This window comes from Engraulis encrasicolus, chromosome 4 (genome assembly GCF_034702125.1).
Source record: "Engraulis encrasicolus isolate BLACKSEA-1 chromosome 4, IST_EnEncr_1.0, whole genome shotgun sequence".
Taxonomy (NCBI): Eukaryota; Metazoa; Chordata; class Actinopteri; order Clupeiformes; family Engraulidae; genus Engraulis; species Engraulis encrasicolus.
Genome location: NC_085860.1, coordinates 31,353,120 through 31,602,145, shown reverse-complemented (window position 1 = coordinate 31,602,145; position 249,026 = coordinate 31,353,120). Strand labels below are relative to the sequence as shown.

The following is a 249,026-nucleotide window of genomic DNA, read 5'->3' as shown; positions in this document are numbered from 1 at the left end:
TGTAATACGTCATCTACTACTTCCAAAATACTGGTTCTGTATATATGCATTTGCTTCAATTTCCTATCAAAGACTACTTAGAATGATAGTAAATGTTGTTGTGTGAGTAAAAAGGGATTGAGTTTGGACTCTCTGTTGGATGTTTTCGTGTGTGTGTGTGTGTGTGTGTGTGTGTGTGTGTGTGTGTGTGTGTGTGTGTGTGTGTGTGTGTGTGTGTGTGTGTGTGTGTGTGCGTGTGTGTGTGCGTGCGCATTTGTGTGTGTGTGTGCGTGCATGCGTGTGTTTTTGTGTGTGTGTGTGTGTGCGTGCATGCGTGTGTTTTTGTGTGTGTGTGTGTGTGTGTGTGCGTGCATGCGTGTGTTTTTGTGTGTGTGTGTGTGTGCGTGCATTTGTGTGTGTGTGTGTGTGTGTGTGTGTGTGTGTGTTTGTGTGCCCCAGTGGGATCCGCAGTGTAGCCCCCAGACGGGCGTGGCCCATGGGGCTCCTCACCCGTCCCATGCCCTCCACCGCTCCTCCGTGCCCGACTCGGAAGCCTTCCACCTCAGCAAGCCCGACCCCTACGACCTCTACGAGAAGTCCCGCGCCCTCTACGAGAGCCGGCGTGAGTAGCGTCACGTACATACTGTAGTTCATCACCAAACCCATCGGATAACACTATTCTGCAGTTTGTTTTTCTATTTCCAAACAAAACAACATGTAGTATTGTAAATTGTAATGCTAGCACTGTTGGTATTTTATTGTAGTGTAGTGTACTGAGTACATAGTGTAATGTGTACAGACTGTAGTTAAGTATCCAACAGCACATTACTCTATGTACTCTTCACCTGAGGTTTGGGATAAATACAAGGATTGAACTTAGCGTAAAGTAAAGTGTTAGCCCAAAAACTGAATTCTTTATATTCATTATTCTATAATATACACATTACACATTGCTGACCTTTTTGCGGTTTTCTATTTTTTTCCATCTCAGAGCCTTTGCTATCTCGGCTTCCTTTCTTTTCAGATGTAGCAGGTAAGTACACATTTGTCTTTATGTTTACTTCTGCACCCATGCACTGTGCAATTGCACATGATGACCTAATAAGCATCATTATTTCGTTTAAGCAGATGTTGAGCAGAATAACCTCTAATCGAAAGCTGACAAATGTGTATGTGATGTTATCTTAACGACAGTTAGTTATGTAAGGGTTAACGTTCGGCGAGAAGGTCGCTACCGTGGAATAGCAGCACGACAGAGAGAATCTTTAGACCCCGACGCGGAGCGGAGGGGTCTTGTTCTCTCTGAAGTGCTGCTATTCCACAAAGCGACCGACTCGCCGAAAGTTAACCCGCTTATTATATGGATATACTTAAATGATTCACACATGGCGGGGACATTTCTTTAGGCCTATTTAATGTTAAGATTGTTGATGCGCAAAACAAAACAGTGCCGTTGTGGAACACCGCTAGGCAACAGCTAGGTAGCCAGGACAACAGGTGTTGTCTATCACAGCAGCTGATTAGAGTGACAAAAGACCGGACCCCCTGCGGAGTGATATGAAACATTCGCTTTAGCCACTGACTTGTAGCCTATACAAGCCAGTGGCTTTAGCAGTGAACGTCTTGTTGCCATTGACAGCGGTAGCCAGGACAACGCTGTCTATCACAGCAGCTGATTAGAGTCTTGTTGAAAAGTCGCTTTAGCAGTGAAAAGTCTTGTTGCCATTGACAGCGGTCTATTATAGACCAACCCGTCCGTTATCGAAAAATAACAGACGTCCGAACGTTGGGGAGCCCCGTTGAAATGAATGGAGCATTCGACAGATGACGTCACAACCATATAATAAATGAAAGTTATTATGCTGCTGTGGTGTAATAATGTGAATACAGCAAACGGAGGTAAAGACCAAACCTGTTTTACTCCTGCTGTTGAATCAAAGCGTTTGAGAAACTACTGTGGTTTTCGCAGCTCTGATGTTGTGCTGGAATAACAGTAAACTTCGCAGTCTTTCAATACTTGAAGAGTTAGGCCTCAATTTGACTCAATGTTGACAAAGGGGAAACAGAGAGAGGCAAAGCCTGAATATTTAAGGCTGTAGTTGCCTTACCGCAGAGATACACCAGCGGCGATCTGAGCGAGTCGAGCGACGGAAGTAATTCACTTTGTATTGAGTCGAGAGACAAAAGCGATTCTGGAGACTAGAGCGATTTGCGCGACGAGCGCGACAATTTGAAGTTGAAATCTTTTCAACTTTCTATGACGCGGTTCGGCGACAAGCCGCGACAGCCAATGACTGTATAGAGGTCAGTGACCACAGCCAATGGGAATGCTTGAATGCTTTGCCTTCTGCCTGTACGGACATACTCTAGTCTCCTCAATCTCTCGTATCGCTTGCTGCTGCACTCTGTCGCTTGAGTCGCGTCGCCGCTGGTGTATCTCTGCGGTTAGCCCTGTAATGGTTCTTACTGTACGAGTGCAGCCACTTGCAACACAAATACCAACAAGTGGTCGTCTGACCTGTAATCTATCATAACTGTAAAAGGGTCATTATGTCTTTTTTTTCTAATGCTGTTCAACATACTGGTGTCTGAACAAACAAATGTAATACAATTAATGTCATCTGTCATTTTGTGCTGGTGTGACCCTACCGTAAACCCTGATCACCATACTGTGGTGGCCTGGTATACTATGTAATGTTGTGTTGTACTGGTGCGACCCTAGGACAAGAGTACCAAGCAGTGATTGTCTTAGTTGTAATCAATCATAATTTACCAAGGTGCATTAACCAGTTTAATCCACTGTTTTCTGAACGTGTGTTACAAAAGAAAGCAGTGAGTTGCAATCTGTTATGTTGTACTGGTTTGACTATAGGACCAGAAGTGCAATGTAGTGTAATGTAATGCGATGTAATGTGTGAACGTTGGACCAGAAGTGTAATGTAAATTTGTAATGTAATGTAATGTAATGTTATGTGTGACCGTAAAACCTGAAGTGTAATAATAATAATACATAGGTTTTATATAGCGCTTTTCATGACACTCAGTGACACTCATGACACTTCATGACAGTCAAAGTCACTTTGAAAGGGTTTGGGTAATGTAATGTAATGTAATGTAATGTACGTAATGTGTAATGTGTGACACCATAGGACCCGAGTACCAGGAGGTGGAGGTCCATCTGCTGCGGGAGAAGACCGGCTTCGGCTTCCGGATCCTGGGCGGGGACGAGGCGGTGCAGGCTGTGAGTCCGGAGGCTCGTGACAAGGCTCGTATGGGGCGGGCAGAACAGACCGCCATCAGCTAGATATCTACTATATCCACCACTCCATCTCACGCTTTAAAAGAACATTAAGGGTGGAGGGGTGGTAGCAATTAAAAAAGAAAAAGTAAAAAAGAGAGAAAGTAGACAGGTACACAGATAACGATTTTTAAGAGGTGATTCTCTACGCTAAAACTGTTCAACACTAATTTGTTCTCATACCTAAATTCCTATTGTCAAATTTAATTAGATATTCCGATGTTCAGTACTGTCGGACAGTACTGTTGAATTTCTTTTACTAAATTATGGCCAGATGAGAAGAGTTCAGGGCTGGTTAATTAATTCATGGTGTCTGAATGTCCCACCCAGGCCTCCACTCTTTCTAATATGTGTTCTGTGCTTTTGCTCACAATGCTTTGATGTTTTGTCCTCATTCCGTTTTGTTTCTGTTTTTAGCTTATTTTCTTTTAGAATCTGTAGCTTTTTATGTTTTTTTCTGAATACCCCTTTTGTCTTCTTTATTGTGATTGTGTAAGGATTATCCTACAAAACACTGAGCAAATGATACTGTTGCTAATGGTGCCACATGCTGCCCTACCTCTTGTATAACCATGTGCCATAGACTTGCTTTAATTGCCAGTTTAAATAAAACAATATGGATGCTCTGGCAGGCAGTCGCTGGTTGTATATCTAACTGCGGCTCTGCAGTCTTGGTGGAAGACCATAGCAGCAGATGGCACAGTTTAGACTGTGGGCGTAAAAAAACCCTTTGTGCTAGACACACACGTCTTGCCAATAAATAATACCTAGGTTGTCATCCAGTGATTTATGTTGTTGCCTTCTTAATAAAACTCTGGTGTTGCGCACACATCAAGCAATGCTTGGAGCCTCTCTCTCCCTTGAACCCAGAACAGAGATGATTCATAAGGTAGAGAGGGCTCATACGGAGTTTCTTCTGGCATTCACGTGACGTTAAGGTTCTAACGGAATTCAACGTGAAGTCACGCCCATTTAAGAGACCGGACATGATCCTGTGTTGCACCGGTGACACATGATATGATTTACCTTGGTTGCAATATTGAACATCTTTGCCCAGAAGTCCCAAGTGACTGGCCTCCCGGTGTATCGGGCAAGTAGGCTCTCTCACACAGTTTAAACTCTGCCCTCTAGTGGTGTGTGGATACATGGCAGGGGCTCTATCTAACCTAACTGGGCCTCTGGAGAGTAACTTTTGCAGAGTCCATTCAACACTTAGAGAGTAGGACTAGATATAGCGTTAAACAGGAGTGTTATAGAATAATGTTAAATTCAATTCTACAAATGTTGAAACAGTGATTATTACCTATGTAATTATTATACTCGTTTGTAAGTCCCTTTGGTTATAACGCGTCTGCCAAATGCAATGTAATGTAATTATGTAATAATGTATTTGGTCGTACTCTCAGAGTGTTGGGGGAGCACTGTAGCCTTAGCTCTGCATGCTGTAATGGGGGATTTTAGCTGATGGCCGTGTGGTTTTGTGCCGTGAGCAGATCGTCATCGGGGCCATCATAGAGAACAGCCCTGCGGAGCGCGATGGCCGGCTGCGTCCGGGGGACGAGCTGGTGTCCGTGGACCACATGCCCGTCGGGGGCCGGCCCCATCGCTACGTCATCGACCTCATGCACGCCGCCGCACGCAACGGACAGGTCACGCTCACCGTCAGGAGACCGGTGCAACCTCTATGTGAGGATTCACACACATACACACGTGCATGTGCACACTCTCGAATGTATACTACATACAGACAGTTTTGTGGTATTGCAGTTTAATGTGCAATAATGTGTATGGGTTTTTGTGTATTTTTGTATCTCTGTAATCTGACATTTCAATCATTTCCTTTTTCTAGGATTAATAAAAATTAATAAAAGTAGGCCTACTCTACTCTACTCTACTCTACACTACTCTACTCTACTCAACTCTGCATGTGTGTACACGCACGCACACACACATGCGGTTGACTACAGTGAGCTAATAGCACTCGTACATTTATCTTCTGAAATAATAGCAAGATCACATACTATGGAAGTTCTTGTGTCATCAGAAGGGATGCACTACTATGTGGTGAAACGGAATTGGCTTTTGAATCCTTCCGTGTTAAGTATTCATAGTAGGTTATTCTTAGCTTGACTATCATCGACTTTCAAATCTGATCAAGAGCATAACAATTAACATTTCCAAAACGGTATGGTAGACCCACCTCCCTTAGTTTGCTAATGTTTGTTTACTCCCTGACAAAGTGGGAGGAGGGCACAGCCTGGCTAGGTTATTCTCATTTTGTATGCTACATACGTATCCGCAGATGAGGTAATGCGTCAGAGATCTTGTGCTTTACTGATGCATCCAGAGGCCTAAATACAGAACATACCTACCCAAGCACCTGAAGCATTTAGGTCAGCAAACCTACTTTCCAGCAGCCGTAGATACAGGACATTGAACTCACACCCTATAGACTGCACTATATAGTGACCTGGGGAATATATTTCAGACACGACCCCAGTGTTTGACAGGCGTAGGGGAATACATTTTATACACGGCGCGATTGTCTGGCAGCGCGTAATGTAGGGTGTGGGGGCTGGATGGATAAATGGCTGTGTGTGTGTTGCTCTTGTGTGCTATGCTTGTTAATTACTGTAACACAGTAACATTTTGTGTGTGTGTGTGTGTGTGTGTGTGTGTGTGTGTGTGTGTGTGTGTGTGTGTGTGTGTGTGTGTGCGCGTGCACTTGTCCGTGTGGATGCTCTCTGTGTGTACTGACTGGCCTCGTTGCAGCTGAGCTGTGCCCAGAGAACGGCGGTGGCCCGTCAGGGCTGGCTGGCGGCCTGCACAGCTCCCCCCGAGGCCACCACCCCCACGTGTGCCCCGTCAACCTGCCCCCCACCACAGACGTGCTCATCAACCGCAAGGAGAGCGAGGGCTTCGGCTTCGTCATCATCAGCTCCCTCAACCGGCCGGAGAACACCACCACCATCAGTAAGGCTGCCTGGGGAACATTACCTCACCACATTACCTTAACCCATTTTAGCCTAAGATACCTGCAAAAAAAAGCCTCCTGAATGCCTAAGCCCTTTTTTTTTAGAAAAGGTGCCCTCTGCCTATTACTAAAACCTAAATATCTCAGCCTCCGAAGCACATAAAAACATAGAATAAGTTGCATTTAAAAACTAGGACCCCCATCTTGCATTAGAATTCAGCTGTAATATACCCACATTTTTAATAAAAAAGCTCAAATCTCAAGAGCTTGCATGCAGTGTGTATGTCGCTCTATGCGCCAAAGGTCAAACAACGTTTACACTGCATCAGGCTAAAATGGGTTAACCCTTTCATGCAGAGCCATTATTGTAACCTTATTGTCACCAAAATGGTAATGGCCATGTATTAATCTATTACTTAAGACTCGGTTGCTGATGTCATAGCACTGTTGGTATGATGTAGCTAAGCTTTCACCAAATAGTGAATGGGATCGCCACTGATTCCATCTGCATGAAATGACTACAACCATAACGGAGGCCTTCGCTGTGGCTCAAACAGCTAAGGCACCGTATTATCACACCTTAGACGTGGGATCAACCCCGACCCGAAGTCATTTCCAGATCCTCCTTCGTCTCTCCAACCATTACTGTGTGCATGGGTTGAATGTGCTTTTCACCCTCAGAGAGTTAAGTCAAGTTTGTGGACTGACAAAATTGCTCCAGATCAAATTGGAGCAATCAGCAACTGACAAAATGAAATCCACCAGAAGGAATGGCAGAATAGTGTTGTGTTATTCCTCATTTTTGTCATCGCTCTACTACATAGGGGAATGCACTCCTTTCAGGATAGTTTGCCTTTATTGTCAGCGTCAGGTCACTCTCATTCAGCAATGCTAGCATGTCACTTGCTGACTCTAAACAATACATGGTTGTACATTATAGATTCTGACAACTCTGTGTAGCTCATCCGGTTCATTTGACTCTTCCTTGTTTTTTTTTCAGTTTTAAATTGGAACAACACTAGCTTACTCATATCGACATGTTAAGTAGACAAGCCAGCGATATAGAACAGATTATGGGCATCTTTTTGGTATTTTGCCAAATTGCTGTAAGTGTAGGCGGATCTTCGAATCAAGTCAAGTCAAGTCTAGTGTACTTTATTGTCAAAAATCTTTGTAACAGGGTTAGCACCGAAGTTTGAAATTGCGTTTGACCAGTGACGTCATTATTAGCACTTTTTTCATTCCATCACAGTTTTGGTGGCAAGAAGAAGGGCATTTTACATGTAGTTCAGTTGTTTTGCACATTTGTAGGATGATTTAGCGATTCACTGTTGCTGTACTGTCAGTTGCACAACCCTCCTGACATGACTTAACTTTACCAGACAAACATTGCTTGGACATAGAGGAGGGGTAGGGTAACATCTTTGATTGAAACTGAGCTGGAAAACTGCAGTAGCATGTGATATGATCACTTAGCCTTTTATGTGAATGCACTAAAAAACAAGCACCCAGAAGATAATTTATTATTATTAATAATAATAATAATAATCATTGTATTTGTATAGTACAATATTATACAAGGCATGCAGATCAAAGTGCTTAACAGATGGATAAACATCAATGTTAAAGATGAAAATAAAAGTGAAGTAGAAAGGAGGGACAGAAACAAGAAAGAATAGCAAGAAGACAAAAGAGGAAGCTAGACGGAATAGAGAGAATAAGTAGATAGGTAAATGAGTAGATATAGAGAAATGAGAAGTTTAAAGAGGACATAAATAGAGATTGTAGAGGCATAAGATTCACAGGGGTTGGGCCCAGGATAAGTGATAAATAGTCACACTGAATGGGGGCACTCAGATGTGGCCCCTGGTGGCAACAGGGGTGAGGAAAAACTCCCTTTTCACTTGATTCATGGTTTATAGGGGGGGAAAGCTCAATGAGGTCTGAGAAAAAAAACATATAGTCAGGAAGAAACCTCAGGCAGAGACCAGCGGCCACCTAGGGGAGCCCCCTGCCAGGGCTAGTTATGAACAGATTAAGGACGCTGTAACGCCTGGGACGCTGTGACGCCTGGGCAGCTAGGAGTAGGCAAGGGTGAAGAAGTGGGTCTTAAGCTGCTTCTTGAAGGAGACGATGGAGCTGGCTGATTGGATGTCGATGGGGAGGGCGTTCCATCTCTTGGGCGCATAACACACGATCGCAGCGTCCCCAATCTTCTTTTGTGGGGGGGTGGGAATCCTTAGCATTTTGGCGTCAGTGGATCTGAGAGCTCGAGCAGGGGCAAAGAAAGAGAGCATGTCAGAGATGTAACTGGGGGAAAGTCCATTTAATGCTTTAAATACTGTCAGCAGGATCTTAAAGTCGATTCTGTATAAGACAGGCAGCCAGTGAAGACCTGCCAAGACAGGAGTGATGTGCTCTCTCTTTCTGGTCCTTGTTAAGATTCTTGCCGCAGAATTCTGAATGAGTTGCAATTTGTCAATAAGCCTTATGACTTCAAAGAAGTCAAAGAACTGTGCCACAAAATCTAGTTCGACATCACATACAGTATGCTGATTGGAAACCTGACTAATGTTTTCCTTCTGCCTGCATAGCAGAGACAGGTGATTTCACCAACTGGCTAATCTGTGCCTGATTATTTGTTTGCTCATTGGCATCAGCTGGTTTTCATACTGGTTGAAATCAAATAAGTGGCGGGGGTTCTTTGATTTCACTGACGCCAGAATGGACACCCTTGATTTGTCAGGAAGGCTATTTTCAGCTGATGGCACATTCCCCCGTGCTTGGTGTCCCTCGGCTGCCAATTAATAAAGCACGCGGTTTACATTCATTCATTGGAAGGAATTGGTCCTCATGCTCCAGCAGTCATATTATAATTGTTGCGCATGCAGATTCTGCCTGACTAAATGGACAATTCTGCCATAGCAGATGCAGATCTAGTTACGTATTTCATTCATGATTGTGTGTGTGTGTGTGTGTGTGTGTGTGTGTGTGTGTGTGTGTGTGTGTGTGTGTGTGTGTGTGTGTGTGTGTGTGTGTGTGTGTGTGTGTGTGTGTGTGTGTGTGTGTGTGTGTGTGTGTGTGTGTGTGTGTGTGTGTGTGTGTGTTTCCGTGTGTGCAGTAGTGCCACACAAGATCGGGCGCATCATCGAGGGGAGCCCCGCGGACCGCTGTGGGAAGCTGAAGGTCGGTGACCGCATCATGGCAGTGAATGGGCAGTCCATTATCAACATGCCACATGCTGACATAGTCAAGCTGATCAAGGATGCCGGCCTCGCTGTCACTCTCCACATCATCCCAGAAGAAGGTATGGAATATTTAAAGGGCACACATGTTTGTGTGTGTGTGTGTGTGTGTGTGTGTGTGTGTGTGTGTGTGTGTGTGTGTGTGTGTGTGTGTGTGTGTGTGTGTGCGTGTGCGTGTGCGTGTGCGTGTATGTTGTGGGTGTGTGTGGGTGGGTGGATATACTGAATGTGCATTTCTCTATGTGCCTCTTAAGATGGAAAATGGGAGCATGGATACTTCTTAAATGCATCCCTGAATGCAGATATAAATTAATCATATCCTATGCATTTGCTTGCTTTTGCTGTGTGAATTATGTAGCCATTGAGTTATTTTTAGTATGGCTGAGATAGATGTCCACCTGTGTTTGCATATTAACTTCCTGTGGTTTTCTTGTGTTCTATGATAAACTAAGTCTTTGCTTGGTTGGAGATGAAGAAAAATACATCTTACTGCACATCTTACTGTTTCGCTGAACAACTTTGCCTTGTGAATGGAGCTCTCTTGAATGCAGTGTGTTGATTTGATATTTTGGAGCTAAGTTATGACAAACAAAACATACAGTAACCTAGTCTAGTACAGACAAACCATTGCAGCAGCCAACAAGTTTAGTTTAGCATTAAAAGTGTTGCCAGTCTAGCATATGTTTTTTTTAGCTTTTGCCAAAGTTGTATCTACCTCTCTCTCACTGTGAGATACTGCATTCCAGGCTGGTGTGTAGTCCTTGTTGACCCGGTCTGACATCAGTTCTGACATCAGTTAGACATCAGTTAACTTGTATACAGTAAAGCAAATGAAGAAGCACAACACTGCCTACTTGACAAAGTAGCCTCTTTTAATAAGAGTAGATTGACTTAATTAATCCCAAAGAAAATACAGATACAGAAAAACTGACTTGCAAAAAAACTGACATGAGATGTTCATTCCCCATTTCATTTTCCAGAGTCTACATATTTTATGTATACTGTGCGTTGCTTTGTCTGTATTGTCTGTGGGTGTTGTTTTAAATGGTGATGCAACCTCCCTCTCTCTGAGACAAATTCCTCCTTGGTGGAAACTAATAAAGACCCTTAACTTCACCTAACATGTAAAATGTGTATATCAAATCTCACAGAGGGAGCCGGCCCGCACTCCGCCCCCACCTCGGAGAAGCAGAGCCCCATGGCCCAGAAGCAGAGCCCCCAGACCCAGTCCAGCCCCGCAACAGCAGCAGCCGCAGCGGCAGCAGGAGCCGGAGCACACCCGAGCCCCTCCAGCAGTCAGCAGCACCCCCCTGCTACCAGCCAGCCCAGCCCACTGGTGACGGAGGCCAGCCCCACACTGGCTCAGGGCAGCCCCATGGCATCTGCCACGCAGCCCAGCCCGCCTGCCCCCACCACCACCACCCAGCCAGGCATGGAGGTACCAACGCAGCCCACGCCCACCACCCCCCACCCGGTGTCTGTGGTGGACTCTATGGTGGGTGGTGTGCCCATGGCTGTGCCCAGTCAGGTCGGATCTGTACCCGGACCCCCTCCTCAGCTCTACCTTCACGACAGCAGGTACTACAATTTGTTGAAAAAATACCAAAGTGAATTTTCAATGATTTCCTCTGCGTCGACTACATAGCTGTCTCGAAATATTGGGGCAGCCAAGATACAAACCTGTACAAGAACGGTAGCCACATTTATTTCTGCAAGTGGTCATGGATATCCCTCCTCTAACTCAGAAATGTGGTTTGAGGTTGGGGTCAGGAGTTTATGCAGAACATTGGAAGTATTGACTACAGTCAGTCCCACTTAAAATAGTACTTCCCATCCATTCCTTTTCAAAATCTAGCAAAAGCACAATTCAAAGGTCATTTTCTCATTTGCAGTGGAGATGTTGAATGGGGAAGCTCTGCTTCTGGAAATATTATTGTTTTCTCCACGGGAAGGGAAACAAGAAGACAGAAGCAAAAGGAGAGGACGGGAGTTACCAGATTGAATTGGACCCAAGTGAGTGTTACTTTGCCTCCGCTCCATATACAGAATATGAGGCTCCAGTGCTCAGTAATGCCCCCTGTTGACCGCATGCTGCTAAGGCACACAATGACTAGAGGCGTTACGCTAATGCAAATAGCATTTTAAAGACTTCCAACGGCGAACCACAGCGGAGTTCAATGTAGAGCCAGCCCAGTGGATATAACATATAGCCTACTACATCATAATAATTCCCAACACTACATAGCTGCAACAGAGAGCTCCGGTGTTGCAGAGAGGAATGAGTTTTTTCCCTCTACCCTCTTGCTTGGCCACTGCTGTCAGTAATGGCATTGGAGTGCTTTGATTGAAAGTGTTTAAGTTTAATAACCTTCCAAGAGCCCGGGGCCATTCCGCACTCCGCTACTTCCCTCAGCCAAAGAGCCCTGGCTGAGTTGTGTAACATCTCTTAACTGCTGATGCTCAATTATTTACCTGTGGATAGCTGCTCTATAATGTATGGGAGCTAGCTAAGCCTTGAGGATGGAGGTGGTGGTGGTATGTTGGGGGTTGGGGTGGGAATGGGGGTGGGTCATGTCGCTCTGATGTCAGGCCTCTGGAGGCACATCTTTGACTCATGCATTTTTGAAGCGGTTGGCAGTGGGATACTACATGGAGAGAATGAAATGTACTACTGTAACATCCACCTACTGCATCCTGGCAAAATACTGTGTAGAAAACAGCAGAGTATCCTACGCGGTAGCACTTCACAATAACCTTCCGCTATAAATAGTTAACAAATAGTTAACAAATAGTTAACTAATGGTTTACTGTACATTTTATAGTCGTAATATATTGAGTAAAAATTAGTTAATAGTTCACAAGTGTTTTATTGTGCTGAAGTTATTGTTAATATTTTAATAAATTAATGATAAACATATTTTTCTTAATACATTAAGTAACTTAGTATTATGTTCTATAAATTATGTTCTATAAATGATTATGTAATGACTTAAAAAGTCACTTTGTAAGTGTTTAGTATGTAACTACAAATTTACAGTAAACCATTAGTTAACTATTAGTTAAATATTTGTTAACTATTGGTGAGCTATTTATAGCGGAAGGTAATTGGGAAGTGCTACCCAATAAAGTACAAAAGAGTGCAGTCCTGTACTGTAGTACACTGCAATTAAAAAAGAGTATAGCCTACCCTACATTGGAAAAATCATACTAGGCCCCTCTGAAATGGGACTGTGTTTATTTAAAGGCCAATGATGGCCACATTTGCAGGCAATGATGACTATGTTTTTTGCAGATATATTTTCTTGGCAGGACTCTCTGGCTACAGCATCCCTACAGTATACTTATGCGGCATAATAATATTCTGATATGTGCCGCTTCAGTGCACATAACACTTTGAGAAATTGAATATATTTGTGAGGGATTGCTGACTCTACTTGGTGTGTTTATTTTTTGTTGGCACAGTGTCACCAAATAACTTGGTGTCTCTGAGGTAATATGTTTGGGCACCCTTTTGGAAAATCATCACATTGGTTTATCTGTTGTTGAGCTTTTGAAGCAGGCACTTCATTTCAACATCTTAATCCATGGGGGAAGAGAAACATTTCAGTTGTGAAATCATTGTAATAGGTGCAACAGGAAAAAAGTGATTAAAACAAAAACAGGTATGTGCATAAATATGGGGACCCCAAAAGAAGGTGTTTCATTAATATGAATTAGAGTTCACCTTTGTTGATCTAATGACCTAAGGATACTTGCTATTGAACCAGACGAGTCCCAACAGTGTGGTACGGCTGAATTGTTGAAGGACAAAAAGACCAACAAAGGTCGGCGTCTGCGCCTTGAACTTAATGGTCGTGTATTGCTTGGTGCGAGCACTCCCAAAAAAGTAGTAACTCTCCAGTTAACCTTAGACTTCTGTTGTATATTTTCGGCTTCAATACACTTTTTCACACAAGTCTTGTGTGCGCCTCCTTTTTTCCATTATTTTGAGTGATTACGGCTGAATTGTTGCCAGAACACCTCCAATTCAGTCAGGTTACTTATCTGCTTTTCTGTTTCAAATGAATTCATACATTTTCAATGTTGCTAAGATCTCAAGACTGGTATGACCGCATAAACAGCATCAAGATTTTCTTTTCAGTTTTCAGTATGTAATCAGTTTTAAAAAACATCCGCATATGTGTAACCAAGGCCTGAGATGCTCCTATAACACTCCCTAGTATAGTAGACTCCTGTGCCACCTGAACCACAGCACAGCACAGCAGCCAGCCCGCATAGTTTGTTTGTTTGTTACGCTCGTCAGCACCAGCTCAGTGACATATTGTATGATGTCTGATACATAGATGCCTGATACGTGTGATGTCTGATTGGTCCACAGGTCGGAGGTGAAGGCTCGACAGGATGTGAAGCCTGACATCTGCCAGCCGCCGTACACGGACTACCGGCAGCCTCCGGTGGACTACAGGCACCCTCCTGTGGCCGACTACCGCCAGCCGCCCACCCTGGACTACCGCCACCCCCCGCCCCTCATCGACTACCGGCAGCACCCTCTCACCGACTTCAGGCCACAGGTGCCGTATGTAGTATGTATCCATCAGTCTAACAAACGCCTTGAATAATCTTATGCCCTGTTGAAATGCTGTTGTTGTGCTGTCGTTTTGTTGTTACATGTTCTAAAAAAAAAGTTTCATTACTGCAGTGCCCCTTACTATAAGTCTAAGCCAGGGGTGTCAAACATACGGCCCGCGGGCCGCATCCGGCCCGCCAGAGGGTTCCATCCGGCCCGGAGAAAAAAAAAAAAAAAAAAAAAAAAAAAAAAAAAAAAAAAAATTTTTTTTTTAATTATTTTTTTACATTTTTTTTTTTTTAATGAAATAACCTAAATGCGCAATTACGCACAAAATCGAGACCTGCATGACATTAACCCAATGGTCCCTCTCTTATACTGTATATACAGTATGTAGTAAAGCGCACATCACACTTCTATTATAAATGGTGAATTTGTACTGTAACAGGCATTTGATAAAGCTCATATATTATAGACCTCATATATAGAGATAAAATGTTAATATTTCTTATTCGTATTGTATTGGTATTGGTTGTAATTAAATAATAAATATAATTTGATTTGTATTAAGCTGAAACTGGAAACGGGATGTTAGAATGAGTGAAAATGCAGGAAATTACATCTAAGAAATTAAAAAAATTATGGGGGAAAACCCCCAGACCCCCTACCAACAATAGCTGTCCCTTATTGTTCATTGACGGTTATCAATGAATGAATGAAGTCAAGGAAAGTTTGCATAGGATTATCAGTATTGCATTGCTTTCTACATATTCAACACACTTACAACGTGATAGCACTGAACACTAATCCTCTGCTTTACGTTTTTTTTTTTTTTTTTTGCGATGATGTTAGTAATGCGGCCCGCTTGAGGTCCACATGGGTTGTATGCGGCCCCCGGACCAAAATGAGTTTGACACCCCTGGTCTAAGCCATGTTAACTACAACTACTAAATTTGTATTTTAGACTGGATTTTGATTTATTACAGCCCCTTTTTCTTGTGACTTTATTCCTTGCTTCTTACTTTTTGGAATTCACACCCCCGTTTTACCATTACAACATGGTTGACAAGGCAGTAGGACAACTTTTTGCTCCGTTACTTTGCCTCTGAGGGGCATGAAAGCAGCATTTTAAACTTATTTTGTTAAGCTTCCTCTCATATTTTCATGTGTACTAAAGTGTATCGGTAACCTGTTTTCCCTTTTCTCTAGGACTACGACTACTTCACAGTGGACCTGGAGAAGAGTGTGAAAGGGTTCGGCTTCAGCATTCGGGGAGGCCGGGAGTACAAGATGGACCTGTTTGTGCTGAGGCTAGCGGAAGATGGGCCAGCCATACGCAGTGGGAGGATGAGGGTGAGTCCTTCAGCCAATCACAGCCTGGCTCACAGTAAATACAGTATCCTAGTCTCAATATAACTCTTAAAGAGCTGAAATTAACTCAGTTTTAGGGAACATTTGGGCCCACTCAAGAAATAGTGTTAACAAGCTGGCTATTGCAACTACATAGTAATACCAGTGTTATTATAACTCTTAAAGGTGCAATGTGTACGAATGTTAGTTGTTTATTTCCAGAATTCATGCTACCCATTCACTAATGTTACCTTTTTCATGAATACTTGCCACCACCATCACATTCTAAGTATTCATTATGACTGGGAAAATTGCAGTTTTCATACTTGAAAAGTGGGATCTTCTCCATGGTATGCCATTTTGAATTTTGAGAAACAGACATTTTTAGCTGCAAAAATGACTGTATTTGGGCCATACTAGAAGATATTAGTTTATTACTTAGTAGACTTTCATTAAAAGACCAAATTTGGCAATAGGCAACCCAGTTTCAATGAGCAGCATAGTTGCAGTACCTTTTTTGACCATTTCTTGCACAGTGCATCTTTAAAGAGTTGAAATAAGCTTTGTTTCAGATAACATGTCAGTCACTTTACTCTTTGGTCAATGTACAATTTAGAGAACATTTGACTTAATATTGTGTACATAGCTGTATAGTTGAAATTACACTGGCCACCTACACTGACTTTTGACTCCACTGTCGAGTAAGTTTACTCTCCACAGTAGGGATGCAAATTATCGATTAATTAATTAATCCTTAGTTGATAGTCTTATCGATTGACTTACGATTAATTGATAAGCAGCGTTTTCCCCCCGAAATCTCAATGTTTCTCGAAAAAAAACTACTAAATCTAAAGATTTTAATTAAAAATTGAGATAAAATACCACAATTCTTTCAATTCTTTAATCCAAAGGTCATTTAAGTATTCCCACTATTCACACCCCTCTTCACACACACTCTTCACATGGCCATTTCACCTGGGTCTCTTGTCAGTTTAATTGTCGATTAATTGCGATTAATGTTTTTTAATCGATAAATGCATTTGAATCGTTTGCATCCCTACTCCACAGTATTGCAAATTTTCTATCTAGATTAACACAAGTTTACTCTGAAATATCAACACTACAAAGTTCTTCCAAGTTTCTAGTCTAACCAAGCTGCTGTATCCCATCAGGGGGTATGGTTTATCTGCACTTATCAAATGTCTGTATGCTGTGGATGCTACTTGTCACAGCTATGATCAATAAGACCATTTTTCATTGTTTCCTCTCAGGGCCAATGACTTCACTATTGTGCCAGTTCATACCCGATTAAGCCAGTGGTAGTGCTTGTTTGTCATTGGGAGCCATTTCTGAGGGGATTTTGAAATGGAAGTGATTGCATGCTTGGCTAGACTGACTTTGCCACTGAATTTGGTGGTGTAGTGTCACAGGAAGCATAGGCGGGCGCTGGATAAGTCTCTCTCTCTCTCACTTATCTTATGTTCTTATGCACGACATTTGACAGCATGCCAGCAAAAAAGCTTTCAAAGCACTAATGATTAACAGAAGGCACGTGATGTACTGTAGCACAACAGTAAAGTCAAAGGATTTAGCAGAACAGATTTCAACAATATCATCCCTATCACACAACATTACACAGTAAGATAAACATTACTCAGTCATTACAGAATGACTAATGTAGCCCCATAATGCACACCGTTCCACCAGTGGAACGATCTAATAGTCATTGAAAAGTTAACTGCCATAGTACTACACTACTATGAAATAACACAGTGCCTTCAGTAATGCACTGTGACTTGGTCATTGCCATTCCGGTAACAGCAAATTTAAAAGCACTGCGTCGTAACGGGATATGAGGATGCACGGGTTCCACAACATACTCTCATGACACGTCTCACAACCTTTCTGTTCCTTATGACACTAGTGCATAATGGTGCCTGTCCTGTGTGTCTCCTCTGCTTTATGGGGCTTATCCCTTTCCACCAACTTCCCCTCTTGTAAAATCTTTTATCACGTCTCTCCTTTACAACAGCCTGCCCTTTATGAGCAAGATAGTTATGATACCTGTCACTGATATATGTCACGTGTCTGTTGTGTCGTCTGCCCCTTCTATCATTTGTCTCTGATGACACAGTAACACATGATGCCTGACAATGATGTATGTTATATCCGTCCCTTGTGATACATGTTTCTCATGACAATGTGTCCTTTATGATATCCGTCGTCACCTATGCTCTCACACAGATCGTGTTTTTACGGTTTAATGATGTAGATTATGTCATTTCTTCTATCTGATGTTACGTGCAATGTGAATACTAATGTCAACGCCTGATGTGCAGAGATGTGAAATTTCCAGAAGTAAAAGCCCTCCACCGAGTCCTGGTGACTTCAGCGACTAACTGGTCTACCTCTCTTCAGGACTCATTCAATCAGCTGATTCGGGGCGGGTTGAACCAAATTTGTGGCCGGGTTTTAACTCTCTGAAGCCGAGACTGACACCGCTGCTGACATGTGTGTGTGTGTTGTGATCCCCTTGTTGTAGGTCGGAGACCAGATCATCGAGATAAACGGCGAGGGCACCAGGGACATGAGCCACGGGCGGGCCATCGAGCTGATCAAGGCGGGGGGCCGGCGGGTACGCCTGCTCCTGAAGAGGGGCACGGGACAGGTGCCAGAGTACGGGGGATGCTCCCTCCCCCCAGAATACGGTAATCACACTTTTACAGATGTATCTTTTACCCCATACATATAACAAATCCATACATACAAAACTCTGATGATATTAAAGCATATTAATATTTCCCCCTGGAGATCAATAAAGTAACTTGTCTACTAATATTCCAAGTGATTGACTAATGCTTGAGCTGGCTTAGTTTAGTTTAGGCTATATGTTTGTGTGTGTGCTGTTTGTTTACTCTTTATTAATAAAAAAAAAAAAAAAAAAAAAAAAAACTAACCCCTCTTTGCAACTGCATTTGTTGTTCTGTATATTTCTTGTGCACTTTGTATTTGCTTGTGATGTTGGCTTGATTATGTCTGAAATGTTCTGAAAGTTGCTTTGGTTATAAAGCGTCTGCCAAATGCAATGTAAATGTAATGTAATGTATTGATTGACACTTAAACTACGATGGCAGAAACAGCAGTACAGTTACTGTGCTAAAAAGTTTAGCCACTAGAAAATCTTCACACTGTTGAATTTTACGGTTATGACCAACCTGAGTGTAAAAGCTGAAATCCAGCTCCACATACTGAATGTGTTCAGTTCATTCAGCAAATCGACACCAATTGTTAGAATTATTTACCCATATACTGTAGATGAGTTAATTAGCATATTCGCTTTTATCAAGTAGCACCAACTGATTTGAGGTTTGTGGCATGTAGCTTCTAAATCCTGGTTACTCACTGCCTAATGTTGTATGTTATTATAACTGTTAGTCATGTCTTTGTCCAGATAACCTGTCTCACTAATTTCAATGTTTTGACTTTGAAAAAAAATAATTCTACTGGTCCTTCTAGCTGTCTTGTATGTGAAACACTTTTCTATACACTAACTACTATGTAACATTCCACTTGGTAATTAGCAGTGATGAGCAACCCTGGGCTGGTTTATGTTTCAACTGACTGATTGAACTTCTTTGGTTGTAACTTAACACTTTGATTTGATTTGACTAGCTTGTTGCTCAGGATCAATGACAACACAGACAAGTCAGAGCACATTTCCGATATCTGAAATTTCCTCATTGTGCTTAGCAGCCTTGCTTCATGCATCAGGCCCATTTAACACACCTGTGTTTTGAATTAAATTTGGCTTGCTTCTCAACATTATATATACCCTTAGGCGACAGTTTGCTTATCACTGGTAATTATCTGGTGGTATTTTCTGTCTTCTGTAGCTCTAATGATAGTGGAGGGCTTTGCTCCCTTTCCCTTGTAGGACTGGTACCTTCCAACCTCTCCATGTGCATGAAAAGTGAAACTCTAAGCTCCCCCTATTTCTTCATAATGGGACACTCGAAAGATACGGTTTGTGAAAACAGCTGCATGATTTACTTCTGACTCTTCTTCTTAACATTCTATTCCATCTAATTCCTCTCCATTTAACATGTTGTAACTGTACTTCATCACTCTTGCCATTTTCTTCCATTAACAAATATGCAGGGCTGGCTATGAGTATTGACTATGATTATTGCCCATTGCATTGGTCGTTATTATTGGTTGATTACGATATTGATTGATTGGGGAAAGGAGCTAACTGGCCACTTTGTCTGGTCTGTTTCAGATGGTGCCGCCTCCTGGGACGCTGTCAATGCAGCCTTCCTTACCCTGCCGGAAGTAGCAGGAGCGCCACACCAAATCTCCAGGCCTCAGCCCTCATCTCATTCCAACACGCATCCTTGACCTCTCCTCTGCAGGCGATGAAATTCCCTTTTCAGTTTGGTTTGTGCGTGTGCGAGTAAGTGTGATGTGGTGGTGGATGCGTTTATGTGTGCCTTCAAAAAGAAGGGGCATGTGTTTGTGTGTGAGTGAGTGTGTGTGTGTGTGTGTGTGCGCGTTCTCTTGTGTAAGCCGCATTTCGCCAGCTTCTGGAGCATGGCGGCTCTCTACCCAGGGTGGCAGGCCCACCCGTGGGCACCTAAACTGCAGCCGAAGAGATGGATGTGCCCACTACGCCTCTCCCCCGCCCGCTACAGCGCAGCGACACGCTGGAGTATGGATAATTAGGGAACTAGAGGAGGAAATGAGGACTCTGTCTGGCGCCTTCACTCCCTCCCTCTCTCTCTCCCTTCCTCTCTCCCTCACTGTGCAGCATGCACCTGCAGACTTGCCTGAGCGCGGATGTGATTCAGTGTTGGGTGGGGTGGGGAAAAAGCTGGATCCTGGACCTCAGGCACAGCAGCACCACAGGGGTAAACAAGCACGGATGAGACATTAGAAGGTAGCCCAAAACGAATGGGACAAACTCTTCTGGAGGTGACTTACGTAGGAGGAGGACACATGCTCCTTTTTTCACAAGATGGAGGACACACAGCTCCTTTTCCCCAAGGGAGATATGCATTATGAGATGCCAAACAAAGAGACACAGAAAAAGGCGAAAGCTCCCCTGGTCTGACTGTGTAAGATGGGGGGATGGCACGCTGCATTGTTTTTCGTGCAAACCCAGAGAAGGAGGAAATCCCTCATTGTCATCTTTATCTTCATGTTTTTTTCCTGTTATGGATTGCTTTCTCTACTAGAATATTATTCTAGTCAATTAAAAAAAAAACATGTATTTGTCTCTGGAAAGGAGACGATACATAACCGTGTAGCATGAGAGGCCAGTCAAGAATCCCAGTGGGGCAAAATGCAAATTGTGTAATGAGTGTAAGATATTTTTGTGCTCACCTATTCCATGGGGAGCCATCCATAAGCAAGGCTTTTGTTGCAGTGACTCCGTGGAGTGCAGTGAAATATGATCCCGGAGAAGGAATGTTGAACGGTATTACAAATTCATTTTGCGATATATCAACTGCTCTGCCTTAAAAAGGAATCCCTCAAGTGTTAGTATCATATACGTATACCAGGCAGTTTCATAGACTTGCTGTGGTTTTTTATTTACCTGTGCTGTGTCATATTACATATCATTTTGGTGCGAAAAAAGGCAAACAAGCAAAACTGGAAGAACCTAAATCATGTCACAGACTTTCAAGGTGTAATGTTGTAAATTATTACATGTAAATCAAGACCAATTTTAAAAATGCAGTTTGTATGTGTAGATAATCTTCTTAGATTACATATCAGACATATTTGAATGAATTCCAGACTGAACTGCAAGTGGGCTCACCTTGTACTAACTTCCCGAGTTTTGAAAAGTGATTGGGAAACATTTGTTCTCTCTGGTTCGTGCTTTATGTACCACACCACTTTTAGGGCCAAAACCACTGTTCCAATCTGGCAAACCTCTCTAATTTGTTCCTCAGAAACTGTGTTGTTGTATGTCGTTGAGGAGAAATAGGAAGTACTACATGTAGTCAAGTTGGAGGTAATGATTTCTCCTTTTTTTACTTTCTGCTTGTGTCACCTCTACAATATCAAATGCGCAGTAGTGAACCTCCAGAACTATTTTCATGCTGTTTTTTTCTTGTGGTTTCCAAAGACCAAACAGGATGAGAAGATGAGAAAACAGAAGAAAAAAAATTATAATAAAAGAAAAGAAAATAGATGCAGTGAGTCAGGCTAGGCCAGGCCAGGCCAGACGATGTTGTTATTGTGCATACTTCCGTTGAGTTCAGAGAAGCACTTGACAGAGCAGAGTGCCTTAGGAGGAAGACTAATGCAGAATAAGGGTATTGGAGAGCCCAGCGTGACAGAAAAGACAGAAAAGTATGACAAATACTACCCAGAGCAAACAAAAACACAAGGTCAAATTCGAGAAACAGGACGACTGTGTGAATACACAATACTGAATATTATTCAGTCCGCTCTCTCAATCCAACTTTTCATTTACAAAAAAAAAAAAACCCTGTCTCAGCAGCAGATCAGTTCATTCATAGCTGCATGTGTTGAAATAGGCCTACGCCACATTGGACTGACGACCCCACGCTCAACCCTCACTTAAAATAGACTCCCTTGTCTGCTTTGTTGATTGTCTTTTTCAGAGTATCATTTTGTGCTCCGAGTGCAACCCAGTATATTTTAAGGCTAGTCTGTGTTACTGGAGCTTCCAAGCCACTCGGCCTAAAGCCCCATCATCACCCATTAACATCATTTTTACCTTTTCTTTGCTGGAACAGAGGCCAATGATGATGCTGCGGCGCGAGCTGAACTATAGGCTGTCCATGGTGCCTTTGGCCCTTGGGGGCCCCAGTGGGTACTGTACCGACCGACCGACACTGCTGAAGACATTGTCCAACAGACATATACGTATTTGGGACTCACTGTTACAGTGTACTGTAGGTGGCTAAGTGAATTGCTTCATCACATTTGACCATAAATAACTCAGAAAATCGCAGGTTACACAGGCTCACCATTAGTGTTTTCTATAGATTGGCTTGGCTTGTCATGGACGATGTCAGCAACTCTCTCTCTCACACACATACACAGCTTATTTGTATCGCGTCTGCTTGATGATTGAAGGAAAAAAAAGATTTTTACTTTCTTGTTACCATTTTGAGCATGACCCTAGAGATTAATGTTGCTGCTTCTTTTTCAAGTTTGTGTCAAAGGATTCAGAATTCTATCCTCCCAGGACCCAGAATTCTGTTCAAACCCCAAAAAACATGACAGAGGAAGGAGCACCTACGGCTCTCTCCAGCAATTGTCACTCATAATCAAGGTGCCAATTACTCTGTCACTGTAGTATATCGAACTCACAGGTAGTGCAAAAGCTGAGAAATATGTATTACCATATTTTGCCTATCGACAATATAAATCAGTTTTAAGTAAGTTGTATTGTATTGAGTGCCAAGGATGCAGAAAACAACAACCATCCATGACGGAGTATTTTTTCCACAGAATACTTGAACGCTTGAAATCTGGTTTTTTTTTTCTCTCTTCCTGTCAGTAATCTCCTGTCGATTTTTTTCCCCAGCACAAAAACGTACAGTATTACTCCAGTCATAGGTACTTTAGATTCAGTGCAATGTGGTAGACATAAGCTCATTACTGCTGTTTACATGAGACAGAGAAAAAGCATATATTGCACAGCTCATAGCTTTTACTGTTGAAGCTGTTTCCTGCCTGCTGTGAAAAAAAAGTTTTTTTATTCTGAGAAAATATTGAATCTGTGAAAGAAGGCAAGCTCAAGAGGCCCCCGACTCAGATCGATATTACTGTGTAGTGTTAGATGTGTATTTAACTTGTACAGCTGTATTCCTATAAATATGATTTAATGTATTACCGATAGTTTCAAAACACTAAGTGAGCAAATATTTTTATGAAATGCTACAGTGTGGATATACATTTTTGCTAAGATCTTGTTTACTGTATAATATTCTGAAATACTGTCAAATAAACCCTTGACCTGGTGTAAAGTATTCATTTTATATACTCCGCCATAATAATTATGTGTCCAGTTGTCTGAAGTGTGAGAAATTAAAACAGGTAAGGTGGTGCCGGGGGAGTTTATTGAGTTAAAGTATGCCATTGTTACACAATGAAATTCTTAAGGGAAAGGTTAGACGTCTGTGTTTTCAGCTGCTCATCCAGTTCATGGAATTCTGAAACCATCTTGTGGTTATTTTTGTAATGAACTTCAATAAAGGTCACTTATTGTGCTTTAAAAAGTGTTATGTTTATTGTGTTGGTTTTCCTGTTGTGTTGAGTTCTTATTGCTCGTTACTAACACCCCCCCCCAAAAAAAACCCCAAAAAAATCCAAAACAAAACAACAACAACAACAACAAAAACGTCTATGATTCTAGCTGTAACATCCTGATTAACGCTCTGTGTATAGTTAACTACAATGTTGCCTACTTCAGGTAGCCTAGTAAACTAGCCCCACCCGCCAGCGGCCAAAATTATTTTTGCCTGCATGTGGGTCTAGCCTGGGACAATACCCCAGGCTCTGAAACGCAGCAGATGTGTTCTGATTTGTTTTTAATCTTTGGATGCAAAGTGGACTGGGTTTTGAAGGAGTGACGACTAAGCGTTGGCCAATAGGCACAGACACAGTTTGAAAAACAACGGGGTGTTCCCATCAACAATATCTTCCAATATCTCATTGATCAGGGCCAGAGTAAATATTCACATTTAGTGAAAGCCAAAAGCGAAAGTCCATTGGGAAACTCCAACTCCCATTGTCATTGTGACACAGCACTCCACAGCACACAAGTGAAAACTGCACACAACGAAATAGCATTTATGCCTCACCCGTGCAAGGGGGCAGCCCTCAATGGCGCCCCCAGGGAGCAGTGCGGCGGGACGGTACCATGCTCAGGGTACATCAGTCATGGAGGAGGATGGGGGAGTGCACTGGTTGACTCCCCCCACCATGCTGGCGGGTCAGGAGTCGAACCGGCAACCTTTGGGCTTCAAGTCTGACGCCCTAACCGCTTAACCATGACTGCCCTTTAATCTCAAATTTAGGGTGGCTTGCCAGGCTATACTTCAGGGGTTCCCAAATTTAACCATAACAAGGCCCCCATATACCAGTAAATTCCAGCCAAGGCCCCCCTTACATGGGTCACACTATTTTTTTTTTCTGAGCACCCTCTTTCACAACCATATCTCTGAGTACCCCATTCGGATATATAAAATAACAATAATAGTAGTAATATTTAGAGGTGCAATAGATTATTATAAAGCTGTTATTAACTAATGGGAACATTGTTCAACTGAATTTTGTTTATTGTGGTTAATTATTAAATTATTTATTTTATTTTGCACACTTTTTTATTCCAACTTGCCATGGACCCTACCCCTAGCACCTCTTCACGGCCCCCAGGGGTCCCCGGCCCCACTTTGAAAACTACTGGCCTATGACCCTTTCAGAAGAGGTATTTTAAATGTTTGTTAGAATAAATGCCTGATGGACTATGAAATGCAAAGTGTCAATGTGATTTGTCTTAAGGGCTCGACCAGCAGAGGGCACCCACAATAAGCAAATATGATCACGTAGGCATACCACTGGGATCTACTGTAGACCGGATGAAAACATTTTTCTTTAATCACAACAGCGGTTAGAGTGATTGAATTTATGTACCTCATGCCAGACACTCGAGGTGAGAAGAACTAGAAACAGTGAATGTCAAACCCTAAGTGACCTATCAAATTTGTCTTTTGGGAAGACTTCTTGGATTGTATCCAGCTAAATTGTTTGAACTAGAAAGCCACAACCTAACATTGTATTCAGTGTCACTAATTCTTGTACAGTCCTTGCTAATCCTCATGGCAAAGCAGGAAACGTGACATTCCGCTATCAAACCTGTTGATAGAATAATAAAAATCCATCCCTCAGTATAAAGCATCGTTCAAATTAATTCATTCGCATGTTTCTCTCGCCACTTTAACGCCATTAGTAATTACTGGTCAATATTTTGTCTTTCACTGGTAAGCGCACGGTTTGACAATGCGTTGATTTTTGCACTTGGCAGGTCATATTGCTATTTTCCGGGTGCATCACTCGATTTACTGCGGTGTCGCGAGCTCGGGGTCGAGCCGCATAGGGTACGCGCGCAAGTTGACAGTCGCCATTTTATTTTGAAAAATCAAACTGCATCAGGGAGAAAGCGACCTTTTAATTGTGAATATCGTGAGCTGAAAATAACGAAAATGGTCATCAGCACATAATTCCTGTTATCGAGGTAAAGATCTATCAAATATTGTCTCTCTTCTGACCAAACGGTTCAGCACCAAATACTGCATTAAGATATTCAATGCCATTGCTGGCTGGTCGTTACGCTAGCTAGCTGGGCCAGCTAGTTGCTATCTGCCAATGTTTTTCCAGCTAGCATGACGTGTTAGCATGCGAAGTTAGCCACAACTTGCTATCATAAGCAGGGACACCGATGGCAGTTTGGATAGCTGGCTTTTCAACGCGAGAGTGAAGTAGGTTGCTGGCTAAGTAAGTGGTGCTAACAACCGTCAACATTTTACAAGCAATCGCAGCAATTACTTATCTTATGCAGCTGACCAAAATAACTTCTGCCACGACAAACGCAATAAGGGTTTCTCGTGATTTAAATGGTTTCTTCTTTCTAAAGTATTTCTTGGGTCTGAAAGGAGTGTTCTCAGATTGGTGGCTAACATCGATGGCATATTAACTCTTAGCTGGCTAATGTTTAACGATCAGTTTGTAGTGCGAGCTGTTACCGTTGGGTAAAGACGTTAGCCACTAGTCACCAAGCTTTGATATCCTAGCCAGCTAAGTCACTCAGTTAGGCACAATCGGCTGAAATTGCTGCACGGGTGTCAGTCGTGGTTAACACTGGCCTCCATTAGCTAAGCGTCACTGATTTGGGGGACGATTAAAGTTACCTTTCATATGTATTATTTCCCAGTTCAGGCGTTATCTTTACTGGCACAACATGTTAAATGGGCAGCAAATGAATGGTGTGAGGAGTTCTGCCATGCTGTTACTGTTATAATAGCTACGGTATACGGTACTTTAGCCCCCACTCATACGCTTTCGATATGGTGGCAGCAGCAGTGTTATGTCCTTCTTGTGTCGTTCTCTTGGTTTCAAACGTTTAAATTAAATAATATTGGAAGCAAGACGGCGCATCAGTGGCGATTTTGACGTTAGAACATGCATAGCTAAATACGCGTTTTATTAGCCAACTCTCATTGACACGCACACCCAATGTTAGCCACAACTAGGCACCTAGCTGTTGGGAGATACGAATACGTCACTTTTATAGAAGCCACATCATTACCCTAGTAAATTTACTGGTGATTGAGTTCATTTGGACTTAAATTTAGGCACCACTTGTCCATTTCTCCCACATATTTACTTTTTCTTAGCTCACTCTAATGCATAGGGGCATATCCTGTGCCATGATGTAGCTGTGTAACCGAAGCTTGCTAACGTAGGCAGCTAATGGACAAAGGCATACAGACTGAGACTCCCAACGGAGTTCGCTCCCGGACGTGCGGTCCCCGGTGTTTCTATCACTCCCGGACTTGCGGTCCCCACCCGATTATATTTCACGTATTTGCCACATACAAGCAATTTAGGGTTAGGTTTAGGTTTAGGTTTAGGTTTAGGTTTAGGGTTAGGGTTAGGTTTAGGGTTAGGGTTAAGGTTAGGGTTAGGTTTAGGTTTAGGGTTAAGGTTAGGGTTAGAAACAAAAAACTAACATCAACAAGATAACTGGCTCCGTAATATGGCGATGGTACCGTTAGTCTGGCTAGTGGGAGCGAGATGAAATGGGAGTGTAATGAGATGGGAGCGTGAATCTGGGAATCTGGACAAAGGAGACAGCCCATCAGCTAACATATCGCTAGAGCTAGTTGGTAACAAGGTAAGCTGCTACTGGTTGTGGTGGTGGCTAAAACATCGCTGTTGGTAGCTATTTGAAGTCGAGCCTCTTCGTATTTGTTTGGTAGCGTGATGGCATTAATAGAACTCAAACGGGTTGTTCTTTTTCAAAAGAGGCAGCTCTACGAAACTGTTCTGTTACATTCAAGTTAACATGTTGGATGGTCACCTTTTTTGTTTTACATTGACTGACTTCGACTTCTGGCTTGACGTTGTATGGCTAAGGTAATGTTAGCTGGGTGTACTTTTCTGATAGCTAATCGATTTGTTGTGTTTATAAAATGAACTCTGGTTTCAACGATCGACTGATACTGCGTAACATTCGAAGTTGGTCTATGCATGGTCTACCGTTGTTGGGAGATAATTTTGCCATTACATTCTTTTTTGTAACCACCAGACTGTACAACATAACATGTAATCACGACTGGTAACTAAGCTATGTTATATGTGCTAGAAATCAAATGTCGCCCATTCCAAAACGTTTGTACAAGATATGGTTATAAATAATAACACGCACTATTACAAGATCCGAGTTGGTTAACTTTACCGACAAGACATGTTTGAGTAAGCGAAGTAAAGGTTTGTACGGACACCTATCGACAGAGATTTACGAGTTAATCGTCGATTTTTATGTCCATAATAATTTAACGGTTTTCTTCGTGGAACAGTGGTTACGTGACATGAGTGTTCTAAGAAGATTGTTTTGATGTCAGTGTGACGAGTATTACTGATTTATTCCGTGAAATTAACTTTGGCCTTGAACTATTTTACATTCAAACTTTAAGGTTATGGATGAACATGACATTTTGATTGGCTGTACACAAGTTTTTATATTGTAGTACATTTCCCCTTTTTCAATGCGTCTTGTTGCTGTGCACTTACTGGGGTTACCCATATTCCAGCAGGTTTGACAAGGCCTAGTAAACACAAGCCTGAACCTATTAATACTTGTCATCACCAATGACTGTAGTAGTATGCTGCCCTAAAATACTTTTATTCAACATTTCTTAAGGCTTCAGGTCTTCAGACGCGTTTTCTCATTTACGTGTGTCCCGATACACTTATGCACACTTGCCAAGGCATTATGGCAAGCTGTAGTAATACAAGGCCTCACCTATACCGGCCACCAATGAGCCACTAACAGAAAGCTTATGCTACCCTTTCCTTTGTTGTCTGAGAATATTCTAGTTGAATAATAGCCTGTTCCCTGGTGGTATGTTTTCTTATTAACTACGAAATTGTCCCTCTTGCAAAATCACATTAGTATTCCTCTGGCCTAGGGCTGTGCAATATATTGTATTTATCGCGATATCAATATTCATCATATATTGTGATATCAATATCAAAATTCATATATCGTGATATTTTGTCATTAGTCATTTGCAACGCTACGGTGCAGTATGGCAGCCAAGGGATTAAGCAAAAAGCAGGGGTGGTACATCAGAACTAGCTCTATGTCGAGATAAATAGACGCCTCGTCAGTCTCGCGCTCTCCCCAAGTCTACATTCACGCAGACTTACTAGACATTATGCTACTAGAAAGCACTAGAAACTAGAAAGCCATTATGCGTGCTACTCCACTACGATAATAGTGGCGGGGGTTGGGAATTTCGTATATATCGCTTAAAATATCGTGATATCAATATTTGCAGAAAATATCGTGATATTGATTTTTTCCAATATCGAGCAGCCCTACTCTGGCCTACTTTTTGCTACTAATGTGAGAAGTGCAGATATTTAACATAATTCCACAATAAACAATGTGGCATATTTTCCTTTCTAATATCATTAAGATGACAAGTATTATTACAGTTACACCCTCTGATGGGTGGCCTTACATGTGTTGTAGTCTTACTAGCATTCTCATTCTGTCATCAACAATAAAGATTGTCATGTTCAAGTAGGTCAACTTGCCCATACCTTGCCGTTCCATTGCCCAAGGTATCAAGCACCAATGGAAAATGAATGTTGTGCATCATGGGAATCAATTTTCTCTCTGCCCTGTAGTTTACTGAGGCATTGGATGGATAACCGTTGATTCCCCTCTTCCTCACCCTAGTTAATGTGTGAGCTTTGTCAAGTCATGTCAAGTCAGCTTTTATTGTCACTTTCTTCACATGTACTACAAGTCATATAAGGAAATTCTGTGTCTCTCTCTGTACCATGCCAGGACATAGACATACACTGGACTGACTTTTTCAGACTGACATTAAAGTGTGAAGTGGGCCAAGTAACAGCGATTAACTAGTAGCAAGAAAGTGATTCATTAAAAAATAACAACTGAAGATTAAACGTCTAGAAAAAAAAAAAATGGAATGGCAGCCAGCCATGCTACTTTTTTCAATTTTTGGTAAAACTTGATGAATACATAACACATTCTGTTTGTTTTTGATTGTCTGTTTAAGATTATTATTATTATTATTATTACGTTTTTGCTACAATATCAATATGGTGTGTGCGTGTGTATATGTGTATATATATATGTGTGTGTGTATATATATATATATAATATGTGTGTATATATATATATAATATTTACTACAACAATTTATTTTTGCATTTATTTGTTAGAGCACACTCATAGAACCTGACGTGTTCTCGGGCTGGTCTAGCTTCAGTTTCGATTTTAAGGTTGTGGAGGAAACCCCTGCCTTTCTTACCAGTCAGAAAGAGAAATTCAACGCATGCATCACAAGTAGAATCAACTGTAGATTGCCATGTTGTAAGACTTGACATAGTAGAGTAGAGTAACTTTATTGATCCCCAGGGGGAAATTCAGGAATGTTTTGAATAATGGAAATATGTACGCAATATGGTTGAAGTCCTATTTAAAAGTGAACACAGCAATCCTGATGTAGAAAAAAAGCATCTATTGGTCTTCCTGGTGGCCTACTTGGTGGTTTAAAGAGGCACTAAGCAACATTGGCAAGTTAATTGTTATCACCTATATGTGTTGGCCCATGCTTAAATAAGTCATTAAAAGGTGAAGGAGGACTGGCCCCCGACTGCTTTTGTGGTCTGTGGGTTGGGTTGGAAACCACATTTGCAAGATCTGGATTGATATCCCAGTTACTAGCCTACGGGTGCCCATACTACCGGTGTGCGGTAAAAAGTTGCAGAGAGAGAGTGAGTTGCAATCACGATAAGCTACGTCCTCACAGGAACATCAAATCAAGCTTGCCATTAGAAAATGTGACTTAGCATGGTAGACATGACTCCATGGTGTAAAACATTCAACCCGTGAGGGAACCGGAAAAAAAAGACTTGGCATGCATGCAGGCATCTAAACAGGAACTTTGAAAAGCTGCCAAGCGCATATTCATAGATAGATTTAGATAATCTTCAGTGTTTCCCCCAGAATATTTGTTAGTCAAGGTGGTGGAGCGTTAAATGTGTATTTTTTGGCTTAGGTGGTAGGTGTTTCTTGTCAAGGTGGCCGCCTTAGGAATAAACTGCTAGGGGAAACCCTGATCTTGTCAATGTAGAATTTGTTGCAGAACAGTGTTAACGACTTTCATTTGGAGTAAATCTTTTTCTCTTTCTCTCTCTCTCTTTCTCTCCCAGATGTCACTTTTCCCATTGACCTGAGGGACTCCACCTTGCATTGAGATACTGAGAGGATCAGATTGTTTGGAAGCCAAACTTTTCTCTGGGGGGGGAGGGGAAAAAGTAACCTATCACTGCAGTGACTAAAGGGGAATAATGGTGATTTTGCGCCGGGCTCGGCCGCCTGCTTCCGCCCCAACCAGCAATGAATCTTGACTCGCTCTCGCTGGCTTTGTCTCAAATCAGCTACCTGGTGGACAATTTAACGAAGAAAAACTACAGAGCCAGCCAGCAGGAAATACAGCATGTAAGTCTGTTTATTTACCACAGAGAAGATCACTGTTTCCACAATTGGCGAATTCTCCCACCACCCCCACCCCTTCCATTTACCTTCACAATGGCGAGAAGACAATCATGCCCTGTGGAAAATTGAGGTTGTACAGGGAGCTTTATTAAGTGTAGCAGCTTGCCAACAACAGATCGGCCGTTTCCTGTACGATGCTTTTTGACATTACTTGACTGCAGAAAGGTATATGCCATTATAGAATTCATGGACGTTACACGAAAATGTAAGTGTTAGTGATACTGTCCCATTTTCGGAAATAAGCTTATTTTATACCTCCCCTTGAGTTAAATAATATGGCTTTACCGTTCTCCTGTACTTTCAACCGTCTCTGGCATTTTACCTCCAAGCTAGCAGACCAGCTGGCTGCTAACTGGTCTCATAGGACTCAATGTTAACTGCTAGCTTGGAGGTAAAATCTGCACTGCCATACCCAGAGAGCGGTTGAAAGTACAGGAGAACGGTAAAGCCATATTATTTAACTCAATGGGATGTGTAAAACAAGCATATTTCGAAAAATGGGACAGTATCACTTTAAAGGCAACAAAATGTGACGTTGGGGTTGTGTGAATATCGCCCTCTGTATGGGTATCAGAAAGTAAGTCTTACCACAGCTCTAAACATTGCACTTGCCATTACTACAGGAATTCTCCCGCAGAAACACTTCAAAGTGACAATAATCAGTCTGCATAAGTTCACTCCCCTTAATGGATTGCATGTTATTATTGGAAGTTTCCCAATACTGATCTATTTTCAATGTTAGGGATGCATATTATACAGTATGTCTGAAGGCCAAGGGTTGTAAACTATATATTTCAGCAGGTATTACAACCCTATCGTCAACAATCAATAAAGAAAACGGCTATGCAGTAGGCCAAATTAATTTCAGGACTGGTACAGGATGTTAGTGTGTGTGTGTGTGTGTGTGTGTGTCAGAGGTCGCGTTAACCGACAAATGTCCGTCATTGACGGATTTTTTTGAAGGATGACGGAAAATTCTGAAGTCTGTCCGTCATTTTGACGGATCAATATTCAGGGTGATGATAAATAAATCACAAGTTTAAGTAGACCTACGCCTCCATCGAGTAGAACAAATATGCATTTAAATTAGGTATAGTTATCAGCGCAGATAATTTCATGCTACTATCGTTTGCCTTTCTCCCTCTCGCCCTGCTTGTCATACCATGCGCCGCAGCTGGGCTGTGCGGCTGGCTGCAGCAGAGCGCGCGCCTCTGCGCTTGCTCAAAATAATGAATTAAAATAACTAAGACGTTGCCACCATAGCCTACACGTGTGACTTCGACTTTAAGATTCAGAACTATGTGTAGACCTAGGCCTACTACATTTATCGACTATCTGATTTTCTGCCAATGACGAAGTTGTCCCTCTATCGCCCTTCATAGAAGAATTGTTTCATAACTCCTCGCTTGAAACATAAACAAATATACGAATAGCATTTGCTAGCCAGAACCTTCACTCAAAGGCAACGCAGGTCTAAAACGGCTTCAGGACATTAACTAATAAAAACGACGGATATTCAAGAGCCTAAATATTACCAGGCAACGCAACTTACAACTTGGCAAACGTTGCCAGAAACGACTAACCTTCTGTCATTTCGATAGCTGGTTCACCCATTATAGGCGATATATTTTTTTATTCAGACAACTTCAGACAACCGCGCATCCCAGAGCCAACATCAGCCGATGGGGCTACGTATAGAGAAGCTCACTTTACCGTCGCTGATATTTTTCAACAAAGTTTTGCGATATCTGCTCGTCTTCCTATTGTAGGCTTCAGTGCCTTTCTCGACTGCCTGGGCTAAACTTTTCTGCTTCAAGACGGCTTTCCTTTCCATCGTGCATGTGAAGCCCAACGCGAATATTCTTTAAAGACCTCATGACACGTTTAAAATACTGGAATATACACATACACGTGGAAAATATATATAAAATATAGTCATTTGAAGTTGGTTTTGATCATTATATTTGAGAAATTGAGTTTGTACGGCGTTTGAAAAGTGTGTTTTTTGAGGTCTGCTGGCGAGCTTGCCAACGGCCGGTCATGTGACCTATGACGTAGACTCCGGAACATTTATTGACACCTGTCAGTCGATCGCCTGTCAACAAGATGGATTCCTCAGACTCATCCTCGGATCCTGAAACTTTTTTTGAAGTGGAGGAATCCAATCCGATGTTGGAGTATAATGGTGGGGGCATAATGCCATACAGGTATGAGCCATATCTTGGAGAGTTGGAGCCACACGACTCTGAAAGTTCAGATGGCGAGGATGAAGGTGGTGTTGCTGCTGCTGTGGCAGACGGTGGGATGCCAAGGGACTTTGGCAGGCTACAGCATGTGGAATGGTAACTACCTTCTTGTTTACTTTCCAGACAATGAACAGAGAGTAGACTCCGTGAGATAGGCCTAATTGTCTACTTTAGTGTAATATCCACATTTGTAGTCCTAGCTTATAGCGAGCGTGTGCTGTCTGTTTTCACCTCCCATAATAAGCAACGCCATAAGGCTAACTGACCTAGCCAACAGCTCGCAATTGGCCTCTTGTTATATCCCAGTGCTTGTCGTTGTTTTCATCTTTATTTTTTAATGATGTTAGTTTTCCTTTTTTTAAAAAAAAATATGAAGGAATCATAAAAATACAAATTAGGCATACCATAGCAGTTTGCCTTTCGCCTAGGTCCTGACCAGTGCTTTCCACGTCAACCCTCGACATTGACAGTGATTATTTCAAGACCCTTCCTTCTACCTGTAACATTTTAGGTGTTCGTGTGGGAGGTGTGAGCCCATGCCTACAGTAGACGAGTCGGTGTGCTGCCGTGAACAATCGAGGGTGTGCGAGAGGAGAGAGGAGGGTGGAGCAGGCATCCGCTGCATTACAGAGCACCTTGGCTTTCAGCCAGTTTGCACGAACGTGCACGTTCTGCGCACTGCCTACTTCCACTACCGGCAGGACTACGGGGACGTAGAGGGAGAAGAGTGAGTATTATATTTCGTGTGGAATTGGATAGTACGATCTGACATTACAAAAAAAAAAAAAAAAACAACAGAACAGCCATGAAGGCTACAGTGGGCCTACTTATAAAACAAACTTTTTTCCCCTTCTGATCTTTCTTTCAACTGTTAGGTGGAAGAGGTACACCGCATATAGGCAGTTTGTGCGATGGTGCTACGAGTACCTGGGAAGACATGTCAGGGTCCCCTTACCTTCCTGTGTGGTGTGCTGTATCCGGAGAAGTTTTCCCTCTGTTAATTACATGGGGTTCCAGGATGCCAACAACAACCCATGATATAGCACAAGCACTTGTGTTGGTAATTTTGTTTTCTTTTTTTGTTTGTAAATACTACATTAAATTAAGGTCAATTTACCTCTTCAAGTGAATGTGTCTTCATTTTACAATTTACAACAAATACGCCTTTACCATGGAATAGCAGCTGGTATTCTTTACTGAGTGGTGACCAAGATGCTCTGCAGTAGGCCTACTTCTGGGTCAAGAATACAATAGCCTATGTAACCGAGTGGGGTTACTAAGATTTCAGACTTTTAAGTAATTAGGTTTTAAAAGGTGACTACGCCAGTCTCGTTAAAGGGTGAGACAACCCAGATGTTAAAAACACTATTTTCCCCGACGGGTTCTGGATGACAAAGGATGACACAGCTGTTGCACATACAATAGTTTTTATTTTCTTCTGCTTTCAGTCTTATTTGTATTCAAAATGTGCAGGCAGTTCACTTGAGCTTATATACACAAACAGAGTTTTAACTCCACTGAAGTCAATACAGATAGATATCATGAAACAGTGACGGCTGAAGTGCGAGAGCACTGAGTAGGCTAGTGCAGGTAATTTAATGAGCGTGTTACCTACACACTCTGCACTGCGAATGCTCTATTGATAACTCCTCCCCTCCCCCCTCCAAAAAAACACGACCCTTCTCCTCCCTCTTTAAGTGCTATTTGTGATGCGGAAGCGGGTCGCATGTGCTTTTACTGCTGCCCTCTTCTCCGGCTTTTCAAATGACGCACTGAGTGGCTCTGGAACAGGGGATGGGTCTGGGATGTCAAGGTCATCACCGCTGTAGTCCTCACCTCGACACATGGCCTCCACCATCTGCATCAGCTCCTCTGCATAGCCTGTTGAATATGGGACAAGGTTCAAATTAACCCTACAATAGGTATGATACACCAGAACATCTCAAAATACATATCATATCCGCAATCAACTTTCTATTATGCTTACCAAAAGACGGCTCCGTCAGCACTTTCCTAACAATGTAGCCGCCCTTCTTGTACTTAGGAAACCGCAAGCTGAACATTTTTTCGCCATCCTTTCTGCTCCGCTGCTCCCTGTTGGCATTCTCATTGAAATGCAGAGCAGCCAGGATCACTCTAAGAATTGAACACAAACAGAACACGCAGGAACAAGATGAACATGAAGCTGAGATATTTAGGATTTAATAGGCAGAGGGCACCCTTTCCCAAAAAGGGCCTAGGCTAAAATGGGTTAATCAGGTTGCACAAGGCCCTCACCCTTTCCTACACAACTACATCCGGAATGGCCCCAGCCTATCTTACAGACATAATAAGGCTACTCTTCCTTACTCTATGCCAGGGCTATTCAATTGGAGGCCTGAGGGCCACATGCGGCCCAGATGCAGTCCACATGGCCCCCAACTGAAGCAGTATACATTTCAGTTTTGTTATTGCAGTACAACACATTATTTGCTTATGAATCTTCTGCTTGTCTTATACATTCACATTCAATGTGGTTAAGTTTTAGGTTAGAGGAACATGTTTAAAATTTGTTTGTGGACTTCTGTTTTTAAGTGTCATTTCAGTGGTCGTGATGTCTGAAAATGTGCGGCCCGACTGCAGTTCTTGGTTTCGAAATGTGGCCCAGATGAAATTCTAATTGAATAGCCCTGCTCTATGCTAATGTCTTAAAAAAAAAACACACAGACAACCCCTAACGCATTTACAATTATTGCTCTGCACATCTACTGTGCACTACAAATGTTGCAAGCTGTGGTCATATCCTCAATTTTAAGTTGCTTTGGATAAGAGCTTCTGCCAAGTGCAATGTAATAATGTCCTAAAAGTATGTTTCACATAATATTTCTGTAGGATTACCTGCTCTCCATCCCTTTGTACGAAAAGTGGCACATCTTTGGCGCAAAGTGAGTGATCAGGCTATGGAAGGCCTCGAGGTAGGATGTCTGATGTGATGGGGACAGGCGTTGTACATCTGCACACAGCCTCTTGTTGCATATTATCTTCTCCACTTCAATGGACACCTTCGTATCTGAAGAACATTGTATAAAATACATGCCAATTATGCAACGTGATGCATGCAACATGATACTCGGATTACAATCTCTGTAAAATAAACATTAGGACTATACTCACGATATTTCAGCCACGGTTTGCGTTGTTCCCTGCCTTCCAGGACTCCGTGCGCACAAGACGAGAACAGTCCCTCGAATCCGCTGTGCCTGTTGTGGATGTGACTGATGACTGATGTCCATTTGTCCACCACAAGTTGAGCATTGCCAGGAGGCGTCGAAACCACGGACCAGTAAAGATGGTTTACGATACTTCCAACCCAGGGTTTGACATCCTGGCATCCTCTGGTTTGGCCAAGGCTCAACAACTTCTTCTTGATACCTGAGTAAACATGTGTAGATAAATCAATAAATTGTGAATGTAATGTACTGCATCTGCCATGCCATAGATTTTGAAGGGCTTGACACCGACGCTACAACTAAAGGCCTTTTTACATCCGTGAACAGCCTGGTGTAACAGCTATGTAATGCCATGTGCTAGAATTGTAATTACACCACACAAAACTACTTTCACACATAACCCGTCCATAAAAAAACTTTTTTCAAAAGGAATGTCTAGGTAGTGCTTCAAGTTTCTCAATTACACTAAACAGGTTTTAAAATGCTGCACTTACTCTTGGCTACATGCCATATGTCAAACTGGTGTGTGATGTCTGGATGGTCCTCTCTCATCATCATGTTGATGCCTATGTGCCTGTCTGTCACGAGAGTTCCGACATCCACAAAGCCCTGGACTTTCTCAAGGGATCGCTGCAGGCCCACTTTCTCCATGTGGTAGGACCCTCCAACCTCATTGCTCTAAAACATAAAAAGCAGGAGATTTTGATGAGCATAAAACATTGACTAATATAGAATTGTCATTATTACAAAATAAGACTGTTTTGTGTACTAGGCAAGACTGACAGAGGGGCATAATACATCTGAAATGTACCTGTACAAGTTGTACATCTATAACCGCCATTTTTCGGAGCTCCATTGTCGAGTAGGTGCCATACTTCGCACAATGCCCTGGGGTGTCGGCACGCCCGTCACCCCCACACACAATTGGTTCCCCTTCAGCCTGTAGCAGACACAGCATGCCCAACTGCTGCTCGCTCCAAAGTCGCTTGACAGCTTTGAAAAGCACCTGGTCTTGGTGTCTGAAGAAGGATCGTTCCGATATCACAGCAACTCCCAATCGTGATAAGACACGTAGTACCTTCGTGACCGTGGCCCCACTGAAGAGAATGGCAGCGGACAACAACACATTCCCAGCTGCTGTTCTGCCAAAGAAAGGTTGAGTGTTCCACTGCCCTTGGTTCCCGCAGTCCTCGCATCGTATGGTGACCTGTAACAATGTTCCGACCTCTTTACACTGCCAGGACAGTGACCTGCTCGGACAAAGTCCACAGCTGCACCAAGCTGAGAAGAGCGTCACCAGGCATTCCCAGAACACGAGGAAAACTCGACCTGCTGGCGGCGACTCAGGTGGCGGGACTGGTGGAGTATCAGGCTCAGTGACAGGATCCTCCTCTGAATCATCGGAAGACGGCTTGTAGTCCGAATCATCTGTCGTAGACATGTCAGCTGAATCCGACATCTCATCCTCTTGCAGATCCGGGTTGGCATCCTCAGTCTGAGTTCCAACGTCCACCATCGCTGTTGTAGCCTGCACACCTGGGGAAAAACAATGTTCAGTGTATAGAAATCAGTGTCAGCTTTAGGAAATCTTCATTCAATTCACACAACTTTTTTGAAGGTGAAGGTTGCAGGCACTGGTAATTGCATAAATTGTAAATTACTCTACCCAGACATAGTTTTTCCAGCATTTTTTGTGTAAATGTGAAAATACATGTTTGACATGGAAAATGATTGTCATTAGCGATTTATGTACACAATGTACACAATTTATGTACACAAGATGCATTGCTGAAAACCTTCCCCAGGCATGTGTTTGTATAAAATCTGTACATAAATGTAAAAACCTGTAGTCCGTCGACATCCTCTGAACTGCATAGCCACCGTCCTTGTAGGTGGCCTCAGACAAACTTGTATGGAACTGTCACAGCCCTGATCTTTTGTTGAGTTCACCTGAATAAATCAGAAAGAACATATGTGCACATGTCTATATCTATCTATCATATATAATGTGTGTGTGTTCAAGGGTTTTTTTTTAAATCCTTCCAACACAGGTAACCTATCTGAGTAAAAGGTAGACCAGTGTACTTGTCTTATGATAAGCTAATTCTGCACTGGTTGGGTTTAGTTTGTGTCGGTCCCTGTTAGGGGTTTTTGTGTCATTCAGTAATGACACACTCTCTCATTAGGTAGGTACAATGGAGTAAATGGTGTAACAGTTCTGTGATAGCATTTGCTACTGTTGTAGTTACACCACAAAAAAGACGTTTACTTTTTCTTTTAACACCTCTAGAAATGGAGAGGGTGAGGATGAAGGTCTGAGAGAGGGGGCTGGTACTTGATATACTGTAATGCTGCTGTGTATAGATATTCACATAGGGCTGCTCGATATTGGAAAAAATCAATATCACGATATTTTCTGCAAATATTGATATCACGATATTTTAAGCGATATATACGAAATTCCCAACCCCTGCCACTATTATCGTAGTGGAGTAGCACGCATAATGGCTTTCTAGTTTCTAGTGCTTTCTAGTAGCATAATGTCTAGTAAGTCTGCATAAATGTAGACTTGAGGAGAGCGAGAGACTCGAGAGGCGTCTATTTTTTCAACATAGAGCTAGTTCTAATGTACCACCCCTGCATTTTGCTTAATCCCTTGGCTGCCATACTGCACCGTAGCGTTGCAAATGACAAATGACAAAATATCACGATATATGAATTTTGATATTGATATCACGATATATGATGAATATTGATATCGCGATATAAATACGATATATTGCACAGCCCTAATATTCACATATGGTCTTTAGTCATCTTTAGTAACTTAGTTCACCTGCACAGTTTACCAAAACTTACATCAGTAGATGGGTCCACGTCAGCTGGTAAGTCATCTCTTTCCTCTTCAGCACCATATAGAGATCGGCATTCCTGGAGTACCTGAAACATTATATTGTCATTTGTGACAAACATGGCTGCGGTTTGCACACAGAAAAGAGTTGCACATTGACATGACATATAACAGCTGTTATTGTATATGTTTGGTTTTCTAACAGTAAAGTACTAACTTGTAATTGCATGACGAATACAGTGTAAGATCATAATAATTCACATGGGATAAATATTACCTATGGACCTCTGGTAATTCGCAATTACCCCCGGACCTCTGTGATTTTTCGTGGCGCATTCGAAAGGGATAAGCAAGTCTGTAAGCGAAATTCATGTCGCATTCGCAAAGGACTAACGCAGACATTCTCCGTAACTAATCACTGGGGTCCATTAGGTAATACAAGTCCCGTCCGAATTGGGCTTTATGCTCCATTTTAGGCACGACACAATGTTGATGGGAGATGACAGTCGCTGAGAACAGACTTTGCATTGCGAGTCGTTTACATGGATTGTTTATTCAGCTGACACACAGGAACAGTGACTATTATGGCTTCTGCTGAATACTTCAAATGCATATTATTGTACCGTACACACTGTAAGGTGGCGAGCTGAAATGTAGGAGGAAGGAGAGACTAAACGTTTTGCTAACACTCGAGATGAACTTAGCTGAACGACTGAAGCACTTAGCATTAGTAGCCTAGCCAGTTGAGCTGAAGTGTTCAGAGCTGGTCAACTTCAACTAACTCTTCTTCAATAAACAAGTTTTAAATACAGTGACAAAACACGAACCCCACTGCATCTCCGTTCCCTTGAGTTCATTATTAAAATATAGTTCAAAATAGATGACTACGTACCTCCAGCCTTTGCCGTTTCTCCAGAGCATGAGACCTCCTGCTGTGGTCGATGTCGCCGGTCGCCCCCCTCGAGTTTGTCCCTCGAGGAAATATGCTTGGCACTGATGTTGGCAGCAAAACCCTCTTCAGGCGCACATTAAAACCTAGCTGCTCCTTCAGAGCCGGGGTCGAGTCGTAGCACTCATCCTGGAAATGTGCAGAGCACAGTACAGAGGACGAGCTTGGGTGCCACAGTGTGCCTTTTGGACCAGCTCTTGTCCTCCGAACTTGCTGCGTCCACAGTGAACTCACAGCAGGGTCTTTAGGAAAACGATGAAGGGTAACGCCGTTATCCCGGGTGTTGGAGCAATATCCAGCAACACACCGCTCAGGCATGTTTTTGTTGAACAAAGGGCGTATACGGTAGCTATATATATATATTAAAACTTAGTCGCGATTCCTGTCAGTAGGCTAATGCTTTGATGACGGTTGGCATGGCAGCACCTGCAATCAAGTCTAGAGACTGGGCGTTCCTGAGTGTACGTCATCTTCCATGTTGGAACTGGGCGGGACACTGGCCTGTGGCTTCAGTGGCGTGTGTTCAAATTTCGAAAATAACAGGAGAACCGGGCATATTTATCACAGTAATGCATCTCAATTAGAAAATAATAATTATTTCAGAATGAACGAAAACGGGTCGTCTCCACGTGTCATGAGGTCTTTAACACTGCGCCTTTGTATTCGAAACGGTGCATTAATCAGAGCCAAACGAGTGACTGACAGCTGTTGGATAAAGCCCTGCACGCGTGTTTTAAAAAAGTGCTTGTGGTGACCATAGCGCTGAACACTGAATCAGACGCGCGTCATGAGAAATATCTGCAGCTTTTTAAACAGTGCAATGAGGGGGGCAGAGAGAGAAAGTGGAAAGCAAGATTGACTCCATCCTCGAAGTTGGAGAATGAATGTCGAGTGAAAGGGGGTGTATGCACAGCGGTTTACTCTCAATTGGCCGCAATTGCGCATGTGTTGTTCCCGGTGCGGGGTCGCGACCCCCCACATTGAGAAAGGAGATGGAGAATTTAAAAAATAGGCGATGACGGATTTTTTTCGACCCTGTCTGTCAAAATGACGGACTGTGAAAAAGTCTAGCGCAACCTCTGGTGTGTGTGTGTGTGTGTGTGTGTGTGTGTGTGTCTGTGTGTCTGTGTGTCTGTGTGTCAGTCTGTCATTGTGTGTCAGTCTGTCATTGTGTGTGTGTCATTGTGTCCAAACCAACTCTTGTAAAGCTCCCAGACAGTGCGGTGATATGTTTATTTTGTCCTGCAGATTGTGAATCGTCACGGCCCTGAGGCAGACAGGCATCTACTACGCTGTCTCTTCTCGCATGTTGATTTCAGTGGCGATGGTAAAAGTAGTGGCAAAGACTTCCACCAGGTAAAGTTGTAACGTTGTTTCGCTTTCGTCATGGGCTTTTGAATGAGTCAGTGATCACGATGTCTCAAACTTGGTCATGTTTGATGAAAGTTATCAGAGTTAGGTGGCCTAATTGTCACTTTTCTTATGGTGGGGAAAGGGATGTGTTGTAATGAGAGATGGGGAAAATATGTGTAATCAATCACTAACTGAATTCAAACATCAGAATTTGTGAAAATGTGAAAAGCAACCGTTGACCTTTTAAACTGTAAAGTGTTGCAACCCTGCAGGTGTTTTACTTCCTGTCAATTGTTTTGCTTATCTGTCTCCTTCTATTTTTTTCTCCTCCTGTCTGTGTCAATTTGCTGAAGACACAGTTTTTGATCCAGGAGTGTGTGTGTCTGATCACAAAGCCAAATTTCATTTCAACACTTTGTTACGCCATCGACAATCCATTGCACTATCAGAAGGTTAGTACCTTGGTGTTTGTAATAATCTGGCATTTTAATGAAGCTCCAAATGTTTGTTTAGGCAATTTCAGTCATTGTTTTGGTTCCACTGAAACTCAAGTGTGTTTTGTTTGTTGTTGACTTCACAGAGCTTAAAACCATCACCCCATTTGTTTACTCAGTTGAGTAAAGTCCTCAAGCTTACTAAAGTTCAAGAGGTAAGCTTTGACTTGAGGTATTCTGAGACACAGGGAGTAGTTGGGGACGGTGTCCAAAGAACATCAACCACAAGCTAACTATGGTCTTTGTTGCAGGTGATATTCGGCCTCGCTCTTCTCAACTCCTGCAGCTCTGACCTCAGAGGCTTTGGTAAGTTTTTCCCTGTGGGCCTCAGTGTATATTCCATCAGACCCTGACCAAATGTACTTAAAAGCCTGATTAGCACAGGACTTTTATTACCTATGGACCACTGGTAATTCGAAATAAATAATAAGCGTTTTGGCACAAATTACCTACCATGTTTGGCAAAACATAGACATCCAGTGATGATTAAAGGGGGCAAGTTGTAGTCAACCGTTTCCATTGAACCATAAGCAAAGATAACCCAGAAAAACACCATCCCTATGAGACGAAACAGGAAGTAGTGAACATATGACATCAGGTCACAATGTCTGTAAAGTGAGTGAATCGCAGACCTTTTCTGATCCCATCCGAATGTGCCACCAATTGAGGTGCAGGGTTAATTGCGAGTTACCAGTGGACCATATTAATCCCTTGCAAATTGGACTAAAGACGACATCAAATAGAAACAAGTGAAATGGACATGTCATTTAATGACGTGATAAGTTTGTTGGATAGATGCCCCCCTTGGTGTGCATAAAAATAAAAAAAACAGTCCTCCTGGAGCTACAGTCCCAGGAAAAAGTTTGTACACCCTTTGAAATTTCTTACATTTCTGTCAAAATTGGTCATAAAGCATGGTCCGATCTTCCCGGAAATCACAAGAAGGAACAACCAGAGTCTGCTTTAACTAATTCAACCCAAACATTTACAAGTTTACATATTTTCATTGGCCATAAGATGTAAACATTCACAGGACAGAAAGGCATAAGTAAGTACACCCTTGCATTAAATAGGTTTTAACCTTAAATTTGTCACAATAACCTCAACCAGATGTTTCCTGTAGTTGCAGATCAGATTAACAAATCAATCTGGATGTATCTTGACTCCCTCTTCTTTAGAAAACTGCCCTTCTTCAGCAAGGTTTCTGGGATATCTGAAGTGAATAGCTTTCTTGACTTCATGCCATATCATCTCAAATGTTTTTTGTCAGAGCTTTGACTGGGCTATTCCAGAATGTGTATGTCATTGTTATGAAGCAATTCAAAAGTCAATTGCCTCTAAAATATGGGTTGTTGTCCCATTTCAGCACCCATCCTCTTGTGTGCCTCAACTGTGTGACAGACTACCTCACATTTTTTCTGTAAAATATCTCAAACTTATGAGTTCATTGTTCCACTGATAATAGCAAACCGACAAGGGCCTGAGGCACCAAGGTAGCCGCATATAATGATGCTCCCGCCACCATACTCAAAGGTGGAGATGATGTTTAGGTGAAGGTGTGATTCTCCAGTTCTCCTCCAAACATGATACTATGTTTTCCCCTGAAAAATTCAACTTTGGTTTCAACGTTGGTCTACAGAATATTTAGCAGTAATTTTATGAAGCATATAAATGCTTTTTCGCAAACCTCAAAGGTGCAGCAATATTTTTTTGGACAGAAACCCCATTCATTTTAGATTGGCAGAATGAACCCCATTTTTAGTTATTCTTGGTTACATCTCCACTTCTGAGTATGGTGGCGGGAGCATCATTATATGCGGCTACCTTGCTGCCTCAGGCCTTTGAAAGTTTGCTATTATCAGTGGAGCAATGAACTCAAGTTTATTGTGATATTTTACAGAAAAAAAACGTGAGGAAGTCTGTCACACAGTTGAAGCACATAAGAGGATGGGTGCTGAAATGTGACAACAACCCATACTTTAGAAGCAAATCGACATTCGAATGGCTTCATAACAATGAAATACACATTCTGGAATAGTCCAGTCAAAGCCCTGACTAAAAACAATTGAGATTATATGGCATGAAGTCAATAAAGCTATGCACTCCAGACATCCCAGAAATCTTGCTGACAAGAGGCAGTTCTCTAAAGAAGAGGGAGACAAGATACATCCAGATTGTTTTGTTAATCTGATCTGCAACTACAGGACAAGTCTGGTTGAGGATATTGCAACTAACTGAGGGTTAAAACCTATTTAATGCAATGGTGTACTTACTTATGCCTTGCTGTCCTGTGAATGTTATAGCCTTATGGCCAATAAAAATATGATAACATGTAAATGTTTGTGTGGAATTAGTTAAAGCAGACTCTGATTGTTCCTTCTTGAGATTTCCGGGAAGATCAGACCATGTTTTATGATAAATTTTGACTGAAATGTAAGAAATTTCAAAGGGTGTACAAACTTTTTCCTGGGACTGTATATGAGGTCAGATGTCTTGCTCAAGAGCGCCTTAGCAATGGACATGCCAGCTATGTATTTGCTCTACCTGCTTAAATGTTCCTACTGGTATAGCAGTTGCACTGCTACCTTCTGAAAAGACCAGAATCCTGCATTGTCTACAGCACTGCCTGCGAGGAGTGCTCCAAGTGCACAACAAACACATTTTCAATCTTCTGTGCGCCTTTTACATAGATTTTACATAGTTTTTTTGTCAATAAAGTACACTTTGACTAAAATACATAACATTAAAAGCATTTTTCCCCTCCATATGTTTAGCTGCCCAGTTTGTGAAGCAGAAGCTTCCCGACCTCCTGCGCTCCTACGTGGACGCTGACCTCGGTGGCAGTCAGGAAGGTGGCTTCCAGGACATAGCCATCGAGGTCCTGCACCTGCTCCTGTCCCACCTCCTCTTTGGACAGAAGGGCTTCAGTGGGGTCGGCCAAGAACAGATCGACGTATTCCTAAAAACACTGTGCAGAGGTAAGAGGGAGCCGGGTTTTAAAGTCTCACTGGATATATTTCCATCTGCTAGGGACTAGGGATGGTTGCCTCCCTTTTTAATCTCCTAAAAGCTAGGCTAAAGCAGGCTTTGGGGGAACACTTAATCACAAAATGGACTCAGTGGGACATATTGTCCATTCTCTCAAATGATCAGAGATGAGGTGACCTTAGATCATCTTGGAATAGTGGATTCTCTGTAATGCCTGGTGGTTTCCATGCACAGTCTTTAACACTTCAGATTATTTTGAGTTAACCATTTTACAGGGATGCTGCTAGTTCATTACTGAGTCAAACTGTTGTCTCATCTGTATCCTCTCCTGAGCTTGCCCTGTTCTGTGTCTCAGATTTTCCGCAGGAGCGCTGTCCTGTGGTGCTCGCACCACTTCTGTACCCTGAGAAGCGGGACATTCTCATGGATAGGATCTTGCCAGACTCTGGAGAGTTAACCAAGACCATGATGGAAAGTTCGCTCGCAGAGTTTATGCAGGAAGTTGGCTATGGCTTCTGTGCAAGGTAAGCGGTCCGGGAGCACTGAGGAATGACTGGATTGGTCAATGATTCATTATCTAGAACCCACAATTGTAACTCCACCTGATTTTGATGGCAGTGATTTCCTCGCAGGGTCTGCATCTGGTAGAAATGTTGTGCTGCTTCATGTATGTGTATGTGCATGTGTATGTGTATCTGACTGTGGTTTTTTGTCCCTCTGTAGTGTTGATGAGTGCCGCAACATTATCCTGCAGTATGGCGTGCGGGAGGTTACTGCAAGTCAGGTGGCCAGAGTGCTGGGCATGATGGCCCGCACCCATTCTGGCCTGTCAGATGGCATTCCCATACAGGTATGACTATGTGCTATTAATCTCTTTCTAAATGCGAAGAAATTCTCTCCCTATCTCTCTGTCTCTCTCTCGCTCGCCCTCTCTGTCTTTTAGAATTTAGTGATGCACTGCTTGGTGTTATTCTAATCTGTTTATGTGTGCCCTCTGTGGTTTTGCTGTGCAGTCCATCACCACGCCAGGCAGTGGCATCTGGAGTGATGGGAAGGACAAGAGTGACGGCTCCCAGGCCCACTCGTGGAATGTGGAAGTTCTCATAGATGTCGTCAAGGAAGTTGTAAGTCTAACAAGTTTTTTTTTTCATCCTTTAGAAGTACTACTCATAATATTCATTTTTTATTAAGGTCAAGCTCAAAATCTGCTCTATACTCTCTTCTGTTTTTTAATGAGATGCATTTGTTGCGATTTTAATTATTTCATTGTAAATTATCGGAAAACAAGGCCAGGGTGTGAAATGCAATCAATTGTTTCAAAAATCAGACACAGGATGATGCACAGATTCCGTTCTAATGAAGGTGCCTCTGCATTTTGTTAACTGCTGCGTTTCTGTCCTTTCAGAACCCTAATCTGAACTTCAAAGAGGTGACCTATGAGTTGGACCACCCCGGGTTCCTGATCAGGGACAGCAAGGGTTTGCAGATTGTGGTGTACGGGATCCAGAGGGGCCTTGGCATGGAGGTCTTCCCCGTAGATCTCATCTACAGACCCTGGAAGCATGCGGAAGGGCAGGTATGCAAGATAACTCCATGCCACCATTTCTGGGGAGAGTAGGAGGCGAGCTTCACAAGATGTGGACTTGTCCTAGACTTACCTATTGATTTTCATTTTGATTTCTTGAGGTGTATTATCAATGTTTTCAGCATACTTGCAAAGCAAGAAGATGTAGAGATGCATGTGAAACACCTATCTTAGTGTGCTGTAATTCATTTAAAATCCTTAGCCTTAATGGCGTTTAAAATTGAGTTTAAGATATGTTCATGTGTGAAGTGCTTTGTGCAAGAAAGGATTCAAATCATGTTTAGAACAACTAATGAGTTTTAGCAATACCAATGCTGTACCACACAATCTGACTATATTGCCTCTTCACATGGCTGAGTCGGATCCAAGAATGCATTTGGTCTCTTGCTTTCATCAGAGTTGCATCATCAAATGTTTGTTGCACGGTGGAACCATGGCGTCGTCTAGAGACACACGAGTGAGCCAACCTTGTTTCTCTTCTCCGTCCCCTTTTTGCAGCTGTCTTTCATCCAGCACTCCCTGATGAACCCTGACGTGTTCTGCTTTGCTGATTACCCCTGTCACACCGTGGCCATCGACATCCTCAAGGCTCCCCCGGAGGATGACAACAGGGAGATTGCCACCTGGTAATTATGGTGCCCATCGTCACTCATCATACATGTGTCACAGCCTCACAGTGTTCTCAGTATGAGGCCTGCAGATTGGGGACCCAATTGGTTACCAGGAGTCTGTTTGTCCGTACCAGAGGAGCTCACTGGTTTTCCACTGGGATGATCACAGTGCCATTTATAGTCGTCTCTGTTTTATAATAAATGTTGTGGTTATTTGGATGGCGCCTTTTGCCACCTGCCGATTATGGCACTCATCACAACGTTTATTAACGTCAGTGATGCACATTTTTTGCTGATTTTACTTGACGGGATGCCCATTAGTCACTTGCTAAAGAGTGAATCGTTCGCTGCAATTCAAAATGTAAATTTGGCTACATGGATTGAATCTTAGTCACAGTAATAGTTCAAAGGTATTCCTTTGGTTAGCAAAATGCTCACTGTAGTGACCGAAATGAGTTTTGATTCACTTGGGGCATTCATTTCAAACCACAGGTCTTTGATTGCAATGAATTTTATGACCATGGCATTGTTCCCTTAATGAGACTGATCAACTAAGATCTCACTAACTGCCGATAAGTGGCAGTTGGCTCAAGATGGAAAACTGCTGCTGTTCAAGATTCAAAATAACCTTGCGTCCAGAGGGATTTTCTCTTGGTCCTAATTAACAGGGTGATGCATAACACAAGTATTCTAGCCGTTGTGTTTTGACTGAGTCGCGCATCTCTCTGTCTCTTCCTTTCTCCCAACAGGAAGAGCCTGGACCTGGTGGAGAGCTTGCTGCGGCTGTCGGAGGTGGGCCAGTATGAGCAGGTGAAGCAGCTGTTCAGCTTCCCCATCAAGCACTGCCCCGACATGCTGGTGCTGGCCCTGCTGCAGATCAGCACCTCCTGGCACACGCTGCGCCACGAGCTCATCTCCACCCTCATGCCCATCTTCCTGGGCAACCACCCCAACTCTGCCATCATCTTGCACTACGCCTGGCATGGACAGGTACACCAGCCTGAGCAACAGGAAAACAAAATAATAGCAGTATAATATGTTCACTTCGTATTAAATCTATGCATTTCAAACATATTTAAAGATCTTGAATGAAGCTTCAAAGTGTCGTGTTTTAGTTTGTAGTCTAATCGAAAGGCATTTCTACTCCATTACATATGCACTTACTATTACAACACATTACAAATGGTTGTCGGATTTTACGGGAACTAAATTTGACGGAATGGAAAAGTCTTTGTCAAAGCAGGCTCATATTTATCCAAGTATGTGTTGGTGTTCCTCCAGGGCCAGTCTCCTTCCATCCGCCAGCTGATCATGCACTCAATGGCCGAGTGGTACATGAGGGGGGAGCAGTATGACCAAGCCAAGCTCTCGCGTATACTGGATGTGGCTCAGGACTTAAAGGTACATCCATCATGACACCTTTTGACAAATGCACTCACCATTGTCTGTTATGGTAAATAGACGCCTACTATGAATATGGCTATTGTAACTCAGGTCTGTTTTTGTCTTTTTTCAGTCTCTCTCCATGCTGCTAAATGGTACTCCATTTGCCTTTGTAATTGACCTTGCTGCACTTGCCTCTCGCCGAGAATACCTCAAACTTGACAAATGGCTGACCGACAAAATCCGAGAGCACGGGGTAAGTTGTTCATACCAGCAATCCTGAATTGCTGTGTTAGAAATAGAAGTAGGATTTTGGCTTTCATCTTTACACATGCTTATTTTCTTTCCTAATTCTGCTTCTTTCTTCATTAGGAGCCCTTCATCCAAGCCTGCGTGACTTTCCTGAAGAGACGCTGCCCCTCCATCATGGGCGGTCTAGCTCCTGACAAGGATCAGCCCAAAAGTGCCCAGCTTCCCCCTGAAACACTGGCAACCATGTTGGCATGTCTGCAATCCTGTGCTGGGTAAGGCCTTTGCAGCAAAAAAAAAATCTGCAAGCATGGTAAAGCATCTTGCCTGTCTTTTTTCCTGGGGAGATTAAGAGATGCTTCAAGATTTGTATGCATTCATTTATAAATGCATGGTTGTTAATATTTCTTGGGGGTCAATGGCGGGGTTTTTGTTTGGGGCTCAGACGTCAGGTGGTACAACCACAGCTAATGCCCATCAATGAATTACCGTATTTTCCGGACTACAAGTCGCACTTTTTTTCATGGTTTGGCTGGACATGCGACATATACTCTGGTGCGACATATATATGTTTTTTTTCTCCACGGGAGAGCACTATGTGCGCAACTAGGCCTATGTTGTGTTGCTTAATACCACTGATAGAAAAAATGTTACAACTTAGGCTACCACAACAAAAAATAGCATTTACAATGACGACTGAATAGAAATATAGCCTACCACCCAAAAGAAGTTAATATAGCCTACTGCTGAGTTCAAGCTGAAAGTAATTAAATATGCAGCCGAAAATGGCAATAGGGCAGCTGAACGAAAGTTTGGATGCAATGGAAAACTGTTTGGGGACTGGAGAAAAGCGGAGGAAAATGTGCTGATGAATACAGGACAAATGTGTTCTCGAACAACGCGCGCGCTGCGAGTCAACGGGCTCCATGACATTGCCAAAGAAATGAATAGGACTTTCGCGGAAGTCAGGGAGCTCGTGGATGTATCGCGTTATGCAATGCAATCCCCTCTCTATCCGAGAACGAGCGTCTGTGTTATTAAAGACAGTCAGCCGACTTCCAGGTGAAAATCGGTCATTTCCGCGAGTTTCTGACAAACGAGCACAACGTGACACTACCATAGGCTACACAATACTGGATGAAATCTCCCTCACCTTTGATACCGTCATGGGCTGAAGTCTCAGAAAAGGGGGTAAAGAAAGGCGTGCTCTGGAGACGGAACAAGTTGCCTCGAACCCTCCCACGGTCCAAACGCAAAACAAAGCCGAAAATTGAATGTTGTTCTGACTACAGGGCAACATGGCGCGTTATCACTGTTTATTCCTCTTTTTCTTTTTATGGTTTTATGGCGGTTGGCAAACCATCTTAGTTGGTGCATTACCACCACCTCTGAATGCGTTGCCACTGCTTCAGATGCTGGTTTAAAACAATGCCGTCTTTGAGCAGCAGCTTACCATGCGCCAGTTATCACAACATAGATTCCATGGATAGAATAACCTTTCAAAAATGTGCGACGATTAGTCCGGTGCGACGTATATATGTTTTTTTCATCTTCAAAATGCATTTTTGGGCCGTTGCGACTTAAACTCCGGAGCGACATATAGTCCAAAAAATACGGTAGTAATTGGTAATTAATGTACTGCAATCAATATGCTTCTTGTGCCATGAGCAATAGGTCAGCGTTTTTAAACATTGTAGTCGATGTTGATATCGCTTTCTCTCTCGCTTCCTTTTGTGACCACACAGGAGTGTTTCCCAGGAGCTCTCGGAGACCATCTTGACCATGGCGGCGAACTGTAGCAATGTGATGAACAAATCCCGCCAGCCTCCACCTGGAGTCATGCCAAAGGGCCGCGCTCCAAGCACCAGCAGTCTAGACGCCATCTCTCCTGTCCAGGTACATAAGCGCAGCCTCATTATCGGCTCCAACTGCCTCTATCCATTCAGGAGAATCGGTACAGCTCAGCAGTGTGTAATGGGAAACATTATTGGATGCAGCTTGCCGTTCATCGTTTGTATGCTGATGTTTCCTGGATGGCCAGTGGAAAATATATGTATGAAAAGTTACCAGTTGTCTGTAGCACTGGTTTGCCATTGCCTTTTCAGTTTTCTTGCATAGAGATCTGAATATTGATGATGGAGAAATTTCAACGACATTAACATGAGAGTTGAACTGTAATGATATTTTGAGGGAGAAATTGTCACTTGAGATTCATCAGAATTTCCACATGAACAGAAACTTTTAATAGATGCTGTCGATGGTGTGAGTCTGACCCGTCACCTTCTACTCTTGTCCTCAGATGGAGTCCCTTTCCATGAGCTCCCTGAACCTGGGCACGTCTGCCACCTCCCACACCCCCAGCATGCAAGGCTTCCCCACCCCCCTGGGGTCCGCCTTCAGCAACCCCCAGTCTCCAGCCAAGGCCTTCCCCCCTCTCACCAACCCTAACCCCAGTGCCGGCTTTGGAATAGGTGCCCTCTCCACACAACTTCCCGGGATGTCGTCGGCTGTCAGTGGTATGTACACACTGCTGTAACAAAGAATTGTTATGATATCAATCATGCCACTTCTGATAACCATGACCAAGATGATCAAGGTTGTGGCTTTTGCTGTTGAACTGGAATGTGCTGTTGAGAGGACATTGAGGCAGTCCAAATGTGTCTGATGTTTTCATTGTTTGTTGTGTAGCTCCACTTGGCATTGGCTCTGGCCTTGGGATGCCAGCCGTCAACAGTGACCCCTTCGGCACCAGGAAGAGCACCCCAGGGCTGAACCCACCCACCTTTCAGCAGAGTAAGTCGATTTTCTGTGTTTGGAAACCTCTTATAGACAACAGGTACCCTTTGACATTGGGACATATCCAAGTCCATGGCCTCACAGACCATATTTTTCGATTATATTCTTTCCTTTCCTAGACCAACAATGGAAAGGGCATCAGGAAATGTCTAGTATGATTTCTGAAATAAGTGTTTGTGTTTGTGTAGCTGACCTTTCTCAGGTGTGGCCTGAGGCTAACCAGCACTTTAGTAAGGAGATTGATGATGAGGCCAACAGCTACTTCCAGCGCATCTACAACCATCCTCCGCACCCCACCATGTCTGTGGATGAGGTACGCCTTCACAATTTCACTTGCTCATTTTTTTTTTCTTTGCCACTTGTAGACTTCTAAGAGACAGGCGAGTTATTGTGGGTGTGTTTTTTGCTGCTTTTAAGTTTCTCTGAGGACTGTTCATTCTAAAAACACAAACACAGGACGATGCAATGGCTGTACAATGGAACCATTTTCAACGTTCTTCTCTTAAATATCAGCATTAAAGTGTAAATGCTCACAAAGGATCTCCTCTCACTAGGGCTGGGCATGTGATCCTTATCGTGGTGATTGTCAAATTTCCACTCTTATTTTTCTCTTTGAAATTTAAAATGCATGTCGCCGTCTTTCCACTTTCAACACATGTGTTTTCAAACCAAACCAAATGTGTTGTCAAATGAAAGTCAATCGTTGGAGAGCCATTCTAGCCAATCAGAGGTGAATACAGCCGGGGTGCGCATAATCGCCGTTTGTTTTGCAGCATCGTGCCCGGCGACTCTACCAAAGCAAAGGAAATGAAAGAAAATGTCAACACAAGTATGATTACAGCCAAACAGCTGTTTTATTACCAAGATGAAGAGAAATGCAAGCTCACCTCTCTTCTGTTCTGATCACAGGTACTGGAGATGCTGCAGAGGTTTAAGGACTCCAGCATCAAGCGCGAGCGCGAAGTCTTCAACTGCATGCTGAGGAACCTGTTTGAGGAGTACCGCTTCTTCCCGCAGTACCCAGACAAAGAGTTGCACATCACCGCCTGTCTGTTTGGGGGCATTATAGAGAAGGGCCTGGTCACGTACATGGCCCTGGGTCTAGCACTGCGATATGTTCTTGAAGCCTTAAGGAAACCCTTTGGATCCAAAATGTATTACTTTGGCATTGCTGCACTAGATAGGTTTAAAAATAGGTAAGGCTTACCAGGTTTCCTTGACACTTTACACATTTGTTTTCCCATAAACCTATTTGAAAAAAAATCCAGAGACTTAATTTAATCCTTTTTTCTGATAGGCTAAAGGATTATCCACAGTATTGCCAGCATTTGGCATCCATAGCCCATTTTCTACAGTTTCCCCACCATTTACAAGAGGTAAACAGGTTTCTTGTATTTTTTTAAATCTTACTTTAGCGTAGTTTGCTGCTTTCTGTGTGTGTATTAGAGCCAGTGTCCCCTCTTGCCATGAGTCGGTTGCGGATCCTACTTCTAGATGAATAAGTCTGCCGTCATGTCTCTTGCCCATATCCGGTGTGTGCAGTATATCGAGTATGGACAGCAGTCACGGGACCCCCCAGTGAAGATGCAGGGCTCCATCACCACACCAGGCAGCCTGGCCCTGGCCCAGGCCCAAGCCGTGTCCCAGGCACCCAAAGCCCCCCAGCCCGGCCAGGCCAGCACCCTGGTCACCACCGCGACCACCACCACCACCGCTGCCAAATCCACCACCATCACCAGGCCCACTGCTGTCAACTTTAAAAAAGACGTGCCAGTGAGTAGAAGTTTGACAAAAAAACAAAACAAAAAAAATAACGAAACTTAATTACAATTTTGTTTGTGCTTTTGAAGTGATATCCCATTTCTCAAATGTGCTCTACTGTATTGTATGAATTTTGGGGGGGCATTTAGCCATGTTTCCTTTTTCGCTTAACACATTTTATGACCAAGACTGTGTCTTAAAATGTTGAAGATTGACAACGAGCTTATGTAGAGGGATTCTAGTGAATATATGGCATGGATGAGTCGGATGCCAAGCACGTCTGACTGCTGATGTGCTGCAATTGATCCTGAAGCTGTAGCATTCTTTATTTATTCTTGTCTATAAATAAAACATTAGCCCTTCACGGTGGATTTCCCGCTGGGCCTGTGTATTACGTTGATTGACTGGTGTTTGTGCTCCTCTTTTCCAGCCCTCTATAAACACCACAAATATTGACACACTGCTCGTGGCCACTGACCAAACGGAGAGGATTGTAGAGCCGCCGGAGAATGTGCAAGAGAAAATCGCCTTCATCTTCAACAACCTTTCCCAATCCAACATGTCCCAGAAGGTGCAAACGCTGTTGTCTGTTTATACGTTTCCTCCTCTGATTTGTTTAAAAAAAAAAAAAAAGGGACATCTTTAATTTGGCGTGCCCTGCCATTGCATACTTTATATTCCATCAATAACCATCATGAATCATTCCCTCTGTCGCAGGTTGAGGAACTCAAGGAGACTGTGAAAGATGAGTTTATGCCCTGGGTCTCTCAGTACCTGGTCATGAAGCGCGTCAGCATTGAGCCAAATTTCCACAGCCTGTATTCCAACTTCTTGGACACACTGAAGAACCCAGAGTTTGTCAAGATGGTCCTGAATGAGACTTACCGCAACATCAAGGTAAAAAAAAAAGAAGTCATCATACACAGGCGGTACTTTTTTTTCCTACTGTGTGTCTGTTGAGGAATTATGAATGTTGATATTTATTTATTCTGCCTTAACTTTGCTTTCCAGGTCCTTCTTACCTCTGACAAGGCAGCTGCTAACTTTTCTGATCGCTCCCTGCTGAAGAACTTGGGGCACTGGCTGGGGATGATTACTCTCGCTAAGAACAAACCCATCTTGTACCAGGTGGGAAAATCACCTAATTGATGTATAACTCATGTATATATTGATGTATACTCATGTATAATAACCCAAGTTTCCAGGAAGTAACAGAGCAAGCACTTGTTTATGTTAAGGCATACGAGTCCATCCAAGTCTGGCTTGCCAATTGCCTCGTTATTATGTTCTATATAGATGCTCTGCCATGGGTTTGTGTTCAATTGAAGAAAATGCAAAGATGTTTGTCTGACAGTGTGATGTACTGAATGCTTTGTCCCTGTAGGATCTGGAGCTGAAGTCTTTGCTGCTTGAGGCTTACGTGAAAGGCCAGCAGGAGTTGCTGTACGTGGTACCATTTGTTGCCAAAGTCTTGGAGTCCAGTCTCCGCAGTGTGGTAAGTGATGGCATGATATATCGTCTGTTTCCCTATCACCCAATGCCATTTGTTTCTCAATCTTTTTGATCTGTGCTCTCCTTCAGGTCTTCAGACCATTGAATCCTTGGACAATGGCCATCATGAATGTACTGGCAGAACTGCATCAGGAACACGACTTGAAGGTTTTTAACACCACTTATCGTTCATCCAACTCTACATTCCATGTTTTCGCAACTAGGCAGGTGAAGCTCATGGGTATTTTTTTTCTATCTCCTTCTCCCCCTCCCAGTTGAATCTCAAGTTTGAAATCGAGGTCCTGTGCAAGAACTTGTCGCTGGACATCAACGATCTGAAGCCCGGGAACCTGCTGAAGGACAAGGACACCCTGAAGAACCTGGAGGAGCAGCTGTCCGCACCAAAGAAAGAGACCAAGCCTCCTGAGGAGATGCTGCCCTCTGTCGTTACCACAGGTACGGCATTCACAGGTAACAGTTTCGCTTATTTGATTCAATGAAAGAGGGACCAAGTCTGGTGCTCCATTAGATTACTTGCACTAGATTATAGCTAAAAGCTTATTTCCATCGCAAGTTTCTGTGCCAGTGTAATCTTGTCACATTGTTGACTGCATTCATATTTGTTTACTTCTAAATCCCCCCCGTGGGGACCCGGGGTAGAATAGGTCCCTAGCACCCCCTTGCTGTTCGTAAGAGGCGACAAATGGGGCGACTTTTTTGCCGTAAGTTGCGACCCGTGACGGTGGAGGAAGAATGCCTGGCATTTGAGGGATGTGGTTGGTTGCGACTTCCACACGCCCAACACAGTGCTTTGGCTCCTACTTCACCTAGACGGGAGGTTGGACGGGCCCGATCCAATCAATCGGCTAGTCAAAGTTCTCTGGAATATTTTTTGGGACCATGCTTTTATTTTTTCCTGAAGACTTTGGCCGAGGGTCAATCGAGTGAAATGAGCATTTTTGTTTAGCTTGCTCGAGTATACCATCCCTGTATCCTTGATGCATATCTGGTGGAGTACCGCAGCGCTGTGCATCCCCTAGTTGGGCTCCAAGGAGGGTGAGGAGCAGAGATGATGAATCATGTATCAACACAAATATGGCTACTAACCTACCCCACAAGAAAAGATTAATGATCATGACTCGATGACGCTTCTTCTGACTTGGCATTTATTTACCCCCCCAAGACAAGAAACTGGCCTAAATTTATACTTATGGAAACTGCAACGCCAGACATGCCCCTCACTAAATTGTCCCCTTTTGCAATCCCAGAAAGGTATTTCAGGTATAGCAGGGACAGTCAAAGACGTTAAAAAAATTGCACTCAGGTCAGATTTTGATTGAAATGCTCTAAAAAGTCCCATGCTGATAATTTATTGCGCTGTGACAGTTTAGGGGGTGTACCAGTACGGACCTTCCCTCATCCACACCTGAACAGTTGCAAAGGCGTAATACGCACAAGAGATCTCCATGATATGGAAGAAGATGAAATTGTCACAGAACTAAAAGATCAAGGAGTTACTCATGTGAAGAGGATAACACTGAAAAGGGATGATAAAATCATTAAAACTGGTACTTATATCCTTACTTTCAATTTACATGACCAACCCGACAGAATCCTCATTGGATACTTAAGTGTGAGAGTGGACACATACATCCCTAACCCTTTGAGATGCTTTACCTGCCAGAAGTTTGGCCATGGCTCTGCAAGTTGTAAAAACAAACCAGTTTTGCTGTACCTGTGGGGAGGATGGGCACCAACTGATCTGCACAAGACCACCCAAATGCTGCAACTGCAATGGGGACCACCCAGCCCCTCATCAAAAGACTGTCCTGTTTGGATTAAGGAAAAAGAAATTCAGAGAATTCGGGTCACAAAGAAGATAAGTTATCCACAAGCAAGAAAACAGGTGGAAGGAGTTCCTGCGTATAACTTCCAGCATTCTTTTGCCTCTGTTGTTAAACCCCCTACAAAGACAATTGACTGTCAAACTGATTTTCACTTGGATGAACAAAGATAAACCACAACTGATCAGTGGAAGTAAAGCCCCATCAACTTCCAGTAAAGCACAAATCAACCTCCCAGTCTTTCTGCCAGTCAAACTCCAGCTATGGGTGAACCATTCCAACCGCCCAAGGAGAAAGATAAAGACAAAGAGAAAAAGAAATCAACTACTACTCCCTCTCAATCTAAAGGTAGTCAAGGAAATAAGAATGGAAATCCTATGGATGTGGAAATGAAGGAACCCTCAACCCATCGTAGCCGAAGCTCCTCCCCCAAAAGTAGGAGTAAAGGCCCTGTTCCAGTCTTGCCCACATGACCATAGGTAGCCATATTGTTCAGTGGAACTGTCGTGGTTTTAGAGCCAATTTTTCTGAACTACAGCAATTAACTGCTCTTTTTAATCCTCTTGCCTTTTGCCTTCAAGAGACCTACCCTGTCTCCAAGTATTAATTTGTCCTTGAAGAATTACTCATTGTTTAATGCGTATGGCCCTCATGCTCAGCGACCTTCTGGTGGAGCAGCTGTATTAGTACGCAATGACATAATCCATAGTCACCTTGTTGTCACTACCCATTTACAAGTGGTGGCAGTCCGACTAACTCTTCATAAAGTCATTACCTTGTGCTCTGTCTACTTTCCGCCTGACTCTACAGTAACTATGCAGGACCTGGACAACTTAATAGCACAATTGCCTCCCCCATATGTGTTTTAGGAGATTTTAATGCTCATAACCCTGCGTGGGGAGGAAGCTGCTCAATGCTAAAGGCAAGATTATAAGAGGACTTTATCACTAAGACGGACTTATGCCTGTGGAATGATGGATCTTTTACCTACTTGCATCCCAGGCCATGGAACATACTCAGCTATTGATTTTATCCATATGTGACCCTAACCTTCTGCTTGATTTTTCTTGCGACCACTGGATGACCTGTGTGGTAGTGACCATTTTCCCTCTGATAATGTCATCTACAGAACCAGACACACAGTTTAGACCCCCAAGATGGCAACTTCGAAAAGCTAACTGGAGTCTCTTTCAGTACCTCTGTGAAATCCAACTGGGTCACGTACCTCAAGATCTTGACAATACTGTTGATCATTTTTACTGAAACTTTGCTCTCCATTGCAGAGAAAGCTGTCCCAAAAACTTCAGGGAAGCCCCACCACAGATCTAATCCTTGGTTTAAACGATGACTGTAAAAAGGCCATTGATGCCGCGAAAAAAGCAGAGAGGGCGTTCAATAAGCATCCAACAAATGCAAATCTTACCAGTCTAAAAATTTCACGAGCCCAAGCTCGAAGGACTATTACTAGCGCAAAAGCACAAAGCTGGAGAGAATATGTCTCAAGTCTTACGAGAGATGCATCCGTCTAAAAAAGGTCTGGAATTTTAATCAGAAAGATGAAGGCTAAAGGTGGTACTCGCAAGAGTTCAGCACCTAAAGTGCCCTCAAGGTCTTTTGACATCTAAGCAAGATATAGCTGAGAAACTTGCAGAGACATTTGAAAAAAACTCCTCAGTGGAAAACGGTCATCCTGAATTTCAAGCCTTGCGTAGAAGAGAGGAAGCGAAGGCCCTGAACTTTCCTATCAGATAACTTGGAACCATACAACCAGCCTTTTTTCAGTGGATGAACTGCTCTGCGCTATTAGAAACTCCCACGATACTGCAGTGGGCCCTGACATGATCCACTATCAATTCCTAAAACACCTACCATCCAGTGTGCTGTCTCATCTCCTGGCGCTATTTAATAATGATTTGGAAATCAGGAAAAGTGCCTAAGTCCTGGAAAAAAGCGTTTATCATTCCCATCCCTAAGCCTGGTAAAGATCATACTGATCCCACCAACTATCGCCCAATCGCCTTAACCAGCTGCCTGTGCCAAAACTATGGAAAAGAATGGTCAATAAAAGACTTGTGTGGATGCTTGAATCAGAAGGACATTAAGTTCATACCAATGTGGCTTCAGGCAAGGAAGGAGCACAATGGACCATCTCATTAGACTGGAGGCCTATATAAGAGACGGATTCGTCAAGAAAGATCACGTAATAGCAGTGTTTTTTGACCTGGAAAAGGCGTATGATACCACCTGGAAATATGGTATTTTAAAGGATTTGCACTACATGGGGTTCAGAGGACATCTGCCCATTTTCTGTCTCCAATTTTTGTCCAATAGACTTTTCAAGTTCAACTAGGCACAACGTTTTCACAACACCGCACTTGCAAGAACAAGGAGTGCCTCAAGGAAGTATCCTCTCGGTGACCCTATTCAGTGTCAAAATCAACAGCATTGCCAAGGAAATCAACCCAAACCTTTTTTGCAGCCTTTATGTTGATGACATCTGTATTTGTTATAGAGGGAAATATATGAGCACAATTGAAAGACAACTCCAACTATGCATAAATAGGATCAGCACTTGGTCCGTTGAAAATGGCTTCAAGTTTTCCAAGTCCAAAACTGTTTGCACTCATTTTTGCCAACTGCGAACTTTACATCATGAGCCACTGCTGTACATGGATGGCGCAGCAATTCAAGTTGTGAAAGAGTTTAAATTCCTTGGTCTTACCCTTGATCATAAACTATCTTTTATCTCACACATGAAGAATCTTAAGAAGCGATGCTTTAAAACATTGGACATTTTAAAAGTACTGGCAAAGACCACATGGGGGGCAGAGTGGACTGTACTGTTGCGCCTGTACAGAGCACTTGTGAGATCCTGTCTGGACTATGGCTGTATTGTCTATGGATCAGCAAGAAAAATCTTATATTCAGATGTTGGATACTGTTTCATCACCAAGGTCTAAGACTGGCCCTAGGAGCCTTTAGAACCTCACCAGTGCAGAGTCTCTATGTGGAAGCAAGAGAACCATCCCTTCAACTAAGACGCTTTGAAACTTGCTTTTGCAATATGCAGTCAAAATCAGGGGAATAGTCTTAACCCTGCATACTCCCACTGTCTTCCAACCACAATGTTTGAACTTTTATGAGCTAGACCCAGGTCTATCAGACCTTTTGGGTTAAGAATTAAACCTTTTTTTTGAAGATTTGAATTTTGATCTTGATGGACTAACATCTACCCACTTCTGTACTATTCCCCCTTGGACCTTGAAAAAACCTGTAATTGTACAGGACCTGAGCCACAAGAAAAAATCAAACACGCATCCAAACCAGTACCAAAGTTGCTTCCTTGATGTAAGACAGCGCTTCCCTTTCCATACTCCAATTTATACTGATGGCTCTAAGACTGATACTAGTGTGTCCTCAGCAATGGTAGTCTCTTCTTACCAGTGTGGAATACGCCTCCCAAACCATGTGCTCTATTTTTACAGCTGAAGCCCAAGCCCCTGCTCTTAAGCCTTGAATACATTGAACATCATAATCAACAACAGTCCTTGATTTGCACAGACTCTAGGTCATGTCTTCAGCACTAGAATTTTTAAAAACTGACCACCCTCTGATTACCAGAATACTTGAGAAAGTGGATCACCTAACCAAACTCAACCTGGATATTATTTTTTGTTGGGTCCCTGGTCATGTGGGCCTGACTGCAATGAAAAAGCAGATAGTGCTGCTAAAGGAGCCCTGGCTGAAGAGATATCTGAAATGCGAAATACCTGTCTCTGACGTCAAGCCTGTACTTTCTTCCTACATTATGGATAAATGGCAAGCCGAATGGGATGATTGTGCTGGAAATAAGCTGCATGATATATGCAATTCTGTGAAACAGCTGATTACTCAATCATTCTCATGCAGACATGATCAAGTCGTCTACACAAGGTGTAGAATTGGCCACTCTAGACTCACTCATGCTTTTTTGCTAACTGGAAGTGATCCTCCCCTCTGTGATTTTTGTGGACATCTCTTATCAATTAAGCATATTCTAACTTGCCCTGCTATCAGAAGGAAAAGACAACAGTTTTTTAAAGAAGATACTATTTTTGGAATTTTTAATAAGGTCCCACCTTTAAAGGTTTTGAACTTTTTAAAATGTATTGATGTGACCAAACTTATTTAATCTATTTATTCAATTATTTATATCATTGTAGATTTTTAATTTGAATTCTATTACCTGTACTGGCCATGAAATAGCCACAGTTGCATATTTGGCCATAAATGCAAACAAACAAACAAACAAACTTCTAAATACTTCTAAATTACGGTAATGCATGCATTTGTGCACGTTATTAATGAGTTTTAAAACAATACGTCACTGATCTTGAATGCAATGTCTCTGCGTACATTTTGACAAGTGTTTTGTTGTTGCTGTGTGAATTTTGATCTTTTTTTCTCTTCTGCTTTTTGTCTCCTTTTATAATCGCAGAATCTGCTCTGTTTGCAGCCGCTCCCACGGCTCCGCCCACTACCACCACGGCAGCGTGCACGGCCACCGGTCCCCCCACCCCCCAGTTTAGCTACCACGACATCAACGTCTACGCCCTAGCAGGCCTCTCCCCGCACATCAACGTCAACATCAATGTGAGCACCACAGTCCTCAGACGACCAACTGTTCACACCAAGAACTAAACCACCTAACAATGTTGCAAATCGTTTAAAACTCCCTCACTCTAGCCAGTCGGAATCTATTAGAATGAATGCCGTGCCTTAACTAGTCTCGCTCACAATGATCCTCCCGCTGTGGATACTCATGTCGTAGATGTCCTTGGTGTGAACAGGAACTTGCCTTGTTGAGTGTTCATGGGAACAAACATTTTGGCTTTTTATAGGCAGTACTTGGAGAGTCATCAGCAGTGGCAAAGCAGACATGTAATGTAACTTGTGTTTCCATTTGCGTCTCTCAGATCCCGTTGCTGCAGGCCCACCCACAGCTGAAACAGTGCGTGCGACAGGCCATCGAGCGCGCGGTGCAGGAGTTGGTGCACCCGGTGGTGGACCGGTCCATCAAGATCGCCATGACAACCTGCGAGCAGATCGTCCGCAAGGATTTTGCGCTGGACTCGGAAGAGTCGCGCATGCGAGTGGCGGCGCACCATATGATGCGCAACCTCACCGCCGGCATGGCCATGATCACCTGCCGAGAGCCCCTGCTGATGAGCATCGCCACCAACCTCAAGAACAGCTTCGCTGCAGCACTTAGGGTGAGGGGACGGGCACACAATCACACTCACACTCACACACACACACACACACACACACACACACACACACACACACACACACACACACACACACACACACACACACACACACACACACACTACTGATGAGCATCGCCACCAACCTCAAAAACCGCTTTGCTGCGGCACTTAGGGTGAGGGGATGGGGACACGCACACACACTACTGATGAGCATCACCACCAACCTCAAGATCAGCTTCGCTGCAGCACTTAGGGTGAGGAGATGGGCACACACGTTGTACAGGGTTCGTACGGTCATGGAAAACCTGGAAAAGTTATGGAATTTAAAGGGACACTGTGCAGGAAATGGTCAAAAAAGGTACTGCAACTATGCTGCTCATTGAAATTGGGCTGCCTATTGCCAAATTTGATCTTCACATTAGAGATGCACCGGATCCTGATTTTTAGGATCCTGCCGGATACCGGATCCACTGCTTAAGATCCTGCCGGATCCGGAACCGGATACCGGATCCTACAAAAGGGTTGAGACATATAGTCTACTTGCACACGTGGGCCCTTTTTAATACGTTGGCTCAAACTATTTTTTTAGACTCATTGGCTTATTGCCACACTGCTTGCAAGGGCCGCTTCCAAAGTTCTTTTACTCCATGCAGTGATTGGGGTTGTGAAAGACTGACTGAAAAGCCTAGGCTAGAGATGCACCAGACCCTGATTTTTAGGTAACATGCCGGATACCGGATCCACTGCTTAAGATCCTGCCGGACCCGGATCCTGTGAAAAACCCTATTATCCTGCCGGATCCGGAACCGGAACCGGATCCGGATGCATCTCTACTTTACAAGAAAGTTTACTAAGTAATAAACAAATATTTTCTAGTGTGGTCCTAGTACAGTCATTTTTGCAGCTAAAAATTGCTATTTTTGGAAATTCAAAATGGCGGACCATGGAGAAGATCCCCCTTTTCATGTATGAAAAGTGCAATTTTTCCAGTCATTGTGAATACTTAGAATTTGATGGTGGTGGTAAGTATTCATGAAAAAGTTAACATTAGTGAATGGGCAGCATGAATTCTGGAAATAAACAACTAAAAATCTCACACAGTGTCCCTTTAAAGATTCAAATTTCCAGGCTAGGAAAAGTTGTGGAAAACGTTTTTTTGGAAAAGTTTTGGAAAAGTCATGGAAATCTATCTAGTGTTTCATCAATTATCTTTATGAACTTGATGCCGCGCCGTAATAAAATGTACTAGTTGAGTTGTCGTGGAAATGCTGTCTTGCGCAGTTTACGTAGGCATAACTTTTTGTTGCCAAATTGAGTGTTTTTCAAATAAGGCAGATTGTAGTGGCTCCACACGGTTTTCATGCATTTTCGGTGCTGGAAATCAGTCACATATGGCAACCGTTCCTCATTACGCACGAGCTAGATGTATGCGATGCATGGTGAGAGATGAGTTCTAAACTTCTAATAACGATGTTACGGCTTGCCGTGAAGTGTAACTTCAACAATGCGTGGCTTTCTAAAGATTATCAACAGTGGCTAACAAGAGGACGACGAACATTTTGATGTGTGCGATATGTGTGAAGCGCCACTTGTTAGCCACCTGAAGGGCAAGATACACCAGTGTTGCCTCCTCAGCTACTAACAGGTTGGCAATTATGAGCATTTTAGCGGTATATTTAGCGGTTCCAAAAACTTAGCTAATGCCAAAAGGAATACAACCCTAAGACTTGTTTGGTGCGAGTTTTTGGTGAACGTTTTATGTTTTCGGTAAGCCCCGACATATTGATGATATTGAGAAGCAAAGGGGCACATGCGAGTGAATTTGTCCACTGCGCTGAAAGGTTAATGAAATCCGTACAGTATGTGTGGATGACCGCGAGCCAAACAATTGCAAATGTCGGCATGACGCCAGTGTGTTGATATAAGCGGCAGTGCCTAAAGAGTTTGAAAAGTTATGTGGGTTTGTTTCAAATCAGTCAGATCGTTGCAACACATAATGAGGCTCACTGTCACATCTCGTTGAGTGGGCGTCACACTATGCCACGAGCAGTGCACTCTTTCCACTTTTTTTTTTTGCTCCATAAACGACCACAACAAATGACAACAAACATTCTTACAGGCGCTTTGGGCTGTTGTGCTTAGGCAGGTGTAGACTCAATGTTCTCTAAATTACTTGGGTAGGATGAGCATCTACCTCCATAGAGGGCATGTTCATATCAATACAAATGTCTCCATTTCACAACCTAATTTCCTATTGGCCTATTCATTTTCATTTCTTACTCAAAGCCTACACTAGAAGTGAATAATATAAATACAATAGTGAATAATATAATTAATATACCGGTAATACAACATATAGTATAATGGCAGCATAGCCTGTAGTGAAACAGCCTATAGTATAAATATATTTACATACTTATAATGTAGGCTATGTAATATATAATATAATATGCCCCCACCCCGTGCCAGCGATTGGTCATTGTTTTTTTTTGGTCCTGGAAATTCAGTAAAAGGTTTTGGAAAAGTCACAGAAAAAAATTGGTGGAAAAGTGTATGAACCCTGGTTGTAAGACTGAAGTGTCAAACTCAAGAATGCCATCTAGCTTCTAGCAAACTCAAGAATGCCACCCATCAACACTTGCAGCGGGACCCACACACTAACACTGACGAAATGTAATAATCTGTATTCCTTTTTAATTCCAATCATTATTGATTTGATGTGATGTCTATATGCATCCATACATGTGTTTTTTGTGTTGTGTGTGCTGTTGGGATGTTGTCATTGCTGACCTCTGCTGTTTCCGTGGTCAGGCTCCCACGCCTCAGCAGAGGGAGATGATGGAGGAGGCGGCGGCTCGTATCGCCCAGGACAACTGTGAGCTGGCCTGCTGCTTCATCCAGAAGACCGCCGTGGAGAAGGCCGGCCCTGAGATGGACAAGAGGCTAGCCACGGTGAGCGCTCCTCTCCTCAGTCCTCTTTTCCTCTCCTCCATACTGCATATTAGCCTGGGAACTCCCATATTCCCTTTTCGTTCTACACAATCATTGCGATCTGAAAGACAATCTCTCTTGCGATTAGGTCTGGTGGTAACCAGGCAAACTGCATATGGGGCATGCAATAAATATGCACTGCAATTGTAAGGCAATGCTGACGCCTTTTGTGTGTGTGTGTGTGTGTGTTTTTTATCAGGAGTTTGAGCTGAGGAAGCATGCCCGTCAGGAGGGCCGGCGTTACTGTGACCCCGTTGTCCTCACCTACCAGGCCGAGCGCATGCCCGAGCAGATCAGATTGAAGGTGGGTACATTATGCTCTATGCATCACTTGAAAACAGAAAACCCATCGGGGGAAACTGTCTCGTCTGCAATGCTTACATGACAGACTGTTTTTAAGGCCATCATATTGCTTACAGTCAGGCTAGAAGATACTGAACGATGATGTCATTCACTGCTAGCTGTGGACAGCTGATTGAATATCTCTCTCTCTCTCTCTCTCTCTCTCTCTCTCTCTCTCTCTCTCTCTCTCTCTCTCTCTCTCTCTCTCTCTCTCTCTCTCTCTCTCTCTCTCTCTCTCTCTCTCTCTCTCCCCCCCCCCCCCTCTCAGGTGGGCGGTGTGGACCCCAAACAGCTGGCTGTCTATGAGGAGTTTGCCAGAAACGTGCCTGGCTTCCTTCCCAGCAACGACCTGTCCCAACCCACAGGATTCCTGGCCCAGCCAATGAAGGTAGCTGATCCTATTTGCACGTGCATTAAAATGTGTTTTTATTCTGTATTATTTTACTGGACAAAAAAATAACATGTTTTCCATTTAGCTTTTAAACATGGTAGAAGAGTTAAAGTGTGGTAGCCAATGCGGTACATGATGGGCATGTATTGCCATTTTCTAGATTGTTACTGATAGCGTCAAGTTTTATTGAAAAACCCTGACACAATCTTCTCTTTTGTTACTGTTATGGCTTTACAGCAACAGGCCTGGGCGACGGACGACGTGGCTCAGATCTATGACAAGTGTATCGCCGATCTGGAGCAGCACCTGCACGCCATCCCCCCGGCGCTGGCCATGAACCCCCAGACCCAGGCCCTGCGCAGCCTGCTGGAGGCCGTGGTGCTGGCACGCAACTCCCGCGACGGCATCGCCGCCCTTGGACTGCTACAGAAGGTCAGTGCCTCTCTTCTCCTCTCCTTTCTTGGTGTCATTGGAACAATGTCAGAAGGGACATTCCCACTCAATGTTGCTGTGTCATGATTGTATTCACGTTAAATGTATAATGTTTGTCAACTATTTTGCGTCACAGTCTGTACGTGTGTGTGCGCTCGTGCACGCTCGAGTTGATGTATGTAGCGTGGCCAGTTTGAATTTTGGTTTATGTGGTGTGATTTGAGTGTGTATGTGAAAGCTGTGCCCCATTTGGCAGTGCATTTGGTGTGCGTGTGTGTGTGTGTGTGTGTGCGTGTGCGTGTGCGTGTGCGTGTGCGTGTGCGTGTGTGTGTGTGTGTGTGTGTGCGTGTGTGTGTGTTTAAGTGCCTTATATGTGTGTGTCTTCAGGCTGTGGAGGTGTGTGTGTGTGGTCAGTGTCTATGTAATTCCGTGTGTGTGTGTGTTGAAGGTCATGTTTGTGTGTATTGTCAGGCTGTGGAGGAGCTGCTGGATGCCACCAGTGGCGTAGACCGTACAGTGTCTGCAGTCAGTGTTTTAAAGCCCATGCTTACGTGTGTGTGTGTGTGTCTTTGTCTCATCATCAGGCTGTGGAGGGTCTACTGGATGCCACCAGTGGTGCGGACCCCGACCTGCTGCTGCGCTACAGGGAGTGCCACCTGCTGGTACTCAAGGCCCTGCAGGACGGCCGCGCATATGGACCACAGTGGTGCAACAAGCAGATCACCAGGTACGCACACACACACTCGCGCATCTTGACTGAAAACTGATAGAGATGTCATACATTAATTCCTTGTATGAAATTAAACAGCATTCAGATTAAGTGTTGATGCAATTGAATGTAGGTCTGCAAGTAACTACCGGTAATCTTTTTGGCCATGGATTAGTTGCAGCTAATTACCCAACCCTCCGCCACACACACACACACACACACACACACACACACACACACACACACACACACACACACACACCCTGTTTCCTAGGTTATTTCTTCCTTGTTAATTCAGCAAAGCACAAATTGGTCACAATTTCACAATCTTCTGCAGTTGTCAGCTGTGGTGTTTCTTGTGATAGGCTGTCAGGCAATAACCCTGAGCTCTGTGTGATGTCATGTGCCCCATGTGCAGGTGCCTAATTGAGTGCCGCGATGAGTACAAGTACAACGTGGAGGCAGTGGAGCTGCTAATCAGGAACCACCTGGTCAACATGCAGCAGTACGACCTGCACCTGGCTCAGGTAATGTAGGAGATCACTGTCTATGGCTCAGGTAGATCGTGAATGCTATAGTATGTGGTACTGGGAGATAACATCCTATAACACCGGTACTGGTAGAAATTCTGTATGACACTACACTGTTTGGTAGATTTCATACAATGGCAATCGAATCAGAGCCGCAACTGCTTTTTGTAGAACGTATGTTGGGTGCAGCAGATTGTGAATGCTCACGGTGGCTCGGATGTTTGCCTTCATTGCTTTTAGTGCATTTTGAATTTAGAACAGAATTTTTCATGTGAAAGAAAAGCAAAATAACTACTGAATGTTTCACAACACATGGCAATGTATGCGTGTTTATGGCTAATTTGTGTGCGTGTGTGTAGTCTATGGAGAACGGGCTGCACTACATGGCGGTAGCGTTTGCCATGCAGCTGGTGAAGCTGCTGCTGGTGGATGAGCGCAGCGTGAGCCATATCACTGAGGCTGACCTCTTCCACACCATCGAGACACTCATGAGGACCAGCGCACACTCCAGAGCCAACGCACCAGAAGGGTGAGGAAGACACACACACACACACACACACACACACACACACACACACACACACACACACACCACTGCATACTCCAGAGCCAATGCACCAGAGGGGTTAGGAGGACACACACACACACACACACACACACACACACACACACACACACACACACACACACACACACACAGACCCCACTGCACACTCATTAGACAACGCCCCAGAGGGCTGAGTAGTGCATGCCAATGCTGCTTGAACTACAGCTCTGAGATGGATGAGTACATTTATTGATGACTGGACACCCCATCAGTAAACGGCCCTGTGGGAAATCTCAGTTCCAGCTCACAGAATCATAGTGGAGAGAGAGGACGTCTGAAACCCAAAGATGCATTTTCTAAAATATTTTTAAAATATTGATCTCATTGCTCTCTGGTTTCAGAGGTGAATCCTGTTTTAGGTTTAGGTCAATTTAAATGTGTCGTGAGGGATGATGTTGAAGGTGTCTCGTCTTTGTGTCCCCAGGCTGCCCCAGCTGATGGATGTGGTGCGCTCCAACTACGAGGCCATGATCGACCGTGCCCACGGCGGGCCCAACTTCATGATGCATTCTGGGATCTCGCAGGCATCTGAGTATGACGATCCCCCAGGCCTGCGGGAGAAGGCAGAGTACCTGCTGAGGGAATGGGTCAACCTCTATCACTCAGCAGCTGCTGGACGGGACAGTACCAAAGCCTTCTCTGCTTTCGTCGGCCAGGTACGCAACCTCAGGAAATGGATAAATAATAGAGACCTTTTTTTAATCTGGGTGAATTTGTGGGCAGTTTGCATGAGTTAAAGTCATCAGGATCTTTTTTTTTTTTGCTGCCATATCAATGAAATAAGTCAAATGAGTTATGTAAATTAGCGGGGGGAATTAAAGTTACTATTGAATAGATGTGACCTTGATTCCACGGTCAATGAATTTGAATGCAGTTTACCTACACATTGTTGGTCATCACAAACTTTGTCTCTATTAATCAAACTTGTCTTGCGTTTGCCAGATGCACCAGCAGGGCATCCTGAAGACGGACGACCTGATCACACGCTTCTTCCGCCTTTGCACGGAGATGTGCGTGGAGATCAGCTACCGTGCCCAGGCCGAGCAGCAGCACAACCCTGCCGCCAGCGCCGCCATCATCCGTGCCAAGTGCTACCACAACCTGGACGCCTTCGTACGCCTCATTGCGCTGCTGGTCAAGCACTCAGGAGAGGCCACCAACACTGTCACCAAGATCAACCTGCTCAACAAGGTAAAGGGACATGCAGGGACTCAAAGGAAGCAGCATTCTTTTTTAAAAAAAATGAAACCTTTGCTTGAATTTCATCAGCGAATTTTTGTGCTTGGACAAGCTCACCCACGTCATGCTTACAATTGGGTACCAATACTGTCGAGTGTTTATGTTAAATCTAAGAGAAGGGGAGACACAGAAGAAATGGCTTTTTGCATAATGTTTCTTTGTTGTATACGTGAAAATTTGTGCAAGAGCATATGCACCAACAACACGTCATTTGTTAAGCGCAAAGTACAACAAAGGTTCTTAATTGCTGTGATTTGCCAACTCCTGATGTTGTGTTTGCAGGTGCTGGGCATTGTGGTGGGCGTGTTGATCCAGGATCACGACGTGCGGCAGACGGAGTTCCAGCAGCTGCCGTACCACCGCATCTTCATCATGCTCCTGCTGGAGCTCAACGCCCCCGAGCACGTGCTGGAGACCATCAACTTCCAGACACTCACTGCCTTCTGGTGAGACACCAACCGGCTTCACCATCACAACCATCTTTTATAATGGCTGGAATTGAACAAACTACGCTATCACAGAACCATGTCAGATGACGAGTACGCGAGTAAAGGGAAGCAGCATGCTACTCTAGACAAAATTGACACTCCAATCTTTTTGTCAGGCTGTCGTAGCCCGAGATATATCAACAGTAGGAGGTAGAATGCTGTATGCAGCCTAGCAACAGCAATCAATTCTAGCAATGCTTCTCAAGTTTTGGCAGAGAAAGAAATGTGACCGTATGAAAGGCCCCTTAGAATGTCACAGACGGCAAATCACAAGTCCTGACGCCCGCCACATTGAGATATCGTGCGAGAACCGTCCGTAAGGCAGTTACTGAACAGACTTCAAAACACAGACTTCCTGAGATTGCATAGTTGAACAGCCCCTTGAGGCTAATGTGTTGCATCACCTGTTACCAATACAAATTGTACGTTGTGAAAAACTCTGCGTCCTTTACAACTCACTTGTGCTCTGTGGCACTAAATGTCATTGTGCATTATGTTTTAAGTGAGACGTGTTTGTGCTCTGCTCCACAGCAATACCTTCCACATCTTGAGGCCTACGAAAGCTCCCGGGTTTGTCTACGCCTGGCTGGAGCTGATTTCTCACAGGATCTTCATCGCCAGGATGCTAGCACACACCCCACAGCAGAAGGTTGGTGTCCAAGAGAAGTTAGTTTTAAGCTACTGGGGGATTCTTGGGCTTGATGTTTCATTCCTCATTCATGGGACTCCATCAGCAGTCTGACTGATGAAACAAGGAATTGATTACATTTCTTGGATGAGGAGCAGAACAAAAAACAGTTTCTTAAACCTTAACTCTGTGGTTAACATCACCTGAATGGATGAGAAACTTGTCAATCCATGTGAATCAGCTGACTTTTTTTCAGTCGCTAATGTTCTTGCACTTGTTTCAGGGTTGGCCCATGTATGCACAGCTGCTCATTGACCTGTTCAAGTACTTGGCACCCTTCCTCCGAAACGTGGAGCTGAACAAACCTATGCAAATCCTCTACAAGGTACAGTACAACATGTTGTGTTAGTGGTGTCTGCCTAAGTCTGTCCATTTTTGCACATATTTGGTGATGGATGATGGACCAGGAAATGGAGTTATGTCTTAGCAATCAAAGGATTTTTGTTTTGTTAAACTTATTGACTAGACAAATTGTTTGATTGGCTGACTCACTCTGGACCTTTCTATTTCCTCTGTTCTCCATCTGCAGGGCACCCTCCGCGTGCTTCTGGTCCTGCTCCACGATTTCCCAGAGTTCCTGTGTGACTACCATTATGGCTTCTGTGATGTCATCCCTCCCAACTGCATCCAGCTGCGGAACCTGATCTTGAGTGCCTTCCCCCGCAACATGAGACTTCCGGACCCCTTCACGCCCAATCTGAAGGTATGACCTTCTCAACAATTGGAAATCTACGAGTTTACGGGTGAGCTGTGTTCGTGACCAAGTTCACATTTTCTGTATTCCATTTCTTTGTCCCATACTAGGTGGATATGCTAAGCGAAATTAACATTGCGCCGCGCATCCTCACTAACTTTACGGGAGTGATGCCGTCTCAGTTCAAGAAGGACCTGGACTCGTACCTGAAGACTCGCTCTCCGGTCACTTTCCTCTCCGAGCTGCGCAGCAATCTGCAGGTAGGGGGCGCCAGTCTGGGTCCCTGGAAGCACTTACAGCAAAGCGACACAGCCTTAGACCAGGTTACATTCTTTACTTTTTGGCCAAGTGATTTTGGCTTCCTCTGTTTGTGTGTGTTAGAAGAAGTCTCTTGTTTGGATGTGTGTGAGATGTTAAAGGTGTATTGTGAGTACATTGGCTGTGTTTGGGCACACATTAAACTATTTGTTTGTTTGGCATGTTTGTGTTTTGTTTCTGTGGCATAGGTGTCCAACGAGCCTGGCAACCGCTACAACATCCAGCTGATCAATGCACTTGTGCTGTACGTGGGCACTCAGGCCATCGCCCACATCCACAACAAGGGCAGCACCCCCTCCATGAGCACCATCACACACTCGGCACACATGGACATCTTCCAGAACCTGGCTGTGGACCTGGACACTGAGGGTAAGGGCCTTCCTGTTGCGGATCACACTTTTTCCACCAAGTCCATAGGTGCAGGAAATGTATACAATGGTCAATCACTCCTTGCCAGCAGAAAGCTTTAAGCATCATACACACAGAAACATAAGATCTAATCGTTTTGTATTCTATTTCTGCACCAAGTTGTTAGAAAATGTCAGTTGTTACAGCAAGTAGTCTTTGGTACACAGCACCGTCTCTCAGGGAGAATTAGCAAGTGAAGGTTTTTGATATTGATGCTAGTGGGTAGAGGTGCCTGGGATCCGTCACACTCATCTTCACCGTGCGTCTTGTCATTTACAGGGCGGTATCTGTTCCTGAACGCCATCGCCAACCAACTGCGCTACCCCAACAGCCATACACACTACTTCAGCTGCACCATGCTCTACCTGTTCGCAGAGGCTAACACTGAAGCCATTCAGGAGCAGATCACCAGGTACTGTGTGTGTGTGTGTGTGTGTGTGTGTGTGTGTGTGTGTGTGTGTGTGCGTGTGCGTGTGCGTGTGCGTGTGCGTGTGCGTGTGCGTGTGCGTGTGCGTGTGGGTGGCCTCTACTGTAAGAAAAGACTTTGACTTGTGTTGTGTGTCCCCCAGGGTGCTACTGGAGAGGCTGATTGTCAACAGGCCACATCCGTGGGGCCTGCTCATCACCTTCATTGAGCTCATCAAGAACCCGGCCTTCAAATTCTGGAGCCACGACTTTGTCCATTGTGCTCCAGAGATTGAGAAGTATGTTTCATTAACAGTTGCTGACAAGCACGCCATGATTGAATGTTGTGTTTGACATAAAACAACATGTCCCACAGAGGGCCACAGCAATAAATGAGATCTCAAAGGTAAAGAGGCTGATGCCTCACTCTTTATCTTTCACAAATTCACACTGTAAGGGAGTTTACATAGTCGACACAGCCAGACAGCATCGCTACTCTTCAGTTGCCATTTTGCGTCAATGTGTAGTGAAATGAGTCATACTCAATTTCTGATATTTTCCCGTTACATTACCGCACATGGATTGTTGTGGAAGTGATGCTTGCATTGCTCTGTGGAATATATTCATAAATGTCTGGCATTACCTTGTCCTATTGCCATATATTTTAGCTACGGGACCTCCCGGCCTCCAACTTAAAATGTAGGAGACTGAAGACTAGTTCAGCATGTGGTCTCTCTACTCTCCGAATGTGGGTGTTCTCTCCTTAAAGCTACTCCTCTTGTCCTCTGCTCCACAGGCTGTTCCAGTCGGTGGCTCAGTGCTGTATGGGCCAGAAGCAGGCACAGCAGGTGATGGAGGGCACAGGTGCTAGCTAAGGCTGTGGAGCCACCATCTCTCTTCTGAGGTCAAAGAGAACCAGCCCCAACCCACTCAACACACCCATGCCCTCCTCATCACTGTCTGCACTGAAATAAACTGGCTTTTTCTTTTTCTTTTTCCTTTTTCCTCCCCATTTAGAGTTTGGATTATTTTTTTGGACAAATAAAAGATGACTTTTTTCCCTATGTGGCAAGGACAAGTGATGTGAAATAAGTTGAAGCTTTGTAAATATTAAAAGGGACTACACAGGAGAATGTGGCCTATGTTGTGTGATAGACTTTAATTTTACTACACGACACCGGCACTCTGAGAAGAAACCATTAGCATGCACAAATACACAGAACATATTGACTTCGCCCCGACTCCATAGAGTTTAGGGGGACTTATTTTTTGCCTTTGAGAATGATTGGTTTTTGTTCCAGATGTTTATGGTGGTAACTTGTAGAGCTGCCGAATTTCTGTTTGATTGGTGTTGGTGGGAAGCAGGCAGTGATGGAGGTCTCGATAGAGCTGGACAGGTGTGTTTTTTGTTTTGCTTTTTTTTTTCCTTTTACCTTTTTTCCCTTTTTTTGAGTGCGGGATTGGGGTCAGGTAGCACCATTGTAAATGCCGGAGTTATAGGTTCTCCCATGGCACGTGTAAAATTGTGGAATACTCAGAAATTTGGCAATTTGAATCTTGACTTTGTAAAAATAAAAGATCCAAATTGCTGAACAAATGGAGGACCAATACAGCCCATTTTGTAAGGATTTTGAATGTTTTGTAAATGTATTGGTCCGAGTGTTGTATTTTGTAGTACTTTCTAGTTGCCTTTAGTTCTTGCTACTTATTTCCTGTATGTATGCATTCTGTAGTTACCGCATTAAACACTTGAACTGCACAGCTGTCTCTTTTGTTTTTCTGTTGTAATAAGAGGTGTGTGCGCGCGCTCGCTCAAGTCAAGTCGGCTTTATTCTCAATTTCTTTACATGTTCAAGTGCAGTGCACTGGTCATACACACAATTGAAATCACGTTTCTCAACATTAACACTTTAAAAATGGGTCGTCACATTTTCGTAAGGGAAAATACACTTACACATTGCATTGCCAGTAATTTATTGTTCGCTTTATGTTATTACAATACCTGGTGTGTGTGTGAGGTAGTGAACAGGTGGGCTGCAGCATGGTGGAATGAATAAAATGTCTAGCATCAAACGACCCAAAATAAGTTGGCTATGTACTTTTGTGTTCAATTGGGTATTTTATGCTTCGTGCGCATTTAGTAAAGAAAAAGGGAAATGGAATTCCATCATAAAACTACATGGGATTCTCTACCAAACGAATGTACTGTATTGGTAGGTCTGATTGCTATGCGTGTCACTCCACTGTGTTCATTACTAGTTTAATTCCACAATTGTGTTCCTTCATATTCTTTCAAAGAAATCTATAGTTTGGCAATAGGCATCTGCCACAGTGGAGATTGTCCTTTTCTTTGGTTGCATAGTAGGCTACAGTCTATGCGTAAAAGGGTACCATTTTGGTGCCATCAATTACTTGATTGTCTGTATGGTACCCTCGTCTGCTGACTGAGGAAGAGAGTGATTAACAGCTAGAACTATTCACTGCAGGAAACTTTCGAAGAAAGCCAAGTCGAGCATTTTCGGGTCGTCGGTCCCTCCCTAGTCCACTTACTGGGGGCGGGTAAAACTTCCAGTCAACCCGGAACTACGAAAACAATCAATTACACGCAGAACTTGAAAATATATTCCATTGTAAATAATAGTTTTCGATCGCTGCTTAGTCTACGTTAAGATCGTTTTCGATACACCACATTGTATGAATCTGTCTGGACTTAACAACATACTTCTTCGGGAAAAAAGTTTGAACAGGTAGGTTTGGGAAAACGAGGCTAGCCTACCCGAAATACCAACGTGAGACAACTAGAGTTCGAGACTTGTCCAACCTACGCTTCCCATATCTCGGGAAGGCATAGAACATTTCCCCCCCAAATCTTCTCAGAACATCCGTTCACTGTCATTCTGTTAACTGTAGACTTGCTGTTTATAGTTATGTTTTGTCGGTCATTTGTCCGAGGCTTGCCCCGAAGTGCTGTACGGCTTACTTTTCCATGCGTTTTTCTATGTATGACGCAAATCTTTAGTTAGCCAGATGGATTTCATAATGTCTGATGAAACAACAAACGGTCGATTGTAAATATCTGGGGCACGCTGCCTTATTCCATAAGTTGCAGACGCAGTAAAGAGAACATTTAGGCCACTGTCGAGTCCCCCTCCACCAGGTGTAGGCCAAATCTGGGATCGATCCAGAAGACTGGATGTAGCTGCCTGTGTCCAAAAAGGAAAATCATTGTTTGCGCAAGACGCCGATGCAGCAGGATTAAGTGTTGTTCCTTCGCATATTCTCGAAGGTAATGTAAAAGTTACCCCCTTACTTTGGGTCATATAGGCTCCTACATGTTGAAACATGCCAGGAATGGAACGGCAGTCAAGAATAGCAGCTTCACTTTGAAAGCATTACATTGCATTTTGGCAGACGCCTTTTATGAAATTACTTCACTAATGTATCATTTTTTTTTTCATCAAACAAGTGCTCTTGTGGGCGCTTTGACGGCTGTTACGAACCTTTAGTGTTGATAATATGTACCACATAGAAGTGGTTGATTGATTGTAACTATGTAACCAATCACACATACACACACAGAAACACACACTCACCGCTTCCTCTTAGTTGTGGCGTGACCTTGGTTACTTTCCCTGTATCTCAAGTAAGTCATGGACAAAGGTAGGCTATAGGTTTGGCTTGGAAAGTGGTGATCATGTAAAAATGGATTAACTGATTTGACATGTTTGTGGAAAAAGTGGTGATGACAAGACAGGTTTATCTCAAAGGTGGTATGTAGTATGTACATGTCCCCACTGTCCACACCTGAAACTACACCCATGCATGGGCATATGGAGGTACTGTTGGCATGCAACTATAGTGCCTTTTAGTTTGACTAATCACTTCTACAGGCAGTACCGCCCTACTGTTTTACTTCCCTCCAGAAGGGGAAGCATAGAATTGACAGTCATTCTAAAAATGAACTGATGAGATTGCTTATCATGCGCAGACTGTGGTTTGTTCTTCTAAATGGTGTTAGGTCAATGTGCTGATGTGTGTGTGTGTGTGTGCAGAGGCGACTCTAGGGTCTGCTGGGGCCTCAAGCGAAAATTCAAAGGAATGGACAATTTAAAGAAAATTGTCACTACTGTACAAAAATGTGAGCTTGTTATTCACATAGGAGCTTGGGGGCCCCAAGCGACTGCCTGCCTAGCCTGGTGACAAGAAGTGTGTGTGTGTGTGTGTGTGTGTGTGTGTGTGTGTGTGTGTGTGTGTGTGTGTGTGTGTGTGTGTGTGTGTGTGTGTGTGTGTGTGTGTGTGTGTGTGTGTGTGTGTGTGTGTGTGTGTGTTTTAACAGCACACATGACGGCTTGGAAGATGTGAGGAATCTCTGTAGCTGTCTCACATGCAACATGTAATCAGTGACAGCCTTTCAAGATTGTTAGATCGTCTGTTGTTTTAAATACTTGTTAGCGTCCTTTCATCAACCACAAGGTAATATCATGCATCTCTCTCTCTTTTAAAACGGTGATTGGTCTTTGGTGAAGTGATGTGTCTCCAGAGCAGATTAAAATTATGCACTAATTTTTTGACTGTGCATATTCACTGTATTTTTTCACTCATTTTAGAAATAACATGGCAGCAACGTTGACATCAAGTTGCATATGACTGCTGCTATGTATTCACCTCTACTGCTGATTTGGTGAAGGAGTGTCTATCGCGCTGGTGGATTAGACAGTCAAGCCTCAGTTGAAAGTCAAAGGTACATGTCTGTCTTGTCTTTTCGTGATTTGAGCTTGTAGTAGATCAATAGAACAACAAAAACCTTGTAAGGGAATGGCACATGACCTCAATTACATGCTTTTATCTCCATGTGTCCCTCCTCTGTTCTGTTCTGTTCTGTTCTGTTTTCTCGCTCTCTTTTAAAACTTTAATCACTCACTAATTTATTTATTGTTTGTTGCGAACACTGTATTGTATTGTGGATGCTTTCAACCACAGGGCAAACAGGGGGGCTGTTGTGCATGAGATGAGTGATCTTGTACAACAAGTAATATTCATTTATCGTTTGTGCAGAACAGGATCATTGACGACGTCAGGATGCCGCAGCAAAAGGACATTGTGAAGATCGCTATTCAGATGCCAGGGGCCTACCCCCAGCTCATACAGCTGGACCAGGTACGTGGGGGCTACCTTGATTGATGTACTGTCCGTGCTGGAAGATCTTGCAGTGTATAGTGTGTGTGCTCTATGGCCTTTTCCTGATTCAAACATATCTGATATCTTTGATGGACTGCAGACCATTTTGAAAGGTTATAAATGAATCGATATCCTTGCTCTAACTGTGTGCGCCTAATGGCTCTGGAAGAACTGTGATGATTGCTAAGTCATATTACAGAAAATTAGGTTGTTTTTTTCCACCAGTTGGCGCACATAATTGGAACATTTTCAAAGGCCATGGGTGCAAGGAATTTCACAATTACTTGTCATCCTTTAAGGCTTGTGTTGTTTCTATGCCTGATTGACTATGAGCAAGGGTGGCTCACTCCGCAGAAAAAAAACATGGTCCTCAAAAGGGTTTTTTGTAATGAGAGAATCAGAACAAGAAGAGATCAGGAAATTCAGTGTGTGACTTTTCTCAGTGTAGGCTGTCACTCTGCGCCACTGCTATAACAAGACACTAGCTTGTCAGAATTGTACAGGAAGTCATGCGACATGTCCATTGATGAAAGAGACACTGGGTCACCATGAGTCAATGGCCAATGTTGTCAAGCCACTCTTGCAGCATGAGTTGCTACCGATGTTATGCACAATTGGAAAACAAATACAAAGTTGTCTGTGTCCATTAGTATAAGGGCTCTCATTTTTTTGTTTTCCCCTGGCCGCGCGACTCTAGCTGCGCACAACTCAACCTCTAATTGTTGGAAACCGCTGTCGGTCAAAAAAATAGCTCACGTGGTTGGCTGCCAGTGTCTTGGCCCTCCTCACAACATCGTGTTTACAAACACTGCGAACTCATATATAAGGGCTCTTGATAAAGCTGTGTTTCCTAATTTGAGTGATGAATAACTCAAACTGCATCTGTAACGCATGTTGCCCATAAAGATTGCTCAAAAAGGTGCATCATTGATGTTCATAATTGGCATGGGATGTTTTCCTTTGCTAGGTGTAGTTGTGGAATGGATGTTGCAGAGTGTGTGTTGCAACTGTAGGATTCTTTTGCAATTGCTGGAGGGATTAAAAATGAACCTTGTTGAGAATAGCATCAGGTGATCACTGCTTCATCACAGCATGTTGATGACGGTCCAGCTGAAATGAAAAACTGTTTCTTTGTAGAGTTAAAACACAAGCTGTTATCCACCAGTATAACAGTTGAATTTTTGAGCTATCTCAGCTGTGTTGTGCTGAAGAACTCGATACAAGCAATACATTGATGGCAGGGCTTTTAATTTCACAAGCTGATTTGTTTTACCTCTAACACAATGATCGACGAGGTGGAAGACGTTCCATAGAACTGTTGTGCCTGGTTAAAGTGATACTGTCCCATTTTTGGAAATAACTTAAGCTTATTTTACACCTCCCCTTGAGTTAAATAATAGGGTTTTACCGTTCTCCTGTACTTTCAACCGTTCTCGGGGTATGGCAGTGCAAATTTTACCTCCATGCTTGCAGTTAACATTGAGTCCTATGAGACCAGCTTGCTGCTAACTGGTCTCATAGGACTCAATGTTAACTGTTAGCTTGGGGGTAAAATTTGCACTGTCATAACTAGAAAACGGTTGAAAGTACAGGAGAACGGTAAAACCCTATTATTTAACTCAAGGGAAGGTGTAAAATAAGCTTATTTCCAAAAATGGAACAGTATCACTTTAACACCAGACGGGATGTTGGCTTTTTGTTTGTCTTCTGGTCACTGGCGTGAATCGTCGTAGCTTGAAGTGGATTTTTATTTCATCCCACTTGTACAGCTCCTAAAATACTCTATTAAGTTATGTGTCCTTTACTTAATGCTTCTTGCAACTCCACATTAATTTGTTATGATTTGGTCGTGATTATTGTCAGGTAAACAATAATTATGTCACATTCTTTTCTCCATCGTTCCCAAATTTGCACACAAAGCTCCCCAAGAACCATATAATTTCCAGACCGCCTGTCAGTCCACAAATTATAGAGCATTGATGGGTCTACCACAGTACACTAAAACCTAAGATCGGTTGACCAGCAGCGCGACCACAAATGACGGGGTAGTGGAGTTGCAGACACAGGGGTAGCATGTCCTTGGTGCCGTTTCCTTTCTTCAGTGTAAATTCTGCACTGCATTCCTACATTGGGGCGACGACTCTGTGTTTGTAAGCTCAGACAGTAGGTCTATTTAAAGGTTTTGTTGTTTAGATCGGCGGGTGCATAAGATGGTTGAAATTGTGGTCTCGTTGTCTTTCTCTCCAGAAAAAGCCCCTGAGCGCGGTCATAAAGGAAGTCTGTGATAGGTAAGTGTGGAAATAAATGATGGATACTGTGGTTGGCCATCTGACCCTGTGCCCCAGTGATCTTGTTTTCTGTCCAACTAACTTAGTCCATGCATTTTTTGCATTTGCATTTACATTTTACGTACCATGACATAACATGGCATAGCATTTTACGGATATGAAATCCTTTGTCTGAAACATTTATGATTTTGCAAAAATGGCCATGACAATCATCAGGCTCAGTTTTATGAATGTGTATTAGGCATATGAATAACCCGAATTAAACCCAGCTATTGTCCGTGGAATGACGCATTATATCATAATTGTAGCCTGTTAAGTTAAAGCATATAATACAATGTGGTTTGGCCACAAAGGATAGTGCTAGACGCTATCCAAGGAGAGGCACTAATGCTTGTCCTACAGGCTGCCCCTGGGCTCAATAGTACTGCTGTGCTGCCACCAGGCAAAACAACAAACTTGTTCATTAAAGTATAGCATGACACCAGTAGTGCCCCATTGGGACTGCTCCCTCTGAGGATGGTTCAGATTAAATTTGTGTTTGGATTGTCTGGTTGTGTAAAGTGTGCACTCTTGTCCACTTATTTCTGCAGGTGGAATCTCCAGGGCCCGGACAACTATGCCCTACAGTATGCAGACGGTGTCCAGACGTACATCACAGAGTCTGTAAGTCAAGACATTCCCTTCTCCATGTCTGTGAATTTTTCAAGAGCCTACGTCACACCCCTTCCGGTGAGGCCCATGGGACCTAGGCATGTCTAAGAATAGTGGAACGAGCATCTACAGAGAACGGCTCTATCGAAGCATTCTTTTTGTATATGTTTTAGAGATCACTGCTTAGGTTTCCTCTGAGCCTGACCAGAGGGGGTGTACGTTCACTGTTTATTGTTTATTGTACGTGTATCAAAACTTTCACTCGACTTCCTTATATTTCATGGAAAGCCTGTTCTCCGAGAACTTCAGGCATTGGTTATGTCTTTTGCCAGTATGGCTTGCATACTCAAACTTGGTGCTTCGGGCATCCTCATCGGTCCTCTCACCAGTAGCAACACAGCCCTCCGTCTGCGCACTGCTTGTCAGTCAAAAAATTGGTTGAAGATGATCCAAAGCCTATGTAGAGGTCTCTTGATTTATTTGATGTGGCAGAATTCAATATTGAGCATAGATATCTTGGTCTGGCTAGTGGCTAGCTAGTATTTTAAATGCGTTTTATTTTTAAAGTGGAACTATTTGGAACTTTAGCTAGAAGGTTGGATATAAAAAAAAGTTTTAGAAAGGCAGTTTTGTTTTCATTTAGTGCTGCCAAATGCAGTCTTTGTTTCCATAGATTTTATACAGGAAGAACTTTGTTGTTTCTTGTCTTATGTCACCTTAGGAGCACAGCAGCTCAGGGCAGGAGGAGTTCAAACAGAATGTCTCTGTGTTTGCATGCCTTTTTGTAGCCCGACATTTGTACTTACTTGTTTGAATGAGTGTTCTCTAAAATGTACACACACACTCACATTTTCATTTTTGACTGAATTTACTGTATTTTGACGAACAATGTACGTCTTCTTCACACAGAATGGGTAACAATCACATTTTGTTACCCAATTTGTCTTTGGTTTTCTTTATTTTCGGATTTCGGTGTGCGACTCCTCCCTCCTGAATCACTGTTTTGGAATAACGCACCGAGCGAAACTTCCTAAGAAAGACAAAGGTGCGGACGCCAGCTCTACCTTCACATTTCTGCTTAGTAACCATGATGTATCTGTGTCTCTTCCAGAATCGTCTGGACATCAAGAATGGCAGCATTCTACGGTTGACCAAAGCACCTGTAAGTTCCTCTACCCCGTAATGGCACATGCTGTGGCATTGAGCTCACATGAGTTTTTTCGTGGTTGTCCTAGATTTCCGTCCTAGTTGTGCACACAGTACACTATTTTCATGGGTGCAATACAAAGAGATACAAAGAAACACTTTTTCTCTAGAGAGATCTTGATAATGGACAAGAAAGAAAGGAATGAAAAGTATTGAATCTCGAGGATTGAATCTAGAGATAATATCTTAAGGAATGGATATGCATCCTAATCAGTGTGTGTGTGTGTGCGTGCTTGTGTTTCTGTGTTTCTGTGTGTGTGTGTGTGTGTGCGCGCTAGGGTCGCTGTGCTGAGGACCTGTTTAAGGGCATCCAGAGCTCGGACTCGGGTGTGCGCTGTGACTCTCTAAAGCAGCTGGCCTCCCTCTCCACTGACGTCACCTTCGCCCAGGAGTTCATCAACCGCAACGGCCACACGCTACTGGTCAAGATCGTAGAAGACTCCAATGAGTAAGTTACCATAATAATAGCACCTCTTACGAACCGGTTACAACGGTAACACATTTCACTTACCCATTTACCAACGGACACACGCCACTGGTCAAGATTGTAGAGGACTCCTACAAGTTATAGCACCTCTTACTAGCCTGTTACAAAGAAAACACATTTTACTAATATGTGTACCAAAGAACACACACTACTGGTCAAGATCGTACAGGACTCCAATGAGTAAGTTACAACTATGATGTCTTACTAACCTGATTACCAATGGCCACATACTACTGGTCAAGATTGCAGAAGACTCCAGTGAGCAAGTTACACCCTTTAGTGCAGTCGTGAGCTACCGATTAGGTTGTCGTGCCTGTAGCCCAAAGGTTGCCAGCTCACTTCGCAACACTGCTAGAGGGGTGGATTAAATAACTAGCCCCATCTTCATCCATGACTAAGCTACCATCCCACACGGATGCCTTGAGACAGTTGTTGAGCTGCCCCTTTGCACCCTTGAGGCATATTGTAAATGTATTTTCGTTGTGCACACTATGGGGTGTGTGCTGTGTCACAATGGCTTGAACAGGGGGTTCTTTCTAAGTGGGATTTTAACTTGAACTCCCAAGTCCTTGTGTTGATGGCTGTACTAACATTGTTTACTAAACTAGACTGCCTGTGCAGTCGCCTTCGACTGCTTAAGGTATATCCCCGAAACGCGACGCTTCCAGTCCCCCATCATTCCTACCACTCCCGTCCACCATTTCGTAAACGTATGATACATACAGACGTGACATGACGTGCATAGGCTTAAAACCAAACGACTATTGTGAAAATGAAGCAAAAAATGGGGCAAATGGTAATACTGTTTTAATGGTTCAGTGGATATACCACATTAGGTACAGTGTAATAACCAGTGTAACAATATTTAATACAATGTAATTTTTTTACTTACATCATGTGTTTGTGCGTAAGTGGTATTACATGGTATTGCATATTGTTACACTGTTATTACACTATATTACATGGTATTGCATACGGTTACACTCATTATTACACTGTACCTGATATTGCATATTGTTACACTGGTATTACACTAGTATTACATGGTATTAAATATTGTTACATTGGTTATTACACTGTACCTAATATGGTAGATTCACTGAAATGGTGAACCATTAAAATAAGGTGTTACCGGGCAAATCAATCCACCCAGTCAGAAGTTATGGGCCAAATGAAAATTCCGCCATTTTGAAAGTGTTGTCTTCCAAACTCGAATCAGTTCATGAACCTACCCTAGAGCATTCACACACCAAATCTGGGACAAATCCATCCACCCGGTCAGTAGTTATGGGCCAAACAATAATTCGGCCATCTTGAATTCAGCCATCTTGAAAGTGTTGACCTCCCAACTCGAAGCAGTTCATGAACCTACCCTAGAGCATTCACACACCAAATCTGGGACAAATCCATCCACCCGGTCAGAAGTTATGGACCAAACAAAAATTCGGCCATCTTGAATTCAGCCATCTTGAAAGTGTTGACCTCCAAACTCAAATCAGTTCATGAACCTACCCTAGAGCATTCACACACCAAATCTGGGACAAATCCAAACATCCGTTCAAAAGTTATCGTGTTAACACGAAAGACCTTATGCGGCGGCGCACGCAAAACCATTACATCCCCGACGCTCCGCGTTTCGGGGATATAAATATACTGTGTGGTAATGCATCACACTATTCATAAAAAGGATCACATCTGGCCTTTGAGATAATACGGAAAAGCAGAAGCTTTTGTTTCTGAACCAGTAATTAATTAGTAATTAGTTTAGTTTAGTTTATTTAGTTTAGTTCAGCAGGGACCATTCACAATAGACATTGTTTACAGACGTAAAAAGATGGCTTGTGCCAGATTATAGCTATATAGCTAATTTCCATCTGCAGTCCCTAGTAAAACTGCTAATAGAAGGGTCCCTGTTGCTTTGTTCTGTTTGGAGTTTGAACTTCAGAGCTCATTTTCAGGGGGTTTTCCATTTAGGAGTCTCACACTCTATTATCTCTTTTTTTAACGCCTGCCTGCATTTTGTCTCAGTACATATCATGGCCACTGGGTGGTGCAATGTTGTTTGCTTTGTACTCAAGGTCTCTTATCAGAAGAGGATTGAGGAAACGAAGGGGAATACCCTGTTAATGTGTAACCACGTTGTCATCTTTTTGAAGGTCTCCTCTTATACTGACTCACACGTTGATGGGCTTCATGGAGCTGATGGACCACGGCATTGTCTCTTGGGAGAATCTCTCCATCGTCTTCATAAAGAAGGTGACTCTCTCCTCTGTCACTTCAGTTGAGCTTGGTTCAAACTACCACATTTAAAACTCATTCCTAATTTCGCTACTGGGTTGCAACACACAAAGAACACACAATGAACTTGTCTTTTTTTCACAAATTCAGTTCGAAGATAACAGAAGCATCAAAGAAGCTGTCCATTTAGGGTCAAATATAATATACAGTATATGATATAAATATAATCAAATATGATTGTTATCTGCAATCAGGCACTCTCTGAATACCTAACATCCACTACACTTTACTACCATCAGCCCTGTTTACCATTTTCTATGTTCCTCATCATCATCATCATCATCATCATCATCATCACGTGTCTCCCTCATCAGATTGCCAGCTTTGTGAACGCCAAGACAATGGACGCCTCCATCCAGCAGGTGTCGCTGGCGATCCTGGAGAGCATGGTGCAGAGCAGCAGCAGCCTGTTCCAGCACGTCATGCAGGAGGTCACTGTGGAGAGGCTCATCACGCACCTGCAGGTGTAAGCTAAACAACACCACCACCATCCATCAAGACCTCCAACTTCACCATTGCTTCAGCATTGCCCAGGCCAAGGCAAACCATTTAGGCCTCAAACATTACACAAACCTAATGGCATACTGGCAGATCCAGTGTCCAGCCTCTCATTTGTTTTTTAATGCAACAAAGAAAGGAGCAAAAAAAAACAGAACTCGAGAACCATTGGTCATTGGTCAGCAGTAAGTAATGCTGAAAGGTGAAATGTTCACCAAGCGTAGACCAAACTGCTAAAGAAAATCAATTGCCAGTCGCTACAGTTACTAGGACTAAACATTCTCAAAGCAAATCAAACTAAGGATTGAGCTGTTGATGAATATGCATGGCCAGTCTTGTTTACTTGTATAGACAGACACATGTGCATCATTCTGTCTCTCTCTCTCTTCATAACTTCATAACTGCTTCCAGGACGAACCAGCAGATCCAGACCAAAGCCATGGCCCTGCTGATGGCACTACTACAGACAGCAGGGGATGAAGATAGACAGGTCAGTAGCCAGAGAACATGAAAGTAGTGGAAAACATTTATTTATTCAAACTGGATGGTTGAATGATAAGCATTCTGTTCTCTTTCCTGATTGCAGACGCTCTTTGATTTCCTCTCGATGAGAAACCTTCGTCAGTATATTTACAAGGTAACAAACATATTTCTAATGAATTAAGTTGTCATTTGCAAACAGTGTGCAAATCCTTTCCCCCTTTTCTCAACAAGCATGGTTCTAACATCACATCACTGTGTCCTGTGAAACACTTTTCAATTCAGAGCCCTTAATTCAGTGTCAGCTTTGCCTTTTTAGTATTGTATTGGGCACCCAGATTTTGCTACTTTAATGGTCATTTATCTCTAAAATGTGCATGTATTAGTGTCAGGGAGTGGGACAATATTAAAGAGGCCATGCCAATAATTTTTTTTACTGTTTTGCACGTTTATGTGTCAGATCAGTCCAGAATATGTTTTCCTGGTCACAAAAATGTGAAAAAAAATGTTTACTTCATTTGATTGCTGTAGTTAAATAAAAAAACGAGTAAACCTGATTAATTGAAAAGGCTCACAGAAAAAAAACCCAGTAAAACTGAAGTCTTAGAAAGTAAACAGTCATCTGTAATCTATTAGTGGTTTAAAGTTAAGGTCACTTCCTGTTCATGTGTGTATGATTAGCCAAGGTAATACATTCTGCTCGGTCACAAAAAGCTCTTTCAAGTCAAAACAGGAATACCTCATGGTGTTAAAACGTGTCAAATGTTGGCACGTATATAATAATCACATTCTCTGTTGCTTATGAATGTTCCAGAACATCATCCACTGCTCTGGGACGGTGGGGGATGAGATGGCCCATTACCTGTATGTGCTGCAGTCCCTCTCTCTCAACCAGCTGGAGGCCAGGATGAGGACGCCCCTCGACTCATACAGCCAGGTCAGCATGACCTCATAACGTTGTCCGTATCACATCATATTGTATTACATTATATTACATTTTAATTAGCTGACGCCTTTTATCCGAAGTGACTTAGTTATTTATATACAGGGTATTGGTTACAGTCCCTGGAGCAATGTGGGGTTAGGTGTCTTGCACTTCAGCCATGGTTAGAGGTGTAGGGAGAGGTAAGGGTGGGATTTGAACCTGCAACCCTCTGATCTTAAGGCCACCTCCCCAACCTCTTTGTGACGACGACTTGCACCATACATTTGTGGATCTGGTTTGGTGTCTGACCCAATCCCATCATCATCTCTTCCTCAACTATTAAATACATAGAAAAAAACCATAGAGAAGTAAAACCAGAGATTCTTTAAGTATATAGAGATATGCCAACATAATAGGTTGCTATGGGCACCTAACGTGACCAGGTTCCGGTCTGCCTAAAGGGGCGTGTCATAATGCTCCTAGCATTGAATAGAACAGTCCTCAGGTCTGCCTAGGTCTGCCTAAAGGGGGATTTCCCCCCCTCCCCCTTGCAATTGTAGAACCCGGAAACAGTGAGCCAATGGAGCCTCTCTCTCTACTCTCTCTGGTAAAACTGGCATGATGGCACTCACCTGCCACCTGTGAGCCCAAGTGCCAAGTATGTTTTTTACTCTGGTGGTTTGCAGTGTTGCGCGGAAATTTGGTAGTGGGGATCTTCTAACAGCTGTATCTGTAACATGTGAATTGCATGTATTTTGTGGTGGTCCACAGGATCAGAGAGACGTTCTGCACAACTTGCGGCAGGCGGCGTTTGAAACCGAGAGCGAGAGCGGTTTGAGTAACGAGAGGCGACGATCTCTATGTGCCAAGGAGTTCAAGAAGTTGGGATTTTCTGTAAGGGTGCACGTAATATGACAAGCATCTCTGGCTTTGATTTAATCCGTGAAATACCTGTAAAATAAAACCATTATATTCACAGTTGAAGCTTATTTTATTCTGAACACTAAAAGATTAATATGGCTTTAAGCACATTATTAATATAAACATTAATATGCTTTGAATGACTATCGACTTCTTGTATGCATATGAATGCTTGAATATGGAATTGATTTAGGTGCATGTCTCTTGTCTTGAACAGAATAACAGTAATCCAGGACAGGACTTGAACCGCACACCACCAGGTCTCCTGGCTCTGGACACCATGGCCTACTTTGCCAACCGCTATCCTGATGCCTTCAGCAGGGTAGCTGTTCCTCTTACCTTTACACTTTTTTTCTATGAACATTAGAAAGCATCCGTCTATTTTTCTGATAATGTTTTCCGGTGTTATACTACATGGAAGGACATTATTGTGTTTTATATTAGTTATAACGCGCACATTTGTATGAGTCTTTGTTAAAAAACAGACTACATACTCTCAGCAGTGTTAGGAACTAAACTTACCGGTATCCTTTCTTTCCTCTAGTGTAGGGTGTTGAGGAGCCCTCGGGGGGAGCTGAGAAGGATACAGCTGAAAGGGGGCGGTGCTTAGTTGCCAATGGGGTACATTAGTCCACTTTATTTTTTAATACCAAGAGGAGCATTGGCAGGCCAAGGTCAAGGGGGTGTTGGGAGGCTTATGATGAGGTCAAGGGGGCGTTTATTCAAAAGTGGTTGAGAACCACTGCTCTAGTACCTAAATCTTGATATTTCTCCTCCCTCTGTCTCCTTGATCAGTTTGTTCTGGAGAACAGTAGCCGAGAAGACAAGCACGAGTGTCCCTTCGCCCGCAGTAGCATTCAACTCACTCTAATCCTCTGTGAGATCTTGCGCATCGGAGAACCACGTAAGTAGAACCAGACAGACTGGATAACGGTCGAACTGTGGCACAGTGTTGGCTGAGGCTGATTTTGTGACACTCTTGTCGTTTTTGCAAATGCAAGTTGTACAGTATCTGTTGTGAAAGGCATGAATGTGTAGTTGGTGAAGGTCCGAATTGTGCTGGGTAGCGAGACAGTTTGTACCACTTTTTGAAACATTTTTGGGCTTTTTGTGCCTTTTATTCATCTAAAAGTGAAAGGAATTGAATAGGGAGAGAGATGCGGTGGGAGTTGAGAAATGACTATTCAAACCTGGGTTCACCCATAGACAATTGGCCCGTACATGACGTGGCGCATTAGCGTAGTGTACCGTTTTAAAAAAAATGTATGTATAGCAATCTGTGAAACATCTTCCTCCTGCCCTCCTCTCTCCAGCGTCGGAGACGGGCTCGCACTACCACCCCATCTTCTTCTCGCAGGACCGCATGCTGGACGAGCTCTTCTGCATCTGCATCCAGCTGCTCAACAAGACCTGGAAGGAGATGAGGGCCACCCAGGAGGACTTTGACAAGGTGACCTACCTGCTTCTCTACTGTACTCTATAATGCCTTCTACTTTGACAAGGTGACCTACCTACTACTCTACTGTACTCTATAATGCATTCTACTTTGACAAGGTGACCTACCTACTACTCTACTGTACTCTATAATGCATTCTCCTTAACCCATTGATGCTGGATGCTGCGTATATGCTGCATAGGCGCCTGGAGCGACATAGACACAGCATTCAGGCTCATGACATTTGAGATTTTTTTTAATTAAAAATGTGGGCATGTTAGAGTTGAATTAACATATTTTAATACAACAGGAGGGTCTTATTTTTTAAATGCAACTCATTTCATGTTTTTTGCAGGTCCCTTTTGCTGGCTAAAGTGGGGACTTACTGCTGTGCATTTCTTTTTCCTCCTTAACCCCTTAGCGCAGCACTATGGCTCTTTGTAATGTCATAGAAATGTTGTTATGATTTAGACAAGCATTTTCAGCAAGTGAATAGGGTCGCCGGCGACCCTAGCTGCACTGTTTCCAAAATCATTTCACCAAGCGTCATCAAGCTGTAATGTCACTTATCCATATTGCTGTCCTCTGAAAAGCATCAAAGCTAGAGGTGTTTTTTTTCCCAAGCTCATGACCAACAGATATGATTACTGTATTTGGGTGTAAGGTACTTCAAAATTCACACGACCACCTAGTCTGATGATTCAGCCGATTTCACCAAAGAACTCAATCCATCTCGAATCCCCACTAACCTCGTAAAGGGGCATTGCAGACATATGATGGCAGCTTAGGACTTTACATCATATTGACTTGGTAAGAAACTACACATGAATCATCTCTTCCTTCTCAATCGTCTCTGGTTTCACTTCACTTCATGAAAGTGAAATGAAATTGAGCGGAGGAAGGCACTAGTCATAGTCATAGTGGTGGCAAGAACTAGAAGTTGCCACCCTGCAAGGGCAGGAACTGCACCAAGCAAGTTTGGAGGACCCGGCCCTCTTTTTGTAGTGTGAATGTGAGAGGATTCTGCTCCCTGCCTGTATGGAGAACAAAGATGAAAACTACGATTGCTGAATGGTGACAGTTACTCAGGTGCTTAAAGGGACACTGTGTGAGATTTTTAGTTGTTTATTTCCAGAATTCATGTTACCCATTCACTAATGTTACCTTGTTCATGAATACTTACCACCAGCATCACATTCTAAGTATTCATTATGACTGGAAAAACAGCACTTTTCATACATGAAAAGGGGGATCTTCTCCATGGTCCGCCATTTTGAATTTCCAAAAATAGCCATTTTTAGCTGCAAAAATGACTGTACTTGGACCATACTAGAAAATATTTGTTTAATACTTAGTAAACTCTTATGGAAAGATCAAATTTGGCAATAGGCAGCCCAATTTCAATAAGCAACATAGTTGCAGTACCTTTTTTGACCAGTTCCTGCACAGTGTCCCTTAAGTGATGATGTTCAAAACAAATGCATGAACTGCTTTGAACATAGCATGTCTGGAAATTGCATTTTTAAATGTTGCATTGTGTTAAGTTGTGGTATGGCAGTTTACGTAACTTATTGTAACGATTACCAAATTAAATGAATTTTTTTAAGACTGCATATGAGAGACAACGTTTCAACCTCTCAAACTTCGTCCTTTGAGAGCAATAGACCACCAGTATCAATTCTCACAATACCCATGTTGTTTTAGTGCAGTCAAAAAATACACGACAAAGACCTTATAATCAAAAACATTGCCTGTTCTCCAGTAAGGCTTTTATGAATCATTTTGTCTCTTGTGGGTATCATCCCCGGCGGTTTTGTATCACTATGAGAAATGAGGAAAATGGACCTCTTGTCTGTGAACAAAATGGGCCAGCTCGAACAGAGAGCAACGCTATTGGTGAGAACAAGGCTCTCTACACCATTGACAGCACCACTGACAGACAGTGTTGATTAAATGGATGACTGAAGAGACATGAGGATGACCATAATGGAGTTGAGAGAATGTAGCGCTTGTCTTCTGTTGAAGCCATGCTTATGCATTACATTGTTCAGTGGTGAAAGCATTTATCGTGTTCAAATAGCACAATACTATACTACGATGTAAGAAAACAGTATTTATTCCATTGTGTTTTACAAAAAAATATCTTGTGTATCCCAAAAGATTTTACGATTTTTGCTGGCCCGTATCACAGGCACATATATTGACTTATGACTTGTGAAATTAAGCACCATAAACACTTGTGAAAACTGGAGCTAGCGCTAGTAATTTTCAAGATCCTTTAAAATTATCATAGGCTTTTGGGACACCCTGCATGTATGTATAAGGTTCCTTAACATTGACCTTAAGGGGCGGAACTATGGGGTAGGCGAGCAGGGCATTTGACCCGGGGCCTAGTAACCCCCCGTATAGGTGTTGGGGGACCCTTTTGTGACCTTGGCATACCATATGGGGGGCCCTATAAGCATCTTGCCCGGGGGCCCTGTGTGCAATTGTTCCGCCACTGCTGGACCTTTGAACCTGTTGGCCATATGACAAGTATCTGTCCAGCAGGCCCCTATTGTTGACGTTCACGCATACCAATCCCACAATCCTCCTGGGCAGCAGCACCACCAGGTCCCATCTTTTTACCAGGGTATTAGAGGCACAAAAAGAAACTCCAAGCGGTGGCCAAAAAAACGCCACGGGAGGGAAAACACGCACCGCAAACAATCAGCTGGTTACATCAGCATTTAGATCTACAACACATACACTGATCACCGACACAACACAAACACAACATGGTGTGGGCTGGACCGCACCTCACTGCATTGCATGGACTCTCTGCCTTGTTGAGTCCTCAGTAAAAAAACACATTAATTTTGACTGAAGCAAAGCAAGTGTGTATTAGATCCATAGAAGAGAAAACAGGAATAACTATGATGAACATTAATAGATTGGCCTGGTTAAAATGAGGTTGTGTTTCTGTCTGTCTGCTACTTTGTCTGTTCCCGCCTCATACTGTCTGTCAGCTGCTAATCGACCCAGGCAACTTGTTATGAGAAGCTAGTTGCCTAAGGCCAAGTGTGTGTGTGTGTGTGCGTGTGTGTGCGTGTGTGTGCGTGTGCGTGTGCGTGTGCGTGTGCGTGTGTGTGTGTGTGTGTGTGTGTGTGGGTGTTGGTGTGGGTGTGTGTGTGTTGGTGCAGGTGTGTGTGTGTTGGTGCGGGTGTGTGGGTGTTGGTGCGGATGTGCGTGCATGCGTGCACGTGTGTGTGTGTGTTGTAACAGCTCTGGAGACTACTGCTGACATCCATGGCCAAGGTAAAATAGGGGGCTGCCCTACCTCCCTAGTCCCTACCCACCGGTCTGTTGAGGATGAGCTGACAGAAATTAGGGAACAGAAAGAGAGAGAGGGAGGGTGGGAGAGTGACAAAGTGAAATAGTGGAAGAGAAAGAAGGTGGAGTGCTCTCTGTCTGTTTACAAAATACTTTGAGGTGGAGGAGGAGAGTGGTGTTGGGAGGCCCAGGTGGAATACTGACATTGCTCAGCGGTGAATAGCCTGTAGCTGGAAGATAGATTTCATGAAACACAAAAAGATGGAGGTCAGTTTTTCTTCTTTTTCCTTCGATTTTCTTTGCAGTTTCTTTTACCTGTTTTCTTTTACCTGTTTCTTTTACCTGTTTCTTTTACCTGTTGGTCTCTTGTGTTTTCAGTTTCTTTCCTTTCTTGCTGTATTGTCACACAGCCTAGCTTGCGTTCTTTGCGTGTGAATCTGTGGTTAAATTAGATTTAGTTTGTAGGACTTTTAGTTATTTAATGTACTGTATGTGGCACATGAATGATGCATTGGAATACCATGTTGGGTAACGCTTTACTTTACGGTACAGTTACCCTATGTAATTACTGTGTACTTTCTGGGTAACAACAGGGTAACAGAGAGAAGTTACATGGTATCTAATGGGCAAAAAGGGGGTAATTACAAAGTAAATACCATTAATTGGGTAACAAAAGGGTAACAAAGAGAAGTTTGATGATTAGATGGTTAGAAAATACGCAGTAGTTTCATAGTCATTCTTGAGATATGGGTATTACATAGTATTTACTTTGTAATTACCCCCTTTTTACCCGTTAGATACCATGTAACTTCTGTCTGTTACCCTTTTGTTACGCAGAAAGTACACAGTAAATACTGTACCGTAAAGTAAAGCGTTACCCAATGTTGTAATGTTAAAAATGCTCGGGTGGTGATGAGGGCAACTATACTGTTGTATGAGTAATAATACCTTGGTACTACATTTTATGCATTTACAATATAGAGATGAATGTATAGCTTATTTAATTCACTTAATTTTGAAAGCTTTGCAGATTTCAAAACTAATCTTAGCCATTTTGTATGATGACTTTCTTTGTTATGTTGAAAGATGAATTCAAGCATTGTTTTGTCAGTTTAGTGGTCAGCATTGATTTCCCATCTTGAGGGGTGTGGGGACGCAGTGTTAGGAGTTGGGTTATGGTCATGGTGGGTGGCGTATGTCTATGTTATGTATGTCTATTGAGAGTCCTTGGCTGAAGGACAGTTGGGGGTGGTGGTTAGCGGTCACCCTTAGTCAAGCCTCGTTAGTGTCAGATGGCTGCTCAGGTCTGTGGTTTTGGGATGTGCTTTTGCTTGCTCACAGTCCCAAACACACAACAAGAGACAGCTGCAAGAGACACTGTTTTAAATTGTTTACAGGACATGGTCTTGTATTTGTATAGTATAGTATTTGTATAGTCTTGTTTTTACTGTTTACACACACACACACACACACACACACACACACACACACACACACACACACACACACACACACACACACACACACACACACACACACACACACACACACACACACCATTTTTTTTCTTACAGAGTTAATATATACAGCCCCCTCCAAAAGTCTTGGCTCAGCAAGCCAAATGTTCCTGTTTTTGTTGTCCACTGAAGACATTTCGGTTTGAGGCCTAAAGATGAGGATGAAAAAAACTTAATAATGTAAGCTTTCATTTCCTGGCATTTAAATCTAGATGTGTTAAAATAATCTTGGATTTATCATCATTTGTATTACACCACCGCATTTTTTAGGAGAGCGAAAGCATTGGAACAGATTAAATAAAATATAATATTTAGTGGCATAATCCTTGTTTGAAATAACGTCCTCGAGCCTGCTACCCATGGACATCACCAAGTGTTGTATTTTTCATTTGTGATGTTATTGCAAGCTTTTACTGTAGCTTCTTTCCTTGTTCATTTTGATGTTTCCTTGTTTCTCCCTTCACTCTCTTCTTCAAGAAATGAAATGCATACTGTACTAGTAAGGTCAAGGGATTGATTTGGTCAGTTAAACCTTTTGCTTTTGCCTTATTAAGTCCTATGTTGTGTTGGAAGTGTGTTTTGCCTGATTGCCCTTCAATAAATATGAAGAAGCCTGTTCCAGAAGCAGTTATGCATGCCCAGGCCATGACATTACTTCCACCATTCTTCACAGATGAGGTTGCTAGAAATGTATGAGAGGTTTTGTGGTAGCTGGGCCTTCTTTAGTGTCTGCAGTAAGTATACCGTTTGGGTCCCCTTTTTGGCTATTAACGAGGTGTTGGTGGTCCATGACAGGTCCTTACTGATGTGTACTCCCAGGAGCCTTGTTCTTTCCAGTGGAGGTATCATGCCTTTGGACTTGGTGCCTGGTGGGTGCGTAGCTTCCAGTGGGTTAACTACAATGTAATGCCAAATGCAATACTTAACTTTTATTGCATTACGGAAAAACAAAAAAGTGCTACCCAAGTGCAGTGCAGACGTTTCGGTCACAGTCAGACCATCAGTGGCATAATCAGCCTGGAACTCTGCACCACCTCCACTGACTCCTCTCCGCTACTGATGGGTTGGTGGTAGTGGTTGGTTGCCCTGGTCGCGACACCTGATGTCCAAGATCACCTCCTTCAGTGTTCTTGGAGTTCAGGGCCACGTTGTTGTCTTGGATCCAGCTGCTTCACCTCTTCCCTGTAGGCCTTCTCGTTGTTGTCTGTGATGATCTCGATCACGTCAGCAAATGTCACCGTTTTGAGCTCTTGTCTCATACTCATCTTTTTGCCTTAAACCCAAAGGTTTTCAGGGAACCACCAAAACTTGGAAATTTAACTTTCTACTCAATTACTTTTGGAGGGGCCTGTACATCAGGACTCTTTTCACCAACAATACATATCAGTTTGAATTATGACGTACTTTATTTGCTCCCCTTTCTGCTCCAGGTAATGCAAGTAGTTCGGGAGCAGATCACCAGGACTCTGTCGAGTAAGCCCACCTCCCTGGAGCTCTTCAAGAACAAGGTGAACGCCCTCAACTACAGCGAGATCCTGAAACTGCGCCAGACAGAGAGACTTCACCAGGAGGAGACCCTCGCTCCCCCTGTCCTGTGAGTCACTCACACTGAGCATGCTTGAATTTGGGCTGTCAGTAGAATGTGGATGTTTAGGGAGATACTGTAAGACAAGGTCTGCAGTATCTCTGCTTTTACTTACTTACTTACTTTACTGCGTCAGTATCTTTGCTTTTACCCCCAACATACAATGTGATTATGAAATGTGATCATGAAAAAGACGACTCTTGAATTGGCAGCATAAGCTCTCAGCAGTTGGTTGGAACATTAACCAACCGTTTCTGTCAAAGAACAACCTTGTCTTACAGTACCTCCCAAATATCCACATTGGTATTCAAATGTCATACACTGGGCTGACAAGGATTAGTTGGAATGACAAGGACATACATGTAGTTATACTTATAGCTGTGGTCATGGTTCTAGTTCCGCCAGGTCGCTGACCACCATTTGATCCCTATTAGCGCACTTCTTTAGCCAGATGGATGAGCTTATTAGTGAAACGATCTTAGCACAGGCAGAAAGGACAACGTGCCGGAACTTTGTTATTTTCTGAAGCTGGATTGTCCACCCCTGTCTGTCACTAATGCTGTTATGATCCCTCTTGGGACGGGAAGAAAGGTCAACATGGCGAGATTGTCAACCCCTGTCAGCTGTCGCTCCTACTGTTTTTTTGTTTGTTCGTTTTTTAAATATTTTTTGGGCTTTCATTTGCCTTCATTTGACAGGATAGGGAAGGTAGTGACAGGAAGTTAGAGGGGGAGAGAGACAGGGAAGGGTCGGCAAAGGACCCGGGCTGGGAATTGAACCCAGGTCGAGAATCGAACCCAGGTCGGCCACATAGCAAACGAGTGCCCTACCATATGCGCCACGGTAGGGCCTTCGCTCCAACTGTTATAGGACATCCTGCCATGTCCTGTTTCTGGTCTTACTGGCCTACCCTGAGGGTTACACTGTGGTGCTCACACAGTATTTGTCACTAAACAGCAATATTGTTTGGCCCTGCTGCCCTGCCTGGTGTGTCAACTTGTGTGTCATGCACTTCGGGTTCTGGAATAACCATGAGTGGCCTTTCCAAACATTATTATAACAGGAGGAATTTGAGTGTTTGATCAAAACAAAACTTTGCTCACATTTCTGATATGAATTTTATTTGAATTAAATTTCAATTAACTTAAATCCAAACAAGAACATCATAATTAAGGTGAAAGCATTTTACCTTAGTTTAGCTGACACTGAGCAGCCTTTTTGTTGTTGAAAAAGTATCCTGTTCTTGCATTAGCATTAGCATTGCCCTGCAGGGAAGTACATTCGCTAAGTGATACAAACGAATAATGACTCCTTAATTTAATCATTAATGAGACATTGATGCCTTTGTGCACTTGTTGTTGAATTCCTGATGTATTTGTGTGTTTTTTGATGAAACTTTGATATGATGTGCCGATTGTCTCTAGTGAACTAAAGGAGCGTTTGAAGCCGGAGCTCTTGGAGCTAATTCGCCAGCAGCGGTTAAATCGCCTGTGCAACGGCACACTCTTCCGCAAAATCAGCAGCCGTCGGAGACAGGGTGAGTTTCAAGCCACATCTACACTGGAGGACCCATACTGCTAAAAGGCTTACTTGGATTCAAGGATGACAAAGCTGGGCAGAAAGATAGATACAAAGGCATGAACAAATACATGTTAATATCAGTGTCTCGTATCTCAAAAATGTCTTCTAATTTGTTCGGATTCTGGCCAGACTCAACTCATCATGTGGGAACATCATCTTCTAATAAGTACTGAGCAATAAGCAATAAGCAGTAACAAGTGCCTCATAGTTAACACGGTATCAGAAAAGCCAAGGAAGCATCAGTATCATTTAGTGTTGAAGTCGGACCTCTCTGTCTTTGCAGACAAGCTGTGGTACTGTCGCCTGTCGCCCAATCACAAGATGCTTCACTATGGCGACGTGGATGAGGAGGCCGAGACTCCCTCCATTGAGGCCCTTCAGGAGAAGAGTAAGTGCTATGGGGATAGGTGGTTGCTCTGCCCTGTCAAATACCCAGGATGTCCAGGGTGATATTGTGTCTTGTGTGGACAAAAAGTCTTGTGTATTTTTTTCTGCCATTTCTAGGATCTGGCTCAGTAATTAATATTGTCTTTTGGTATTTACTGCACCTTGAAATGAGCGCTGTGTATCCCTGATGTAGTTGGAATGAATGCTATTAAAACCTAAATATCTCAGCATCCAAAGCACATAAAAACATGAAATAAGTTGCATTTAAAAGCTAGGACCCTCATTGTTAGAGGAAGTTAGAGGGGGGAGAGAGACAGGGAAGGGAATGTGTTCATTCAGCTCCAACATACCCACAAAAACAAAAACCCTTCAAATCTAAAGAGCCTGAATGCAGCGTATATGTGTCTCCAGGCTAAAATGGGTTAAGCCCCAAGAGATGTTCAGGGCTACCTTAGCCTTGCCAAAAATCAAATGTACTTGTATGGGAACTGAATGTGCTCAAGTGCGTGCTACATGTTAACTGCAGCGCACAATAATGTGTTTTATGTTTTTATGTATGTTTTGTATCTGTGTATTTATGTAAGCTGTCAGACACTTTCATTTACCTCAGGATTAATAAAAGTACTCAACTGGGGTGGGTTTCTCGAAAGCATAGTTGTTAGCCAGTTAGCAACTTTGGTAGTTGCTAATGGGAAATTGCATTGCAAACAAAAAAGTAGCTAATGTACAAACCCCAACTCCGGTGAAGTTGGGACATTTGGTAAACAGTGAATAAAATCAAAATGCTATCATTTTCAAAACATTCAATATATTCATTAGATGGAGAATAGTGAAAAGACAACATATTAAGTGTTAAAACCGAGAAAAAAATATTGTTTTGGTGGACATATGTACTCATTTCTAATTTGATAAATGCAACACGTCTCAAAAGAGTTGGGACGGGGACAATAAAAGGCAGCAAATGTCAAGGAAGACTAAAAACAAAACAAAAGACAACACTTAACAGTTAAATACATTAACCGATGAGAAGATTTTATATAAAAAACAGTGTCAATTCCTATCTTGGACATGATTTCACCAGCTTAAATGGTGGGTGTATTCCTTGTCATGTTTTGCAATGTTTTCCTTTCTGTAGTGCTTACAGTGTGACAGGTCTTGACCAAAAGCCCACCATTTTATCACCTGCTGGTCCTTATGATGGAGCCAAACGGTTAAAACATAGTAGATAATGCAATTTGACCTTACTATGTGGCAGTTTTATCTTATTTGGATGTTTACTAAATTTCACTGATCCCCGTCCCAACTTATTTGAGACGTGTTTCATTTATCAAATTAGAAATGAGTACATATTTCCCCCAAAACAATATTTTTTCTCGGTTTTAACACTTAATATGTTGTCTTTTCACTATTCTCCATCTAATGAATAGATTGAATGTTTTGAAAATGATAGCATTTTGATTTTATTCACTGTTTACCAAACGTCCCAACTTCACCGGAGTTGGGGTTTGTAGTTAGCAACTATGGAATCGAGAAATGCACCCATGTACTCTACTCTGAATGTGGACTGGTTCCTATTTCTCTGTTTTATTTGTAGTTCCTGTGGCCGATATCAAAGCTCTACTAACAGGGAAGGACTGCCCTCACATGAAGGAGAACAAGGGCAAACAAACAAAGGTCTGCACAATCAATTTGTCATTAACATTATTAGTCCACAATTATATCCAAATATATGTTTTTTCCTAATTGCAATCGAATTCACAGAATCACATTTTATATTATCATTTTCCCACCCTGGCCTGAATAATACAATCCATGCTTACAAATAGTCTAATCAGTAGTGAGCCTACAAATACCTCTTGACATAGTCTGAATAATTGTTGAACACTGTCTTGTGACTGTGTGTTAGTGTCACTCTCGTTACTAAAATGTCTGATGAGAGATGGCTTCATATCCCCATAGGAGGTGCTGGACCTTGCTTTCAGTATAATGTATGATGTGGAGGAATACAGCCTCAACTTCATCGCCTCATCCAGAACAGATGTAAGATGGACTTCATTTCCATTCATATAATTGTCTGTGTGTGTGTGTCTGTGTGTGTCTGTGTGTGCGCGCACATGTTTTTTCAATAACTTAACAGTCCAATCTCTCTATGCTGCCTTCAGATATGATGGGCTCCCTGTTCTGACCTTGTGTTCTGTTTGTGTGTGTGTGTGCGTGCGTGCGTGTGTGTTTGCATGTCTGTGTGTGTATACATGTGCGTATGTCTTAGTTCTGCCTGTGGACGGACGGTCTGAGCGTGCTCCTGGGCCGGGACATGAGTAGCGAGTGCATGCGCAGCGAGCTGGAGATCCTTCTCTCCATGGAAATCAAGCTCCGCCTCCTAGACCTGGAGAACGTCCCCATTCCCGACCGGGCCCCCGCCGTGCCCGCGCCCCCCAGCAACTTCAACTTCTGCTACGACTTCAGCCAGGCCGAGCAGTAAGCCTCATGCAGAGGTGCGTGCGTGCCTGTGGGTTGCAAATCAATATCCCTCCTACAGTTGTTTCCTGCAGCCTTGTGCCTCGAGGCTTGACGTCCCGAAGGACACGTGACAAGGTGAGAGGAAGAGGCTGGAGGCGGGTGGAGGGATGCTGTTGGAAGTGGACCTACCTGTGGTACTTAATACCTCCATCCTCCCTCGACTCCGTCTTTGTTTCCTCCGTGGGAGGAGGGACGACACCAAGGCCCAAGGCCAAATGATAATGACCAGAGGAAACAACCGAAGGAGAGATATTGAAATGCAAGAAGAAGTCTTGAGAGGAAGGAAGCAGAATCCCTAGTACTTAAATAGTGCCTCACAAGCAACAGAGGACAACCAACAGTGACTCTGTTGTGCGTAAGTAGAGAGACAGATCCTTCAAGACACACTGCTTTGGAGTGATGCTTTCAGAGATGAGTTGATCCGCACACGGATGTGAACATGCTTGGCAGGATGTCACTTACTTCACATTGCCGTGGTAGCTTGAACAAGAGGCAATTATTTTTTGAAAGCTTTAGATTTGGCCGTTTTTTTCTTGTTTGCTTGTTCATCTGTTCAAATCATTTCCTCTCTATATCACACATGTCCATGTGGTGTTGATTACTCATTGTGCACTGTGCCAAACCTTTTTGTTTTCATTTCTGATTTCTGTCTCCCTTTTCTCTTAATTTGTTTATGACACTCAAGTGACTCTTAACAGTGATGCAGCTCTTGGCTGGCCAGTTTTTAACAGGTATTCTTGTTAAGAGAAAGTGGTACTAAACCTTTCGCATTTTAACATGAAAATCAAATAAATAATATATATATATATATATCATATGATTTATATCGCGGTTACTTCAGTGACAATAGTGGTAGTCACAAATACAGTACACCAGAATCAGTGCTGAACTGAGTACGTACTAAGCACTTGTGGCCAGTAGCTGCTGAACAGGGATTGGTAGATCGTTAGTTACCGGAATTTCTGGGATGGAGTTTTGAGTAACTAATGTGTACCCCCACCTTATTATCCACTTTTACGAGGGCGGTGCCATTATTACTTGGGTAGCAGTGGCTAGTGCTAAATCATTCAGAAGGGCTATTGACAGTGAGTAAAAAGGTGGATAGGTTGCAATAACTCTTCATACCATGATGTACCGTACAGCTCTGGGAAAATAAAAATGTCATCACTTTAATTTAGGGTTTGCTGTTGGTAGGTGTCTCAAGGACACCCAGGCATTGAAACGATGACATAACAACAAAAATGATGGCTGTTGTTGAACTGTTTAAGCTGTGGGAAATGTGCCATGGCCTAGACCGCTCACCTTGAGTTTGCTCTCTGCTTCCCTGCTTTCCTCAAAGGTCCTAGAAACTAAAGATGAAAGAAATCCCCAGTATTAGCATAATTGATCATTAGAGATACAGCATATTTCATGCATATTTAGATACTAAGATCCTGTATTTACATGACACTTTGGAAATCAAAGATTATCAATATGTAAAAAAAAAATAGGTACAGAATGTATTTTGCCTTTTATGTAACTATGAATTAATGTTCAAGATATTTGTATGGTATCTATATGAGATGTATTCTGTACAGCCATTTATTTCAGAAACCAGCATTGGGGTTACATGGAAATCTTTGATTTTATTTTATCTTCATGAGCACGACTTTGGAGAGAACCTTGCGCTGTACACAGGCATACTTTTGGTGCCTCTTACCACGGCTAGAAAAAAACTTCTAATATTATTCTTCTTGGACTTGAAGTATATTGACGATGTCTTGATTTTCTTCTTGATTTTGTACTGCAATTGTTGGCCTTTAAATAATTTATAGTCGAGTCATGTGTTATTTGAAAGATACATCTCAATTCATAACAACCCATCAAGTACCATTTTATATCAGTACAAAGTGGTTTTAAATAACCTTAGAATTAATGATTTGTGGTTCTCATTTTAAACTTTTTTTGTAGTCAACTCATCACTGTGAAAACACAAATCTTGAGCACCAAGCTCAAATGCCCCCTAGAGGTGTCACATTGTAAAGACACCCTTGTCTCCCTTTCTGTTGGAAGGTGCCTTGTTGCATTTCAAAAAGCAGTTATCCAAGCAGAAACTCAACTCACTGACAATGAGAAATGATCGATCTATCACTAGAGAATCTGTAACCAATGAGAAGGGTCAGTGGCTGAAGTTGTCATAGTGGTACTGCCAGAGATTCTTTAAGTATCTCTCTACTCTCTCTGGTACTGCAGTTAGTTGGTGATTGTGGGCAAGTGAAAACTGAATTGGTTTCAAAGGCGCTGCCGAAAACATTTTTGTCGTTATAATATTTTCCTTCAGAATACTAATATTACATTCAAAACTAGTTATAAAAAGAACCCAATTGAGCCTTAATCATTTTTTCCTGCCTCTAGATGATAATACAATGAGTCAGCAAGTTGTATTTATGAGGCCAAATCCATATACGAGCGCAGAATGCTAGCCAGTAGGCCTACAGGTCAAAATCATCTGCCCTTGTGAGAAACTGAACACCCAAATAACTTCACAATACCTCCTCTTATAGAATACCAACCATAGTTTGTCACAGGAAATTGGAGGTTGATTTCAGGCAGGAAATGAGTAATATATTTTTGTATTTAGCCTAATGGACTCCCATTCAGCTTTCCAAGTCATCACTTGCCCGCGGTCGCCATCTAGGTAGACGGCACATTTTTGATGGTACAATAGGAGCCAATGGGAGTGTCCCTTCTCATATACATGTTACACCTTCTCTGGTATCGGTCACTGTTCACCATTTGACACTAATGTACTGACCAGAGCTGGGTATCCTGGCTCTGGTCATTAGAGAGCCAAGCAATATAAGCATTAAGGATGGATTATTGAAAACAAAACTGGTCATTCATGTAGATGAACTACTACCGAGACCAAAGAGGTTAACGTAGTTTAGTTGACTTGTATGCAACTGGATATCTTTGAGCTTGACCGACATTTCACTCCTGAACTGCTAATGAGGATCTTTATCAACCAAAAACTGATGAGGCTCATTCTCGTATAGTTGAGTAACAAAATAGTCTTTCACGCCCCAAGAAGAAATCCAGTTGCTTTCCAACTCCTTGGAAAAGATGACCTTGGATGAATGATGAATCTTCAGGCATACTAAGTAAACAGATCTTATTTACCCGCACAACGTACCACTAATACATGGCAGGACACACAATCTCTAATCAAAGTGAGAATTGTTTTCCTCTGTGCAATGTTGTTCCTTATTGCCAAAACTAACCGGTGACATTTGCAATGCTAGAACCTTTAACTATCTATTGTTTAAAATCAACAGAATGGCTCTACATGTTCTTTTCCCATGACATGACCTGCAGTAGTGCTCTTCTTTTCCTGTCCTGTTTCTGCATGATGTGCCAAGGAAGGATTTTTGGCAATATATAAATGTCAGAAGATTTTTGGAAATGTCAAACCTTCACCTTCAATGATTGTCAGATTTTGTATTTATTTTGTTGACTTACTGTAATTCACATTCTGTTTACTTACTGTAATTGTACTGTACTGTCACAGTTTGCATATTTTTAAATATTAAATCCAGTAGTAGGGAATGGATCGCACTCAATTTTTCTTCTTTCTTGTGGTTTTATTTTATTTTAACTTTGCAGGGACTGACATGACAGACGTTTCGGCTGCACAGAGCCTTCTTCAGTGTCACTGAAGAAGGCTCTGTGCAGCCGAAACGTCTGTCATGTCAGTCCCTGCAAAGTTAAAATAAAATAAAACCACAAGAAAGAAGAAAAATTGAGTGCGATCCATTCCCTACTACTAGATTACTTCAGAGACGCACCAACAAGACGGAAGAGCGCGGTGTGTGAAAGATAACCTTGTAAATATTAAATCCACCAATGATTTACCTACTTGATAAGAAAATCAAATCCTAAATCCACCCTGTGGAAAAGACAATATAGATAGACGAACACAGTGTAATCACTTCAGGTTGTGCAAAATGTGTATGTAAGGGCGAATGGCTCCTAAAATATATTGGGATGGGGGGTGCAGTTTGCCAACAGTTACCTTGGCTGGGTAGTATGCTAACTGTGAACATTGGTAAACCTCACCAAGTGACTAATCTGTTTTCTAAATAATACCCCCCAGTTCGGTTTGGTCATGGTACAGTTTTGGGCGTTGTGAACAAAGCAAGAACGGGAGGCAATGCCCATTGTTTGCACACTGATTTTAATCATTGATCATTGTTATTTATTTTGATTTGTTAACACAAGCACATCTTGACTTAAAAAGAGCCGTTTCATTTCACAATAAAGTGCAACATTTGTGGAAATATATTTCACTTCATTTCACTTTTTGTGTTTAAAAAAATGTATCAGTGGTCCACTTTAAATATTTGCTGGATTGTAGGAGTTTTTTTTAAATATACTGTACAACTTAACTTTTATGTTTAAAGTGCATTACCGCATTAGACTGAAATAATAATACAGCATACTGGGTACATCTGCTCTACATCATCTGCAGTTTAGCAGGTAACGTTTTTAAAAATTGGTTATGGGGAGAAATGCGTTAACAATGCATTTTAAATTGAAATGGCCATCTACAGTACAAAATAGAAGTTGTGCTTGCAATGTATTCACACACTGATAAAAATCTAAATCTATAACGGATGGAAAAAACATGATTTCTGAAAGAAGCGAGAACGTAAAATGTGGCATCTTCACGAGTGTTCCCACAATTCCAGCAGCATTTTTCAAGCATACAGTAGTGCAAAAGATGAGCAAATGACTAGCTCTTTATGATGTTTACATATCTGTGAAGATATACATTAATTTGTGTTTCTCTCTCCCTTTTTAAAATCCTCTTTCATACCAGAAGAGCTCCTCTATTGCAGTATATTTATTAACATTAAAGAGTTATGGTCAAGTCTGCACCACCCACAAAGCGACACTGGACATTCTCCAAGTAGGGCAGCTGAGACTGTAGAAAGTCCACTTTGGTTATGGTGATGTCTTTACACATTGAAATGTCCAACGTCTTCAGTCTTTTACAGTGCTTTGCCAATATGGACAGAGACCTGAAACACACAAACACAACACTGCATATTAGCAACCCAACATAATGTCTCCTGCAAAGACCAGAGGAAAGGTTTTCTAATGCATGGAAGTCCATTAAATTAAAAGATGCATCTATCAACATGTGTACAGTTGTCAATTCTGGTTGCAATTCTGTAACCTACACTTCAAAATGTGGGACCTGAACTCAAACCTCCCATATATTGTTGCAATTTACAAAACTTTAAAGTATAACAGGAAAAAAAAAACTCATCATAGTTGCTCTTTGGAGTATGTTTACAAAATAAAAAGAATGCCTTGCAGCACCAAATCGTTGTGCTGAAGATGGGCTGAAATGCATTTTTTCCCCCAATATTCATCTCCATTGCACCACACCTGTCTGTGATTGAATCACAACAGGCATACTACTGTGTTAGTTGAGGTTAAAGGAGCACATCAAAAAGCACACGTTTCAGCCTATTACCAACATCATCTCTCACGCTCATTACAGGCAGTCATGGCCTACTGGTTAGGGAGGTGGACTTAAGATTAGAGGTTTGCAAGTACACATCCATTCTTAGCTGAAGTGCCCTTGACCAGGGTACCTAACCCAACCAATACTCTGTAATTAACTGTAAGTCGCTTTGGATAAAAGCATCAGCTAAATGTAATGTAATGTAATGTCTTCCTTGTCTGCATCTACGGTAGCACCGTACACTGTGGTCTTACCGGTCTGTGACGGCATCACAGCAGGCCAGCTGCAGGTGCTGGAGCCTCTGGAGCAGGGGAGCTGCCTTGGCCATGCCCTGGTCACTGATCTGGGGACAGTGGTTGAGGGCCAGGCTGGTCAGGCTGCGACAGTGAAACGCCACCGACGCCAGGCTGTCATCGCTGATCTCAGGCAGCATGGACAGAGACAGCCGCTGCAGGTCTGGAAAACGCAACACCTGGACAGACAATGGAAATCATTTCACTTGAGCGACCACATGTAGCAATAAAGACTCTGTCAAGAGTCACGCCTCCTCATCCCACACCAGTGAGAGACCCCCAATGCAAAGGGCAGCACAGAGTAGAGTAGCATTTATTAATCTAGAGGGAAGGCCCTGCCGTGGCCTAACAGTAGGGCCCTCGGTCACTACGCCGGCAACCCTGGTTTGATTCCGGCCCAGGTCATTTGCCGATCTTTCCCCGTCTCTCTCTCCCCACTCATTTCCTGTTTCTCCTCCACTTTCCTGTCAGAAATAAAGGGATAAAACCCCTAAAAAAATATATATTTAAAAAACTCCAGAGGGAAATTAAGGTGTCTAGTAGCATACATACAAAAATACAGAAAAATACAGACATTACACACATCATTACACATACCATACAGCACACGCTTACATACATTCAGTCAAAGTCAGAACCAACACACGCGCACACACACACAGCTGAAAGTAAAAGCTCAAAGATCCTTTCACAGCTTCTAAGTGTTAATAAACGCAGGAGTATTCAATATTCACACTTCAAAAAGAAAGAAGTTTACCAGAACTTCACTCTGAATAAAAGAGCAAAAAGTCAAACAAGAGTGCGGGAAACTTTTATTCTTTAAAGATTTTTTGGGGGGCTTTTGTGCTTCACTTGTGATAGGACAGTGACAGAGGGACAGGAAACAAGTGGAGAGAGAGAGACATGGAAGGACTGGCAAACGACCCAAGCCGGAATCGAATGAACCCGGGTCACCGGTGTAGTAAATTAGTCCACGGTAGAGCCAACTTCTTATATAATCAGTATAAAATGTTTTGTGCTCGACTACCTGTGTGATGCTGCAGTCGGTGATCTTGGAGCAGGCGGAGAGGTCGAGCTCCTGGAGGCCGCGGATGGCCAGCAGCGAGGCCCCCATCTGCTCCCGGAACGCCCCCAGGTCCTCATCCGTCACCAGCCGCGGCTTCTCCTGGAAGGGCAGGCTGGGGGGCCGGAAGAAGCCCATGTTGCCAAATGTGCGCGTGAAGCTCGGCCCTTTGTCCTCCTGGAAGATGTGAAGGTGGGGATATATACGTTTACACCTATGGAGGGAATTCACTGTACAGTTGACGAGAAAATGTGGACATAAATCTATGGCTTCTGTGGATGATGATTAATTAACCACAGAACTTTTAACTCGAGTCAAATATGTAGCCCTATTGCTAATGGCACGTACAGTATACAGTATTAATGACAAAATTCTGCATTAACAGACGTCCATGCTGGATTTTCATTTAAAAAGGATATTGATGTAGTTTAATTCTGTGCTCATTCTTGCACCCCTCATCCTCTCAGCGCCGGGTTCACACTCCTTAAAGCTATATCGATGGCATTCATATTTTAACCTTATATTAACAGATTGCATCATGGATTTTCACTGCAAACATGTTTCAGTGGCCCAAATCACATAATATGCCGTGACTCTAACTTCAAAAAGAATGCCGGTATTCTACAACATAATTCCGTAAGCACCGCCAGTAGTCAATGTGTTAACAGATTGCATAATGGATTGTCACTGCAAATGGGGGTGTACTATATTCAGTATAATAGAGTTCGTTTTCCTTCCCTCTCACCTTCTCTGTGCTAGGCTCACACTCCTTGGTGGGCTCCACCATTCCCAGCAGGCCCCAGTCTGTGATCTCCTTGCACCAGCCCAGACGCAGCACCAGCAGCCCCGGCACGTATGTGGCAATGGCACGCACGCTCAGATCCGTGAGGTAGACACAGGAGGTGAGGTCCAGCACTCGTAAGCTCACGCCCAGCAGCTGGCTCAGTGAGAAAATGGACACGTCCTGCAGAGACACCAGGGGGGAGTTATCAGAGAGCTGTATGAAGTAAAAGTACTCTTGAATATCATGTACTGGTTTTGAAATAACACCAGTAAGAGTGCTTCTACTTCATAGTACACTTCTGTACAGAGTTGCATTTCATTATGATAAAAGCATCATCATTATTCGGGATTATGGTAGGGCATTATTACTAAGGCATTGTAGCTAATAAAAGATTAGCTTGTAATGTTAAATGATACTACTGTACATTGACCTAACTCTAACACCAAACCCAATCCAGGACGAGTATTCTCTAATCACCCAGCAAAACAAAACAAAAATCACATACCACTCTTTATGTAGTATGTAGTATTTGGTATGTTGTTTTTCATAAAATTATCTGCTAATGTAATGGACGGCAACTAGCAGAGTTCAGCGGTAGAGCATTAGTACACCTCCCTCCTGAAGCCTCATACAGTACAGGTGCGATGGCCACTGAGCTATGGGCCTATACCTTTAACTCAGTGGTTTAGCAACTGAGCTCCCATGCCAGAGGGTGGCGGCCGGAGATTGAGAGGTGGCGAGTTCGAGCCCTGGGTGATGGACTGTGGAGTATGACCTTGGTTACACTAAATGTAATGCGAGTAGATAGGGTGACTGGGCCGACTGGTACCCTGGTGTAGGTGCAGCTTTGTATATTGCAGTCTTGTCCTCGGTTTGGATAAAAGCATCTGTTTAATGAAATGTAATGTAATGCAATGCAATGCAAGGCAATGTAACGTAATCAGGGCTCCAAATTAACACCAGCCAACCGGCCAAATGCTGGGGAAATTTCAGTTTGGCTGGTAGAAAAGATCAACTTACAAGCCACTTTGACCCATTAGTGAGTGTTTGTTTGTCTAGTAAAATTAACATCTACTAGCCATGTTGGCTGGTGGTGAAAAAAGTGAATTTTAGAGCCCCGAACGTAATGAAATGTAATGTAAGTATGAGATGGTTACTGGGTCAACTGGTACCCTGATGTAGGTGCAGCTTTGTTTATTGCTGTCTTGTTCTCAGTTTGGATAAAAGCATCTGTTTAATGAAATGTAAAGTAATGCAATGCAATGCAATGTAACATTAACACCAGCTAACCGTCCAAATGCTGGTGAAATTTCAGTTTGGCTGGTAGAAAAGACCAACTTTGACCCATTAGTGACTGTGTGTTAGTGACTACTGTTAAATTAACATCTACTAGCCATTTTGGCTGGTGGTGAAAAAAGTTCATTTACAGCCCTGAACGTAATGTCATGTACGGTAAGTAGGAAATGGCTACTGGGTGGACTGGTACCCTGATGTAGGTGCAGCTTTGTATATTGCGGTCTTGTTCTTGGTTTGGATAAAAGCATCTGTTAAATGAAATGTAACGTAACGTAATGTAACGCAGTGTTTCTCAACCTTTTTTAGGCAAGGCACCCTTTCAGTTCATGAAAAATTTCAAGGCACCCCAAACCAAGCCATAACATGGCATCGCATCCAATACCACACAAGCTTAGAAAAGTAACACATTTGGAGACGTCACACGACCTACGTTCAAAGTTGCAGCTGACTGGGGCGACCTATATCTACTTTATTGTGCGATGGCAGATAAAAGATTCCACTGACTAGCATTAACTTATCAATTTAGACAAAAATGTATTAAATGACATAATTCATTTATCAGCCACGTTTCCGGGGCACCCCTGAGGGGGGCCCGCGGCACCCCAGGGTGCCCCGGCACCCCTGTTGAGAAACACTGATGTAACGTAACGTAAATAGGAGATGTCTACTGGGTGGACTGGTACCCTGATGTAGGTGCAGCTCCTGAGGCTGAGGGTCTCCAGCTGAGCGCGTGGCGGAGGAGAGGAGAGGCCCTTGATCATCTCGGTGCCGCTGACGTGCAGACACTCAGAGAGGTCCAGCCTCCGAAGGCTAGGCAGCTTCACCAGCTCCGCCAAGCCCTTGTCCGTCACGCGCCAGTCCCGCGACAGAGACAGCACCTGCCAAGGAAAGGAAATGCTTATGTTTTCTATGAGGATTTGATGTGAAATTCATAAAAAAAAATTGTGCAAAAATAAAGTAAAATTATTTTTTTAAAAACGGAGCAGATAGCGTTTAAATAAATAAATAAATAAATAGGAAAACTTTTTTAAAAAGCAATCAGAGTGCAGACCTCATCCAAGGCCACTCAGATTATCACCAAAAAAATGAAAAATCAGCTGGTGCACATCAAAGTACTGTAAATACTAACTTTGTTACATTGTAACAACATGGAGAACAATGATGTAATCTCCAAAAAAAACCCTGTTGAATGAATGTACAAATGCATAAATCAATTGATCAATAAAAATATAAAAGTACTACCTGTAGCTCCCTCAGGCTGCAGGTGACCGCCTGTACGGCCCTGCAGGTCAGCTCAGTGCAGGAGCTCAGGTCCAGGGTGCGGATGCCCGGCTGGTGCCGACACAGCACTTCCACGGCGTGGTCCGACAGCTCTTTGCAGCCGCGCAGGCACAGCTCCTCCAGGGCCAGGCCCGGCACCTGGGCCACGGTGCGCAGGGACTCCGGCGTGATGCTGGTCCGGCTCAGGTCCAGGGCCCGCACCGTGCTGGCCTGGTCCTGGAGGAGTTTGCGGAGGTTTCGCAGCGAGAGCAGGGCCGAGGAGTCAGGGCCCACGGGGCAGCCTCGGTAGGGGTCGAACTCGAAGGCGATGTGGCAACCGGACAGGGCCAGCCGCCGGAGCTTTGGAGTGCAGCCGGTCAGACGGTTGAAGGTGAGGTCAGACAGGTACCTGAGGTCGGAGAGGTTTAACTCTTCCAGACCCTCCAAGGCCTTTCGTACCTGAAAAAAAAAGATTTTTAAAGAAATTTCAATACATTTTTTATTTGCGGAAGACTGAGGACGTAAATATGTGAACCATGTACTAATCGTGTAAACAACAGGCTTCTGTTGAATTAAAAGCCATTGTGATCTTGACCTTTAATTTTCACCGTACATGTTCTATATTTTAAATGCAATTAAATAAGTCATCAGATTTCATGCATCCCATCCATATAATTGACTTTGACATAACCAGTGACATAACCAGTGAGCAACCTGAATTCATTAGTTTACAATCGAGTGCCAGATATTCAAAATGACTAGGGGCCGTATGTACTAATGCCTCTTTTCCACTACCATTTTTCTGGTAGGCCTACAGCTCAACACAGCGTGACTCAGGCCGCCACTTTTTGCTTTACGATTGAGCTGTGTGGTGCCTATTTCAAAATCAAAAAGTGGGGGCCGAGTTGCGCTGTGTCGAGCTGTAGGCCTACCAGAAAAAAGGCAGTGGAAAAGAGGCATAAGACTTCCATAGATTTCCTACTGAATCTTATCGTTTGTGAAAATCAGAGAAGATGCATATTATGCACCTACAATTTTGAATGTATCATTCAATGCATATGCAGATTTGCATGCTGATTCACATGGTACATCCAATTTCACATGAAATTTAGTATACATGCACTTTTTATGTTAAGTCAGTACATCTGAACATTTGCGTGAAAATTTACTTACGTAGCTTTTTTTATGCGTAAGCAAGCTTTATACATGAGGCCCCTGATCTTACCCATCCCATTCAACCTGATGATTGCCTGGTTGAATGATAATTTGGTTGAAATGGACAGGTAAAACTAGGTAATTTGGAATGTGTGGCACTGGATTGTAGCGATTCCAGGTTGCCCATCGCTGGACGTAATATACATAAGTTAACAACCAAGGATCTAGGGAGTATTCTAGAACATGGTTAAGTGATAAACCTGACTAAGTAAAGGGGTAAACCTCATAATACATAGCCTGCAGTAATCAGTGAGGACTCCAGGCTCTTCCATTAGATGATTTACCAAATGGTTAACCTACCTAACCTGATTTACTACTGAGCCAGGTTCTTGGAATACGGCCTGCTACCACTACCTGTTTGCAGGGCTCTAAATCAAGCTGCCAACTGGCCAAATGCTGATGAAAATTCAGTTTGTCTGGTAGAAAAGAAAACTCACTAGCCACTTACACCATTCTGAGTATGTGTGCCACTAGTGACATAAAAACATATACAAGCCCTTTCAGCTGGTGATCAAAAAAGTTAATTTAGAGCCCTACCTGTTTGCGATGCTCCTCTCGAGACAGGAAGGCCCCGGACATGAAGAGGCTGTCCAGGCCGCGCAGGTCCAGCTTGCGCAGGCCGGTGAGGTGGGGCAGGAGCTCCAGGAGGGAGCACTCGGTGATGCTGCTGCCGGGCAGGGAAAGACTCTCCAGCCGCGGACCCATGTGCATGCCCACCTGTGGCGAACAAATTCCATGTCTCTCATGGCGACGTTTTGGGACACGCTTCATTACAATGTTCGTTTGTGATGGTTTAACTCGGTTTTCACTGTCTTAATGTGTTTCAAGTTTAAGCATACACGTTCTATATGGAGAGGATAATCATCACACTACTAAGGGGTTGGGAGATGGACGGCATTAGGCGCCTTAGCTATAGATCCCTCTAAAATCCCTACATCCCTGCATCTAAGTTAGTGCTTTCGATCTCAAAGGGAATGTGTGTGAATAGTGACAATGAAAAGCATTCTACCTCCATCAGGATGGCCCGGGACAGGCTGGAGCCGTCCAGGTGGCTGATGATCAGGCCACAGCGGGACCGGCGGCCCAGACCCTGGATCACCTCCAGGGAGGATGTGCAGGCCGGGAGCCGGAAGGTGGCGTTTTTCTGGAAGTAAGGATGAGGACAAGGTATAAATAATAGTGGGAAATTTGGTGTTTTGTGAAAACAGAGAAGAGAGCTAGGGTTGATGTTGAAATGTAAAAATAAATATCAGAAATTTGAGCATCAGTAGGCTTAAAGAATGCATTAATTAATAAATTAAAAGGTAGATGCTTGAAGATCTTCGCTTAGTCAGGCCAGGTGCTGGACAACATACAATCAAAGAAAACAAATACAGCTTTTTGTGCACAAATTGGTAAAGCTCCCAAACAATCTTGCCATCAAGACAATTCTACACCAGATGAAGATTGGTTCCATATGTTACGTTTGCAGTTTCTTACAAATGTATTATTGTATATGCATGGACATTCTGTTGTCTTCGCTGGTCTTGGCAACTCACAAGCTCACATAATCACCTACTGTACATGATGTGTAGACATGGCGAATGAACGTCCTATGGAGTACCTGAAAATGGTAGTCTTGGCTTGCTTCATACCAGCTTCTGCAAACCAACGAAGCCTCTTTTCTGTCAGACACGTGAAGGAAGCTGAAGATGTAGGTGATAACCTGAGGAATAGAGTGCAAACATGTCTAATGGTGCTGAAATGGATCATTGCACATCCTAATGCCTGAGGGACAACAGTTGCAGAATGAAAGTTAAGTGTTTAATTTTACACTGGCAGTTCTAGTATCAAGTTAGGTTGACAACGTTAAGTGTTTCAAGATCATAGGGTAACAATTTGAGTGACAGATTTGATCAAAAGAACAATTGAGGAAGAGGTCACAGAAGTTCAACCCTATGTTTCTGCACATGCACCACTCCCAGTTAGTGACCTACAGTTGTTTACATTTGCCAGGATAGATTTGCTGTCAGGGCTACCGCACTACTACCTACATACATGGACAATAACTCCCACATTCATTGAACTATATACACTCAGAGTACACTGATGCTAAACTGTTCCAGTGAATAATTAATCAGGAATATAATAAGCAATATTACTAAAGGCAGCCAATGTTAGCTATAGCATAGGGGCCTCACCTCAACAGGTAAGTCTGGTGCTTCCTCCATGCTCTTTCACGGTTGTGTCTCTCAAATATACAGAAGTGGCGAGATGGTTTTGCCGGAGTAATTACTTAAAATCAAACAGCCGTCCACAGAAAACTGAACATACTATTTGGAGCCTGCGGTTAATCGTTAGCGAACTAGAGTTTCTATCCACCTGCACCGTTACCTAGCCACATCCAACCCCGCCGTATCGTTTTGCCAGGAAACCCCAGCTTCATTTTACATCAGATTCTGTTACTTCTGTCATTTGCTGAGACAAATAACCATCACAGCATAGCATAGAATATGCACTACCAAGCATTTCAAGAAAATTTAACTGACACTTGCTAGCAGTTAAGCTGAGATATCTGACCCATGGATGTACTCGGATCGGATCCTCGGATCTGTGTTGACAAAGGTCACTTGACTGTCACGTGAACTTCGCAGTGGTACATGGGATATGTCGTTTTATCCCACAGGCTGGCTGCTGACACGGATGGAAAAATGTAAAACTGTAGGCCTAAATGACAAAACGCAAAGTGTAGTAGCCTACAGTCATACTGCAGTATAAAATAATACAAAATACAGCACACTTTGAAGCATTGTAAAGTAGCCGTGGTGTTCTTTGAAGTTCATGTAGGCTATCTTAAAGGTGCACTGTATAATATTTTTAGTATTTCATTTCCGGAATTCATGCTGTCCATTCACAAATGTTACCTTTCATTATGACTGGGAAAATTGCATTTTACATTGGCCTACATGAAAACAAAAGGGGGATCTTCTCCATGCTCCACCATTTTGAATTTCCAGAAATTATTGGTTTATTATTTAGGCCTATTAATATTCATGAAAAGATAAAACTTGGTAATAGGCGGCACAGTTTCAATGAACAACATAGTTGCAACACCAATTCTGGCCACAATTGTAAACAGTGCACCTTTAATAATTAGAAAGTGAAAGTGAAAGCCCACCTGGGAAACTCCAACTCCCACTGTCATTGTGACACAGGAGCCCTATCTCACGCCTTTTGTAAAGTCTTCACGAAAAAAAATAGATTAATTTTCGTGGTGCATTCACGTTATTGCCCATTTTTCGTGGTAGGGCAACGAAACGTTGCCTATTCACTTGAATTGCCCCACTGCTGCTATGGTTATCCAAGCGTCTGCAGGGGTGGGGAGGGGGTGCTGACAGAACACTGCTGATACACTCGGGACTCACTAATTCGACGCCCTTTCGGTACTTACGCCTTATAACCTAAACCTAAACCTAACCCTAACCTTAACCCTACTTAACCCTAAACCTAACCCTAACCCTAACCTTAACCCTAACCTTGACCCTAAACCTAACCCTAAATTGCTTGTTTGAAATGTTTGTTTACCATGTGACGGTAGGCTACCGAAAGGGTATCAAACTAGTGGGTCGCTAGGCAACAGTCGGGCAATTCAAGTGAATAGGCAGCGTTTCGTTGCCCTACCACGAAAAACGGGCAATAACGTGAATGCACCACGAAAATTAATCTATTTTTTTCGTGAATACTTCACGAAATGAGTGAGATACGGTTGGAGCCAGCGCTCCACAGCACACAAGTGCACACTGCACACAACAAAATTGCATCTATGCCTCACCCGTGCAACGGGGCCGCCCCCAATGGCGAGCCAAGGGAACAGTGCGGCAGGACAATACCATGCTCAGGGTACTGTACTCAAGGTACCTCAGTCATGGATGAGGATGGGGAGAGCACTGCTTAATTACTTCCCCACCATCCTTGCGGGTCGGGAGTCAAACCACCAACCTTTGGGCCACAAGTCTGATGCCATGACTGCCCTGGGTCGTGCTACATACAAAAGAGTGATAACGTTAAGACATCATTTTACTCATTTGTGCTCCAACTGGTATCCATGGGCAGGCACTGCTGAAAACATGCATCACACAAAAATTATCTGTGTATTTTGTGCATTCACTTGCAATGGCTGCACTTACTTTTAGTGTTGCAGGTCTCACTGACTTGCATACTTCCGACATCAGTTTGAAAATACAGTAGATTATGACAAAACATTAAATTGATGTCTGTGAATTCCATTACACTGTGAAAATTGCACAATTTCAATAAACACCCACTTTACAAGGATTTAAAATGTGCCTTGGGGACCCAGGTTTGAGTGCCGCCTGGGTCATTTCCCATGCACCCCTACCCCATACTCGCTTCTGCTCTCTTCCTGCCATGATCTTCTGTCCTATCTACATTATAGGCAAAAAGGCCATATCTTTTTAAGCGTGGTTGATACATTTTGGGACAACCTGTAGACTATGGAGTATGGGGGACTTCCAATGTATACATTAATGACAGAGTTAGTGCACACAGGGTTATGGGTATCAAGAGTTTTGTTAAGACGGGAATCTCTTCCAGAAGAGAGAAGTCTCCACAAGCTTCTTGAAGGTTGAGAGGGAAGAGTAGCAACTGGTAGCTTATTCCACAATGGGGGGGACAATCACAGAGAACTGTTTGGACTCCGCCTTGTATGAATAAAGGGCAAGGCTAGATGGGTGGTACTTGAGTAATATTCTGGAAGGCACACCCTGAAAGGACGTAATTTGAAGATTGCCTTGCAAATTATGATGGCTGATGTTGCAGCATACAACTGCTCACTCTTAGACCATTAGTCTAGGTCTCTAAGAAATGACTGACACAACTATATTTAGAATATTTATTTAAGGGAATTCAGTCATTTGACAATAAACAATATTGCACACACTTGCTCTATTTACATATAAACAACAGTACATGGTGATATGAAATAGGCCTATATAAATAATGTGCTTTGTAGACATTAGACATAGGCCTTTTTTTTTAAATGTAGATGAAATTATGCCATCAGATCATGTTGACAAATAGAAAGAAGGGAACCATACAAAATTATTTGTTTACTGTGGCAACAAAAAAACAAAACGTACAACATATTCAACCTGGAAATGCAGACCTACAGGCCTGGACGCCGGTAGACCTTTGATTGCCAAAGATGACAAATACACTTCTTTTTACAGTATTTACAGAAATTGAAAAAAATGTCTCAGTTTCATATATACAAACAAGTAATGTAAATATATGATATACTATAGGTATACATACTCTTTCGTAAACAAAATCAACCATTCAACATTTTTAAGCAATGTTTTTTATGGGTATCTAAAGACAGATATAAAACTAAAAATAACTGAGGTAGGCTATATTTTTCACTTGCAACTCCTGATGTGTTATGCCTCAGTAAAACTATAGGCATTATAATGCCATTCGTTATCCTACACTGTCTTTTCCCTTAATTGATGTTCTATTTACATGAATGTATGGGAAAAGACAGCTGGAACAATGACAAATGGCGAAAAGCACAAAAAACATTATGTTTCGGTTCATTTTAAGGCATTTATTCAACAGCAAGAGCAGCTAGAAACAAGAAACGTGGAGAGGGACAAAATAGTGCACCAACCTCTTACATTGATTTCACACATGAAATACATGGAGATTGAACTAAACCCTTAGAAATGCATTCAGCCATACTGTGCATTGTAAAAGAACGACACATACCAATAAGTGTTTGACGGAGTGAGACATAAAGACCTCAAGAAGCAGGGAGTTTACATAGGAGGTTATCGCAGACACTGCACGTGTACAGTTTAGTCCTCAGGAAATGATAGACATCATCAATCCGTGGAGTGGAGAGGTGGGAAAAAATCAACCTTTTACAGGTGTTTTGTCCATTTTATTCCTCCTCTTTCTCTTCCTTTTCCTGTTTTCCACGATCCTCTCCTAAAACTTCTCTCTCCTTGGAAGAAGTGGCAGTTCCATCTCTTGGATGTTCCGTTGCCGTGGGTGCCAAGCTGCAGTTCTCCGAGTTCTGAGACATGCTATCAGCCTGTGGCTCCAGAGGCTGTGCCGGCGTGGGAGAGGGTGTGAGCAGTGAGGATGCCAAGGATGGCTGGGAATAAGAACGGAAAGTTAGTGTACAGCAGTGATGGACAACATGTCTGTCAATATAGTCATTCCTCCAGGTCACGTAATCCAAAGATCTTCGTTATATGCAACTGCACTACTTCTACTTCGGCTTGACAGGATGAGGAACAAAACATCTATCAATCTCAAGAGAAATCATTGTTCAGTGATGAACAAACCTTTAGGTGCTCCACTTCCAAATCATATACCGTATTTCAAATCACCTGATTATGTATGGAGCATGTGATACAGGCATTGACAGTACAGGTGATTTCACCATCTTGTGTGATGGGTTCAGGTAATAAGAATTAGCTCATTTACGTGTTTAAATAAATACGTGCTACTGGATTGTAGGCTGTGATGCCAGGTATAGATCAAGTTTTATTGGAGGATGGCATATTTGTTAGTAGCAAATATTTTAGAGCTCTAGAGCTCTTGTGTTAGTAGTAGAGTAGTAGGCTACAGTAGTTCATTTCAAAATCTCATCCTTTTCATGAATATTTTTCATAAATTTTGGAAATACACTTACTATAATGACATACTCTTCCTTTAGGGTGTCCAGCAGGTGCTATACATTTAATATACACTTAACAAATTGCACAAATCCAACACAACCAACATACACACAGGTACACAACACAGAAGAAGTATGAACGTTAACATCCTGGTACCTGAAGAGATACGCTGGACTTGTTGTTCTTCTCTCTCAATTTGGAGAGGGCACCTTTGAGGCCCGACCTCTCGGTCATCTCCAGGGCAGCTTTTAAGAGTTTTGGCGTCTCAGCTCGAGGAGGGATGACCTGGCTCTTGTCTTTGGCTTCCTCCTTCTTCGCATCAGGCTTTTTGTCCTTCGACAGCATCTTCCTGTGGGAAACATCACATCATCTTCTTATTAAGCCTCTGAATGAGGACAAGAGCAGGCTTGCATTAAACAAATTATCACAAGGTCCTTCATATTATGGATAATGCAGTTCGACCCTGCAATTATACAGAGTGTTTGGACCTGCGTAATTGAGCATTGATTTTAGGTAGGAAGGGGAGAAAGTATGTTGCATTATCCAGGATGGAATGTATCCTGCGAAGATGAGTCCAACAAGATCCGACCCAGATGTAACGTGTTATGGAAGGCTTAGGCCAAGCTAATGCAGTTCAGAACCGGTGTAAGCAATAAATTATTCTTATGGCCGTTCTTGTTTACAGTATATCATAGCCTAGAGTCAGTGCATTTTTAGTATTAGTACTAAGTATTTTTAGTATTAGTATAAAGTATTATACCTTTTGTATTCTTGTTAAATTAAGTTGTTAGAGGAAGATGTCACAAGAAGAACAAGAAGTCACAACCTCGAAACATGTCGGGTAAAGGAAGAAAAAAAAACTTTTACATGTCTAAAACAAAAGAAAACAAATGACTCGGTGCATTTCTTACTTGGCCTTCTTGCGGAGCAGCTTCTGGGATTCAGGATAGTGAACCAGGATTTCGTTCAGGTCCTTCTTGTCCAGTATGAAGAGGTTGGCAAAGCCGTGGGCGATCACGTTAGCCGTGCGGCGGTTCCCTCCACCCACTGCAAGTAAGCTTGGTTTTTAAACCAACCACGGGAGAGAAGAATGGTAAATATCAATGATTGGATGTGATTTGTGTTAATTTTCAGTATATCTGCCCACACAACAAAATGTGTTGTGTGTCCACAACCAAATATGATTAACCTATTTTAACCTAAGGCACCTGCGAAAACACGCCTGCTAAAAGGTGCCCTCAGCCTATAAAAAACTAAACATCTCAGCCTATGAAGCACATAAAACATGAAATGAGCTGCATTTAAACGCTAAGAGCCTCCTTGAAGGTGTTCATTCAGCACTGACATACCCACGCTTTTAATTTAAAAAAATATATCAAATCTCATCTCATCGCCTGAATGCTGCATCTATGACGCTCCAGGCACCTAGGTCAATGCAGCGAAGCCCTATATGCAGCATCCATCAGCATCAATGGGTTAATTAGTATTTACTGTACTTCTCATTATTAACTGTTATACATAATAGTATGCTGAAATGTCCAAAGCAAAAGATGAACCGCATAGTTATTAGATTTATTATGAAATCTCAATGGGCGAAAATAACAAAACTCAGTTTATAACATAATTCTTAAAAGCAATACTGTATATTCCTCTGTGCAGGTAAATGCCACCCCACACCTCACCTGATCTCTCCAAACACAGAGCCGGCCTTCAGTGTGGCGAAGACCGTCTTCCCATCAGGACCTCCCACCACCTGCACCTCTCCAGCCTTGATGATGTACATCTCACGACCCACCTCCCCCTGCACCAAGTTCACTTGGTTAATATAATGCATTCTATACAACAGATCACATATGAATAAATAAATGAACACTCAAACACACAAATATGACTAAAAAGGCAAAAGAAGAAATGCAGTAGGGTCATTCCATGTCAATTCACATGATTCCCTAGAATCTCCTCAGATGACCCTCGATTAACCCGATATCTCACATACAGGTACCTTTTGATGTCAATTGAAAGAATACCAAGTATTAGCACCCTACGTCCAACGTTTGCGGAGATAAAGCCCTCCAAAGTTGGGGTGCCATGCCCACTTTTCAAGCCTGTGAATTGCATACAAAATGTACAAGCAGATTTTGACACCTCTGGTTTTAGTTTGAAGGAAGATACAGGCCTAAAAATCACCATGGCCCCTCAATATGACCCTGTCTACCAGATGATGTACTTACAAATGGCATGCCTTGCTTATTTTTGGCTATATTAATCTTTAAAAACTGAATTAGTGAAACGCGTGTTGATTAGTCTTGCCATTTTGGAGTTCCAGATCTTGGAAACTATGTATGCTTTGGGAGTTATAATTGATTTTCCATCATATTGTGGAACTGTACAGTGTATTCAAAAAAAATGTAGGGCGCTCAGACTTTAAAAGATAAAATAGGAGGGACTCAAAAACAGCTTTGGGACAAAATCTCAGACCTTACGGTACCCGTACATTTTGTATGCAATTCATAGGCTTGAAAGGTGGGCATGGCACCCCAACTTTGGAGGGCTTCATCTCCGCAACCGTTAGACGTAGGGTGCTAATACTTGGTATTCTTTCAATTGACATGAAAAGGTACCCATGTGAGATATCGGGTAAATTGGAGAGGGTCACGTGGGGAAGGCGTGTGAATTGACATGGAATGACCCAGTATGCAGTATGTTTTCAGGTTAGACTAAGAATAGTTAGTGCCTTCACCAAGAAGGAAATGTTTTTTGCCAGGGTTTGTTTGTGCATTGGTTTACTTCTTTGTTGCTTTGTTAAATAACTCCCCAACACATTAATGCATTATTCAAAAAAAACATTATAATGGTATGTATAGTGGCTTCAGCTGATTTAATGTTGGTGATGATCACAGCTGACTTGGCAAAGGTCTGCACTCTATGAGTCCACTTGTTACTGCTTGTGAAGTTATGGAGCCAAGTTGTAAACAACTGAACTGAACTGGAAATAATGTCTAGATGCCGTGACTGGATTTCAATTCCAGAGTCACAAGTCTCCCAGAATGTAACTGAGAAAATCATCAATGAAGGTTTTTTTTCCTTTTTAGTGATTTTAATTTTTCTGCTGAATGTGCACGTTGAGGTGGTGAAGAAGCTCCTCAATGCTTCAGAAAACAGAATTAATTCATCTAAAAGCATACATTTGCTTTTAAAACAGCTTACTCCATGTCTTTTCTCTGGACGAGAGAAACGTTCATCATTTTCTACTTTAAGAAGTGAACCCATTCAAATGGCCACACATACTTCAGATGTTACCAGATAGCCATTTGTAAGACATTCCTGTAAATCTTAGAATCTGCACTTTCAGAATCTGTGATTAACTCAGTATGCCCCTGGGCACACTTGCGATCTGTTTTCTTGAGACAAATGGAATAGATTGAGGGGCATTAGGATGTACTAGGTAGTGATAGTGTTACCCGTTTGTAAAAGGCATAAACAACCAGGGCCATAACAGATAAAAAAAAATGATATAGATAAGAACGTAATTTCCAGAGCCAGAACTATGAGAGAAGTGGCTGTAGTGAAGACTGTAGACAGTGGCTGTAGTGTAGACAGTGGTGCACTGCACCTGACTTCAGACCTTGACCCCCTTACCTTTTTACAGACGTAATCTCCTGGCAGATAAACAACAGACCTCAGGCTCTTTAGCATGTCAAAGATCATCTGGCGGTCGCAACCCTGACACACAGACGAAACAACATAAGAAGTGACTGATATAATTACGGTTGCACGGTCAGTCCGAAACATGAATACGATTATAATACATCTGCAATATTGGTGAAGGGGGGTAAGCCATTGAATTGCAGGTCCCAATAGTAAGATAAAAGTAGAATGAAATGGAGTAAATAACTAAGCCTTCTGCATTTCCGCCATCTAGTCTAAGCCCACTTGTGTCATTGTGCCAGGTCTCGGGTCAGTAAGACCTGTACTGTAGGTCAATCAGTTCTAAGAAAATTCCCAGCATTGTAATCTATTGCATGTGTAAGAGAGTAGGAGTGGAATCCTACCTGGAAAAGAGCAACTTTGCTCACAATGGAGTAGTTCACATCCACAGCTATATCCAATCTCATCTTGTCAGGCAACTGAACCAGCAGCTCTTGTTCATCTGCATGGGGAGGGGAGAGAGACAGATAGCATGAAAAAAAACTTCTGTGGCAGACTGACTTCTATTACCACGACTACTACTACCACTACTACTACTACTACTACTACTACTACCACTACTATTGATACTACTACTACTACTACCGTGACTACTACTACATTAATACTTCTACATCTAGGCGTAATACTACTACAGTACCTCTGATACTTTTAATGCCTGGAACTGAAAATGAAAGATGTCTAGAACAGACCAAACTCACCCAGCATGCCTTGTGATTGCCAGGTGTACTCGTACCAGGTCTTGACCCGGTTCTGGACCTCTTTAGGGATCCGGTAGGCAGCCATGTACTTCACTGTGCTGTCCATGCACGACCTGTAGTAGGTCTTCCCTGCGGTCGCTGCACCCACCACATCTCGCATCTAAAGGTGACAACAAAAGCAAAGACTCTGATGAAGGCCTAAGTGCAGAAACGTCAGCACCAAGAAAACATTTAAAAAGTGGTGAACCGTGAAGAAGCAGTGTCGCGCTCTTCCTTATGTAAACTGATGACTGAAGTACCCTGAAAAGCTGCACCTGCTGAAAAAGAAGCCTTCGAGGTGTCTCACAAAACTTTAACAAAAGCAAAGATGACATGACTTAATGGGGTTGAACAAACAACTTGACAGTCATCCGAAGGTGAACTTACTGTATGAAGGTGATTAGTTAACTCTAAAAACTTCTAAAAATCAGTAATTAATTAAATATTTACAATGACGACTGAAGTCAAAAATGTTTACCCCTTTGTAATTAACACATCCCATCTAAAGTGATGATGAACCCACCTGACCAATCATGATGGAGAATACAAATACTCCAACGAAGTAATTGATGAGCTGAAAGACGATCTCAAATAGGGTGGTGGGGTCTGGCAGTCCACCGATGGTGATGAGGGTCTTCACTGCAAAGTAATAGCAGCGAATGTAGCTGGAACATAACAGATACCATGCCAATGTTACATGGACAGAATAAACAAACACTTCACATCAAACATGAAGAAGTCATACGAGAAGATGTCCCATTTTAGGGTTGTCAATTATCCAACCCTTGTCAATTAGGGTCTTGACACCTGAACTTTACAATATAATTGTATAATTATAATGTAATAATTGTAGCAATCAGGTCACATGGCAGCCATGGACTTTTACACAAGTCTTTATATGACTTTTACATTATTAAACCTAACGGTAAGATGCTGTATGCCATCCACCAGGCTTTGTTAGTATGACACACCCAACATCGAGTAGCTCATGTTTATAACATGGGAGTTCAGTGTTTACCAGTGTGTGTGCAATAGTGGCTTCCTCATAAGGGTTTACCCACCTGTTTCCCTTTCCGTCATAGACCCATTGGGTGGATCCCAGGCCCTGATAGGCAGAGCCCCAGTAGAACAGGCAGGCATTGCAGTGCAGAGAGTAGAGCAGGTAGGTGGTTGTGCGGATGACTCTGGAAAACATATGGCATTGTCATACATCAGTTTGATGGTCTGTACTACTGAAAATACGGGGCAAATGTTAGGTAAAACTAAACACTAAACAAAAATACCTACAATACCAATGTGCTAATACTAAAACTAACAAAAATACTGTCAACCATGAGGTGGAATGCTTGGCTTTGTATCTAACAGTTGGAACAATGCAGTGTACTCTCTTCATAAATGTTACAGATGCTGACATGATAAATAACTGTGTTTGCTGTGTGATGTGCATCTGTGCATTTTAATATCCATAGCTAACTTTGATTTGCTGCTATGCTTTCATGTATTGTCGACATTTGTTTTGTTTTGATTACTGTCCCACTATGTACAGTACTTAACTATTGTTTGTGACGCATTACTATGTTACCATTTTGCCCTTTAGAGTGTCCTTGAGTATCTTGAAAGGTGTTCCAAATAAAATGTATTATTGTTATTATTATTATAATTATTATAATTATAACATAACACAAGTACCTGTAAAAGTAAGGTTTGGTCAATATGGCCTCCAGACGCTCATTAAATTCGAAGAAGGACATGATCTGGATGATGAAATGGGGAGAAAGGTAGAAACAGTCACAAATGCATTCTAGAATATGCAATACATGAACAGATGAACGTGCTGCTTTTCTCCAAAACCGGTGACTTGCCTTCAGTAGCCGTGGAAATCGCAGGAGGGGGTTGACACCGGTTTTGATGTAGAATAACTCCAGTGGAATTAGGCTGATTAAGTCCATCTGAAATAAAGAGCATTTTTCAATATAGAATAATTTACATATCCTAATACATGAAATTAAAACTTCTTTATGCTCTCTTCACTTTAACTTTGTTTAAAGATGGATGATGCTGATGATACTGGGTCTGTGTTTACTTTATGATCGAATAGCAGGTCTATTGCTCAGAGTGAGAGAAAAAGTTTAAAGGTACCGGTACCTTGAAGCGAAAGGTTTTCATGTAGTTCTTCCTCATCTCTGTTTTATCACACTACAGAAAAAAAGGACACAGAGCTCTGTCTATGAATACATACAACTGTTTAGTTACATCAATTAAGCGGAATTGCAGTCTTTGTTAGTGTAAGGTACAGTAAAAATCTTAAGCATCAATAACATAAATAATATCATATACAGTATGTACATTGTGCGATCATCTTGTGTGTAGTCCGAACATGGTCTTCAAATGGTCACTCTGTGACCCCATTAACTACAGTTGTGCGTGACGTGTTTCTTACCACAATGTCGCCGCCACGCACAAACTGCAGCCGGGGCTGAAAGACTAAGATGTCCAGTATGTAGATGGTGTCACACAGGTAGTCTGTGAGGAGCCACAGGTAGATGTTGCCTGGAGTCTGGTACGGGAAAGCCCATCGCACTGGGATCAGCCACACGTTCCAGTTCCACGCCAAGGTGACGAATAGCAGCCACAGGACATACACCAGATCTACACCAGAGGAGAGAGTATCGTTAGCAGCGGTGTCAAAATCATCTGGGGGTGGGGGTAGGGGAGTGGGACAGAGTATGGGGGGCCCCACAGGGAGTCATATTTTATTTTTCCATTATTCAGATTAAATAAAGGGGGTCCATTGGAGCTGAATGTACATAGGGAATTTTGGGCTACACGCCTGATTGCTAGAATTACACAGTCATTGCACCTCGATGAAGGATAACGTGCCAATAAAAAGTTTGGGAGTGATTATCAGGATTCATTTGAACCTTTGTTGTTTCTTCACTGGCATAAGTTAGTGGCCTGCTCCCCAGTGGTTCAGTAATGCTGACTTTGCCAAATTCTAATACATAGTCATATTTCTTGTTTTTGTAATGGGCATACTGGTTTTTTTGGAACAAAACTTTTATTGGGGCAGAAAACTGAGTCAGCAGCACATTCAATAAATTTCAAATAGGCCAAGATGTTTAATATGTCATTGGGCAGAAAATGCTGCCTAAATGGTTCTATAAAGTTGACCTTTGAAGTGCCGTTATTAAAATCTAAACGTAAAACATGCTAAACGTAAAACACATAAGCCATCCTGTGAGACATTTTTTTTAATCATTAAACACACTTCAACTGAAGGTAGTGGTTCAGTAATAAAACTGTTAATATATTGTTTATTACATTGTTTCTAAGATTGAGTTACGATTTTGGAAAGCATATATGGAGTTTGTAGGCATAAATAGTAAAGAAAAGAACTGAAGGCTGAAGGCTGAAGGCTTAATTTTCAGGAACAAACGTGCTGTATATTTTGGTGACACAGTCGATTTGGAGAGACCCAGCGCAACATATTTCTGCCAGAATCCTATTTTTGTCTCAGAGAGGGAGGAAATTAGATATTTCATTTAAATTTCATAGAGATCTCAAAGTCTCTTGAAATCATATGGGGCTATGCTAGATCATGTCCCATAGTAGTGTATATGGAGTATTGATCTCACAGGCGTTTTAATAATTTCTCTGAGCCCTTAGAAGAAAATGATATACATATGCTTCCTCTTTTTTAGAGTCTGTTCTAAAAAACAATATCTCCCTCTGAAGACAGCTGGTCAGGCCTTCAGAAGAGTCAAAAAAGTGAAAGTGGACTATAACACACACATAAACCACACAGTTATGTACAAGCTACGGAACACACACACACACACACACACACACACACACACACACACACACACACACACACACACACACACACACAACAACAACTACTACTACTACTACCATAAACAAAGCAAGAAAATACAGTCTTAATTTAACACTTTTTTACACAATTAAATAGTGTATTTGGTCCCAAAGTAGACTCTGAGAGTTGAATTAACACTGCATTTTTATGACGTGAAGTGGGCATGAAGGGCCCGCTCCTCCACTGACTTGTGAAGGGGTCGATGCTGGATGGGAAGCGATAGTGCAGCAGCCTGGTGAAGCAGGAGCCAGACCTCCCTCGGCAGCAGAGACGCCTCCTCCCCTGCTCCTCCTCCTCCGCCTCCTCCTCCTCCTTCTCCTTCTCCTCTTCCTCTTCTTCTTTCACCTCCTGCTCCTGTGCAGGGGCAGCGTTATCCTCCTTAGGCTGCTCAGGAGGTGGGCCAGCAGGTTTGGCAGGGGCTGTAGAGACACACACGAGGACAGAGCTCTAATGCTTGTTTGCAGGTTAAATACTTGAGAGGATCTGCCCGAGCGTTTCGGGTGGCTCCATGCATTGCAACGAGCGTGTACTGTGAAACACTTCATAGTGCCATATGCCACATGACAAATTTTCAATCGCTCAGAATGTTTTTTGTTGTTTGGTCAGTGATACATCACAGTGTCTGGTTGATCATTTTTGCAATACTTACTTATACACTCGCCTCCAAAAGAGTTGTCGCCTACCCATCTGTTTGGAATAACAGCTAATAACCTGACTTTCAATTAATCACTTGGCTTCAGAAGTCACTCATATGAAAGCTACAACCCTCTCGAATGAAAATGTATGTACAAAAATAAATTTCATGCACCAAAGAAAGATTGACCCTTTAATGAACACAGACAGGGCAGATTTTGACAAGACAAAAGTTTTGTCGCCTATGGAACATAATGTGAAAATGAGCAGATAAGTCACTTCAAAACACTTCAAATACGCAGATCGGGTGTCATACTTAATCACTGGTTCACTCACACCTCTCCAGAAAATCAACTTTGGCCTTAGGTGTATGTTTAGGGTCATTGTAATCATGGAAAGCAACACAATGAAAATCAATGGAGTTCAATGAGAGATGGTGACATATTTGCTATTTGTAGAGCAATACATTTTTAACTTCATGATGTAATCAATGATAAAAGCCCTCACACACCAGCAGCATGCATGCAGCTCCACATAAGAGCTGTATCCCTCCCATGTTTGACTTTAGGCACCATGTATTTTTTCCAAATTCTTCATATTTAACAACAAAGAAGTCTCTCCCACTGTCCTGTCTCAAAAAAGCCAGCCAAGAGTATGTCAGGCCTAATTCTGACAAAAATGAAGGCTAATGGGACTCATACTCTGAAATCAAGATCCCAAGATCAACCATTTTAGAACTGATAGCATCAGAACTATATGGTGTTGGAGATGAAGAATATGAATAAAGAGAAATGGTGCCTAAAGTGAAACATGGTACAGATACAGCTTTTATGAGGAGCTGCATGCATGCTGCAGGTGTTTGAGGGCTTTTGTCATTGATTAAATCATGAAGTTAAACATGTATTGCTCTACGAATAGCGAATATGTCACCATCTCTCATTGAACTCCATTGATTTTCATTGTGTTGCTTTCCATGATTACAATGACCCTAAACATACACCTAAGGCCAAAGTCGATTTTCTGGAGAGGTGAGAGTGATTCAGTGATTAAGTATGACACCCAATCTACGTATTTTAAGTGTTTTGAAGTGACTTATCTGCTCATTTTCACATTATGTTCCATAGGCGACAAAACTTTTGTCTTGTGAAAATCTGCCCTGTCTGTGTTCAATAAAGGGTCAATCTGTCTTTGGTGCATGAAATTTATTTTTGTGCATACATTTTCATTCGGGAGGGTTGTAGCTTTCATATGAGTGACTTCTGAAGCCAAGTGATTAATTGAAAGTCAGGTTATTAGCTGTTATTCCAAACAGATGGATAGGCGACAACTCTTTTGGAGGCGAGTGTATATATACGTATTACTTGCAATACTTACTTACACACTTAGCAAGGTTGGCTTGGGGGGTTGACATGGGGGGTGATAGTGTGTGTGTTAATATATATATTTTATGTTCAACTTGTGTTTCATTAATGCCTTCTATTGTACATACAGTGAGGAGAATAAGTATTTGATCCCTTGCTGATTTTGTTGGTTTGCCCACTAATAAAGACATGAGCACTCTATAATATTAATGATAAAATGTATTCTAATATGGAGAGACAGAATATCAAAAAGAAAATCCAGAAAATAACTTTCAAGAATATATTTTAATTGATTTGTATTCCATTGAGGAAAATAAGTATTTGACCCCTCTAGTCAAAGAAGACAAAATACTTGTTGGCAAAGCCCTTGGTTTCTCCTACAGAGTTCAGATGTTTCTTTCAGTTAATGACATTGTGGATATATTAGAATGGATTTTTGTCCACTTTTCTTTGCAGATCATATCTAAATCATTTAAATTGTATGACTCTAGCTTGGCAAATGGGAGCTTCTGTTCCCTCCACAGGATTATTATAGGGTTAATGTTTGGAAAGTGTCTAGGCCACTTCATGACCTTAATGTGCTTCTGCTTGAGCAACTCCTTCGTTGCTTGGGCTGTATGTTATGGATTATTATCATATTGGGAGGCCAATCCATGACCCATGTTCAGTCTAGTGGTGGTGGGAAAGAGGTTGGCATGCAGCATTGTGCGTTTACATGTCTCCCTCCATCCATTTCTTGACGATGTGAAGTTGTCCTGTGTCTTGGCCAGACAAACAACCTCAAAACACAATGCTACCACTTTCATGTATGATGTTGGAGAAGGTGTTGTTTTTGGAATCATAGGCAGCATTTCTCTTCCTCAAAACACATTGAGTTGTGTTAATGTCAAACAGTTTGATTTTGCTGTCATCTGATTCCAGCACCTCACAATCATATCCTAACCCAGTTTGATGTTCATCGGCAAACCTCAGGTGAGCCTGAACAGGTTCCTTCTGAAGCAGGGGTACCATACATGCACTGCAGGATTTTAATCCACTGTGGTATTAAGTGTTTCCAATAGTGTTCTTAGGGATTGAGATCCCAGCTGCCTTGAGATGATTTCCTAGCTCTTTCCATACAGTTTTAGGGTGCTTCATCTCTGTTTTTCTGGTTATTGAATGCCCACAAGGTCAAATCTTGTATGGAACCACAGACAGGCCTAAGATTGATGATTGATAATCATTTTGTTTGTCCTAAAATTTGGAAGAAATGCACCAACAGTTTGCTCCTTAATATCCAGGAGCCCATTTCAGCCTTCTTGAGTTCTAAAATCTTGTCCCTGACATCCTTTGACAGCTTTTTGGTCTGTCCCATGTTGGCGAGTTTAGTTTGATTGATTGACTGATACTATGGACTGATTCTGCAGATTCAATGTGTTTTTTTGTGCAGGTTACTATTAACAGTTGTGTTCAATTCAGATAACAAGTTGATTGGAAGTGCCATTTGATCTGCGGGATCAGAACTCTTAATGGTTGGCAGGGGATCAAATACTTATTTCCCTCAATTAAATATAAATCAATTAATATATATTCTTTAGAGTTAATTTCTGGATTTTCTTTTTGATATTCTGTCTCTCCATATTAGAATACATTTTATCATTAACATTAAAGACTGATCATGTCTTTATTAGTGGGCAAACCAACAAAATCAGCAAGTGATCAAATACTTATTCTCCTCACTGTACATGTGCAATATCTTCAAAGTGACGTATCGTCATCTCTGCCATTACTCTCCGTACTCACAGGCAGGTGGCGTGTCCTCATCCGAGTCGTCAGGGTCGATCAGCTTCTCCTTGGCGCGCTCCGTGCGCTCCTTGAAGAGCTTGACTAGCTCCTGCAGTCGCTCATTAACCGCTGTGCTGGTCTGGCTCGCAGCGGAGGCCGGCCTCTCTTTCATCCTGGGGGGGAATACAGCAATATAAGCCGCCCGTGGGGCCTTTTGTTGGCAGCGTTGTTGAAACATAGTAACATAAGGCATGGAACCAACTTGAAACATCACGACGTCACCATGTCAGCATAACATGGTCTGTGCAGTATGGATGGGTGTTTCTTTTTTTTCACTTTGACTTACTAAATACGGTACGGTCCATTGTTACAGTGTATTACATTGTTCATGGTTCTTTGAAAGCAGTCCCAGTTAAACACAAACGATCCATGCAACATGCTGCATTCATTCCTGCTGTTGTTCACATGCTTAGTTTGAGTGGAGCCAGGGGGATTAATGGACAGACTAATTGGGCCCAGGCCGAGGGGCCACAGACCCCAAGGGGCCCGGACAAGCTGCACCCTCAGATCCCAAGGGGCGGGGACAATCTGAACCCTCTGGTGTCAAGGGGCGGGGACAATCTGAACCCTCTGGAGTCAAGGGGCCAAGAGCACAAACTGCACCTCTCCATCCTAACCCCTTCCCCAAGGGAACTCAAATACTAGGTAGTTTTGCTTACCTATATAAGGTAACATTAAAAAAAGAAAGAGTGCAGCAGTCCCTTCTTCCCTCTATTTCTGACGGCCAAATGAATACGTGCACAGGTGCACTTTCTTTCTTAATCTGTCCCTCACTAGGGAGGTGAAGGTTAAAAGGTCACTTGCACTTACCCTTCGTCTGCGCTGAGAAGGCTGCTCTGGCTTGGCCACGCGTGGACTGACGTTTCTTTCTCATCCTCCTCTTCATTGTCTTGAGAGTAGAGTCGTTTTCTTCATCAGAATAAGAAGAACATTTTAGTATGTCAATATGCACTGACTCAATGATGTTACAAGTGTATGTTTTTGATTGATATACCTGTAGAGGAGATACTGTATGTGCAAGTTAATCTAGAGATGGACAACAATCAAGCACAAGACCAGTCATACAAGACAGTAACATAAACATTAATGAATGTATGATGAATGCATCTGGGATGTCTGTTAAAGATCACATCAAGAGTGAATGAAGTTGGCATATTGTTTCAACATGCTGATATAGCCACGTTTTGCAGCACAAGAGCATGCAGGGTTTTCACATTAAATTATCTGTGCTTTAAATCCTTGCAATGACAAATTGGCAGTAATTGCTGTATGTTGCTTTGTCAAGCTGTCCTGTAATATTGTATGAGGTATCCTTATTCAGCAGTTCAGTAGTTGATGGAGACTGAGTATATTTTATATGTTTTGTTCAGAATTGGCATTGTAAACTGTACATTGTATATACACAAGTATTGTGGGGGTTTTTCTCAATGCTGTGAAGGCAAAACGGAGGAAAATAAAGCTGAAAAGGCCTATGAAGGTGCACAATAAAAATACCAGTGTTAATATATATCTTCAAATTAACTACTTTTTAGGTAACATTCTGTCCCACTTAAAATGGTGTTAATTTTACTCTTTGATCAGTCTAGCTTTTTAAGAATTAATTCTACTCAATATTGTGTAAAGCTGTAGAATTTAAATTAATCTGGCCACCAGCAGGATTTTACTCCCCTGTTAGAGTAATTTGACTCTCTACAGTGTTGTAAATACTCTACCTGGATTTATATGTTTACTCTGAAATATTGACGTCCCATTTTTTACTGTGTGAGGAGAGGTTTTGGTCCTCCCCCCTCGTTAGTACGGCCCTAAAGCCCCTGGATCTTTTTGCCCATATATTCTTGCAGTTTACATTGTACCAAATCACTTAGACGGGCAAACTGTACAGATCTTGCACATTCTTCCTCATTGGAAACATTCCACGGGAAACGCATAAACTCTGAATAGGCTACACAGTATATGCACAAAGTAGGCTTTAGCTGCCAGGCTTCACTTTAACAGAGTTGCAGTTGGTTTGTCTACAAATAGGATGCAGCTTTCAAAATACTTGTGCAAAATGCTACAGTTGCTTTGTCTTAAAACATGGTGTAGCTTTCAAATTACCCACGCATATCTCTCAGTTGGAATATCATTTTAGGCCTACAACATAGAATATGTCTTCATTATTTTATCCAAATATCTTTCCTGCTGCAACAGTGTCCATTTCAACCCTAAGGGACTTGTGACAGAACATCTAATCACAAAATGAATATGAGAAGGAGCACAGTAATTGGGTATGAGCATGAAATGATGACATTGCAGTACACGGACTGATGACTTTTGACCAGCAGGAAAATATCTTACATTTTGTTCCAGATATTCTGCTGTTTCCTTTCTCTGGCCAAGAGAATACACAGCACAAAAATGAGGATGCATTTTAATGTCACAAGAGTCTTCTTGTGTCATATGTGTGTCTTGATGACACAAGTGTTTTGTATCAAACATTCATTGGTTACAATCAGACACAGGTACAATCATACACAGATAAATAGACTGCATAATATGAGGACAGAGTTCATGTCACCCCCTAGGGAAACATGGGTATTGAAATACTGAATTCACTGATAATAACAGAATCCAGCCAGGATATTTCAAAACGTATTCTCAACTTTCAATTTCTGTTCTTTTTGCAGAACAATCCTTTACTTCAGTATACTTTGATTCTGACTGCAGTGCCACTTCTGACCACATAATACTTAATACACTTTTACGGATATACTGTAAGTCAAAAGAGAATGGACAGGAAATGTCCAACTAAACTCATTGAATAACATATCATAGGCGTTTATCCAGCAGGCTTACTGTACCTTGTGCGGTTGGCTTTGGGGGCTCCAGGCACCATGAGTGTTTTCAGGTTGGCGCTGTGCTGGCTGATGACGCGGGGCCTGTCCTGAGACACTTTGCTGAGTACTCCTTCAGAGTCCACATCTTCAACATTGACAGCAGGCCGTAAACTGAGTCTCGAACCCCCTAGGAGAAAGCAGGGGAGTGTTATTCACACATTTCTCTACCAGTACAATAAAGACAACCAATGATTGATTTAAGTTAACACACTGGTATACAGAATGAAAGAAAGAAGGGCATATCACTATAGGACAGTACACCCAAAGCACAAACAGTGTTCTGGTAGAAGGTTGCATATTAGGGCAGACAGAAAGATAAACTAATGTCTGCAAATGTCTGTAATACTGCTCACATTCCCATGTTGTATTTAAAGACCAAATTTGAATCTGGAGAAAACAGTGTTGCATTATTTTATGTTGGATTTCATATTGGTACCATATTAATCCTTCGCATTACTGGATGTGCACACATAGTATGTACACTCCTTTGACATTGGCTAAGTTTACATGAGACATTTAATTCGGAATTAACTCCATTTAATTCTGAATAAAGCTTAATTCCGCTTTGAAAACGTCATGCAAACACTTCTTAATTCGGAATTAAATGAAAGATCAAAGTAAACTTGACGGAACTATTTAATTCTGAATTATTAATTCTGAATTAAAAACGGCATGTAAACACAGCCGTAGTTGTTCTGACCTGAGCGCTGTGCAGAGGCCAGGTCGTCATCCTCGATGTGGAAGGCAGGGTTGGAGAGGCCCGAGAGCTGGCGGATGGGGGGCAGCCGGGGGTAGGAGGGCACGTTGGGCAGCTCCAGGACGCTGCTGGGGGACGAAGGCGACGGGGTGCATGAGCGGGATCGGGACGGGGGGCGGTGGAGGGGCGACTGGCGCACCAGTCTGTCCAGCTCCACGTCTCGGTTCTGCTGCTGCTGCTGCTGCTGCTGTTGTTGCTGTAGTTTAGGCATGTTCCAGGTGGTCAACGGTCTGCTGCTGCTCCTGAGGCGGTAGAGGCTGAGGCTGAGGCGCCGGGTGAAGGCTGTTGAGGCGGTTGGCAACGTTAGTGTAGCCCTGCCGGGCCTGCTGAGACAGTTGGGCCACCCGCTCCGGCAGACTGGAGAGCAACTGCGGCAGGTTGGAGAGCGTCTGGGGCAGGGTGGAGAGCGTCTGGGGCAGGTTGGAAATGTACTCGGGCAGATTGGAGATGTACTGGGGCAGGTTGGAGATGTGCTGGGACAATGTCAGCTTTGGTGGCGGAGGAGGAGCCGCCTGCTCGTCAGACTGCTGCTGCGACTCCTCAGAGCCCGGCTCCTGCTGGGGCTGCTCCACCTGCGGCTGCAACACGTTACGCACCTGGCACGTCAGGGTCGTCAGCCTCTGCTTCAGCACGCTGAGTCGCTGTGGCAGCAGGCTGAGTTGATGGGTGACCTGCTGGGTTATCTGCTCAGCCAGTGTCCCCCCCTGAGGGCCCCGCTGGGTTCGCCCCTGGGCTCTGCGCGGGCTCCCCGCCTGGTTCCCCTCCTGGTCCTCCCCCTGGGTAAGCCCCTGGATCTCCTCCTGGGTAACCCCCTGGCTCTCCCCCTGGCTCTCCTCCTGCCTCTCCCCCTGGCTCCTTCCCTGGTTTGCGCCTGGATGCCCAGCCGCTCCTGCCTGGGTGTACGTCTGCAGCCTCTCGGGTAGTTTCTCCAAAAGGTCCTGGAGGTGCACGGAGAGTCGATTGCAGAGGTGCCGGGCCTGCACGCTGACCTCCTGGAGAAGAGGGTACTGGACAACCAGCCGCTGGTACAGCTCGTGTACGGCAGGGGGAACGGAGGGCACCGAGGGGATGGGGATGTTGTACTGCTGCATAAGCTCCTCGGTCCGCAATATGAACTGGGACACGTAAGGGATCCGGATCATGCAGGTCCTCAAGGTGCTGCACAGGGCGGTTTCTGGCAAGAAACAAAGCATCAAAATCAATCAAAAATTGCTGCAAGTCAGAGGCGTGCACAGCCCCTTTAGAGAAAGCAACTTACAGTTATTTGCAGGGTATATTGGTTACAGTCCCTGGAGCAATGCGGGGTTAGGTGCCTTTCCCATCTTTCTCCCATTACTGTCTTGACACACTTTCACTGTTCTATCCAATAAATGCTCCAAAAGTCCAAAACATCTACAGAAACATTCTTTAAAATGCACTAAAAAGTGTTTCAAAGTATTTACCATATTTCCTCAAATTACATGTATAGCCGGGCCCTTAACAGTAGCCTGCTTCTTTTAGTAGCCTGGTCCAGCAAATGATAAATAAGAAGAAATAAATAATAGCCAGTCTCTTTTAGTAGCCTGTGTCACAGCCAGTGTCTGTTTCTTTATTTACATTCAGTTAAACTAATATTAAATGGAGTTGAACGAAAGTCTCGTTAAGTAAGGCAGTGGTGCGCACATCCAAGATGCAGGTGCAGGAAAAAAGGTGAGACGCTATGAGAATAAAGGTGGAATGTCAGACTCAAATTTGATGAAGAGCACACAGCTCAAAAACGTTCACATAAAATAAAACAAAAAGAAAAACGGGAGCATGTGTTCGGACATTCCAACTTTATTTTTATGCTGAAAGAAATCTCAGTCTCAGTCTCAATCTGCAATCTCAGTCTCAGTCTTACTTTATGTGGTAATATGTAGTTTCGCCAAACACATAGCCTATCGAGTCTTTAACTAATCACTAGCTCTCACACTTCTATTCTCTTCATGTAACATTACAAAAGTAAATGTATCTTATTGCCATTTTAGATCAGCTGAAGCATAGTCTCTCACAATGAAAATATACTCACCTTCCTCCGGTGGTGGTGGAAATTCCTCCTCTTCAATTTCCTGAAACAAATTGAGAAAGAGACACCAGACAGAGGGATCATTCTTCCATTGCAACTCATCACATTTACACACAGTCCATGTAATCTGAACTTTGGCAAACCAACTCGATGTTCATTCATTGTTGATCACTGGCACTTTTAGTTGAACTTACACAAACTAGAGCGTGATCATTTTTGTGTCATGCAAAATGAATGATAGGTGCATGCACACACACACATGCGCGCACACCCATGTGCACACACACACACACACACACACACACACACACACACACACACACACACACACACACACACACACACACACACACATACACACATACACACACACACATACACACATGCGTGTACGCATCTGCGCAAAGAGGCTACACACAATTTCATACACTATATTAAATGGAGGGGGCAATAACTTGGCACATTGAGAATAAGCGCTGACAAACCTGTCTGTACTATACTTTGAAATGTTGTCAACACAAACTGAAAAAAACACTTACTTTACAGAGATATAAAGTGCATATACATGTTATTGGGACACACTGTACATATTCTGACCAGCCCAATGTTTAACCCAAAGTTCCCAAATGACACCTCTGTAGTCACTCAGGTGTGCAGGATATCATCCCAGTAGGGTTGTCATTCAAGTGCAAATAAATCCTGGACATTGTCCATTCCACCAGCAAACTTTAATACAACGTTTCAGTCATCCATCCTTCTTCAGCAGGGCTGGACTGGCCATCTGGCATGGCGGGCATTTCCCAGTGGGCCCTGCACCCTCGTGGGCCCCTATTTACATTTCTGAAAATAGGGGCCCACAAGGGTGCGGGGCCCGCCGGGAAATGCCCACTATGAGTCAGTTCTGCGCCGCTAATTATGAGGGGCCCCTTTAAGCCAAAAGTGGCCAGGCCCTATTTCTCCCCCAGTCCAGCCCTGTTCTTCAGGTAAAATCACAAACACAATTGAAACGCCGGCACCAATAATGGCTCCCTACCTCGTGGGTGTCGGCGAACCTGACGGTCTTTGGCTGATCAGCAATGACAGTAATGGGGCTCTCCGCCCTCTCCGCGCTCCTCCTCTCCTCCACACAGGGCGACCCGTATTCTGGGTCTAGGTCGTGCTTATGCTTTGGCGTGCTCGCAGGTGTTGACTCTCTGCTTGGCTTGAGCTGTTCTCGTGGAGACTGTGGCGTGGAGAGCTTAGATGCTGGCGTGAGTGCTTCTCCCTCTTCCACCTCCAAACTTCCACCAAATGTAGGAACATAGCACACTTCCTTGGACCTACAGAAGAGGGAATGTGACTAACTCAACACACGGTCAAATATGTCTTTAAAAATAAAGATAATGTTGGTGGAATTCTAATGGGCTTTAGGCCTACTAAGAAAAGCAGCGACCAACAGCAACAGCCAGAGCCTAAAGGAAAGCGTGCAGTTCAGAATAGACAGATCACAATAAAACTTAAAATTACAGCACATCAGTACAAAGGTTTTGGAAAAAAATTGGCCCCTATATGCGTACAATACCACACATGTTCGTTCAAACATATAGCCATAACGACATGTTGTCATGCGTTTCAAATTCTCAGATGAGTAACACAGAACTCGAGGTAAACCACATGGCACAATCTTCACAAATTGATGATCAACATACACTGCAAATTAATAACACCATTAAATGTTCAATTATCTGAGCAAATCAACAATAAATGTCTGAAAGCATCTTGCCTGTAGCGTCCTTCAACCGCCAAAGCAGAAAAATAAACCTGAGGCGTGATTTGTTACTAAGGCAACCGTCAAGAGGGAATCTGTGGTAGCCATGCTGGTGATGCAGTTGCTATGAGGAAAGAATAGGTCGCCATGGTTGCAGAGTTAATTAGGGGCTATGGCTCTGTCTCACGTGGTCTGAAACTCACAGTGCTTCAGCATAGACAAGACAACAGCTGTCTCACAGTCTTCTAATTGTTGACTTTACATGTCATCAAAGGAAACATAATAATAAACTAACAAACAAACAAACAAATGAAAAGCGGGGTTTTCATTTATTTAATTATATAACACAAAAGGTTAGGGATGGCACTTAATACCGTAAACATGACACCCTGGGTTCGCTTTTCCGGTTGGACAATTGTAATCCGGATGAGTAAGGATCATTTTGCCTGGTAAGAGTCTTTCTACTGTGGCTTAAGTGAAAGGACTCACGTTGCCCACTACAGCAGTGACACAGAAGCAGTAGTTATACACGAGGACACACAGTTTAACACCATTAAAGCTACTGAACGAAAGGATTCTTACATCAGAGCGACTGAATGTAAGGGTCTGGTTTTGCTCAAATGCCAATTAAATGGCATTGGTGAATAGAACACACAGTGTTAATTCAGTATCTACAGCTAGATTTAACATGAATCTAGTCAGCCAAACTTTATTAGTGTTGAATTAACACCAAATTAAGCCAAATTTAGTGTGCAATGAAAAGGGGGCGTAGAAAATTGATTTCTGTATCCCTTTTATTACACTGCACTAACAGGGAATGGTGTTGTTCAGAGTAGCTTTAATAGTCGTTTGCAGCAGAATCACACAGTGAATGCCATATTTACTAGTGTAATTAATGACTAGTAATGCAACAATTACTAGCTACTGCAGTAAGCTTCTTTACTAGCAGCATATACAGCAGTTACCAGCCAACCCATGGCGGAAGCAGCATTTTATAAGCATGGGTTGTTAACTTTAGCGCAAGAAGCACAGGCAGAATGTTGAAGGGGGATAAGCCTTACTCCGACACCCATGTGCCCTCTGGGTCAGGGTCAGGCCCATCACTGTCCTCGTCCTCCTGCAGGTCTGCTAACCTGTGCGGAGCGGGACACGCCCATGGGTCAAGCATTCAACACTGCAAATGCTCACACAGTGTTCATTCAACACTTAGAGAGAGCAGGAACAGCACCAGGTAGGAGTGCTCAGTTCCGAGTATCCCAAGTGTTGAATTTGAACTCTGCAAAATTTACGGTGAAGCTGCAAACAGGATGCTGTTTTGTGTCTCAGCTTTTTTTGCTTCTGGGCGGTTACATTTCACATCATCAGTACATCTGAATATCTGGACTATTAATTGTTAACCAAATATTTGTTGTAGGTGATTTAGAGGTGCCCGTTACAGGAGTTAGGTATAGTAGAGTATAAAAAAGTAACAGCATGAGTTATGATGTACTTGCACTGTATCCTAGGCTTAGGGTGTATGTACAGTATGGTATGAGTACAGTATGTAACGTTACTGTATTTGTTAATACATGTAGTTACAATAAAAAAGAAACCTAAAGTGCTACCCTAATTTACAAACTCTACACAAAGAGAAAGAAAGGTATAAATAATATTGTGCCTCAAGGTACGACACTCCTTTAGGATTTTTTGGACACAGTTAAAAATGCAGTGTTAAGGGGCCATCATTTCAAAAGTCCATATTGGTGGGTATATAATTGTTCCGCTAAAGGATGCCAAAACAACAGGCAGCTGTACTCTCTCAGGTACAAAGTGGTACATCCATTTCTCTCTGTGTAGATTACCAACACAATCATCAACAATATTTGATGTAAAATAGCTTAAATTTAAAAAAGAAAAACATAAAATTCCACTGAGTAGGATTTTTATCGGAATTGGATTCTTTAATACTAAATTGTCATCCTGTTTTGCACTTATGACTTGTGTCGACACTATGGTAGTTCTGACTAGATCCCAACTAACCTGTGTGAATGTCTGTGATTTACACCCACAGTTTTTTTTTTTAAATGACAGAAAATGACTCAAATGAATCAAGCCATTTTGTCATTAGGAAGAGTATCATATGGGAGGGCCGATGACACGACACTCATATGATACTGCCCATTGGACTCTTACTCTGGGAACAGACTTTGTGAGGTTGGCCCTTTGCTCTGCTCCTGGGGTCTGACCTTTGACCTGTATAGAATATGACAGGGACACGCCTGAGCGAATAGTCGCACATCTCTCACACATCCACGCACACCTTCAGACAGAAAACACAACAACAGCCCAGAACTAGTTTTGGAGCCCTCCCATAACATTTGTAACTATTTACTCTTTATCCAAATTGGCTGTAGCAACTTTATAGTGCTAAAATCATCACTGGTTCCTATCAAGATATGTTGAAGTTTACAAAATGTCCTCAGATTAACTCATTGACTGCAAGCTATTTTCAAAACAAAGTGCCCAGTTCTGAAGTAGATATAATGGCTCTGACTATCCAAAATAACACCTATTACTTCCTTTGAAATGGCAGTGAGTGAGTTAAAATATAATATACACTACGGTATGTGTACCGCATTGTAGGTCTTTGTCATTATACAGTACCTACATTTTCTCAGTTTAAAACATATACTACAGCAAATAAAACAACCCACATATCGTTGTCACGTTATCATGTTTGTATATTATATACTCTAATTTGAGCAAGCAGCGCATCATATGAGGAGCTTGTGCCCATATGATACTAGCTGAGTCAGTATCAGTCTTACTCTGTAACCTCATCATCAGTGACCTCCAAATCACTCATGTCCTGCTCCACCTCCTGATACCTGTGCAGAGCAGCACAGCATGGCCATGAAAATTGCACCTCAAAAAATGAAACAAAAAAATTGCACCTCAAGAAATGCATTGTCTACAGTATTGTGCATTCCCTGTTACAATCTATCTCCATAATGTATCACTTAGCAATGTATGTCTTGTTGTTAAATTGCAAATATGATGTGTTATGATTCCAGTTATAATTACCTATTAGCAAGGCGATGTTGCATTGAAATACTACACTGTAAATGAAACCATACCTCGTTAAGCTTACAAACCTCACAAAGTCCCAAGTAGCATGCTTTTTTAAAAAGCGAAATGTTCTATAATGCGTAGTTCTAGTACATACGGTAGTACCATCCATGACGGGGAGGACGTCATATGAGATAGGAGTGCGCTCATATGATCAAACACTTTGAGTCTTACTCTTACTCTTACTTTGAGTTTACACAGAGGGACTCCTCACTCTCTTCCTTCCGCAACCGCGCTAACCTGGGCAGAGCATCACAGGAACACAGCTGAGAGTCAGGACAAGTCACACACCTTCATGACGATGTCAGAGGCAGCATCAAGCTGGGGTCTGTTTGTATCTCTATGTGTGTGTATGTGTGCGCTGTCTGTGTGTGTGCCGATGATGATGTATGATGATGGGTGTCATTAGTCAAGCCATTAGGTTATCCAAATAAAGGAGTTGAGTTGTGAGCAAAGCAGTTAAAGGAGTTTTCTGCTTACTGTACAACGTACAACTGTACAACTCCTTTGAATCATGGATTTACTGTATGTTCACGGTGGTGGGCTGGCTGGCTGGCTGGCTGGTTATCATGGGAACGCGGTCAGGGGAATCGGATACACTTCCCCCTGCACTACTCCATTAGGGCCGCCTGTTGAGCGACCTCCTTGAACAGGTGAGGGATACATGCATACATTTGGCTGTGTGCACTGTGTTTTGTGCTGTAATCGGACTTTGCGGTCCCAAGTTGGGCTTCCACTTACTCCGGCTCCAGCTCGTCCTCGCTGTCCTTGGCCTGGACACAGGTGGGCATGGCCAGCCTCATCATCTGGGCCTCGGCCAGCTGTCGGATGGTCATCTCCGCCGCCTGTCTGGCCACCTCCTCCGCCATCTGGGCCGTCTGCACGCGCTCCAGGTGCAGGCTGGGAAAAAAAACGACCGACAACCATAGGTGACATACAGTATCATTTGGACAAGAATTGGAATTGGAATCAGCTTTCATCAATTTTTTATTTGTAATTTCACGTGAAGACGTTAGCTCTCTACACTTTTTACATTTAAACTACTTTAAACTTTACTTAAAACAAACAAACAAAACACCTACCGTCCAACAAGGCAATACTACAAATGCATGAAATCAATCATAATCAACTGGAAAGTTTGTGCCACCATCAGGATGGAAAGCAGCAATACAAACAAACATCTATTATCTAACAAGACATGGCTGTAAATGCATGAATTCAGGTATGATCAATTGGAAAGCTTGTGACACACTCAGGATGGAAGACCTGAGGCCATTGTGGTTCTATAGTGGAACTCACCGTTCCTCTAGGGTGCTGTAGACGCAGTGCTCTGCTTCCCTGCGGATGCTCTCGATGAAGGGTGTCCATCTGCCTGTCTGTGTCTCCGCATCCTCCATCTGGATGGTCACGTACTCAGGGACCTCCAGGCAATCCGTGGACATCAGCCGAGACTGTACCTCGCCCTCCGCTGTGCTTGACAAGGCTGCCCCAACTGAAACTGCTGCGCTAATAGAAAGCGCAGAGCTCACTGAGTGAGTGCGGAGGAGCACTGCAGGTGTTTGCGAGGCAGGTGAGTGCGGGGTGGAGACGCAGGCGTCGACCATCCGACCTGGACTCGATGCTGGAGTTAGCACCTCAGACTGGGGATGACTTGAAGTCCCAGAGCGGGGGGTTTCAACAAGATGAACTGGACTCGCCGTGGGAGTTGCTTCCACGGACTGCAGACGACTCACAGCCGGAGAGACATGAACTATCTGGGCTGTACTGTCTGAGGCTTTAGATGGAGACTGGCTCGAACCCCTTGAGCTGGACACACTGGACGTTGAGTGAAGTGGACTCACTGTGGGGCTTGCTTGCACAGAGTGCAGACTACTCCCAGCCGGGGAGACCTGAACTGTCTGAACTGAACCCTCTGGAGAATTTAGCTCTCTACTCGAACCTCGAGAAATTGCCTCCTTAGATGCTGACCGACTCGAACCTCGAGAAATGGTCTCCTTAGACGCTGACCGACTCGAACCTCTAGAAATTGCTTCCTTAGACGCTGACCGACTCGAACCTCTAGAAATTGCTTCCTTAGACGCTGACCGACTCGAACCTATAGAAATAACCTCCTTAGACTGTGACCGGCTTGAACCCCCTCGACTCCCAATTGAGGAGACTGGGCTCTGTGTAGGTGTTACCTGTCTAGACTGTGAGGGGCTGCCACCTGTGAGTGTGAGGTTTTCGATCTGAACGCTGGAACGCCTGGAAGAGGGGGATTCAACCATTCTAACAGGACTGTCTGTAGGAGTTAGCCCCTCTGACTGTGGATGACTACGAGCTGGTGAGCTGAATGTTTGAACTATCTGAACACTACACTCTGGAGTAGCTCCTTGTTCAGACTGTGCAGGGCTGCAAGTTCTAGATATGGCGGCTGCAGGAGTTTGCACCCCAGACTGCAGACGGCTTGAGGCTCTGGAGGAGGCATCATCCATCTGTATGTTACCGTTTGGAGAAGCTACCTTCTCAGGCTGTGGAGGGGTGCAACCTCCATCGGTGCAGTAGCCTTCAACCACCGGGACTGGACTCTCGGGAGGAGGAGGTAGATCCTCTAGTTCCTCTGGTTCCTCTGGTTCCTCTGGCTCCTCTGGAGGGATGTTCGGCTCGTCCATCTCAACTGGAGGTGGAAGTGGAAGTGGAGGAGGCCAAGCTGTGGAGAGTCCTGCATGTAAGTGCTCTATTTGAGACACACTGGGGATTAACCCACTGATACCTATAGCACCAGCAAAAAAAGGCCTGCTGAATGCATAAGCCCTTGTTGGGAAAGTTGCCCTCAGCCTAAAACAATCTAAAGCCTCTGATGTACGTAAAAACATGAAATAAGTTGTATTTCATGTAACATACCCACATTTTTATTTAAAAAAAACAAAAATCTAATGAGCCTGAATGCAGCGTATATGTTGCTCCAGGCACCAAAGGTCAAACAACATATATGAGTAATCAGGCATCAATGGGTTAACAAAGGAATCTAAACCAATGGTTAGTCGGAATTTACAATTAATTAATAAAATACAATGAATATGTTCCAGCCATTCACTAGAGTGTCAGACTTAAGTAAAGGTCTTCAGAATAGGTTGAAGAGCAAATGGTTGAAATCAGAGATATGAACAACAGATATACTGTGTAGGATATCGCTTCTCCCACCCATGAAGTGAGTTCCATAATTATGTCCCTGAAATGTGGTGCATTGGTATTATCATGGTCTTTTCCCAACCACCGCTGCTGCTACAGTCCCAGGAAAAAGTTTGTGCACCCTTTGAAATTTCTTACCTTTCTGTCAAAATAGGTCATAAAACATGGTCTGATCTTCCCGGAAATCACAAGAAGGAACAACCAGAGTCTGCTTTAACTAATTCAACCCAAACATTTACAAGTTTTCATATTTTCATTGGCCATAAGATGTAAACATTCACAGGACAGCAAGGCATAAGTAAGTACACCCTTGCATTCAATAGGTTTTAACCCTAAGTTAGTCGCAATAACCTCAACCAGATGTTTCCTGTAGTTGCAGATCAGATTAACAAAACAATCTGGATGTATCTGGTCTCCCTCTTCTTTAGAAAACCTCCTCTTGTCAGCAAGGTTTGTGGGATGTCTGGAGTGCATAGCATTCTTGACTTCATGCCATATAATCTCAATTGTTTTTGTCAGGGCTTTGACTGGGCTATTCCAGAATGTGTATTTCATTATTATGAAGCCATTCTAAAGTCGATTTGCTTCTAAAGTATGGGTTGCTGTCACATTTCAGCACCCGTCCTCGTGTGCTTCAACTGTGTGACAGACTACCTCACTTTTGTCTGTAAATTATCTCGTTCATTGTTCCACTGATAATAGCAAACTGAAAAGGGCCTGAGGCAGCAAGGTAGCCGCATATAATGATGCTCCCTCCACCATACTCAAAGGTGGAGATGATGTTTTGGTGAAGGTGTGGTTCTCCAGTTTTCCTCCAAACATGACATTGTGTGTTCCCCTGAACAATTCAACTTTGGTTTCAACGTTGGTCTACAGAATATTTTGCAGTAATTCTATGAAGCATATAAATGCTTTTTCGCAAACCTCAAAGGTGCAGCAATATTTTTTTGGACAGAAACCCCATTGATTTTAGATTGGCAGAATGAATCCCATTTTAGCTATTCTTGGTTACATCTCCTCTTCTGAATGTGGTGGCAGGAGCATCATTATATTTGGCTACCTTGCTGCCTCAGGCCCTTGACAGTTTGCTATTATCAGTGGAACAATGAACTCAAGTTTATTGTGATACTTTACAGAAAAAACGTGAGGAAGTCTGTCACACAGTTGAACCACACTGCTGAAATGTGACAACAACCCATACTTTAGAAGCAAATCGACTTTAGAATGGCTTCATAATAATGAAATACACATTCTGGAATAGCCCAGTCAAAGCCCTGACAAAAAACAATTGAGATTATATGGCATGAAGTCAAGAAAGCTATGCACTCCAGACATCCCACAAACCTTGCTGACGAGAGGCAGTTCTCTAAAGAGGGAGACAAGATACAAACAGATTGTTTTGTTAATCTGATCTGCAACTACAGGACAAGTCTGGTTGATGATATTGCAACTAACTGAGGGTTAAAACCTACTTAATGCAAGGGTGTACTTACTTATGCCCTGCTCTCCTGTGAATATTATGGCCTTATGACCAATAAAAATATGATAACATGTAAATGTTTGGGTGGAATTAATTAAAGCAGACTCTGATTGTTCCTTCTTGAGATTTCCGGGAAGATCAGACCATGTTTTATGATCAATTTTGACAGAAATGTAAGAAATTTCAAAGGGTGTACAAACTTTTTCCTGGGACTGTATTTCTGCAGCAGATATTTTGTATTAACATGATCGCTGAAAAGCTGGATAGGTGGATGAATTTGCACCAAATCTTGTCTACTAACCCTCTATTGGTATATGAACATGTTAACTTATAGAAGCCAGCACTTGAAAAATGGCTGACTTTAAAGATAACGGACTGTTTGTTTGTGCCATAACTTTTGAACAGGTGCACAGATTTACACCAAGGCTTTCAAGATGGCCAACTTTCAAGATGGCCGACTTTCAAGATGGCCGTATTCTCGAACTGATAACAGTTTGGATGTGTTAAATGGTCAAGAAGTAGCTTGCTGCACTACTCCAAGGATTGAGGTGCTTTGGGGATATTCTTCTGGCAGTCAGTTTCTGGCAACTGCAGAGGCATACAATAGCTTATATATGTGATTGCAAAACGGGCAACACTGCTGTGAAATTCTGTGTGGGTTACTGTTTGCCTCATGGCCAACTGATTCATGCTGACGCTAGATACCTTCACTCTGCAGTGGGTGGGCTTGCTTTGAAACATTCACCTATTGGACTTGCTTTGAATTGCTTAGAAGAGTAAGTGTAGAAAAATACAATATTTAGCAGAAGCACAATGGGATGCGTGCGGCACCCTAGCTAGGTAGCAATGAACATTCCCCCATGATACCATGCAGGAAAAAGGGGTGACACTACCACTTAGTTATAACTTGGTGGTGACTCTTTGTTATCTTATGTAGCATTTTTAAAACAACTAGATTGCATTTCCTCACAGAAAATGCTGGAGCATGCTTGTTCTTCATGCATGCGTTGCCCTTCATGCATGCAATGCCCTCCATGCATGTGCTCACACATGCATCGTCATACATTGTCTAACCAAAAGACACCATCAAAGAAAGGCCGAAAACACATTTTCTTCTTTTAGCACCCCCTTACGGCCATGTTGTAAGATTACATGATAATCTGGTGTTTTCTTTAGGGTTGGGGAAGGTTGGGTGTACCAAATTTGTTTTTGATACATCAAAGGGCTATTATGATATGAGCTAATTTCCTGTTTGGCAGATTCAACATGGGCCAAAACACTTATTGCCCAATTTGCGCCAAATTTAGCCTGTGTTCTCTGAGCATGGGGGTGGGGGGGATCATGTGTATTTCAATTTCTTTGTGATACGCGTAGGCATTGCTAAGTTAGTAGCTAACTTCCTGTTTTGCATCTTTACTGACCATTTTGATTGGCTGCTGTGCGCTGACACTATTAGCAATCATTCTGGAAATTGAGATGTAGATGCAACATAGTCCCAAGATGGTCTGACAAACTTTCTTGAAAACGGGACAAAAATTGTGGTAGGACGATTTTTATGGATTTTTAAAAAAAATCGAAATGGCAGGAAATTCATCAAGGCAAAAAATTATGTCATAGGATGCCTTCGCCTTGACCCAAGAATTCCAAGTATACAAAGTTTTTGAAAAGCTAACGGCATCTTCAATATGCCAACACACATTTTCGCCCAATTGTAGGGCCCCCTAGTGTCCAATTTGCACCAAATTCGATATGTATTCTCTGGGGATGGTGGAGTTGATGAGTATCAAATGTGGTAGTGATAAGAGTAGGCATTGCCAACAGAGCTAATTTCCTGTTTGGTGTCTTGTCTTTGCTGCCAAATGTTATTGGCTCCTGTGCGCAGATGATTCCATCAATCAGTTCAGAAATGTAGATGCAACTCGATACAACAGATTTTTCAACAAAAATTGTGGGTGGAGCAGCATTTTTATTATTTTTTTACCAGTCAAAATGGCGGGAAAACTATCATAGTGGAAAATGAAAAAATAGGTTGCATTGGATTCGTCTTGGCTAAGGATACGAAATTATTTTAAATCGGACCTACGGTTCAAAAGTTAGTTTTCCAGTTGGTGGCGCTAGAGAATTTGAGGTACCTCTAAACAAAGCACAAGCTCCAAACTAAACACCGAGCCAAACTATTCGGCATTGAAATGGATTCTCAATCTCAGTTTAGCTGATTTCACGACCCGTAGAAGAATAATAAGGAGTAAAAAAAACAGTCGGACAACAATAGTAGCCTCTGCTTGCCCCTAGGGGCTGGCCTGATTGAAAGACTTTCATACCCAAAGTAACATCTGCTATTATAATACACAACAAAATCATCACATTCATGGCTTTATTGACTTTGTTACACATTACTCCATATGAATTCATTACACTATATGTATGTAAGTGATATCACCCTTAACATATTCACTTCATTGTAAATGCCTGTTTCAAACAGGACTGTGTAAACTAGTCATAGTTTTCAAGTTTTGTGGAAAGACACAGCAAGTTACAATGTGCAATATGATGATTACAACACATTATACAAAAATGGCAATTTGATTTTAGCAATAGTGATGGAAATCACTGCGCCGAAAACAACATATTTTACACTAATATGAAACTAAACATTGCAAGCTTTGCAGCTGTGCAATACACTATATTACCAAAAGCATTCATTTACTGTACCTGCCTTGACTCACTCATGAGCTCAACTGCCATCACAGTCCTCCTAACCCATATGATATCGCTCCACCTTTTGCAGCTTTTACTCATCTGGGAAGGCTGAGGAGTGTGTTTATATTATTTCTTGAGTCCATTTTGGAGAACATTGTGAGAACAGTTTGGAGTGCCCCACCACCTAGTTGCAAAAGGTGGAACGATATCATATTGAACCCTATGTGTTAGGATTGGGATGGCAGTTAAGTTCATATGTGAGTCGAGGCAAGTTAGAGAACACTTTTTGCAATACCGTGTAGAATCACATGTACACACAAATAAATAAATATCACACAAAACCACACAAACAATAATCACACAAATAAAATGTGATTATAATGATCACCATAATCACACAAAAACAATATCACAAAAATATTCACACAAATATATAAAGAAATACGTTCCTCATAAAATAAAGTACTTTAGAGTACATTAAAGTGACTAAAGTGTTTCAGCTGCCTGCTTGCTCCTTCAAGCTTTATAATGTGACATCAGTCAACGCTGCCTTATACATTACACATTGCTGCCATTAACATTAAATCACTCAATAAAGTAGTCGTTACTGCCATTTACCAAACATTATGCTGCCTTGTTTTTGTGAATGAGGTAGAAGAGGACTGGAGAGAATGTATGGAATACAGAGATGTATAAAGTACTGGACTGGAAGAGTGGAGTACAAGTACAAGTACTATATCAAGAGACTGACTTGAGTAGAAGTAGAAGTGCTCTTTTAATACCATACTCAAGTGGAAGTAATGAAGCATTTAAAATGCCTCGTACTGCCTCCAGGTTAACTTACTTAAATTTTCATAAACTACTTACTTCAGCACATACGAAATGTAGTAAAAGTATTAAATTAAAATGCAATTAAATTCATTGTAAATATGTGGTGAAGTAGAAGTGGGAGTAAGAGGGGAAAAAATCATACTCCAATAAAATACACATACTGCATTGTGCAAGTGCCGTATTTAAATAGTTCTACTTTGTTACCAGGCAACTCTGAAGGAATGTAAGTGGTTCTGTGAGTGAAAGTGAGTGAGTGTATCTAACAGACTGTTCTTCCATCTTCTCTCTCCTTTTGTTTAAGGGGCTCTCAGAGCTGTCTCCCCTAAAACAGAGGGAGAAAGGTGGACGGGAGTTAAGGTCTGGTGAGCCACACACCACAGGGGAGGCGAACATCCCAGGTGAAGAAAGTCAAGTCCTGCCACATACTGTGCTTTGCCAGAGCCCATTCGCTGAGCCAGCGGATTGTAATTAGCCCAAGTCTTCAGCCATATGTGTGAGCTAATTGGTGACCTCAGCACCTGTCTTAAGCGGAAGGAGTACCCGGAAGGAACTTTGGCTTTCTTCATATGGTGTGCCCACCTCTGGAATAATCTTATCAAACCTTTATAAGAAAACACAGAGACCTGAAGCAGAAACACTCCTGATAACTCATGCTGGATTCTGGATTAATAGTCCAGTACCACACATTTCAAATCATGGGTGCATCCGAAAGTCCCTACTGCCTTCCTATGCAGAAGGCAAAAAATAAGGAAGTGCCTATGCAGTAAATCCGAATATCATAGTAAGGAGGTACCCATGACCAAGAATGGTACCCAAATGACTTTCCATAGCCGGTCATATTTGCAGTAGGCAAACGATGGTTACTTCACTATCTCAGAAGTCCGCTGGAGTTCGACAACTGCATGGCCAGTGGTCATTAGTGTCATAAGGGTGTCCTCCAGTTATGTAAATGACTAGTGTCTGTCTTAGTTTCTACATAGAAGCTACTGGTCAGGGCGCCAAGTGGTAGCTCCTGGTAAGAAGGCAGTGCCTATCACAGGTTTCGGATGCAACCCCATCTGTTAGTATGATCTGATTCAGTGAATGGCTGGAGCAAAATATCTGGCAGTAGATAGGGCTGCCTGAAGCTTGGCTGCCAATTGATACTTCATGCAGGTCATTGTTTTTGTGCTTTTTAAAATTATATTGCATCTCTTATTATTAATGTTAAAGGTCCTGTGTGTAACATTGTACAAGTTTATTTCCAGAATTTATGTTGCCCATTCAGTAATTCATCTTTTTCATGAATATTTATTGCTAAAATCAATTTCCAAATATTTATTAGTATGCTTGCCCCTATCGTTTCCTCACTTACCCAGTGTTGTTACAATGATCCGGCTCAGTCCATAGTGGCTCGGGTAACTCGGTCTGTAGATTGGAGCTTGTACTTTGTTCAGGAGTACCTCAAACTCTCTAGCGCCACCAACAGGAAAACGGTAACTTTTGAACCATAGGTCCGATTTACAAAAACTTGGTAGGCTATCCCTGGAATCCTTCGACCAAGACAAATCCAGTGCACTCTTTGACTTCATTTTCCAGCAGCATAGTTTTCACACCATTTGGAATTTTGCGAAACAGGAAGTTAGCTCATATCTCGGGAACGCTTACTCGTTACTAAACTGTGTCCCTGTCCCCAGAGGACACACACGAATTTAGGTGCAAATCGGTCTCTAGGGGGCGCCACAAATAGCAAAAAAGTGTTATGGCCCATATTGAAGACTCTAAACAGGAAGCTAATAGAATGATGCTCCACCCACAATTTTGTCCCCTTTCCAAAGAAATTTTGTCAGGAGACGACATTTTCAGAGCGATTGCTAAATCTGTGAGTGTACAGCAGCCAGTCAAAATTGACAGCAAAGGTGCCAAACAAGAAGTTATCTTATATTTCGGCAACGCCCACTCGTATCACAACCAAATTCAGAACACATGATGTCCACTTTCCCCAGGACACACTGAATTTGGTGCAAATCAGCAACTAGAGGGTACTGCAATAAGCGAAAATGTGTTTTTGCCCATATTGAAGATGCTAAACAGGAAGTTAGCTTATATCTTGACAGACTTTTGATGTAGGGCCATTATGTACAAATCTGGTACACTTGCATCCCAACCCCAATTGAGACACACTATAGAGAACTCTACAGAAATAAAACATGTTTTTGGCCTTTCTCTGATTGTGTGTTTTGGTTAAACAATGTGTGACTGTGCATGTGCGTTGTGCATGCATGAAAGGCAACACATGCATAAAGGGCAATGCATGCATGAAGGGCAGCGCATGCATGAAGGGCAACGCATGCATGAAAGCCAAGCATACTCCAGCATTTTCTGAGGAATGGGAGTTGGTACTGTGTTTTAAGGTACCTCAAACTCTCTAATGCCTCCAACAGGAAAATTGTAACTTTGAACCATAGGTCCGATTTTCAAAAAGTTGGTATCCCTAGAATCCTTGGGCCAAGAAAAATCCAAAACACCCCATGATGTCATTTTTTGCCAGTATGGTTTTCCACTTAGAATTTTGTCAAAATCAATAAAAAGCCCGCTGGAGTCACGTGATCATCAGGACAAGATGGCAGCATAGTTTTTGCGCTCCTCGACCCCGACCTGAATATTTCGATATTAATCACCATTACGAGAGCCATTTTGTTTATTTTTCAGTTTAGTATTGTCTATTTAGTTGAAATGACTGAGTCGAGCAAGAAAACCGGTCCTTCAGCGAAATCTAAGGCTGCTGCAGCAGGGCGTGCTGCTGACATTGAAGCCATCCTCGAACAGCAACGCGACTACCTCGACACCCGTTTCAACCAACTGCAAGAAATGGGTAAAGATACTGAGGGGAAACTGGATACGATACAGATGGAGCTTGTGACATTGAGAGAGAGTATTGGGACTGTGAATAAGGACATTGGAAAGTTACGGTCTAAAGTGACCGAAAACAAAGCAGTGCTTAGCAGGCACGAGTCGGTGCTAGAACAACTTGAGAGGAAGTTAGCTGAAATGGAGGATCGCAGCAGACGGTGTAACGTCCGCATAGTGGGTTTAGTCGAGGGGGCAGAAGGATCCAATGCTGTGCATTTTCTCACACAAACTCTGCCAAAATGGTTCCCCTCCCTGAAAGATTGCCCACTCGAAATCATGCGGGCGCATCGCATTAGACCGAGAGATGAAGCCAACCGACAGGGCCCTCGCACTTTGATCTTCAATGTCCTGCGCTTCACCACCTGTGAACGTATCTTGCGTGCAGCGAAGAAGAAGACGGTTACCATTGGGGGAAAGAGTATTCGTTTGTCACCAGACTACAGCAACTACACCCTGAAGAGGAGACATGCTTTTTCACATGCCATGGACATGGCAAGGGCTAAGGGTGTGTTTTTCTCCCTCCGCTATCCGGCCACTCTGAGGGTAAAAGTTGGAGGGCAGACGGAGTTTTTCGAGTCCCCTGCGGATGCTGAATCCTTTGTCAACATGCAGCCAGCCATCATCATGCCACCTTCCACGGAGGTGGAGGAACAGCAGGATGATGCTACAGGTACACAGGAGGAATCCTGAGAGAGTAACCAATGCTCGTCTGGTATGTGTTCAGCTATTTCTCGGCTTCGGTCGCTGGTTCATAATCACGGCATAATTACAATGTAATAACTGGACTTTTCTGACGCAGCTCTGAAACGCGTTTGTCTGGCAATATTCTACACGCCCATATGTTCTCAGTTTAATCACTTAACTTACTATGTAGAATTGTCAGTTTGCTTTTCTGTCATGGACTATTTTTGGACTTTATCTGAATCAGCCTTCTATAGCACCAGTGCTATCATGTTTGTCACATTGCTGTCAGTTAGCTTGACATTATTACACGTAACCTAGGCATGTTAGCCTCGTTTCGGTTTTGTTTGCTGATGTTAAGGGGTTGGGGTCTTAAGTATGCTGCCCCATATCCTACATGGTCACGGATATGAGTGAAGTTTATGTTTTTACCCGCCAATTTTATTTTATATTGTGTCTTTTATTTTCTTTTTTGTTATTTGTCCCGTGTTTGTACTGTCACGGTCTCAGTCTTAAGGGGGAGATCCACGAGCCTAGGCTCTTGTGGAGGGAGGATAGAATGGGGGTGTATTTTTCCACGAATATAGGCCTACTGCCGGGAGATAGTCGCCAAGGTCTGGTAATATCATCGTTAACATTATTTTGCTTTCATTTGAGACTTTATTGGGATGATAATGGGTGAGCTGACGATTTTTGTGTGGAATTGTGATGGTCTGAATATTCCACATAAGCGTACAAGTGTTTTGGCGATGCTTCGTCGCAAGAAAATTGATATTGCACTTTTACAGGAGACTCATTTACTTGAAAAAGACTCCAAACGCTTAGCAAATAAATTCTATCACGTTGTTGCTTCCTCATCGTACCACACAAAGACTAGAGGGGTGGCAGTGGTGGCGAGACGCAGTCTCCCACTCAAAGTGTTGGACATGTGGGCAGATGGGGAGGGTAGAGTAGTAATGGTTAAAGTAGATTTATATGGAAAGACAATTGCTCTCATGTCTGTCTATGCTCCTAACAAATATGATAAGTGCTTTTTTGATCACTTAATGCAAAAAATGCTTGAATTGAATGATTGTTATATATTGGTCGGGGCAGACATGAATGCTGTTTTAGATACACATTCTGACCGTTCTCACCCAAATGCTTCTGGGGACCAAGTGCAAGCTACTGCTGCCCTACAAGCTCTAGTGTCAAATTTAAGTCTTATAGACATATGGCGATCGATTAACCCTGCTCTTAAGGACTTCTCATTTTTTTCATACAGACATAAAACCTCGTCAAGAATTGATTTTCTTTTTTCTTCCCCACAACTATTTGAAACGGTAAATTCTGCAGTATTACTTCCTGTTGCCCTGTCTGACCACAAAGGGGTCTTATGTCATACTACTCTTAGCTCCATGACGAAGAGGGCCACAAGGTGGCGCTTTAATTCCTCATTGTTGAGGAATGAGGAATACAAAACCCAATTTATCATTGAGCTAGAGGAATTCCTTTCCTTCAATATTGGGTCAGTTCAAGATTCTAGAATTTTATGGGATGCTGTGAAGGGATTTATCAGAAGTAATTCTATAAGATTTAGCTCCAATTTGCGAAAAGCTAAGTCTACTAAACTGCAATCACTAGAAACAGAATTATCTAAGCTTAATATCATTTTGCAAAATAATTACTCTGAGCAGGTGGAAACCCAACATAGTATTATTAAGAAAGAAATAAACAATATTTTGAAACAACAATCTGAATTCTTGATACACAGAACCAGGCAACGATATTATTTTCATGGTTCAAGGCCTAGTCATTTACTAGCAATGAGAATCAGGTCAAACGACCGCTTTGCGGACATTCCAGCTATTAAATCAGCAAGTGGCAACATTACTACAAACCCTAAACATATAAATCAGGCATTTCAGGATTTTTATTCCAGTTTATATAAATCAGAGGTTCAATCAGACCAGGAGAAATGTAAGGACTTTCTCAGGCAACTTGATTTACCACAATTAGCTACAGAAGATGCTTTGAGGCTTGACCAGCCCTTAACACTCGACGAATTACAGGAAGCAGTTGCCTCCATGCAAACGAACAAATCCCCAGGGACAGATGGGATACCTCCTGAATTCTATTTGACATTCTGGGGAATGCTAGGCCCTTTGCTTCTAGAGATGATTACAGCTTCAATTGAAAGTGGTTCTTTCTCTCGAGACGTTAATACTGCATTAATATCATTGCTGTTGAAGAAAGATAAGGACCCTGCAGACTGTGCTAGCTACAGACCTCTTAGTTTATTAAACTCAGATCTCAAAATATATGCTAAACTACTTGCCAGACGTATTCAACAATACATGCCTTTCCTAATCCATTGTGATCAGACTGGATTTATTAAATCCAGACTGGCTTCTGACAATGTTAGGCGGCTTCTACATGTAATTGATGCTGCGTCTAGTTTGGAAACACCTGTGGCCGTGTTGTCTTTAGATGCAATGAAGGCCTTTGACCGCACAGAATGGACCTTCCTATGGTCTGTTTTGGAGCATATGGGTTTTGGTACTAATTTCATTCATATGGTCCAGGTCTTGTACTCTAACCCTACAGCGCAAGTGTTGACTGGACATATATATTCTACACCATTCCCTATCTCCAGGTCATCTCGTCAAGGTTGCCCCTTGAGTCCGTCGCTTTTTGCCCTGTCCCTTGAACCTCTAGCGCAGATGATCAGACAGACAGCCACCATTGAACCTATCTCCATCCACAATAGTTATCATAAAGTTTCTTTATTTGCAGATGACATACTACTCTTTATGGAAAATCCAATGCAATCTATACCTAACCTATTAGTAGCCTGTGACCAGTTTGGTGCTCTTTCTGGATTTAAGATTAACTGGTCCAAATCAGCATTATTGCCCCTCAACAATGCTGCGAGAGAGCTGCCTTTTCCCACTGATATCCCTGTGGTCCAACACTTCCAATACCTTGGCGTTCAAATTTTCCCGTCGTTGAGCCGTATCACATCTCACAATTTTTCTGAAATATATAAAAATATTAAATCTGATATGGACAGATGGATCTCTCTCCCTTCTTCTCTTCAAGCACGTATTGCCATGGTTAAAATGAATATTTTACCGAGAATTAATTTTATTAGTTCTATGGTACCCTTATGCCCGCCTACAACTTACTGGAAAACTCTTCATTCTGATATTTCCAAGTTCATTTGGAATAAAAAGCGCCCACGTCTTAAACTTTCCACTTTGCAAAGGAATAGGGAGGATGGTGGTTTAGCAGTCCCCAATTTCAAGTATTATTTTTGGTCTTTTGTCCTTCGTCCACTTTTGGTTTGGCGTGATGCAGATACACCTGTATCTTGGCGTGATTTAGAAAATAATATAGTGAAGCCATTGAGTCTAGAAGATGCACTTTTTTCCAACATCTCTAACAAACAAGCTTCTTTACGCTTTGGCCCTATAGTATCTAATGTTCTTCGTACATGGCGTCTAGTGGAATCTGAATGTAAAATGTCCTTCAAATGGCACACTTTTTCCCCTCTCTTCAACAACAATGGATTGCTAATTGGTGGAAGACCTATCTCCTCTTCTTATTGGAGAAATACTGGCATTCATTATGTGAGAGACCTCTTTAATGATGCTGCTCTGCGTTCCTTTCAAGAACTAAAAAATGCCTTCAACCTACCAGGTTCATCCTTTTTCTTTTATTTGCAGATCAGGTCAGCCCTCAAGGCTTATGGTGTTCCGTGGCAACAACCCCTTCCTGTCCACCCCCTATATAGGAGGATCACTGTACAAAACAAAACTAAGGGTTTGGTAACTTCACTATATAAATGTATCCTTGAGTCTTCTTATACAAAACTACCATTAGATAGAGTGTGGCGGTCTGACTATCCTAATTTGGATACCGAATTTGAGTGGGAGGATGTTTGGGACAACATTAAAGAGGCTTCTCGTAATCCCAATCATCAATTGATCCATTTTAATTTCATACACCGAACCTATCTCACACCTCGCAAGCTACATGCCATGGGTTTAAGAGACTCTCCCTTATGTTCTCTCTGTACACAAAATGTACCTGGAACTTTCCTCCATATGATATGGGATTGCCCACCGGTGGCTCAGTTTTGGTCTAGGGTTGCAGCCACACTTTCTAATTTACTATCAGCGACAGTACCAGTTGATGTGCCAGTGTTGTTACTGAATGACCCGGCTGAATTGAATATTGATAGGTTGAAGAAGCGCATTGTATTAGCTGGCCTGACAGCTGCTAAAAAAATGATTGTATTAAGGTGGAAACCCCCCCAAGTGCTCAGCACCAGACAGTGGATTCTGTCGTTTTTGGATGTAGTTTATTTAGAACTATCAACAGCTCGGGTTCATGGAGCTACTGAAAAGACTCTAAACAGCTGGCTTCTTGTAGCTGACTCTCTGAAGCAAATTATTAGATGATTTATCTGTACTGTCTAATTGCGGTACTTATTCCAGGTTATTATAAATCTCTCCCTTGTATTTTGCATGTCTTTGTCTTGTATGTTTTTCTTTGTTGTTGGTTATGTATGTCCCATTGGCACAACTTGGCGGGTGTGCCTATGGTTATTTTTCTTTGGTTGTTCTTGTTTTTGATTTTGTTTTTATTTTTATTGTTATTGTTATTGTTGTTTTGTTTGTACTATCAAGCAACCTTCTGGTGCTGATGTGTGTGGGTTTTTTTTTCTAGGGGATTGGTGGAGGGATTTGTAGCAGGTGGGTATTTGAGAGGGGAGGGGGGGGGGTGGGTTCCTACTTGCTGTACTCTACTGTGTTTTTGGTAATTCTGCACTATTTGTTGTAACCATTGGAATATAAAAATTTAATAAACATTTGATCACAAAAAAAAAAAAAATAAAAAGCCCGCTCCGCCCACAATTTTTGTCCGATTATCACAAAAAAATGGATTGATTGATGGAACTGTCTGTGCACAGGAGCCAATCAAATTTGGCGGTGAAGACACTAAATAGGAACTGAACTCATATCTTGGCAACGCCTACTCCTATCACAACTAAATTTGATACACATAATCTTCACTATCCCAAGAGAATAATATCAAATATGGTTCCATTTGGCCAATAGGGGGCATTGCAATGGCCCATACTGAAGATGTCAAACAGGAAGCTAGTTCATATCTTGACAGCCCTTTGATCTATCACCACCAAATTTGGTACACTTGACCTTCCCCACCCCCAAAGAAGAGACCCCAAATTGTCGTGCAATCATCCAACATGGCCTCCAGGGGCGCACTACAATAAGGAAGCATGTTTTTGGCCATTCTCTGATAGTGATAGTGATGTGTGGAAATAAGCTCATATCTTGACAGCTCTTAAATGTATCAAAAACTAATTTAATACATTTGACCTACCCAACCCCCAAGGAAAACACACAAAATTATCATGTAATCAACATGGCCTTAATGGGGTGCTTCAAATACAAAACGTTTTTGGCCTTTCTCTGTTGGTGTGTTTAGTTTAGGGTTTGTTTAGGGTGTTTGTGTGTTGCACATGCATGATGGGCAACACATGCATGAAAGGCAGCACATGCATGAAGGGCAACGCATGCATGAAGGACAACACATGCATGAAGGGCAAGCATATGTTCTCAGTTTAATCACTTAACTTACTATGTAGAATTGTCAGTTTGCTTTTCTGTCATGGACTATTTTTGGACTTTATCTGAATCAGCCTTCTATAGCACCAGTGCTATCATGTTTGTCACATTGCTGTCAGTTAGCTTGACATTATTACACGTAACCTAGGCATGTTAGCCTCGTTTCGGTTTTGTTTTCTGATGTTAAGGGGTTGGGGTCTTAAGTATGCTGCCCCATATCCTACATGGTCACGGATATGAGTGAAGTTTATGTTTTTACCCGCCAATTTTATTTTATATTGTGTCTTTTATTTTCTTTTTTGTTATTTGTCCCGTGTTTGTACTGTCACGGTCTCAGTCTTAAGGGGGAGATCCACGAGCCTAGGCTCTTGTGGAGGCAGGATAGAATGGGGGAGTATTTTTCCACGAATATAGGCCTACTGCCGGGAGACAGTCGCCAAGGTCTGGTAATATCATCGTTAACATTATTTTGCTTTCATTTGAGACTTTATTGGGATGATAATGGGTGAGCTGACGATTTTTGTGTGGAATTGTGATGGTCTGAATATTCCACATAAGCGTACAAGTGTTTTGGCGATGCTTCGTCGCAAGAAAATTGATATTGCACTTTTACAGGAGACTCATTTACTTGAAAAAGACTCCAAACGCTTAGCAAATAAATTCTATCACGTTGTTGCTTCCTCATCGTACCACACAAAGACTAGAGGGGTGGCAGTGGTGGCGAGACGCAGTCTCCCACTCAAAGTGTTGGACATGTGGGCAGATGGGGAGGGTAGAGTAGTAATGGTTAAAGTAGATTTATATGGAAAGACAATTGCTCTCATGTCTGTCTATGCTCCTAACAAATATGATAAGTGCTTTTTTGATCACTTAATGCAAAAAATGCTTGAATTGAATGATTGTTATATATTGGTCGGGGCAGACATGAATGCTGTTTTAGATACACATTCTGACCGTTCTCACCCAAATGCTTCTGGGGACCAAGTGCAAGCTACTGCTGCCCTACAAGCTCTAGTGTCAAATTTAAGTCTTATAGACATATGGCGATCGATTAACCCTGCTCTTAAGGACTTCTCATTTTTTTCATACAGACATAAAACCTCGTCAAGAATTGATTTTCTTTTTTCTTCCCCACAACTATTTGAAACGGTAAATTCTGCAGTATTACTTCCTGTTGCCCTGTCTGACCACAAAGGGGTCTTATGTCATACTACTCTTAGCTCCATGACGAAGAGGGCCACAAGGTGGCGCTTTAATTCCTCATTGTTGAGGAATGAGGAATACAAAACCCAATTTATCATTGAGCTAGAGGAATTCCTTTCCTTCAATATTGGGTCAGTTCAAGATTCTAGAATTTTATGGGATGCTGTGAAGGGATTTATCAGAAGTAATTCTATAAGATTTAGCTCCAATTTGCGAAAAGCTAAGTCTACTAAACTGCAATCACTAGAAACAGAATTATCTAAGCTTAATATCATTTTGCAAAATAATTACTCTGAGCAGGTGGAAACCCAACATAGTATTATTAAGAAAGAAATAAACAATATTTTGAAACAACAATCTGAATTCTTGATACACAGAACCAGGCAACGATATTATTTTCATGGTTCAAGGCCTAGTCATTTACTAGCAATGAGAATCAGGTCAAACGACCGCTTTGCGGACATTCCAGCTATTAAATCAGCAAGTGGCAACATTACTACAAACCCTAAACATATAAATCAGGCATTTCAGGATTTTTATTCCAGTTTATATAAATCAGAGGTTCAATCAGACCAGGAGAAATGTAAGGACTTTCTCAGGCAACTTGATTTACCACAATTAGCTACAGAAGATGCTTTGAGGCTTGACCAGCCCTTAACACTCGACGAATTACAGGAAGCAGTTGCCTCCATGCAAACGAACAAATCCCCAGGGACAGATGGGATACCTCCTGAATTCTATTTGACATTCTGGGGAATGCTAGGCCCTTTGCTTCTAGAGATGATTACAGCTTCAATTGAAAGTGGTTCTTTCTCTCGAGACGTTAATACTGCATTAATATCATTGCTGTTGAAGAAAGATAAGGACCCTGCAGACTGTGCTAGCTACAGACCTCTTAGTTTATTAAACTCAGATCTCAAAATATATGCTAAACTACTTGCCAGACGTATTCAACAATACATGCCTTTCCTAATCCATTGTGATCAGACTGGATTTATTAAATCCAGACTGGCTTCTGACAATGTTAGGCGGCTTCTACATGTAATTGATGCTGCGTCTAGTTTGGAAACACCTGTGGCCGTGTTGTCTTTAGATGCAATGAAGGCCTTTGACCGCACAGAATGGACCTTCCTATGGTCTGTTTTGGAGCATATGGGTTTTGGTACTAATTTCATTCATATGGTCCAGGTCTTGTACTCTAACCCTACAGCGCAAGTGTTGACTGGACATATATATTCTACACCATTCCCTATCTCCAGGTCATCTCGTCAAGGTTGCCCCTTGAGTCCGTCGCTTTTTGCCCTGTCCCTTGAACCTCTAGCGCAGATGATCAGACAGACAGCCACCATTGAACCTATCTCCATCCACAATAGTTATCATAAAGTTTCTTTATTTGCAGATGACATACTACTCTTTATGGAAAATCCAATGCAATCTATACCTAACCTATTAGTAGCCTGTGACCAGTTTGGTGCTCTTTCTGGATTTAAGATTAACTGGTCCAAATCAGCATTATTGCCCCTCAACAATGCTGCGAGAGAGCTGCCTTTTCCCACTGATATCCCTGTGGTCCAACACTTCCAATACCTTGGCGTTCAAATTTTCCCGTCGTTGAGCCGTATCACATCTCACAATTTTTCTGAAATATATAAAAATATTAAATCTGATATGGACAGATGGATCTCTCTCCCTTCTTCTCTTCAAGCACGTATTGCCATGGTTAAAATGAATATTTTACCGAGAATTAATTTTATTAGTTCTATGGTACCCTTATGCCCGCCTACAACTTACTGGAAAACTCTTCATTCTGATATTTCCAAGTTCATTTGGAATAAAAAGCGCCCACGTCTTAAACTTTCCACTTTGCAAAGGAATAGGGAGGATGGTGGTTTAGCAGTCCCCAATTTCAAGTATTATTTTTGGTCTTTTGTCCTTCGTCCACTTTTGGTTTGGCGTGATGCAGATACACCTGTATCTTGGCGTGATTTAGAAAATAATATAGTGAAGCCATTGAGTCTAGAAGATGCACTTTTTTCCAACATCTCTAACAAACAAGCTTCTTTACGCTTTGGCCCTATAGTATCTAATGTTCTTCGTACATGGCGTCTAGTGGAATCTGAATGTAAAATGTCCTTCAAATGGCACACTTTTTCCCTCTCTTCAACAACAATGGATTGCTAATTGGTGGAAGACCTATCTCCTCTTCTTATTGGAGAAATACTGGCATTCATTATGTGAGAGACCTCTTTAATGATGCTGCTCTGCGTTCCTTTCAAGAACTAAAAAATGCCTTCAACCTACCAGGTTCATCCTTTTTCTTTTATTTGCAGATCAGGTCAGCCCTCAAGGCTTATGGTGTTCCGTGGCAACAACCCCTTCCTGTCCACCCCCTATATAGGAGGATCACTGTACAAAACAAAACTAAGGGTTTGGTAACTTCACTATATAAATGTATCCTTGAGTCTTCTTATACAAAACTACCATTAGATAGAGTGTGGCGGTCTGACTATCCTAATTTGGATACCGAATTTGAGTGGGAGGATGTTTGGGACAACATTAAAGAGGCTTCTCGTAATCCCAATCATCAATTGATCCATTTTAATTTCATACACCGAACCTATCTCACACCTCGCAAGCTACATGCCATGGGTTTAAGAGACTCTCCCTTATGTTCTCTCTGTACACAAAATGTACCTGGAACTTTCCTCCATATGATATGGGATTGCCCACCGGTGGCTCAGTTTTGGTCTAGGGTTGCAGCCACACTTTCTAATTTACTATCAGCGACAGTACCAGTTGATGTGCCAGTGTTGTTACTGAATGACCCGGCTGAATTGAATATTGATAGGTTGAAGAAGCGCATTGTATTAGCTGGCCTGACAGCTGCTAAAAAAATGATTGTATTAAGGTGGAAACCCCCCCAAGTGCTCAGCACCAGACAGTGGATTCTGTCGTTTTTGGATGTAGTTTATTTAGAACTATCAACAGCTCGGGTTCATGGAGCTACTGAAAAGACTCTAAACAGCTGGCTTCTTGTAGCTGACTCTCTGAAGCAAATTATTAGATGATTTATCTGTACTGTCTAATTGCGGTACTTATTCCAGATTATTATAAATCTCTCCCTTGTATTTTGTATGTCTTTGTCTTGTATGTTTTTCTTTGTTGTTGGTTATGTATGTCCCATTGGCACAACTTGGCGGGTGTGCCTATGGTTATTTTTCTTTGGTTGTTCTTGTTTTTGATTTTGTTTTTATTTTTATTGTTATTGTTATTGTTGTTTTGTTTGTACTATCAAGCAACCTTCTGGTGCTGATGTGTGTGGGGTTTTTTAGGGGATTGGTGGAGGGATTTGTAGCAGGTGGGTATTTGAGAGGGGAGGGGGGGGGTGGGTTCCTACTTGCTGTACTCAACTGTGTTTTTGGTAATTCTGCACTATTTGTTGTAACCATTGGAATATAAAAATTTAATAAACATTTGATCACAAAAAAAGATCAATAAAAAGCCCGCTCCGCCCACAATTTTTGCCCACTCCGATTATCAAAAAAAAAATGGATTGATTGATGGAACTGTCTGTGCACAGGAGGCAATCAAATTTGGCGGTGAAGACACCAAACAGGAACTGAACTCATATCTTGGCAACGCCTACTCCAATCACAACTAAATTTGATACACATAATCTTCACTATCCCAAGAGAATAATATCAAATACGGTTCCATTTGGCCAATAGGGGGCATTGCAATGGCCCATATTGAAGATGTCAAACAGGAAGCTAGTTCATATCTTGACAGCCCTTTGATCTATCACCACCAAATTTGGTACACTTGACCTTATCCACCCCCAAAGAAGAGACCCCAAATTGTCGTGCAATCATCCAACATGGCCTCCAGGGGCGCACTACAATAAGGAAGCATGTTTTTGGCCATTCTCTGATAGTGATAGTGATGTGTGGAAATAAGCTCATATCTTGACAGCTCTTAAATGTATCAAAAACTAATTTAATACATTTGACCTACCCAATCCCCAAGGAAAACACACAAAATTATCATGTAATCAACATGGCCTTAATGGGGTGCTTCAAATACAAAACATTTTTGGCCTTTCTCTGATGGTGTGTTTAGTTTAGGGTTTGTTTAGGGTGTTTGTGTGTTGCACATGCATGATGGGCAACACATGCATGAAGGGCAACACATGCATGAAGGACAACACATGCATGAAGGACAACACATGCATGAAGGGCAAGCATACTTCAGCATTTTCTGTGAGGAAATGCAATCTAGTTATGGCTTGAAAATATACACTTTTCATGCACACAACAGGTGTAACTCAATACTGGAAATAAACTACTAAAATTACACACAGGATGTTTAACGCGTGGGAAAGCAAAAAGTTGACTTACTTTGATTGATTATCATGTCCGCATTGCCCTGAAGGGAAAAGAAAACAATGTACATAAATATATTTACACATATATACTCTACGTTTGAAAGACTACAAATGTAAAAGCCAAATTGGAAATTGCACCCACTCTTGTCTTTGCAACCACAAAGAAGAAAACTTCTTGTCATCATCTTGACTTGGTCTTTCAGCACTGCATATTCGAGTTGAAAATATGTTCTATAGCGTCTATTTGGTCCTACTCTCTGTACTCTCTTAGTGTGGAATTAACGCTTTAGGAAAGACAGTTGATAACTGGTTAACACATTGACATAGTCATTCATTAGACATGTGTCGTTCATTAATGCTGTACGGGCACCGTGCCAAATGTATGTCAAATCTTAAGTCCAGTTTAAGGTCCTGTAAAGCTCTTTAAACAAGACTGGGTGCCGACCAGCCCTTAAAACTGCTCTAGGTCTCCTGTGGGAGGGTTGAGACGGTACAGGTCAAAGGTCAATTACAGCCATTAAGACCGATTACAAGCGTGTCTGGGAGGTCAGACACGAGACCAGGCTACTGTCTGTTACACTATGTTCCTCTGCTTGAGCACTGACCAGCCATGAAGTCTCTAAAAGAGGAAATGTAGGGCACAACTGTGCCTCAAACAGCTCGGGTACTAACGGTTATGTCAGACACTTGTGTTCAAGTCCGGCCCAATATCGCATCCCAATCCTCCAGTCTCGCTCACATTTCCTTCCTCCTCCACTCAAACTGTCCCGTCCAATAAAGGTAAAACATTTTCTTAAAAGACAATACACATCCCACCTCACTGAGGCCGGTTGCAATGCAAGACAAAAGCTTATCTATCAAGGAGAGAGCAGAAGTCTGCACACTGCAACTCCAACCAAAATGTTTAATTAAAGCATACAACCTTTCAACCCATCAACCAGTGAATGGTCTTATTTAATTCAAAGTTGCAGTGTGCAGACCTCTACTAACTCTTTCCTTCAACAACGGCCATAGCCATAGTCCTACTCACCAGGCCATCCCCTTTCAGCACCGGCTGAGGCATCATGCGACCCAGGCCATTCATTATCCAGTCCACCACGCTGCGCACAAAGCACATTGACCAAGAGGACATGTCAGACAAGAATCATACACAACATAGACTCCGTAGCTGAGAACAATCTGAAAAACACTTTTAAGTTAATATTAGGTTATATTTACTAAGATATTTGGTTTAGTATTTTTTCTTAAGTGGTTTACCATGCTTTATTTATCTAACATTTATACTTTTTTTTAACATTTATACTTTTAAAACCTCCAACAAGCACAGTAGTAGTAAAGCCTTCAATAAAAGATTAAAAATGCAGCATGTGGTAGTCATAAAGACACATACACAAATAGGCCTTTACCAGAGGAAAACACACTCACTTTAAGTTCTTTGCGTCGTCCTCATTGACACTGGTGATGGACTCAGGAGGTGGAGAATAAACTATTAGAAAAGGACAGAAAGAATGAATGGATACAGCTCACCATGACACAGAGAGTTCATCACACATGGCACACATAAACAAATAGGCTACATAAATATATACACCGTAAAAAAATGCAGTATTTATATATAACACTTAAGAGTCAACTTGACATCTAGGGTGTGTTTCGTCCCAGAGTACTCCCTAAGCGCTTTATTAACACTGCATGTTTAGTGTTCAACTACATTTCTACAGTGTAAAAATGCAGTGTTAATTCAACACTTAGTCAATGTATCATCCTCTAGAGTGAATTTAGTCTCAGAGTACTCTTTAAGTGCTGAATTAATACTGCATTTTTACTGTGTGCTAAATTAATGTATGTATTGTAAATTAATTAATAGAAAGGTAACACTTCCAAATAAGGGGCCATAATTAACAGCAAAGTAGCTATAACCTAATACTTTAGTAAGGGTTAATAATCATTACTTAACGCCACATTAGACACATATTAATTGCTATTAATGCATATGTCAAACATTAGCAAGCAGTAGTTACTTAACTATTAGATAACTATTACCTTGTGTTACAAGTTCATAGCATAACAAATATTTAACTAATAGATAAGTAAGGGTACAGTAATAGTTAAGTAGCTATTAGGTCATACTTATCTAAGGACCAAAATTAACACTTACTGAATACAAAAGTAAGGCATAACTAATGAATAAATAATACCAAAATATTGTCTGTAAATTGAGTACCCATCATGCACTGCACTTCTTGGAGCTAATATTCTCAGACATTAACTTAATTATCACAAAGGAATGGTTTAGCTTTGCTTCAAAACTATTACTCTTCATAATGTTCTACATTTATTGTAGGGTTTTTACCATTAAAACTAATAAGTGGTATATGAACAAATTACATCTCATCACCCCACCATCATTGAGAAGTGTATGTCCAATCCTTGCTATATAATGGCTCCTGTGGCCATTATTACAGTGATTTGAACGAGTGAAAGCTAGACGTCACAGTAGATAAATACTTAACTATTAGGTATGCGCAGCCAACTCTATTATAAGGGTCCCAAACACCAATACCTATGGATTAATTAACCATTAGTTATCCGCAGCCAACTCTAATATAAGGGTCCCAAACACCAATATCTATCCATTAATTAACCATTAGTTATCCTCAGCCAACTCTATTATAAGGGTCCCAACTCCCAATATTTATGTATTATTTATCCATTAGTTATGCCATATTTTTGTATTAAGTAAGTATTAATTTTGGTCCTTAGTTAAGTATGACCTGATAGCTACTTAACTATTAACTGTGCCCTTAATTATCTATTAGTTAAATAATGATATGCTATTGTTATCTAATAGTTAAGTAACTGCTTACTAATGCTCAACATATGCATTAATAACAATTAATATGTGTCTAATATGGCGTTAAGTAATGAGTATTAACCCTTACTTAAGTATTAGGTTATAGCTACTTTACTGTTAATCATGGCCCCTTATTTGGAAGTGTTACCAATAGAAATAAATGAACAGAACAGCTAGCACAAGTACAGAGACGTTTCAGGTAGAAGAAGAAGTAAAAGAGGAGTAAAAGCCCTCATTAGGTACAGTGGAATAACTGCTGTAATAACTATGTAATATCATGTAACAGTGTCGTACTTAACATCATGAGTTTACTTCTGCCTCTAGCTTAAACATCTCTGTACAAGTAGATCTAGTCGCTAGGGCTGTAACGATACACTCAACTCACGATTCGGTTCGTATCACGATACACCCCACGATACACCCCACGATTTCACATTTGCCAATGTTATAAAATAATATTATGAATAAAACTATGTTGTAGGTAGAATAGGTTACACAGGTTGCGCACAATTTTAAAAAGTTTAAATATAATAATGATGATGATTCGAAGCACCATCACTTCATATCATGTGGTAGTTTTCTGGACTGATGGGTGTCAAAACTTTGAAAGGGTGTATCACGATACTGCCTCCTTGTATCACGATACAGTATCGTGAGTCTTTGTATCACGATTTCTCGGTTCGATACAATATCGTTACAGCCCTACTAGTCGCAATTAAAAACACCTCCTTTACCTCCCCATATTAAGCCGAGGCCATGCGGCGTGGGGAATAGTCTGTAAGCCAGCAGTTTAGAGCCTGCCGCTATACCTTTTTCAGAGCACGGAGTCGCCCTTCGGGAGGTAGGTTCCGAACCCGAAGTGATGCCGGGACGGTGCTGAGGGATGGCATTCTCAACACTGTTCTTTAACCAGTCAATCACTCTAATCAGCCAAACACACACACGCACGCACACACACACACACACACACACACACACACACACACACACACACACACACACACACACACACACACACACACACACGCAGGCAGACACACACACACACACACACACACGCACGCACACACGCACACACACACAAACACACACACACACACACACGCAGGCACACACGCAGGCACACACACACACACACACACACACACACACACACACACACACACACACACACACGCACACACACACACACACAGACACACACACACACAAAAAAAGAGAGAGAGAGAGAGAGAGGAAAGAGAGGGAGAGAGAGAGAGAGATGACATTTTTGCCACATATATTTATATTTTGCCACAGACATTTACAAATAATAAATATTTTTTCTGCATTTCGTCACTCTGTATTTATATACCATACGTGTAATGACAAAGTCTAATCTAATTTATTCTAATCTATTATCCAATAGTATAGGTATATTATAAGAAGGCTATGCTTCAATAAAATCCTGTCTCAGTCTAATAGTAACAGCATTAAGTGACAAATGAGACAAATTTACTCAAAGAGGAAGGGTACTGTCATAAATCATTCACTGTTTTACTGTATCACTGTCATAACACAATTTAGCAGGGATTGAACAACCACATTGACTGGAACAACCACGTTGACACTGTTTGGCTCAATCATTCTTGATAATTAGGGATTACAAACCAACGCTTGGACTTCAGGCAGGTATGAGCCACAGGTATGAACCCGTTTATTCTACTACATACGCCTACTTACTTGGGAGGAAACTGAGGCTGCAGATTGTCAATCTCAGACTCATCGTCTGAGAACAGCTCCACCACGGGAATGTGTGGCAGTGGCTCAGCATCTACAACAAAGGCAAGACAAGGCATGTCTGGTATCACTACAGTGAAGCATGGCAGCTTCAAGAATACAGAGTAGAGTAGAGTAGAGTAGAGTAGAGTAGAGTAGAGTAGAGTAGAGTAGAGTAGAGTAGAGTAGAGTAATCATGGCAGTTTGAAGAATACAGGATATGGGGCAGTTGTGTTATTCTAACTTCAAACAACAATTCCCATTTCAAACATCAATTTGGATATGTTCATTAAATTACAATGGGGTGTGTGTGTGTGTGCATACCTGGAAGGTCTTTCTCTTCATAGACCTAAAAAGAAACATTTTTCGGTAAGAAACATTTTGTGGAGAAGGTATGTTTCTGACAAGCAGGGCTAGTCAATATCATCTACAGGTTAGTATGTGTCTAAGTATGGACATGTACAAAAACGATTATTATGTTATAAATATGAAAGAAATACATACAAAGTGGCACTGGTCAAAATAATCAAAACAAAAAGTGGCAGTGTGCATGAATTGAATGAACTAAATGATATACATTCATAAACTCCAACACCAGGTGGTGCTATTGTTAATTATTGGTCATTTCTGGGAGCAGTAGGTCATACGATACATACAGTAATTCAGTATATAAAGTGACCTTTCTGAAACATGCAAGCCTACTTCTACCCCCTACAACTTTTGAGTCTATATATTCAAATCAAACCTACCTGCACTTATATATACATAAATTCACATAGAAAAATCAATATGGTTACTGAACTAGTAGGCCAGTATTGTGAACACAAAACCATTATGTGGAGTCATATACCAGGACGATCACTTCCAACACAATCAGTAGAGTAGAGTAACTTTATCAATCATGTGAAATACTGAGGATGACCTGAACTTGTGAGCAGAGGCGATTCTAGGGTCAGGTGGGGCCCCAAGCAAAAATACAAGAGAGTGAATATTTGAACCAAAATCACCACTATTGTAGTACAGTATGGGCTGTTATTCACTATCTAGGGGCTCGGGGGCCCCAAGCGGCTGCCTGCCTTTCCTGGTGACAAGTTGCGCCTCTGCTTGTGAGGCCAGGCTGACTGGGTCTGAACTGGATCTGAACTTGTGAAACCAAGATATGAACTGAATCTGATGTCTGGTCTGAGCATCGGATGCCAGGGAATCTGAACTGGATCCGAACTTGGTGGGGCCATAATCTGAACTGGATCTGGACTTGTGATAGCCTGGGCGAAAAGCTGACTGTTGACTCTGTCAATCAGTCTGGCAAAAGCCATGAGGAATCCGTCTCCGTGGACGGTGGGAGATGGTCTGATCTTACTCTATCATTTAAATTAATTGAAGTTCCAAACTCAAATTAAAACCCATATTGTGCTTTATTAGCATGCCTGTTACGTTATAGCTTCGCAAAAGCATACAAATAACAAAACGAAAGTGTGAATATAGTTACCTTAACCAATCAGTAACGGAGCTCGCGGGTGAGTTCTACGTCACCACTCTCAACTGTTTGCTGATTGGCTAAACACTGAGAGAACCGATCTCGAGGCTTTTGCCAGACAATGTGCGGAGCCAAAATCTTTGGGTGGAGTACATGGATGGCGTCGCCACGCTAGACTTGTAAGGCCAGGTTGACTGAATCTGAACACCTGAAGCCAGGGTCTGAACTGAATCCTAACTTGTGAGAAAGATCAGGAAGCACGCTCAATTCCTTCCAATACACTACACAGGGTGCTTAACTTTGTTGATGAATAAACCCAAACTTGAAAAATATATGAATAAAGAAGCACTCATCAGATTTTTATTTTATTTTTTAATCGCCTGTGAGGCGCCTGTAACTTGTGAGCCCAGATTGACTGGATGTGAACATCTGATGTCCTCAGGGATCTAGAGGGCATCTGAAGCTGTGAGGGCAGCTTGCCCACCAGGTGGATGAGGCCAGGTAGACTGACTAGATCTGCACATCTGAGGCCAGGGATCTGAATTTGATCTGAACATGTGAGGCCATGTTGCCCACCACCGCTAAGAAGATAACAGCAGCAGCAGCTCACCTCAGTTACAGTTTCCTTTAAGTCCTCCTCCTCAACTTCAAGTTCCTTCAACTCCTCCTTGTACTTGTCGTCTGGCTGTGGTACAACTTTTCCCAGTCCTTGGGAGATCCATCCGATCATACCCCTGAATGTGGGAAAGACATTGGCATAGCTTCAGCCAAACACATTGCATGAATGATGTCTGAGAATGATAATGTGCTATATAAGGACTTTGATTGACTGATTGATTGATTGATTGATCCACCATGACTAAATGGTTTATCTCATGACTATGTATCTGTAAACATTAGCTTTAGTCAACATTACCTCGACTCATCCTCAGCAATAATTATCTGAAAAGGAAACAGAATTTCATACCATTTTCATCTTAACATCATCATTTAGTGCATTTACACTATAAGAAGTGCTGAAACCAGTATTTGAAGTGGCTGCATACATTTTACAATATTTACCTGAACAAATGTTATGCTTAATTCTTATAATGTATGTGGCTTTCTTAAAGCTGAAGTTAAAACCAACAAACAACATTAAAAGATCTATGGTGTCTACTTTTTAAACTAGTTCTGCTATTTTCTAATTTCTTTATCAAAAGAAAAGCCTGCTGACCTTACCATGGCTCTTACAGTAGGGCACTGGGCTGCCACGCCGGCAACCCCAGTTCTATTCCGGCCCAGGTTATTTCCCAACCCCTCCCCATATCTCTATCCCCATTCGCTTCCTGTCAACCTCTCCTACTCGTCCTATCATCAATAGTCAAAAAGACCAGAAACATTTAAAAAAAAGAAAGCTTGCTGAGTACTGTACCTTGGTCTCAGAGTTGGGAGGCTGAGGGAGTGCACTGACAAAGCCATTGGACAGCCAGGTCAGGACCCCATTGGAGGTGATACTGAGGAGAGAGACCATAGACACAGAGCACAACAAAAGCCATGAGTTCAATAGTGGCCTTGTGTCTATCTATAATAACATTGACAACGCAAAAGGCAGATATAATGTTTTGCCACTTTGGACTCACCTGGTAATGGAATTCAATTCTGGATCATTGTGGTTTTTCAGGGGGTGGTCCTTGATTGGACCATTGATTGGACCATTGTGGTTTTTCAGGGAGTTATTCTTGTCTGTCAACAAATTGTAATGATCATAAGTATTGACAGTTTCCTCTTAAGTACTGCAATTAATATGTGTTGGTCGTATAAGACATTGAACTTGGTTGTAATGCATGGCAAAATAAAGTTACAGTAATTGATCAATTGAAAATTGATTACCATTCCCATTGTCAGTTATGATTTCCTTTCCCTAGGTGGGAGAAAAGAAAAGAAACACAGTATGATTCATGATGGCATGATACAAATCAATCTTAAACTATAAATGATATACAGTATTGGTCATGTGGAAAGCTAAAGGATATTCAAGTACATCATTTACTGGCAGATCTTAGTCAACATGGCATATAAACAAAGCAGGATAGAAACGTGCCCATGCCTTTGTTGTACAAGAGGAATTAAAAAAAACTAATTGAAGGCCTGGCTTCACCCAGGTAAATAAGTTAACCTGCTGGTGTTGCGTGCGTGCATCTGTCAAGTCAGCGTGTGTGTCTGTGTGTCTGTGTGTGTGTGTGTGTGTGTGTGTGTGTGTGTGTGTGTGTGTGTGTGTGTGTGTGTGTGTGTGTGTGTGTGTGTGTGTGTGTGTGTGTGTGTGTGTGTGTGTGTGTGTGTGTGTGGACTGAAGGTTTACCTCCTCAGGAGGCTGTGGAACCACTCTCACCACCCAGTTAAACATCCTAAAAGACAAGGTTACCATGGTTACCACCCTCTAACATCAGCAGCAGACTATGCAAACACTACAGAAGAAAACATATATTTGATATGCTCTTATCTCACTGATACGTCAGATGCAATAGCATTCTACAAATACAGCATATATCTCAGAAGCACAATAAGAACTGGTACAAGTAATTGTGAGTTTCTACACAACAATGAAAACTTGTTCACATGCATCTGAGATAACCACATACGACAGAGTGAGTACACTGGAATCGTGAGTCAAAAGCTGAGCATGGAGACCTCTTTAGCTGCAGCAGACTACAGTACCCTACCGCACAGTGCAGTGCAATACAGTAAGCTACCGTAGAGGTGAGATGATGAAGAGGACTGGCCATCACACTATCCTAACACAAAAATCACATTCTACACAGTAAAGCACATCAAGTACATGATGGCAATGTTTTTTTTCAATCCCTGTACACTAATGCACAACGATACACTGTAGAATAATAATGTACAATAATGCAAGTCGCCACAGTATAGGCAATCTACGTCAGCTCCAAATGAGCATTTAGCCTACTGGACACACACCTACGACAGACACAGGAGACATATACGTATAACAAAATAAATAATAATGAGAAAAAAAAGAAATTAATTATGGGTAGGCCTGCGATTCACACCTGATTTCACTGATATTTTCAATCTCAGCCCCTCTGTCCCTTGCTTCGCTTGCCTCCATCTCTTCTTCTATCTCTCTCTATCTGTTTCATATGATCGTGTGGAGTGCTGCAGCCCATATGTCCAGAGAACAACAACAGGCCGCCACTTGAGGCCCCGAAGCCCTTTTTACTCTCAGCTTCTGTGTGACGGGCCAAAACAAGACAGCACATAAGACCTGTTTTTGTTCCTGCGGCTCTGTCCCAAAATCCTTACCCAGAAACTTCACAATAAATTCTGCTTGAATCCAACCTGATCAAAAGGGGATTGAAACAAGAGCAAGGGGGAAAGCAGGGAAGGAAAGGGAATGGGAGGGAAGGGAAGGGAAGAGCAATGCAATGAATGCTATCCATTCATATTAACCCATCACACTCTAGTGTTATTATTTTAAAACCATTCCAAGTACAATTCTAAATGCAAAACAGAGCTGATAAACAGAGCTAGAGTAGGTTTGAAGGGAGGAGTATTTACCTTGCATCAGCAGAGTTGTAGCATGCTGGTCGGACTAACGCAGGCTTGGAGGAGCTGTGATGGACTGTGTGGATTAAGGTGAGCAAAGAGGCCTCTAACAGGATTAAGGTGTGAAACACGATTATTTATTTGACATCAGCCGAGTAACACAGAAGGACTTGTGACAGCAGAGCAAGCCAGAGCTGTACTGCACCGACAGACCGCACGGCACCACAACAAACGCTGACAAAGTCAGTGGGCCATATCTTACTGCACGTTGTCATATCCGTTCCCTTGTATTAGTAGTGCAATATAAAGAGGTACTGCATGTCACATTTCCTGTGAATGTAGATTCTATTGCATTAATAAAAACAAATGAAGTAAAATTTGCATTGTTCAATTGTAATTAGTAACAATCATCATAGATGCACACTCCCACTATTTCCAGGCTGTATATACAGGTAGAATGCTCAGTGTATGAAATGCGTCATACAAACAAACTTGCCTTGCATTACAGTATCTCATTCTGACTCTTATATAACACATATCTGTATATATCTATACATACATCTGTGTTTACTACTCATCAATGATTTGCATTCTTAGTGATGGATGCCTCTGCAAGCACCTGTTTGTTTATGAGTAGCACTACTGTGCATTCCCAGAAGCATCGGCAGCAGGTGGCTGGCAGATTTCGAGGCCAGTTCCTAGTTGGCAGGACAGATCTGCACGTGATCCCCGTCACAGCGAGGGGGTTCAGTCACACCTCAAATGTTTTCTCAACTTTGCACTCACACACACAAGCTCATTCACAGACATTTACATGAGTAATATATATATATATTTTTTTTTACATGAAAGCAATGTCCTTGAAGAATCTGTAGAGTCCTTGAAGAATCTGTATGTTTTTGGCCTCAATACGTACAACCCGTAGACTTGGGGTCGGTGCATGAGTAAAAATATGAATGGACAGTCATGGATTCTGTTTTCTTGCAGAATGATTTTGAGGAAGGCAATAAGTGGTTGAGGTTTAGCTACATTTGTGTGAAATCAACAGCTGAATGCATGGACGTAGCTTTTGGTGTAGACAGTGAATGACGTGTGCATTGTCCACTTTCACTAGGTTCATCCACTCTCGGGATGAATCTAAACATTCCCCCATCACTTTTTCCACAAACATGAAGCAGAACAGGATACCTGGACCAATTTTGCCATATTTAGGTCGCCCCAACACTTTTCAAACCAAACCTACACCATTGTCTGAAGGCATCATCATCATCACCACCAGTGATGGGCAAAATTGATTCATTAGTTACAATCTAGTGCCACACATTCCAAATTAATTTGTTTTACCGGTCCAGTTCAACTAGGTGATCCTTCAACCAGCCAATCACCTGGCTGAATTGGACAGGCAAAGACAAGTCAACTGGAATATGTGGCACTGGATTGTAACTAATGAATTGATTTTGCCCATCACTGATCATCACCACCATCCCCATCATCATCATCATCATAAGCGAGTGACTTCCCGTAAGAGCAGCACCAGACAGAGGAGGCGGAGGAGGCTCGAGGCAGGAGTCAGGAGTCAAGAGGGCCCCTCTGGGCAGGTGGATTGTGAGGGCTAAGAAGGCAGCAGATCCCATTAGGAGATAACGGGGGGGATAAGCTGGGCCGATACCGCCATTGCGCAATGCCACTGAGCCAGGTCACTGCTGAAACTCGGCTTAGCAAAATGTCCTCACGTGTGATTGGTCGTCCCGTGCCGCCGGAAGCGAGCCACGATGAATGATGCGGGTGGAGGAGGAAAGAAAAAAACAACGATGTGTAAATGATGATTAGTAACACAACGAACGCATCCGACTGAGAAAGGTGGAAACAAACAACTTATACAAAAGACAGTGGAACCTATTTGAAATAGGAATTTTCAATGTTTACTGTTTGAGAGATGTTTCATCTGCTCTTAAAAAATGTCGACGAGGTCTGATTGCAAGCATTCACAAGTGTGGTTTGTCATTTGCTGGTTTGACTGGTGTGTTGGGTGGCTGGCTGGGCGGCTCCGTACTGTCACTAAGCAGCACCACGCCACCACGTTATATGTTTGATTCATGATGGCTTAAGCACGTCATAGTGGGTGTGGGGGTGTGGAAACCCCACTCACATAATTAAAACCAGTTAGCCTCTTCCTCATTCCTTCCTCCCTCTCTCTCTCCCCCTCTCTCTCTATCCCACTTTCCCCACTAAACAACTCTCCTTGCGTCCCTGCTGGTCTGGTTTTGATCACATGAACCCTCTTTCCCCCGCTGAGTTCATTAGTCCGGTAATTAGCTCCGGGCGTGCAGGTAGGGCTTGTGTTGTGTGCAGGGACGCTGGCAGGTTTGGCCCGGCCCTGGAAAAAAGTCATGTGAAGGGTCCCCTCACTCAATACATGCAATGTAATGAGGACCCAAATCTGGGCCCCACCGCCACTCCCTGGGCCCGTGACAAATGACCCCCTTTACCGCCCCCCCCTGTCGGCTTCCCTGATCGTGCGTTCACTTTATGTTTCGAAGTGTATTTCCCATCCCTGACAAACTGTTGTGATAATAAACTAGGACTTCATGTGGGCTTATGCTGTTGTCATGTTCACTCCAGCTCTATTCTGTAGTTGGAGGCCAGGGGAGTAGGGGAAAGAGAAGAGTCAGCACTTACTCTAAATGTCAAACCTAATGACCATTAATGACTATGACTGCAATGAGCGTTAAAACATCAAGTACCATGAAACATCAGTGAACTTTTTCTACTTTAGTGGGCATCATGACTGCAGACCATCTGGGAGTTTTGAGATGTCTACACTGTATTGTTTTGAGATATCTACACTTGTATTTAATTTCTGTGACAAATAAAAAAATATCTGGATTAGTTTCAGTCTTTTCTTAAGCCTTCTTCTGGCTATGTAAATAATATTATGTTGCTATGTTACATTGTTGTGATATCATTCGACTGTTACATATCGTCATCTTTACAAGGTGTTTATTGTGCACTGTGGGCATAGGGAGTGTCACAATTTCAAAATTTGTGGTGTATAATATAGCCCGTAGGCTTTTGGGAATAAAGCTGACTCTTGACAATGACATTGGCTTTGACTTGACTTGACTGTTCCTTGAACAATGACTGACAACGGGCTTCGACGTTGACCTCTTCGGCTGAATGTCTGACAATGGGAGCTAAAGATAGCTCCGTGGGCCTCTGGACACCTACAGATTTGCCCCTTATCTGCTTGAGATGGCTTATATGCAAGGTTTCCCCCAACACTTCACAATTAAGGCAGTTACCTCGACAAACACCTCGCACCTCAACTAAGTTCGCTGAGAAGATTTATATTGTGAATATAATGTGAATGTATCAGTATTTTAATATATTACATTGCACAAGATAAGTCTTTCCCATCGTGGTAGTCATGTTTGATGTTGGCCAAACACCTAAACACTGATATGCCACAGACACACTGATATGTCTTGAAACGTCAAACCCATGAGGTACAGAAATGACGCAAATGAAAATGCAACAAGAAAAAGCAAGCTTGGATGATTTGCCTAAGAAGCTTGATTGTAAATGCAGCTTTTATGTCATGTAATATGTGAGGAAAAGATAACTGATTTTTAAATAAAGGAAACAAAATAAGGAGTTTACCTGAGTAGCTCGTTTGTACATGCGGTTATTATTGACATGTAAGCTTTGATGACAAACAAACTTTGCCTTTTGAAATCAATGTGAGATGGACAACCATGAGGGCAGCACTGCAGAAACTGGATTTTAACTCTCTGAAACCTGCAATGGCACTTAACCGCAGGTCTCGCCACACAGGCAGGTCCCAGCTGTGCAATAGTTAAAAAAAGCTGGAGGCACAGAACACAGCCTGGGGCGAGACTAGCAAGTCCCATGAGCCCACATAAATGGTGCACTATGTGGGCAGGTGTCAGGTTGTCTTTATTGCTTGCACCTGCACCTCGCCAGCTGTTATTCCCCTCTCAGCTGATTGAGATGGCATGGTCTTCATCCTTCTACAGGCATTTAACAAACTAGGGCCACTTAGGGTAAAAGAGAAATATTTACAGATGATAAGACCTTTGGTAAAGTAAATATTGATTTTTAAGGCAAAATTGGCCTACGATTGGATGGGTCTGCCTGGGTTCACAGATGCTCAATGATGTGGACAGATGCTCATGCATACAAGTACGTGCACCCTGTAATGACTGTGTCCAAAACATTTGTGTAAAAACAGTCAATACTCTTACAGCTGTATTTATTAGAAAGCAACAAAAAAATGATACATGTATTTGTGCAAAAGCCATACATGTCCTGCATGATTCTTTTAGCAACAAGAAGACAATGTTAAAAGTATAACATTTAAAAAAAAATCTGTTATTTCAAAACAAGCCAAAGTAAGCAAAGACCGAAAAACATAATTAAGCAGTCACCACACGCGGTGCAAAAGCACAAAAAAAGCTAGATTGGATGGGAAACAGCAGAGAGGCCTGGCGCATTCATTGTTCAAGAGTTTTTGAAGAACAAAAACAGAAAAAGGTATACCAATTGTCGACTTTCCAATCATTAAAACTCTTAAAAAACACCACAGATCACAAATGACGGCACAAACCACCACACGGAGAGGAACGGGGAATCGGATTTATAAACAATGACTCCCCCATGCACCAATGTGTGTGTGTGAAGAGGCCTACAGCGAAACAAGGCAGGGGGAAAGGGAAATGGACCAAAAATCCCCTCGCAGGAGGAGACTTTTTCAGGCAAAGACCTAAAAAAAAACGACAAACGAGCCCGTAAATAGTGGTGGGGCTCTCTTATGTAGGTCAGATGGCCTGTTGCCAGTAGAGACCGCCCCTCCCCACCCGCTCCCCCAACCCACCCANCACCCCGCCTCTCAGCCCCCACCCCAACCCCTCCCCTGTCCTCCTTGGCAGTGACTGTAAAAGGCAGACTAAGGAAATACTGAGAGTCCAAAAAAATCCCCCGCGCCTCCCCCAGTCCCCCCACCCAACCCAAAACTCCCTAAATCAGCAACATCTGTGTTGCATTAAGCCGGCCCAATGTTACTGCAGACAGAAACTGAGAACCCCTCCTAAATATGTGCAGGGGAATAGAACTACACAGTCTTTGCCGGTGCGTTGCTTTTTTTGCGGCCTTCAGAAGACAATTATTCATGATGACCAGCTCTTTAAGGACATAATGGGTGCATAATAAAAACAACAATAATAATAGTAGTGGTGTGTAAGGCTCATCATCATAAGGACATTCGTAAAGGTTTCAAGGCCAGGAAGCACATAGCTTCACTTTTTTTAAGGACCAGTGGACTAGGGGAAGACAGGGCACACACACAGGTATTGCTTTGAGAGCTTATGACCACAACAACGAACAACCCCTGAAAAAAAAACATACAACACTCGCATACGTTAAAAAAGTGCAAATAGTCTCTTTGACCGAATCTATGAAAGGGTTAAAGCACCAATGGTCAGAGGTGGAGAGAGAGAGGAGAGGGGACACTCAGCCACCTCTGTGATAAAACGTCTGAGCACGTGTTGGTATGGTCTGAGTGTGGTGAGTGAGTGTGGTGAGTGAGTGGTCTTGTGAGTGTATAAGGCATGTGGTTGATGAGTGCAGTGATGTGCATGTCAGAATGTTGATGATTATGATGATGTCAATGTTGTTGTTGATGATGAGAGACAGAGGATTCAAACTCGACCAACTCTTGCTCTTTACAAGACAGACAGACAGTCAGTCAGTCAGACAGTCAGACAATCAAAATCAATCAGACCCACTCCTGCAGCGAGCGTTTGCAATGCACCAGCAGTTTTGGCGTCTCCTTGTTCTTGAGGGTGGCGATGATGACGTAAATGACTCCCAGAATGCACAGGATGAGCACTAGTGGAACGGTGATCAGCACCAGCGTGATGACGTGGTCGTCCCTGTCGCTCACCTTCACCACCACATCCCTCTCCTTCCCCTCATCTTCATCATCATCATCATCATCCTCATCTCTGCCATCTTTGTTTGGATGTTTGTTCTTGGTCGTCGGGTCTACGCCGGCTCCTCCATCTCGATCGCGGTCTGGGTCTCTGTCCGGGGTCCGGTCGGTGTCCTCCACGTCCGTCCTGGTGACCACGTCGGGGTTCCAGTCCACCGGGCAGCCCATGAAGTCCTTGATGATGGATCGGGGGTATCCGGAGTCCACCTTCAGCTTGGTGTTGTCAAGTCTCCAGTATTCAGTGCCTTTGTAGAAGTATGTGTACGCTGCATTGAAGAGAAGAAAGTTTTGGTTTTTTTTTTTTTTTAAATAGAGAGTCCAATTGGGAAAGTCCCATTGTAATTTTTTCTGATCGGCTGTCATTTTCAGATTTTTGTGATTTTGTCATATCTTTTGAACCTTTGACGTAGCAACCTGGTATACCTTAAAACTTTCATTTATCAAATTGTAAAGCACATTGAGCTGCATGTTTTTTTATTGTGCTATACAAATAGTTTTCTAAATTGTTATTATTTGTAGGATTTGTGTGCTATAAAAATATTATTGTTAATAATAATAATAATAATAATAATAATATTATTATTATACAGGCCACACACACACACACACACACTAAATGATACAAAGGGGCAGGCCTGAAGGCACCCATGGCAGACTGTGGGGATGGTACCATGCTCAGTGTGATTTAAGAGGTCTAAAAAATGAACACGATTGTCAACGCTGATAAAAGGTAAATACGCATAGATTCTGCCACAGATGCGTTCCCCAGTCTTAATGGGTTGATACCAAAGTGGGTGAGTGTTACAATATTAAAATGGTATTGTACTTTTGCCTGAGTGATGCATTGTTGGTGGTGGAGAGCCATGGAGGTGTGCCTCATGCTGGATCTCAAATGGCGCACTTGTGCACTTATGGCGTGTTCGTTGCGAACTGAAACATAGTGCCCTATGTACTGAAACATGAACACTGAAGTGCACAAGTGCACCATTTGGGATGCAGCAGTCTTAAGGAGACTGGGGGATGTCACGACCCTGTCCTGTCAGGATTACCCAGCTCCACTTTGTTCCCTCTCTCCCTTGTCCTCCTAATAAGGTAGACTACAATTGGTGGCCAGGAGATTCAATCTAAAGGGGGGCTGGAAGGTAAATGGGCTCCTCGCCAAGGAACGTGCTCCTTGTTGTTGTGCATTTTTCTATTTGTTTTTCTATCTCGAGGAGGGTGGTTAGGCATAGTTGAAATTGTTTTGTAGAGAATTGCAAAATCACTATGATAGACGATGAAGACGGGGTAAACAAAAACAAAACCGTAATGTTGGGTACTATATCGCTTCATCGCTCAAGCCATATCCAACCAGGAAAGCTGTCTGTTTTGCATTTCAGCCATCACGGCACCACAGACAATTCTCACTACACTAAACTTTTCTGTCTTTGCACATTGCTGACTTTTTAGGTAAACACAAAATGAAAAAATATGTACTGGTCTCTAAACTACATACCACATCTCATTTATATGTTGTACACACATTTGAGTCAGCTTGTGGAGTGTGTACTCAAAAGCTGAACGCTGCAACCCTCTGGCCTCAGGCCTGTGACATTTATCCTGCCAGGCCCAGGCAGGCTCCCAGTGCCCAAGCCAAGGCATAATAACCAGTGCCTCAGCATGTCGGGAGTAGAGCCTGCACTAAATGAAGGGCAAAAGGAGTGGCCCCCACAACAGATTACTCCCGAGAGCTTTATTAAACCACAATGGCCATGTTTTCAACCCACCAGGGTCTTCATCATCAGAGGGTTATTGCCATTTCGACCGCACCTGGTCTCACTGAGCAGGGATGTGCAGCACAAGTTTACTCTTTTGACTCTTGTTTTTTACATTGGTGGAGTTCTGGTCTGTTTTACGTGCCAGATGTAGTTACGGTTTTATGTGCTGGTTTTTTGCTTTTACAACTGGAGGTAAAACAAATTGGAGGTGCCTGTTTGGAGCTGGAATACTTTGCTGAGTAAAATCTGCCTTTTATGATTTCATAGAAGTTCATCATCTTTTTTTTTTATTCAACTTGCTGTGTGTGGGTGGACGTCATACTAGCTGACTCACCTCCGTCGTCGCTGAGAAAGGCGCCTTTGATGAAGTCAGGGATGCCGTTCCATACGCTCACTGCTTTGGGGTAGCCTTGGTCTACAGTACGGGTCTCTTCCCTGAAGCGCCAGTACCTGAGGAGACAGTTATTGGGCCCATTATGTAGTTAGTTACAAGTATCCCATTACAGTAACTGTTATAGTATCTATACATCATGAAGTACTGTAACTAATGGTTGCAAATTGCATTTACTTGCACTGTACTGTACAGCTCAGGTTAAAGACAAGGGTTGCTCCATAGCCTAACTGCAAGCCCTGTAAAGCTACTGTGACCATCGCTGTATATCTATATTCTACCTTTGTTACGCCATGTTCAGTAACAGCATGTCTTAGTTATCCTTTTATCCCAAAAGTATTACTTTTAACTTTCAGCAGGTTGGCTATTTCCTTTCATCCTTTATTCAAGTTTTTGTAATGTTTACTGGAAGTGTCACATAAATTCGACAAGCTAAGGGCGGCCATGGCAACGCAGTGCAACTAAAATAGAAATGGACAAAGCAACAAAAAGCTGGCGTAGCAACGCAATTTACGGCATTGCAATCAGTTAGGACAGTCCAACAGAAAATAATGTGGTGGAACGGCTTTTGTCACTTCAAGGCGGGCACATTTAGGGCACAGTATTAGGCCTATCCATGTGGTCTGTGTAAAGCACATACTGTTGTATTTAAATTCATTGCTAAAATAACTGTTAAACAGTGTTGGCACAGTTCACATGCAGGGCACACAGCAGGACACTGTACTATTAAAGCTGCCGTTGTCCAGGGAAGCACAGGGTAATGGTTGAGAAACACATCACTCCAAAAGCATTGAAGCTCCCAAGCTTTCCAGAGCATGAGAACGGAAAACAACTGATTAAGTGTTGTTGTGGTGTTGCACACAATCCTCTAATTTCTTCCTCTGCTTTGAAGACCCCGAGTCTAATCTTAGTGTTCTACTGGCCTGACTTAGTTAAGGCGAGTAGTAGCCAGTGCTGTCGAGTTAAAGAGCTTAAATGTAGTAAGCAGTCGGGGAAGCACTGCCTCTTAGTGGTCCGAGAGGAAACCAAGTCAAGTCACATCACGTCACGTCAAGTGAAGACCAATTCATTTGTCCCGGAAAGGGGAAATTACAGAAATTTGAAGCAAAGCCATTAAACTCACAAACCCCCGATGATACATCAAATAATAAAATTCAAAGATGCAGATCAGCTTAACAGACATTGACAAGATCAGTGTGCAACATAAGACACCAACACAAAAAGACCATGACAAGACCAATGCGTAGACTAAGACACCAACCAAATTGAATGTGTGCGTCAGCGTCACATACTCACCTATCTCCCCTGAAGAAGTACGTGTATCCTGCAGGCTCCCACCAAACAGCCGTGTCGATGCGGTCAGTGGGGATGCCTTGGCCGTAACGAAACAGGTCCTGGGGATATCCAGGCTCCACGTCAGCCTCTCTGAAAACCCAATACTGACTCCCTGGAAAAGCAAAAACAAACCCAACACAATAGAAATCACCACTCAACACGACTTCATTCAAACACCACCATAACCAATTGCAATCAATCGCAAATGCATTTTTTTTTGTGCACTGCAAAAGAAAAACGCTACAACGTTTTCAAGTCGAATTGAGGCCAAAAGAGAGAGTTTGAAACTGAAAGCATAACAGTCAGCATCTGGTATAGTGGATGACGCCATCAACAGCCACGCAGATGTGCCAGGTGCTGCACACTTAGAGACTCTTTTTCCACATTAACATTTCAGAGTGTTTTACTAGTGACATAATTTGGCAAGAAGAATTTCAATGGGAGAAACAGACTGCTTAAAGACATAGTGCAGCTTTGCATGCTGACTGAGTGCTCTAAAATTGAAGCAGTATAGATGTAATTTCAATTTGCAGCTTAAGAACGTGAAAGACAACTATGCATGGGATCACTGGGATCACATTCACATTGTATGCATTTTTGATACCCTTTTGAATGAATGCACTCAGACCTTTGAAAAAGACGAATTTGCCATCATGACGTTCGTAGGCAGCATCTATGTTATCCGGCAGGCCCGTCCAAAACACTGAAATGGGCATCGGGTAATTGTCCAACACCCGGTTCCTTCGCACTCTCCAGAACCAACGACCCTGTTGTTGAGGGAGACTTTAAGTCAATATCCATAGACAATACAGTCACAATCAGGCAGATCTGTGCAGCACTGGTCACTACACAGCACGCTTCAGTGTCATCACATAGACGAGTAAGTGGAGTAGATCAAGAAGCACCTTGAATCCCATCTATTCACAGAGGCATATGGCCTCCAACCACCCTACCCCTTTTCCCCAGCCCCTACACCCCCCCTTATAAAGCGACCTCGGGTTCCATGAAAGGCGCTGTATAAAACTTAAGTCATGATTATTATTATATTCTGCAGATCAGTAAGTGCTCCTCAATCCCAAATGCAGCCATTACACCTCCCACAAGGTTGAATATATATGGGCAGTCATGGGTAAGCGGTTAGGGCGTCAGACTTGAAGCCCAAAGGTTGTCGGTTTGACTGACTGAGGTACCCTGAGCATGGTACCGTCTCGTCGCACTGCTCCCTTGAGGCTCCATTGGGGGCTGCCCCCTTGCATGGGTGAGGCATAATTGCAATTTCGATGTGTACAGTGTGCAGTGAACAACACTTGTGTGCTTTAGAGTGCTGTGTCACAATGAAAATGGAAGTTGGAGTTTCCCAGTTGGGCTTTCACTTTCACTAATAGAAATGTGTGTAATAAAGGAACTAACTTCAGAGTAAATAAGAAAGATAAAGTTATAGTAAGTAAGGCTGATTCACCTTGAAAACAAACATCTCTCCTCGTAGCATGGCGACCGTGTCAAAGTCCCCATCACAGATATCTGGGGGTCCACTGTCGGAGCGCTCCGTGGGTCGAGGGCGATAGGTCCTTCTGGTGGGAGCCACAGGCGGGACATGGGGCTGCGTGGGTCTCGGCCTTGGTCTTGGGGTCACTCGTCGGGCCACAGTAGAGGTAATGTGGGGCTCCCTATACGTTGGTCTGGTAGGGGTGGCCGGGGTCGAGTCGTGCACTGGATGCCCTTTAAAAACACATCGCATACAATAAATTCAGACACAACTCTCACTATGCAATATGAATTCCATCTGTTTTAGATTGACCTACAATAGTGAAAAAGCGTGCAAGAAGGGACGGACACAAAATAGAATGCCTGCAGCACCTTCAGTAGGCGGAGGCATAGTAATAATAATACTAATAGCACGGAACCAAAACTAAACATTATAGAGAGAGAGAGAATACAGTTGTTGCTTCAATGGGTAACAGCATACAACTTCAGGTCCCCATCAGTGTCCAGAAAGGCCTGGAGTTATTCGCTCCACTTCAGAGTGCTTAGGACCTTCTCCCTTGTACTCAAAACTAAGCATTGTAATAATTCAACAAACAACGGCCGTAGAGATAGAGGGTCGGACAACCAGAGACCAGGATTCACCTCATAATAATAAGCATTGTAATAATTCAAAAGATATTCACCATAGATCTCATGGATGCCATCCAAGTCGTCCTGGTGTAGGGTGAATTTGTCGGTGTTCATCCACTGGTAGAAAGGGGCCATGATGGCTGAGGGGTTGTTGGAGTGCTCCAGCCCGAGAGCGTGACCAAACTCATGGACGGCCACAAGGAAAAGATCAACACCTGGAAACAGACAAAGAGGAACGAATAAAACAACATCTCTACTATTAATATCCACTACAAGTATCTTTTGAAAAAAGAAAACCTGCTGTGAAGAGAGCAAAACAAAGGGAAAAAAATGGAAGGCTGTGGACTATCATTAGACAAGAATTAATAGCAATTCTAGTATTCCGGAATTCACAATCTCCTCTCCCTCTAAGGTCCTCTTCCTAGGGTGCACAACATAGAGAGTTTCTTAAAATGTTTAACCAGTAAACGATGTTAAAGCACAGTCAAGTCACCTTGCTCATCATGCCGATCGAGTGTCCAGGGCTCGTCCAGGTCGAAGTGCGTGTCTCCTCCCATCCCCGGGCCTGGGAAGAAAGCGTGGGCCAGGGAGCCTCCCTCTCCGTCAAACAGGGACATGTCACCATGGAACCCAGAGGCAAACAGCACCAGGATGTCCGGCTCCCCCTGGCTGCCGTTCTTGATGTCCCGGTGGGGGATCTCGTTGATCTGAAGCGGGGTCACCTTCTCCCACACCTGGAAGGCCTTGCGCAGCGCATCAAAAGACCTTTCCTGGCCAATCTTAGGCGTGTGGTTTAGAATGCTGTAGAGCACACAAAAAAGGAGAACAAAATCTCAAAGTCTCTTCCGCTGTTTGGAGCTCTTGATGCATGGCTTCATGATACGCACCACTCCACCAGTGGAAAGCTTTCCTATTTGTTTACCATAAAACTACCCAACTATGACATGACACAGTCCTTAGTAAAACATTATGACTTGGTCATCGCTATCCTGTTAAGAATAGACTTCCAACAGTGGCCGTGTTGCCTCCATTACAAATACTGTTCACACAGACGAATTCTAAAGAGTCAGTTTTAAATATTATGAAAAGCAAAATGATTTACCTGTATGTTAATTTAGACTTTTCCCATTTTTGGCCAGTGAGTACAAATCTTTTTCTTCGCGATGCTCCTTCATCTGACTGTATAAAGCGGTCTGGCACACCACAACGTGGTCTCTTCATGGCACTAGAGAAGTAGGGTTGACATTAGACATGTCTGCCATTTATGTGACACACTTCATACCTGATTGTTTTAAAACATATGGAGATTTTGAAAATCTACGACTCTGAAATCTATGGTTACACTATATGGATTGACCAACAGATGGCCCAAGACAATCTACAGATGATGATACTAAGGATACACCATGTTTTAATGTTTGGTTAAATGTTTTTTTTTGTTTAGTTTTTTTGTTTAAATGGTTTGCATTTAATTGCATTTAATTTTAATTTCAACAAAACCATTCCAAATCAACTCGTCAAAATAATCAAAGTTTTTTTTTGTACATTGCTATACATTAGGTGACTGCATAAAGGAGGAGAGAAGAGCATCCATACTCAATGGTAGCTTGGTCCATCTTCCCTGTAACCTCAATGCCATAAAAGCGCTGCATCTCACTGACGGCGTTCAGGAGAATCTGTGCGGACTGCATGGTCGACATCTGCTGGCTAGCCTGGGACAAGTAGCCATACTTCCGCAACCAGGACTGATATTGGGAGAAGAGGGAAAGACATTACTGTAAAACTGAGGGAGGAGACCTGGAGTAAATATGTCAGGAGGACATCAAAGACTACACTTGAGAGATAGCCCGGTGTGTCTGTTGTGATGCATTTTGACACATCCTATTCTTGAATGAATGTTTTGATTGCACAACAGCTGTCCTATCTCGGTCAAAGTTACCATAGCCCCCGGCCTGAACACATAATACAACCTAATGGAGTCATGTGGGCAACAGTGAAACAATAGACCATTACCTCACTTCTCAATAATTATTATTTTAAAGACCCCCCACGCACAAACTGGACAGCAAAACAGAAACACATGGTGTGTTTTTTTCTGACACTAACAAATATTTGCAGAAAATGTGAAAAGTATTACCTCGGCGTTGAAAGGATCATCTTGAGCAAATGCCTCGAAGTTACTAATAATTGGTAACCACAAAGGGAAAATAATCCACTTGATCAATCCAGGAGAGAAGCGTCCGCATCGGTTTAACATTGCACCCCGATTCTTCACCAGTCTGCAGAATAGCGTTGACCGTCAAAAAACCTAGACGGACCGACAACACAAAGCTGAGCAGCGGATCGGACCGACACGCTAGACCACCATCATGGTTGCACGCAGCCTACTCAATAACTAATAAACAAAGATTCCCTTACATTCGTGATGATTCGCCGGCAAATGCGCAGTTGAAACACCCTTCAGGCTTCCACAAATCCTGCCTTCACAACATTAGTCATTCATTTAGAGACGAACGGCCAATAGTTGAAACTTTGATCAAGTTTCGGACCGTCTGTCAACTGAATATGGACAATTGTTCGTCGGCTACGCTTCAAAATCACGTCGTAACCCTAACCGCAAATATCATTAGCATGCACCGAAACTTCCAAATATCATACACATGTGCCCGAGCAAACACATCTGTAGTGACTGGTACTGCACTTCTGTCGTTGAATCCCGCATTACTTTCCACGAGATGTTATGGGTAGCGTCCGGCCGAGCGATCAAGGAGATTACTTCCCTTGTAGCCCACTCTCCCAAGCTAGGCTGCTGCCCCACCCGCCTTGCACACTAGGCCTAACTCAAACATACCACTCCCCCTTAACTGTCACTGTCCATCGCACAAGATGATACTATCTTTATTATTAGCCCGATAAGGACAACTGTGTATGTCAATTCTGTGCGCAATGGCAGGAACTGTCAAAAACTAATCGCTGGAGACGCCACTGTCGGTGACTGCCATGGCCATTTAGGCATGCGGGCTATTTGCGCAAATTTCCTTCAGAAAAAAAATGTGAAGGGTAAAATACAATGACACAGAAAAAAGTTACAAAACACATTTTATTTCTGTCATAAAGTCGAAGGAGATCCTCTGGCTCTGGTCTTGGCATAAGTGGTGAGGATGAGAAGAACCAATCCAAGGAGCCACACTGCGCCCACAGGAAGCATCAGCATAAGCACCAGCTCTGGGGAAAAGGGTTAATAAACAAATGCCATCCTTATCATCAATACATCTATAAACACTACCGGCCAGTTATGTGCACATTTTCACTAAACAGACAGAAGATGGAGATCTTTCAAATGACTGACAATACATACTGGATGTAGGAGCCTCTGCGGTGTGTACTTTAATTGGGCCATAGGACAGCAGACCTTGATTTCCCTCCTCCGAGTCCACTCTTTCAGCGGCTCTCTTGACAATGCTTTTGCACGTCTGAAAAAAGCAGACAAGAGAATAGAGGTCACTGAAAATCATAAAAGTATTAACTAAGACAGAACATTTAGTGTTTTAGATAAACATCATATGCGTTCCATGTCTGAACTATAGGCCTACCAGCTATCCAGATTCTGCAAAGGTGTTATGCAAGACATTTGGTAACACTTTATTTTACAGTCTCTACTTAATTACCATGTAAAAACTGTTATGCAACATTATAAACTCACACTGGGCCACTGGCTTGGGTTAGGCAGGTAGAATGTAAGCACCAGACAGAGTGTAAGGGCCAGACAGATTCAAGAGCACCTAAGCACAAAATCCTCTGACCTCACTCCACCCAGTTTGTAGGTGGCTACAGTTCAATCCAGGTTTCAAGCAATATCAGGGAACGCCATCCTATACATTTACATCAGAGGGTCTGGCCTGCTTTTGTTTGTATAAATAGCCTGTGTGTGTTTACCCCGGTCCACTTTGGCCATTAAGACAAGTGCCTGTTTGTCGCTGTAATTTTAGTGTACACTGCCCGGTAGGCCCACCCTCTGTAATTTGTCCCAGACAATTTGTTACTGTGGGTTGCCTTTACATTTAACAAGAGGTCATCTGGGGTGACGCCAGAGGTAATGTATAGCAGTGTCAGAACTTGTCCATGTAATGTAAGGCAGTGGTGTAGTCTACTTTTTCACTACTGAAGTGAGTATACTGTATATTCAAGCATTTTTTTGAAGTGGGTATACTGTATATATTTATGCTATTCTAAATAATGGATCAATCAATTTTAAGTGGGTATACTAAAGCCCCTAAAATTTGGTAGTGGGTATACTCCATATACCTGCGTTCTACATAGACCACTACACCACTGATGTAAGGGAAATCTACACCAGACTTTACAGATAACTTTATGCAAGTAACACAACCAACACTACTCATCTGCACTAACATTCTTACGTACTCTGCAGTCCATACATGTTGTGTGCTCTGCATTGTCCTCCATTGAATACTGCATGTTGCCATCAACCTTGACTGTTGCTTTGGATAAATTGTGTTCAATGTAATTCGGTGATGGAATTAAGTTGAGCACAGCACTCCGCTGTCATTCTGTGTGGCTTATATTTGTATTTGTCAATCATGAATATGAATGACCCCAGGAAGAATTGCTGCTGCTTTGCCAGTTGTCGTTTTGGGTAGGGTGCGCACATCCAAAGTCACTTGATGCAGGTGTCAGACAGTTTCAGAAGGCAGTTCTGCACACTGCGAAAGAAGCTCCAAAAAATAAACTTTATAAAATTGAAACAGCAATGTTTCCAAGATCCAGGATGATCGAAACATTGCCGTTTTAATTTACTTAAGTTTATTTTTTTAATCTAATAAAAGCAAACAAACAAATAACTCACAGGTCTGCATGGCTCAGCATCCTCGTTAGTGCACAGGTTCACCCTGCAGTGCAGGTAGAGGACACTGGGCTGGGCTACGAAGCGGAACATGCTGAAGGAGTAGCGCACAGTGGAGCCCTGGCCGTTCAAAGTACTGTCACTCAGCGCATCATCCTCAAACACTACAGTGTCATCCTTCACACACCTGCTCAAATCAAAAGAAACAGGTTAATGTCCATTTTAGTTCAAAACATTCCATTGAGATTCCACAAAGATATATATTTATGTAACTGTACACCAGAGGGTATTTCAGAGAGGCAGGTTTAGTGACCTCACCAGGGTTCATTCTAAGGCAGGGGTGCAGTAATGCATACCAGGCCTACTGGCCCCGGGCCCAGGGGGCACAGGCTACAAGGGATCAGGACCCTAATGTACCAAGTAGCAAAGTGTATGCGTGTCTGGTAAAAAATAAAATAAAAATAAAAAAGCATAAAAAGGGTGGGTGCTGTGGCTGTGACCCATGCCATAAATCCAGGGACCCAGGTTCGAGTCTGATGGGAGGCCATTCCCTGATCCTTCCCCATCACACTATTGTCATTACCTCATAGTGCCCTGCCAATAAAGGAAAGGAAATCCCCCCCAAAAAATAAAAAAAGGCATAAAGGATGCCTAGGTCCAGGTAATGTTATGGGGATGGGAGGGTTGGGGGAAAAATCTGTGCCCAGGGGCACTTTTTTTCCTTAATCAGTCCCTGTTCAAAGGAAGTGGTAAACTTCTTTATAGTCACTAAACCACCATTTTGAAATGCCTTCCAGAGCTAGTGCATCATTGAGGACTTTCAAAGGGAGTGAACCAACCCGTTCGAAAGCAGCGTGTAAGTCAAGGCTGAGGTGTCGTTGTGCTCCGCTGACTGGGAAGCCCAGCATTCCTGCACACTTAACAGGAAGAAATCTCTGGGCTCCGTGACGGACACCTGAACATACACTCTGTCCCTGAGCTGAAGCATGGGAGCGCTGCTGAAGGCATCGGTGTAGGTGTGGTCCTTAAACAGGGACATTTCCACCTTTGCGTCCAAATCATCGATCCGCATGATTGTCTCACTGGAATAATAATTTTTAAAAACACACACCACCAGCACTCATGTATTTAGGGCCCACGTTTTGAATGTGGGGGAGAGAGGCATTTGTGCACAAAATGTTACCTTGCGAAGGGTATTACAGGGAAGGGAAGGCTGATTGTTCGCATGTAAGGGTACACACATGTGTAATCAATCTTCACAGTGGGATCTCGGATGATATTCTCGTGCACGTTTGGCTCTGACATCAGTGTCAAGGAATATGCAATGTGTGTGATATTTTTCTGTTGGAGTAGGAAGAGGAGGAGGAGGGAAAAATGGAACCAGTTAATATAAACTAGCATGACCGAATCAAATACAGGTGGGAGCCATAAACTGTAGCTGTAATGAATAAGACCATGAAGTGGAGGACTGGGTCCATTCACTCACTCACCTCCAGAGGTTTGCCTCCACAGGCAGCATACTTTTCTTTGGTGGTTTGCACCATGTAATACTGGACACCAGAGATGTCTTCCTTATGTGCTCGGCAGCTCTTGTTTGCCAAGTGCAGAGATTCCACTGGGACGTTGTAATACTTGAAGAAATCCTCGTTGATTGCGATGGTGATGTAGTCCATGCCGCACAAGAGTTGCACCGAAGCCACTTAAATGGAGGAAAGAAACAAAAACATCAACAGGACCAGTTGGAACAGGCTACATGTTTTTTACATGGAACCACACCCTTACACAAGGACACCTAGGCATACAGTATACTAATAGCCTGCCAAGTCAGACTATAAAATGTAATGAATAGATGTTCAATAATACTTACATTTAATCATGAATACATAACATAGGATACTTTTGGTTTGTTTAGTTGAAAAGGCCCATCTACAACACATACCTTTTTCACAAAGATCTCCATAATATCTTGGAGCACATTTACAGCTCTGCCCATCAAAAGATAATATACAGGTGCTGGGGTTACTGCAATGTGCAACATTGCATACTCCTACAAAAGTTCAATACACCAGTCAGTCAATTGGAATAACAACACACAACATTCTCCATAACATCCAGGAATATTAATGCACAGAATCCTGAAGTGCTCACCAGCAACACATGCAAATAGGCAGAAAGAAATCACCGCGCAATGTAGGCCTACAGTTGCCTGAAAATGGAAAAAAAAGTTAAATTAGGTCGGTAAAGTTAATGCGGTTGATTAAAGCAATGACACATATGAGCGCACCTTTGAAAGATGACGATGCATGATATTGTCTGATAAAGTCACCGTTTGACAAGCTGCGTTAAAGAGTTGCTTGTGTTTTTTTCCTAATGAAAATTGTTGTTTGGGACGCGACCAGCTGTACACCATAGAATATAAACGCAGCATGGACCCGTGGTGATTCTGCGCCGCGTGCGTAATTGCGCGCAATGATGTACACCTGTGTATGCCCTCAGGTGTTCAATTCCCTGAATGGGATACTCCCACCAAATGCTACTTTAGGTAGATTGTTTGCCTGTGGATGGGTGCTTACAAAAACAATATTTAGGCCTGATTTAATTATGCAACATGAGGTGCAAATGTTTACTATCTATCATCATTTACATATCTATATCTATCAGCAACTTTCTTGGTGACGTTTCCAAGGAACCGGGGCTTGTCTGGCATGGCACAGGTCAATCTAGGCCTATGGACCACTCATGAGAACAACCTCCGTAGATTAAAAGATTCCACTGTCTTTGGAATGAATTTGTACCCACATTTTATTTATCCTTCAAACTGATTAACTTCCAAATAAACCTCAAGCTTTCGCAGGAGCGCATCCATCCAGACCTTTGTTGTCAACCTAAAAAAAAAGATAGTGGAAACATCGATTGAGTCGATGCGCTTCTTCATCGGAGTTTGACTAAGCAGCCTGGTGGAAAGTAGAAAGTCATGTGAGCCGGGAAATATGGCCACACGGCTGAGCTCATTTTTTGAAGGAACTGCTGTCATTATCGTAAATGGGCGACTTCGATCGCTGGCTTGAACCATAGCTTGATTAGAGTATTATCACATCCTGGACTTTAAGAAGTCGTTGTTTGTGGTCGGGACTTGCAGAATAACGCATACGAAGCCTGAGTTTTGTTTCAGAGTCAACATTTGGGTACACAGCTTTGAATATATCAGGCCATTGAGGATATTGACGCGTAGAGCATTTGCTAGTTGATGTTGTTTACCTCAAACCTGGCGTATTTGGACAAACTGTTCAGTGTGTCAATTTGATTTTTAGAAGACGACTGGTTGTTTTCTGCAAATTCAGTATACGGGACTCGCTGGAAGCCTCGGATGGGATGCTTGTGAAAGCTTGTAGCATTCATCGATGCTACATTGTTACGTGAAATTGTCGGGTTATTGTTTCTATGTGGCGCAGAACTGTCCGGAAATTGTCTGGTTATTATTCTGTATCTTATGCAGGAATTCTGTGCAAATCATTAGTCTGACTCACTGTTGAGAAAATGAACACAGAGAAGGACTTTTCGCCTTTGACCCCAAACATAGTGCGAGCATTGAATGATAAATTGTACGAGAAGAGGAAAGTTGCTGCTCTAGAAATTGAGAAGTAAGTGCATGTTCATATATGGTGTTTTGTATTCTTTAGGCCTGTTGACTTTCTTTCTCTTTCCCTTTCGTAGTTTATACGTTGGCTACATTGTTTACATGGCTTGTTATTACCTAATGTTCATTGTTTAAATGATTAATCATGCCATGCACCCTCGTCATCTGACGCATCATATGATCATGGCTGGTGGTTTCGAAGATGGAAACCCATCCTCTGCGTAAATTGTTTAACTTGCCTGCGCACTGCACCCAAGGCCTAGTTCTACAGAGTTCAGATAATTTATTTTATTCAGAGGTGAATGAAGTGTGTTTACCAGAGCCAGAACACCACGTAGGATTCGCAGTTGAACTGTTTTGGCGTTCTTTAACAGCTGCTTCTTGTCCTTTTTTACATACAGACTTGTGCGCGAATTTGTGGCACAGAATAACTCCACACAAATCAGACATGTTATCCAGATTCTGGCTTCAGAGTTCGCGCTTTCTCAACATCCGCACAGCCGCAAGGGTGGACTTATTGGCTTGGCTGCTTGCTCAATAGCGCTCGGCAAGGTAAGAGAAGACGAGAGAGAGTTATAGAATCATTGTAACAAGTACATTGAAATTGAGAAGTCATTGTTCGGTGAAGTAATAAATAATTCAAATAAAAGGTATTATAGGCTACATACTACTCAAATATCACACACATATCACATACATACAGTGCCCTCCATTATTATTGGCACCCCTGGTTGAGATGTGTTTTTTAGCTTCCAATTATTATTATTTTTCTCTAAATAATATGGGACCTTAATGGAAAAAAAGAGAAAAATCCAACCTTCAATACAAGTGCATTTATTCAGTGGGGAAAAAAATCCCACATAAAGAAATAATTATTTGACATCAAATAATGTGTGTCACAATTATTAGCACCCCTGTTGTTAATATTTTGTACAACCCCCTTTTGCCAACAAAACAGCACCTAATCTTCTCCTATAATATTTCACAAGACGGGAAAAGACAGAAAGAGGGATCTTCAGCCATTCCTCTTTGCAGAATCTCTCTAAATCATCCAGAGACCTGGGTCCTCTCCTCTATACTCTACTCTTCAGCTCACCCCACAGGTTCTCAATGGGGTTGAGGTCAGGGGACTGAGATGGCCATGGGAGGAGCTTGATTTTGTGTCTGGTGAACCATTTTTGTGTAGATTTGGCCATATGTTTAGGGTCATTGTCTTGCTGAAAGACCCAGTGACGACCCATCTTCAGCTTTCGGGCAGAGGGCAACAGATTTTGATTTAAAATGTCCTGGTATTTCAAAGCATTCATGATGCCATGCACCCTAACAAGCTTCCCAGGGCCTTTGGAAGCGAAACAGCCCCACAGCATCACTGACCCACCCCCATACTTCACAGTGGGTATGAGGTGCTTTTCAGCATGCGCATCTTTCGTGGCACGCCAGACCCACTTAGAGTGTTTGTTGCCAAAAAGCTCAATCTTGGTCTCATCTGACCAAAGCACACGGTCCCAGTTGAAGCCCCAATACCGCTTGGCGAACTCCAGACGTTTGCGTTTATGATTGTGGGTGAGGAAAGGTTTTCTCCGTGCATGCCTCCCAAACAGCTTGTTGGCGTGTAGACAGCGCCTGATGGTTGATTTGGAGACTTTGTGACCCCAGGATGCTACCATTTGTTGTAATTCTGTAACAGTGAGCTTTGGAGATATTTTGATTTCTCTTACCATCCTCCTCACTGTGCGTGGTGGCAAAATAAACTTGGGTCCTCGTCCAGGCTTGTTTACCACTGTTCCAGTTGTTTTGAACTTCTTAATTATTCCTCTCACAGTAGATATGGGCAGCTGCAGTTGAGTGGCAATCTTCTTGTAGCCTCTGCCTGACCTGTGAAGGTCGACGCACATCTGCCTCACTTGTATGCTGTGTTCCTTTGTCTTTCCCATGTTTAAGAGTGGATAAGAGAAATGGCCTCGGTGTCACGTCATATTTATACCCCAGGGAAACAGGAAGTGATGAATTGCTAATTAAATGTTCCTACATACTCTGGTAAACTTTGTAAACTACTGTAGAAATGACAGAAATGCTTCAATTATATTTATTTCCTGGGAATTCTTAAGGGTGCCAATAATTGTGGAACAGGTGATTTAATGAAAAATAATTATTTTTTAGTCAGGGATTTTTTTATTTTCCTACAATTCATTTGAGTTGAAGGCTACATTTTCCTAAAATTTTCAGTGTGACAGTATTCTTCTGCAATAAACACTGAATTTATTTTAAGGCTTTTAACACATCTCAACCAGGGGTGCCAATAATTATTGAGGGCACTGTATATCCACTTTCATGCTGTAGATATGAAACTATACTTTTGTAGCATAATTTTGTGAAGTAATAGCTGCTGGGTAAAAGTTATTGTATGTACTGTTGGATGGTAACAGTTCAAACAGGTGTGGCCTGGGTTTCATATGTCTCTCAGCATAAATTCAGTGGCCTTGCAGCGGCCTAACGGTAGGGCACTGGGTTACTATGCTGGTGACCCGGGTTCGAGATCACTTGCCGATCCTTCCCCGTCTCTCTCTCCCCACTCATTTCCTGTCTCTCCTCCACTGTCCTGTCAGAAATAAAGGCAAAAAAGCCCTAAAAATATAATTTAATTTAAACGAAGAATGGAATTGGCCTTTTTTTAAGCAGCAGGTGCTATACAGGTCGTCCAGAGAGGGAATAGGGCAGCCAATGATGCTCAGTGCTGCCTTTATGACCCCCCGGAGCTCTTTCCCTTGTGCTGCAGTGCAGCCTGGGAACCAGTATGTTAGTATGTTCTCCACTGAGCAGCGGTAGAAGGACACAAGCACCTAACACACAAGTTTGGTTAAGTTAGTGTTTCCCGTTCATCTGAATTAGTGTTGAGCTTCATACACCGCACACCCAGTATTCCTGATAGGTGTCATATTTCAGTGCCAATGTGCTGTCACGGGATGTTTCTTCATTTCTTCTGTTGAGGAAGTTGAGGAAGCTTTTTTTAATCATATGATCCCATCATTCCAAGGCCCTTATTCCAATGGATGTTTGCTCAATACATGCCTCACAAAGAAGTGAGACACCAACAACGGTTGTAAAAAAAAAAAATGCAGAAATGACGCAGACCTGACCTATCCACATGACAACGTGGGGCATGGACAAAGCACAATGTATGCAAACAAATCCTACTTGTCACCATGACCGCTTCACCCGTTGGCATTGCCTTGTGTGTTTTCCAGGACTCTGGGCTGTACCTGAAGGAGCTGATCGAGCCTGTTCTCACCTGTTTCAACGACTCAGACAGTCGGTTGCGGTACTATGCCTGTGAGGCCCTTTATAATATCGTGAAGGTGGCCAGAGGGGCAGTGCTGCCTCATTTTAATGTACTCTTCGATGGACTAAGCAAGGTAAAGTCAACAATATTGTCACTTTTCTTTTGTTAAGATTTGTGTCAGATTGTGTATACCTTGGTGGCTTTTTCATTGAATGAAGTAAATGATAATTTGTTATGACATTAAAGGGAAGTGTACAGTATGTCTGTGGGTGATGCTTGTTGGTACCACGCACTGATGAAGGCTTGATAGCCGAAACGCGTTTGCTTTTTGGACATGGTGGTAATATAAATAAATAATGAGACGCAGTTTGTGAGTGCGGATTTTTCTTCCTTAAGCTGATGCTTGTCTCATGGCTGAGCATGTCTTCTGTGATGAGGTGAAGAGACTATTAGAAACAGTATTACACATTAACCAAAAGAATCTTTAAGCTGACAAAACCTGGTGCGAAGTCCTTTCTTCTTGGGACTGTATCTTAAAGAGAGGTGATGATTTGCTCATGCACTTAATGTCTGCACTGTCGGCACAGTGCATTTTGTTGGTGGTATTTGATATGTCTTATGTGGCAGCTGTGTGAACGTCCAAGAAGACTTATTTCCCTCGGGACCAATAAAAAAATCTTGATGTTATGTGTCTCGCTTTCCAGCTTGCAGCAGATCCTGATCCTAATGTGAAAAGTGGCTCTGAGCTTCTCGATCGACTATTAAAGGTAAAAAAGTCTTTCCAGTCAGTTATTTCATTATTCAAATGACAGTAGCAGGAATAACTGAATTAGAGCGCATTATGTATGGAACGCCTCACTAATCATTGTCATGTGCTCTCGCAGGATATTGTCACAGAGAGTAACAAGTTCGACCTGGTGGCATTCGTGCCTTTGCTGCGTGAGCGGATCTATTCTAACAACCAGTTTGCTCGTCAATTTATCATTTCTTGGGTAAGCTTTTATCCTCATCAAAACATATCTGGAATTTGCAGTATGACTTGATGACTTGATTTTGCATGTTGAGGAGTGATGGTTGAGATTGTGAAAGGATCGATTGGTTGGAGTTGCAGATTTAAGTAGAGTTAATTCATGGATTGTTAATAGCTTTAAAAGGACACTGTGTGAGATTTTTAGTTGTTTATTTCCAGAATTCATGCTGCCCATACACTAATATTACCCTTTTCATGAATACTTATCATCAGCATCAAATTCTATGTATTCATTATGACTGGAAAAATTGCACTTTTCATACATGAAAAGCGGTATCTTCTCCATGGTCCGACATTTTGAATTTCCAAAAATAGCGATTTTTAGCTGCAAAAATGACTGTATATGGACCATACTAGAAAATATTTGTTTATTACTTAGTAAACTTTCATGTAAACATCAAATTTGCCAATAGGCAGCCCGGTTTCAATGAGCAGTCAATAGTTGCAGTACCGTTTTTGACCATTTCCTGCACAGTGTCCCTTTAAGAGTGAGTAGCCCAGTCCTACATTGTTAATCTAAGGTAATCCAAGTCATATTCTATGCCCTTCAGGGAAGAAGCTGTCACTGCTTGGGCTCACAAGGTTTCACATAAAGTACACTAAACAAAATGAAGATCATGCTCCCAGTCCCAAATTGACGCAAACAATGAAAGAAGTAATAGCATCGTAATCTAATAACGTATCCAAGCTGCCCACTTAGATTGGCATGCAAAGAATGTACTACCTCTTTGTATTCTTCATGATATCCATGTTTAATCAGAGATGTGTCTGTAGCGAAGGGGAGTAGAGTTGCCCAGCTGGGACTTGAACCCAGACCTTCTGGGGTAGTAAACCGGGGCTCTGACCGCTACACCAAAGAGCCAGGCTCCTTGGCATGTTAGTCAGAACACACCCAAAAACCCTAGCGATGGTCACTCCATCACACTGCCTTCCCCTTCGGGAAGTGCACCTGTGCGCTCCACACACTCATGGTGTCCCTCACGCAACTGCCCATCATGCTTCTCTCATCCAGTGTGCCCCGTCATCAATGCTTCACCCATCACTGGGGTCCCTCACACCGGGGTCACCAATCCTGGGGGGCGCTCACATGGAATTAAGGCTCACAGACAATGGGTACGCTTCCGATGGCCTCACGGTAGCCATCCCACTTCTGACACCATTTGTAGCGAAGGGGAGTAGAGTTGCCAAGCTGGGACTCGAACCCAGACCTTCTGGGGTAGTAAACCGGGGCTCTGACCGCTACACCAAAGAGCCAGGCTCCTTGGCATGTTAGTCAGAACACACCCACAACCCTAGTGATGGTCACTCCATCACAGTGTCTGTATCACTTGTGTGTTGAATCAAGCAGTTCACAATCACATGTTAAGTGGCTCCAAAACTCTGTTTAATGTGCAGGTGAAGAATTTAATATATTTATATTCAATATTCAGATCTATGTCTATGCGACTTGTGTGCAGCGGTCAAAAGTAAAAGTAAATTCATGGTGTAAGTACAACACTAGCACATGGTATTATACAGCTGTTACACCCTTTACTCCTTTGTACCAAATGGGACCCACCACAAACTTGAACCAATCAATGCAAGAGTCATCTGATCATCAGACGACAGGGGTCTACTGGTCACTCAGATTAAGTTACCTGTGTTGGAAGGAACCTGTTACTTTTTTTACTTTTACTTCTACTTTAAATTTTGACACCTGTGCTTGTGTGTAGATCCTAGTGTTGGAGTCTGTCCCAGACATCAACCTGATAGACTACCTACCGGAGATCCTGGATGGACTCTTCCAGATTTTGGGCGACAGCAGCAAGGAGATTAGGCGGACGTGAGAACTTTCTTCCTTTTTTCACTTTCCTCTTTTGACCTAAATTTATCTGGTAAGAATATTGTAAACACAGGCAAGACCTTTGGTTGGTCAATACAGTAGAGATACGCACATATATCACATGGTCAATATAAGGTCAATAGACCTACTCTACATCACACCACTCTATAGCAGGCCAGTGCCTGACTGATGGATCTGATTTTGGTTATGAAGGTACAGTATATGCCATGATGCAGTATGTCCATGGTGCATTTTCCTTCATTCATTTTGCAATGTTAGCCATACAAGAGATAATGGTTAGTTTGTAAGTAAGTTATACAAGTAAGTTATTTTGTCTGCCGAACGTGTATAGTAGAAGTAGTACCGGTATTATGACTAATCAGAAAGTCAAGCTAGTCATATCAGCACTTCACAGCAGCAACAATGGCACCAAGGCTCTTGAAGTTTTATCTCAAGTTGTGCAATCCAAAGATACAGAAGTATAAGGAATTTTACACTTCTTCTGTCATCATCCTTGTCAGTCTCTGAAATGTGTCCTTCTGTATCACACAGAGGCTGATTTGTCAGCAGTAACTGCCCTCTAAAGTAATTGTCTTATAATGTGCATATCATGTGTCAACTCATGACCAGTCGAAACCACATACAGAGGGGCTGGGTGACAAGAAGACAAAAGATGGATTGACTTATGCTCTATGGCCTCTAGAACGTGTGAGGAAGAACTGCAGAGCGTTATTGTTCTGTTATCCTCCTTGCCTGTGTATGGGATGTGCCATTCTGCATTACATTGTGTCTGCTTAGTCAGCACTGTAAGATTGCGGATATGCATTCCATGTCAGCCAGTAACTTATAAAGTGCATATTATGTCAAACACATGACCAGCAGAAAGCATGTACAGAGGGGCTAGATGATAATAAGACAAAAGATGAATTGTTATCTTGGTCTGTGGCCTCTAAAGCATGTGATGAAACAGACCAGATCAAGTGTCAGGAAATGTCTGACACTGTCTGACATTGTCCGATTCTCTGTGCAGATTCTCTGTGCAGACTGGGTGTAGTTTTGAATGTTATGACATTTTCACAGCATTATTGTAAATACATTTTTGTCATTGTTTTTATTGTGTAGCAAGAATTGTCATTTGGGTACCGTCCTTCTGCTTATTGTAGTTAGCCTGTACTACAGCAATGTTGAGCTATTTGTTTCTTGGGCTTCTTGCGACTATGTATCTCTTGTGGTCTCTGTTTCAGATGTGAAGTGGTTTTGGGTGAATTCCTCAAAGAGATCAAGAAAAACCCGTCCAGTGTGAAGTTTGCTGAGATGGCTAACATCCTGGTCATCCACTGTCAGGTGTCTGATGAGTCCAAACTCAGTAAGTATCATTTGTAATGGTGTGGTAGAGCCCATTGGTATTACATGCCATGTACACTCTCCAATACATTACATTGCATTACATTTGGCTGACGTTGACACTTTTCTCGAAAGCGACGTAAAGTTATTTTACAGGGCACTTCTGCCATGGAAGGAGGAAAGAATTGCCAAGGCTGGGTATTAAACCAGCAACTCTGTGATCTACAATCCAACTACCTAACCATTACACCACGGTATAACCCTAACCGTAACCCAGGATAACTTTTAAGCAAAGAAAAAATGCGGCAGCAAGGCATAAACCGTACATATACTGGAAAACGAAATCATAAATTGCACGATATTTCCTTTTCATGTTGTGTCTGTACTGGAATTCACTGAGTAACATACTGTATTCTTGCCAACACATCCTCTGGGATTGTGTCATTCCATTAAGCAATTGCCATGCTTCTCTCTCTCTCTCTCTCTCTCTCTCTCTCTCTCTCTCTCTCTCTCTCTCTCTCTCTCTCTCTCAAACAGCAAACGACTTAATTCAGCTGACGGCCATGACATGGATGAGGGAGTTCATTCAGCTGGCGGGTCGTGTGATGCTGCCGTACTCCTCTGGAATCCTGACCGCAGTGCTTCCTGGTCTCTCCTATGACGACCGCAAGAAGAGTATCCTTCTTCAGACTGGCCGTGTTTAGCCGTTCAGAATGGAGGGACTGCTGTTTACGAAGCACTTTAAAGCAGAGTGTAAACAGTGTTGTTTGAAGATAGAAATCAGGCTGGTCCACTTCATAAAGACTAGGCCAGAGATAACTGTAGCACTCAAGTACTTTTTTTGGGATATTTTATGGTGGTGCACGCCTAATGTTTCGACATGCCTGTATTTCGCTTGTTTTCTATTGGTAGAGCACCGCTGTTATCAGTCTCATCATTCTTTTCTTTAAGTTGCAGGACTTGCAATACAGTATCTTTGGTCTATTTTGAAACATGTGACTCTGGTTTAGTACCCCATGAAAATGAATATTATGAACGATACAAACTTAAGTTATCTTGAACAGTAAGTGGGTAGGGATGTGTCAGGAAATGGCTTCCCACACAAAGCCATGTGACTATTCATCTGTCGACCACAAACCACTCAGCCAAGGCAACGAGTTCCCTCTTGTGTAATGCATGTATGTGTTATGTTACATCGTGTCATGGCTTTACAGTAAGGGTTAAAGGGTGAGTGTGGGAGAGTGTGCTGTATACAATTTCTATAGTGAGACTGGAAGAGCCTATTGCTGGGGATTGGACACTTTTAATGGTATATTAATGTGTAGTATGACCTTTATAATAGCTGGTTTAAAATAGCTGCGTAGAATAGCTAGTTTTCTTCATTACTTGGCCTCCAGGAGGGGTTTTGACCAGTTATTGCAATGACTCTGTTTGTCTGCCCGCAATGTTTTGGGTTACCTGCAGGTGGTGTCAAACAGGCAGCACATGCATCTGAGGGGGCCAGGTTGCCACCTCCGATTGCTCTTGTACTGTATGACTGAGTGAGATTGGAAGCATTGGGGAAGGTATTGAAAGCGTGTGGGGAAACTTCAGCACCGTTTTTGTCCTTGATCCTTGCTGTCCTTCAGGCACCAAAGAAGCTGCCAGTGCATGTAACCACAGCCTCATGAAGCTCGTCACTCCTGAGGATGATGAAGATGAAGAGGAGACGAAGACACAGTTGACCCCTCCCCAGGATAGCAGCCCTCCAAAGTCTCAAGACGATGAGAATGGTGTGTGTTGCGGAAGTGCATAGCTTTGTGCTAATGGTCACATTTTCCCCAAGTTTCTCCTGTATTTTGGACCCTCCTGCATTTTAGATGTCCACGCAGTATTCTGCTGTAATGTCTGTTGCACGTAATCAGTAAATCAATATTTATCCCACTGCAGCCACAAAATTCTCCTGAATTTTGCCACTGTTGACGGGTATATGCAAGTAAGGCAGCCTAGATTGGAATCAGGACGCTACAATACTACATATTAATCACCATAGTTGCATCATTTTGTGTACCATTGACACCAATCCCAATCCCCAATTTAAATAGTAACGATTACTAATTAACAGGTAATACAGGATCATACCAGAGATACAGCAAATTTGCTCATACAATCTGCAGAGAAATGGCCCTGCATTCTGAGAGCAATGTGTTTGTGGGAGGCTAACTGCTATACATCTTATTTCCCTTCTGCATCCGGTCCATTTTGTGTAGCCTGTGTTGTTCCTGTACCAAAGGATATGGAATGGCCCCTGAAGGGCTGCAGTAATCACTTTAACATGACTTGGCTGAGCTATAGCAGCGCTCCATATATGTGATGAGCACAGTGTGCTGCAGGCAGGTAGAGGCTCCTGATTGTCCTCACGTCATTGAATCATGAACAGCGAGCTACTAAATCAGCTCCCACCGGGGCTTTTTACTTGATTGTTTGGTTCATTTAAAGGATTAAAACAGGTGGCACAGCAATGGAGAATGCAGAGTTTTCTATTTAAAAATGGTCCTCTTAACACTGCAGTCATAGAGCGCTGTCTATTGTTGTTCCAGACTACAGCAAAATCTTGTGTTGCATTTTGTCTGTGAATCAACTCTGGTGAAACGCACTCACCATCTGAAGTGCCCATTATGCTGATGACTTCAGTGGACTGATTGCTCTCGGAAGCCTAGCTGTCAGTCCACTGCTGATTCATTGGATTCATACATGTTGCACTGCACTGCACTGCAACGGAAAGTAGCATGGAAAACCTGTCCAATCGCATCCAAACTGTTTGACATGGAGGCGCGTCTGTTGTTAGGTTGATGGAAAAGAGAAGTGCTGGAGGAAAAAGATGCTCCTCTACTGGAACTAATATTCCAGTAGAGGAATAGTCATGATGGTGATCATAATACTAATCATAATCATAATTCATTTCTTTTCAGACTCTCTCAATGCCTCGCAGGAGTCCATTGGTCTCAGCAAGATTAGCTTCTTCGCCCCGGCAGCGTAAGTGTTCAAATAAACCGTGAAAGACGTGAAATTGTCCCAGACCATTTATTTCCCTCTCCACCTTGTTCATGCTGCAACCTCCAGTTGACTTCCACAGTCAGCCGAGGTAGATGACATGCAGTATAAAACACGTATTCTGCAGTATTCACAGACAAGAGACACTGGCAGCATAGGTGGGGTTTAGTTTGCACTAGCAGTTGTGTACATGTCTGGACCCTATGTCACCCTATGCATGATGCATTGACTGAACTTGCCTTTCAACACATGATGACTGTAAAACCCACGGAACTAAAGTAACAGACTCAAACTGTCAAATAAAATCCCCACTGTATTCCACTCACTGTCAGATGTGATGTGATGTGTGTGCACCCCACCAGGTTAGACCGGGCCCAGGTGACACTAGACCTGGATGGGATAGTCCAGGTGCTGGACCGCCATCTGCATGACTCCTCCACCGGCATGATGACCCGTATAGCCGTCCTCAAGTGGCTATACCACCTCTACATCAAGACCCCACGCAAGGTGGCTAGGCTTCGGGAATTGCATTGTTGTGTTGTTTCTGGGACTTTTGAGTGTTTGTGCTTGCTGCTAAAGCACACATTTTCTTTGACACACACTCTCACTCTTACATGCACACATTTGCTTTTACGCACACTCTCAATCTCTCACATGCACACATTTTCTTTGACGCACACTCTCACTCTCTCACATGCACATGATCTCTAACCATGCTCTAAAGTGAAGGCTCTTGTTTGTGTGCGTTCTGTTTGCAGATGTTCAGACACACAGACAGCCTTTTCCCAATGCTATTGAAGACCCTTTCAGATGAATCCGATGAGGTATGGTATTACTTCAGGGGCTTGTGCTTATAAGTAGCATTAAATAAATGAGCATTCTTGGAACAGTAAAGCATTACACTGTTATGACGTAATTGAGTGAAGTGTATCAGTTCTACTGTGTTTGCCAATACCAATGCATGTACTGCACAGTAGATCTGCAAGATATAGTCGTATATTTTGGGACTTCAATTATTTCTTTTCCCTAATTTTGGAGAAGATTGTCTGCTTAATACTCCACCACCTCTTGCACCTCCACCAGGTGATTCTTAAAGACTTGGAAGTGCTCGCAGAGATTGCGTCCTCTCCAGCCGGAGAGTCGTACAACTCGGGACTGTGTGACAGTTCTGAAAGCAAAACAGAGCTGCAGGTTCCTGACAGCAGCAGTATTGGTCAGCAGCTAGTTGTTGGTAAGAGCTTTCACTTTTCTCCTCCCTTTACTTGCCTTGCGCCATGTGTAGCATTCTCAAAATAATGACATAGTTCTAAAGTACAACGGTTAAATCACCTGATCAATTGTATTGACAAATGTTATTTGACATTCCTGTTGTACGGGTGAGGGGTGGGGTAGTGGGGAGCTGTGTACACCATAAATGAGTAACTTTTGCATGGATTTGCATCAGTGGTGGACCAATTGCACACAGGGCCCGAGAGCAAAACATTGATAAAGCTCCCCCATAATGGTGGCCAAGATCCAGACAGGGCCCCCACCACCAATACAGGAGAGCATTGGGCCCAGGGCCAATAACCCTCCTCGCTCCCTCTGTACTTCCACTCCTGATTTGCATATCTGCCTACTGTTCATTGTGAACTGCTCATTTCAACCAGGATCCAAGATGGCCGACTCCTCGCCGTCCACCCCCAGCATGAACTCCTACTTCTACAAGTTCATGATCAACCTGCTGAAGCGCTTCAGCCTGGAGAGGAAGCTACTAGAGACCAGAGGGGCCTTCATCATCAGGTGGCACAACACACCTCCCAAGCACTAGATCATGCTCTCTCATTCCTGCATTTGGAGTGCTTAACAGCAATATCAACTCCCTTTTTCAATTTCAATTATGCCTCCGCCCAAAGGGTCTGGAGTGACACTGTTTTCCCAAAAGAAAATGTGCTTTTGCTGTACATTTTGAAGGGGGTTGGTTTTTGACCAAATCTGGTGCTAATACTACTGATACTGATGAGCTTCTTGAAGGCTAACACTTTTAACATGGCTGACTTTTAGGGCTTTTAGAAAAAGCACAACAAATACCTCCTCTAAATGTATGTTCTCTACAAGTCTTCTTTTGTCCAGTCTTGCACTTTAAATGTCTGTATGAGCACTGTCTATGTCCATTCCGTCTTATGTCCATGTATGAGTACTGTCTATGTCTATACTGTCTATGTCCTTACCTAGATTAGTCTATGTCTGCATGGGAAAGCAAGAAACGTAATTTCAAATTCTTTGTATGACCAGTGCATGTAAAGAAATTGACAATAAAACCAACTTGACTTGACTTCTAAGATCCACCCGTTCCACCTGTTTTCATCTGTTAAAAGTTGCTGATTATGCTTCCACGAAGACCTAAAACAAGCTTTGGAATGAAATATGAAGGGAGATGCTTTACAACTTTTAACTATGACGCATTGTATTATTCAGGAAGCATTAGTGACCGCCCCTATGTGTCAAATTTCACCCCACCAGACAACTCTGCCTTCTCCTGCATGCCGAGAACATCTTCCACTCCATGGCGGACATCTTGCTAAAGGAGGAGGATCTGAAGTTTGCCTCCACCATGGTGCAGACCCTCAACACCATCCTGCTCACCTCAGCCGAGCTTTTCCAGCTACGCAATCAGCTGAAGGATCTGCACACACAGGTTAGATCAGTGGTTCTCAACTTAAAAAAAAAAAAAAACAACGCCCACAGGACCTTATCATAAGCCTCCCAAAGCCCCCCTGACCTCACCATAACATTGCCAATGCCCCCAAAATAAAATGGACTATCGCTTCCCAATGGCAACTAAGCAACACCCCCTCTCAGCTGTATCATTTTCAACACCCCCTAGGGCTCCCCCATGCCCCCTGGGGGGCTGTATAGCCTCCATTGAGAAACACTAGGTTAGATTGTGCTGGTCATATGCTTCTGCTATCAGTCTGTCTGATCTGTTGATGATTACTACAATGAGGATATACAGGGTGTCTTGAAAAGTTTTTGGGGAAAAAAAGTGGTAGACGCACTACAAAATATGTGCATGCCATTTATTGACAGGCATCATGTTATTGTTTTCTCACCACCTATTCTCAAACTGATGCATAGACCTGCAACAGTCACTGAAACTGAAAGTGAATGCAGCCACTCAATAAAAAATGTGTGTGAGTCACACTGTCAGCAGTGCCTGGACCATAATGAATGTCAGTTTGATAACAGGTGCTGATAAAACGATAAAATGTCAAATTTTATTACACTTTGAAAATCAAATGCTTTTTAGTTCAACATACCTTTTTAAATGATTTATGTTTTTTTATGGACACCCTGCAGTGTCAGACTTAACTGTTTTGATTACAGCATGTTATAAAGTGAATGACTGAACATTTATGACTCTTTTTTTGTTAGTGTTTTCCCAAGGTGATATGTCCTAACAGCTTTCCTTAACTCTTTTAGGAGAGTTGCGCTCTCTTTTGCTGCCTGTACCGATCCTGGTGTCACAACCCGGTGGCCACGGTGTCTCTCTGCTTCCTCACCCAGAACTATCGGCATGCCTACGAGCTCATCCAAAAATTGTATCCTTCACGCCATGCTCGTACATTTGTCAAAGTGGAATACAAAACTGTGTTGAATCAACATTATGTCACTTTTGGTAGGTTTTCTTAGACTCCCTCTAATGGGCAGCGTTACTGCAAATCATTGCCAAAAGTGTTCATTAGCCAAGAATCATCATCAAGCATGTGATGTCTTGCCACAAGCACACAAGACCATGTCTATTTACCACTGTCTTGCCACAAGCACACAAGACCATGTCTATTTACCATTTGATGCGTACCATGTAGGCCTCTGCTAACTTTATTCATTAACCTTCAAAACGTTGCATAGTGCTTCATTAAGATAGTTTATCAGCGATATTGTCTATTTGCTTAAGTGCTTTATGCTGTTGTGTGATGTGTTGTATTTCCTTAAGCTGTGATTCTTAGTGGGGACCTGGAGGTGACTGTAGATTTTCTAATGGAAGTAGACAAACTGGTTCAACTCATAGAGAGTCCCATCTTTACCTGTGAGTACCATACTACACCGCCTGTAGCTGCTTACTAAACATAGACCAGCATTTGCAGAAATGAGTAGTTGGGTGGTTGACGTTTAAGGGCGTAACGCAATTTAAAAAAAAAAACTTTTTCCAATTCCTGAAAAAAATGATGGAAAAAAATTGAAAAAAAAATTAGAAAAAATAAAGCACTTAGTGGTCTGTGGAATTTCGCTAGCCTGGTGAACCAGCACCACCCGCTGGACGGCAAAATGTTTGTCTACGGGTGGGTCTGGCCTCGCATAATGATTCAATGAAGCCAGAATGCCATGAATCTGGCAAACCAATTACAACACAAAGATGTGTTTTGAATCAAAGCGGGCAGGGTTTTGAGGGAAGGTTGTTCTCATCAACAATCTTCGGATGTATTATGCATCGAGGCCAGACTAAATTAGACATCCACATTTAGTCTGGTTTATCAGGCTAGAATTTCGCCTTATTTTTGCCATTTTGGGGGAAATGTGTCCTGCATCAACACATTGCATAGGCATGTCACACCGCAGGAAAATGAAGTCACACCACAGGAAATTCACTGCATTATGGCCATTTTAATCCTTTTGTATACATGACTGACATCTGAGCTCATGCTAACTTGATAATGATATTGTGTTTAACCTTAATATGTTTTCATTTATATAAAAAAAACTTTTTTCCCTTCTATAAGAGCAGTCACACCACAGGGCACCATAAAATGAACCTAAGCATTGCGTGACAGAAACATTGCAATATGAAGACATATTAAGAGGTTAATAGTCACCTTAAACTTCCACAGTACTCTCCAATAACTGAGGTACTGACTGTTTAGGAGCCAGTCTTTAAGAATGGGCCTTGCAGCTGCCCATTCACAAACATTGACATACATGTCACACGAAATTGAACTTGTAGTTAATATTACTGTCTTGAGTTTTTTTCACATTCACATATCTTAATATAAAGTTAACATGTATGCAATCATGCCAAATGCTTCATACATTATTCAAAATGTTGTTGGGTAATTTACAGTGGTGCTCATATGTTTACATACCCCAGCAGAATATACGCTTTCTTGGCGATTTCTCACAAAATATGAAGGATTACACAAAACCTTTTTTTTCACTCATTGCTAGGGACTAGCTTAAGATATTTATCAGCAATATTCTGTGTTTACTCTTTCAAAAGCATGATCACAACCCAAACTACCCAAATGACCCTGTTCAAAAGTTTACATACCCTAGTTCCTGATGCTGAATATGGCCCTGTTTAACATCAGGGACCGCTCTAAATTGTTTGTGGTAGTTGTGGATAAGGCTCTTAATGTTCTCAGATGACAGAACAGCACATTCTTCCTGGCAGAATGGTTGTTTCCTATAATAGTTTTGGGTGTCTTGCTGGAACCTCACATTTGAGGTTTCCCCTGAATGGCTCAATGATGTTGAGATCAGGAGAGTGAGACGGTCGCTCAAAAACTTCATTTTATTCTTTCTGAAGCTAGTGACGGGTTGATTTGGCTTTCTGTGTTGAAATATTGTCATGTTTGCATGTCCAAACAATGGACCATGTGCAGTTTCAAGGCTGATGTGTGTCAAGTTTCCTCCAGTATTTTTCACAGGGCAATGTATTCATCATTCTGCGAGTATGGATCAAAAGTATAATGCATTTGTAACTCAAATGTCCCCATGAAATCAGTGGTCCATGACCATGTTTCACAGAAGGGTATGGTGTAACTTTCATCATAGGCTCCATTGACTGTTCTCCAAATGGTACTGTTAATAGTGGCCTAAAAAAAGTTCCATATTGATCTCATTTTTCCAAATGACTTTGTCACAGGCATTTTGATGCTTCTCACTGTGCTATTTGGTGTATCATATGCAAAATACCATGTTTGCATTTTTGTGTTAATGGCTTTCTCCTGGCAACCCCCAACAGCCCATCTTTCCTCAAGTGCCAACATTTTTTCATGTTGTCCTATATTTCACCTGAAGTTATTTTTTGGTTGTCCTATGCCTCCTGAACAATTTCCCTTGCAATGATCATTGCAATGCAATGATTCCCTTGCCCATTGGCTTGATTCCAACCAAACTCCTCATATTGCATTTCTGAATTGAACGGTGCCAACATGACAATATTTCGACACAGAACGCCAAATCAACCCGTCATTGGCTTCAGAAAGAATAAAATGAAGGTTTTTGAGCGACCATCTCACTCTCCTGATCTCAACATCATTGAGCCACTCAGGGGAAACTTCAAATGTGAGGTTCCAGCAAGACACCCAAAGATATTATAGGAAACAACCATTCTGCCAGGAAGAATGTGCTGTTTTGTCATCTGAGAACATTAAGAGCCTTATCCACAACTACCACAAACAATTTAGAGCGGTCCCTGATGTTAAACAGGGCCATATTCAGCATCAGAAACTAGGGTATGTAAACTTTTGCACAGGGTCATTTGGGTAGTTTGGGTTGTGATCATGCTTTTGAAAGAGTAAACACAGAATATTGCTAATAAATATCTTAAGCCAGTCACTAGCCATGAGTGAAAAAAAAGGTTTTGTGTAATCCTTCATATTTTGTGAGAAATCGCAGAGAAAGCGTTTATTCTGCTGGGGTATGTAAACATATGAGCACCACTGTATATATATATTATATTCCAGGTTTCATTAATGTTACAGTCACGCCGCAGGATATTTGACATATAAACCTTTAAATAAATCTTAACAAAAATGTTTCTTCTCATCTAAGACTAATATGAAATAATGTACCACATCTTCTTTCTTTGACATTTGTTTTTTAAAGGAAAAATAACAGTTTTGTAGGTTTTTAACCAATGTTACGAAAAAACAAGGCGTCACGTCTCTCACCCAGTTACAGATTTACTAGATACAAGTTTGCATAACACTTCCTCTTATAACTGTCTTTCACAAAATACAAGTCTGTCACTCTTGGTGTTTTACATGTCTTTTTACAAAATAGAAAATCCATGTTTTCCTTTTTAATGAATTGTCTTTTGCAGAATACAATTTCATATGGATTTTTAAACTTTTTTGTTTTAAACAGATTTGCGTTTGCAACTTCTGGATGTAGAGAACAACCCGTATCTGATCAAAGCTCTGTACGGTCTCCTGATGCTCCTGCCCCAGAGCCAGGCCTTCCAGCTGCTATCCCACCGCCTGCGCTGCGTGCCTAATCCCGAACTCATGAGGACCGTGTATGTCTGCTAATACTCACTTTGAGCAGTTTTTTTTCTCCAACAGCAGGGGCCTAAAGGTGTGGCAGTTGGTCTTGGAATTTTGTTTGCAGGTTTGAAACCCATTTCCATGGCTGGTGTCGTACGGTAGCCGCCACCTAGTGCCTCTGCTCAACTCTATTTCACTTTGACCGCAGATGTTCGGGTGTGTTTGGATATAGTTTGTTTGGTGTGTTTGACCAATTATGCAATCGGTGACAGTTTCCTCTGACAGACTGGCACAAAAAATCTCCCTCTCAGCTGTCATCAGCTCATGGCTTGTGAACATGACAGGGGGTTCAGTGCACCTCATTTCTATTGAAGACTACGTGTTACAAATCTTTTGTGTATCTTGTACACAGCCTATATGTTTTTAACAAAGAAATATCACTATTTCAAGACAAGAATGCATTGCTTTTAAGCCTTTCACTCAGGCATCCAGTCAGCCTCTTCAAATCACAGTAAAGCCTATTGGCTTGAGGAGCAAAGCCTTGTCACATGATTATGAAGGTGGTCTTACAGGTCACAGCACAACCTCCACTTGTCCATAGTTCATGGCTTAATGGAGGAAAATAGGAATAAAACACAGGGAAAGTGAATATTATCTAAACAGAATGTAAATAAATAAGACTATAACTCCAACTAGATTGCATTCTCGCAGAAAATGCTGGAAGCGGGCTTGCCTTTTGGGTCTGAGCTGAGCATTTTTATTTTTGATATCTCTATACCTAAATTAAAAACAAACTACTATTGAGAAAACAAAGGTAAAAGAAATGTGGGAAAAATCCATCCACCCAGTCAGGAGTTATGGGCCAAACAGTTCAGCCATCTTGGATTCAGCCATCTTGAAAGTGTTGTAGCTCCGCGTTTTGGGGATATACTAAATGACATACATGCTAATTTAACTTGGCTAATGAACACTGCATATGATATAATTTTGAAAATCAACATGGGTCCGAGTGGGATTCGAACTCACAACCTCCATATCTCTAATCCAGCACCTTTGGCATTGATACTAAATTACATACATGCTATTTTAAGTTGGCTAAGGAACACTGCATATGATATAATTTTGAAAATCAACATGGGTCCAGGTGGGATTCGAACTCACAACCTCCATATCTTTAATCCAGCACCTTTGCCATTGAGCCAAGCAGCTGGCTGTCATAAGCATTCCAGCAAGACAATATCACATTGCATTGAAGAGCTGAACAGTAGATTTCTAGAGTGCGGGTGCTCGTTAAGAATAGAATGTTGAGAGAATGTGACCGTTGAGATGGAACCCTTTATTGGCAGCACCTGTTTTGATTGCCTTCATGGCAGTTAGTATTGTCAAAGAAACTCAACAGAAGAACAATCTCTTGGGGGGGGGGAATGCATTGGCCACAGTGTAGTACAGGGGCGTTGTCTGAGGACACGAGTGGATGGAAAATTAACTCCCTTGCGCATGGTCATTGGTCAGTGGGTGCAATGGATACAATTTCCGTACTCCCTTGCACATGGTCAGTGGGGGCGACACCATGATTGATAATTTGTGGCTATATTAACGGCAGCTGTTGGTCAGCAGTAATTGCTGGGGGTAATTAAGGGCAACTGACAAACATTAACGCTGTCCTATGACCTGTTCCATACTCCGACCCTCGCGGAAGTGTCATTGCATGCTTCCCTGATGCTTCCAATACTGACCGTAGAAGAAGAATAACATTTCCGTACTCCCCTCGCCATCATTTCGTACTACGCTGTTATGACGTGAGTGAGCCCTCTTGTCTCAAGCCTCTTTGGTATTGTACTCTAAGGCCGGCCGCACACTGGCTCCGACAGCACTGCGGCGCACTTTTGCTTCCGACAGAATTTCGGACCCCCAAACCCAATTTCACACGAACATTGCATTGATAGTAAATGGGCGGCGGCGACAAAATAGAACTTGTCTCTAATTGCTATCCGACATCGGCGAATGTCCGCGGACATCGGCGCCAGTGTGCGTGGTTCTATTGAAAACAATGGAATCGAATTTTAGCTGAGCAGTGCTCAGCACTTTGTCGGAGCCGGTGTGCGGAAGCCCTATGGCAGAAGGCACAACCAAAACAGTTTCTAGTTTTTAGCTCGCTGTTTTTAAAAAACTAAAAAGAATTGGCACAAGTCCATTCCACAGTTTGGAGTCATACGTGTGATCATTTTAACAGTCCTTGAATGAAGTTTATAGGTTAAACGGTTCAGTCACAAATGGACCTCTTGTGGAAGATGCGCTGACCTCTTCAGAAGGGCACTTCAAAAATGAATAGGAAAAGCCAATTGGGCCAGCCCAGCCATTTTTACACACCTGCCATTTAAAAAGTAATGGGAGTTGGGACATGATCTTTTCACCGTTTGGAGTCATCTCATAGAGCTAAACTTCTAGGTGCAAGTGTTTATTTGTTTATTTGTTGGATCCCCATTAGCTGTGGCAATGCCACAGCTATTCTTCCTGGGGTCCTTTTCTTCAATAAAATCAGTTCATAGTGTTAAAAAATTACATCTGAAGATCATACAGAAAACAATACAATAACATATTACAATTACAATAGGCTATAAGCAAAATACATTCAAATTACACAATTTAATACAGCCTACTAATAAATATAAATGTATAAATATAAACATCTACCCTTTTAAAAATAACACTTTCCTAAAAATATCTTAACTTGTTTTTTAAAACTAGCTTTAGAACTTATTTGTGTGATAAAGGTTGGCATACTGTTCCATGCAGTGATCGCTCTGTATCCCACTGTTCTTTGCAGGGCATTGGTATTTGCACGGGGTACTACAAATGTCCCTGTCGTTGCAGACCTTGTATTATAAATATGGGAGTTAGACGTTTTACAGAATCTGTTATATTGTTTCAGAGGGGTTTTATTGTTTAATATTGCCCATGTTGAGGTCAATAAAGAGGCCATTAATTTATCCTCAACTTTTAGTTGTGTAAAGAAGAGTGCATATGTGCAATGCTGGTATATTGTGAGCATTGTAGAATTAGTCTTGCTGCCTTGTTTTGCACTGCCTGAAGTTTGGCTAGATGTGTTCTACATGCATTAGACCATATTATGTTACAATACTCCATCTGACTCAGAACCAAGGCATTTATTACACTTTTCATCAATTCTTGTGTGATAGCATTCCTACATCTTCTAACCAATGCCAGGGCACAACTCATTTTATTCACTATTTTATCTATTTGTTTTGACCATGTCAATCTGCTGTCTAAAATTACACCCAGTAGTTTTGTTTCCTTTACTTGTTCAATAGGTATTTTGTTTATAGAGAGCTGAATCACTGGGTCATTTTTTAACGAATAGTTCGATCCAAATAAAATGCTTTTTGTTTTAGCTATATTTAGGACAAGCTTGTTCTGTTTCACCCAAGCTTCCACTTTTTGTAACACATCATTTAATGCCTCTGTTAGACCTGATGTGGACTTGGCAGAAGCATACACGGTTGTATCATCTGCATACATTGCAACCTTTGCATCTTTTATATCAAATGGAAGGTCATTAGTGAAGATGGAAAACATTAACGGTCCCAAACAACTTCCTTGAGGTACCCCGCATTCAACCTCTACTCCATCAGAAAAACAACCATTAACCCCTTAATGCGCGCCGTACCTCCAGTGGCACACTGTAATAGTCATTGAAATGTAACTACCATAGCACTACAATACTATGACACAACACAGGCCCTTTAGAAATGCACCACGACTTGATCATTACCATACTGGTAGCAACATATGTATAAAGCCGCGTCTTAAGGGTTTAAAGTAGACTGTTGATGTTTTATGAAAGAAAAAGCTTCCTATACTCTGATCCCTAGAGTGGCGGAACCTTCATTCAAGAGCATTCTAACATTGTTTTCTTTGGGGACCCAAACCTGCACAAAATCGACAAAAACAAAAAAACAACAAGGGGTATGGACACACAAAGCATTTTTTGAAATCTCCAAGCCGAGCCGGTCGTTTTAGTGTTTGAACGGTGTCTCTATCTCGAAAGGCCTATGAGGAGAAACGATTTCTAGCTCTGCATAAGAGAAGCAAGCATAATAATAAACTGTACTTAGAGATTACTATAAGCGTGGCAAGCCCGCTTAATTAACCCTAGACGTTTGTTGAAGACTGATGTAAATAGAGCTGTTTTCATTTAATTTCAAATCAAGCTTCACTGGAAATATCAGGTGTCAGTCATTCAAACTTTGTGTGCTTTTTTTACATTCATTTTGATTGTTTTTTTTTTTTAAAGGGAGGACTCGAAGCCTTGCAACACCAAGCGGTCCAATCAGGCTCATGTGGACTACATGGAGCTGCTGCAGCATTTCGACCGCGTGCAGAGCAAACACCTAGAGGTGAGGCACCAGCGCACCGGCCGAGCGGAACACACAGACAGGAAGCTGGCACTCTGAGAGGGGTTTCTGACAGGAAGTCAGAACATTCAGCAGGAGAGTCACAAGGTGCAAATCATTTGTCCCGCTGCAAACGCTGTGTAGCGCCTACCCATCTTACTAGGGCAATACTTGGGATATTTAATACCAAATCCTTTCAGCGAATCACAAGCTCACATCCTCAACTCTGTCCACTTGGATAAAATTGACTTGGGTAAAATTAATTTTATATTGGTCATTGAACATTCCGACTACAAACTTGATGGATCAGAAATAATGATTAATTAAGCCTTGTGACACATGAGGACATTCGTCTACGATTCAAACTTGGTTTGACAACAGGGATTATTTGTGGGATTTTTGCGTTTTTTTGAATGTTCAATATAAAATTGACTTTCGCCAAGTCACTACAGGGCATGAGGCCAGAGGGCCGGTGAATGGATACAAGTATGGGGAAATTTGATTTGCACCCACAGCCTTCAGCACCCAGCTGTGTGCACCCCCTCACATATGGTTGGGAACCTGATGATGGAAGACTATTGAACATGGAAATGTATTGTACCTCTAGCAGGGACTTTTTATCACATGGATGTACTGTTTTTTTGTTTTTTCAAAAGTGCTTTATGTGAAGGTGATGCAGTTTTTATTTTTGTTGGTAAAAATGTATATTATCACAGTTGCACACGTGCAGTTGCATACACCCGTTTCTATTTTATCATTTTTGTCGCAGATTTTCAGAAGTGATGGAAATGCCGTCGAATCTGTATACTTGCTACAATTAGGTCCTTCACAAGAAAGGTAGTGTACAAGCAGTGTGGCCTTGTTTACCCTGGTAAACATGTTCAGAAGATGTATAGTTCTGTTGGCATTGCGTATCCCTGTATCTCCTTGTACAAATGTACCAGCACTGTTTTTGATCTCTGATGCCAAGCATCAACCTATTTGATTTTCTCTTTTCTTTTCTGCATTTTGAATGCTTTGCTTCATGTCAAATTCTCTAGGTCAAAATGCATTTCTAATCATGCCTGTTTCATTCCGTAGCGTCTCCTCTATTTCTTTCTACAGTCTATGCTCTCTTACCTAGTGTTGTAATCAACCTGGCTGTAAACAACAAATGTAAGTGTTAAATTATCTTTTTAAAAAGGACCACAGTGATATTATTATTAATTGCCAAATAAACTGGAATTTAAGAAAACACGTCATCCGTGCATCTTCTCTTCCTCATTAATATCCTCTTATATTCAAGTATGGCATAATGCTGTTGCCACTCTGCTGTTTTAGGCCTACCATTGTTTTATGGCCTTTTTTTTCAAATTCCGTCACACCACAGCCCTTTTGGTTTTCCTTGAAAAATGTATGGTCATACGCACCTTCAAAAACTGCTTAAACAGGTTTCTCGACCAGGTATATCCTCCTGACTACCGTGGACAAAAAAGTTGCATAAATTTTGATTTTTTTTTTAACTTCCCCAAAGTGTTTTTAAAGTTTTTATTTTAAAGATTTAATATGTCCAGAACTTCATACATTGAAATTGTGCCTTAATTGCTATTAAACAATCTGGAAGAAAAAGCATAGCAATCAGCTGAATAATTAGTTTTAAAAGAGCATTTTTGAGTTTAAATTGACTGTTTTATTGGTTTATGGATGAAACTGGATGTGTCTGTGACCACTCATTAATGCAGGTCAAAGCATTTTGTTTTAAGCAACTGGACTTGCGGTTGAAGCTTGAATGACATGTTGTATCTCAACTGAAGAGTTTCATCAGAATTTATACATTTTATAGTTCTGATGTGGGAAATATGATTTATTATCTCTGGAATCAATATGTGTTTATGCCTATAGGATTCATTTAGTCTTCCTTTCATTTTTGGTTGAAATATTGTCCTGCAAAGTGGAGACACATATAGTCATGATCCACAGTGGATGACAACTGCGTCAATGGAGAACATTCTGCTTGTTCTGATTCTACTTTTATGCTTGAAATGAATCCTTAGAGGTCCCTGCATCTTCAGTATCCTCCTCAAACATCACATCTGGAATTATTTATCAATAATTTGCTCTAATTGTGTCACTGATTCTGATACTGACTTTTTAATTTGAAATACACCAACAAAATGGAAGATTTCACAATGTCCATTTTGGAGGACATTTCTTCAACAGCTAAATTAAACAATGTTAGGCTACATTCATAGAAATTGTTTTATTGTACTCTTTAGAGATATGTAGGGGCGGGAAAGGATCTGCACACTGCTTGCAAAAGACTTAATTTATTTGGAGTAACATTTCGATCATAGATCTTCTTCAGGCCTTCTTAGAAGATCTAGGCCTACTATGATCGAAAAGTTGCTCCAAATAAATTAAGTCTTTTGCAAGCAGTGTGCAGATTCTTTCCCGCTCCTATATATGACCGTTTTTTAATTTGGCACCTGCTGATGCTTTTCTGCTAGATGTGCGCGCTTTCCACTACGCTCTTTAGAGATTCAACAAACATATAAAGATTATTTTTAAAGACCATTAGGGGTTAGTAAGGTGTATGGGGTGGGAGATACTGCCGTTTACTAAGGTCATTTAGAGAGGACAACAATGAACTGCTGGTAGTCAGGATATGGGTCGGTGTTCTGAACCACAACGCCATCTGGCGGCGATCAACCGCTTTGTACATTTGAAATGTTTACACCACTGACTTGTATACTAGTCAGTGGTTTACACTGTAAACACATCTATGGTAAAACTGCTTGGCCACCCAAAGCAAAGCAGACCCCCTTTCACCTTTCCTTTTTTAAGACATTGTACGGGTTTCATATTTAGGAGATGAAGTGGCAGTAGCTAGGGGTTGCTGAACGAAGATGGCAATATGTAGGCTTGCTATATTGAGCTTCCCTTCTCCATTACAGTTTTTCTCGATTGGTTTGGCTAATTTCTTGAAACTGAGACGACGTACCTATAACCCTCTAGCTACCATAACGGCCGTGAACGTCCGTCTGGATCTGTACCAGAACGGCCGCGGCCGGCCGGAATATTTTCATATGAAAATACGGCTGAACGGCCGTCATCATGCAGTTTTTCAAACTTTCAAACACTTTAGCTCAATATTACAGACCCTCCTCGATATATTTTCAGTATAAAAACTATATGTTTATATTATATTATTTTTCAGTATTTAGATTTTATTACGAGATGCGCCGCTTTATGCGATTTGGCAATCTGCTGTCAATTCAAATGACGGCCGTCCGAGATTGGATGGCTACAAACACAACCATTCTGTTTCTACAACCAATATACACTAAATATGAAAACTTCCAACCCTCTTCGATCTATTTTCATGGTCAACAGCACATGTTTATGACTATTTAGGCTATTTTTAGATCATGTTGTTTTATTAGGCTTATGAGATGGTGTTCAACTGTGATGAGTTCTGCCATGGTCCTAAATAGCAAACACAACTGTCCAGCCGATGTCTACACGCTACATATTAAAAATGTAGACTGTCTTCGATGTGTTTTCAGAGTCAAACCATATGTTGGTATCCAACTATCTTAGTTTCCTGGAACAACGGACAGCGACAGCTCTGCGTAACAGCGCATCTGGAAGCGCAGCATGATAGGCTACTCATTTTGCGTGTCAGCTTTGGAAAGCAGTCAAGGACTGTTACTACTCCACGTGTCCTTCATAAAAATGTGCGTGAAGATGTTGAGTTGAATGCTAACTTCCAATAATAGCTTACCAACGTGGTGTTTGTAGCACTTCAATTCCGTATTACTCGGTGATGCCTGGCGCGTCTTACCTGTGCCAAATTGGGAGGGGAAACTTCCTTACAGCTCCATTCATGTCCTGTCTGCTATCGCGGACACTTCTACGGTTATCCTTACACGTCTTTGGCATGGTTTAGTTCAAACATTATTAGCTAGTGTAGTCCATTACAGTTATACCGCTTGAAACCGCTTGAAAACAGGACTTTTGGGTGAACGACATTTGTTGTCGTCACATGATCATTGTTCAACTTTGACCCTGGATGGATGGATGGATAGACGAAGGATAGATAGATAGATGTATAGAGAGATCGATAGATAGGTAGATAGGCCTAAATATATAGATATATAGATAGATAGGCCTAGATAATATCGGATTTTATCACATTTTTATCATTTAATCCACATCAAAGGCACTCTATGGGAATACTGAACAATTAATTATCCATAAATGATATACCATTTGAAAGTGTGTTTTCTCTACTTTAATATGAAAGTAACTTGTAATTGACACTTTTCATTTCTTTTCAAGTTATTTGACATTATTTAAAATATGACCAAAATGTCAATTTTTCCTTAGAATTCCTGGTAGAATTCCGACCTATTCAAAAAAAATCCTGGTAGCTAGAGGGATAACCATTGAGTCATTTAGCCAAACATTCTTACACTTCTGCACAACACTTCAGATAACTAGCAAAATGTCATATACCTCCCAAAACAGCTCATTCTTGCATCAGCTTAAACCTTCTCCCACATAAATAGTCAGTACCATAAAAATGGCATATATCCTTCTCAATTGGTTTGGCTCATTTGCATTCATTTAGTCATTCTGTCAAAATAAACTGGATGGTTCAGCATAACTACATGAATGAATCCTCACCACTTGCTCATATCACTCCAAAAACGGTTTACCCGTGTGTCGAAACTAAATTCCTTCCACAGAATGCCGTTTAAAAAATGTCAAGAAATTAGCCAAATAACAGAGGAAACTGTAGTATACAGGGTTGTAAAATTATTTTCTACCAACTAGTAAAGTTACAATACCATGCTGGCCTGTTGAACACTGTCATGAATTTACTGTTTACATTAAAGAAATTCTTAAATATATGTCCTTGACTGTTTTGACAATTGTGTAGACTACTTTGCATAATGACTCACACAATGAAATCATGCTGACATGTTTTGGAGAGGGCAACCATTAGACTGAGAATTGTGTAATTCGTTTGGATAACCATTAGACTGAGAATTGTGTAATTCGTTTGGATAAGAAAGGTCAATTTATTTGGAAAATGTGCTAAATGTATGCTCAATGTGTCAACTGTAGGGCATAGCCATCTGCCGAGATGTACTAAACATTTGAGACATGTACAAAGCATTTGAAATTTGATGAAAGCAATGAAAAATGCCATTCTGTTGTGGGAAATTGCAAGTTGGTTTGGAGAACTGACTGGAGATTTGTACATGTTGTTTTGAGAATGTCATCTCAGTTTCGAGAAATTAGCCAAACCAATCGAGAAAAACTGCAATGAACGACTGAATAATTAATACGTACTTTTAAAATCAGAAATTGTGTTGTTTTACATTATCTCTGTTTGTGAACATGTACTTATATTTTCTGATAATGTGCTAGCCTATTTCCAAAACGTGTTATTATTTCGCTGAGGTGTCGCAACTTTGTGCGCCCTCGGAACTAAAGTAATATTCCTAGGTTTCCAGAGGAGCTGCAAAAGTGCGTGCACACGTCTAACCACTTTCTGCCAGAGAAAACGGGTTTTGGATATGTCTGTAAACGTATGTCGACGTTTAGTTAACAAAATTATTAGTTTTCGAGGATCAGGCAGCTCTGCCCTATTCTTGCGGGGTGTTACCCCCTTGCTGACGTCGGAAAGACAACGGATGTTTTGCGAAAGCGCAGGGGAGGTCAACTTCGATACGTCCCTGCTCGAGTTTCTGGTGTGCCCTCTTTCAAAGAATCAACTAAGGTGAGAATTTTACACAGTCTAAAACAACAATGTAGCAGGAGTGGTTTGCTTAAAATATATTCAATTTTCTGATAAATTAAGTTTGCTGCTTGTCTTTTCCTTAGATACGACGGGAAGACCAATGAACTCGTTAATGACGAACTTGGCATCGCTTACCCCATTATCGACGGAATTCCTAACATGATTCCCCAGGATGCTAGGTTGATTCAGAAGAGCCCAGAGACATCTACTTGAGCCCATTTTCATTGGACTGGAAATAACAACGCGTTTGTTCCATCATTGGCATTTGCTCTGAGTGACTGCTGTCAAAAATGTTCTCCCTCTCTACAATTACCATACTGATACCTGTCATATCCCTGTTTGGACTGCTGTCCTCCGCAGCCATGGACGAAAATTTCCCACAGGGTTGTACCAGTACTGGGAGCTTGTGTTTTTATAGTTTGCTTCTACCTGTAACCATACCTGTCTATGTGTTTTTTCACTTATGGAAATGGATGGGAATCAAACTATTCAGGCATAATTAATTCCACTTTTGTAGGCTAGAGGCCTGCTGTGATGTCTGTACACCTAAAAAATAAATAACCACTGTACAGAGTAAATAATTACTGTCTGTATCCATCTCTGTGCAATTGTTTTATTATTAGTAATTGGATTTGCAGACTAGGTTACCATACCTTCTGAACTATATAGATGAGCAACAGTAGCCTATACAATAAAAATGACAACTTTTCACAATCATAAACCTTGCACAAACCTGTGAATATAATTATGAGCCACTCAAAATTAATGCAGCATTGGCACACACATTTAACAATTGTAACCACAGATAATGGCATTTAACAGATAAACAGCATGTGGTATTAGGCCTACGGAACTTCAATTGGGCTCATCAGTGAGAAATTGGCTTTAAACGTTCACTTTTTCTGTTTCTTCCCACAGTCCTTCTTGATTTTTTTCAAAGGACAGAGTGCCTTTGGGGAATCTTTTTTCCCTTTTAACTTGAAAAAGAATGACTCGTTGAGGCGGGTCTGCACTACCTTTCCCTGACTGAGATCCAGCTTACCAGTCCCCTGGTGCCCCACATCGGTCTCCTCTCTTTCATCGCCACCCACCTGCTGGTCTCGCTGTCGATGGGGCAAGCTCAGGTCAACAGGTTGCTCTGCACATTTGGTCAGTGTTCTCCGTTTAAAGCTAAGAAAACCTGCGAGTCTCGGTGTGAAAAAGTTCTCTGTCTGATTGGCTGCGTCAGCCGTTGATACAGGACTAGCAGGTGGCTGTTGAAATGCTGTCAGACTGAGGTCAGGTGTCTGAGACACATCCTCGTCGCTGTCCTGGAAGAGGGAAGGAGATAAAAACTTATTCTGAGTGATGAACAGCTCCTGGCTATCAATGCCGTCAGGGCTTTCCTCTGGCTCTGGCTTGATACATTGATGACCAACTCTGTTGCATGCAATTTGGGAGCAAACTCTTGGTCCCTCTGAGTATTCTTTCACCACTGAGCCATTTTGGGACAAATCAAAGACCACTCTTTTCTTAGGTTTGGCTCTGTCAGGGTTGGCATGTTGACTGGAGCATTTTTTAGTTTTTGAAGACTTCTTCAGGTCTGCTCCGGGGTCTTGGGTTTGGATGGGAGGGATACCTGTGCAGCTTCTGTCAAGCTTGTGAGATACCTTGAAGTTTTCCCCCTGTAGGGACGGAGCATCACTTAGTGGCAGGGCAGATTTTTTACCAGATTTTTTTCTGTGCTCCCTGCAATATTTCTCCTCTTCCTTTTCTCTGTGTCTTTTTTTGGATTTCTTTTTCTTTGTTGATTTTTGTTTTTGACTTGTGGTCCAAAGTGATGACGAAGTATCCTTTGAGCAACTGGCCATCTCTCTGGAATGAGTAACATAAACACATCTCAACAAGGTGTCAACATTATGTGAGAACTTAGATCAAGGTTTGAGGCTGGTGAACAGTATTTTACATTGCCCTATAAAGGTAAAGTGCAGTAACTTAACTACGCCAACATTGAAACTAAGAAAATGCCTTGGTACTCATTTGGATATTGTGTTCCTTTTAATTTGATGAAGAGCTATCTCTAAAACGGGACACATTTGGATCATAAGGATTTGTAACAAGATAAAGTCATGACCAGTTTCAGTCTAAACTCAATTTTGACAAAATGTGTGTAGTTACTGCACTTTGCCTTTGTAGGGCAGTAGCAGTACAGTATCGCTGCAAAACAAGAGGGGATGAGGTCAGGATATGCAGAGTTACAATGATGATGAATGGGGCCGAGATGCAGTATACTACCTCTACCCTTCCTCCAGTCATGGGTAAGCGGTTAGGGCGTCAGACTTGTAGCCCAAAGGTTGCCGGTTCGACTCCCGACCCACCAGGTTGGTGGGGGGAGTAATTAACCAGTGCTCTCCCCCATCCTCCTCCATGACTGAGGTACCCTGAGCATGGTACCGTCCTGCCGCACTGCTCCCTTGGAGCTTCAATGGGGGGCTGCCCCCTTGCACAGGTGAGGCATAAAATGCAATTTTGTTGCGTGCTTTGGAGTGCTGTGTCACATTAGGTGAATACGAGTTCTATGCTGTCGATCAACATTGACGGAAGCACGTGAGCGAGAACTTGTCACGATGTGGGTGTTATTAAATACAGCGCATTTGCAGTCGGCCACAAATATGAACGAGACAATGAGCTCGCACTGGTTTGCTCTACTAACACACCACGTGTGAGGAGTGGGGGGACAGGCAGTGAGGAGGAGCTGAAGTGGGGACCTGCGCAAACTTGTGTAGAGGTGTGAGACAAGACCCATGTACACACGTGAGTGAGTTGTTGACCAACCAGTTCATGGGCGCGTGACCTCGGAGGCAGTCCGCCGACGAGCGTTGAAGGGGATAAGCAACTGCAGAGGTTGCAAGATCTGACTGCAGCCGCATTCATCCCGCGATAGTTTTACACCATGTGACATGTCACCTCGTCAACGCAACGTCGACGAAATTTCGAGGTTTGACAGGAAATCTAACCGTCATGCAGCATTATGATCCAGGGTGCATTGCTGTCTTCATGCGCATATCTGCGTTGATGTCATGTCGAATGTACTTAATGACGATGGGAGTGTGAGTTTCCCATGACTGATGGGAGTGTGAGTTTCCCAGGTGGGCTTTTGGCTTCTTTCTGAACGGGGTCTTGCACAACAGCCAAGGGGCCTATGGCTCATAATTAGGTTTACACTCATTCTGTTATATATCTACTAACGGTTACCACATTCACATACCTGAAAGCTCACACAGTGAAGTGAAGTGAAAGCCCAACTGGCCAACTGGGAAACTCCAACTCCCATTGTCATTGTGCCACAGCACTCTACAGCACACAAGGGAATAGCATTTATGCCTTACCCATGCAAGGGAGCAGTGCGGCAGGACTGTACCATGCGGGTACCTCAGTCATGGAGGAGGATGGGGGAGAGCACTGGGCAATTACTCCCCCACCAACCTGGTGGGTCAGGAGTGGAACCGGCAACCTTAGGGCTACAAGTCTGACACCCTAATCGCCTAACAGTGCACCATGTTGCCAGTGACAGTGGTCTCTAATTCTACATGAAATTTCCAGACTTTTCAATTACCTCACCTAACCAAATACAAAACCTATATTATTTTTTAAGACTAAGTAAAGAAATGTCCTATATACACTGTGTGCAGAATTATTAGGCAAACATGTTTTTTGACCATATTGTCCATTTTATGCATATTTTCCGCCACCAACCTCTATGGACATGAACACCTATTGGATTTAAGCATTCCAGGTCATGCATATTTGTATATTAAGATATGGCGTGATCGAAGGAGCCCAATACCCTATATCAGGTGTGCATAATTATTTGGCAACTTTGTTTTCCTCTGGGAAAATAGGCCACAAATGAGATCTAACAAACTCTGAAAAGTCTATAAACAATTTTGAAGTCTTCCAGAGGGATGTGGCTGTCTTGAAATTGCCCAGATATTGTTCATATCCATCTAATGCACCGTTACGAAGCCATCAGTGTCACATACATTGTGCTCACAAAGTAACTGCCGGATTGAGAAGAATTGAAGGTGAAACTACCACAAAATTATTACCCTGCAGTGCTGTTATATTCCAGAACTGAAACCTACATTGAGTGTCCAGAAGAACATTGTATTCAGCACTCAGAGACCTGGCCAAGTTAAAACAGGTTGAAACCTGAAGACCAGTCAACAAGAAAAGTAAGTCAAGACTGGGTCAAGAAAGGTCTTTAGACAATTTTGTCAATGGTTTTATGAACTTGTGAAAGTGACTGTTAATGGACCAGATCGATGAGCCCATGGCTAGATCGGTAATGTACACACTCAGATGAGTTCCTGAGTTCTACTCAAATGCCAGCAGAATACTGCATAAATACCATTGTCTTCTTGAAAGATGCAAACGTTTTCCTCACAGATCCAGCTATGAGCTCATCCACCCTGTCTGTCAATAGTCACTTTCACCAGTCCATAATACCTTTGAAAACTCTGTCCTAGGGTATTTCTTGACCCAGTCTTGACTTAATTAACTTGTTAAATGGTTGTCTGGTGTCATCCCTTCTTACCTTGGCTATGTCTCTGAGTGCTCAACAGCCTGTTCTTCTGGACACCTGATGTAGGTTTGCATTCTGGAATATGATAGCACTGCAGGGTAATAGTTTTCTTTTAGTTTCACCTTAAATTCTTCTCAATTTTTGGCAGTAACATTTCATGTGAGACTGATGACTTTGTAACTGTGCGTTTGATACCTCTGTGCTAACGTGACTAACGTCTTGCCAATTTCAAGACAGCCACATCCCTCTGGAAGACTTCAAAATTGTTTATAGACTTTTCAGAGTTTGTTAGATCTCTTTTATGGCCCATTTTCCCAGAAGAAAGCAAAGTTGCCTAATAATTATGCACACCGGATATTGGGTGTTGGGCTCCTTTGATCACACCCCCATCTTATTATACACATATGCATGATCTGGAATGCTTAAATCCAATAGGTTTTCATGTTCATAAAGGTTGGTGGCGGAAAATACGCATATAATGGACAATATGGTCAAAAAACATGATTGCCTAATAATTCTGCACACAGTGTACAATGTGTGTTGGGCAGAGAAGGGGGATTTCAGCTCATCAAGCCACTCCAAATGGCATACCTTGGTCATACTTTCGAAAACATTTCAATAAATGGAGAGCTCAGATTTGTATGTTAGGGTAGACTGAGTACAGTTGAGTACAGGGTACAGTTGAGACAAACCAAATATCTCTGGGTAACAACGTAACTCTGATCTAAATTTTGCTGTGGACATGCGCATCGATGTCCTCTTAGATCATGGGAAATTTGAAACCAGCACAGAACGCAGATCCAAAGATATTGGGAAAATGCTGTTTTCGACAGGTCAGATTTACTTCACCAGGGTCCTTCAACAATGAATATCTAATGACCAGTAGTTATCCTCTTGATATAAGTTACATGATTGCAAGCCATGATATGTGCTCTAAAAGCAGACATATTTCCTGACATCATAACAGTTAAAACCATTTAAAAAATCTTTATCAATGTGTGATCTGGCCAGAAGGGGACAGTTTAGACGCTAGCCTGCAATGCTAATTTCTCTATGTAAAACCAATGTAAAGATGCTAACGGGTACAGTTGAGTACAGTATTTTGCTATCGGCCATGCTATTAGCTCCCATGGCTATTACATCCCATTGATTAGAATGGTGTCTCAACTGTACTCTGCTATGTCTCAACTGTACCCCACCGTTTTTCAGCTAGGGTACAGTTTGGACAAAAGTGCACCTTTTTTGTTTGATTAATTACATAAACATTAAACATCCTAGAGATATAATTCCTTGATTATATATTTGCCCACATCCTGAAAATATTTACTGTCCAAAACAACTTTCTTTTTAGGACCTTTTAATAGTCTAATTTCTGCGTGGAAGGGGACAAAAATAAAAGTGTACCCAACTGTACTCAGTCTACCCTACACCTGCATCAACGGTAGGCCTAGTGCCCTAGTCAACGAAGATGATCAAATTCCCTGCTTTCCCCGGTCCCTGTCCCCCAGTAGCCTACAGGCATTGATCTGTGGGACCCCAGATTTACTGTTAAACTAGCCTAAGTAAGCTGCACCATTGTGTTGAAGTTATTCTATGTATTTACAACATGTGAGTACAGAACAGCAGACTACTGTACACATTAAAAAGTTAAACCGCCTTCAGCTTAGTGTAGTGGAGGAACTAACCCAAAACGAGCCTGTGCCTTAACTCAACTGAGAACAGTGGTGGTTGGGATACACAAAACATTGCCAAGCTATAGCAATACTGACGCGGAGCCATATTTGCTAGAATTTGCATTATATGCTAGGTTATTATGAAGCGTCTACGGTGCCTCAATGTAACGATTTTTAGATGTTCTGACTGGGTCACGCGTTGCTTCAAACCCAGTAGGCTAGCTATGGTCAAGATGCTTAACTTACTTTAAGTAAGATTATAACCAGTTACTAATTAGACATTACATCTGCTCTACATATTTTACTATATGTTAAACAAGCACTTGCTCTTCACATGTAATTAAATCTGATAACTTACCCTGGTGGACTTTGTCGAGAATTTGTCCAGGCGCCAGAAATGTGTAAGATGTTGAATTGATACATCTGTCTAATTTGGCGGGAGCGAGCTAGAAAGATGACGTACTTTGTTGTTTGCGCACATATTTCCGTTAACTTCTTCTCTAATTAAAAAAAAGAAAATTAATATTTTGAATTCAGCAGTTTAGAACGCAAAGAAATTGACCAAATAGGCTTCACTTCACAGGCCCACACTGGCAAAATGGAGATTGTGTTCTCCCTTCTTTCACATATACAGGCGACAGGATGATGATGACAGAAACAATCCTGCAAAAATCACTTTCCCAAGGTTCAATGCGAATTTTCGTCAGGCCTAAACTCATGATACGTTTTATAACAATATAACAAGGTGGACACCAACAAGTTTGAACTTAATGTTGACCTTGACCTGACTAACTTTGACCAATTGTAAATATGGTCAACTATGACTTATTGACAGTTTTTCATAAGATTTAAAATACCAATCAGTAGTTTTTGCATAATGTGGCTGAGAAAAGAACCTAAATAATAAAAAAAAAACAATCCCATGCCCTCTAATATTTTAGAGGGGCCACTTCAAATTCCTCCGAGGGCTGTTAAAGTCCTCCAAGGGCCGCACTATGATCAGAAAACATACCCCACCTTCTCTAGGTCCCCTGGATATAACTTAATTGTATTGCAAATGTAATTTCTAAGATTCCTTTACAAAATATATCATATTTCATGTGAAGCTGCATAACATTAAAGTTATATTGTGGGCCGGATAAAACGGCCTCAAGGACTGTAAACGGGCCATGCGGTGGCCAAACGGTAGGGCACTCGTCTGCCATTTGACTGAGCCTGGTTTGATTCCCAGCCCGGGTCCTTTGCCGGCTCTTCCCCGTCTCTTCCTCCCCACTCGCGTCCTGTCACCACCCTCACTGTCCTATCATAAATAAAGTCAAAAAGACCACACAAAAAAAGTTACAAAAAAAAAAAAAGACAGTAAACGGCCCTTGCGGCATAGGTTCCCCACCCCTTGCTTAGGCGTCAGACTTGTAGCCCAAATGTTGCTGGTTCAACTTCCAACACGCCAGGTTAGTGTGGGGAGTAAACCTGTGCTCTCGCCATCCTCCTCCATGACTGAGGAACCCTGAGCATGGTACCGTGCCGCTGCACTGCTCCCTTGGGGGCGCCATTTGGCGCTGCTAACTTGCACAGGTGAGGCACAAATGCAATTTCGTTGTGTGCAGTGTGCACTTGTGTGCTGTGTCACAATGACAATGGGAGTTGGAATTTCTTAGGTGGGCTTTCACTTTCACTTCAGGTTTACCTGATGTGCCATGCAAAATGTCTTGGGACTTGCTTGCCTTTACATTTTCTTCAAGTAATTTCAATAACCTCATATGTGGCTTCTGATTTACTCAAGTCTTTTCACACTAATGCAATCACCTCACCTCACCTTTAACCTCTACAGGTTTTACCTGCTGTGCTATGGAAAATTTTAACGAAGATGCACGAAGCACGAAGGGTGAGAGCCAGGCTAATGGAAAATGCCTCAGGACTTGCTTGCCTATACTAAGAAGCTCCGAGGAAGGTCTGACTGACCAATTCGTCATCTTTCAAAATAACCAGTTTGGTTTGACCCTAATTGGAGCAATGCTCTTTTCCACGGTCTATAGATTCCCCCAGAAAGGGCAAGTGCAAAGAAAAAAAAACATGTCAAGGTGTGCAAGCCCTCTGACCTATATTTGAAAGCCAGTGCAACCCCTTGAGTGTATACATACATGCTTGGTTGTGTATGCAACCATGCAGTTCTTCAGCGGAGGGCCAGGACACTACAATACAATGTCAGAAATCAATTACCAGCATCTTCAGCCTAGACAGCCTCTGGCCTTAGAAGAACCACACAATAGTCAAGTTAGTACATGATTGTCAACATTACAACAACCACCGTCTGTTTTTTTGTCTTGTAGAAGCCATGGTTAAGATTAATAGACCATGACCCTTAGGTTGTTCTATTCTGGTGTCAGTGAAGTGAATATTTGGGAGTTCCGCTTCTGGAAAGTGACTTTGTGCTCTTACACACCCCTCATTACCTAGGCTTACTTGCTGTTGATTGTAATATTCAACATAACAAGCATTTCTCTGAAATGTCTGAAGATCTGTGTCATTAGTCATTTAAAAGTCATGTGAACTATGTACTTTTGCAAAATGTTCTATTTTAAGCGTGGTAGATAACACACAATGAACTAAAGCCACCACCCACCAATTACCAGGTTTAATTTTAAAATGTTTCTATAATTAGTTTAATTTGAGTTGATGATCGATCTCAATATAGGGACAGAAGTGAAGCAGTCTCCTATTTCACTATGACAGATGTAGTAAAATACATTATCTATACATTAGGCCTAAAAGAAATTGGCTTTTGTTGTATTTCAGCCATACAGTTTCTGTAAGCTGTGAAGGTCCAGAGATGTTTTTAACACACCGGTCAACTACCTCATATTCATTTAACACTTGACATGAAAGTCTTGGGCCCGTGACGAGCCGCAAATACCTCCTCCACTGGCACTTGTTTCCCTGAAATAGCCTTTGAAATGGCACACGCTTTTGCTGTCATATAAACATTCATCACTACGACACGCGAGAGTGAAGTGGGTGGCGAATAGCTTCTCAGTAGAGAAGAATTATGATGAGACCCCTTGATAGGTGGCACCATTGGGGGTCTGACGATCTCTCCAGTTTCAACCACACCAGTGTGTCTAACAAAAACAATTTAAGTTACCACCAAGATGTCTAGCTTTGATTTCCTCAGCATCAGGCCTCAGTCTTGAATGAAGAACTGGAGGTGAAAAAGCTCATGGACAGTCTTAGTCAGAGGAAGTCTGGAGTGGCTGTTGCTTTCCCCCCAAAAAGGTAGAATAATGTTGTTTCTGTTCATTCATGTGTGAATCCTAGTGGTTATAGACTGCAGTGATGTTTCGTCATTCCATATCTGCACAGCAAGACTTATTTTCACTACAGTCGGCCTCTTCAAAAGGCCTCTAAGAATTCCGGCCATTTTAGAATGTTACGCATTTCCTATATTTATTCTTGACAGCATGAGGTGATCGTTCTGACGGAATTGTTGTTTGGTTAGAGATAGCCTGATGTAATTTCCAGTTTTATTTTCCCTGAGCATTTCGTCAACAGTCTCTGATGAAAGCTTGTGTCTATGTTTTAAAAACTGAATGAAAACAGTGATGGTAGCAGACATTTGGCTTCTCCCAAACTGCCTGTTGTTATAGCTTTATTGGTTGGAGCAATGCAACTGGGTGACAGGGGTTTTGTGCCGTTTCCAGGCCTGCTTGTATTTTTCACAGGCCCAAAGCCATTTGTTGGATAAATGAGCAACACAATATGCAGACCACTGTAAGGTAACTCCTCAAATGAAGACGGGGAGAGTTATGAAGGATGGTGGCACATCTTACATGTCAACAAGCTTTCACTTACTTGTAAGACCGGTATATCTCTCTATTGCTTTCTATTTCTTGAGAAAAAAAATGAGTACCTGAATATACTATTCACAAACATTCATTCACAAACAATATTGGAGAGCACTTATATTTACTGCGCAGTAGCCTATACTAGTTTAAAAAGACCTAAAATTCCAATTGAATCATATAACCACAAATCATACCGAAAATAGGGACAGAATGTTTTTATGTGTCCATCCGACACTGCATGACTTCATAGTCCCACGTTACAGGTGTGGGTGTCGGATGTCCTCTCTCACGATGACCTGTGATTCTTTATTCACTTCAGAATTGCACAGCCATTCGTACGGCATACCTTGAGTGACATAGCACACATTGGTACAGCGTGAGGTAATGAGAACTGAAGTTTTGGGGTTGAAAGGTGCCCCCCGTGCCCCCCTCAAGAAGGCGAAATACTGCCCACGATGGGACTGACAGGGGTTTAGGATCTCATGCAAAGGTCAAAGGCCTCTGTGTTTGCTGGGTGTCATCTAAACAGGCCGGGCCCAGCAAAGGCCATTCCTCTGCTACCTAAGATGACGGCAGGGTCAACATCTCTACTGCGCAGGCCCCACATGGGGTCATAAATCTCGCATGTGGTATGTAAACATCTCTAATTGCTTAACACCTGTGTAGTTTGTTTAACAGAATGACACTAAATCAAAGAATAAACACATCAGCAGGTGCAGCGCAAGGCCTTTGAACATTCGTAAGAGAATCACACTACTGTAGGTGCACTACATGTGCTTTGGACATATTCGATGACAGTGACAGCCCAATACACTTGTCCATCCTCATGCCCTGCAGGCGGAGAGCTGCTCAAGTCCTCATGTGACGTTATGGACTGCTTGGTCCCTGCCGTCATCTTCTTTTTCCCTCTTTGAGTGGCAGCAGGCATGCTCTTTAGCTTGGACAGAAACCCTAACCAGTCCAAAAGGGAAAATCTATAGGTCGAGATCTGTTTGGTTCCTCTCTGGGACGTATTCCCTGTGTCATGACATAGCCATTCCTCCTTCCCCATTTAGAAAGGTTCTGTCATAGTTACCTAATGTGTCATCTCCAAACCATAAAACTAGGACAGGCCTGACCACCCTCCCACCCATGCGGGCCCAGCTGGCTTTGAGACACCTGTAGCTGCGGAGTCTGAACTTTTCAGTCCATGTGATGGAAGTAGGGTCTATATGAGTAATAATGCAGGAAGTTGTTCGCCAGAGGTCTATGTAAAAAATATCATATCTTTTTTTCCAACCTGTCTTTTTAAATGTGGATACTTTTTTAAAAAAATGTAAAAGTTTTAAAAAACGTTTTAATCTGTTCTACTTTTTTCTTTTATTTTTTGGGACCCTAAGCAAAAAAAAAAAACGTTTCATTACTCGTGAGTTCTTGAATTCATGAGCATATGACAATAAATACCTTATATCCTTGTAATAATCATGAGCCCCCAAACAGAATGTTGTAACTCGTGTATTGAGGTAGGCTCATCTGCATCCATGAATGAATAAAAAATGTGCAGATTTGGTAAACAAAAACTGATGATGTCTTTTTTGTAAGAACGGTGACAGGATCTTTTCGTAACCCTTTACGTGGCCACATCTGAGGAGAACAAATCACCTTCACGGTCGAGCGCATGACGCGTGGCCACGCGCAAATGACCGCAGCAAAAACACGGGCCTAAATGAACCAGTGGCTGAGTTAATTTATGGCCTAGCGTCTCTCTCGCCAGAATTATCCTTTAAGAGTTCACGTCATGCACCGTCCTGGACTGAAATGGGCATCCGCAGTGGCCAAATAGCCACTTGTCTGTCTACATGAGAAAAACTAAACGTTTTTGATATCACTGATTCCAAAACAGACATGGCACACTTGTCACCTTGCAACACCAGCGGCAAAGGTCATTTTAATGTTATTCTTTTCAACTAATATAGCATCCAATACTTATAACTTGACCCCGAAGCATTCAGGCACAAGATAATTGGCGCTAAGGTGATGAAAAGCGCAATACCAAGTCCACGGTTTCGGATGTGTTGACATGCACGTGGTTATCCCTATCAGGGAGGAGTGACATCTTGCCACACCAATAATGAAGGCGGCTCATCAATGACCGGAGGACAGGACTATAAAAGGAACTCAGAGACGCCTCTAATCTCAAACGATACTTCATCTAGCCTACTCCAGCAAAATCTTCGCAGCAACATTGTATTTCCCTAATTACCAAGACAAGACGTTTGACTAATTCCCACTCACAGGAGGTAAGTAGAACTATCAAGTAGGCTATTATACAAAAAAATGGAATTACGCACGGAAATAAGTACATTTATTTAACCCCATTTTTGCATTACAGGTTTTAAACAACAATGGCATCTACTGGGAAAATGGTGTTTTTCATCCTCTGTTTATTGCATTATTCTGTCCACTCACACGGAAGGCCAATGAGGTTTGTTTTATTTCTTGTTTATGTCAAATTATATGGGCAACAAATAATAAGGCCTATCTACATTTTAAGTTAGCCTAAATGTCATTTGCTTGCTCGAGACAGTCTAATAATTATGAATAAATACCAATATTTATATTATTATTATTATATTTCCCCAAATTCAGAAAAAGGTCCATAAGTGAGGTCCAGTTAATGCACAACGTGGGAGTGCACAAACAGGTGCAGGAGAGACAGGACTGGCTCCAGATGAAGCTCCAGGACATCCACACTCCCATAAGGAACCCTGACAAAGGCGACCGCGGGAGGACGCGCGCCCTGCTTCCGGACGATACACCCTCACTTGAGCCATTAACTGCCGGTGATGTCCATTATCTACTCACTTTGGGAAAGCTCAATACATCCTGAAAAAATTATTTCGTTAAAACGTTTTTTTGTTTTTTGCATAGCCCTATATATATTTTTTATATATTCCAAAAGAACTGATGTTTTTTTTTTGTTTTTTTTTACTTAGTATTTATATGTCATATTTATACATATTTACAGATTGAATGTATAGAAATAGGGAATCACTAAAGGTTCCCAACATGCACTTTGAACTCATTTGTAGCCTGCCAAGACATGGGAGGATCTAATGAGAGGGACCAGACTTTTTGTACATTTTATATTTAACTAAGGAAATTAAATCTATATTTGTATTAATTGAAAAGTTTTAGGCTATAGGCCTATTTCAGTCAATTGTAAATTCAGATTGCTTTTACTGTCCTGTTTACCCCTCTATTATTTTACGAAAATAAATATATATGTATAAAACTGAGACTTAGCAAAAACCATGTCAAATTCAGTCAACTGCTCAAATAACAAACTGATCAGGACTTTTTTTTGATTGGGCATTTAACTGTCTGAATGTTTTGTTTGGATGATCAATCATCCTATTTATTTTATACATTTTTTTTCATTCTTTGCTTGATTGTGAGCAACCAATGTCATATTAAACGTTGTAGCAAACCATATGTGTTAAGATGTTAGTGATGTCATGTCATCTGGCATGAAGAAGATTCTGTTGACATATTTGCATTCAGATAACATTGAAGATGAACTGTGTGGGACAGATTAAGGTTGTGTGCTGGTTAAAACTGGTCATAGTGTTCTTTTATTTACCATACATTTTGTCCAGAATAATTTCAGTGGTTTATGAACTATGGCTGTGAAGTCACCTTGCTGTCTTACAACTGCACTAGTTTGCAGGCGTGAAGATTTGGTCATTAAAAACCCTTAAGACACTACCCCTGCTATAAATGATCTATTACCAGAATGGCAATGACCAAGTACTAATACTGAAGGCCCTATGCTGTCATAGTAGTGTGCGGTAGTTAGTTTTTTTCAGAGACTATTACAACATCCCAGTGGTGGGACCGTGCCTGGTAAAGGGGCTACAACCTGGATGGGAGTGTTTTCGGCAAGATATCACAAGATTTTGTGAAGAAGAAGAATCCAATTCCTTGACCTCCAATCAGACATGCAGTCCCGCTCGCTCGCTCACTCGCTCGCTCGTGCGAGGACCAGCTATGAGGCCTCAAGGTGCAGAAATTTCAGTCATACGTACAGTAACGGCACCTGCAAGCAGTCCTGAACTGATCCTCATAGACACGAGCGATGACGTACCTCGCTCTGCATATCTGTCATCTTTGGTTTCGGCTCCACATTCCATATGCTACTGTAAGTGATAGAGGGAGCAAGGTGTCTGCACGGCACCGCAGATGGGGAGCCGCTGTCTCCACTCTCTTTAACAAATCTGATTTATTATTTCATCTTGGACAGAATATACTCAATACATGTGTCATGAATGAGAGATGTTCCCATAATGGGAATGAATTGCATTCCTTGCTTATTTTCTTCAGAAGTGGAATTTCAGTGTCATCCATTTTTATTACAGATGAAAAAAAAGGCAAATGCTGTAAGAAGGCCATGTGTCGTCATGTCTTGGGGGAGAGGAGAGAGGGTTGAACTTGATAGCATGTGCACCTCTGCACATGCAGTCACTAGTAGCTGGGGGGTCAATAGTTCATCTTGAACACCACACTTGCTCATGGGAGACTGTGTGGTACAGTGATCAGCTGACTACCCACACTACATCAAATCAACTGACAGTTTACATAAGAAACATTATATGCTTTCCCTGGTTTACAGCTCCCTTGCTGAGATCAACCAGTTGGGAAAATTTAAGGGGAAACTTGACCTCAAGCCATTTATGTAAAGAGGGACATGATATAAAGAGACATATACGGGTTTGTGTCTCTATCAACAACAAATAGGGGCCTATGTAACATATATATGAGTATGCATATTTGCGTATACGTTTTTTTAGCTATTACTATTTTTAGTAATTTTTGAAATATTTTAAAGAGATGAATACAAAAAGAAGAGACAGATAAAAACATGCATAAATATAGACTGTTGAATAGGCCTATATAATGTATATTTAGTTGCACTTGTCAAAAAATAGTTAGTTGTCCCTATTGGCATGCCTCTAGGCCAGGGGTCAGCCTTTTTCAGTCTGACTCGGGGACCCCTTGGGATGTGACAGATAGCCGACTCTCTGAAAATAGGCCTATAAAACAAGTGCTTTTGGTTATCTTTAGAACTTTAGGTGGTTTTACTTTTGATATTCCAAACAGGGCCTGAAAATACATGACTTGCTTGACACCAGCGAATGCTGATTAAGTGTCATCCAACACATCTTTAAAACACCCATGGTTTAGCCCTAGGCCTGTGGTTTTCAAAGTGGGAGCTGGGGACCCCTGGGGGCCGCAAAGGAGTGCTAGTGGGGCTCTGGTAGGTTGGCAGGAAACGTATAGCAAAACAAACAAAATAATTGAATAAATTGAATAACTAAAGTAAACCAAAATATGGTAAACAATATTCCCTTGGAACTGTGTAACTAGTCATCTGCGCTAGTTCACAGCTCGGGTTCACCACTCGGGGCACCGGTCGTGGCTGCCAATCAACACTCCAGTTCAGGCATGGGAGGCACAGGGAGGGAGGTTCCACACCAAACTCTGCTAGTTGGCATTTATTACACTCACCCCCCTAAACCTCACTTGGGTCTACAGCACCAGTGTAACTGATGTCATCTGTACCATCTGTGCCACCACTCAGGGCTCGAACCCGCATTTGGGCATGGGAGGCACAGCGGGCTACCGCTAAGCTAAAGGTCCAGTCCGATAGCTCAGAGGTATCAGGTTTGCTAACATTCTATGCCAAACTCTGCTAGTTGGCCTCTGTTACAACTGCATTATAATAACCTATTGCATCTCTGAACTTAACTTTTATTTTTATTTTTTACATTTATCCCTGTGGGTACTGCCTCCCACACCTAGATTGTGGCCTAGATGTCCATGTGCCTTCTGTTTGGACATGATATGAATAGGGTTGGCTGACTGTTATTTTCTTCCTACACTTTTCTTTTTTTTCACTTTTGTCTTTTTTGACAGGACAGTGTTAGAGGTGGACAGGAAGCGAATGGGGAGAGAAACGGGGAGGGGTTGGCAAAGGACCCGGCCCGGGATTTGAACTCGGGTCAGCCGCACAGTAGACGAGTGCCCTATCGGTTGGCCAGGGCAGGGCCTCTTCCTACATGCTTCATATGTAGGCCTACCCTACCGGCAATATGTTTTTCTTGTAGTAGGCTCCCAAGCAGCAAATTAACGTGCCCAACACATTTTTTAACATTTATTTTTGGTGAGTGACACGTTCAGAATTGGTTCAGAAATGGTTCAGAATTGCGTTCAGATATGGTTAATTTGTAGGTTCCCGATTACGTGCTCAACACGTTCCGAAAGGGTTCTTTTTTGGTGTCCAACACGTTCTCTAAACGTTTCAAAAGGGTGTCAAACAACACGTTAGGAAAAACACGTTCACGGACGTACAAATAAAGGGCTCTGCATACTTCACGTGCGCATTTTGTCGCGTGTGGCGCGAGAACCATTAATGACGTCATCACTTGCGACAGACTATTCATACTTCAGAAGGCTTTCGCTCGCATTGTCGGAAGTGCCCTCTGCTGTTCATGAGAGAAACGGCAGTTTCTTTCGCAACTCGCAGCGTGAGTTCTACGGATGTATAAAATAGAAAGCCAAACACGGCTGCTGTAGAGCTACTGAACGTCTGACTTGTGACTTACCACATTGAAACATATATTTTTTGTTGTAGCCTACATTGCCAGATCATTCCAAGACCATGTGAGAGCATTGTTCTGGCGGCAGAATTTTTAAATATATCGCCGAACACAACGTGCTTCTGAACAAAGTAAACAATTGTTTCACTGAACAACATTTAAGAGAGAAGATAAAATAACTCTCTATGACATTTTATTATCCTTAAAATGGTGCAGGATCCATTCTGTAGTAGCCTACAGTAGTTGTAGCCTCTCTTCGCAACTCCTGCTTTGTCTGCCTACCTGCATGGTCGCTGGTGGCGCACGACATGTTACAAAAAATGTGGGGTGCACGACGTCGCGACACTATGGCAAGCGGAATTATCATTTATTAGCTATGCTCGAATATCCGCAATTGTCATTGTAGATATCAACAACGTCATTCTGGATATCTACAATTGTATTTTGGATAGTCGTGATATCCATTGGAGATATCTGAAACGTCATTTCGACTATTCAAAATGATAGTTATAGATATCTACAATTGTATTTTGACTAGGCGAAACTGAGTTACAGATATCTGCAATGACGTCATTGAAAACGACATTCAACTCGTCACATATCTCAAATAACAATTATGGATATCTGTAATTCAGTTTTGACTAGGCAGAATGAAAGTTAAAGATATCTCAAACGTCATTTTGAATAGTGTAAAATACCCTCCTTGACGTAGTAAGACTCTGCCATGACCCGCCCCCTCCGAATTCTGATTGGTTAGCCACTTAGTTCCACGTTTTAGCCGGATATGTAATTCACGCTCCCTTGTTGATGTGTTTACTGGCGGTGCATTTGAACAAGCTACGACGAAAAGCACTATTTAAAGATAACTACTATGGTAATAAACAGATTATAGTCTGATACGATTTCTTAAAATGTTTAACATGTATCCGATTTGTGTTGTTTCCCTCTCCATTAGACTCGTTGTTACAAACAAAATACGTGATACAGACGCCTTTTCTGTCTGTCAAATCTCGCCCTTCACGCTGTCTTGTATTTTACACTGAATTCGCTCTGAATTAATATCAGCCAACATACTAAATGCTGCTTAAGTTTCGATTCGACTGGTAGAAAACACCTTACAAGCCATTTTGGCTAGTGATGCAAAAAGTTATGAGCCCTGCCTGCTAATATTACCAGAGAGGTGCTATAGAGGTAAAGGGCTATGCTATTACACTGCCAAAAAACTACTGCCTCCAGCAATATTTCAACCAAAGGTTGTTTGGCTTACTTACCATCAGTTTTGGGCAAGTTACCGAAGAAGTGTAATGCATCAGTGATTATTACTGTGCTTTCAAAGCAGTCCCTTAGGCTACATAACAACATTAATTTTAATGTAAGGCATTACCCTTAACACACCATCATGAAGGGGGGTAATTAAATGAAAGCAGAAATGAAAAGCAAGAGGCAAGATCAAGATGGAAACAAAAAAGATGGCATAACAACGTTTTATTATGGAATAGAAAATACTTTATTGTCATACCAGCATGAACATTGCCTTTGGTCTCACTGAATACAAACACAAATAGACAAAAACAGGCGAACAAATCGCTGCATCCAACCCCCTCCCAGCACACACATACAAATCAGTCAGTAGTTCCAGACCCTACACCTCTAGCTTTCCCATTGCTTGTTTACCATGGTATAAAATAATGTTTATAGATGTTTCTCCTTGCAATGATGTGCCTACCTGATGGCAGCAGTTCAAATTTAGAGGGAAGAGGATGGGTAGAATCATCTAAAATGTTCAGTGTTTTCCTGTCAACTGTATCCTGTATAGACTGTCCAGTGGCTTGTGAGTTCCTCATATAATATTTCCTTTCCTACCACTCTGGACAGCCTGTTCTTGAGTAGGGTGAGGTGGCCATACCAAACAGAAATGTTGTAGGTAAGGACACTCTCTATTAGGCTTACATATGTCCTCTCCAAGATGTTGCAGTTTACTCCAAAGCCGTTCAGCTTCTCGATTAAGAACAACTTTTGATTGGCCTTTTTGCATACGGCATCAACATTATCTGCAAAGTTAAGCTTGCAGTCAATATATTTATGGGCAGTCATGGGTAAGCGGTGAGGGCGTCAGACTTGTAGCCCAAAGGCTGCCGGTATGACTCCCAACCTGCCAGGTTTGTGGGGGACTAATTAACAGTGCTCTCCCCCATCCTCCTCCGTGACTGAGGTACCCTGAGCATGGTACCATCCCGACGCACTGCTCCCTTGGGCCGCCATTGGGGGCTGCCCCCTTGCACGGGTGAGACATAAAATGCAATTTTGTTGTGTATAGATCACTGAACACAGTAAACATTAAACAAGAATGACCCAAGCAAACGTGAAATGCAGTGTTCCAGTGGTTATTTCATTTGTTAGAAAAATGCCATAAAACCTGCATGAGCCTGTGTGAAAAAGTAAATTGTTAAATGAGAAGGTATCTGTGATTAATCTAAATCATTTTGGATAGCAGAGTTATATTTCACAGCTGCCCAAGTCTGACTACTACCTGGCCTTTCAAACCAAGAGATAATTCATATCGAACCCATGACATCACACTGTGAATCATCGATATTCGGGAGCAGGTTGTAATAATTTTTTTTACATGTCTCAGACTGTAAAAGGTTCTTCAGTTATTTCTAAATCATTGGGTCATCTGCAAACCATGGTGAGAGCCATTATCCATAAATGGAGAATACATGATGTAATGGTGAACATTTTGGCTGTCACACTAAAATAAGCCCAAGAAGACAGTGACGGTAGATCCAAGAGTTCAGAAAGGAACACAGAACAATGTCTTACCAATGGGAGGTGTTAATTACCGCATGAAATGGAAGTGTTCATGACTCAACAATAAGAAAGAGACTAGGTAAACATTGCAAGCATGTCAGAGTTCAACGGCCAAAGTCACCTCTGACAAGGAGAGTATCAAGACTTCTCACATTTGCTACAAAAAAAAAAAAACATTGACAATGCATACAAAGCTTCTGAGAAAATATAAATTAATCACTGAGAAACTGCATTTTATGCTTACTTGGGTCATGGGTAATGTTTACATTAGTGTGGCTATCTGAAAATGTTAAGTGTGCCAAATGTGCAAAAAAGTAAACAAAATCAGTAGGGGGGGTAAAAACATACACATGGCACTATATATATACATGTATATAATACTCATGTAGAGCATCAATAAAACATGTCCTGTTTCAAAGAAGAGGGCGCTTATCCTGCCGATTGATGAGGCAGGGGGCTAAAGCCTACCCCCCTTCACAGGATGGGGACAAACTGGTGACAGTGGCGAGGGTTGTAGAGAAGGTGCCACGGCTGAAGCAGAGACCCATTGCATCCTCTCCTCACAGGACAGGGACCAACCCTCGATGGAGTCTGAAGGGGAGGAGGTGGGGTGTCGACGCCAGCATACTCTAGTCAGCAAAACAGTAGAGATAGACAGAGAGGTTTTAAATGAGTGTGCGCAGGCAAAGTGAGTATACCCAAAAACTTAAGCTAGGTTGTGGAGTCCATCAGTAGGGGTTTGAATTTAGAAGTTTACTACCCAATGATCTTGTGTAAATACACACACAATACATTACACTTAGTTGACACTTTTATCTAAAGTGACTTATTCACAGGGTATTGGTTACAGTCCCTGGAACCATTTGGGGCCAGGTGCCTTGCTCAAGGGCAGTTCAGTCATGCATGGAGGTGAAGGGAGAGGTAAGGGTGGGACTTGTTTCAGCAACCTTCTGATCTTAAGTGCTAGTTGGCCATAAGACCACATCCTTAACCATTTAGCAACGTCTGCCCACACCTATAGAATGCAATTTTTTGTACACTTGAATCACACAAGTCGAACCGTGCAGGGACACCTCCGACACACACACACACACACACATTACAATGTAATGTTCCAACGGGTACAGAAGACAGTTAACAGTGTGTTTTGCTTTCATTTTCTGTGCACATACCTAGTCCTCCGGCACACTCATGTTGACACACTCATGTTGACACCTGCACAGCATCCTCCCACAATCACTGTTACAAAGCCACCTGAAAAACATATGGCATATTATTTTAGGAGTAATCATGTAATCAATTCTTTTTAGTGAAATATGTAGACCAGGGTTTCCCAAACTGGGGTGCGCGGCCTTCCATAAGGGAGTGCACAAAATGAATAGAGTACAGTAATGGTGGATATGTGTGTGTTTTAAACAGCATTAATGAACAATAAGTAGTAGGTTTTTTTTAACTGTATAGTGAATTGTATGCTGGAAGGGTCCATTGGAAGTGCAATTCATAGTGTAATTTATATTGTCATGTAACAAGTTCCATTGTAATGACGGCAGAAAAATATTGGGTCTATTGGGAATGAGGATTCTCCAAAATGACTCTGCATAATGTGCGGTGATTTGCTAACCCATAGTGCAAACACGCTTAGGCTGAGGGTGAGCAAACCACATTAAAATATACAAGGGGGTGCACAGGGAATAAAGTTTGGAAACTGCTGAATTGTAGACTAAATCAACAAATAATTTCAGGAGTGGGGAGATATAATAGAGAGAGAACAGTTTAAGAGTTCATCCATACGTGTCATTGCTTTGTTAAAATGCGATCATACTCGCAATACTGTGTTAATGTAAGAATCATGTTATACAAGCCAGTGCAGGTGGAGTGGCGTGCATATGGCAAGTTCTGGAAGGCATGACTGTCTCGGTTGTCTGATTATAACCAGACCTAATCACAACTTAAAAAAGGTCTGCAGACCTGCCTACTGTAAATCTAGTAGGGGGGTGTGTGTTTTACGATTGCAATGGCTGTTTATTGGGCATACGTAGCCATAGCCAATCGTGTCAGTCGTATCTATTCCAACAAACATCCATCGCCTTTCCACATCTCCCAGCTCTCCAATTGTAGAGAGACAGTGGTCTGGTACCCTCGCTGAGGATAAACTCCATGCCGTCTTTCGGATGGGAATGATTGTGCAAAGCAGAATGGGATTTCCCAAGTTACTGTCTCAGTTCTGTGAGATGCAAATTGCTGAGACGCTTTTCATAGGCAAGAAGAGGCATTCAGGTTAGAAATCAGTCAATTAATGTGATTTTGTTTTAGTGAAGCCTTACCATTTGGTTAGTGTTGAGATGAATGGTGCATAGAGACGTGGAGCCTTGGGCACTGGATATAATCATTGGAGCTGAAGAGGACTTGACGGTGCTTGTCCTCATCATGTCCTCGTCGCCTAACTTTGAAAATGAAACAAAAATGCATGCTTGTCATTTTATCCCAGGTTAAGTATGAATGCACTGCAGAAGCAAATCAACATTGTACTGCTTCTACAACACTAGGCTACAGTACCATTATTATTCAGTCAAACTCTGTGGGCAGGGCAACATCATGATCAGACCTCTGCCACAGTAAATGAGACACCAGCCTATCAGTAATTTTAAAAATCTTGGGTTGCAGCTGACGTCATAGTGCTGCCCCCTGGTGGTGATCTACCGCTGCTGGTGGACAACCTGGGCTTGGAGCCATTGAAACCCATTCAAAACTTCATTTTTTCGATCTGACACAGAATATTTTTAATCAGACCTAAAGACACACCATGTGACTTGTTTAAAAGCTGAGAACCTCAGCTTTCCATAACTGAAAGCGGTATTTTCCTAGCATCTACCAATCCGAAGGTAGCCTACTTTATGTGCGGGGTTACCTTTCTGAAGATAGCGTTTTGTTTCCTTGGAAACGGAGCGGAGATGAAGCAGGACCAATGAGCCAGACAGACTGACGAAGCGATAAATGTATGTAATTTGATTCGGTTTTGCATTATTATGGATGCATTTCTAATCTTGACATTCTAATGGACAATCTGTACGAGTTTCAAAATGCGTTTTTATGTAACATGGGAGTAAAATGTGTTAACAGTACGCCCGTCTGGGATTTGTTAGCTAGTCCGCTAGTTAGCTATATAGCAAGTAAGTAATAGATATTAGACTCGATCTGTCTCAATGGCCCAAGCATAAACAAAGAAACACCAGGATGTGGATGTTTAATATCAGCAATTTGTCAAAGCAAAACATTCTGAAAATATTCACAGAACCAGTTCATTTTATCCACAGCCTTGAGTGTCGGCAAATCTTTCCACTTTTGACATGATGTAGTGTAGAGACCTAGCACTTGCTAGCTAACTAGCGGGCCAGCTAGTTTAACAAATCCCAGACGGGATGTAAACACATTTACTCCCATATCACATAAAAACACATTATGAAATTCGCATAGATTGTCCATTAACATGTCAAGATTAGAAATTCATCCATAATAGTGCAAAACCGAGTCAAATAGCGTGTGCGTAACACATAAACCGCGTCCGTTTCCAAGGAAACAAAACGCTATCTTTAGAAAAGTAATTCCGCACATAAAGTAGGCTACCTTCGGATTGGTAGATGCTAGGAAAATACCGCTTTCAGTTATGGAAAGCTGAGGTTCTCAGCTTTTAAACAATGGTGTGTCTTTAGGTCTAATTAAAAATATTCTGTGTCAGATCGAAAAAATGAAGTTTTGAATGGGTTTCAACAATGGCTCCAAGCCCAGGTTGTCCACCATTTCAAATTCGCGCGCTCCCGTGATGGGGAATTCTGACGTAACTACAACCCAAGAAATGATCAAAAAAGGAGACAGGAACAGCAATTCAACAACAAGTGCATATTTAAGCAGCACAAAACAAACACCTTTATGCAGAGTAAAGAATCACCCTCATAGCTAATGTGCTAAATGTCTGTGGTAGCTGCTAATGTGTGCCAAGTTCAAGTAAAACTGTTGCCAAATTGCATCCTACGGCCTTTCCCGGTTATAGACAACCACAAGCTGCTATTAACGACAAAAACCTGCACTCTCAATTGATGGTGTATGAGTGGTGATACCGAGCTTTTTGAACGGGTTCAAAGTTAACCGTTGGACTCACAGCATACACTTGTACCAATTTAAAACAGAACTCACCCTGTACTCGATGAAACAGTCGGTCGTCGCGTTGAAGTAACTTTAGGCATGATCTGCACTGGAGCTTGCCAACTCTGCTCTTGCACGAGTAGCTATGTTGAAAAGACGATTGAAAACGGTTTCTTGACGCTCGTTGTCCATTTCACAGGTGCAACTAATCACTAAAATGGCGGTGTGTGTGTGTGTGTGTGTGTGTGTTTGTGTGCTCCCGCCAAATGTGAGGGGTGGGGGAAGGGGAGGGGGGTTGGTGGTGCGTGCATGGGTCATTTGCATACAGATATCTGTAACGTCATTTCGCCTAGTCAAAACTGTTATTCTAGATATCTTTAATTACATTTCGACTAGGCAGAATGAACATTACAGATATCTCCAATTTGAGATATCTCTAATCAAAAATCATTTCCAGATATCTATAATTGGATAGTGGATATCTACAATTACATTTCGCCTATCCATAACTCCAGTATGAGATATCTAAAACGTCATTTTGACTAGTCGTAACTCCAGTTACAGATATCTGCAATTGAATTTCGCCTAGTCAAAACTCAATTAAGGATATCCAAAAAGGAAGATATAGATATCTTGAATTAGAAGGATTTGAAGATATCTTGAACTGACATTTTGACTAGGCGAAATTCAATTGTAGATATCTCGAATTGCAATTAAAGATATCTGCAATTCAGTTGCAGATATCTGCAATCTATGTTGTGGATATCCAAAATAGAATTGCGGATGTCCAAAATTACATCACCCATTGAAATGAATGGCAAACGTGACGTCATTTGCCCTATCCAGAATTCATTACGGATATCCGAAATGACAGTTACGGATAGGAGGAATGTCGTTGCGGATATCTGAAATGCTAATTTTGACTAGGCGAAACCGAGTTACAGATATCTGCAACACATATCCATTCTGGCTATTAAATGTTAAAACCGCTTGCCATACGACACGGCAGCTCGCGCCACGGCGTGTGACGTCATTTTGGGTCACGTGAGGTCGCGAGTGAGGTCGCGAGTGAAGTATGAAGGAGACTTACACCAGTCACGCCAAGTATGAATCCCCCTTAAGGTGTAAAGTTGGGTTTTATTACGTGTTCAACACACACCGAACCGACACCGAACACACACCGACACACACCGACACCGAAAATAAAACCTGCCGCAGCGCCATATGGGCTTGCTTTTTCTTTAGGGGCTACTTTGGCCTATGCTTTACCCTATAGCATTTATGCGGCCATTATTCAATTATTACTAAAATAGTTATGCAAAAGAATAAAGCATATGTGTACTTGATCAATGTATTTCAGGGATTCTTGAGAGATGGGACAAAACATGTCCAGGATATAAAACTGTTTGTGCTTAAAATGCAATTAAAAAGTGCAACAAAATTAGCTGGAATGATAGAAGAAGTTTTGTACAACAAAATATGATTTTATATTCATATAGTTTTTATTATTTTTATTTTACACGTTGCAGTGTGTCATCAGTACCTTCAAAAGCCCATGTCCGAAAGCAGGATTTACAATTTGACAATACCATAATAGTTGGTTAAAATGAAATATAACAAACATAGCTACTGTCATCAAGTATTTTGGATAATTAATCAAACTACATGTATGGACAATGCTTCATAAACCTTTTTATATACTTTTTAAACTATTGAACATGTGTCCGGACTTTTAGTCAATACCGTAAGATTTTTTTTAAAATACAAAAATATCTACCATTATTGTGGTCAGCTCTTACTCTAAGCAGCCTGGTACTACTTCCTGTTTGGTATACTTGCCATGGAGACACTGTTCTGTTAAAGGGACACTGTGTGAGATTTTTAGTTGTTTATTTCCAGAATTCATGCTGCAGAGATGCACAAGCAGTACGGGTAGGGAATAACACCTCAAGCACCCTGACCCTGAGCACGGGGGCTCCGCAAGGTTGTGTTCTCAGCCCCCTGCTGTTCACGCTGCTGACACATGACTGCACAACGACCCACAGCACTAACCATCTAGTGAAGTTTGCGGATGATACAACACTGGTGGGCCTCATCACTAAGGGCGATGAGACCCACTACAGAGAAGAAGTAGACCTGCTGGCCAGATGGTGCAAAGACAACAACCTCCTGCTGAATGTCAACAAGACCAAGGAGATTGTTGTCAACTTTCAGAGGGTCCAAAAACAACTGCCACCACTGACCATCGACGGTGATGCTGTGGAGAGAGTGAGCAGCACCAAGTTCCTTGGAGTGCACATCAGCGACGACCTCTCTTGGACCACCAACACTACATCACTGGCGAAGAAGGCCCATCAGCGTCTCTACTTCTTGCGCAAACTAAAGAAGGCAAGTGCTACACCCTCCATCATGACAACATTCTACAGAGGAACCATAGAGAGCGTCGTGTCCAGCTGCATCACAGTGTGGGGAGGAAGCTGCACGGAGAAAAACAGGAAGACACTCCAGCGTGTTGTGAACACAGCGAAGAAGATCATTGGAGTACCACTCCCCTCCCTGCAGGACATTTACACCACACGCCTCACCCGAAAAGCACTGATGATCATCAAAGACACAAGCCACCCTGCACACAAACTGTTCAGCCTCCTGCCCTCTGGAAAGAGGTACAGGCGCCTCCGTTCCCGTACCACCAGGCTTACAAGCAGCACGATGCATCAAGCAATCAAGATACTGAACACTCAACCCACTCTCCCTTCACTGTCAGCCTCTAGCCAGCCAGGCCACTGACAACGCTCCCCCCTCATCCCCACCACCATATCTGCGACTGAACACTCCACCTGCACTACTACATCTGTGACTGAACTTTCAACCTGCACTAACTCAAAACATACACATGCACACACACACACACACACACACACACACACACACACACACACACACACACACACACACACAAGCACACTGCACTTTCTGCACTAAACCCAAACATACACACACTGACACACAACTCATACTCACACACATACACACACACACACACACACACACACACATACACAGGTACACACACACAGACGCACACCGCACTTTCTACCTGCACTAAACACACACACACACACACACACACACACACACACACACACACACACACACACACACACGCACACAAAACACATACAAACACACACACACACATACTGCTGCTGGTGTATTTAAATAAAAACCTTTTTTAATTATTTATTTCTTCAAATGCTACTATTACTATGTCAGAACGCTATAAAGGACTTTTAGGAAAAAGAACAACAAAATACCTCCTCTTAATGTATGTTCTCTACAAGTCTTCTGTTGTCCAGTCTTGCACTTTAAATGTCTGTATGAGCAATGTCTACGTCCATACTGTCTATGTCCATGTATGAGTACTGTCTATGTCTATACTGTCTATGTCCTTACCTAGATTAGTCTATGTCTGCATGGGAGAGCAAGAAACGCAATTTCAAATTCTTTGTATGACCAGTGCATGTAAAGAAATTGACAATAAACTTGACTTGACTTGACTTGACTTGACTTGAATTCATGCTGCCCATTCACTAATGTTACCTTTTTCATGAATACTTAACACCACTATCAAATTCTAAGTAGGCCTATTCATTATGACTGGAAAATTGCACTTTTCATACATGAAAAGGGGGGTCTTCTCCATGGTCCGCCATTTTGAATTTCCAAAAATAGTCATTTTTAGCTGCAAAAATGACTGTACTTGGACCAGATAGTAGGCATAGTTGCAGTACCTTTTTTGACCATTTCCTGTGTCCCTGTCACATTTAATATTTGATTTTATCAATGCATCTTTAGGAAGACCACCTATGTCACAACCATAATGTGTCAACACCATAATGCATAAAAATAAAGCGCATATCAGTATTTTCTAAAAAAAAAAGTGAAAGTGAAAGCCCATTGGGAAACTCCAACTCCCATTGTCATTGTGACACAGCACTCCACAGCACACAAGTGAACACTGCACACTGCGAAATTG

The 249,026-nt window shown here is 42.3% G+C and overlaps 12 protein-coding genes across 20 annotated transcripts in view; 5 read left to right on the top strand and 7 right to left on the bottom strand.

Moving 5' to 3' along the window:
• The window catches only part of magi2b (membrane associated guanylate kinase, WW and PDZ domain containing 2b), a 110,603-nt gene extending 86,929 nt beyond the window's left edge, over window positions 1-23,674 (top strand). The window contains exons 12-23 of the mRNA XM_063197193.1: window positions 439-601; window positions 971-1,012; window positions 3,129-3,220; window positions 4,771-4,963; window positions 6,050-6,250; window positions 9,373-9,558; window positions 10,648-11,074; window positions 13,875-14,067; window positions 15,273-15,416; window positions 17,956-18,121; window positions 19,348-19,436; window positions 19,693-23,674. Coding sequence (XP_063053263.1) covers window positions 439-601; window positions 971-1,012; window positions 3,129-3,220; window positions 4,771-4,963; window positions 6,050-6,250; window positions 9,373-9,558; window positions 10,648-11,074; window positions 13,875-14,067; window positions 15,273-15,416; window positions 17,956-18,121; window positions 19,348-19,436; window positions 19,693-19,749 — 1,953 coding nt within the window. The 3' untranslated portion in view covers window positions 19,750-23,674. The remainder of the gene's footprint in view (window positions 1-438; window positions 602-970; window positions 1,013-3,128; window positions 3,221-4,770; window positions 4,964-6,049; window positions 6,251-9,372; window positions 9,559-10,647; window positions 11,075-13,874; window positions 14,068-15,272; window positions 15,417-17,955; window positions 18,122-19,347; window positions 19,437-19,692) is intronic.
• A 1,893-nt stretch (window positions 23,675-25,567) lies between these two features.
• On the top strand, window positions 25,568-74,341 carry cnot1 (CCR4-NOT transcription complex, subunit 1). 4 transcript variants are annotated; one of them, XM_063197161.1, is made up of 49 exons: window positions 25,568-25,692; window positions 30,933-31,221; window positions 41,782-41,889; window positions 42,246-42,338; window positions 42,467-42,535; window positions 42,632-42,686; window positions 45,155-45,358; window positions 45,724-45,892; window positions 46,092-46,218; window positions 46,382-46,492; window positions 46,774-46,944; window positions 47,452-47,579; window positions 48,314-48,554; window positions 48,846-48,965; window positions 49,081-49,203; window positions 49,320-49,471; window positions 50,942-51,092; window positions 51,496-51,712; window positions 51,885-51,989; window positions 52,181-52,305; window positions 52,902-53,188; window positions 53,290-53,368; window positions 53,535-53,765; window positions 54,184-54,324; window positions 54,471-54,650; window positions 54,765-54,881; window positions 55,138-55,248; window positions 55,335-55,412; window positions 55,520-55,715; window positions 61,566-61,720; window positions 62,044-62,340; window positions 65,152-65,292; window positions 65,531-65,635; window positions 65,942-66,061; window positions 66,302-66,496; window positions 67,081-67,223; window positions 67,624-67,732; window positions 68,095-68,264; window positions 68,767-68,998; window positions 69,285-69,533; window positions 69,864-70,027; window positions 70,601-70,718; window positions 70,981-71,082; window positions 71,287-71,460; window positions 71,562-71,711; window positions 71,958-72,138; window positions 72,457-72,589; window positions 72,747-72,881; window positions 73,379-74,341. In XM_063197161.1, the coding sequence occupies exons 2-49, from the start codon at window positions 31,120-31,122 to the stop codon at window positions 73,455-73,457; spliced, it is 7,143 nt and encodes a 2,380-aa protein (XP_063053231.1). In that variant the 5' UTR covers window positions 25,568-25,692; window positions 30,933-31,119; the 3' UTR covers window positions 73,458-74,341. The 4 variants fall into 4 exon arrangements, with proteins under 4 accessions (XP_063053231.1, XP_063053229.1, XP_063053230.1 ...); XM_063197159.1 differs by having other exon boundaries at window positions 71,562-71,774; XM_063197160.1 differs by having other exon boundaries at window positions 42,240-42,338.
• On the top strand, window positions 33,191-34,562 carry LOC134447025 (uncharacterized). The gene is made up of 3 exons (XM_063196309.1): window positions 33,191-33,620; window positions 34,036-34,251; window positions 34,400-34,562. Exons 1-3 carry the CDS (start codon window positions 33,385-33,387, stop codon window positions 34,560-34,562), a joined length of 615 nt encoding a protein of 204 aa, XP_063052379.1. The 5' UTR covers window positions 33,191-33,384.
• On the bottom strand, window positions 34,574-41,156 carry LOC134446823 (uncharacterized). Its single transcript, XM_063196115.1, has 9 exons — window positions 40,477-41,156; window positions 39,593-39,673; window positions 38,578-38,683; window positions 37,545-38,269; window positions 37,228-37,411; window positions 36,678-36,935; window positions 36,402-36,573; window positions 35,512-35,660; window positions 34,574-35,405 (listed from the first exon to the last, which is right to left on the bottom strand). The coding sequence occupies exons 1-9, from the start codon at window positions 40,849-40,851 to the stop codon at window positions 35,218-35,220; spliced, it is 2,238 nt and encodes a 745-aa protein (XP_063052185.1). The 5' UTR covers window positions 40,852-41,156; the 3' UTR covers window positions 34,574-35,217.
• A 562-nt stretch (window positions 74,342-74,903) lies between the features above and the next one.
• elmo3 (engulfment and cell motility 3) lies at window positions 74,904-101,589 on the top strand. Of its 5 annotated transcripts, XM_063197167.1 has the most exons (23): window positions 74,905-75,329; window positions 76,919-77,055; window positions 77,190-77,323; window positions 77,638-77,739; window positions 80,008-80,048; window positions 80,639-80,711; window positions 81,811-81,861; window positions 82,184-82,353; window positions 84,549-84,648; window positions 85,005-85,156; window positions 85,600-85,678; window positions 85,775-85,825; window positions 86,483-86,605; window positions 87,365-87,487; window positions 87,732-87,836; window positions 88,310-88,418; window positions 88,828-88,964; window positions 95,209-95,372; window positions 96,788-96,900; window positions 97,228-97,332; window positions 98,926-99,005; window positions 99,291-99,371; window positions 99,601-101,589. In XM_063197167.1, exons 4-23 carry the CDS (start codon window positions 77,662-77,664, stop codon window positions 99,811-99,813), a joined length of 2,148 nt encoding a protein of 715 aa, XP_063053237.1. In that variant the 5' UTR covers window positions 74,905-75,329; window positions 76,919-77,055; window positions 77,190-77,323; window positions 77,638-77,661; the 3' UTR covers window positions 99,814-101,589. The 5 variants fall into 5 exon arrangements, with proteins under 5 accessions (XP_063053238.1, XP_063053237.1, XP_063053236.1 ...); XM_063197168.1 differs by lacking the exon at window positions 76,919-77,055 and having other exon boundaries at window positions 74,904-75,868; window positions 77,643-77,739; XM_063197166.1 differs by lacking the exon at window positions 76,919-77,055.
• Window positions 101,590-104,718: 3,129 nt separating this feature from the next.
• Window positions 104,719-113,945, bottom strand: fbxl9 (F-box and leucine rich repeat protein). The gene is made up of 10 exons (XM_063197174.1): window positions 113,455-113,945; window positions 112,878-112,979; window positions 112,284-112,418; window positions 111,812-111,991; window positions 110,042-110,518; window positions 109,483-109,677; window positions 107,465-107,683; window positions 106,684-106,896; window positions 105,618-105,835; window positions 104,719-104,911 (listed from the first exon to the last, which is right to left on the bottom strand). The coding sequence occupies exons 1-10, from the start codon at window positions 113,482-113,484 to the stop codon at window positions 104,743-104,745; spliced, it is 1,938 nt and encodes a 645-aa protein (XP_063053244.1). The 5' UTR covers window positions 113,485-113,945; the 3' UTR covers window positions 104,719-104,742.
• A 2,212-nt stretch (window positions 113,946-116,157) lies between these two features.
• LOC134447637 (cyclic nucleotide-gated cation channel beta-1-like) lies at window positions 116,158-133,949 on the bottom strand. The gene is made up of 18 exons (XM_063197192.1): window positions 133,680-133,949; window positions 132,944-133,106; window positions 130,914-131,012; window positions 130,062-130,216; window positions 126,474-126,704; window positions 124,849-125,057; window positions 124,554-124,604; window positions 124,271-124,357; window positions 124,098-124,162; window positions 123,470-123,592; window positions 122,932-123,073; window positions 122,370-122,529; window positions 122,013-122,110; window positions 121,600-121,683; window positions 119,643-119,761; window positions 118,872-119,018; window positions 118,117-118,309; window positions 116,158-117,431 (listed from the first exon to the last, which is right to left on the bottom strand). Exons 1-18 carry the CDS (start codon window positions 133,945-133,947, stop codon window positions 117,216-117,218), a joined length of 2,610 nt encoding a protein of 869 aa, XP_063053262.1. The 5' UTR covers window positions 133,948-133,949; the 3' UTR covers window positions 116,158-117,215.
• A 9-nt stretch (window positions 133,950-133,958) lies between these two features.
• LOC134448057 (PHD finger protein rhinoceros-like) lies at window positions 133,959-174,565 on the bottom strand. The gene is made up of 19 exons (XM_063197818.1): window positions 172,756-174,565; window positions 172,044-172,089; window positions 171,575-171,605; window positions 171,325-171,427; window positions 171,117-171,198; window positions 170,619-170,644; window positions 170,313-170,436; window positions 168,550-168,574; window positions 168,190-168,280; window positions 167,277-167,389; window positions 165,039-165,099; window positions 164,644-164,713; window positions 163,627-163,654; window positions 141,935-143,324; window positions 141,377-141,535; window positions 136,814-137,099; window positions 135,784-135,823; window positions 134,081-134,910; window positions 133,959-134,018 (listed from the first exon to the last, which is right to left on the bottom strand). The coding sequence occupies exons 1-19, from the start codon at window positions 172,812-172,814 to the stop codon at window positions 133,959-133,961; spliced, it is 3,624 nt and encodes a 1,207-aa protein (XP_063053888.1). The 5' UTR covers window positions 172,815-174,565.
• Window positions 174,566-178,290: 3,725 nt separating this feature from the next.
• mmp15a (matrix metallopeptidase 15a) lies at window positions 178,291-187,663 on the bottom strand. 2 transcript variants are annotated; one of them, XM_063197173.1, is made up of 11 exons: window positions 187,278-187,663; window positions 186,997-187,167; window positions 186,456-186,604; window positions 185,962-186,084; window positions 185,353-185,660; window positions 184,913-185,074; window positions 184,204-184,463; window positions 183,373-183,511; window positions 182,706-182,856; window positions 181,353-181,468; window positions 178,291-179,527 (listed from the first exon to the last, which is right to left on the bottom strand). In XM_063197173.1, the coding sequence occupies exons 2-11, from the start codon at window positions 187,114-187,116 to the stop codon at window positions 179,046-179,048; spliced, it is 2,010 nt and encodes a 669-aa protein (XP_063053243.1). In that variant the 5' UTR covers window positions 187,117-187,167; window positions 187,278-187,663; the 3' UTR covers window positions 178,291-179,045. The 2 variants fall into 2 exon arrangements, with proteins under 2 accessions (XP_063053243.1, XP_063053242.1); XM_063197172.1 differs by having other exon boundaries at window positions 186,997-187,663.
• Window positions 187,664-187,941: 278 nt separating this feature from the next.
• Window positions 187,942-192,233, bottom strand: zpd (zona pellucida glycoprotein d). The gene is made up of 9 exons (XM_063197178.1): window positions 192,008-192,233; window positions 191,872-191,929; window positions 191,663-191,770; window positions 191,214-191,422; window positions 190,907-191,064; window positions 190,563-190,805; window positions 189,727-189,910; window positions 188,218-188,332; window positions 187,942-188,084 (listed from the first exon to the last, which is right to left on the bottom strand). Exons 1-9 carry the CDS (start codon window positions 192,149-192,151, stop codon window positions 187,969-187,971), a joined length of 1,335 nt encoding a protein of 444 aa, XP_063053248.1. The 5' UTR covers window positions 192,152-192,233; the 3' UTR covers window positions 187,942-187,968.
• Window positions 192,234-192,709: 476 nt separating this feature from the next.
• On the top strand, window positions 192,710-216,772 carry vac14 (vac14 homolog (S. cerevisiae)). Its single transcript, XM_063197162.1, has 19 exons — window positions 192,710-193,364; window positions 193,762-193,912; window positions 196,606-196,773; window positions 197,345-197,407; window positions 197,525-197,632; window positions 199,383-199,492; window positions 200,737-200,858; window positions 201,374-201,511; window positions 202,465-202,608; window positions 203,788-203,851; window positions 204,232-204,376; window positions 204,628-204,693; window positions 204,953-205,100; window positions 205,519-205,651; window positions 206,372-206,546; window positions 207,332-207,450; window positions 207,859-207,938; window positions 210,998-211,148; window positions 215,432-216,772. The coding sequence occupies exons 1-19, from the start codon at window positions 193,261-193,263 to the stop codon at window positions 215,589-215,591; spliced, it is 2,349 nt and encodes a 782-aa protein (XP_063053232.1). The 5' UTR covers window positions 192,710-193,260; the 3' UTR covers window positions 215,592-216,772.
• A 5,147-nt stretch (window positions 216,773-221,919) lies between these two features.
• si:ch211-176l24.4 (uncharacterized) lies at window positions 221,920-228,110 on the bottom strand. The gene is made up of 2 exons (XM_063197189.1): window positions 227,918-228,110; window positions 221,920-223,176 (listed from the first exon to the last, which is right to left on the bottom strand). The coding sequence occupies exons 1-2, from the start codon at window positions 227,980-227,982 to the stop codon at window positions 222,216-222,218; spliced, it is 1,026 nt and encodes a 341-aa protein (XP_063053259.1). The 5' UTR covers window positions 227,983-228,110; the 3' UTR covers window positions 221,920-222,215.
• Window positions 228,111-249,026: the final 20,916 nt, after the last annotated feature.

Coding starts and splice junctions, on each gene's coding strand:
- cnot1 (XM_063197158.1), top strand. CDS start 31,120: ATGAATCTTGACTCGCTCTCGCTGGCTTTGTCTCAAATCAGCTACCTG. Junction 55,413..55,519: donor ATCAGGAACACGACTTGAAG/GTTTTTAACACC, acceptor TCCCCCTCCCAG/TTGAATCTCAAGTTTGAAAT. Junction 72,882..73,378: donor TGTGCTCCAGAGATTGAGAA/GTATGTTTCATT, acceptor TCTGCTCCACAG/GCTGTTCCAGTCGGTGGCTC.
- LOC134447025 (XM_063196309.1), top strand. CDS start 33,385: ATGGATTCCTCAGACTCATCCTCGGATCCTGAAACTTTTTTTGAAGTG. Junction 33,621..34,035: donor AGGCTACAGCATGTGGAATG/GTAACTACCTTC, acceptor GTAACATTTTAG/GTGTTCGTGTGGGAGGTGTG. Junction 34,252..34,399: donor GGGGACGTAGAGGGAGAAGA/GTGAGTATTATA, acceptor TTCAACTGTTAG/GTGGAAGAGGTACACCGCAT.
- LOC134446823 (XM_063196115.1), bottom strand. CDS start 40,851: ATGCCTGAGCGGTGTGTTGCTGGATATTGCTCCAACACCCGGGATAAC. Junction 36,936..37,227: donor CATATGGCATGTAGCCAAGA/GTAAGTGCAGCA, acceptor ATGTTTACTCAG/GTATCAAGAAGAAGTTGTTG. Junction 35,406..35,511: donor GCTGACGGAGCCGTCTTTTG/GTAAGCATAATA, acceptor CATATTCAACAG/GCTATGCAGAGGAGCTGATG.
- elmo3 (XM_063197168.1), top strand. CDS start 77,662: ATGCCGCAGCAAAAGGACATTGTGAAGATCGCTATTCAGATGCCAGGG. Junction 77,740..80,007: donor AGCTCATACAGCTGGACCAG/GTACGTGGGGGC, acceptor CTTTCTCTCCAG/AAAAAGCCCCTGAGCGCGGT. Junction 80,712..81,810: donor AGACGTACATCACAGAGTCT/GTAAGTCAAGAC, acceptor TGTCTCTTCCAG/AATCGTCTGGACATCAAGAA.
- fbxl9 (XM_063197174.1), bottom strand. CDS start 113,484: ATGGAGGAAGCACCAGACTTACCTGTTGAG. Junction 112,419..112,877: donor GCCAAGACTACCATTTTCAG/GTACTCCATAGG, acceptor CCTTACTTCCAG/AAAAACGCCACCTTCCGGCT. Junction 111,992..112,283: donor CCCGGGCCATCCTGATGGAG/GTAGAATGCTTT, acceptor TGTTCGCCACAG/GTGGGCATGCACATGGGTCC.
- LOC134447637 (XM_063197192.1), bottom strand. CDS start 133,947: ATGCCTAAACTACAGCAACAACAGCAGCAGCAGCAGCAGCAGCAGAAC. Junction 126,705..130,061: donor TGAGGACACGCCACCTGCCT/GTGAGTACGGAG, acceptor GTGTCTCTACAG/CCCCTGCCAAACCTGCTGGC. Junction 121,684..122,012: donor GCAAAGTTGCTCTTTTCCAG/GTAGGATTCCAC, acceptor TCTGTGTGTCAG/GGTTGCGACCGCCAGATGAT.
- LOC134448057 (XM_063197818.1), bottom strand. CDS start 172,814: ATGGAGGCAAGCGAAGCAAGGGACAGAGGGGCTGAGATTGAAAATATC. Junction 165,100..167,276: donor GACTCCGTGCTCTGAAAAAG/GTATAGCGGCAG, acceptor CTTTTCTAATAG/TTTATTCTCCACCTCCTGAG. Junction 164,714..165,038: donor GACGACGCAAAGAACTTAAA/GTGAGTGTGTTT, acceptor CTTTGTGCGCAG/CGTGGTGGACTGGATAATGA.
- mmp15a (XM_063197172.1), bottom strand. CDS start 187,116: ATGTTAAACCGATGCGGACGCTTCTCTCCTGGATTGATCAAGTGGATT. Junction 186,085..186,455: donor ATGGACCAAGCTACCATTGA/GTATGGATGCTC, acceptor CTACTTCTCTAG/TGCCATGAAGAGACCACGTT. Junction 182,857..183,372: donor CAAATTCGTCTTTTTCAAAG/GTCTGAGTGCAT, acceptor TTGCTTTTCCAG/GGAGTCAGTATTGGGTTTTC.
- zpd (XM_063197178.1), bottom strand. CDS start 192,151: ATGCTGCGTTTATATTCTATGGTGTACAGCTGGTCGCGTCCCAAACAA. Junction 190,806..190,906: donor CCTGTAATACCCTTCGCAAG/GTAACATTTTGT, acceptor TTATTATTCCAG/TGAGACAATCATGCGGATCG. Junction 188,333..189,726: donor ATGCTGAGCCATGCAGACCT/GTGAGTTATTTG, acceptor TGCTTTTTTCAG/ACGTGCAAAAGCATTGTCAA.
- vac14 (XM_063197162.1), top strand. CDS start 193,261: ATGAACACAGAGAAGGACTTTTCGCCTTTGACCCCAAACATAGTGCGA. Junction 205,101..205,518: donor TGGTCAGCAGCTAGTTGTTG/GTAAGAGCTTTC, acceptor CATTTCAACCAG/GATCCAAGATGGCCGACTCC. Junction 211,149..215,431: donor CCCGAACTCATGAGGACCGT/GTATGTCTGCTA, acceptor TTTTTTTTAAAG/GGAGGACTCGAAGCCTTGCA.
- si:ch211-176l24.4 (XM_063197189.1), bottom strand. CDS start 227,982: ATGTATCAATTCAACATCTTACACATTTCTGGCGCCTGGACAAATTCT. Junction 223,177..227,917: donor TCTCGACAAAGTCCACCAGG/GTAAGTTATCAG, acceptor TACTCATTCCAG/AGAGATGGCCAGTTGCTCAA.